The sequence below is a fragment of the Tetrao urogallus genome (genome assembly GCF_951394365.1).
Source record: "Tetrao urogallus genome assembly, chromosome: Z".
In the NCBI taxonomy this organism is placed as follows: domain Eukaryota; kingdom Metazoa; phylum Chordata; class Aves; order Galliformes; family Phasianidae; genus Tetrao; species Tetrao urogallus.
In genome coordinates this window covers 64562173-64850530 of record NC_136816.1, presented here as the reverse complement: position 1 = coordinate 64850530, position 288358 = coordinate 64562173, and the positions used below count along the sequence as shown (strand labels likewise).

Genomic DNA, 288358 nt, shown 5'->3' with positions numbered 1-288358 from the left:
GAGCTATTTCATTTCTGAAAGGTACCAACAATATTACTAGAGCAGCTCTGTTACGTATCAGAAGCTTCACAAAATGCCTGCAGGAGGGAGGCCTACCTTCTTTTGCTTGAACTGTAGTTTGGTAGCATCGGCCCTACAATGGGGAGCTTGCAGCATGCATCAAAGTTGTTGAACAGGTCAAAGTTTATTAATTTCCACACACATTTTTGAGTGATTCTTTGTAGAGTTAGGAGTTGTATTGAATGATCCTTATAGGTCCCTTCCAACTCAGGTTTTTATGGTTCTATATACTAACCATAATATTATTGTATATATATATGTATATGTGTATATATGTATATATATATATATAAAAATAATATATTATATATAATATACCTTATTATAATAATAATAATATACCTTATTATTAATAATATTATTATATATAATACTAACCTTAATATTGTATTAAAAAAGCAGCTGGCAGGAAAACCACCTATGCTTCTAAGCACCAGTAAGACAAGTGGCACAGCAAGCCTGGAGGGCCTGACTTCCATTAAATGTAACATTAAGTGTCATAACTGTAAGTAGATGAATAAAAGGGTGAGAAAGGCCAGATGGAGGAAGATGGTCTTAGTCTTCAATTACTATTGTTCTCCCTCCTCTATCTCCTCTTGATGGCTGGCAAGCCTTCTGTTGACTTACTCAGTTTCCAGTTTCATTTTCCTGAAAGCAGGTGGTAATCACTTTCCAGAGTGAGTCTGATCTTGTGCTAACTCAGTACTGTTTTCTCACTGTTACTGACCACACTTTTCCCCAGAGGTCTGAGAATTACAATCTTCTGTTTGGCAAATACTCACCATTCACTGGAGCACCAAATCTCCCAGTCATTACATCAAAGAAATTCCCAACATTAGTTTCAACACTACTGAAGATGATCCCACTGTTCTGGTTGCTGAAGTGAGTAGCCATGGAAGCCATGAATGCAACCTGGAAAAATGTACTTCTTAGTCAGTAATTCATTAAATGTACATGTGTCGAGGAATCAGCTACATTATTTTTTCCTGGATTTGCAGTCTGTTTATTTTCCTGACAGAGATGTTCTTCTAGGGCCTGTTCCAAGGCCATTAAACTCCACCAACAAAACTCCCATTGAAGGAAGCTAGAAGAGTACTAGCTTTCTTAGATTCAATTGGACTATTCATGACTGCAAAGCTAAGTGTATGGGCAAGTGTTTGCAGGGCAGAACCTTAGTTTTGGATTTTATTTACCTTCAATTCTCTCTAGAATGATGCAATAATCAACTGGTATGATGTTTTAGATAAATGTGAATTAACTGGTTTTTATTTGCTCCCAAATGTACTTAACCTGGATATTGCTTTAAATGGAATATGTTAAATAAACAATCTTGGTAGAATCCGTACACGATTGTTACTTGCTAACTACCTTCAAAGTTAAATTAGGCATTTTTATTAGAGATCTTCTAGAAGTTTGGTGGCTGGGATTCAATAATAAGCACTTTTCCTCTCTTGCCCCATATTTCCTCAGTCATGACAACAGAGGATGGTAAATATCAAAAGAAGAAATTGAGAACTGTGGTTTTGCAGGGAGGTATATAGGCTGTGAATTTTTTTTCTTAGGAAGCAGTGCAAAACCTCCCACATTGGACAATTCAAATTACCTCAGTAAGATACCAAGGTACAACCCATGTGTTGCATGGGGGGGCAGAGGGTTATCTCTTCTGTCAGTCTATAATCCCCCACCTGATTGTCAGTTGAAAGAATACAGGCAGAATTGCAGCATCTGCATGCTGGAAAGTCATATGGTGACTTAACGGACACTTTATTCCTCTCTCTTAATTTCTCTGAAGAAAAATTAGAAGAAGAGTGTTCAATTACAGTTGTTAAGTGCTCCCTACAATAACCAATTTTTAATGAGATTCCAGATAAACAGTTATTAAAAAACAAGAAGAAAAAAAAAAAAAACAAAACAAAGAACAACAACAACAACAACAAAAAACCACCCAAAACTTTTGATTTCAAATCCAAATGAGAAATGAGGCGAAATCAGATGCCAGTTCTGATCCAACAATGGAAATCATTAGCCATTTTCTCAGAAATATAAGGACCTCCAGGTGTGAGCTGAAAGCTTGGGCTGATTTTCTTTATCCTTATACAGGTACATTTTCTCTGACAGTAAACGGTTACGTTCTTGCTTCTCAGCCAGGTTCACATCAAAGTTCATTCTATGTTAAAGCAAAGCAGCTGTAATGGCTGTAAATGGTATTTATTACTCTTTGTTCAGATTCCATTTCACTCTCTCTCTAACCCCAAGGTACTTTTCTGGGCTGATCAGAACAGCTGAAAAAAATGTCCTTTCTCTGTGTCTCATTGTGAAATGCAAGTCTTTCAAAGTAACTCTGTACTTAAACCAGCATTGTATTCAGAAGTCTTTTTACTCTTCCTCTCCTCTCTCCAACGTTCTTAAGCATGATGTTAACAAGAAATTACATACTCTACTCTATAAAGAATTTTTAAGCACATCTATCAAAGAGTGAATAACTTTTACCTTAAAACAGTTATTGCAATCTGAGCCTTTGTTATTCAAGCCATTTCATTATTCAATTTATAACTAAATTACTACCACTGTCTTATATAAGAAAAAATACTGATAGCTCATCTTAATATTGCAAAATGATCTATGTTGAACATAACTGCAACAAATATGTTTTCAAAGATATTCAGCTATAATGTTAATTCCACTTGCTTTTTAAAGATTGCTAAGATAATTATGCTGTATTACAAATGTCTATTAGTTTTGGAAACTGTTTTCATTTTCACTATTTTCTTTTGTCAATTATCCCATCTTTCTGCAACCTAGGGCTGAGAATTCAAGTATAAATAACACCAAGAAATCTGAAGACATTTTCCCACATTGCACAGGTTGGTTATACTAGTGATTCTGCTGTTAATTTGCATAATCTTAATGAGGTTGTAAAACAGATATGAATGACTTTTATTTGGAAAAACACATTTCAGTTAAAACCTTTTCAAGTAGATTTTCAAGTAGATCAGAACTTCAGTTTTGCCCAAAGTCAGAGGATTTATAAGTGGAATTAATTTTTCTGTACATTTGCTTTATCCCAGTTTTGTACCTTCAGCGGTGAACAGAGTTTGGGGGTATGAATCAGCTCAAGACTAAGACACTTCCATTTGAGTATGTACATGTGAGCAAGGATGTAAACTGTCTTGTAATTGCTGGAGATTTTATCTATAGGCTCCTTAAATCTGAAGAACCATATGCCCCAAAACAGCAGTGATTGTTAGATGAAGTCGAGTTGTTCTCAATAATAATTCCCCAACGATAATGTAAGTCCCCAATAATTATAAAGGGAGTTTAGATGCTCCCTGCATAAGTAGGTTCCTCAATCTGGATCTAAGTCCAACCATAATCAATGGCTCACACAAATGCATTTAGAGCCGTATGAAGTGCTTTAGGACTCCCCCTTGTGAGACTGGCTGATCTGACACAACACCTACAGATGCCACCACAGTGGCAGCTGGAGACTCTAATCCCAAGGCCTTTCCACACACCCAAATCTTGCCTTTAGTACCTATGCCACTCCACAGACATACTCAAGTTTACTGCTACTGCTGATGAACTGATCACGTATCTTTACACTGTAGTGTACAGTGTGGACAACTCTTAGAATCCATTTTCAGCTGTAAGCAAGGATCTTAGATATCCAAGTCTCATTCACTTTTGATTGCCTTAAGAACAGGATTAGAATCATAGAATCATATCATCAAGGTGGGACAAGACATCCAAGATCACCTAGTCCAACCATCCTCCTACCACCAGTATTTCCCCAGTAAACCTTCTCTAAATGTTTCTTGAACACTTCCAGAGATGGTGACTGAAATACCTCCGCGGGCAGCACTCTTTTAGAGAAGAAATCCTTCTTGATATACAACCTGAACGTCCCCAGGTGCAACTTGAGGCCATTCACTCTAGTCCTGTCTCCCTAGTTACTTGGGGGCAGCAGCTGACCCCCCACCTCGTCACAACCTCCTTTCAGCTAGTTGTAAAGAGCTATGAGTTCTCTCCTGAGTCTTCTGCAGACCAGACAATCCCAATCACACCGTCATGACTCTGCTGTACTGCAGGTACAAGTATGTGAGCTCTCCACCACCTCCCACATTCCTGCTGGAATGAATGAACTCTAATCTAAAAGCTAGAAGACTAGGTAAAAATAATAATAATAATAATGAGTACAAATATGTCCCTCCCTCAGCAGAGCTTATCAGCTCAAACTTGAACTCAGTTTTTAATGCTTCTCTGGATTTTGGATGGCTCATACCTAACAGAGCCCACATGCATCTCAGCATACATAGGATATTGCACCATTGGAAAACACAGATGAATGCTGTGATGAATACCATTCTGCTGAATGGTATTTTTCGAAACAAGAGGGCTCTGTTCCGAGTTCAAAGGTTTTGACCCAATATGTGGATGATTTGGATATATATACTTCTGTGAGTCTCACAAGGCCTAACTGACTTAAGGAGCATGAGTCTAAGTAACTCCTTTGCTCTTTTCTCTAGGAAGCACAGAGCTATGTAATATAATGGAGCTTAATAGAAAAAATGTTCATCCTTGTTATTCACCTTTACTCACCCAGATACTGCATTACTGCTGTAATAGGGAGCCATATTTCTTGCTGTTACTTTCATGAATTCTTAGTCTAAAATGGGTAAACTTTGCTGATTTTCTTTCCCAGGAAGATCTGGTGGAGCATATTTGTCAATCATGACAAATGCTACGTCTGCCTTTCACTGTGTTCTTTTACAGGTGGATCTCCTTCTCAGGTGTCCTGTACTAATCTCCACTGCAGCAAACGTGAGGCAGATGTTTTGTACCTGTAGCTCTGGAGGGATCCCAGGGTAACCCTTCTCGCCTTTGGGTCCATGATGGCCGCGCTCTCCCCTTGGTCCCATATCTCCTTTGTCTCCTTTCTCACCCTTGGCTCCTTCCTGGCCAGTTGCTCCATTATTGCCATTGTTTCCATGATTTCCTTGAAAGAAATGGACCTTCCTGTTACAACTTCAATCATTTCATGCACGTTAACAGATACTGTATCTGGGTCCTTTTTTAGCAGTTTGCAACACATGCACTTTTCAGTACCATTGGATAAAGATGAGCATTTTCCAGAAGGATATACATTGGTGTTTAAGAGTTAATCACCATGTTATCTTGTTATTGCTTTATTAACTGCAGATGTCTCAGGTCAGTTGCCTTGCAGGGAAGATGTCCAAGGAGAAGACCTCATAGGACACGAGGCTGGGGTAAAGTGAAGGCCACTGTTGGCTGACACGTATCAAGTAGTCTGCATTTTCAGTCTTATTTTTCTTGTCTTGTAAAAATATTTCCTATTAGTTCAAGGTGACTAGGCTAGGATAAGATAGTTTTGAAAGACATTTTGCTGTCTTTAAAACTTTAAAGCTTAAGGTAACACTTGTTGTGTAACTTTAAACTAGCTACAAACTGGCCCATCTGTGCTGAAAATTGGAGGAGCTCTGTTCTTGGTGTGTTGGTTGGCCTTAACAGGTTGGTTGCTTGTTCCTAGGCTTGAAGACAGTGTTTCAGTGAAGCTTTTCTGAGAGGGCTTCTTATAATAGGGGTCATTACAACAAATGCATTTCTGCATCTGCTGTATTACTTCCTCTTGTTTACTGAAGAAATTACTGACCAAGCGTCTATGCATCTGACAAATTTTTAAAATTGGCCAAGATAACAGAGTAATTATTATGCCTGCCTAAAGCAAGAGCTTGATCTTTCAGTTAATTACTCAGAGGATTAATTAGTGTCATCAATGATCTACCTGAATTTAAATTATGTTCTTTGTCACTCTGCTTGTTTTCTAATTAGTCACTTTAGTTAGGAATTTTCAAGAATGGTGTTGTTGAAAGCAAATCTGAGTAAGTGATTCTTCAAAGTTGTATTAGGAAAACGACTTCAAATAAAATGTCTGAATGACAGAAGAATAGAAGCAATTTTTGTTTGGGAAATCAATAACTCCTCCAAATTACAAGATTGATCCTTTGTGTAACAAGAGAACCACTTCTCTAACAGCTCAGAACAGAAGTGTACAAACAATATTTGATTCAATCGAGAGAAAAACAGCTGTTGCCCTTCAGCTTAAGTGTGCAGTGATAGGAAATGCAGCAGTTGAAGGAAATAGAGAAATTCCAAACTGCAGAGGGATACGATGGGCCTTACAATTCTGGCATCCTTTGGTAGAAAGAGAGTGTGTCTGAGTTACACATTCATATGAGGAAAAGGCAACGGTGGACTAGGCTGCGTCTCAATATTTCAGCTGGCAGCCTTGAAAGTGTGGTGTAATAAAAAATCGTATGCTGCTCCTAAGAAGTTTGCTTTCAACTGATACAAAACGCGTAAGAGGTTTCACCATTTCATTAATGTTATCTATCTGCTTTAGGGATGGTAATTTTCAAATCCGTACCCCCAGTAGCTTCTGTAATGAACATAGACCAACATACAGCTATCTTTTTCCTTTTATGGGCCCTTCTTTTTTTCTAGGTGAAACTATTAATTCTTATTGTGTACCATGTTCTTCTGTGTGCATATTTTGCCTTAAAAAAAGTACTTTTATTATGGAAAAATAAAACAAGCAAGAAAGAAATGAAGAAGTTTCAGTGAAAGAATAGGGGTATGTGTGTCTCTGTAGAAATTTGGCTAGCAGTATGCCTGATGAAAACATCTCCTGAATACAGGACAAAATAGCATTACAGGATAGTCAGAGTGAAAACAATAATCAACTCCAGGAAATAAGTTGTTCCAGCTTTAATGGAAGCTTCATGCTACTTTAAGGAGAAAAAATAATTTGGCCTAGAAATGCAATGAAATTGCTTTCAACATGAATTTGTGAAAGCTGAATTTTATTATCAAATGTTTTTTCACTAGAAAAATCTTTAGAGTCTGTCCCCTCAGGAAATTATAGAAAAGCTTGCTTCCAAATCCATCCCCTGATACGGATTTGGATCATTCTGTAGTACTCCACAGACTAACCTGAAATTTATAGCCTAAAATTAGGTTGCTCAAAAATCCATTAAAGTGCATCGTTACCTGGCATCCCAGGGGGTCCAGGAGGTCCTGGGGGCCCTTGGTAGAGTCGAACTCCAAAGTCACCGCGGCAGCAGGAGCTACAGTCTGGATTCTGTGGTCCAGTCTGGGGGGGCTAAGGGCACAAAAATAAGCTTTAAATAACTCATTCATGGAGTAAATTGATCATGTGCATGTCAGACACAGGCTCTTCATTATGTAGACTCTGCATATATGCTGCTTTTTCAAAATGCTTATCTGGACTGAAATCTGCTATACTTGGGTTCTCTCCAAAAATGTTATTTTCAAAAGATTTAAGGGAGAAAAGAAAAAAAAAGTTATGTCAAGTAATGGGGGTTTTGAAAATAAGATAATACCAAGTGATGAAAGCTAGATTAATATTTCAGTTAGGCATCAATACTACTTTTTGCTGATCCCACATTTCAGCTGACCTTTATTGACAAACAGGACTTTAGGCAACAAGTGGTAAGAAAAAAGGGATTTCAGTTGGCCATCAGCTATGATCCTCTGCTAAGCATTAAGGAAATTGGGTCAGACTGCTAGAAAGACATTAAAAATACACAACTCTATTTGCCAGGTATTTAAGTTGGGGAACCTAAAGAGTTACCAAGCTATGAGACAAAAATTTGAAGTGACTGCAACACCTGGTATCAATGGCATTTGATTATTAGCAGTTGTGGATGCTTGTTTCTAACCAGTTTGTATGATAAAAGTAATACAGCAATATAAATAAACTAATAGGTTAAATATACACAGCTCAGTTTCTGTAATAGTAGTTTGATAACAGCTTTATTTCAGTACTCTTTAATTGCACCCTGCTGTATTTATTTCTATGGAGTCTCGTTCAATCCTGATTAGTTTTCACTATAGTGATTTAGTGGTCACAAAGCTTCTGATGGCTCAGCTGGGGCAGATGTCCTGGATTTTATTTCTCTACGTCTTCATTCTTCCTGTTTTGTTGCTTTTTCTTAACAATTCTTTGCTACTATCCAGAGTCACAAATGTGCAGTTCTTAAATTCTAGAGGGCAGTAATTCCAACTGCACCTTTTCTCTCAGCATTCTACTGTTTGTCTTCCTTTTCACTTCCTTTGCTTTCTTTCATTCCATTCCTCTCTGTCATCGTCTAATGACTTGCTTAATGCAGATCTATTGGTTTAGCAGCCAATTAGCCTCTGGTGAGATGAGAACTGCCAAATGATCGTACAGATATGCTGTATTTCTGCCCTCAATGTCACCAGCTGGATTTGAAATACTGAAGTTTTATGTCCATGTTTTGAAAGCATTTAAGAACCCCCCCTGAATTCATACTCAAAATTCATTAATTTCAAGAGGCTTTAAAAATTATGTCACTGATACTGAAAGTTACCTTTCATGCCACCAAAATATTGCTTGCCACAGACATGTGCCCTCCATAGTTGGAACCACTGCCAGTGGAGCTCTCATGGGAATAGAGGCTAATCTGACAGCTCAGCAGATAAATATACTCATTATTCACAGACTTATAGAAATGTTAATAATTGCAGTGGACAAAAGGGCTTTAGATTTATATACTGTTGGTCAACACTTTGCTTTTTCACTTTTATTCTGGGTAAAGTCTATGCAGTATGAGAAAAATGAGTTCTACCTGTTTGACTGTCTGTTCCTGGAGAGCCTGTATCTCTCCTAGCTCTTATGAAGAATAGAACAGATAATCACCAGGCACAATGATCAAACATTTCTGAATATGAGAGAAGTGACTGCTTTCAACTCATTTTCAGTCCTCGAAGGGTAGTTGAGAGGATGGGAACTGTGCAAACATTTTGCACCATCAGAATAAAGTGTTTGGCTGACAGCAAAATCTCCAGCTTTTTCTTTGATAGTGCTTGATATTCAAGTTAAATGAAAAAGCTAACCATATAGACATCTGCCAAGTGCAAATAATTGTGATCAGCCTAGAAATATCCAAATAGTTACAACTGTGTCTTATTGCTATGTGAAATCACAAGCTCCCCAAAATGAAATACATGTGTCAGAAAGCCTCACTTCAGGCATGTGAGTGTCTCTGCACGGGTAAGATTTGTTACGTTACACAATGCACTGAAATTCTGACCAAATGGTATTAGATTACCAGCAGTGTTATTGTGAAATAGACAGTAGTGCTGGTCATAGCCAAAGCCTGTTTTGACATCATCTCTCCAAAGACTCAACAGGTTATTACATGTGCAGAAAGGCAAGTTCTGCCAGTCTAGTTATGCTTGGGCAGTCCCACTGACTTATAAATAAACACTTATGCAAGCCATAAAGAAGTACTGATTTATTAACTTTACTAATTCTTTGACTAGGAGGAAAAAAATGTTCACAATCAACTGCCAAGAACAATGAATTTTGAGGATACTTTTTAAATCTCTGAAATCAGAGAACTAAATGAAAACTACAGTTCAAAGAAAAGCCTGTGCCTAATGTAAAAGTACACTCAAGTGGGACGTAGAGGTTAATTACATCTTACTTGCCAAAGGTGTCCTATGCAGCCATTTCCACATAAATTTTATAGCACAATGAATCTTTGGCATTGCTTTCAGAACATAAATATGATTTAGAGGCTTTTGAAATGTATCTGCTACATCACTAACCTAAAACAGATAGAAAGCTGGAAACAGTGATAGCAGGGATATTTGCTGATTTTCCTACAGTTTTGTATGTAGAAGGCAGTTGTAGGCAGCAGATGGTTTATAAAATTCCCTTAATTTAAACTTATGAACTGATCATAATTGGAGATTTAGTTCTTTTTACTTCCTGATTAATTTTACGGGTTTCTGTTATGCTGTCTAAGATAATGCAGGAGACAAGTAATGTACAGCCACTGCTCTTGGCTCCTGTTCCAAATACATAATAGCATGCCTGTGTGGGCACCAGAGTTCTCTGTGCTACTTCTCTAGCAATGAGGTAAGAAAAACACCAGCATTTGAGGCAAAACACCAGTATCTTGTATAGTACCTGGAGGTTTTCAAGGAGCAGTCTCAAAAAGGAGAAATGTCTCTCCATTCATTGAGTTCTCATGTTTCAGAAAAGCATATTTTTCATGAATTACTGGAAGTACAGAAACTGGCTTCTTAAGCAAATGCTACTGTTTCAGTGCCACATCACGGAACAGGATCTTTACTATACTTTAGCAAGAGTTCTCCAGCCACAGCTGAGATAATCAAGAAAGTAGGGACTTAGGAGTGAAACCTTTGACTTTACTGATTGGTTGTTTCCAGCAGCTGCCAAACAGTTCTTGGGGAAGGAAGAGGTTTCAGGTTAGAATATGTCCTTTTCGTCTTTTTTCCTCCTCTGCCTGGAAACCCCTGGAGTCTCAAGATTGAAAATACCTATTGCATCCACTCCACGATGGATTAGCCCTTTCACATATCTGCTAGAACTCCATTTCATTTCAGTAAGCCAAAAGTTGCATCATTTCTCCATCATTTCAGAAGATTGCTTCCTAGAGAGGAGGCTGGCAAGTAAATGACTGCCATCAGCTGTGCTCAGACTTGCTGGACTCAATTTTAATGTCACAGTTTCTTCTAGCAGAAAACAACTTCATACAGGTACTAAACTCTGGTACAAGAGACACATGCACCCAGAAGCAGTGGAATCTATTGTGATGGAAAATTTTACCTTTAAAAAATCATTATATTGCATTAAATCTTGTTTTATCTGATATTTTGTTAGCAACTGTCTTTAACTACCAGCAACATAGGGTCTATAGTATGCAAGTGCACAATTCTCTGTGCACTTAAGACAAACACACACACATGCCAACTGACTCATTGTACAACATATCCTACTGATTACATTGTTTGTATGTTGCGAATGTTATTCAACATACCAACGGTCAAATGTCTTTCTTACCAATTGCACTAGAAGAACATAAAATTCCTGTGCAGGAAATATGAAATGCAACTACAAAATTTAAAGACAAGGCATATAGTGGTGTAGTAAACTCATGCTCATACTCTGATGTGCTTCAGTCACTTAAGCCTAAAATGGGGTTAAAATCAAATTTCCTGTCTGTTTATCATGAAGCAGATTGAGGAGTAGGTTGTTATTCAACACTTGTCTGTCTGTCCATGGTTTTTGGAATTCAAAATATCATGGTTTGATCTAAAAGAATTTTAAATCACAAATGAGAAAAAGTGAGCTGTACAGGACCAAACGTTGGTATCAGTAATAAGAACAAAACACTCACATTCTTGTTATTTCTAAAAAGTACCAATTAACAGAATTATTTTTTAGTAGCATTTTGTTGTGCTAGAAAAAGCTTCTACCCTTCAGATTTTTCTTTTGAATGTAGATTGCAGTATTTATGTATAATCAAACTGTTCAGTTTGCTGTAAGCTGATGACTGTAATATCCAAATTGCCATATAAAAGGCATAAAACACCCCCGGTTTAAAAAGCAATTGCTGCAGTTGATTTTAAAAGTTTCATTCAAATCCAAATCTTTTTCCCATCAAAACTAAGTTGTTATATGTAATTACTAAAGCTACTCAGATCTCAGACACAAGTACCTGTGGGTTTTTTTCAAACATTCCTTCTGAATTGTAATTCTGACTACTCAGAATTTTGTTATGTTTGTCTCAATATATGACAAATATGATTTTCAAGTTTCATTCTCTGCTAGTTGAATCTTTGCAAATACCTCTAGAAATTCTTTAATTTTCCTCCAAAGCCAAATCAGTTGATTGATTCTGAAACTTTAATATATTAAGCAAGTAACAGCTTGAAATGGTTAAGAGGCTTTATGTGAAGTTTCAGCCAAAGAGGGCTTCTATCTGTGTTATTACCATCGTCCCCAAATACACTGTCGACTCTCCCAGCTCATTTAAAAGTTGTATTAAGCAACCCAGCAGAATACAGACCATTATACAGCTGTAATAAAATTCATTTCATAAATATATTATTAGTAATCTTAAAAAAAAAAAAATAATAAATCTCATTAGCTGTAAAGTTATCTTTAGAAGATTAATTCAGAGTACCTGGACTCTATCTGAGGTAGTCAGTTCTACATCATCTACCTCTGGTCTCAGAACATTTTGGTCTGTAGAAGAGCTATTAGCAACAGTCCACTCTATAAGTTGACTCCGCTGTTTCAAAATTTCCCTGCTTCTGGAACCTTTGTGGCCAGTCTGGTGGTGACTTTGCAATACTTTGGCCACTGGTTTATAAGATCTTCTGCTCACCTCCATGTATTCATCTTGAGACAGGCAAAATGGAAGAAAAAATAAAGCCAGCAGATGCCAACTGATGAAATCCTTCTCTGCCATGTTATTCAAAATAATTTCTCAGGAGTCCAGCAAAAGTCTTGCAGAAGGAGAGTTTCTCTGCTGCACCAGGAGTTATGTAGTCCTTTCAGCTATCCCACTCGTAAGCCTGGCACTGAGACCAGTACCAGGTTTTATACTGTTGTGCGTAATAAATAAAACTGAAAATGCCAAAGTGACAGGATACTTCATCCAAAATCAGTCATGCTCCTTTAAACAAACCAGGCATTATTCACCACTTCACCACCACAAGGAAAATTGATTTGTATGCTGGAAATGGCCACAGCATTTAACGGACTCCCATGGTTCCTATTTGGGGGCATTAAAAAATGTAGCACCTTTTCTTTGGCATGTTTCTGTTTAAGTGTGAAAAAATGTGATGGAAATGGAGAGCATGTGGCTAATGGTTTACGTTCCCTGATTAGACATGGAAAAGCTGTGAATTCACACTCTAAAATGTCTTTTGGACACAGTCACCTTCCTCTTCTGCCAGGAAATTTACACACACAACTGCGTCAGCCCAGTCTGAAAAATCCTTCCAAGAGCAATTAGGAAACAAAAGCACAAGAGGAGCTTTCGCATATGATTCTGACCCAATGGCTGTTTCTGACTATGCTTTTCATTCACTAAAAGAAAAATATTGAATTTCTGTCAATTGGCAAATGGTGGAAGCAGACTGGATAAGTAGCTCTGAAAAACTGGGTTGAATTCAGATTTGCAGAGACCCATTTCTCAGTATTAGTTCAACCCACTCAGCCAGGCAGTATTTTTTCCCTTGAGTTTCCAGTGTTTTGCTAAATCAACTGCCAAACCAAATTTTATATCTTCTCTGCCAAGTAAATATAAATTTACTGGGGGCTTATTTCAGACTAAATGTATCAAATTATATGTATATAATAATATCCTTTATAATGTTTTCAACCACCCACTAGAATCCAGTAGAACTGCAACAGCTGCAGAGTAAAGTTCTGCAAACGCACACATATGTAGGCCCGCACACGTGCACACACAACCCTCCTGAGAGCAGGTAGCATACTGGCCTAGAGAAGACTTCCCCAGAATGCAGCTACAATACCATCACTGAATGCATCAGTCCCACAGGGCAATGGACTGGCTCATAATGAAGTTGCTCAAGGTGAAGCACACTGCCTAGCATTTGGACCATTGCACAGCAAAGCATCCTGTTGAGTCCTGAATTTCTCCGTAGAAGGAGACTCCACAACCTCTCCGGGCAGCCTCTTCCAGTGCTCTGTCACCCTCACAGTAAATAACGTCTTCCTAATGTTCATGTGGAACTTCCTGTGTTCCAGTTTGTGCCCACTGCCCTTGTCCTGTTGCTGGGCACTACCAACAAGAGTCTGGAGCCATCCACCTGATATCTGTTAGCTAGATATATTTATGAACAGTGACAACACCCCCCCTCCGACTCTTCTCTAGGCTGAACAGCCCCAGGTCTCTCATCACTTTCCTGTGCAGATGCTCCAGGCTCCTCATTATTTTTGCAGACTCTGCTGGACTCTCTCCAGCAGTTCCCTGTCTTTCTTGAACTGGGGAGCCCAGATCTGTACAAGTACTCCAGATTTGGCCTCACCAGGGCAGAGTAGAGGGGGAGGATCACATCCCTGGACCTGCTGGTCACACTCTTTTAAATGTGCCCCAGAAGACCATTGGCCTTCCTGAGCACGAGGGCACACTGCTGGCTCATGGGCAACCTGTCACCACCAGGACCCTCAGGTCATTCTCTGCAGAGCTCTCTCCAGCTGGTTGACCCCTAACCTGCACTACACTACTGGCATTCCTCCCCAGGTATAGAACCTGCCCTTACTGAACCTCAGAAGTTTCCTCACCGAATTCTGGGGAGGTGTCAGCACTGACATGTGCTTGGCCTCTCTCAGCACTGACCTATGCCTGAGCACTCTCCTCTGTTATTTGCTGTTTAGCAATCCATAGAGAGGAGTGTGGGGCTGTGCTGATCCCCAAAAAGGCATTGCCAGCCCCCATGGACATGCAGAGACCTACTACAGACAGCACAGGACTGTCACTCAGGGCAGCCCGGAATGAAGGCCATCAAGTGAAGTTCTTCCTCATTTTCTCCTCCACTCAGCTCATGGTTATTTCAGTTCACAGGTTTGGAAGGTAGGAGTGTGTCTCCTGGCTTTATACTTTTGCATTTATCTCACTCATTTTGAAGTTCCAATCACAGGAATTTTAATTCAATCTCTATGAAGTTTTGGATTCTAAAGCTAGATATTCAGGATCACCAAAAACACTTTGCAGATTAGCCCTTGAGCCCTGCTTCAGTGTGTATTAATTATCTAGATAGGCTTGCAGAATATGGTCCTTAGCTTATGCTTTATGACTACTGAAAATCCCTATTTGAAAAAATTGCAAATATTTTAGTTATTTAACTAGGCAAAGTAGAATGGAAAGGAATTTACTGGAAAGTTAAACAAGTCTTCTCTAAACACCATTCCAGACTTTTGAAGATGGTGCCACCAGAAGGAGGTTTCTTTTTCAAGGAGATAAGACTTTCATGGTAGGAAAGCAGTTTGAAAACCTTGAACTCTTCAGAAATGAGAATGACTCAGAGACAAACATTAATTTATCTTGGCATTCAATAATTTGATTCAGCAAGTGCTGGGACAGCACTGATATTTTCAGCTGCCGTTAGGGCTTTCATGGCTTTCCAAACTCCGTTCCAGGAGCTTCCTGTGGCAAATGTTTCCAGTATGAGTAATGAATACGCACTACACCCATGTCCCAAAGCAAGGAGGAATAAAAGCAGAGATTTGGGCTTTAAAGAACCCATCTATCATTTCATGCAAAAGCTGAAACAAGCGTGTTTCTTGGCAGCTATTAGAAAACATTCCCTTCTTTGCTTTCTAATAGAGTCCACCTGGTTCCTGTCCATCACTGCTCTGGTGGTTTGATGCTACACATATTTTTTGGTCCAAATTAATGATGGAGTTTAGCCTCTGCTCTTCTTTTTTCAAGCTCAGAATCCCATCTGCAGAAGCTTTGTTGCCCATTGTTTTCCTCTGTGTCTTCAGCAAATAATATCTGACCCACAAAGTCACTGTCTGCAGGCAGAAGTTTTGGACTTGGAATTAAAAAGAAATGAAGATACTGATTCTTCCTGGTCTCCAAATAGTGAAAAACACTTGTTCAAATGTGTGAGGAGAATCTAAAATAATAGGACATCAAAATAGCATTTGTTTTTCATTGGAATAAAACACCGAGAATGCTTCACAATGAGAAGAACAGATGCTACTGATATGGAGATGAGAAAAAGACTACAAGGTTGGGTTCTGTGTTTAGCTGTGGGGCCAGCGTGCATTGTAAGAATTCCAAAAAAGAATAGAGAACCCAGCTTCACCATCCCAGGCTTTTCTACGTAAGCTGAAGCGTCACCATAATTGCCTTTCCCCTGCTGACTTGGTTCTCTGAGAGCAGCATCTGCCTCTGTCTAATCATCAGCAGTTGAAGTTGAAGGGAAGAACATATGATCTGTGTATGTCAGATAATTAGACATCAGCTGAACTGATAGGTAAAAGCTGCTGCCACCTTCTCCACAAGGAAAAACACTGCTCCGTGCAGAAGGTGGCCGTTACTACTCTTACCTGTATTGACACTGGGAAAGTAGGTTATTAGTGAGATTATTATGTAAAACTGTGGGACACCACTTCAAGAGGCAACAAAGTGAAACCATTCTTTTTTCAAAAGCCTGCTCTGACTGAGACAGGGTTGTATCTGCGATTAAACATTAACTGTTCCTTTATTTAGAAATCATTCATTTACAGTGCTAACTCCTTTATACTAGACACAGAGATAATCTGCACCTGCTATGTCACAAGTCATCTCCACTGAGCCATATTGCCAGAGCCATTCCACAGATGGCAGGATGAAGGCCACTCAGCTCCATGCTGCCGTAATACACAACTGTCACAGAACTCCTGGCTCCATCACAACTCTCCATTTCCTTCATTCCCAGCGTGCTCCTTGCCCTGCTCTGCTGGGCCGCCAGCTCTCTCCATCTGGCTGGCACTGCTCCTGCAGACACACAGGAGTGAATGCTTCTCTCTCCAGTACCAAAGCACAATGCCTGTGGCACTGTGCCATTCATTGGCTTACTTCTCTATCGGCCATGTTCAAGGTCTGGGCAGAGCTCTCAGAACTCAGCGTGGCTGCAGGGAGAATACAGACTTGCTTTCAGATGGGATTTGTGAGTGTCATCCCCTGGGAGCATGGATGGAAGTTGAAGAGCCAATGAGCTATGCAGTTGCTTTTCATATTATGTCTTTGAAGCCTTTACTCACCTCTTGTGCTGACCACTGCAAACCCACAGGAGCAAGTGAGGTATTTTTTTTTGAAGGCTTCTGTGATCTGCTCTGTACTTCTACAGGACTTTTGGTCAGCAGCTGGAATTTAGGCAAATCCCACAGACATGAGTTATTCAGGCAAAAGCAGATTCATGAGGTTTCCAAGCACTATGCATCCAGAAAGGCCTCACACTCACAGACTATGTGGAAAACCTTCTCCATGGTTAAACATTCTTTTCCTGCAAGCTGGTTCCACTTAACTGTGTGGATGGTGGCAGTGAACCGCCTGGTCTGGGCACATACAAGCTGTACACAGTTTGTATTGTTAGGCTGGTTCCCTATCACTAGCTGCTGGAGAAAGAAAGTGGGGCAGATCCAGCTGTGTTATGTGGTTTCTACCCTCATCTGAAGTGGGTGGGTTTGGGAGAGTTGTGGATCTCCCCTAGGTTTGACTTCCAGCAGGAATTCCTTTTGCCTTGTTTGACACTGGCATTTTCTTTTCAGTGCGATCTGAGAGCTTGTGGTGGTTTCCACGGCTGAGTCCTTACTCTCTGCTGATGTCTATCACCCTTTTGGGCAGTCTTGGGGGGCTTCCTGAGAGAGATGTGCTGCAGCAGCCCTGAACTGCCTCTCCTTGCACATCACTGGATTTCTTGAAGTCTTAAAAGGCTCCTTCCAACCTCCATGCATTTTTGTCCATATAGCCTAAGAGGTCAGGGAGCCACCAAAATCACAGATGGATGTCCTAAAAAGTGCAGATCATGGGAGACATAAAGCTGTGGCTTTCCTGGGACTCGATGCATTTTGGGCTCTTACAAAGGGAGGTCCACATGCCCTCAGAGCACCAAAAATGCCTGGTGGGAAAAAACATTCTCCACAGTGCTGGTGGTATGACCAGGTCTCCTGCTTCAGGGATTGTCACTACACTTGCAGTGCTCTTCTCAGTGCTAGCAAAAGCCCCTCTGAGTGTCTGCTGGGTGATTAGCAAGGGAAGGTTGGATTTAAATTACAGATGAGGTATCCTAAAGCACGGTTGACTTGGTACTACATGAACCCAAACGGCTTTGTGCGCTCTCCCTCAGCAATTTTTGGATGCAGCCTGGTGTTGCAGAGATGGGGCAGTGGCTGATGTGTTCACACAAATCATGGGGCAGAGCAGAATTTGTAGGTTCAGGCTGGCTTTGAGATGAGTGTGGTAAGTAAATTCACTGTGAACAGTGCAACAGGCAGAAGCATGGGCCTGAGCTGCTGGCTCTGAGCAGAGCCACAGTCTGGGTGATCCTCCACTACACAGCACAGCTCTTGTAATTGCAAAGCCTCGCTCCAAAATATGCACTGGTGAAACAGATCCCTTCACTCTATCAATGCCATTTCCAAGGATCCGTGACAAACTGGATCAGACTGTCAGCAGTCCCAGACAGGATCACCAGGTGGTTTATTCAAGTCTCTTTCAAACTTGAATAAATAGATTTCACAGTGGTGATATGGCCCCAGTGGTGGAATAAATAATACAGTGTGATAAGATTTTTCCAGTCTGCAGTTCATCAATTATACGTCTCTAATTGCACTGCCAGAGCACAGCGACTTCCAAGAAACTGGGGCAGGGAGAAAACAGACATGGTGCCAAAATATGGCCATGGTCAACATTTTTGTCAGGAATGGATATCCTGGTTTGGATTAAATGGGATCTAACCTGAATCATTGGCTCTATCTTAATTCACCTTTTTCTCAAGTTTCAAATCGCTTAAATTTATTATCTGAAATGTGCTCTTCTCTGCAATTCTCTTTTCTGGACAGGACCAAATGTGTAACGGCTAAAATACCACAGGAACAACTGCTCATTACTTTAACCACGCCACAGGAAATAAGGAATATCTTGTGAGAAATCCTTCTCTGATTGCATCCCCAGCTTGAGTTCTACATGTGCAGCTGATGTGAGCAGTTCATATAAGGTATGCTGTTTTTGGATGGGAAGCTGAGGCACGTCTCAGGCCCACTGTTACCCAAGACTCTTCTTCTGGACTGCACAATGATAGGCATAAAGATAAAATGCTCTCATCATGCCCCAGTATCCAGGAGAGGCCAAGAATAAACTGTGCAACATTCATCCATGGTCTCTAAAAGAAGTTGCTTTGGTGACATGATCTCATATCAATCTTTTTTAATGATGAAGATTTATAAGACATATCAAAGACATATCAAAAACACATCAAAGACATTATATCTTCAGGAAACTGTGATATCAGGTGAAAAATGGGGGCTTGTATAGATCATCAACCTCTTCCAGGAATTCTTCCTACCCTACTTGAACACCGGAACAGTCTTATTCATGATCTATTAACCCAGCAAGATCTGATCACAGGGATAGTTCCTGACTGTTCACATCAGATTATTCAAGTCTTTGCTTTATGCTTTTATTGAAATGCAGAGGTTCAAGAATGAGGCTGTGGTTCAAGCATTAGGAAAATGCCAGCAAGGCAGCACCAAAACTCTGGATTACATCCTTCTGGAAAGCCCAGCAGAATTCTTTAGGACATAGGTCCACGTGAAGGATTGTGAATGCACCATGTCCAGGCTCCAAAATGAGAAAACCTGAGTCAGCGTGCTTGGGTCACAAATCACTTTATACGATGTCATTTTGGAAAGAGAAGGGTGTCCATCAACAACTTATTTTCTGATTTTCTGAACTACCTGCATCTGCTACCAACACTACATGCTCTGAATGGACTGTCTTGCAAGGAGCTAAGAAACCAGCCCTAGAAAGAGGAAAGATGGTCAGGCTTGTCTAACCAACACAACCCAGATGCCAAACTACCATGCAAACTCAGTGAGAGCAGTGTGCTGCAGGACTAGCTCTTTTCTTCACTTCTTCCCCTTAAAAATGTTATTTGACAAATGCCCAATCCACAGACATCTGTTTACCCCAGAAAAGGCAACAAATGGCACTTTCATGAATCAAGAGGGACATCTGGGACAGCATGACATAGAACTTGTTAATTTTCATTCATTGCCTGCCTGCCTGTGTGAGCTAAAAATATTTTTAAAAACATATGCTGTAATAATAACTGGGAAAGAGCCACTTGGACTGAAGGGAAAAGTGAGTTCTCTTACGGAACTGGCAGCCCTTGGTGTGTAAAAGCCCTGCCAACTTGCACCATTTATAGTAGAAAAGAATGTGTTTCCTGCAAGGCAAAAGCTGCATGTGTCTTCCTAATTTGGTTTCTAAATATTCACTTTCAAAGGGAGGAAAAAAAGATAGCTTGAAAAGGAAATTATGTCATTGCAGTGGTTTTTGAAGGGCATTTGTAGAAGATTATGGCTTTATATACATGAGGAATTCCTTATTCATCTAATGGAAAGGATGGGGAGTAGCAGACAAATCTTCTATAATGTTCCACACGCTTGTAGACCTGTTACTGACCACGTCCAGGCCTTTGTCTCAGGTCTCTCAGTAATAACTCCCTCTGGCTGAGGTGATGGTTTTGTAAAACTTCCAGGAGTTTGTTCAGTTTTGGCAGCAACAGCTGTTAGCAAATGTTCCTCCGCTTATGACAGCTCCTGGCCTGATTTGTAGTCAGTGAAATGGAAATAAAAGCCCCAAAATATGGAAGGCAGTCTGTATCTGTTGAGAGCTAGACCTAAATATTTTTTAACTGGACACTTCCATTCTCTGGCAGTGCCATCAGCATCGCTGATTCTCTATCTGCCATTTCAGCAGTCATTTTAATTTATTACTGTATTAAAGAGAATAGTCTGCCGGTTTTGGGACTGTTTGCTGTATACTCCTTCCATGTCTGAGTCCTGAAAGCAACACGTCATCCTTTTTACGTGCCCTTTTCCTAAGGGAGGCATTTTACTTGTTATATTCCTTACAGTAATGCTCATTGCAAATACTACATCTTGTCCATATATTTGTAATTAAGGACCCAATTTACTCAATCTTGAAAAGAGGATGTGTGCACAGTGTTTATGGCTGTATGTCAAAGGAGTTAATATTGTAACCTGCCAAGCGTATCAGCACAGTTTCTTCAGAAGACAGTGGTGACAGGAATAGGCATTTTAAGAGCAAGGCTGCTTCTGAGACTGTGATAACTTCTGGGAGTTGTAAAACATTTCAGTGTCAGCCAGGTGACATGGCTCTTCAGCTCTGGATTAGGTCCTTCTCCTGACTGCAAGGCCTGGCCAGGCATAGTGAGGCGGTCTGCGGTGTGCTGCCCTGCAGGGAGCAGCATTCGTCATGTGAGCCGACTTCCATGAGCACAACTGAGTGCATTTAAAGATGAATAGTATGTTCTGCCACGGCATAAATCAAACACAGATGGCAGTGCAGCACTGTGAAAGTAGGCTGAAAAAATTCGGTCCAAAGCGTTGTTGGATTTTCCAAAATTCTTTCTGCTGGCATCACCATGGTAGTGTCCTTCCTCTTTCTCTGGTGACACTGATGGGATAATCCAAAACCAGTTTTGAATGACCTTTGTGGCAGCGCCTCAGGTGCCAACAATAATGTTTCCATCTGAGATAGATATAGGATTGTACAATTAATGATAATTCCTTCACAGAGCAGTTCTGACTCTCCCTGAGATCCCCTGAGTGAGGGAAATGGACAACAGGATCCTCTGCTTTGCTTCTCCCATGTACTGATTCTACAAGATTTTTGTCAAGAAACAAAATAACCAGAAAAATGAAAGTCTTAACAGTGACAGAGGACCTTGTATAATGCTATCCAATGTCTCAAATAAGGTGTAAACCACACATAAGCAGAAGCAGTACAGCAAAAGACTGTCTGAGCTGCCCAGTTGCATGTTTCAGCTGACACTGATGAAGATATAGACTCAAGTACCCATCACAGAGCTTTATTTTGGGAGGCCAAATATAAAGTAAAAAACTTCAGACATTTAAAAAGCGTGTAGGCACAGCTGATGTCTGCTATCATCTTGCTTCAAAAGCACTCTCCTTATCATGTGTAATTAATTTGTTATGGCCACCCACATCACTGCTATGTCTGCTTACATTGTTTGAAACATGCTATGGAAATACATATTGCTTTTTGTTTTTGCAGTGCTTTCTGGAAAGAAAGTATTTCCTTCTATAAGCTTTTGGAGGAAAAACTGACAGAGATAAAATTGTTTCCTGAATCAATTACCTCTAAGGTGTACAAATTACACTGGTTTCTTGTTCACTCATAATTTTTCTATTTAGGAGGAAAAAAAGTATTTAATTTTTTTAGAGAAGTCAGTCATCTTGTCATTTTCTTGCATTGGAAGCTGACAAGAGCTGCAAGGCTTTGGTAGTAAGTGTAATTTTTTCATATGGATTTATATTCATTTAGCCAATATAGGCCTTGGAGAGAAATAAATTGACTTTATTCCTGCAAAATGTCTTTAGAAATACCTCAGAAACCTCAGGACACAGAAGTTACTAAAGCACATGTTAAACTTGCTGATCTGATCTTAATGTTCTTCATTGGTTCATAAGAAAAGCAGATGCGGCTCTGAATTACAGCCAAGAGATCTTCTGCAGTGGGGCACTCTGGCTCAACAAAACACCCCATGTCTGTAACTACTGTTAACTTCATCAGTAATGCCGGATTCAGTTACTGACAAGACAGAAAACTGAGTACTGCTCTGAAAGGCTCAGCTATGGGACGGTTAGCCTGCCTCTGATCAGAGAACCACCCAAGGCAGGAGGCAGCCCGGACCTCCATCTTTAGGTTGAGCTGCAATGGTGTGTGGGAAGAGCAACTCCATCGGTAAGCGTCAGCACCCATGAGTAGCTTCAGGCACTGGTGTAGGTGGCTGCCTTAGAGCTCCTCCTCCATCTGGACTGTCACAAGTCCATGGGACTGGATGGGCTCCATCCTAGGGTGCTGAGGGAACTGGCAGGGGTGACTGCCAAGCTGCTCTCCTTCATCTACCAGCACTCCTGGTTATCTGGACAGGTCTGAGAGGATTGGAGGCTTGCTGATGTGACTCCCATCTACAAGAAGGGCCGTAAATTGTATCTGGGGAACTATAAGCCTGTCAGCCTGACTCAATACCAGGGAAAGTTATGGAGCAAATCATCTTGGGAGAGATCACACGGCATGTGCCTGGCATCCAGGGGATCAGGCCCAGCCAGCACGGGTTTTGAAAGGCAGGTCGTTCTTGTCCAACCTCATCTCCTTCTATGACTGGGTGACCAGTCTGGTAGATGAGGGAAGGGCTGTTGATGTGGTCTTCCTAGACTTCAGCAAAGCCTTTGACACTGTCCCTCACAGGCTTCTTCTGGGGAAACTGGCTGCCCGTGGTCTGAACAGATATACACTTCTTTGGGTAAGGAACTGGCTATAGGGCTGTGCCCAGCGATTAGTGGTTAATGGAGCTTAGTCCAGCTGGCAACCCGTTACGAGTGGTGTCCCCCAGGGGTCGGTACTGGGGCCCATCTTGTTTAATATCTTTATTGATGACCTAGATAAAGGGATTGTGTTTATCCTCAGTAAGTTTGCAGATGATACCAAGCTGGGAGGTGGTGTTGATCTGCCTGAGAATAGGGAGGCAGTTTGGAGGGATCTAGATAATCTGGATCACTGTGCTGAGGTGAATGGGATGAGGTTCAACCAGGCCAAGTGCCAGGTCCTGCAATTTGGCCACATTAACCCCATGCCGCATACAGGCTTGGAGCTGAGTGTCAGGGATATGCCTCACCCAGCCCAGAGCAGTGCCTACAGGCTCAGAGGTCTTTACCTTAACCTTTCACTCTAGTTCAGCTGCTTTCACCTCTTCTTGGAAACTTGGCTTCACTCATCTGCTGCTAAAACTGATCCAGGACAATAGCTACCAATGTTCCTTTAAGTTATTATTATTGCTATTATTATTTTTTAAAGAGAAAAACAGTGCTTCTTAGGGTGATCCTGTGAAGGAAATTGAATTCTTTCAAGTAATTTGAAAGATGTCAGTGGGATATCTTTACCTTGCTCTCCAGCTAATTTCTGCCATCGGTCCTCACCTTGTTTTCCACCTGCCTTCTGAAAAATGCCATATTTCAAAGATTACCAATGCCCCAGGCAATAGGTGAGGGTGCATTTTTCTGAAAACTAGGAAAAATCAGTTCCCGTCTGTAGAGCTGTGTGAGGAGGTTGTGCCAGTAAGGCAAGAATGAGCAGCAGAGATGGAAGCTAAAGGAGCTTACTCAGCTTGGTGGGTGAGAAGCACTCCTGCAGTTCAAAAATGCAGATTTACCATCCTACTGCAGGTTGTATGGCTGGAGCTGGGGGGAGCAGCCTATCGCAGTATCATCAGTATCAGCCATAGAGTGCCTGTTGTATGTCCGAGCGTCACTTTCAATATACACCTCTGTCTGACATGGCCTAGATTTGCTGTATATTCATTTCTGCATTCAAACTGAGGTTCACATTGTGCAGGAGCTTCTGTGTGACATGGAGTCCAGCTGTCATGGACACAACAAAGAGTAAATATTTGCTTTCAGATAGGGGAGCACCCTGAAAGAACTAGAATTTCTAGTGGCTTGGCCTTAATTTACTGCCAAAGCAAGCAGGACCCCACAGTGCTATTTTTTCAGTGATCAGTGTGACAGGAGTTGCCATGAGATCAGTGCTCCTGAGGACTGTGCAGGGCAGACCCCATGCAATACACTGACACAGGGAAAAGCAAAGGGAAGGACGGAAGGATGAACCAGAGGAAAGGAATATTTCACATCTGAAGTATTCAGAGGAAAGGAATATTTCACATCTGAAGTATTCATGTTTAGTGTAAACTCTGTCATTAGAGAGAAATAGGCCATGTTAGGAGGCAGCTCAGTTTGTCTCCACACCCAGGGAGTGTAGAGCGCCTGCAGCCTGCTGTCAGAGGAAGTGAATCCTGCCAGATAAGATGACCTTGTACCCTGGGAATGCCTGTCAGCCATCAGACTGTGGGCATTCAAAGAAACGTGTTCACTGAAGGAATGAATTGTGTACTAAATAACCCTTGTTCCAGTCTGAAGGGCAGAAAACTGGCTTCGGAGACATTGATTGAAGCATCTAATTTATATGGCATCCATAGGATTTCCTTACTCAATACCTAGTATGTGTAATAAGAGCAGTTCATATGGTATATCCATTCATCTATCCACATGCCTGTCTTCATCCATGGCTTTAATAACCTTGCTTGCTGATGAGACTCCCATCTTCAAGAAAGGCCGCAGGGAGGATCCGGGGAACTATAGGCCAGTCAGCCTTACCTCAGTACCAGGGAAGGTTATGGAGCAAATCATCTTGGATGAGATTGCACAGCATGTACGCAGTGTCCAGGGGATGAGGCCCAGCCAGCACGGGTTTGTGAAAGGCAGGTCGTGTTTGACCAACCTCATCTCTTTCTAAGACTGGGTGACTAGTCTGATAGATGAGGGAAGGGCTGTTGATGTGGTCTTCCTAGACTTCAGCAAAGCCTTTGACACTGTCCCTCACAGGCTTCTTCTGGGGAAACTGGCTGCCCGTGGTCTGAACAGATATACACTTCTTTGGGTAAGGAACTGATTAGAGGGCTGTGCCCAGCAGGTCGTGGTGAATGGAGTGAAGTCCAGCTGGCGGCCCGTTTCAAGTGGTGTCCCCCAGGGGTCGGTACTGGGGCCGACCTTGTTTAATATCTTTATTGATGACCTGGATGAGGGGATTGAGTGCACCCTCAGCAAGTTTGCAGATGATACCAAGCTGGGAGGTGGTGTTGATCTGCCTGAGGGTAGGGAGGCCCTTCAGAGGGATTTAGACAGGCTGAACCACTGGGCTGAGGTGAATGGGATGAGGTTTAACAAGGCCAAGCGTCGGGTCCTCCATTTTGGCCATAACAATCTCATGCAGCGTTACAGGCTTGGGGATGAGTGGCTGGATGAGTGTGAAGAAGAGAAGGACCTGGGGGTGTTGGTTGATGCTCGGCTGAACATGAGCCGAAAGTGTGCTCAGGTGGCCAAGGGGGCCAACGGCATCCTGGCCTGCATCAGAAATAGTGTGGCCAGCAGGAGCAGGGAGGTGATCATCCCCCTATACTCAGCACTGGTGAGGCTGCATCTCGAGTATTGTGTTCAGTTTTGGGCCCCTCACTACAGGAAAGATGTTGAGATCCTGGAGCGTGTCCAGAGAAGGGCAACAAAACTGGTGAGGGGTCTGGAGCACAAACCTTATGAGGAGCGGCTGAGGGAGCTGGGATTGTTTAGTCTGGAGAAGAGGAGGCTCAGGGGAGACCTCATTGCACTCTACAACCTCCTGAAAAGAGGTTGTGGTGAAGAGGGATTTGGCCTCTTCTCCCAGGCAACAAGCAGGACACGGGGCAATGGCTGCAAGTTATATCAGAGGAGGTTCAGGTTGGACATAAGGAAGAACTTCTTCTCTCAGAGAGTAGTCAGACACTGCAATGGCTGCCAGGGAGGTGGTGGAGTCACCGTCCCTGGCAGTGTTCAAGATGTGTCTGGATGACGTGCTGCGTGATATGGTTTAGTGCTAGTGGTGGCAATGGTGATGAGGAGATGGTTGGACTGGATGATCTTATAGGCCGTTTCCAACCTTGTGATTCTTGTGATTCTTGTGATTCTTGTGATTCTTACCTCATAAATCCATGCTGAAAGCTGGAGGCAAGGTGTCTTGCTCATGGTTCAAGCTGAGGCTCTCATGCGCTTTGTTAAGGAATTTTGTTTCTTCCTCTCTCACTAAAATGAAGAACAAAATGTTATCCAGAGCATTGTAGGTTTCACATTACTGCCTCCATTTCTCTATACTACAAGTCACTGCCTTTCCACTGGAAGCTGAATGGTCCTTGGATGTTTAAAGACCATCTCTGGCATGTGCATGGTCTATGCTCTGGCGTAAAAAAGGAGTGGAAAAACCACTGTGAGATTTACTTCTCTTTTTTTATTCTTATAAGCCACAAGCTTGTGGTTCAATGCAAGTTCACAGACATGAACGCTGAGTTTGTGTCAAAACACTGTGTCAAAAATTGATGAACTTATGGTTTTGTGATAAAAGGTATGTGAAGCTCAAGCACACTGAAGTACCGAGTTTCTTTCAGACATGCAGATCTAAGGGCCCTTTGGTCAGAGCATTGTATTTGGCTTTTGAGAAAAAAAGTAAGCCCCCCACTTAGGTCAAATTTGATTTCCCTCAGCTCTTTTGAGCATCAATTCTTTCAAAACAAATATGGCAAAAGTAATGACTGAAGTCTCTGAAGTACTGTGTAAATCTCTGCTGCTCAGAGGTAGCACCAAACATTTCAATTTTGATCCCAATTCATGAAAGTCCTCAAACCTGTGTATTCATCTCAACTCAGCAAAATGTTTATGCTGCTCTCCTAATCTGGTGTTGCATCAGCAACAATGTTCTGTGCAACAAAGCACAGTGGGAGTTTGGGAATTTAACAGTGGATCACATTCACAGGGCTGCTTGTGAAGACAATTCAGAAACTAGCCTCCAAGGAAAGGTTGTGTCCAAGCAGATAAGTTGGGCAGATGTAGAATCATAGAATCATAGAATTGCTCAGGTTGGAAAAGACCTTAAAGATCATCAAGTCCAGCCACAACCTAACCATGCTGCCCTAACTCTAACAACCCTCCGCTAAATCATGTCCTGAGCACCACATCCAAATGGTTTTTAAACACATCCAGGGATGGTGACTCAACCACCTCTCTGGGGAGCCTATTCCAGTGCTTAACAACCCTTTCTGTAAAGAAGTTTTTCCTGATATCCAAACTAAACTTATGCTGGTGCAACTTGAGGCCATGTACTGCATGTAAGCTTTGAATCAGGCAGTGCATAATTTCATATGCAGTTTTTCTATTGAAGATATGATTTGATTCACCTTGGCCTCCTCTGGGCTCTGAGACGTGTCTGGTAGGAACAAAGGAAATCTGAGCTAAGAAGTACTGCTATGCCCTGCAGGGAATGGCCCTGACATTTGGCTTGACAAATGACCTTTGGCTTGACAAGCACTAACACGATGAAAAGTGCACCCACATGACAGCCCCAGACTGATGTCCTACAAGAAACAGCTCTCTAATTTACATAGTGGCATGGGGAACTAGAGACAAATGATGTAAAGATAATAAAAACCACAGTAGTACTGAATAGAAATATCTAGTCTAGACAATCAAAAACATGAGGAAGCCTGGGTGAAGCTAGAAGTAAGGTAACTGAGCAACTTGAAATTCTCCTTTACATGAAAGATTTCCTTAGCATCAGGATTACTGGGGCCTTGCTTGCTAGTCCTGCTATACTTTGACTGCACAGAAAAAAAATTATGGAAATTTCATTCTCTGGGGAATCCAGTATACAAACTTGCTGAGCACTGTTTATCTGAATTATTCAAAAGAGCACAAGGTATTCCCACTCATGCCAATCTATTTCAAAATAATATCTGTAATTTTTCTGGATATGCACTCAAGTAATTAATTTATTCGGTTCTTGTTGTAATATGTACTGTGATATTTAGCTTCTCTTATATCTGGTACAACACAGCAAGTAGTATCAGCTTCAAGTAATCACCTGCAAATTTTGCACCATGAATATGTTGCTCTGGACTCCAGCACCCTTACTGATGCTCATGTGACAAAGCATCTGCATTTAAAATTGTAAGACGTGTTTTTAAAGAATGCAAGTCTACACATGCTCTTGTTTTTAATTTAAAATTGATGTGTATCTGAGTGCTTGACTGAAAACGTGTTGACAAAACTCATCTCAGAATACTGAGCTAAAATGAGATAAAGTTATAGCAGCAGTCTGTAATGCCAGCAGTAGCCTTGTTTCTCCAGCTTTCACTTGAACAGAAACAGCACCATCTGTTGCTCTCTGTGCTATCAATCACAGCAGCTTTTTCATTGCCCAGAGGATGAAAAACAGAAATCAATCATACATAACGGAAATTAAATGAGGTGGAAGATGTTTATTTTCAAGGTATGATCAGACTCGAATAATTTAACCTGATCCATCTGACACGTAAGGATGAATCACAGCTGCCTTTTTATTTTACGGAAACAATGGGCAATCTGTGATTTTTTTTTCAAGAACCCGGTGAATGCAGTAGTGATTTCACATTTCTCCAGCAGTTTTGTAGTGTAGGACTGACCCTCATAAAATCATAACCACCAGGAATGGAAAATACTTTCTCAGTCTAGTCTGATCCCTACATGTCAGCTTGAGTATATTTCTCAAGATGCATCTTATCCAAACAGCACCATCCATTATTTGGTTGGTTGACATAAGACATTTCCCCAGACTTCTTTCCCAGAAGGGTTAGATGACACTGTGCTAAAAATCCTGCTCCCAGCTGGAACCTGTTTTACAGCAGTGCTCTCATGTTGCTGCAGCTGAACCCTGGTTGCAATGGTGGAAAATTTCTCTTCACTTTCCACAGTGCAGTGTGAGTCAGTCTATGAAAGGGCGTCTGGGACAAGCAGCAGCCATGGGCAAACCGTGGCAGAAATCTGAACGGGATGCTCTCGCACTGTTGTGCTTATGCTATCTACCACTTTGCAAATTTGCTCCTGAAGGTGATGATGCTTGCCCACAGCCTTGCAGACAAACACTGCTGTTTGTCTCAGTTTTGCCTCCATCTCATGTGCCTCCTCTCAGTGCAGATGGTGTAGGAGCCAAGGTGAGCATGGAAATCTCTGTACACTCACAATAACCACATTTTGGAGAGAGGATCTTCAATTTCTATAGATCTGCTGTATAGAGGGTCTTACACTATAAAAACAATAGGCAGTTAAAGTCTTCAGTTTTACCCATTACATGCATGGCAAGGAAAAATCTTTTTTGCAAGCAGTGGAATAATGGTATGGTTATCCACACACTGCACCATATGCTTGCACTGGACCTGAAGCAATGCTCAACAGGTGGCTCAGGGTATAAGTGTGGCTCTGTGTTGTGCTCACCCATACTCAGTCCCAGCGTCAGGTGATACCAGAGTCCATGGGATCTCCAAATCCACAACGCAAACTGGAGGAGAGCACACCCCATTCACAGCCTTTCCTATTCCCTTCCACAGGCCAAGTGCCAGTAGTTTTCTTAATATGAATTTTGAAAATGAAGTGAGAAAAACAAATTACTCTGTTCTGAGTGATTGAAGAAGGGGGGCTGAAGGATTTGAAGGAAGCTTGCAGCTGCTGCTCTTTTTCACTGTAAAGCTGTGCTTGGAAAATTGAACATAAGGTTATGGTCAAGATATCCTAAGGGTGCCTGGTGGAAAATGTAACTTCTTCCCCTCCATTCCTCTTTACCCTACTCAGGTATTTGGTTTCTTAATATAAAATATCAAACTAAAACTGACATTTGTTTCACATCAAGTCTTGGTTTTCACTTCAAGTTTGAGCATGTGAAGAAAAAACTGATTTGTTTGTAGCTTTTTTGGAATACCTTCTTTTTTCATCTCGTGGGGAAAAGTGTGATGATATTAAAAATGGGGGAGAAATGGCAGTTTTAAAAGGCAGAAGCAGTAAATTAAAGACTGCAGTGAAACAAAAAGTTGCTTTCCTTGTTCTTCAGCTGTTTCTCAGAACTGCATTCAGCAATTTAATTTGTACTTTTCATGCTGATAATTTTGTAAAAAATCAAAGCTTTTTCTTAAGAGATTTAGACATCAATTACATTACAGACTTTGATGGAAAAATATTTGGCAAAAATGCATGAAGAGTTCTTCCCATGCAGACAGAATTTGTGAGGGCTGTCTGAAGTTGGCAGTAACCCTTTGAAACAGCATGTACCACTGGATGAGTACAGGATTCCCAGGCTAGCAGGAGTTGGAAGTGGATTTATTTTTTAGCCACTCCCTTTAAACTTAATGGTGAAAACCGTGGAATTTTTCAGCTCCTCCAAATGTGCTCTCATTTCCTTAGCAGAGTTCTAGGCTCATGATTTTATTTCTGCAGATAAGCCAGGTACAGCTGGGGCTTCCCCTTTATCAACACTGCCCACTGCAGCCCAGGGTATAACCACAGCAAAATAGAACCTTCCTAACTTGTCCCTTTAGATTAGGAAGCAACTGCTGCTAGAGGATGAAACAGTTGTTTATTTAATACACTCTAGCCAAAAGCGCATAGTATTGGTGTGTTAGTTCTACCTCTGTGAGGTCTGGAAAACCAAGGAAAGTAAGTGTCCATGTCAGTGCTTGGCTTTTGTTTATTCTGCTTTTTATTGCCAGCTACGATAAAGGGAATATTGCTGAGACAGCCCTCCCAAAAAATTACCAGTAATACTTTGATCTCCAGTAATGTAGCATCCGTTCTGCAGGATGTGAGGTGACAGCTAGTGATGATCTGCTCTGGGAGGAAACAACCCCAGAGACTGAGGTAAGACTGACACACAGAAAGGATGGCCAGACCAGAGGTGGTAAGGGACACAGGAAGGAAGCTCCATGCAGCAGACCAGCAGGGCATTGTAGAAAGTAGAATAATTTCCCATCAGAAGATTATCAAGACTGTATCTTCCATGATGAATAAAGCAGAGACCCCATCAGTGCTAGGGAGTGTGCTGGGAAGGACATCTGGGAGATATTATAAGCCTGTGAAATAGGTGACTGGGGAAAAAGAAAAAAAAAAAGAAAAAAAAAAAAGCAATGCTCCTATAACACAGACACTTCTCAGATTTGAGCCTTTTTCTTGAGCACTAATGATGTTCATATGAGCCTTCTATCCACTACTTCTCTTGCACTTTCCCCACCTCTTTGGGAAATGATGGTCAGATCCCAGAGAAGAAATCTGCTTTTCAGTATAACTCTCAAAGTGAAGAAGCTTATAGTGGGTGATAGGCAATGTCTGAATGTTCCCAAGTGTTTCCTCCACGACACTAGCCAACATCTCTTACTTTCCAACCACTCAGCTCTGTTCTCCTGTTCTCCTCCACTCAGGGTTTCTGTGATCAAGGTAAACTGTAGCCTGGCTGAGAGGAGTCCCAAAGAGATCAAGCATACCTGCAGGCCAACCTGAGCCAACCCAGTTCCTTTTTGGCAATAGGGGCTGTACTGTCCTGCTCAAATGTGACAACTACAGGCTCCGGTGTGATCCCAGAGGCACATATTTCCTAAGACACCTGGGTTGCTGATGGAGAGACCTCAGTTATGTTCGACTAACCGCGGTTCTTTTCAGTACTTAAATTCCAATGCATTCCTCTTCATATGCGTCCAGGACTAGCATATTCATCTTAATCTGAAACGCAGTATTAAGATAATCCTACAAAGCAGTAGAAATGCACACTTAAGAAACAAACAAACTAACTATTCTTGAGTTTCATGTACTGTGAAATCCAAGGCTGACTATTGAGTTTCTTGCACTTACGTGCAGTGTCCTGGGGTGATGAGTCTGACAGTTTGACACCAGTGTCAGATGCCTTCATGTGAACAAAAAAGAGGGAATGAAATGCAAGCTAATGGCATAATATCATGCCCAGAGTAGGTTAGGAGGGAAATGAGAGCAAAATCTGGTGGCAAGATGTCTGCAGTTTCACATGTTATATTTTTCATCCTTTGACTTTATATACTTTTTGTCCTACTTTTTGTCCTTTCATCCACCCTGCTGAGTGTGGGATTAACTGTCAACAAGAACCATTCTTCCCTGGGTGTCCCTGTGTGGTCGATGCACAGGAGCCTCCCCTGCAGCTTTCGCATGCATGCACATCAGAAAATCAGCATCAACAGATTTTGACAAAACAGTCCTGAGAAGCTTGATTTCCAAGTTAATTTGCACTAGTAAAATGAATTAGAATGATGTATGAAACAATCCCTCTCTCCGTAGTGGTCTGAGTGCTGCAAGGAAGCACTGTGGATACATCTTCCCTGCTAATTCAAACTGACCTTCAGAGACTTGCAAGGCCCTTTTCCACCAGCCATCACCACTTTAACTCTCAGCAGCTCTCCAGCTCCTGTTTCTTATGCAGTACATTGGGAATTGGGTGCATTTCATACACCAACATTGAAAACCTGATTTCTCTCCTCATGACATCTTGTGCACTCATCCATGCAGGACAGCAAGCCCATGGCCCAGCTCTCTGAAGAAAAGTGCTCATAATTTTAGTGCCACAGTCAAGAAACGCTAAATACAGCATAGACTTCAGTGCTAATCTCCAATTGCAATACAGCCAGGGCCTGAAATTCATATGACCGGAGCAGGCTGTGAGCAGCAGCAGTGGCAGGTCTATACTGTATATCCACATATACAAACTCTTTACACCTATACGTACAGCTCACATTTTTAGATGTCTTTTTTTTTTTTTTTTTTTTTTTCCTCTGGGCGCATTACAGAATCACAACGTTGGAAACGACCTGCAAGATCATCCAGTCCAACCACCCTCCCATTCCTATCAGTGCCACAAGCTACTAAACCATCTCTCGTAGCTCCTCATCCAGGCGCCTCTTGAACACTGCCAGGGACGGCGACTCCACCACTTCCCTGGGCAGGCCATTCCAGTGCCTGACCACCCTTTGAGAGAAAAAGTTTCTCCTAATATCCAACCTAAACCTCCTCTGGTATAACTTGCAGCCATTTCCTCGGGTCCTACTATTTGCCTGGGAGAAGAGGCCAGACCCTTTTGCACCACAACCTCCCTTCAGGAAGTTGTACAGTGCAATGAGGTCTCCCCTGAGCCTCCTCTTCTCCAGACTAAACAATCCCAGCTCTCTCAGCTGCTCCTCATAAGACTTGTGCTCCAGACCCCTCACCAGTTTCGTTGCCCTTCTCTGGACACGCTCCAGGGCATCAATGTCTTTCTTGTAGTGAAGGGCCCAAAACTGAACACAATACTCAAAGTGCGGCCTCACCAGTGCTGAGTACAGGGGGATGATCACCTCCCTGCTCCTGCTGGCCACACTATTTCTGATGCAGGCCAGGATGCCGTTGGCCCTCTTGGCCACCTGGGCACACTTTCGGCTCATGTTCAGCCGAGCATCAACCAACACCCCCAGGTCCCTTTCCTCTTCACAATCATCCAACCACTCATCCCCAAGCCTGTAACGCTGCCTGGGGTTGTTGTGGCCAAAGTGCAGAATCCGACACTTGGCCTTGTTAAACCTCATCCCATTCATCTCAGCCCAGCGATCCAGCTTATCTAGATCCCTCTGAAGGGCCTCCCTGCCCTCAGGCAGATCGACACAACCTCCCAACTTGGTGTCATCTGCAAACTTACTCAGGGTACACTCAATCCCTTCATCTAAGTCGTCAGTGAAGACATTAAACAGGATGGGCCCCAGCACCGACCCCTGGGGGACACCACTTGTAACAGGTCTCCAGCTGGACTTCACTGCATTGACAACCACCCGTTGAGCACGGCCCTCCAGCCAGTTCCTTATCCAACGGAGGGTAAAACTGTCCAAGCCATGGGCAGCCAGTTTCCACAGAAGGATACTGTGTGAGACCATGTCAAAGGCTTTGCTGAAGTCTAGGTAGACTTCATCAACTGCCTTTCCCTCATCTACCAGTTTGGTCACCCAGTCATAGAAGGAGATGAGGTTGGTCAAACACGACCTGCCTTTCACAAACCCGTGCTGGCTGGGCCTGATCCCGTGGACAAGCTGTGTGATCTCTCCCAGGAGGATTTGTTCCATGACCTTCCCTGGCACTGATGTCAGGCTGACAGGCCTGTAGTTCTCCAGATCCTCCTTACGGCCCTTCTTGTAGATGGGAGTCACATCAGCAAGCCTCCAATCCTCTGGAACCTCTCCAGTCAACCAGGAGCGCTGGTAGATAGCCGAGAGCAGCTTAGCGATCACCCCCGCCAACTCCCTCAGCACCCTAGGATGAAGCCCATCCGGTCCCATGGACTTGTGACTGTCCAGATGGAGGAGGAGCTCTCTAACTGTCTCCACCTCGATCTCCGGGGAGATACGCTGCATGTCAGCCCAGATATCCAGATCAGGGCACAAAGTGCCCTGAAGATAGCTGGTCTGACTATTAAAGGCAGATGTAAAGAAGGCGTTGAGGACCTCAGCCTTCTCCTTGTCATCTGTGGTCACATTCCCCGCCGCATCAATTAAAGGACAGAGATTATCCTTGGGTTTTCTCTTGTCATTGATATATTTGTAAAAGGATTTCTTATTCTGCTTTACTGCAGTGGCCAATCTAAGTTCAAGATGGGCTTTAAGTTCATTGCTGGGCTAGTTTTGAGTAAATAGCCCCTCACAGCTATGAAGGGAAGCTGGCATTCGTGAACTGAGCATAAGCAGGTATAGAGGTGTTTTCTCAGTAGGACTACACTAATAACTTCAGATTACGCCTAACAGGCTGACATTACCACAGATGCACATACCTGAACACAGCAGGACAGTGGGGCGCCAAAACTGCACAGCTGTAAATGTCTTCATTTACTGTTATTAACTGCAAGCCTGACTTCATCTCCCTCTCAAGCAGAAGTTACAGTGCATCTGCTGCTGATGCTGATGACCTTACAAACGGAGTTCTAAGAAAGACTCGTATCTCAGAAGCTACATTTTTCTTTCAGATGTCACAGAAGTTCATTTCTTCATGGGTTCTCTCCTACAAATTTCTCCACTTCCCCCCATGTCTCTCATGTTACACCGCATACCCTCCTCTACCCAACCTGCTGCTTTGATGGGAGCCAGAGTAAGCACACTCTCCACTCTGCAGTGGTGATTTATATTCTGCCTCCCACTGGGTAGCAATGTAATTTGAAATAGGGAGAAATCATTACAGCTGATAGATGTATTCCTCCTGTATATTTTCCTGTCTTTGTAATGGATGAATGAGACACTACTGCTGCTTCTGCCTCTATTGTTGAAGGTTTCTCCATCTTATCTCTGACATTCCCAGGGAAAACCCCAGAAAAGCCTTGAGTTTGTCTAACTTTGGCTGTAACTGAAGCTGACTGCAGTGCCCTTTCACTTTGCAACTCACTCCTGCAGCAAAAATACAGGGAGAGCAACTATTTCATGTGGGTGAGCCATGTGTTTCAAAGTTTTGTTTCTTGTGGCAGAGAGGAGCTCTGAGAGTGTGTTTTCATGGGAAGAGAGAGCTTATGGCAGGAAGGAGGTCACAGGACTGGTTTAGCCAGAACTGTGTAGCGCCCAGACTGGTGAAACCTACTCCCCAGCTACCAGTTAAGTGAAGCGATTAGTACTGAAGATAAAGTATAATCTACACAAGGATTAAATGTCTGGTATGGAATGAATCATGATGCAAGATAAAATCTTCATTGTCTAAGCTGAAGTGGTCACCCTCTATGCTCAACAGGAAATTGATTGGCAACAGCAGCACTTATTCATATGCCTTAAAGCATCTGGAAAAATAAATGTGCTTTGCTTTCACATGAAAATCTTCTCGAGATCCACAGATACAGACAGCAAGGGGCAAGTGCCTCTGCAGACACTGTGACATGCTGTTCTCAAAAAGTGTGTCAGTGCCAAGACATTTGGCCAGGAATTCCAGCGTCTGGTGGAATGATACAGGAAGCACAAGGAGATTCTGGGGGGATCCAAGAAGGGGCTGTTTTCAGGTCTCTATGGGAGTTCACGTGGCAGGGAAGTCAATAAGCATGCAAGCAACTTCCAAATGTGTGATGTTCACTTGATAAATTGGAGCAAATTCCTTGGAATTAGGCCAGGCTATGTATACAGAACATACATTTTGAATGGGAAATGCGGGCAAGGACCAGAGAAGTTATTGCTGCTTTGAAACCTGGTGCCTGTCAATAATTCAGAGACATCCATTAAGAGGGCTTTTCTGAATATTCCAGTTGTTTTTCGGAAAAGAAGCATACTATGAAAATGTTATAAAATTACATTCTGTTCATGCACAGTAATATTAAGTAATACTCCACAATGTATCTCCCTTGCTGTGGTGAGGACTCCATGAAATAATGAGTCTTCAGATCAAAGATATGTAGATAAGTCACACAACTGTTGCATTAATACAAAGTTATATTAGGTTAGAAACATTCTCCTATAACCCATTCATGCATCACAAGATATAGTCAAGACAAGGGTCATTTCAAAATGGCAAGAATGCAACACAAGCTTAACTTTGAATAAGGGCTGTAAAAGGGCCCTTGTTTCCTTGTAATTTTGGTAGTTCTATATGCAATGAGAGTGTATCATATGGACTCTAATTTGGAGAGAAGGAGCCAAGTATGAACATTTACGTATGAGTTGAAAATAATAGGAATAAGTCTGGAAGCATGAGGAATGTAATCTCCTTCACACGAATTAATTGCCAGCAGAAGACAGCAGAAGATAGCACTGTATACATCATACCTCCAGTGTATACTCAGTGCATGTACGTACAAGAGATGCTCCAAAAGTTATGCCTCCTGTTTCATTATGTTGGCTGACAGCATCAGAAGTGGATGTTGGTGGTATGGCTTTAGAGGCTGAATTTTCCCTACAATATCTCATTATATTTTGTTGCTGTGTGACAGATGACAGCAGAGGGGCAAAGCTGTGTCATTGAATTCTTCTACACAAAATAAATAAATTAATTCATAATAGTAATAATAAAAATTTTTTTAAATGGCACTAAATTATATTCATCATCACTTGCTGAACGCTTACAGAGACCAAACAGGGAATGTGAGCGCAGTGAGATGGGGTGGGATGTTACATAGAATCATAGAATCACCAAGGCTGGGAAAGATATCCAAGATCATGCAGTCCAACCATCTACCTACCAGTATTTCCCACTAAACCACATCTCTCAGTACATCTAAATGTTTCACGAACACCTCCAGGGACAGTGACTCAACCACCACCCTGACCACTCTTGAAGATTTCTTTTGGAAAATAGACGTTACATTTCCTGAATCTGTCACCTGTCTGTTTGCAACTAGGATTATTAGTGATATCTGGCCCTCATTTCTGCTACAGAAGAAAAAGCTAACTATGCCACTCATTCCAGCAGGTTACAGTTTATTAATACACAATACATCCTCGGTCCTATGGCCACAGCTGGAACAAGCAGCAGGAGGAAATCTTTTGGTTGTCTTCACTCTGGCCAAAAGCAAGGGCATTTAATGGCTGTCCCACTTGTCACAAACTGATGAGGTGTCGGGCAGTGCCCAGCTCCCATCACAGGGCAGCATGTGCTCATGGTCAGTGCTTCTTGCTGGCCTCTATCAGAATGTACTAGCTTGGCCACATTCTCACACAGCTGTTCCCTAAGGGTCTTAATTCAATAAATACATAATCATCAATCAGAAAATACCTGAACATCCTCTGTATTTGGACATGGAAATTTGGAATCCAGAAGTATCAGAGCAATCCTTTTGACAGATTTTAAATATTTCATTTTATTCCAAATGTCACAGTTCTGTCATGGGATATCACAAAAGATGTGGGACCTGTGACTCCAAAGGCATGGATTATTAAGTATGTTGTTTTTTCTTGAGAGCATTCCATCACTATTTGAAGCATGCTTTTCAAAAACCACCTGGACATGGTGCTGGGCACTCTGTTTCTTGGTGTCCCTGTGTGAACATGGATTGGAGCAGATGATCTGTGATATTCTGCCCTTCTGTGGTTCTGTGACCTAGGTCTGAGTGAAATAGGATGATTGCATACATCTGCATATCTTCTTTTTTTTTTTTCTTAAAAAAATAAAAAAGGGAAAATGGGAACTGCAGCATTTTCTGAGGGTTTCACTCTACCACCAAAAATCATTCAGAAAATCTGCACTGGAGGGGTCTAGTTCCATCTCTTTTCTTTCTTCCCAAAGTTTAATCATACTTTCTGATATCATGTCATAGAATCATAGAATGGCCTGGGATGAAAAGGACCTCAAAGATTATCTAGTTTCAAACCTCCTGCCGTGGGCAGGGCTGCCGATCATTAGACCTGGCTGTCAAGAGCCACATCCAGGATGGGGCACCCTCAGCCTCCTTGGGCAACCTGTTCCAGTGTGTTACCACCCTCTGTGTGAAAAACTTCCTCCTAATATTAAACTTAAACCTCCCCTGTCTCAGTTTAAAACCATTCCTCCTTGTCCTATCACTATCAGGCTGTGTAAGCAGTTGTTCCCCCACCTGTTTATACACTCAAGTACTGGAAGGCCACAATGAGGTCTCTCCAGAGCCTTCTCTTCTCCAAGCTAAACAATCCCAGTTCCCTCAACCTTTCCTCATAGGAGAGGTGCTCTACCCCCGATCATTTTAGTGGCCTTCCTCTGAACCCGCTCCAAGAGCTCTGCATCTTCGTAGTGCTGGGGGCCCCAGGCCTGGATGCAATACTCTGGATTGGGCCTCTCAAGAGCTGAGTGAAGGGAAAGGATTTAGGGCTGCTGGTTGACACCCAGCTGAATATGAGCCAACAGTGTGGCTAGGTGGCCAAGAAAGCCAGTGGTATCCTGGCTTTGTCAGAAGTGGTGTAGCCAGCAGGAGCAAGGAGGAGATCTTGCATGCGCAAGAACTTCTTTACAGTGAGGTGACGGAGCACTGGAACAGGCTGCCCAGGGAGGTGGTGGAGTCTCCTTCTCTGGAGATGTTCCAGACCTGCCTGGATGCCTACCTGTGCGACCTGCTGTAGGGAACCTGCTTTGGCAGGGGGGTTGGACTCGATGATCTCTGGAGCTCCCTTCCAACCCCTACAATTCTGTGATTCTGTGATTCTGTGAGATCATCCCTCTGCGCTCAGCACTGATAAGGCTTCACCTCAAGCGCTGTGCTCAGCTTCGGGCCTCTCGCTACGAGAAAGACATTGAGACTCTGGATTGTGTCAAAAGAAGGGCTGAAGCACGTGTCTTATCCTCAGAGTGGCTGAGGGAAGTAGAGTTGTTCTGTCCAGAGAAGAGGAGGCTCAGGAGAGACCTTTTCCCTATACAATTACCTAAAAGGAAGTTGTGGCATTGTAGGGGTCAGCCTCTTCTTCATGTAATAGTGGTAGTATAAGAAGGAATGGCCTCATGTTGCACCAAGGGAGGGTCAGGATGGATATTAGAAAAAATTTCTTCTCTGAAGAAATAGCCAAGCATAGGAGCAGGCTGCCCAAGGAGGTGGTTGAGTCACCATCCCTGGAGATATTCAAGAAACATGTAGATGGCTTTTTCTTTTTTAATTTTCCTGTCCTTGGCTAATAGACCACAATAGTGACAATTCCATACATTATTTTTTTTTTAAGATATAATGGAGATCGTTACCAGGATGTCTCAGGAGAGAGGAGATATGAGATAATGTGCAGAGCAACACAAGCTAATGGGCAAAGGGCTCTGAGAGGCTGCAGCACTCGGTGTAGCTCTTGCATTCATCAGGAAATGATGAAGGGCTCTGTTGAGTCAGGATGTCTGCCTGGAGCTGGAAAAAAGCAGGCTTGTAGTGCCTTGGTGTTTCTAATGGCCTCTGAGAAGCCTGGGAGGTGTTTCTTTGGATCCCTGGAGAGGCAATGAATCCTGATGATGAAAAGCTTGGTTTGACAAAACGAGAGGCAGCTGCCAGCCACACTGAGAGCTCACACAGCCAGGCAGGGCAGGCAGCCAGGTCCCAGTGAAGGGGACGTTTGTGGAAACTTTGTGAACCCAAAAGGGCAAAAGTGACTCTCATTTCAAAGGAGAGCACAGGGCTTCTCTGGGCAGGACAAACAGCCTTGCAGCTCTGGGAAGGGTGCTCCTCCTGCTGCTGGCAGGTCTGGAGCACCCTGTTGGTGTGCTCCTTGGGGCAGAGCCAGCTGTTTCCCAGACACCAGCACTGCTCTTTTGCCATTCTGGTGCTGCAGTAAGCGGATGTTTTCCCCAGGACTGTGGTGACAACATGAAAAACAGCATGCTTTTCGTTAACTTTTCCTACATATGCACATCAATAGCTGATATGACTGCAGGTTGTTTCTTTCCAATCGTAAGTCTCTGTTTAAGATCTCTTCCAACCCACCAGTCTAATATTCAATGACTTCCTAAACCCACTTTCTGTCTATAGATCTCAAGTCATTTTGAAGCTATGACAGCATGGTACTGTAGTTGTTGTGCATAAATTAGATAGAAAAAATAAGAGAGTCAATTTCCACATTGGTCTAAGCCAGTGCTATAATTCAGTCCTCAATCTTTCCTCATCTCCAGCTTCCAGTCACAGAATTGAAATTTCATCCTTTCTCTAGAGTAAAGTTTGAAGGAAGCACAAGAGCTTCTCAAGAACAGAATTTGCAGTGATTTTATACATACAACAGTGTTTCACCAGCAGTTATATAAATCTAAAAGTATAATGTACCAGAGAAATATAACTACTGAAAACAGTATGATAGCTGAACTTCGTGCTATTTGCTATAATCTTCTCATTTAATATGTCATATATATTTCAGAATGTAAACACTCCAACAGGCTTCTCCTTAAATTTTGAATTGGTAATGTAATCTACATGACAAAGAGTAGAAAATATGTTGCATATTCATCTGTATTAGCAAGTCTGTCCTGAGGACAATCAGGAAAAGTGTAAATATAGGACACAGAATTAATCTTTTCCAAAAGCCTTTATATCATCAAGTAGAAAAATTCCAGGGCAAAATTTCTAATACTGCTGTACTTATATTGGAATTATCCCTTAAAAATGTATTTCTAATACACTTAAAGCAAACGTACAAAGCTATAGACAAAAAAACCACCTATCTTCTGTCCTGGGAAATTCTGGCAGTGAAATAGTACAACAGACATAGTGGTTCAACAACTCAACCAAAGCCTCCAGGGCAAAATTAAATTTGTACCCAATGGACAGCAACACATGATCAGTGGAGTAGTTTTGATCCTATATGTAGTGTTAATGAGCTCAGCTCTGGAAACACTCAAACAAGTATGCTGGCAGTGTTTTTGAAGTTTTAGAACAAACTGGCAAAGAGAGTCATGAAATCATTCAAAGTGCCTTTAAAGACAACCTTCCTTCATTTCTTTTTTGAAGAGAAAACTGAGTCCTCTTGATTTTCTTTCATATATTGGCTAAACAAATGGAGAGAAAAGATCAATGGACAAACACATCGTAAGAACTTGTAACTAGACCATAAAACCAAGTGAATTCAAATCAGAATTAGAAAACTAAGAAAGTAGAGCATTGCCCAGTCCTTTATATGCTTGAAAGGCATTCTGCTGGAAGACATAAATTCACGTTTTTTTCATCATAGAGGAGAAAGAAGTTGTTGTGGAATGGGCTAAGATACATGGATCAAAATAAAAGCTACCCCCAGTCTATTCAGCACATGCCAACAGATAGGTAACTCTTGTAGTGAGGTGTCTACATTCCTTCTGTACTCAACAGAGAAAGCAAACCAAGAGAATGGATCACATCATTTATCACAGATGCCAATCTCAAGAGGAGATGAGTTGCCTTTTGGAGTTGTCTTCCTCTGTTGTTTGGAGTAAGAAAAGAAACAACTTCATCTGGATGCCTAAGCCTCTGAGAAAATTATGCATGGTGAGTCCCAGCACTCTTGAGCTGGAGTGACCCAGCAGACCACTGCAGTCCTTCCTCAGGCTTCTATCAGCTTGACATCACACATCATTTTAACCCAAGGTTTGGCCTCTCTGTTGGTCATGTGAGGAACAGTCACTCCTGGCTGTATTTATGCAGACATTGCTCAGTAAGAGCAGATTTCTTGCTTCAAATCCTGCATCCTTCTGCACTTCAGCCTTTCTTAGCTTCTTGCTTCTTCCCATGTCACTTACACTCCTAATTGATGAGACCAGCAGGTACTTCAGGTACTAAAAAAACATTATATAGTTGCTAAAACCTGGTGGGATGATTCCTATGACTGGAATGTGGCTATCAATTGCTATAAGTTCAGAAGGGAAAGGTGAGGAAGGAGGGTAGATAGTGTTGCTATCTAAATCAGAAAAGGAATCAAATGTGAAGAGCTGTCCCTGAAAACCAGCCATGAGTAAGTCAAAAGCCTCTGGGTGATGGTTAGAGACCAAGGAAGCACAGGGAGCCTTGTGATCAGTGTCTACTATAGGCCAACATATCAAGGAGAGCCTGTTAATGAGGCCTCTACCTCTGGAAAAGGCTACAGGAGGTATTACGATTGCAAGTGCTCATCCTGCTGAGGAACTTCAATCACCTAGACATCTACCGGAAAAGTAATATGGTGAGCTATAGGCAATTCAAGTGACTCCTGGAATGCATTGATGATAACTTCCTGAGTCAACTAACAGAAGGCCCCATCAGGGGGGATTCAATACTGGACCTGTTGCTCACCAACACAAATGGTTGGTGACATCAGGATTGGAGGCTGGCTGGGCTGCATCCAGAGGGATACGAGACAGCCAGAGAGAAATCAGGATGCTAAATTTTAGGAAAGCTAACTTCCAGCTCTTCAGAGAGTTATTCAACAAGACACTGGAGAAACTGTCCTCATGGGCAAGGGTGCAGAGCAGAGCTGGCAGGTCTATAAGGAGGCTTTCCTCAGGGTGCAAGAGCTCTCCATCCCCAGGTGTAGCAAGCTGGGTAAAGAAGGCGAGATCAGCGTGGCTGAACTGGGACCTGGTGGTCAAACTGAAGAGCAAGAATAAAATGTACAGGCTGTGGAAAGAGGGACAGGTATAGTGGAAAGTGTACAGGGGCTTCACAAACGGCAAAACCTCTTTGACCAACCTTAGAGGCATTTTATGAGGGTACCACTGCATCAATGGACAAGGGAAGAGCCACTGATGTCATCTATCTGGACTTCAGTATGCCAGCTGTATCCTGAACTTCTTCAAAAGAAGCATGGCCAGCAGGGCAAGGGAGCTGATTCTGTCCCTCTACTCTGCACTGGTGAGGCCTCACTGGAGTACTGCATTCAGATGTGGAGTTCTCAGTACAGGGCACAGACCTATTGGAGTGCATCCACAGGAGGGACACAAAAATGAACCAAGGAACAGGACACCTCTGCTACAAGGACAGGCTGAAAGAGAGCTGGGGCTGTTCAGCCTCGAGAAGAGAAGGCTCTGAGATAACCTGATAGCAGCCTTTCCATATCTAAAGGGGAGATCAGGCCCTGAACAACCTGATTGAGCTGTGCATCTCCCTGTTCCTTGCAGGGGAGCTGGTCTAGGTGACCTTTAAACGTCCCTTTCAATTCTAAGGATTCAGTGATTCTGTGATTCTTGCTGCACTTCCTTTACAGTGGTCCAAGCCCTCCACAGCTAACTCTTCTTTCTCACATCCTCTTACAGGTTTTCTATAGAGCTTAGTGTATGCATTGTTTCTTCTCTGCCTTACAGACAGGATGCACATATGTCAGTGCCATCTGGCATCACAAGGCTCCATGTTCCTGTGGGGTAGCCTTGCATGGTCCTTACAGGAGGAAGCCCAGGGTACCCAGAAGCCTGATGTTCTCCATAATGAAGTATTTCCAGCAATAATTTCGAACTGAAAGAAAAGTCTTGGAGCATAAGCATTTAAGAAGGGGGCTCCTGAGCAGTGCTACAAGACAGTGCTCTATCTCCCTCTAGTGATGTCTGGGATCAGGGAGGTGGGTGACGGTTCAGGTTCTGTCTGGCTCACCTCTCAGTTTGTCTTAGCCTGGCTGAGTCTGGAAGGGCTACTCATCTCTCTGGGACCTCAACTCTCTCCATGGTTTCCCTTAGCATCTTATCACCCCCTTTTCCTACCCTAGGGAAAGGGATGATCTCAACTATTGAGTCTATGCAAAGACACAAGTCTTTGAAAAAGACTTTGAAAAAGTCTTTGAAAAAGAAACAAAGCCCATGCCACAGATACATCATACACGAGATACGATAACACACCAGCCCTGACCCTAATTAGAGCTGCTTTTCCTTCCCCCAAAACATGGTGGGAAGCCCAAGTCCACATCTGATTAGTGGTTCTTATCTTTGTCTACAGGAGAGAACTCTGGCCAAGGCTACGTACTTGTAGGTCACATTTATTAATGTGGGAAGAGCTGCAGTTTCCTAGGTAGCGTCATCTAGCAGAGGCCATGTCAGAGCTCAAGCCATCTACATCTGCCAAGGTCATGTAGCTCTGGAGATGACTGTCTATGAACTTAGTTCACAAGGCAAGAAAGCAGGAGATGCAAAATAGTCTAACATCCGAAGGGAGTATGTCCAGTCTCTTTGGTATCATGCACTGGCTCTACTTGTTGCACTTCTCAGAAAATACCCTGTATTACCTTCCTTGAGCGGGAGACCTCCCAGATTTGCTCTCTCTGGATAGTAGCACTTGGCAGGGGATCAACACGGTGTCTTGGATCACACCTTGGTCACACATCCTGGTGCAAGATTGAATGTACATCCTCCTGAGCTTCTCTGTATGTTATCTGTCATGCCCTCTCCTGTACAGAAGCGGGGTACCAGCCACTGGGCAGTGCAGTGTGGAGTCAGTAACAATTCCAGCTGAAAATGTCTGTGGGACAGAGCATTTGTCACAAAGCTCTGGAGTTGGGCAGGCCGGGCCAATCTACCAGCCAGCTATAGCAGCAAACAAGCAGGGCACAGCCACTTCCAGCCGGCTGCTCCAGAAGGCACCGGTTTGTCTTGAGTTTGCATGAAAAGCAAAGCCCACTAGGTGGCAGACACAGGTCTATGTTGGCCAAAGTCGCAGCAAAGATCCTCAGGATTAGCTCTCTGAAAAAGTAAAACATACCCTAGTGACTGTACCCTGAGCACACTGGTATTTAGATTTCGTAATATCTCTTGAGCGTTTCCTAGGGGTTATTATCAATTAAATGTGAGATTTTATTGCCATATGCTGAATTAGAAGTGCTGTGCTTTTCAATTTGCCTCCATTGTGGAAGCTTTGCCAGAGTGCAGCTATATATCTGTTAGAGCCCTCTAAAGAGGCCACTGTGGCTGAAAGGAAGAAGTTTCTTTTTCTGCCACATCCCCTCCCACTCCAGACACCACTGTGCCAGACCTGCCTTTCCCAGATCCTGGGTCACCCTGGCAGTTCTGCTAGCTGAGATGGGGGTGGCTCCATGAAAGGCCCAGCAAGGGCTAGGACAAACACAAGAGATGTCTGGGAGAAGAAAAGTGAGGGGCAGGACTTATTGCATTCTTCTAGAGAGTAGGAGCTGCTAGATGTTACCTACAACTTCACCTTCAGAGACATTCTCTTCATGAATCTGCTTTTATTTGAGGTATACATTGTGCTTCCCCCCCCCCCCCCCCTCCCCCCACCTAGTTGCATTCACAGGTATAAAAAAGCCAATTTTGATTTGGGATGGACACCAAAGTGTAGGTCTCCTGGTCCAGCACACCCTGCTCAAGGTAGGTGAGATCAGGATGCTTAGGTGCTTTTCAGTCCGTGTGTTGAAGATCTGCAACTATGGAAATTCCCTACATCATTGGTTGCTGTTGCAACATTCCCCTATTCTGTTTCAGTGTTCCCCTACACACACACAGACATACACATACGTTTTCTTTTCATCTAAATTAAGATTCTTTTATGCTCCAGTTTGTGCCTCTACTCTTTCTTGTCCTACCCCTGCACACCTTCAAGAACAGCTCATTGGCTCAGTTTTAACCTATCTTCAGACAGCTGCAGGAAGCAGTATTCCTTCACCTTCTCCAAACAATCCACTCCCAGAGGAGTCTTACACCAGTGGAGTTCTGCTATCAGATATCATCATGACTGCATTTTGCTTAAAAAGATACCTTCCAGTTTCTAATTAGAACAGTTTGCAAGGCACTGGGCAGTTACATAAATAGACCTGGTTAACACAGAGATCCTGAAGCAAAGCTTTTTATGGCGCTTCAGGAGAATCAGTGCACGTTGTTGATAGGCTACACCCATTCAAGGAAACGCAGTTTGCAACGCTAGCAGCTGACACCCACACATAAAGCTTTAACAGATTCAGCTGGACTGAGGGCTCTGTGCCACATACAGGGTCTCACCACAAGTCGGGAGAGCTGACCAGACTACTTGCCCCCTTTCACCCCACCCTCTTTCAGAGATCCCCACCCTAGAGCGGGCCTGGTTAAAAGTCCCTTTAATCACTTCTCGGCTGCCATAGGTCCTAACCCAGCTGTTTATTTGTTTAAGGTAAAACAGCAGCAGTCCTGGTTTTCTTTCAAGCACAATGGCTGTAATGTATTGCCCATGAACTGCTTCACTCCTTGATTATCTGGAAGTTGATGGAAGCTTCATTTCCAGACTCTGGGAGCTCTGATAATCAGAGAGCTGAATCATACGGGCTGTATTGCAAGCGTGGATGATGTGAGCTACAAGGAGCAGGACAGGTTATCACTGTGCTCACAGACAATGAATCAACACAGAGACATCATTAAAGAACTAAAACTGAAGGAGGAGAGTGAAAGGAGTTCCAAGTCGCTTGAACTCACTGATTATGTTCAAAACAACTGCCTGGCAAGTGGGGAATTCTGGGATACTTTGAGTTATCCTTACCGACATAATATTCCTTCAAAAAACAGAGCACAAAATGATTGTTACTGTGCTAAAAAACAGTATTGTTGACAACTTTGTTTTTAGTGACTCAAATACCTCTCTATGCACAAGTACAGTGCAACAGCAGAAGCAGCAGCCTGTCTTTCAGAGCTTTTACTAATGATTAATGCATAACTCCCATTGAAATGTAAAAGTTTGACTGACCATGACTTGTAAACATGGCTGCAGTCAGCCTGCAAAATTCTCTAAAACAGGAAAGGGAGATGAAAATTTCCCTAACTCCCATGTTCGTCTATAATTCACACCATTACATCATGATTCCAAGCACCAACATTTGCATTCACTGTCACATGCTGGATGAATGCTGCATCGTTTCACTGCCCCTTTCCATCTTTCCTATGCCTTTGAACCAGGCACACTGGATCTGTGTGAGCTGTGGAAGCGCTATTACATCTGTAAGAAGAAAATTCTCTTCTACAGAAGGCATGAAGATTTTTTGGGTGATTCATTTGAAGATGAAATAAACTTTCTGGATTTATGTTACTAAAAAGTAGACAAACAAGCAAAAACAAAACAAAAACAACAAAAAACAGCACAAAACCCTCCTTGTCTCATGCAAATCTCATTTTGATTGGAAGTGTCTGTTTTTTGTATTGCATTACGTAACACACAAATATTTGAATATTCAAAAAAAAAATTGAAGCAAAAGTAGTTTAGCATACAAACTAGAAACATATGTTGAAGCAGGATTTTTTCTTCTGTAGTTTGAGTTGAAACCTCAGCAAATTTCATTTCAGAGAACATTTCAAACTGGGCATATTCTTGCCTTCTCCTCCACCACAACTTGCTTCACCCCTTCCACCGCAGACTTCTGGTTTCAGCACTGCTCTGCAACACTACTGGAGTTACAGGAGTCCTTTCACTCAGCATTTTTGTACACAGGGTCACATTTCCAGAGGGATTGTTTTGAGCAAAGCTGTGCAAATCTGCTTGCAATGACAACCTTGCACAGGTCTGCTCAGGACACAGGCCAGTTCTGCCTGGCATGCAGTGTAGCACAAATGGAGGCTTTTCTCAGCTCTTATAATTGCAGCCAGACTCTGTGCTGCTTAATTTAACAGCTAGGCTCCGAGGCCAAGATTTTTTTGTTAGCAGAATCACGTGGGAATTGTAAAATGCTCAGAATGTCTAAAAATCAGTCAGCTTATTCAGAGGGCTGAGCAGTGGGCTTCAGGGACACAGCTTTAGACAGACGGTTTCAGAAGTCTTGGCTCTACCAGCTGTTACAAGGTGATGAACACTCTTCCTTTATGTGGCTAAGAGAGCTGCAAGTATTCAGATAACTGCGCCCCATTACCAGCTTTAGAAATCTGGCCTCTAATCTAGTGCATGCTGTATTGTCCCCCTTTCACTTGGGTAATCATAATTTTATTGTGCATAAGACAGCTTTTACTGGGGAATGGAAAATAGATCAGGTTGAGCCTTTTAATTGTCTTTTCTTTACAAGTGGGGAAAATGTTTGCACTGCTACATTCCTGCCTAGCAGAAACTAGAAATGATGTCATGGGAATTTGTTAGCATGGAGAAATGGTGTTAAGGGAGACCATTAGGAAGCCTCAGGGGAAACAGGGAAATAAATGTTAGCATAGCATATAAAGAGTGCTCTCCTTTGGTCAACTCAGTAACAAACCTCAGAAAAAAATCGTGCTCTGTTCAGGACTTCCACCACCTTTCTTCAGGATTTGTTTGAACTGTGCTGGAACCCACCTTGGTTTCCCAGACATGCAACCACATGTGTGCAGGCATGAGTGCCTCATCCTCATATCGCCCACCAGCATGCTGATGTGGCACTCAGTCCTATGGACCTGACTGGATGAGATGGACATAAATGCAGCTGGGGACACCCAGTAGTGTCTGGTCATAGATGAACTAGTCTTTCTCTAGAGCATATCTGGTAAGATGCTGGAGAGGACAAGGCATGTGTCCCTCAAACACCTCCTGCAGAGAATGTGTGGCCCATTGTAGCTCAGAGCTTAGCTGCTCTGTCTTCTGAGCACCACATTTTAATTTGATCCTCATTTCTCTTGAGAGAGTAAATGCTGGTAAACTTAGAGCTACAAGCAAAACAATTTTCTTATTTACAGTTATTCTGCCTCAGAAAGAAGATGGCCATATCCCTGCTCAAGCAGAAGCAGTCCCCAATATATGCTATGCACTAGCACTGGTGTTGCCTGGAGCAATGTGAGATGTGAGGTCACGATTAAGCAGGGAGGGAAATACATGTATGCTCCTGCCCAAGGCAGCTGTGTCCTGGATTTGTGGTCCCCCTGCACAGAACTCACAGAAGTGAGTGGTGAATTTGCCTGAGGCTGCTTCTAGTCACCTCAGTGCCCTTCACCATGGTTTGAACAGATGTTCTCAGGTCACTTTGAGCTGCATTTACTATAGATATCTTTCCTTGCCTTGCCACGCACGTTTTCTCTTATATCATATCTAGCTCTCCACCTCAGCAATACTAACCTGCCACTTCACCACAAGCCAAAAGGCTGTTCAAGCACTAGGAAAAATTGTCCCCACTAAGTTTTCCTCAACTTTTTAGCAAGTTGTTTGATATTACTGACTACACCCTTACTGCTTCTATGTAAAAACAGCAAGATTTAACTCTTTATTCATGGCTGATGAACACTGGCAGAGAGTCTGCACACCTCTGCTCTCTTTCTGCTCACTTCAGTACTTACAGGGGCCTGTAAGAAAGCTGAAGGGAAGCATTTATTGAGGAGTGTAGACAAAGGATGAGGGAAAGTGGTTTTAACTAAAAGAAAGGAGATTTAGATTAGAAGATATTAGGAAGAAATTATTTATTATGGGGATAGTGAAGCACTGGTGCAGGCTGCCCAGAGCAACTGTGGTGCCCCATCCCTGGAGTCACACAAGACCAGGTTGGATGGGACCCTTGGTAGTCTGATCTGGTGGGTGGCAATTTGCTCATGGCAAGGGGTTGGAGCTGAGTTTGTTTTATGGTCCCCCGATTTCAAGCCACTTTATGATTCTATGAATCATATTATGCTAAGTGTAGTTCACCTCAGGGGCCAGTGAACAGCAAAGTACAATGGCATAAAGAAGTCTGATTGCAGTGTCTTCCAGCTGACTCAAATGCAATCTCCAAGTGAAATGGTTTCAATGGATGGATTAAGAAAAAATCAATTAACTACTTTTGATTTTCTCCCATAAAATGTATACACTGAAACCCTATGTTTTTTCAGTAGTATGGCATTTAAGTAAAACAACTAGAATACTAAAAAGGAAAACTCTAAGACAGCACAAGAATCCATGCCATACCCAGGTAGAAGCATTTCCAATACAGAGCAAAGCATTTGAGGACTCTGGGTTGTTCGGGATTCTTAGTACAAACTAATTGACAGTCTTGTACAGTCTTGCCAACAGCTAAGTGGTAAATATGTGGTATAAATACCAGCTTCTCAGAGGGAAGGACTCAGCATCGACTGCAGGACAAACTGCAGGCCTCTTTCTCTGCACACAGGGCTTCAGGCAGTGAACTCTGAACTCATTCAGGAGATATGATGTTTATCCTTCTGCAACGCCCTATAACAGCAGCAAAAGCCATTTCATTGTGAACAGGAGCACCTGAGTTTCAGTGTGATTACTGCTGCCCACATGAGCCTGCTACACAATGGTTTCAAAGCACTGCTGTGGAAAGGAAGGCTCCCTAGACAATATGCACAAGCTAGCTCTGTACAATGTATTTGCATTTTATTCACTCTCCTTTGCAGAGTGAACATGTAATCTGGGAGCTCTGGCAGACTGCAACCTGCCATGTGCCAACTGTGCCATTCTTGTGCAAAAATACAAGCATTACACTGAAGGGTAATAAATAAGATCCAAAAGGAATCATTCCCCTCTAGTGAGCACTTCACCTATAGAACCTGTGTCTGTTTCGGGAAATTGTCATCATAAAAGCCAGAAACCAAGTACTGTAGGGATGCCAACAAGAATGATTAGCTGTCTAGAAACTGTTACCTTTCCAGAGAAGTTGAAGTAATGGAACAGGTGGCCTTAGGAAGCTGAAGAAGTTTCTAAGAATAGATGAGAGAAATTTTGTCGGAAATGGTTAAATTATATCTGATCTTATCTTGCAACAGAGGAAGGGACTGGCTGGCCCTCCAACATCCCTTCTAGAGCTATTTTTGTGTTTCCATGACAACTCTTCTTCAGATACAATTTTTCATTGTATCACTGGGGTATTCTAAGGTGACTCACAGAAGCAGCTTATGGGAGTTGGTATTTAACACCCACTTGCAAATAGCTAATAACATTTTTTCCTCTGAACTGATCCTCCTATGAATTCTTTGAAGACACTCACTTTTATATGAATCTGTTTTGAAACTGTTTTCATCACGTTTCCATCCCTCTACTGAAATTCAGCCAAAGATAGGATGACAGCAGCAAGAGCACACCCACTCATGGTAGGATGGAAAGGGAAGAATAATTTTCCTATAGTTACTACCAAAGGAAGTTCTTTTAAACAAGATTTTCCAACTGCAATTTGTTGAGGTATTCCAGCATACACAGCACCGCTCTTAAAATAAATAAATAAATAAATGAGACCACCACAATGTTAGAACAAATGGCCAAAGAAGAAGCTGCAATGTGTGAGAGCACACATCAGCCAGAACTGATAAAGAAATAAGCAAATCTATTTGGCTAGAGAGTGAGCTCTTACGAGAGGTTTTCACAATAGCAAGAGCATAAAGGGTGAACACAGCTATAAAGTGTGAGCAAGCAGACAGTACAAGAGTGGAAGGTGAGATCAGATACAGGATACAGCAGGTAAGGGAGGAAATGCACTTTGCCTTTTAGAGACAAGCTGATTTGTTCCTCCAAGATGTGTATTCTACGCCCTTCTTATGTAACTGTAGGAAAATGTTGATTAAGCAGACACAGGGCTGCTACCCCGAATGATCTCTTAGCTGGCCTGGCAGACAGCTTGGCAATTGCCTTCAATTCAAAAGTCTGGATGGAAAACTATGAAACAGAAGCTGCTTGCCACATAGCATGTTGACATCCTGCAGAAAAGACTTTGGCTTGGGATCAGGTACTTCTGAGTAACAAAACCAGACATAGGACAAGCTAGCTTGGACATACTGCAGTTCTAATCTGCACACTGCTTGAACAGTTGTACTTGGTGACAAAAGTACAGGAGTATTAAGGTCATACAAACAACTAGACAGACACAAAGACAGCAATTATACGTGATGTTATGCACCCACTAAAGAAGCAACTCCTTGCCTCTCCCTCTCTCTAAAACTTTTTTTTCTCTAATTTTTCCTTTTCCCACACATCATCATGCTTTGGTTTCAAAGCAGCTTCTTATGGGGTCAGTCCATGCCATATATCCACACAGGGACCTACTAGGTCCCCAGCATGCACACTGTGATGTTGTGCAAATCTTTTCACATTGAGGTGCAGCAGCTGCAGTGAAAGTTGGTCCGTTTGAGCTAGGCAAGATGTATTCTGCTCCTCCAGTCGCTCTTAATGAATCAGCAGGCAGCTGTGGTGATGGGAGAAGGATTCAGGTCTGTCTTGAACTAATAGTTCAGCTGGGAATGTATTGCTATGCAGCTGCTGTATGAGAGGTCAAAGTGAGCACAAAAGGAAATACAGAGTGGAGGTAGCTCCAGGTCAAAGTCATAGGAAAGGTGTTATGATGCTTAATTGCACATGTAGTTACTCTATACATTATACCATACAGTATGTTCTTCCTGCTCCTGCAGGCAGCCAGAAATCCAGGACTAAGCTGCAAAGGAAATGGTCTTTATGGCTGTTAATTCCTCCTCCTGTCAGCAGAGGGGCTTGTGGGACGCTCAATCATGCTGTACCTCTGGGACAGCCATCACTGTGCTCATAGCCATCCTGTGTCACTGCTTTTTAAAAGCAACTCTGGCACCCAAGGAAAACACAGAGATTGAAAATGCAATAGGCCAAAAGGCAGTGATGGGTCCTCCACAGCAGCGTGCAGAAATGAGACAAAGATGATTTTTTTTTAATCATTTTTTTAATTTTCCAGGGATGACAGTACACAGGGAGCATAATGTGTTTTTGGGCTTCACTTCTTGGAGTTATTGGGAATGAGGGATGTTAGCTGTAATTCTAGCTACTTCACATTAGGTATCTCTGGTATAAGGAACTTGTTTTGATTCCTTGTGTGGCCAATAGACAGAATGGCAGCTGCAAAGGGAGTGATTCAGCCTACCCTAAAATAGATGGAATGAGTCAGTCATCTCCAGACAGGCTTATCGCCTGCTACTGATTATAGAGAGACCAGACAAATAGCTTAGGTGAGATGCCGTGGCTTTTAGATGGTTAAAATTAAATAGGTGGTATCACACTCTGTAGTAACAAAGATCTTTACATTTTCTGGCTCAATTATTCTGTTCAGAGATAGAAGTTCTTCCCTCTTCTACTTACAGTGAAATGATACCAAGTGTTCTTGCATATTTGGAAAAGCACAGTCCAAACAGAGGTTTCAGCTTTCAGAGCAATTAGCAGGAGTTCCAGAGGATGACAAATAGGGCCCCAGGCAGCTGACCCAAAGAAAATCCAGGCTAGGTTATCTGTAGCCCACAATCAATTGACAGAATGCTGAATATTCATTTTTAGAAAACTGCATTTTGTTGGAGCATTTTCCTTCAACCAACATGCTGATTGAGAATGTGGGAGAAAACAGTGGAAGCAAGAATGGGTTTTCTTGGTTCTGAGTCATCACAGTGTGAGCAGCAGAGTGGGCAATGGGCAAAGCTGAGTGCTGCAGTAGCAGAGCCTTGGAGGATATGAGCACATCTGTTGCCCTTGCGTGTGTCCCCAGCATCATTTGCCATTGTAGTTAAACAAACACAGCATGAGAGAAACTGCACCCCAGCCCCATTTTCCTTTTCTTCTTTCATAATGCCTTTTCACTTCAGCTGTGCAGAAAAGCTCATATTTCAAGCAGTCTCTGACCTCTCAAAAGAGGACTGCTGTAGCAGAATAGAAATGTAGTCATGCACCTTCTTAAAGACTCAGCATGTTTTACAGAATGATAACTAATGGACCATTGCATAGCTGAGGGCAAAGCTGTTAAAAACAAATCAATTTGGTTCTGCTGGTTAAGGTATGGAACAGGAAGGTTATGCTAGCAAAATGTTACAGCCATGAAAATAAGGGAATAGTGGGATGGAGGGGGTGAGCAGAACTTTTGTGCCGAGGCAGGGAGCAGAAAAATACTTTCACACTGCTGAGCACATTTCCTGCAGCACTGATATTTGCTTTGGATTGCATTTTCCAAGTAGTGCATGCCAAGGCTGCAGAGCTGTAGTAAGGCGAAGTCAAGGGACTGAGGCAGTTTCTGCATGGAGCCTTTGATGGAAGCTGAAATGTCCCAGCGTAAACAAAAGACTTAGTACTGTGAGGGTCACAGCGTTAGCACCAGTGAGATGACGACTAGCAAAAACCAAAGCAAAGAAATTTCAGCTCAGCCGCATTGAGATGGGAGATTTTCATCAAGTCAAAATCTTTAATAGCTGTGAGGGTACAGCTGTTACGATATGAAGTATTGACTCCCGTGAGGTACATCTCCATCACTTCTGAGGAAAGGAAGAGTTAAAAAAACATCCCATTCTCCCAGAGCTGTTTGAATTTGGGAGGTGTAGACCATGTTGTAGGTAGCTACACAAGGGAGCAATCCATTGACCAGCTGCACCAGCAAGGAGTTAAAATTGTTGCTTCCCCTTCCTCTAGACAAATAAATCTACTTGTGGTTGCCTTGAAGGAAAAGCAGGCTGTGGTATGTGGGCTTCTGGGACAGACGGAGGCCACCCTTGTGCTGAATGTGCTGGGATTTAATGTCCCCAGCATCCCACAGTAGGGTGAGATAGACTTGTCTGCATGTCCTTACTTTGTACTTACCTATCCATCTCTGGAGTCTGTAGCAAATAGAAAAATGATCACAGACAAACCTCAAGGAGCAGCACTACAGGAAAGCAAACAAACAAACAAACAAAACCAGCAGAATAATGAGAGCAGTGAATTAACAGCTCTTGGAGCTTGCCTTCCAGTGGTACTGGGTGTGTCTTCCTATTTGTGCCTGACTGTTTTTCTGGCACTAGAGGGACAAAGGCAGCGGCACAGACCTCAGGGCTCTGTGTGTACGGGACTGTGCCTCTCTGGAGGGGGCTCAGTCTGAAAACCTCCTCACATCAAGAGCCCAAGGGCAAAGGAAAAGAAACAACACACTGTGTTAACAGGCACAGAAAGTTGTTTAGGAAGCTCAACTCTGCCAAGTACAGAAAAAGGCATTTTACCTAAAGGAAACAATTCCAACCAGACAATGAGCTATCAGATCCCTTCCAGATGGAATGTGAAGCAACAGAATGCCCCAAGGAAGTGGGTTACAGAGCAGGAGGCATTGCCTTAGAGAGTGGAGAGGTTCATGTAGCTCCTGCGTATGAAAATAGGCACAGGGGAGGCACCATAGGGCTTGCTTTGTCCCGGGATGAAACAGGAGCAGTTAAATAAACTGTAGGCACAGGCAGGAGTCCTAGATGCAAAACTGAGCAAAAGAATAACAAACACGGCACAGTAATTGCAACCCTAAATGCAATGAAACCCAGCAGTATAAATCATAGAATAGGTTGGGCTGGAAGGGATCTTCAGTTCCAACGATCCTGCCATGGGCTGATTGCTACCCTCTAAATAAGGCACCAGTTCAGGCTGCCCGGGCGCCCCTATAACGCAGCCTTGCACACCTCCTGGGATGAGACACCCACAGCTTCTCTAGGCAGCCTGTACTAGTGCCTCACTGCCTTCTGAGTGAAAAGTTTCTCCCTGACATCGAACCTAAATCTCCCCTCTTCTAGTTTAAAATAATGCCCGTGTATGTCCTATCACTATCAGACCGTATAAAAAGTTGATGTCCCTCCTGATTATAAGTCCTGGAAGGCAGCAGTGAGGCCACAATGAGTCTTCTCTTCTACAGGCTGAGCAAGCCCAGCTGTCTCAGTCTTTTTTTACAGAAGAGCTCCAGCCCTCTGTAAAATGGTGAGGATCTAACACCAGCTCTATGCACCAGCTTTATGCCTTGTGCACTGTGCTATGGCACTTTGTGGCTGGTGACCATTTGGCACACTGCACTGTGGTACTTTGTGCTGGCGGCCATTTTGTGCGCTGCCCTGCTACAGCACTGCTGCTCCTGTGGCCTGCTCCCCTCAGCTCCCTGGAGCACACAGGGGCTCAAGGTAGTGTGTGCCCTGTTTTCAACAGGGATAGGGGAAAATAGCCATCTTGTACAATGAATTGTACTGTGGAGAGTCAGTCCCAGGGATGTGACCTGATTTACCTCAGGGAAATCAGAAGGCTTGTGATTGTCCAAGAGACAGATGTAGAGCCAGTCCTGAAAATCACTGCCCCCTTGCCCAAGATCAGTGGTAACTGCTTTTCTTTTGTTTTATGAAGGATGCTAGTGGTATTGCCCATGGCTGTTATATGATCTGCTTCCTCTTTAAAGTGCTCTTCCAAGAACAACATTCCTACCCTGTTATCTTCTCTTTTCTCCCCTCTCCTCTTCTTTCTAATCTCTTCTCCACAGACTAGTCATTTGTCACTATTTCCTCTGTCTGAATTCCCCACGAAGCCCTCCTCCACTGGCCTGCAGGTTCCCTGTATAGTTGCCCTTGAAGCTTTTAAAACCTTGCCACTCTGCCCTCTCCAAAACTGTGTTGTTGTTCTCCCAAAACATACACTGGGGAATTACAAGGGCAACACAATGGCTTGTAAACGTCGGAAGATCATAGCACAGGACACTGGAGAAGCAGGGCAGGAACTTGCTCTGCTCCTCTCTACCTGCAGCTCACCCAGGCTTTCCACGCTAGGCAGTGGTTGGCTTTTAAAACAACACAACCATCTTGCAACTCCTATTTGCTTTGGTTTTGCAGGATGCTGTGAATCAGACTGGGTTTTTCTGAGGCTGAAGGCAGAGGGGGAGCCTCATCTCCCTCAAATTCAGTTTGGTCTCAGACTAGGGCTGTAAGCCCAGGAAAAGGGGGCAGGGAGAGGAGGTAAACTAGATTAAATACAGTCTATTCCTGCTTTAGTTTTGGTCTCCCAGGATTAATTAACTTCATTGAAAGCAGCTCTAAGGTACACTGCATTTGCAAGCACGAGGAGGTGCCACTGCTCCTTGAGAGTCACATAGCTGAAACCAGTTGCTATTGTTCACAGCTAAGGTGCTGTGAGCATGGTCACAGCATGCTTTCACTCATGTCTCTCTGAACAACCACAGCCAGCAGCTAAGAAACATCTTCCAGCAGTATGGGAAGGAAAAGTGCCAAGGGCTCTTGCTGAAACCAGTTCTGTGCTTGCACTGCTTTAGAGGAGTCACCCTAACCACCACACATGAAGCTGAGAACAAAGTTAGACCCTCAGGACTTGATCTCCCTGGGAAGCCAGTGACTAAACTGTCAGGTATGGCTGTGGTGGGATTGCTGCTGTCCACGGCTTGGCCTCACCACAGGCTGAGAAGGGCTCTGAGGAGCAGTCAAGTAATTCCACAGTTAGCACACCTCTGTGCATTGCCTGATGGCTGCACAAATACTACTAATTCTTCTTATTCATCCTTCCCTGAGCACCTCACCTCTGAACTTCTCAGCATCACTGAGATACTGGATGTAGACTGGGCAGGGAGAAGACAGAAAAGCATGGAATTAAGTCTTCTGACAGAGAAGTTTGAAATTTCCTCTCTGGAAGGTCCAAGTTCTCATCGTGCTGAGGGGAGAAGTGGCCATCAGGAGCTGCACACTTTATTTTGCAGGCAGAGATGAGACCTTGAACTGACCTTAATGCGTGAAAAGTGAGAGCAGGAAGGTGGAAAGACAAAACTTGTTTCATAACATCTTTTTTATTCTTCATACCTTAGGACTTCAGTTCATTTAAATCAGGGGGTTTGAAGCTCACATTTCCTTTCTTAAAGGAGAGTTAGATTGAAACACTTACCCCTTCTTCCTTTTCTTCTGATTTAGTGTTGGAAATGAGAGTCTGCATGTTGGAAAGCCCCCTGCACTCCAGCAGTGACAGCAAAGTCTGGAACACTTCCCTGTTCCTGGAAATCCCCTGCCAGATGCAGCAGTCTGGCTGGGGGTGAAGCAGGGCTGATGCAGGAGCATTGCGGACAGCAGAGCAGAGCAGCATGTACTGCAAAGCAGTAGGACTGGGAGCTACAGGGAATTTTCCTTCTTACTCCTCTCCTGACCCTTCTGGGGCAGAATTACTAGAGTTCAGCTGGTACTGTATTTAAGGGACATTGTACTGTATTTAAGGGACCTGCATCTGCTTCCTCTGCCTTTTTGCGTTGTTTATATATGTACATTACAGTCTGGAAGAAATGTCTTGTACATTCCAGACAGTGATAATGAAATCCATTCAGAGTGGAGGGAATGGGGGTGGTGGGTAATACAACAAAGGTGGCTCAAGACAACGCACAGGCAACAGAACAGCAGTTCCACATCATTGCCATGCACCAACATATACAGACTCCCCTCACCTCCCCCTCACCTCCCCTCCCCCTCCCCTCCCCCTCCCCTCCTCTCCCCTGCTCTCCCCTCCCCTCCCTTCCCCTTCCCCTTCCCCTTCCCCTTCCCCTTCCCCTTCCCCTTCCCCTTCCCCTTCCCCTTCCCCTTCCCCTTCCCCTTCCCCTTCCCCTTCCCCTTCCCAAGCGAACTCAGGAAGACACAACTCATCAGTATGGGACTTACTCAGAATATTCAGGATCCCTTTCTTATTAGGGTTTTTCACATCAAATTGATTTGATAAATGTTTTGACCTTTGCATACCATTGATAAACTCTGAAGGCTATTCACCCTGCCTTTACCCTTACTGTAAATATCTTGCAGATGCTCTGCTCATTTTTCTTCTATTATAGCCAGCTGGCAACTCTGTTGGCACGCCAAAGAATTCCAGTCATTGTAGTAAAGCAACCTTTTAATTTTTAGCCCTGGATGTTTTTCTCAGCATTAGGCCAATCAGCTGATAATTGTAAGATTTCTATTTAATTTGGCCATTAAAACAGTGAACAGAAAGTGTTACCTATAATATAAACCTTCAGAATAATCATCTTCAGAAAACTCTGTCCACACAAATGAGAAAACTAAGCAGATGCAGCTGTGAAAGACTATGGAAAAGTCCACGTGAATTTCACAGTGTTAGAGCATTTGAACAAAAAAATTAAACCAATCTACAGCATTTAATAATAGGGATGGATTTTTCACTTATATTCCTTAGATAGAGCTCAAAGTTCTCCTGGATGGATCTCAGTACTGAATTTTCATTTGCTGGACATATGTCCTAGACAGTTCCAGATTTGTTTCAATATTATTTTCATCCTTATTAAATGTTAAATGCTTTCCAGAGGGGGGAGAAAAAAAAATTGCAGCAACTAGCAGGAGCTAGTAGGTAGTACCACTGCAGCGCATGCAAACTCTGTGAAGTCCATGAGACTGACATCCAAAGAATGCACACAAAATCACGGGAAAAATGTTCTGGACACAGTTGATGCAGAGCCCCTGTGGTGCTGTGCGCTGTGAGAGGAAGAGAGCCTGCAGGAGAGGAATTCAGCTCTGTCCACGCCAGTGGTGGGACAAGCACGCAAAGTACAGGGGAGGGTTGCTTGAGGCTGATACATATCCTGTTGTTAACAGAGCTTGTTAACTGGAACTCTGGGCCACACAAACCTCATCATACGCAGCTTCCAGGCAGCACAGAGCACAGGCAAGGCAAAGCTCTGTGCAGAGTGCCCAGAGCAAAGTATTTGTCTAAAGGAAACCAAGTGAAGCTTGTGGTTTTCCAGCACATCCAGCACTCATTTGTCTCCCAGCCCTCCCCACACTGCCCGTGTGTTATTCTCATGCAGCAGCCCAAGGAGCTTAGAAGCAAATTGCAACGAGCAATGCCTTTCTCTCCTTTTCCACATAGGATCTTAAATTTTAAGAGTTGACTGATCTGCTCCAACATGTAACACATGTGACACCAGAAACACTTGTTTTAGCATGAAGAATAAGGAGGCATGAGGTTGACACAATCAGGAGTGTGGGTGGGAACTGGTTAGGCAAGTGTAGCTGTCAGGAAAAGCATCTACGAGGTTTGGCTCAGAAAATGAAGAGGCTGGTCCATGTGTGAAAAGCCTGAGTGAAAGACAGAAGGAATAGCAATGTGAAGACCAGCCTATAATATGGTGGAGAGAGCAAAGACAAGATCATGGAGGGAGACGGGAATCCAGACAGGAAATGTGGAAAATCAGAGTTGTCTGAAGAGTGCCAGTAGAGGAAGCAGCAGGAAAACGAAGGCAGAAAAACTTACTGAGGAGTGTGATTAGTGAGGGAGTGTCAGTGGAGTGAGAGGAGTGGAAATAAGATTGACGGCACGTCAGACAGGTCTGGAAGAGATGCATGTGAGATTAAATTATGGATTCTGCTCTTGAGGCAGAAGAGATGATTGATTTGTGCATCACTGTTGCTTTTATCCAGCCTATGAAATGAAAGGTTGTTGCTGTCACAGCATGGTTCAAGCATTTTCAAGTGCCAGGGCCTAGGAGACATACTATGCCTGTACATCTAACAGCTATGCCTAACTGATACGAATGGAAGCACTTAAAAAAAAAATAAAAAATAAAATAAAATAGAAAAAGCCTAAGACTAGATTCAAATCTTTAGGGATGCTCAGATAAAAGCTACTTGCACCTGCCCTTCTCTGCTCCACATAAGTAATAGTTCTGTCTTCCCTTTCCAAATCTCCTTTCTCTTTGACTTGAGAGCTGGATAAAGAGGCGGTCACAGCCAGCCAGACACCAAGAGATACAGGAACTCTCACTGGCCAGCTGGCTACTGGCCCCTGGCAAGCAGGTTACACAAATGGATTCATAAGCCACGTATGCACACTCAGCCCCAATCTGAAACATGGATGAGTTACTCACTTTCCCTGGCTCAGCACCACCTCTGAATAACAGCCCAATCTGTCAGGTCCTGACAACTGAAATATTATCTCTAAACTTTCCTGAGATTAATCCAAGCTGTGCTGCACTGTCAGCTCAGAGCCACTCTGCCTGTCCCTGTTGGCATCAGCCCTAGCCCCTAGTAGTCCCTTGTGATGAGTTCCATCCCACCTCAACCAACTTCAGTTGATCAGAATTTTCCCCTACCCTTCACAGAGTGATGCCAAATCCAACCCAGAACTGAGCACTTGAATTTCCCACTCTGCTGCTACTTCCCTTTGTTCATTGTCCTTCCAGACCTTGGTTCAGATACGCTTTCCCCCACCCACAGCTCCTACCTTAGTTTTTTTTCTGAGGCCTGATCTGCTTCATGTTTTGCTTGTATGAGATCTCCAGTAGAAAACTACAACAACCAAACATCAACTGTTTCACAAGAATTACATAGCAAAGCTGACAAAGCTGAGAAGTATTTCCGATGTATATTTTGCTGTCTGGAGAATAAAAATTTGGACAAATATGTAAAACAGTGCCCTTCCCAATCACAAAGGACAGGCAGGAAGGGAATATCACAGTCCTGATGAAGCCATGGAGCTTTTTGTGGGCATAAGAGGGGCCAGTCAAACTGGAGAGCTGTAGCGGGGTCAGGAGGGAAACCTGAGCCTCACAGGCTCACCTGGTGATGAGGCAGAGGGCTGCAGGAATTAGATGTAAGGACCAGAGAATGAAAAAAGATTTTTGCTTTTGTTTACTCATTGTAAATTCGTTTCCAGTCTTGTAATGCAAAGCCAGATTTTGTTTCTTCCTGAGTAAACTCTTAACTCTGTCTTTAACTTTAAATTCTTCTGAAGGTGGAGGTAGTCCAAGTGGGACTCAGATTTGGTGGCATTTCTTCCTGGGACTCAGATTTGGTGTTGTTTTTTTTTACTTTGAGTTAACTAACACAAATAAAGTGCTATGCATCGTCCCTCTCTGAGGTGTTTACATTGTGACATTCTGTTCAGCTTCACAAAATACAAGGACCCTCCCTTGTCTCCCTCAAGTCTGACTGAAATGGGAAGTAGATGTCATGGCAAACAAGTTGAAGAGAACAGTGACTGTCTATACTCATATGTATTTTTATAAGCCCCATGCATTGGGAACTGACTCTTAGCAGTCCACAGGGACACAGTCAGGCAGTTTACAAAGTTAGGACACTGACATGCAACTGCAATACCTGCAAATGTAATTTAGTAATTACATGACTGAGTTTGCAACTGTAGATACTGAAAACCTGACTTGGAAATGGGATGTTTGGTTTGATGTAGACTTATATATATAAAAAAGCCAACAACTTCCTGATTGCATACATATGTAAATCAGGCTCTCAGGCCATGTATTTGAGTCTCTAACATATTTTACTAAAAGCAACTTTAAATATTTGACACTTTGCTTCTCTATGTTGAGCGCAACAGAGCTCTTTCAGAGCTAAAAGAACATTTTAGGGAAGCAAAGGTGACACCAAGCACTTTAGGGATGGAGGGTTTTCATCCATCTTCTCTTTCCTTGTGTCCTATTCCATCAGCTGCATGGGAACCAACAATGACCTCCCATAAAGACACTGAGGTATTTGTGAGTTGGTGCTGCAGCTACCTTTCGGATCGTAGAATTGTAGAACCATAGAATGTCTTGGGTTGGAAGGGACCCCAAGGATCATCAAGTTTCAACTCCCCTGCCAGAGGCAGGGTCACCAATCTCCAGACCTGGTACTAGACCAGGTTGCCCAGGACCCATCCAACCTTGAACACCTCCAGGGACGGAGTATCCACAGCCTCTCTGGGCAGCCTGTTCCAGCACCTCACCATGCTCTCTGTGAAGAATTCCCCCCTGACATACAATCTAAACCTTCCCTCCTTGACCTTAAAACCATTCCCCCTCCTTCTATCACTGTTTACCCATGTAAAAAATTGATTCCCCTCCTGTTTATAATCCCCTTTTAAATACTGGAAGGCTGCAATGAGGTCTCCTCTTCTCCAGGCTAAACAAGCCCAGTTCCCTCAGCCTGTCTTCATTAGGGGAGGTGCTCCAGCTCTTTGATCATCTTTGTGGCCCTCCTCTGGACTATCTCCAACAGTTCTACATCTTTCCTGTACTGGGGACTCCAGACTTGGACACAGTACTCCGTATGGGGCCTCACGAGGGAAAAGTAGAGAGGGACAATCACCTCCCAGTCCCTGCTGGCCATCCCTCTTCTGATGCAGCCCAGGATGCCATTGGCCTTCAGAGCAGTAAGAGCACACTGCTGGCTCATGTTCAGTTTTTCCTCCACCAGGACCCCCAGGTCCTTCTCTGCAGGGTTACTCTCAAGGAGTTCTTCTCCCAGCCTGGGGTTACTCCAACACCATTGCAAAATCATATGTTCACATGGGTCCACTTTTGGAGTTTGTTGAGGTCTCTGTGGATGGCACTGCTTACTTCTAATGTGTCAGACACAACACTCAGCTTGGTGTCATTGGCAAACTTGCTGAGGGTGCACTCAAGCCTGTCATCTGTGTCATTGATAAAGATGTTGGAGAGGACTGGTCCCAAGACAGACCCCTGGGAAGACTGCTTATCGCCAGCCTCAGCCTGGACATAGTGCCATTCGACACAACTGTCTGTCTATGGCTTTCCAAACAATTCCTTATCCACCATATGGTCCACCCTCAAATCTGTATCTCTCCAATTTAGAGACAAGGATGTGGCGGGGGACCATGTCAAAGGCCTAGCATAAGTCAGGTAGGTGACATCAGTTGTCTTCCCTTCAATGTTGTCACTCCATCATAGAAGGCCACCAGACTGATCAGGCAAGACCTTCCCTTGGTAAAGCCATGCTGGCTGCCTTGGATCACTTGCTCAACCCTCATGTGCCTTAACATGTGTCATGTGTCTTCTAGGAGGATCTGTTCCATGATCTTCCCAGGCACAGATGTAAGACTCACTGGCCTATGGTTCCCTAGTCCTCCTTCCTCCCTTTCTTGTAAATGGGAGTGATGTTTCCTTTTTTGAAGTCCTCGATGACTTCTCCCAACAGCCACAATTTTTCAGATATGATGGAGTGTGGCTCAGCAACCGCATCAGCCAGCTCATTTAGCACCCTGGGAATGAGTATGCCAGTTTATCCCCAGTGAGGCAAACTGTAATATAAGTCCTGTGAAAATTGTTCTTCTCCCATTTAGACAACATTCTTTAGTAGGAAATCTGTAACTCTTTTCTATCCCTATAACTTGTGAATAGAAAAAGGAAGAATAAACATATTTCGGTGAACCTGGATATGGGCCTCACTGGAAAAATCTAAAATGCTTCTGTGGCCTCAAGAACAATTTTCGCTTTATGTCTTTGGATTTCTTAACACACCACCAAAAGTACTCAACATTGGAAAAGTAAGATCTCTTAATGGAAATATTACAGATTTGTAATTTGCTTAGGCATCAGTTTCTGTAAAAAGATTTCTTACTATTCTAAGGAAATGAAAAACATGTGTTTTGTGTTCATACAAAAAGCACAGTTGTTGACAGAGAAAGTCCAGTAAACAGCAAGGGTGTTATAGCAAATGTCTTAATGTTATTTTGGGGGTGTTTGGGAGTAAGTACACACTGCTCTGCTGAAGGCTATTACAGATCTCCATGGACGAGAAATTTGGCTTGAAGTGTAATGGTTAACATATTCAATATTAAATAAGTAATAAAACTGGTTTATCTGTAAGATGGACTTCACTTTTGTTTCCATTCACATAAAGGTAATTTCCTTGTCATCAGTGCTGTACCCCAGAAGGTACAAATCAGAACAAAACCTTTCACTGGCCACATTTAACTGCTATAGTATCATTAAACCAGAGAGCCTTGCAGAGGGACATTAACTTCACATTGCCCAGCTTGCTTAATGGTGGGGGGGCTAAATTAACTTTTTTTTCCCAAAATAGTAAATGGCTTGTTTTTACCTGGCCGCCATTAGGTCTGCAAATCAAAGACTCAGCTACTTGTGGTGCTGGAATATGGGGCAATCTCTGTGCTTATAGGATTTCTTTAGCAGATATTAAAACATAAAATTTTAGCTGACATCTGAGTGACTGATGCACACTGTATTGCTGGTAAGGTTGTAAAGCAAAAACACAGAATTGTGTGCATTGAGTTAGGTTTTCAAATACATTAAAATGTGCTAGATAAGTTTGTGTGTATAGAATCAGCTTTTTTTTCTTTTTTTGCTTTTTTTTTTCCTGTTATTAAATCCCTTAATTCTCTGTGAAACAATTCCAAGTACATCCTGCCCACCATTAAACAGTTCTGTGGAGGAAGAGACTTAAACAGTGATAAGTGATTTAAGGTGTAAATTTCTCAAGAAAACCAGGTTATTCAAAAGCACCCACATTAAAAAAATCACAATCCTTAATTTTATCTGGGTTCCAACATCTCACAATGCAGTCATCCAAAGTCATCATTTTGTAATTACAAACTTGGTTTCAATTTTTTACAAATTAAAACTGTGTTTTTTAGATCTGAAACTGAATCACTTTGCAAAGTTTCAGTGTGCCTAGATCAACAGTATGGGTTTGGTCTGGGATACAGAAGTGGCTCTGCTGAAAGGCTTGGAAAACAACTGTAACATGCCCAAGGTCAGAGTGTTGGTGAGGATCCAGGTTTCTGATTCTGGCTCCTATCTAGTTTAAACCCTCCATTTGATGAATTTTCTCAAAATTATGAAGGCTGGACACTAAATATGATAGTGGTAAAGCCTGAAAAGCAAAATAAATATTTTAACCATGAAGAGTTTATGTTCATCATATTTAGGTATTTAGACTTCATTTTTAAGTCTCTGAGGAGAATGTCGTGTCACAAAAAGGAGCCAAGCAGAGAACTGCACTGTATCTAATAAAAGCTTTCTGACATCTGAAAATCACCTCAAGTGGGAATTACTTAACTAATATTCTGAGCTAACAGCGAGCAAGATCGTGTCAGACAGTTAATGGTTTTAACACCACCTCATTTGCTTGCCTGCCCAGCCCCAAGCTTTCTACAGTGCCTGCCCACGCTGCTCTGACCATAAGTTCCCCAATTCTCAGGCGCACAGTGCCTGGCCGAAGCCACATGGGACGAGCTGACTGACAGCATGAACTTTGCATGGTGGTTTCTGTGATGTCTGGACCCTCTGGAATGTGAAAGTTTCCTGTTTCACCAGTGTACCATGACTTGCGTTTTGGGCAGAGAAACATGTAAACATAATTAGGGGGCTGGCAGCTAAAATTCCTTTTTAAAACACAGTCAAGCTCCGTGGCTTTCCTTTCTATTTTATTTGGGACAGATTAATCTGATGCTGCTCAAGACAAGCTTGCCTGTTGCCTTAAGAATTTGGGAGTTTTCCAGCAGACTGTCTAAGAGCTGTGCATGCCTATCTGTCCAGAGAAAAGGTAAAGAAAAAACAGAATGATTTTCACAAGAAGAGCAAAGGATTGTGAGCTATCTTAAGAGATTGTGTGTCCTTTAACTTCCTTCTGTTTTCCCTCCTAAGCACACAGCTTTTAATTTCCCACCAGCAGCAGGGTCCAGGCTTTTGTAAATAAAAAAATGCGTCTATCTCCCCACCAAGGTGTGGGATGAGAACTATAAGCCTGGTCTGGGAACTTTTTCTGTCTCTGTCAATACTGCAGTTGCCTATGGCAGGCTGAACTGTAAGGCTACCAAATTATTGACCTCTTTTAGGGTATGCATGAGAAGATGAAGAGATTTAGGGGCCCTAGGGAAAGGAAAAGGGAACTGGTAAGGTCTGTGGCTAAAGGCCACAGCTGTAGTTAAACAAACACTATTACCTAATTGTAATAGAAACTAGCTAGACAAGGAATTCCTTTTTCTCCACAGTCAGGTAGGAAACGCAAAATTCTGGTGTTGCTGACTTGTATGCAATCTGAGAACACTGGAACTTGTAAGGATGCTAAAAGTAGTTCTCTAAGGCCAGTGTCTGGAACTAAATAAGAATTTACTGCTCTGTCTGTAATGGGGGAGGAGTATCACAGACAGATTGATTTCAGTGCTTGAGGAATTTCTGTTTATGGAGCCTGTGATTGCATTGAATGGACAGAGAGGTTTTTCCAAATTGCCTTTCCAGAACACCAAGGAAGGACTTTTGAAAATTAATGTGCATGATGAGGGTATACTAATTTATCTTCACCGCAGCACTGCTGGCCAGGATCTGGAATCTGTTGATATGCATCAACACCCATGGAACACGGAGGAATGACCTTCACTCATTTCTTCTTTTGTAGCATAATCTCCTTATAGTTGTATGTATAGGAATGCCATGTCAACTCTGTTTTACTTAGTTTTAAAATCCACGTTCTCCTTTCCGTTTGTAAATTCTATACTTGTACTATGCCTGCATCACTAGGTCTTAATGTAGATCAACTCCATCTTGCTCATTAATTTGTGACTGTACTGTTACTGGCTAAGTTTGCCAAGCAGCTTTCATTTTACATCACAACCTTTCATTCTACGTCAGTTTTTGCACTGCTTCAGTCTGTACTAACCTAGGTTGTAGAAGATCATACTCATCCTTACACAGGGAGCTTGCCCAAGAGCTTCTCCAGGGCAGTGCATGCAGTGACAGCAGGTGTACTGTAAAGTCATAGATAAGCTGTAGGGAAAAAAAAGATCTGTAAAATTGGTTAAGGAGTGTTGATCTTATTCTTTTGCTGTAGTCGTATTTTTTTTTTAAAGTACCTCCAAAAAGAAGGAGTGAGAAAAATCAGAGGAAGAAAAAGAAGAAATTGGACAATGGGGAATACAAATATAGAAAGAAAATACAAGGAGCAACAGAGAAAAGCTATCAAGTAGCATCAAAGAAGAAAAAATTTGAAAAGCAGAAAAACAGCAACAAGAAAGAAGAAATGTTGAATCTGTGTTCAGTGCACACTTGTGGACTGAGTTACCACGTATATTTTAGTATTACTTTTTCCTTCACACCCTGAAAACAAGCTCCCACACCCTTTTCATTATATGCTCTCAATGTTAGCTGAATAGTTATACACACAAACAAGCAGCAATAAATTTCTGTTTATGCATGCACATAAAAAAAAATTTCTTGTTCATTTTCTGCTTTTGCTGACCTTCCTAAATGTTAGTAAGGTCAGAAAGTATAAGCAGAGAATTTTTCAATATTCTCCTCTCCCTTCTTCTGTCCTTCTGAGCTACAAATTTTCATATAAAGCTCAGGGTGATTTTGCTGTGTTTATAAGTCAGACATACACAAAGCTTAAAAATAAAAAAAGCTTAAAAATAAAAAAGCAGCATGTTTGAGGATAGAATTCCACATCATTTCTACTTTTCCTTAGCCATAAGGTCAGCATAAAGAGTTCCCATTACACACTCCAGCCTGGAACTTGGGCTTACAGCTCACAGATTTGTCAGCATAATGCAATTGCTTACGAGGCCATGTTGTACAGATTTTTTAAAGGTATTTATGAAAATGGTATGGTAAAAGTATCCCTGGTTTTCAGAAGGGAGAACTTTTTTTTTCACTCCAGTGTAGAATTCGTATTGAAGAATGACCTTTGTATTTTAATGACTCAGATCTGTGATATCATTTTCTCATCATTAGCTTCAAATACACTCTCCTCACTTCATCTTCTCCTCTCAGGCCACCACCAGTCTGTAAAATCTTGTACCAGCCACAGAAGACATTTTTGTTTGAGGCTATGCTGTTTCACTCACTCAATAGGTGAATTTTCTGATGCTTCCCTTAGCTGATATTCTATCCATTCTGAATATCTATCTATCCAGTGCTAAAACTTAAGGAAATCATGATCTAGATGTACACTTCTGAGAAACTTTTTTTTTTCTGACAGAAAAAGAAACTACATTTGAGTGAATATTCTAGTGCAATAGAAGTTTTCCAGGGTTATCTGTTTTTACTCACACATTTTCATTATTGTTTTAAAATGCATTTACAGAGCATTTGTAGTGGAATTTCTAAGTTATCACGTATTCCTGTCTCCCAGATCATAACTCTTCTAAGACAACAGAGGCTGGGGTGGAGGAATAGAGGCCAAATGGGAAGGACAAGGACTTGAACCCCACAGAGCTGAGTTAATCACAGTACATGAATAGCAATGATTTCATCAGTGACCTCGGTATGAACATGAAGTTTCCATTCAAAATCTGCTTTGGAGACATGTGAGTTTATAAATACAAAACTAGCTATCTTGTTCATATCAGCAGTCCTGTGCATGGCTTTTCCTTCTATTTAAGTCTTATTTACGATTTTCCATGTTAATCTTGTTGAAGGGTAAAGAATGTTACTGTATCTTTATCCATCTATCACTGCTATACCTTTTATAGTTTTGGGGAATCATAAAGAGATAAAGATCTACAAAAATAAAGTATGATGAGTGGATTTGTATGGATACTAGTTACTATTGTGAGAATTCCATCACACCATAGGTGTAGTCTGTGCCACAGAATTTCCCTCAGCTAATCTCTCCCCCATCTAAGCACAGCCCCCCTAGAAAGGCACCCAGCTCTTCCTGACAGCTCCCGCAGAGCTGGAGCCGAATTCCAGGGTCCAGTAACCATTGTGCTCTAACACTCCACCACATCGGCCTCAGATTAACGTAATTTACAGCCACTCAGAACTCCTCTTTCACTGGCAGAGCTATGTAAAGAAGGCTTAATAGAAATGTATCAGTTCCAAAAGCATAAATGTCTAAAAACACACCTGTATGTAAGGTCAGCTACAGCTACCTGATGAGTTGGACAGAAGATTGTGGCAAAATTTTCTGTCTGGCCCTGGAAATTCTGCTGCCCACTCTGGTCTGGTAGGCAGTGGGAATCCTGGTAGCCTTGGGATATTTTTCACATTCTTTTGACCTTCAGGGAATGCTCATAGGTGTGCTTCTGCTTTCCTAGATAATTAATGGTGGAAGTGAGGAGATCTGGGCTCTGGGAAGGCAGTGCAGTTTTCTGCAGTGATGGATTGGATAAACAGATGAATTGGTAGATAGAAGCTCTCTTTTTTTCTGTTTGTCTACTCCTGCAATGTAATGATTTTCATTGTACTCATGTTTTTCTTTTTTGCTTTTGTTTTAATAAATCTAGGTATATTCATTAAAATGTGGCCTTTAAAAAGACTCATCTGTGATCAACAGCCTTAGAAAAACTGAACCACACTATAATGATAGTGTTCCCTGATGTGGTGCTTGAGAAGAAATGATGGGTGGGTAGATAAAGAGTGAAGATGAGAAGCAGAGTGTTAAAATCAGAGTGGCAGACACTGAGACAAACAGAGAAAAGAAAACACAGGTTGTGGAAAAGAGCAAAGGGGTGGCAGGGGGCTGTAAAGGAAAAAAAATCCAGACAGGGAGCCAATGGAACAAAGAGAAAAGGGAGTGAGAAGGAGAGAAGGAACAGGAAAATCTTATTCCATCAATTATTGTCATTATTAATGGAAATGTCTTTAAAAAATGGGTAAGTGAATGATCCTCTCAAAAATGTACATGTGTTCCATGGGAAGATGAATACAGGCCATTTCTCTGCATTTGTGGCTGTGAAGCCTAAATTGTCCTCTGATCAGTGAAGGGAACTGTCAGCATAAATGATATTTAATGGCTGCTCTTGACATTAGAAATGATTGCCTATACGCTTGATTTATAACCTCAAAGGGATAGCCTAAGAAAGAGTCTTATACACTGAATTTCCAATTTAATAGACATTGCTCCAACATTCAGTATGAATGTTCTTCATATATTCTTTCTTCTATGAATTTCATCTCATCTCAGAGCAGTAGAATCTTAGGTCAGGTTTGTGCTGATAAAAATTTAAATTAACTTAAATTGATCTTATTGATTAGCTAATCTATAAAGTCTCAACCTGCCACTACCTGAAAGTTTGATGAGAAGTATTTCCTCTCTTTTGTACACCTTTAGATCACTTGGGCAGCAAAGAGAGGAACATTTTATATTAATACATGTTCATGAAGTAAAAAGATTGAGGAATATGACTATTTGTTGCAATATTTTCAATTAGTTGTATACACATGTAGTTACAGGTTATAAATATTTTTCTGATATTTAGCCACTTCAGTCCTTTTTCATATCTGCAAACCATTTTGTTTTAATAGAAACATTTGCGTGAGAATAAGCTATCTGAGTAAGTAAATGTTTCCAGGTTTGGCCCCTAACTGTGTTTGGTATGGTTATCAACACTGGCCATCTGTGTTTTTTCATTTTAATTCCATAAATGAATGCCTTTCCTTTGAGAATTTCAAGGACCAGGAAATAGCTATAAACCTCTTTTGCAGCTCCAGACCAAATACTCCAACAATTATTAGTTGATGGGATACATAGTAAAAATATTTTTTTCTTTTACTCTGTAATTTATAAATATAATTTTTTTTTTTGCTAAGATGTATAATATCTCTGGTGCAAAGATGTGGCTTACTTAACTGTGGGCTTAATCAGTTTTGATCCGGATTCTTGTGATGCAACCTAAACAAACAGCAAGTAAGTAATCAGATAAGTAGCTCTGCATTAATGGGATGTCCTGATTCAAGAATATTAGGGTTTTTAGTAACTTTTGCTTTGTTTTACAGACTCTAAATTCCTGGCCTGTATTTTGCAACTGGTAATTAAGGGGAATTAAAAACCCACAACGAATGAAAAGCAGCAGTCCAATCTGCCATCTATACTGGTATGGCTGGAATGCTGGTAAGAATATACTGATCATCTTATGATTCAGCACTTACTCAGCTTTTGTTAACTCTCCCATAATTAGTTTCAATATTGAGATAAGACCTAAGGATCCAATCACCAGACTGGTTTTAAAATTACTGTGAGCTGTAACTGTATAAATGAAAGTAGATCTGGTTCCAGGACCAGACACCTACTTAACATTAGCTTAAGGAAAGCATATGGATAGATTCTTACTTAAAAAGTGAGTCTAGCAGTGAAAATGTAATTGGATCACTTTAAAGAAACTTTATGTGTAAACAACATAAATAACGCCTAAATATAAATTAAAATTCAAGTATTATATTAGATCCAATTGGCAAAAAATTAAGATTTTTCTCAGAGTTCTTAATTAATGAACATTTTTGTTAAATATAAAACAGTTTGTTTTAGTGAACAGAATTTCCAAGTAATGAATGAAGCTCAGAAAGCCAAATTCTGTGTTAATGCTTTTCTCTTGAGACTCAGCAAAAATTGACAATATCCTGAAGGAAATAGATTGTTCTCTAACTGTCCATAAGACAAATGGGGAAAAAATGAATTATATAATTTTGTTTTCTGGTGAATCATGAAATCATCCCTAGTAGACCAATGCTTCGTTGGATATCAGTTGTACAGAGCAATACATGTTTGTAGATTAGATTATCCTAAATATTGATGGTAATCTAACTCCGTTATGAATTGAACTAAGACTTGGATTCAATTTAATTTGATGTAGTTTTTGCACCCTGATACATTTATTATGCATCCCACCTTCTTGTAGGCAGAGAGAAGATTTGGACAGGCATTCGTCTGAATAATGAGGTAGAAGAGCTAACCCAGTCCTGATCCCTAAATCAAGTTAAAGGAAACAAATTTAAAGTAAGTCAGGAAAGTTTGTCTGTGTCTATGTCAACATTTTGGTTTGATGTTATTTGGTGTTAATCTTTCATTGTGTTGGTTTGATTTGCAGAGCAGCTTTGGTATATATGAATTGAACGCAGAAAGGTTTCCATTAAACATGCTTTGCCTCTTTAGAGGATTATGTGGGTCTAAACGAACAACCTGAATTTTAAATGTTTTTGAAACCCTTGTGATGGGAACACTTTGCCCAGAAGACAAAAGTGAATGTGTCTGAAGGAAAAACTCACAGCTGTATGCACCAGGAACCTTGGCTGCAGCTGTTCTGATCCTCTCTTGCACCAAATAGCTTGGAGAAGCAGGCACGCTTCATTCTCAACCTGGTGTGGAAGATGTCTCTTGCTGAGACCTTCTATTCATTTGTGTAATGTGCATTTCTTACTGAGGAGAAAAGGTATAGTTTGGCAGACTCTAAAATACTAGGGAAAAAGTCAGTTTCTGGGACCGTCAGAATAACCTTGGGACCAAACGACTTTAATGAAGACAGAGGTTGAGGGAGGTTCAAAAGCAGAACAATTGCTCTGTCTGAAATAAAAACAAAAGTAAAAATGAAAATGAAATTCAAAGGCAAAGCTGCCATTCCCAAGCAAATTTCTGATTCTGTTGATTACATTAATAGAGTTTTTCAAAGCAAATGGACTGCAAATGCAATTCTGCAGACAAATCTCACAAAGCACAAAACACATTAAAGGGGTAAGTTAGTATCAGAGACTTTTGTCTTCACCTGATTGCAATTGCCTACCGTCTCTCTGCAATCTTTGAAGAACAGATTTTCCAGATACAATTACTGTGAATGTCATTTCACCTTGCAGGTTTCCTCATATACAAACTGGACTTAGCTTGCAGGGGAGCAGTGCAAAACATATGCAGGATTCAGGAATAAATACTGACCGGGAATTTAAGAGTGACTGCATGAATCTATAAGTGATGGGCTTTGAGATTAGCAAAACTTGCTGGAAACTTTATGAGACAAAAAAAAAAAAAAAAAAAAAAAAAAAAAAAAGGCATATGAAACTTATTCCAGTATCCAGAATAGCAGAGGCTAAGATTTTCCAGCAGGAATTAACTTCTAGAAACAAAACAGATATAGGTCTAGCTGACCTAGCTGACAGAAAATAAAAATATGTTCAAGGATGATGAGGCACTGACACAGGCTGCGCAGAACAATTAGAGGTATTCAAGGCCAGCCTGGATGGACTCTGAGCAACCTGATCTGATGGGAGACAACAAGCCCACAGCAGAGGGTTGGAATTGGATGATCTTTCGGGTCACTTCCAACCTAAACCATTTTATGATTCCATGAGTCAGATGCAAAGATTTTAGCATACTTACTTGAAATGTTTGCAATGAATATATCACTTACAAATCAAGTACTATTACAGGGCTACCTTAAGGGTAGCTCAATTGCAAAAATTATGCTGTTGCAGACTACGGAAGACAAAAAGTGGCTTATTTGAGAAAGAGGGAAAAGGCACCTAGTTTTCCTCAATACATTGACAGAAAGTGAAAGTTTACGAGACAGTATATCACTTCTCATATACACAGATGTTCTTAAGACTTTTGAATTTTCTAAAAAAAACCAGGCAACTCTTGTTTTCAGGAATGATTGCAGAACCAAATGCTGACAAAATACAGTAAAACTTATTTTAAGGTACCTGGTATTTACCTAGCTCCAACAAGAAATGACTGCCTAATGGTGGTAGAAAAAATGTTTGCTGTATCCATCTGTCTCCATGCCCGACTGCAGGCACACTTTTTTATTCAATTACTTAAAATGGAATTGACAACATCCTTACTACTAATACTTATGTATTATTTATTTACAAAATATATTTTTGTGTTTTAAAATTTCAGAATAAAATAAAATGGCAGGCACGTACCAAAGTAAACTATTCCATCTTAACTATTTTTCTGTGATTTATTATTACATTTTATTGCAAAAAGTTCCTTTCCTACTAGTAATAGCCTGAAGCTATAATTTCTTGGCTTTTATTTTAAACGCATTTAAATTTAATTAATAAAGTATAGCCATATCTTTCAGTAGTTATATTTTTCCTTCCAAGGCAGCAGAAGGAAATAACTAGCACTGACTAGAAACAAATGTTGATTCTTTATATTTAATGATGTTTATTCAATCTGAAAGCTAAAGGAAGTGGAAGCAGCACCAGACTGTCAGCTGGGCTCTCACAGTCGTGGCCTGCAAGAAGAGACTCCTATGCCTAGGGCAAAAGCTAACAGGATCCAGAGTACAGCTTTTCAAAGGAGGTGCTGCTAGACTATTTCACAACTTTCCTAAATAATCTGGAACCCTTTCTAGAAAGGTGTTCTGTTCACTTTTCTTGTACTGAAGTTCAAATTCAGGGAAAGTGAAAGAGCTGGTAAAAGTAAATCTAAATCTGAGCTTTTTGTTCACTGATTGACTACACTAAGACACTCCAAGGTGCTGCTAAACTTCTAGGAACTCTGTGTTCTACCCATTCTAACAACACACTATGTCAAGGTGTTTGCTTATTAGCATGTACGTGCATGGTTTGTCACCTCTCAGCACAAACTTTGTCTGGCTTAAATCTCATTGCATCTAATGTGGCATCAAATCAGTATAGCTACAACACGGTGTCACATGCACTAAGAGTACATTGCTGGGTACTCCATGCATTCCACTTCCAGATTAACAGCTAATGCACTCTGGAAAGTCTCCAAGCCTGCAGTGGGTTGTTGTTCCTCTTCCACAGTCTTGGCCATTCATTTTGTTGAGTCCTTTTGAATCGTCAGCTCCCAAATTCTTACCAGTTATAAAGAAAATGTCTGCTTCTTGAGCATCTTCACTCCCAGTTGCCAACTATCCAAACAGAGAATGAGTCATTCACATAACAATCCCTGGGATACAAAACTCTCCTTTCTATACAGCAGAGTCTTTTTGGTGGGACAGCCAGTTCTATCTGTCTGCCCAGACGCTCCCACTTGCGAGGGAAAGAGAAGCAGAGGAAGCAGTTTTAATGTTTCCTAGGAAATAAAGATTTATGGCATGGTTGGCATAATGGGAAAGCAAAATAAGGGTCTGTGGTGAGAGCACATTGGGATTTTTATTGCATGTATTCCCCTGGTTGGGAAAGAAGAGTAAGATTTGGCCTGGACTTGGTAATCAGTATACAATGGGTCATGAAAGATGGATGAGCGTTAGGGAAGAAGGCAGGAATCATCCGGCTGGTGACCACCATGACCTTTTGACATAATCCCTGTGCAGGATGATGCGATTCTGTGAGTTATTCCAGGGCAGCAAATATATTTTTCCTTGAAGGCAAAAGGAGCCTGCTTACGAGACTGAGGCTACTTTGATGGTAGGCCATGAAATGTCTGAACCTGAACACAGATGTGCCAGCGCAAGTGCATAATATAAAATTGTGAGAGTCTAGAATTTTCAGCCATTGCATTGCACAGATGAGCAATGTTCCACATGGCAAAATTCTGCTGGACTAAAGATACAACTTTAAAAATATATGATCTTTTTCTATGCGTGCAATGAGTTTGTAACAGTTCAGACTTGCGGAGAGTATCATTGACTTTTTTTAACCCTGTTATGTCAAACCTAGATCTCATCAGTTCATTAAATTCTCCCCTTGCGTCCACATTTACAATCTTCTATACACAACTACATTCCTCTGTGATGTTTTGACTTGTCACATTGTCTGAGAACTGATACAATATAGCAAAGATTGATCAAAGATTTTCTCTCACTGCTTTGTTTCCTATATATTTGGTGATACTTGGCTGTTTCATTTGCAGAAGCCCTTGTGCAAAGCCTCTCTGTTGAAGAAGTACTGCATAAGATTTATATATCTGTCCTTCTACAAAATGCAGAAATCTCCAAGCTTGCATATTAAATCAGAGTCTTAGCCTTGGATCCCATCCCACCTAACAACTCTTTCCTATTTTCTCCCTATGGTCATATACACCACAGATATCTTTGGGAAGTAAAAAGGAAGGTATGATGCTCTTTTACACCAAGTCCAGCAGAGGTAGGTTTTTTGAATGCACCACTTATGAATCAGATCCAAACAAAGTTGGTTTGATTTCAGAGATACAAGGAAAAGCTGCTTCTTTTTCTATTTTTCTTTCTGAGTAGTTAGGTTGTTACTATACATTGTGCAAGAAAGACCTAATGCCTCAGAAGAAATGAAGAATCATAGCACTCAGTTATGGTATGATAGTCTCTGTATCAGTGGAAGGTTTTTTATAAACAAAATAAATGATGAGGTGACTTTTGTTTCCTGTGAGACAAAAGTTTAACCATGACAACGAAGACAGAATGCTTATGTGATTTTGCACCTCCACAATAAAATCAGCAGTACAAATTGTGTCGCAGGAATATAGCATGGGGTAGAGCTGAAGTTTCAGCTTGCAGATGCCCAGCACACTAAGAAATCCTGTAGGGAGCAAAGACATAAAAATCAGCAGTCTGAAATGCCGTTTGCAAGGTGCTTGGTTTCTCTGTAATGCAAATAGTCATATAAAATATGCAGGAATGTGGTTTTCTTCGGTTTGAATGGGAAGAGGAAATTGATTTACGAATCTTGAATGGAAGAGAAGCTTTACAGCAAGAGAATAGACAAAGCAACTCTCGGCATGGTGTGGAGTATATATGCAGTATAACTGCCCCTGCCTGTGGGAACTGCTTTGACTTTTGTACTATTACAACATAACCAAAGTGCTCTCCAGTGTAATTGAATACTAGAGCTTTACTCTTTAGTGATCTTCAGATTAGTATAATCTTTGTGGTTATTCTTGGGCAACTGGCCTTTCAGGACTTTCAGTGATGTCCCTTCAAAGAGCCCTTTATATTTGCTGAGAATTTGAAGCCAGCTCTCTGCAAGGTGTGTTCTGCCTGGCTTCCAGTAATTTGGTTAGTTCCGCACAGATGTTGTAGGATTGTCAGCCCTTGAGTTTGCAGAGAAGTCTCTGGATTATACAGATCATGGGAAGGAAGACATTTTCTCATATGTGACCTTGGTTCCCAAGTGTTCCTGGATTATCTGCAGTGTTGAGCAATGAGAAGAAAGTATGTGGAAGAGAGAAAGGGAAAAATCTGAGCAAGCCAAATCTCAAAGAATTTCCATAGTTCCTTACACCACTGTCTGTGCAGGTGAGGCACTGTCTTAATTAAAAAAACAAAGCAGGGAACGTTACGCCAGTAAAGTTAATACACATTATACAAAACTGAAATAGGCCCATTTAATTCTGGGATTCTTAGCACAGCTTTGTTCTTTACTTCCAAAGGCCTCTCTCCCTGTTTGGATAGCTGCCTTTCTGCTTGCTGAGTTTTTCTTTAAGAAGATATAAAGCATTTTTTCTTTTTTAAATTATTTACATAGATGCACTGCCATTTTAGGTACAATTTGTGTAAGAAGTGCTTGGTCCTCTTTTCTAGTTTCTATGGACTCGTGCTTTGAAAATAATTTAAGAATGAAATATGTTTTGGGGATAATTCTGCAGATGAGTCTCTGTGGGAAAACTGCATTAGATCGTCAAGCTCACCGCCTTGCAGCTCTGAGCTTCCACAAGTTGCATAAGACAGTAAACTCACATTATGCTGGATGCTAGTAAAAAGGGCAGGAAATTATTTTTCTCCTAGTGAAACATACAAAAGCACATTCATATCAAAGACACTAACACACAAGCACAAATTTCCATAATGTGAGAAAGTAAAAAGGAAAAAGAGGATTTTTAGTCTTTGCAGTTAAGAATTGTGTTAATTTCTTTTTTATATATATATGTATATGTTTATTCCTTTTGTATATATATTCCTTTTGTATGTTTATGGATAAAACTAAACTGAAAAAAAAAATACGTCCAGAGGCAGATAAGAGAGAAGAGTAAACTACATTTCTGGAGATCTGTTCCCTGCTCTAATTGAAGATGAGCTCAAGCTTTTATCCCTCCTGTTCCATCCAGGGAAGACTTCTACTTAAGGCTTGATCTCCAAGGTCCAGCTGATCTCTGCTGCAACCCTCCTAAAGAATTTAGCAGTGACAAGAGCAGCCTACTTTAGCTCCTGTGGTAGATAAAAAATATACAAATTTATGGGATACAGCTAACAGAGGCCCACCTTTGTGCTGCCTCTTGGTGCCAGTCATACAGAAAGAAGTTGACAAAACAGTTGAATTTCTCTACAATTTTCCTATAAATATCACCTGGGACTGTAAATGAGTCCCTCAAATGTGACAGACTGGGACACCATGCAGATAGGTTTTAATCAGATAACATACATGCAAAAACCATGAGAAAGTGGTAGAGGAAATATACATCTAGCAATTGAAAGTTAAAACAATCGAGATGATTCATTGCAATGACATACAGATCTTTCTCTTTCAGCCTTTAAAAGTTCACATAAAAGGAAAAAAAGCCACTAGATAGCCTTTCCTCTCAAAATATTGTCTCAGTTAAGAGCCCTGTTTGAACAGCTCCAGTCGTGACTTTCTTCACTCTTCAGTATTTTCCTGTGCTGCCTTGTACTACCTGTGCATCAGAAGGACACTGCTGCTGCTATGTGAGTTACATAGAGCAGTAAAGGAGAAAAATTCCTCTCTGGGTTCTCCGAAGTGTGCCGTATTGTGAACTGAGACACAAGAGATGCATTTACTATGTGGGCTAGCAAGTTATTAAAAAAAAGAAAGTGCTCTGGTGGGAGCAGATAAAAGAAAGACACACTTTTAAAGCCTGTTTCATTTGATATGACAGAGATTCCTGCATCTGTCAGAGGGACATCTGTCACAAAGGGTGAAAAAAATATTCTAATGTAAGCAAAGAACAGCCCAGGAACAAAAGCACACTTCAAAATCTAAAAATAATCTTTCTTTAAGTTGTTCTTCAGCAAAAAAATAAGATAGGATTATCAAAACAAGCTATATTCAGACTGCAAGCAATTATATCAGAGTAAGTCTGATGTGGAAAGACGATACAAGGCACTTAGAGCTTACAGAACAAGTTTAAGCTGCTTTCAAGATAGAAGGGAAGTGATAAACCAGTTCAGGAGCATGATTTCTTTTACAAATAATTTCTAGGAAGAGATGTGACTGGAACTTTGAGCACTGCAGAAGGCAATAGCCAGAAGCAGCAAAAAAAAATATAACAATGCCAAGTAAGATAATTAGCAGATACTATCAAGACAGTAGACTGATAAGGTGTGATTGAAGACATATTCAAGCCACTTATAGGCCTCTCGTTTTTGGAGAAGTAGATAGGAAAGCATGGGAGAGTTCGTTACACCCTCACTGTGGTTGGCAGTGGCTCCAGGTCACTACAGGCTGCAAGCACCCCAGTTTTTCTAGGAGGGGTTGTACAGAAGGTGATACTCTCTTCTTTCACCCTCTTCTCATGTTCCTGGGATAAAGGATTGGAGAGATATAGGACATAGCCAGTGTGCTATGTGATAAGCTATAGGACATAGTCAGTGTGCTGTGTGATAAGCTAAGCTTCTTCCATTTGGGAAAAGCAGCTTGTGTTGAATGTGCTCCATCTTGTGAGTTGCTGAATGGATTATGCTGACAACTTTTGACTGCTCACAGGTAGCATTTACTAACTACAGGTCTCACAGTGTTGTTACAACAGACAGACAGACAATAGAGGCACAGATGGGAAAAGACAGCTATTCCAAAGTGCTACAGCACATGATATAGTTGACTCCTAGTCTTGTGCTCTGCCTGAAGAGGCATGAACCACAAAAATATGTAGGAGTATTTAAGCAATACCCTTAGAGAGAAACCCAAAAGGGAGCCCAGGGAAAAAGCACAGTCTACCATGGAACGAGACTAGCTTAGAGGGCATCAGCTTGGTTTAACAAATTTAACCCAACTGCTGCTACAAAGCCCAAAGTCTTCTTCCTGGACAGCAGCTTATAATACAGTGGAAAATGCTTCTCTGGGAATAAGCAAATACCATATTTCCCAGTTCTCTAGAACTTTGTTTGTTTGTTTGTTTGTTTTGTTTTTAATAGTACTGTAGCCCGAAATACATTTAGCATTATGTTGTATGTGACTATCCCATGCAAGCCTACCAAACCCACGTTCATAATATCCTGGCATTGAAGATAGAAATTGATATTCATAATGGTTGAAACACTCAAAGTGTAAGAGATTGTACTTGCATATTAAATCGTGCTTATTTTGCCAGCATGGGAAGAAGTGGGCAAGGTATTTTCTAACCGTATTATACGCACACATATTACGCCAGAATTAAAAATAATTGCATAATAATTGCAACACATTTTGTAGCTGCAGAACTAATATTGCTGGGCAAGTTTAGTTTTCCTATTTTTATTCTTTCCATGCAAATTAAATTTTTAGCGTTAACTTTGTTACATTATCAGAGGTGTGTGCGTTTTTAAAAGAAAAAGGAGAGGAAATGGTGCTGGCACAATTACGGCTGTTCTCAAAGGTGAAACACATGCAAAATAAATTGGCCGATGTAAGGACTGCGCATAAACAGAGGAAAGTATGCTCCCAGCTACAATCGAATGTATTTATTCAATAACAATACCTTCCACTATTACAATAATGACTTAAAGTTTTCAAGTGCTCATTTCCTCTCTGTACTGTTTGCCACTTTAGAAGGTGTGGATGGTTGGGAACAGAAAGGAGTGATCACCAAGATTAAAGGCGGACTGCAAGGTGTGGAATGTGGTTGTTGTGAAGGGACCAGCAGATGGGTTTTTGCGGTGAGAAGGCTGGCACCTCTGGTGGCGGAGGAGGTTCACCGACTGACTAGGACAATTTGTAGACGAGGCATCCTGGTTTACTTACACAGGGTACGGAACTGTGGTGTTAGTGGTGAGATGTAGAGGTGGGGCTGGTTGGCCACTGGTGGCAGATCATCTTGGAGGAAGAAAGCCTTTTGGAGCACATCCAGTGAACCAGTGCCTTGCTCAGCCGTAAAGCCCACTTGGGATTTTATAACTGCTGGACTCCTGTGTCACCAAACTCCACAGAGGTAACGAATCCAGACATTAAATGAAAACGAACCCACTTGTCTTCCCTCTAGTGCATCCTAGGGCTTTGAGAAAGAGGAATCCGAGACGCTGAGAAGCGCGGGACGGAAACCCCCTCGCCCCTCTCCTCAGCGTAACGGTCGTGGGGACGCGAGAGACGGGCGGGTAGGCGCGGTGTCACGTGACCCGCCCCCGCGAGCGCGGGGCTGCAGACCCCGGTTGAGGAGGGGGCAAACAGTCCCCCCGCCGGGGGACCGGTGCCCCGCGGTCACGTGACCGTGGAATGATGTCACGCCCCCCGCCCTATCCGCGTGGAGCCGCTGAGTGTCCCGGGGCGCGCGGCGGCGCTGCTCCGCCCTTCACAGCGGCGGCGGCGGCGACCGGAGGGGGACGCGGCTGCTGCCTGGGGTGAGCGAGGCTCGGCGCGGCGCGAGGGGGAGGCGGCGCGCGCTGTGAATAGGGGCTTTGTGCGCGGCGCCCACCTGCCCCCGCCCGGCGTTGGTAGTGGTGGCGGCCGCTGCGGCGGTGGGCGTACGCGGGGAGCAGCTCCTCCGCGTGGAGCAACAGGAGGAAAGTTCTTCCTTCTTGCCGCGGCCGGAGAGCCCGGAGAGGGGAGCAGGGAGCAGCCCGTGAGTCTTGGTTGTTCCCTTGTGTTTATTTTATGTGGTTTTATTTCCACGGGGGGCTCGGGAAGGCTGACAGCCGCCGGCGGGGGCGGGCAGCGCGGGTCCCTCATCGATCCCGCCGGCTCCGTGACAGCGCGGCCCGGCCGCGCCTCCTTCCCCGCTCTTCCGAGGGGGGCGAGGACCTTCCGGCGGCCCCGGGACCGAACCGGCGGCGTCGGGCGGTGCTGCTTTCCTGGCGGTCTGGGCGGCAGCTCGTCGGCTGTCGGACAGGGGTCCCGTCGACGTGAATGACCGCGCAGCCCCCCCAACCCCGCGACCGCAGCGAAGCTTGGAGGAGAACCGAGGGTTTTTTTGTCGCTGCTCCGAAATACAATCGAGAAAATCCCTAATCGCATCAAGATCAGCCAGAAACCTTCGCTCCCAACTTCTCACGGAGCTCTCGGAAGGGCTGGCTTTCTCTTGCACGGCGCTCGGCAGCGAAGAGCCTTCCGCCGTCCACTTGTCACGATCTGGAGTTTCCTTACGGCTGTGAGAAGTCTGCTTCAATTTCTGCTCTGCTGGCACTGCGGGGTCGGAACGAATTCTTGTCAGTGTTTCTGTAGTGAGTGCGCCTATCGCAGAGCTGACACAGAACGCTTGTGGTCTGCTTAGAGCTGCTGCTGTACGCGCCGAAAGGCGGCCTTTTCTTTTTGCTTTTTGTATCCCAGTAGGTTTCAGATTCGTGTTTCAATTTTATTATTATTATTATTATTATTTTAAAGCCCAGATGTGCGAATTTGTCATCTTATATAGGCCTCCTGGATTAACTAGGAGTAGATGAATTTGGTAAATATTTGTCAGTGACCTGCTTGGCTCTTGTCTCGGGACACTCATGGAAAGCTGTCAATGAGATTTTATTTACTAATAGAAGAATTGCGTAAGAGCTGTGTGAACCAGAGTGAAAGAGCTGGATATTAGCTCAGGGTTCCCTTGAGTTCAGGCCAAGCTCAGTGTCAGTAAGTCACTGTGCAGGAGCAGGCATCCGTCTGTCCAGTCTCTAAAAATATGGGCACTGTGCTCTTCTCTTTCCTCTTCCAAGAGTGCATCTGCTAGCAAAACAATAAAACCTCCTTCCCTCTCCTTCTCCGAACCAAGAAACTGCACATTGATGGGAGAAGAGACCGTGGAGGGAGGCTGCTGCTCTCGCAAATGATGCAGGCGTTTCATGGTAGAGTTCACTCACTTGTCCCCATCTCTTACTTATTTTTTTTCTTTTATATGCTCCCCAGTATGTTGCTTTTCTTTTTTCTCTCACTGGTAAGAAGTTCATGCCTCTTTCAAGTGAGAAGTAGTGGCAGGAGGCCACAAAAACTAACTTCTTATGTGAGATGCTAGCAGTTTCTAAATTCTACTGCAACAGTACCCTGATCACATTCCTTTTGAGAGTTGACTGTGGGCTGGTTATTTTTGCGTAGGGCTAATACTTGAAACAGCTGTAGAGGAAAGCCAAGCAAAACTAGAATAAATCAATGTTAGGCTCTGTGCCTTGCTTAGTGGTAAGGATGGTAAACTACTGAAAATTCCAGGCAGCTTTTATTAACTGGATGTTGAACGGGAACATAGTGATCCATAACATCTTCTAAGTGTACAGATCTGAATAACTGGCTCTCCTGCTGTCTGTATACTTCCTGCATGTCTGAGAAGCCTAGTCCCTTTGCATGCTCCTTGGAGTTGCTGTCTAGGTGCCTGTGAGTGCATAAATACTGGTGGTAACTCTGCATGTGGGGTAACTTGGAGATTGTTTTGGAGTTGTCAGACCTTGCTGAGCGTCGTCTAATACTACAGTTTTAACCTGTAGAGGAGATAGGGCAAATAGCTGTGATTCAGGGAATATATTGAAGGTTATCTCTGTCAGACTGCCAGAAATAAATGAAAGTCTGTTGGTAAACTGTGGAAGTAGTGGAATATCTCCACTTACACTTAAGATTAAAAGTTAATCATGGTACCTGCGGAGGACTGTCAGAGCTGAAGTACGTAGCAGTGAAATACGTAGCAGTGAAGTACGTAGCAGTCTTGTGTTCGAATCCATAACGCTGTGGCCAGTAACACCCTGAGATGATGGTAGTGGTCACAGAATCCATGAGTCATAGAGGTGAGAAGGGACCTCTGGGTCCACGTGGCCTGACCTGTGCTTAAAAAGGGACACTCAGAACAGGGTGCGTAGGGCCATACCCAGGAAGCTTCTGAAGATCTCCAAAGGGGGGGCTCCACAACCTCTCCAGACAATCTGTGCCAGTGCTCTGTCACTTGCACAGTACGGGAATGCTTCCTGATCAGAAAGAACCTTATGTGTTCCAGTTTGTGTCCATTGTCTCTTGTCTTGGAATTGGGCACTACTGAAAAGAGTCTGGTTCTGTCTTCTTTGCATCCTCCCTTCAGATGTTAATAGATGTTGATAAGAACTTCCCTGAATCTCCTCCAGGCTGAACAGTCCCAGCTTGCTCAGCCTCGCAGGAGGGGTACTTCAGCCTCCTCATTGTCTTGGTGGCCCCAAGTAGTTTCGTGTGATTGCTTCATTAGGGCAGTGTCGGCAGCCTAATGATTAGTGCATTTGTCTGGAACGTCTTAGATGTCCACTCAAGGCCTTCTTCTATAGAGCAGATGAGTGTTGCAATAACATAAACGTATTTTTGAAAGCTGTCTTAGTCTCTTTTTTATTTTGTATCTTCAAAACATAAGATATGTGACTTTTTTTGTTGTTTTTTGTTTTTTTTTTTCACCTGAATCTATAGAGTATTGGTAAAGATAAGAGCCAAGTTTGTCCAGTCATTACAAAGAGAAAACTTCTTTGCAAGTCTTTCTATGACTGTAGGATGTTGATGTTCCAGTTTCTTTCCCCATAACTGCTGAGGCTCAGGAAGCTACTGGGAGCTATTGCTGGTGGGCATGCAGAAACAGTGCCTTGCATCTGAACTACCAGAGGCACTGGGATGCCTTGAGGTGTCTGTGGGAAATTTGGCACTCAAATGCTTTCTTAGAACCTGGTATACAAGGTCTTGTCTGAATTCCCACCAGGATATCTGTAAGAGCCCTCTAGATGTTCATAGGTCTCTGAAGCATGGGAAAAGTATCCTACATGTTGCTCCTTCTCCATGGTCTGTCCAGTACCTAGTGCTAGTACTGAACATGATTTTCAACAGTCTAAATAAAATCAGATAAAATTGATTCCATTATCACTAAGATGTGGATACTGATCTTGCTGAAGTTCTGCTCGTTTATATGACTGATGTCTTCCAGGGTAGAAGAAATCTCAGTTTCTAATACCTTTTATGAAGTGTGGATATGCTTAATTTTTGGTTTCTAAACAAACCCAATTCCCTTTCATTTTCAGATAATGTTTAAAAATGTAATGCACTTTGATCAGCTAAAATGTTTTCCCTCCCAAGAACTTGGAAGGTGAATAGAGTAGTTGTGTTATTAGCACCATCTCTGAAAGTATTTCTAGACTAGAGAGGTTTTCAGTGGAGTATTCTTTCAAGGCTTTTCAGCAGTGTAAGGGCTTAGTTAATGGGAGCGGGGTTGGCAGGTGTTTTTGGTAATCTGAATCAGCGTTCTTCTTAGCTCCTGCCCTAGTACAAGGCTGTTCTGTGTTAGGCTATTTCAGAGTGCTTGTCTATAAATTGATGCAGTTGTTTCTTTTCACACTGAAGATTGCATCTCAACAAGTTCTCATGTTTGTTGATTCTGAAGTGCAGTTCGTTGAATAATACAGAATATTAGGAAGCATAAACAATCTCTGGTTGTTATCTTCTTGCATTTCTCATTTAAATAACTGATGTTTGCAAAGTGGAACTCTGCATCTTTTTTCTCTATTTCAGTTTGTATGCTTCAATTCCTGTCTAGTCCTGTTGGACTGAATATTGAACATGGGAAAAGCTTTCAGATCTGCAGTGCATCTTATGTATGATGAACCAAAGGAATATGGTCTCAAAATGGGGTGACACATGGTGTGGGGGAACTTTTTAGTTTGGGAATGTGGAAATTCAAAGCAGAGAAAGATAGTGGTATGTCCTAGTTTATGCAGTAAGTCTTGCCTTGCTGTGAGCTCACTGTTGACAGATACTTTAAGACAAAGGAACTGGAGTAAGAACGATGTAAAGCTGTAGCACAATGATTTGAATGACAGATGTGCTCAGACTTCATTTGAGGTACAGTTCTGCCTGAGTTCTGTCCAGTGTGTCAAATGAACAAGTCAGAGCTGTGTCACATTTTGAGTTTTCTCTAATCTTCTCTATAATTAACAATGTATAAGGCCTTGTTCGTGCAAACTTTCCCCTAGGAGAAAACACAGTTGAACAAATTGCACATATCCCGGATGGACAGTTGAGTATTGGTTTGTATTAGTTGTGTAATGTCCACAGAGACTGGTATGACTTGCTGCAGCCTTTAAAAAATGAAGTAAAATATTTCAGATTTTGAACGTAGAGGATGTGTAAGAGTAGAAAGCTGAGGCAAAGCATTCTGGAGAAAAGAGAGATAACTACATTTGTTAGTGATGCAATATCTGTAGAGTTCTTAACTTCTGGGCTCAAATGCTTAAATTTGTACAGTTCAGCACATCCTTGCCAGTGATTTGTGAGCAGATTGAGCTATTGTAGTAAGTTACCCAAGGCTCCCGCTATCTCTGATGTCTGATTCTGTTCTGCATGGGATTAACGGTCTATAAATCACTCCCATTTTTGTGTTGTATTTGAGCTTCTCAGTGCATTTTTTTAGTGTGTTTTCATTGATAAGTAATAGCAGATTAACCAAGCCAAGAATTATTTGTCTTTATAGGTGACATTAAATTCCATTTGTTTTTTCCTATGGAAGGAAGAATGGGATAGATTACTCAAAATGGAAAAACTGAGTTGTGTTGATGAAGACTGCGGAAATTTTCCTGTAGCTTTTGATCTGATTGTGTATGCTTCTCTGCTTTGGAATGAGAGGTAAAGGAATGTGCTCAGCTGGATGGTAATTAGATGGTAGTCATAGATGGAGTGCTAAGTGGATTTTAAAAATTTATTTAGTTTTAGGACACTATGGATTTACTTGTGTTCACATGCAAACAACTGGAGAGTCTAGGTAGCTGCTGATGCCTTCAGGTGTTCCAATGGCTTTGGAGAAGCTTGTGTTTTGGCATGTTCTTGGTACAGATTTGTATGTCAAGGGAGCTCAGGCATGCGATGTATTTGACAAGTGGGTACTGAAGATGGGCAGCAGCAGAAATGCTAGAGTTGAGGATGCTTCTGGCAGCCCTGCAGAGCTGACTGCTTCAAAGGTTTGTTCTCCTGGGTCACAGCAGGGATTGTGCAGAAAGATAATGATTATTCAGAGAACAAACGATGTTGTTTTGCTGTAGTTGAAGTGACTTCTGGGACATCTTATTTTTTTTTTTGAGAGTTGTTACATTCACACAAAGGAGATGTAAATGCATAGCATCATTGGTACTTTTCTAGATGTTTTTTTTTTTTTTTTTTGTATGTATCATTTTACCTGCGTGCTGCCAGATCTTGCTTGGAGTCTCTAGTCTGTAGCCACATAAACTGGAAAAAAAAATCTGGAATTTTTGGGAGTGAATCAGGAAATCGGCTGACATTATAAACAATGCTTTGCTGCAAAAGAACATTTTGAGATGGAAGCTTACCAGTGTGTTCTGAAAGAGATGCATGTCCTTTAACACTTAAAAATAATTAAATTCAGCATGCACTAATCATTAAAGGGTAGCAGTCATTGCCATGAACAGTGTGCACTGCATATCCCTAAGGCTGTTTTACTGTTACATCGCTGAATATTTGGCCTTTCAGTGTGTTGACTAGCGTCCATATTGTGTAGAAGACCTTGCTCAGATTTTGCAGCAAAGTGATGAAAGGAAAAAAACCAACAAACAATGTCAATACAATTGTTTATTGTGGTTTGCCAAAATCTTACTGTAAATCAGTGGGGAAGATTATCTTAATCTGATTCCTACATTTGAACTTGAAGATGGTGCTGTATATTAAAACAATGAAATTATTGAGGCTGAATACTACTGCATTAATATCTCTTATTTTTTCACTTTGCCATCAACCTAAGGATGTTTTCTGTGACTTGTGCTCCTGAGAACTGTTTCTCGTTATTAAGCCAAAGGAAGATGAGATAGAAGATATTTAATTTTAGAGATAATGGTTGACAGCATGTGATCAGCGTTAGCTGTAGAGAATCTCTGGAGTTAAGCAGTTCTGTACTGTTAACTTGCTGCAGCTACAAAATGACAGCATTTATTACCACAGTTATTTGGAAAAGGGAGAAATGCCACAATAGGTAAAACTTGCTTCTTGTTAATAGCTGTGATTCACTGCAGAAATAGTTTTGAAGTGTCTTGATTCTCCCTAGTGAATTTCTAGTTGTCGTTTCCTGTCTTGTAAAACAGGAGTTTATTAACGGTGCTTCCTTTATTCCCCCTCTGGCAAATGAGCAGTTGTCATAAAGCTCTGCTGAATCAGGATGCTGACCTCTTTTTGCATCAATTCCAATAATTACACCCTTTGAGAGGTGACTTCCTCCTTCAAGCAGTGCCAAGAAAAGACAGCCGTCACTGCTTTGTGGGTTTTTATCTTTACAGCTGAAGGGTTGATACAAAAGCTGTAATCATAATGTTTGTGTTTAACTATCTTTTACAGAAAATAAATACAGATGTAACATGCTCTGAACTCAGAAATATGGTTTTTTTGTGTGTGCTTTTCCATGCTTTTATAATTATTCTGTGGATTTCATTTTCAAATTCAGTGTATAGAGTGCACTCACAGAAGAAGTGAAGTAACTTGTGAGGAAAAAATAAGTTGGCTTCTGATGGTATCACAACTCACCTAATTTCTTCCTATTTCAAGATGGGGGGGAAAACAGCATTCCAGGAGTGCTTGCAAACCTTGTTAATTGGACTGCTATAGGTATCTCTCAGAAAGAATTCAGCTTTGCGTCTATAAGGAGTTACCATCTCTCTTATCACCCTGAAGTTGAGTACTTCACTTCCATGGAAGCTATAACAAATATTTTGTTCATAGGAGAAAGAAGTGGTGAGGGGGTGAGAAGGGGAAAGACAGCTTATAGCAGACAGTCATCTGATAATATGCATGTGATAAGAGATCTGTTATTGATTCCCAGTGCAAAGTGTTTGGTTCTATTTTATTAAATGGTGTAATTAATCTTAATTTAATTTTTTTTTTTTTAAGTCAGTTAAGTTTAACTTTTAAAAAGACCTTGTAAGTGTGAGTTTTGTTGGATATTGCCTGATGTTTCTCGGCTTTTGAAGTCTCTCTCAATCTTCTTTCCCCTAAGGATTTTTCTGGTGGGCTGTATATTTAAAGAAGGCCAGCTAACTAATGTCATTTGTCTTGTCTGTACTGTGCCGTTTCCAGTCTTTGTGATGCCCATAATCCTTGGTGGTACTAGAGAATGAGTTAAGAAATTATGGGCTCTTGCTGGGGTTCAGGCGCATTTCCAGTACAAGTCATGACAGCTGTTTTATGGTTTCACACTTTCTTCAAAATTTGAATAGGTGTAGCAGATTTGTTCAGCCCAGGAAAAAGCTAAGGAATAGTCAATCCAGGGTATGAAAAGCTCTGACAAATTTTTTGCTGCTCTTTTCCATCATAAAGAATTAGACAAAATGCTGCTATCTAATTTTCCTTATTCTCATACCTTGAGATGAAAAGCAAGAGCTCACAGTAATACCCTTTCATATACATGGAAGCAGTTAGGAATCTAATGGTACTTTAGAATGATTATTTAATTAGACTCAGAGTCATATAATTAGAGTTAATAACGTTTTAACAGCCTACAGAATTACTCCATCAAAATTACCTGTTGAGGTCTGTGTTCTGTGGGAAACCTATTTGTGTATATGTAGTACGTGGGATTTTTTGTTTGGTAGTTTCTTGTTGTTGTTTTTTTTTTTTTTTTTTTTTTAAGAAATGTGCTTGTGTGTGTCTTAAATGGCTGTCAATTAAATACGAGGTTGAGCTAAATTACATGTTTACTTAGTGTTAATTCTTCTTCCTGAATGGTTCTCAGTGCTGTGCTTTGTGGAAGTGTTTTCATGTACTTTACCAAGAGTGAACAATGAAGTTTCATTTTAAAACCTCTCATAGTTAAGGGAGCATGTAGAATGTAGCAGCATGTTTTCATAACAGTAAGGGACTTTCTCTTATGAAATAACTGGAATTCACTTTCCTTATCAAACTGTAATTAAAGGTTTCTGAAGAAGGATGCAAAACACCAGTGACCCACCGTGACCTATTAGAATTTGTGCTGTAGTCCTCTTTTTTAGTTATTTATCAGTTAGACTCATAATACTTTTCTCTTTTTTTTCTTTTTTTTCTCGAAGGTGGAGGGAGGAAGTTCGTACAGGTGAACACCCTTTACTTTAAACTCTTCCTTCAGCAAAATTTCTGTACAGCTGCTAACCTTTGTAGATGAGATAGACAGATTGGCTCTTCCAGTGAGCATACTGTGAAACTAGGAAGCCGGGACATTTTTTGTATAGATGTCCTTTTCTTGTCCTTAAGTATGTTTCTCTTCCATAAAGTTTTTCTACTGTGGTCTAGGAATAAACACGTTGCCCTGCTACTTTATTGTGTCTCTCACTCTTCACATTTACCTTGGATTGTTACATATTACAGTTTCCCAGGAGCTGGGGAAGTTCAGGATAGACATTAGGTTCTTCTCCAAGAGAGTGGTCAGGTGCTGGATTGGGCTGCCTGGGGCAGTGGTTGAATCACTGTACCTGGCAGTGTTCGTAGAACATTTAGATGTGGTACTAAGTGTCACTGTTTAGTGGGACGCACTGTGGTGGGTGGACAGTTGGACTAAATGATCTTGGAGGTCTTTTCCAACCTTGGTTATTCTGTGATTCCTTAGGAAAATTTGCTCTAGTATAGATTCCTTGCTTCCCTATAAAATCTTGCAGCTTATCTGTAATAATGTTGGTGTTATGTGTTTGCATAATTGCTGCTTTTTTTCATTTGAAAGGGATAGAGGAAAAAATTGGCTTGTTTGTGAAAGTGCATCCTCAAATTGAAAACAGTTGTGATTTCTCAAATGCAAAATTGCACAGAATTTCAGAATTGTAGGAGTGGGGAGGGACCTCAGGATATCATCTAGTCCAGCCCCTGCTAAAGCAGGCCTTGTAGAGTACACTGCACAGAAGAGCATCTAGGTAGGTTTTGAATATCTTCAGAAAAGGAGGCTCTGCAGCCTCTCTGGATGTCTGTTCTCTGGATTGCTCATGGTGAAGAAGTTTTTCTTGCATGCACATAGGGTTTATTACAGGAGGAGCATAAAAGTATTCTTCCGGTGATTAATCCTCTTCTTGCTTAGATGGTTCCATCTGTTATATTGTGTTGAGCTGTACTAGGATGTGTGATGCATGGTTTACATGTTAGTTTTGAATTAGTGGTTAAATGTGTACACGTAGTACTTCTAGCTATTACAGTATAGTTGTAGGATAGTGAAACTTCAGTTGAATGACTCAACATCCATCTTTCTGCTTTTACCATTTTACAAATGGCTGCCTAGATGTTAATATTAAAATAGACTGTGAGCAGAGAGGTGCTACGTGTACGAACATGTCAGATCTGCTTGTAGCAAGAGGTAGCTAGTATTATGTGACACACATTTGAGTTTTTGCTGAAGGCTCCTCCTGTTTTTCTGTGGTCAGATTTAGGCTTGCTTTTAAGTTTGGAAATACTAAACATGTCTCTTAGCGGGTTGTTAATCTTTGTTAGAGCTTGAGGGCTAAGCCCTTGAAGGGTAATATATGTGTGTAAATTCAATTCAGATTTGTCTGCCTGTGAGCTGAATGATATCAAATTGGAATCTTCTTTTTTTTTTTTTTTTTTTTTTTTTCCCCTTAGATATTGAAGAAGAAAAAAACAAAACAAACTTCTCAAAGGTTTCGAAGACTGAATGTAACCAGGATGAAGAGCTTAAAAGCAAAGTTCAGGAAGAGTGACGTAAGTATTTCTACTGAGTTTGATTGCTGGTTTCCATGCTGGAAACAAGTTCTTCACTCCCACCTTGATAAGGTTGCAAGTTAATGAATTACAGAGAGGAGCAACTTTTTCCAAGCACAAAGGCATGAGCTGAGTATTGTACATATTAGGCTGTTTTGAAATACAGCTCTATGTTGTGTAAAGTATTTCACTACCTTATTTCCTTCTTAGAATAACCAAATCAAGCATATACGCATGGGGCCTGCAAAATTTCTCTTAGATTATGCTCATGTGCAGATTGGAACTTTTCCCAGGTGCAGGATTAAGCCTAGTTATAAGGACTTTACTGCCCAATTGTATTTCAGTCTAAGTATAAAACCATTCTTATCAGTTTGATGTTTGAGCATGTAACAAAAGGTCTCCTTATCCTGTGGCAGGTTGTTTTTTGTTTTTTTTTTGTCAGCAAGAGTACAAGAATCAGCTGTGCAATTAGGGCAAGATGGGGTTTATCAATCCCAATGTGACAGGAAGAGTGGATGCAAGACTTGATCAGTGAGGACAGCAGACATAAATGTGAAACAGTAGTGGGCACATCACATGTTGTATATTGTTAAATGACAGTATCAGTAGTGACCCAAGCTTGAAGTTGAACCGTGTGATCCTTTGGGTCAGTGAGACTGCTATTGTCCAGTTCTGTCCTTGTCTTCCTACTGCTCCTCTTTCCAACACCTTGCTGTATACTCAGGTTGATGCTCATGTAACAGTGCAGTGTGCAGTCAATGAAATAAATGATTTTCAAGATCTTACATAGAATTTGTAACAAATATTCGTGAAGAATGTGATGTTTTATCTTTCAGAGCAGCAGATAAGTTGTGGAAGGAATGGATGTATTGGTTGTTTTTTTTTTTTTTTTTTTTTTCTTCCATATTACCACAGAATTCTAGAGCAGCTGTGTACGGCAATGATTCATAAGGTTTAAAAGTGGAGCTTTAGAGAGATTGGTATTTAGGAAAATCACCACACACTGCAGTCAGGAGCAGTCCAAGCTGTTCTTTGGTGCAAAGGTGGTCTCGTAGTGCTCTGTTCCAGTGATCTCTCTGTTCTAGTGATCTCAGCTTGTAATGCCCTTCAGTAGCTATGAAGAAGAAACAGGTGCTGTTACAGTGTGATATGTAGATATGATTACCACTTACCAAGTCACTGAGCTGCAAGTTAGTATTTGTTGCTGGCAGCTGTTGTACTGGCATCCTAATTGTAGCACTGTTGGATAATCTACTCCTTCAGATAAGCAAGAGTTCTTCCTAAAAGGACCAACTTTGTAGCCAAGCTTAATATGTCTACTCATCTTTGGGAGCAGGGCAAAACACTTAACTTTCAGGCACCTTTTACCTCTTCTGGTGACCAAGCCAACTCAGATGATGGTGCAGCATCTTGTGCTGCTTTGCAGCAAATGAACATGTCATGAGTCTTTGGTGTCTCATCTAACTGAATATGCCTACAGTCGATTATTTGGTGGTCAGAAGTTGTTGCCATTGTGATGAGTAGCAGCAATCAGTGTTTCAGTTCACCTAACAGTAGTTATAACTTCCTTTAAGCATCTGCTTGAGTAATGAGAGCAGTCCCTTTGCTAATGTAGGGACATACTTGGTATTATGGAAATTAGGTGTGCCTGTGTGTTAGGATGACTTCATTCACACTTTTATGCTGGTTGGCTGCACTGCTGCTCTAAAGCAAAGGCTAAGTGACATGCATATTATGCAACTAGGTCTTGCTGTAGCTGGTCTACCCACTGTTATTCAACTGGTTCTCTTACTCCTTACTCACCTGGCCTTGTCTCCTTAATCCCCACCTTTTCCCCCAACACCGGGGGAGGTCTCAAAGTAATTGCTGTTTTGGTACTACTTCTCTCTACCATCGTGAGACAAAGTTGCAAAGTTGACCACAAAAGATTTTTCAGATACCTAATGGTTAGATAGGTAGCTCTAAGAGCACAGCAGTATAAACTCAAGAGGGTCTGATTTTCTCTGTGTTGAAGCCAAACCTTAAGGGCATAATTCAAAGCAGTCAATTGGGGCTGTTGTGTGTTTTGTGCATGATAACCAAGGAAAATTATCCTTCTTTTTATTTCCATGTGCTTCTCATAGTTATAATTAAGGAAGAGGAGGAGGTAGTTTTAATAGGAATTATTCTTATTTGTATCTCAATTTTTAAAATGTGGTAAATGCTTTCAGGATAAGAGGAAAGTCAGCAGGGATAGAGGGGCTCTTTCTCATTCTGGAAGAAGTCTTTAATGTCTTATTAGTTAGAACTGGAAATGTCTTGGCAGAGGGAATGGTACCTTTCCTTTAAGCCTCGCTTGTTTGCATTAAATAAATAGGAAGAAGGGGAGGAGTAGGAATAAGTCTTCAAGGTATGTGTGGGAGACAGGGGTTAGTCAAACAATTCTCCAGCTGATAACATAAAACTGTATTCTAAAATGAAGATTGAGTAGGCGAATTCAGTGATGCATTAAAATTCTCTAGGCTGTTTTGAAGTGAGTGAATTGAAAATGGGCATACCTGCTGGTATTCATGCATGTATTAGCTGTCTCCCTGCTGCAGAGCTTTGTTGTGTGCTGTGTCTACACCATTCTTGAAGCTTTAGAAGAGCCAGCCCTGCTCCCTCTTCTGTTGTCTCTGCCCATCTGGTTTTAAGGATACCTGACTCTCAATGAGAGACTCAGTAAGTCAGTTCAGGATCATAAAGTGACGGAAAATTACTTTGTGGAGTTGGTTTTAGCTGATCTAGCTGTTTAACTCCCTGTTGTGTCTCACTGTAGGCCAGCCTTGAGAGGAATGGTGAAATTGGGGAGGAGCAGCAGTACTTCTCTTTCTGCAGCTGTTTTCATGGCTTAGCTGTGTTGTCAGATCACACCTTCAGGTTTCTGGCATAAAAAGCTCTGGGCTGGGCATGCTAGCAGTGGAGTTACAGAAACATGCAAATATATAGTGCTGGAAATTCTGAAATTTATCAAAATTGGTAGAGTTGACATCTGAAGGAGGGGAGCAAGGCTAATCTTTTGGCTTTGCGATTCATGTTTTTGCTACTCAGCTTCCCTGTACATTACCTGATTCACTATCTCTGTGTGTGTAGGCAGCTCTGTTAACCAGGGAGTCTTTTCTTTCCTTGACACATTTAGCTGCAGTAAAATCCTTCCTAGGGATGACTGTTGCCATGTGAATATGTGTATTTGAAGTGGAGCAGTGAGATAAATCTCTGTGCTCTGTCATAAATGAATTTTTCGAAGTATGATATATCATTACAGAAGAATGTATGTAGTCTAAAAATCTGAACAGGATGCCTAATTGGAGTAAATACTGAGACTAGAAAGTAAGTAGTGAATACTTGAAATATCTTGAATTAGATAGACAAAATGATAGAAACTGCACTTGCATCTTGATGAAGAATAAGGCTATTTTTCTGTCCAAGGACCTATATTTTTTCCTCTGTTTCTTCACTTGTTTGCTCCTGATTGTCAAACTAAAATCTACTGTTGGTAGCATCTAAAAAAAGCAGACTAAATTGTTGCAAGACACCTATTATATGTAACACTTAAAAAAAGTGGTGTGATATGAGCAGGAGCTATCACTTGAGAACTTACATTTATTTACAGACTATCAGTAGAATTTTGTCTGGAGGAGTAGGCTGTCTGTGGGAATATCACACATTGGAGTATACTTGTCTCTAAGGATTAAGACTGAAGTTCTTCAGTGTTTCTGCTCAGAGAAGTAGAATGTGAAATAATCCAATTAAATCTAGTGCTACCCATCTGATTGGTCCTCATAATTGTATTTAACATTTGTGATTTTAACATCTTAAGTAATAATAGTTTGTGGCCTGACTTCAAAAACAACTAGAATCTGCAAAAGGAAGATGAGGGTCAAGTAGATTTTCAAATGTACAAACATATCAAACCTGTCTAAACATGTTTTGTCTGTTTCTTAAATATGACAAGATGCTCATCTACATTTTTAGACACTTAAATACATTTAAGTATCTACTTTGCACTAAGATATTGTAGGAACCTAAGTGATTTCCTTAAGTGATTTATTCTTAACTGTGTTCATAAGCCCTCAAGAAAAAAAAAAAAAAGTGTGAAATTTGATTAGGGCTGGATTGATTTCACTCCTAACCTATATACATAGGAAATCAACTGAAAAGTTTTAGGACCGTATTCTGGGAATACTGAAGACCATCAGGAAACAATTTCTTTCAATTTGACAGCTGACTAATTTTCTACTTATTGCTAGGATGTTGACTGAGCAAGAGGAAAATTAGAATTGGTATGTATTTCTGAATGCTTTTAATAGTGAAGAATTAAATCATCAGAATTTCTTGAAATTTTAAAAATTGACAGTGAGATTGAGCAGAAAAATCAGCTATTGTCAGAAGCAGAGGCAAGACAGGCTGGGATTTCCCAGTGCTACTTGCCAGCTCAAACTTCTGGCATTTCCCTAAATGCCTATTTGTTGTGCTATCTAGTGTTGGGAGGAAAAGTTTTCTTATGGAAATTTCTTCTTTTTGACCTCTAGTGTAGTGATTTTTCCATAAATCTCAAAATAATGAGGCAGTTAGGTGCATTGCTGTGTAAAATCTCCCAATCTTAACCTAGAGGTTATGCTAATTAAGGCTTGGTACTTTTTTAATGCTTAATGTTTTAACTAGTAGATTCCTATTCAACAATTTTTTGAGGTATAAAATGCTTTCTGGGGGTCTGGAACTGAAAGATTACAGTAATACATTCCACTGAAATCATTGTGTTCCCATGTGCTCTGGAGTGAGTGTGTGGGAGAATAAAATTTGGGTGGGGAAACTTTAAATGAGATTCTGCTCTATTATTTTTAAACAGTTCTTACATTCTTTTACCCTCTCAGCACTACAAGTATCCTAAAAAGGAAGATGGGATTGTTGAGAACTGCAGTATCCACCCTGTAAACATGTGCTACCTCCAGTTGAGGTAATTGTGACTTTAAAAAAAAAAAAAAAAAAAAAAAAAGGCATGCAGAATTCTCTCTGACTAGAAAATGGAATAGTAGTCCTTTCTGATCATTCTTCCCAGCTGTTTAGAAAATAAACTTCTGAAACTTGCTTTTGCAAGTGTAGAGCCTTGTATCTGAGCAAGAACAACCCCAGGTAAGAGTATAGCTTGGGATCTGACCTGTTGGAGAGCAGCATGGGGGAAAGGGACTTGGGGGTCCTGGTGGACAGGAGGATGACCACAAGCCAGCACTGTGCTCTCCTTGCCAAGAAGGCCAATGGCATCCTGGGGTGTATTAGAAGGGGAGTAGTTGGTACATCAACAGAGGTTCTCCTCCCCCTCTACTCTGCCTTGGTGAGACTGCATCCGGAATACTGTATTGAGTTCTGGGCCTCTCAGTTCAAGTTCAAGAAGAAAAAGGATTGTTTGAGAGAGTCCAGTGCAGACCTACAAAGATGATTAAGGGAGTTGAGCATCTTCCTTATGAGGAGGGGCTGAGGGAGCTGGATCTCTTTAGCTTGGAGAGGAGGACACTAAGGGGCCATCGCATTAATGTTTATAAATATGTAAAGATTGAGTGTCAGGAGGATGGAACCAGACTCTTCTCAGTGACATCCAGTGGTAGGGCAAGGGACAGTAGATGCAAGCTGGAGGTTCCACATCAATATGAGAAAAAACTTCCTCCATAGTAAGGTAACAGAGCACCAGAACAGGTTGCCCAGGGAGGTTGTGGGGTCTCCTTCTCTGGAGACACTCAAAACCTGTGTGACCTGATCTAGTTGTTCTGGCTCTGGCAGGGGGATTGAACGGCATGATCTTTCGAGGTCCCTTCCAATCCCTGACATTTTGTATTCTGTGATTTGTCTAGGTGTCCTGGGAGTCCACTATACAGTATGTATGTTGAGCCTTAATTTGGGGGTTGTATAGGAAATTCTCAACCACCTCCTCTTGGAAAGATAAGTTTTATCCTTCTGTCTCTCTTGTAGTGACTCCTCCTTTTGTGTTCCTCTGTGTGGAGTTAACAGCTCAACCCTCCACCACATTTTCAGCTTGGGAACTGTTTGTCTTCATGTCTTCTGTTCTGGACAGCATACAGTTCTGCTCTAGAGAGCCTGCTCTCCCAAAGAAAGCTTAAGTGTTTGTGCAGAAAAGAATTCAAATGCACTTGAGTCCTTCTGTATACAGAGTAAAACATGCCCTCTGTTGCAGTGGGCTCAATATGAACATCTTACCATCATGTAGTGTCTTTTGACTGGGACAGAAAGAAAAGGGAATAGGTCAAGTGAGAGCTGTATTGTGTGTTAGAAATTATGGTAGAGCATGATTTGGAGTTGGCTAGCTTTGAATAAACAGTTATTCCGGATTACAGTCTGGAGTGTAGTAGAAAATGTTTTAGTTGGGTTCCCAGATGAGCTTTTTCAGTCCATAGCAAAATGTCTCATCAGTTACAAATTCGTAATTGCTTTGGTTCTGTTCCTTTGTCTGTTAAGTATTCATTGTTCACTCAGGTTGGGCTGATCATGTACAGTTGCAATCCTGATCACCTAGCCTCATGATGTTTTTGTATGGCAAATACCACTGATAAAACCACTTTAGCTCTGGGGCTAAAGGAGTATCAGATCAAATCTGCAGGACTGGCGTCACCCATCTGCTTTTCATTTCTCTGTCCTGTTGGTAGTGCTTTTCATTTCTCTGTCCTGTTGGTAGTGCATCATGCTCATCTGCGCTCTGCTTTCCACAACTGTGTTATGTATCATAATCTCTTCTGAAGTAAATGACATACATTTTCTTCACTGCTTTCCTTTTGACTTCCACCTCCACCCATGCTTGTGCCCCAGTGTTGTGGAAAAAAAAATCTCCCATTATTTTTGGCCCTGGAGTCATATTCTTAGCAGCACTTAGTGACATGGTGCTAGTGATTCTCCTGTAAAAATAGCAAGGGCAAAGTGTCTCCTTTCCCAGGCTACGTCTGGATCTATTGAGTCTACCTGGATCTCTCAATTTCATTTCAGGTTTCTCCCTCCTTCTCTCTCTCCTGTTTAGAGCTGGAGCAAGGGATAGAGGCTTTGAGAAAAGAAATGTTGATTGGTCTCCAATACTGATCTGCCCTGCTCATCTGGGCAGTGCATGGCCAGCTAAATGCTTTGCAGCTGTGTTCTGCTCATTTCAGGATGACTGGAATAGCCATTAAAAAGAGCATGTATAAAACCTTTGTGGAAATGAAGTGAAAAATTCCCATTTAAAAAAAAAAAAAAAAAAAAAAAGGTTTCAATGGAGTAGCAATATGCAACATTGTGTTAGAATGTGAAACTAGCCAGTTTAATTGACATTTCATTACGAACTCAAGTACCCAAACTGAGCACCATGAAGTGAGGGTGGTTAGGAAGAAGAAAGGCAAATCGTCTTTTTAAAATGTTTTTAATTTATTGCAGCAAGGAATTTTTGCTGTGTAGAGACATGTCTTTTGTGTCACTTTAAAAAGAGCACAAAAGTTCAAAGGCTTCAGCTTGGAGGAGTTGCAAAAAAGCAATTGTTTTTTTATTATTATTTCATTTGTTTATTTTACACAACATTGAAGTATTAAGTAAAATAAAAATAGGAATTAGCTGTCTCTATGTTCTTACTGAGGTAAACTACATATATACTCCTCTTTTTTGTCATTACTTGTACCTAGTCTGATTTAACAATAAAAAATCTGCCCAGCTTTCAGTTAAAACACGTGTAAAACGATTTAATGAGTGGTCTAGTCTTCATGTCTAAGTGTTGTCTCGTGTCTTACTATGAATAAAAACATCTGTTGTGAGTAGGCACTGCAGGATTAACTAAAAGCTAAACCTCCCATACATCCTACTCTACTGAAGACTTGAGCCTTTTCATCCCATGCTGATATTTTAAGAGCATACAACAAATATTATAATTTTCATCAAACCAAAGTAGGTGTACTGTTAACTTTTGTTATCACAGCTTTCAAGCCCTGTTCTTCAAAATGTTGTTCTCTTTGCTTGTTGTCAAATACTAAGCTGAGTCCACCATTAGCTGCATGTTAAGCCCATTTCTGTTTCCTTTCTTGACAAGGTTTTGCATCTCAAGTTTCAAGCCATGCCTATCATAAACATGCATGAAGCTTAAGTGTAGAGGAGAGTGAGGGCATTAATGGCCATTCTTCCCAGGAAATAACATGTGATCAAGGACAGTTGGGCCTTTTTTGTTTCAAGGTTTAGATACTTTGAAGAGCTGTGAGGAGGAGTTTTCTGTGGTCTGAAAGCAAATTTATTATGTGTGGTGAGGTTGATGGCTGATGTTTGTGCTTCACTTTGTTAGCTGAGGTGATTTAAAAACTTCAGAGCTATGCAGAGAGAGACACAAAGCTGGGGTGAAAGTAAAGCTTGTGGAAAGTTGTATTTTTGGTAGTGAGAAAGTGCTCTGATATGACAGCACTTGTCTTATTGTTATGACAGTATATGTATACTATAACTCAGTGGTGAAAGTGTGTTATGAACAGCTACTTAAGTTTTGTAACCAGATGACCTTTCTTAATGAGCTTTTAAAGTACTACAGACTCTTGAATATTTCACTTAATTATGAATTGATGCAGAGCTAATAATTTACGGTCATTCATAGTTGGGTGTAATTTGCTTATGTAAATATTCAAAACCTGTCCTGGCAAGATTTCAAGCAACTGGCTCAATTGGCCCTCTTTGAGCAGGGACGGCTGTCTTCCAAACTTGGCCATTTTCACAGAATCACAGAATCACCAAGGTTGGGAAAGACCTAAAAGATCATCCAGTCCAACCGCCCACCTATCACCAATAGTTCTCACTAGACCATGTCCCTCAACACAAAATCCAAACGTTCCTTGAGCACATCCAAAGTCAGTGACTGCACCACCTCCCTGAGCAGCCCATTCCACTGCCTGACCACTCATTCAAACAGGTAGTATTTCCAGCCTAAATCTCCCCTGGAGCAGCTTGAAGCCATTCCCTCCAGTCCTATCACCAGTTACACGAGAGAAGAGCCCGACCCCCAGCTCACTACAGCCTCCTTCAGGTAGTTATGGAGAGCAGTAAGGTCTCCCCTGAGCCTCCTCTTCTCCAGACTGAACAATCCCAGCTCCTTCAGCCTCTCCTCATAAGCCCTGTGTTCCAGACCCCTCACCAGCTTTGTTGCCCTCCTTTGAACCCACTCCAGGGCCTCAATGTCTTTCTTGCAGCAAAGGGCCCAAAACTGGACACAGTACTGGAGATGCTGAGTAAAGGGGGACAATCACTTCCCTGTTCCTGCTGGCAACACCGTTCCTGATGCAAGCCAGGATGCCATTGGCCTTCTTGGCCACCTGGGCACACTGCTGGCTCCTGTTCAGCCCAGCATCAATCAATAGCCCCAGGTCCATTTCCTCTATACAGTTTTCCAGCCGCTCTGCCCCAGGCCTGCAGTGTTGCCTGGGGTTGTTGTGGCCAAAGTGCAGGACCTGGCATTTGGCCTTGCTGAACCTCATCCCGTTGGCTTCAGCCCAGCAATCCAGCCTGTCCAGATCCCTCTGTAGGACCTCGCTACCCCCAGGCCGATTGACACTTCCTGCAACTTGGTGTCATCTGCACACTTACTGAGGGCGCACTCAGTGCCCTCATCCAGGTCATCAGTAAAGGTGTTGAAGAGGACTGACCCCTAGGGAATGCCATTGGTGATCAGTCGCTGGCTGGATTTAACTCCATTCACCACTCTCTGGGCCTGGCCCTCCAGCCAGTATTTTGTGATTCTTTGTGAAGATTAGTGTCTAAAAACAACGTATTGGAAGCTTGCAAAGCTCATAAAAGATACAAAGAGTAATCTTGAAAGAGGTGCTTTATTCTAAATTGTTCTCAGATGCCTTAAAAAGAAACTTGAGGATTAGCCCAAGGATGTCCAACCTATGGGCTGCAGGCTGCATGCGGCCCAGATCTGCTTGCAGTGCAGCCCATCTGCTGCCCTGCACCACCACAGTGGCAGCTCTTCCCTGGGTGTGTCCCTATTGCTCAGCAATAACCAACTGTCAGTTTGTGATCAGTGCTGACTGGGCTGGAACCAGGGCATGAGGAGGGTGCAACTCAGCACTGATTCTGCCTCTCGTGGCAGTTGCACACACTCAGTTGCATCATGTCTATTAATTATATTAATAGATATTAAACATGACGTGTCCTTGAGGTGCTTGTTGAGAAGAACACAGTGATTGCAGATGCTAGTATTTCACCTTGCTTTATGGCATCTCAGCAGAAAACAAAATCTGGGAAAAGAAAGATCTTGGGTTAAGGAAGAGAATTCAAGGAAAAATAGACAGGTGAGTACTTATTTGGTAAGATAAATAATGTGGCACCATGCTTCATTTGTAAGGAAACTGAGTCAGTTTTCAAAGATTACAATGTGAAAAGACATTATATACAGAAACATGCTGCTAAATTTGATATGGATTGAGGACTGCTTCGCAAACATAAAATAGTGGAGCTGAAAAATTTGTCTACCATCTCAACAGAATCCTGGGAAAAAAAAAGTTAAAACTCAAACACTCTATCACAAAAGCTAGTTATGCGATAGCAAATCTCATTGTAAAAAAATTGGAACTATTTACTGATGGTGTGTTTATTAAGTAATGTTTGGAAAGAGTGGCATATATAATTTGTCCTGATTAAATACAAAATGAAAGCAGATTTTTCTGAAACCAGTTTGTCTCTTCAAAATGTCATCAGGTGAACTAGAAAAATAGAAAAATCTATCAAAAGAAATTTGAAGAGTAAAGCTGCCAATTTCAAATGTTAATCTTTGGTGACGGATGAAGGTACTGATGCTAGAGATATGGCTCAACTTGCCATTTTCATTAGGCGTACTCATGATAAATATAATATCACTGAAGAAATGACTGTTTTGGTGCTACTGAAAAACAGAAGTAAATCTCCTGAAGCAGCATGTATGAAGCAGTAAAAATTACATTAAAGCAATTTTCTTTAACATTTGTCAAGATTTCTGGTGTAGCTACTGATGGTGTCCTAGCAATTGTTGGTAAGAGAGAGGGGCCTAAAAATTAATAGAGGTCAAAGTAATTGCCACTGGCAACTCACTTTTGGTGAAATATCACTGCATCATATGTCAAGAAGGTTTCTATGTGAAAGCCTTAAAAATGAGTAATGTCACGCAAATTGTCATTAAAGCTGTGAATTTCATAAAGTCCAAGGAACTGAATAATAGAATCACCGAGGTTAGAAAAGACCTACGAGATCATCCAGTCCAACTGTCTACTAGTTCCAGTGTTAAAAGTGTGGATGCTGGTCGTGAGGACATAATTTACTTTGCTACAGGAAGGTGGCTAAGTTAAGGTGAAGTGCAAAAAAGATTTTAGGATTTGTGAAATGAAATCAAGTATTTTATGTAAACAAAAGGAAAATTTGTGTCAAAACATGAAGATGGAAAATGGCTCACAGATTTAGCACTTTTAGATGGATTTGACTTTTTGATGGATATTCATTTGAATGTGTTAAAAATGTGCCTTCAAAGTGAAAATCAAGTTGTCTGTGCTATGTTTCAAACCATAATAACAGAGTCACAGAATCACACAGAATTGTAGGGGTTGGAAGGGAGCTCCAGAGATCATCGAGTCCAACCCCCCTGCCAAAGCAGGTTCCCTACAGCAGGTCGCACAGGTAGGCATCCAGGCAGGTCTGGAACATCTCCAGAGAAGGAGACTCCACCACCTCCCTGGGCAGCCTGTTCCAGTGCTCCGTCACCTCACTGTAAAGAAGTTCTTGCACACATTTGTGCGGAACTTCCTATGCTGCAGTTTCCGGCCGTTTCCCCTTGTCCTGTCTCCACTCACCACTGAAAAGAGTCCAGCCTCGCCATTCTGCCCCCCGCACCTCAGATATTTATAGACCTGGATCAGGTCCCCTCTCAGTCTTCTTTTCTCCAGGCTGAACAGACCCAGTTCACTCAGCCTTTCCTCATAGGAGAGATGCTCCAGGCCCTTCACTATCTTTGTGGCCCTCCGCTGGACTCTTTCCAAGAGATCCCTGTCTTTTTTGTACTGGGGAGCCCAGAACTGGACGCAGTACTCCAGATGAGGCCTCACCAGGGCAGAGTAGAGGGGGAGGATCACCTCCCTCGACCTGCTGGCCACGCTCTTTTTAATGCATCCCAGGATATCACTGGCCCTCTTGGCCACAAGAGCACACTGCTGGCTCATGGCCAACCTGTCGTCCACCAGGACACCCAGGTCCCTTTCCACAGGGCTCCTCTCCAGCAGCTCATCCCCCAACATTCAAAATGAAACTTAAATTATGGAAAGCTGAAGTTATGGCAAATAATTTCATGCGTTTAAATATATTGGCTAAACAAACTTGTATGAACAGTGAAAAATACGCAGCCTTGCTTTCCATTCTGGTAAAGGAATTTGAGAATAGGTTTAAGAAATCTGAAAAAAATCATCAATTTCTTGGTATATTTGTGTCTTGCTTTTCAATTCACATGAACTCGTTACATGCACATTTTTAAATGGAATGTATAGTGTTGCAATCAGAGTTTCAGCTCAAAGGAAAAGTGGATTGTGTCTACTTACCAGACTTTTATAAGACCTATCTCAGCAGAAGAAAAGTATTCCTCACTTCATGATCACACCTTATTCATGTCATTGCTTTTGGACAGTGTGTACATTTGTGAGTGACTGTTTTCAAGAACGAATCAGAGGAAGAGTAATAATTCATCAAAAATTCCAGATGATTACCATGAGAGGTCATTGACAACTGCAACTAATTCCACTGAACCAGACACTGATCTGTTAGTTTCACAAAAACAAGGTCAAATACCCCACTAGTTTCATGTTTTTGTTGCTGTATAAGTTTTAATAAAACATATATTAAAAATATTATTTTTAACTTATTTACATTAATTGAATTATATATTCTACATACGGCCAAGACAGTTTCTCTTCTCTCAAGCCAAAAGGTTGGACACCTGGCTAGCCTCAGACAACACTATGGTGTCTTTGTCCCCTTGTTAGCAGTATAGCTGCTTGGACTCGTGGACTTATTCCAACATAGCAATTTAAGGAGCTATTGTTTTTGGTTTTATTTTTATTTTTATTTTTATTTCTTGATCTAGGCTGTATAGAAGTGGCTGTGGACTTAAGCCTTTTAAAGTACTCTTGAAGATGTCTGTGATTGAATACCTTTAACTACAGCTGAAGGATGTCTTTCATCTCTTTCACTCATAGCTTTTATTCACATGCTCTTCTCTTACTATATTTTACTTGTTAAATGTTTGCCTTCAAACGTTTTGGGGTGTCAATCTCTTTCTGGCTGTTCTTGTTCAGCATCTAACACTAGTGCTATTTGATGATATTTGGATTTGGGAAGGTGACCTAACTTGTAAAACGATCTGAAACTCAAGCTAAACTCACTGCTATACAGCCATCTGGAGAGTCTCAGTCCCCAGACATGCTGCTGGTGCTAGATGAGTTACAAGAAGCTAGTGCAGTGTCAGATTCATATCTTCAATTGTTTTACCTTTATTGCTTCTTGTCAGTGTGCATTTAAATGTCAGGGGAAAATTTGAAACTGAATGCAAACAATTTAATGAGAGGAGATTCAGCTGAGGACAATGATTTGTGAGGACATTTATAAAAACTGTTTAATTTGGAGTTTTGGTTTTAAATGCATTTGAAATATGGGTTGATCAAGTTATTTCTGTGTACTTATCAGGTGAGGAAGCTGAATTTTTTTTTAGTAATTCTTCTGGTTAAGGGCATTTGAACGGTGTCATGTGCTTATGCCCTCTATTCTGGCTTGAGAAGGCTGAAAATTTCAGCTATCTAGAATGTGTTTGGTGCATTTTCTGGCACAGTAACAGCATACTCAGAGGGGATTTTTGTGAATTTCTTTTTGCCCACCCATTTATGTTCCTGTCCCACTTGGTATACCGAGTGGTACAAAGCCTGTTGCTCTTTGCTTTTGCTGGGTTTCTCACAGTGGTCACCTGAGTCAATGTGTGTCAATGACGGTTTCAAGCAGCGGTTATGCACCCTTGCAGTTATGATGGATTGATGTGGCAAACAGTACTATGTATGCCAAGTGCTAAATAGCAACACAGCTTTCCTAGACTAGATGTTGTGCAGCTGTCTTTTTGCAGCAGTGAATACTACTACTTAATGCATATGTTGTTTGCTGGTAAACTTGAAGTTGCTCAGAGTGTTTTGGTTTTGTTATTCTTAACGTAGGTTCCTTGTTTGCAAGCCAGGTCTCGCTTCAACTGGATTGCTGTGCTGGTTATTTTGCATGCTGTGCTTTCAAGAAGGTTTGTGAGGGACTCCAGCTCAGATTGTCACAGCAAAAAGTTCTTGATCGTTTGCTGTAGTTGTGCATGTCAGCTGTCTCCATTATCTCAGAAGATGGTAAGATGCTTGAAATCTGATGAAGGGTGGAATTTGTTGTGTTTGTGAGTAGAGTTGCTAGATCATTTGAGGTAGAAAGTCATTTATATAATGCTGGCTAAACTGTACCAAGGTGAATGAGATGTGGCAAATGTAAGCATTGTGTGGGGAAAATGGCTACAGTGGAGTTTTTTGCATGCCTGTTGAAGGGTGACTATCAGTTTGTGTTGTACTGAATAAGACCTTGAATCAGTGTATAGTACATTTCTTCTGATCATTTTAAAGTATGGATGGTTGCTCTATTATTACAGATAAGGTGATAACCACCAAACTCCCTCTCCCTATTTTTTTTTTTTTTTTTAATTTGGGGGAACATGCAGCTTATCTCCAGGCTCTTGTCCTTCAGTGTCTCACTGTGTGGTTTTGGGCACACAAGCAATTGTGGTTGTTTCAGTCTACAAAATGTGTAATATCTACTTTGGATAGCTGTATTGTCTTTTTGAAGAGAAAGCATCAAGTCCAGTTTATGATTCTTCTAATGAAATAAAATGAAAGAACATTAGGTAAGTAGTCTTCGGGGAGCAGAGGGAAGCTTAGTGAGCTAATATGTAGCTGGAATGTACTTGGTGTTCACTGATGTTTTCTCTTCTGGTGGCATAAGAATGTAATCATTCTGCCATCGTGTATTTTTTCCAATCCATGCAAGGCAGTTTCTGTGTCTGGAGTATAGATTTATAATATCCTTTGGCCTTTTGGTGGGGCTTTTTTTTTTCATTTATTGTTTTTCTTTCTTTCTTTTTTTTTTTTTTTTTTTTTTCCAAAATATTTCCTGACATCTTTAATCAGATCAAGTCACTTTATGATTTAACCTTGAAATCTAAGTTTCCACTTTCCTGCAGTGGTTACTCAGGTTGTCCCTATCTATAAGATAAGGAAAAAAATTCACGCTACCCAGAAATGATGCATAAAATATTTACCTAATGACAGATTTTTAGTTGCTCTTCTGCAGTGTTGATCTTAAATTCATTCACCTCTCCCATCTCCTGGGTAGCTCTCGTAGATTTAATGGTTGTTTTCAGTGCATCATTTTCATTTTCTTAGGTTTGTATTTCTATTTTTAACAGTAATTGCTGTTGTTTTCCTGTTTTGCCAGGTTTTCATCTTTGATCTGTAAGTTACACGTGTTGCTTTGTAGTTTCAGTTTTATAAATGTGGAATTGTCAGTTCTCTGTACATGCAGCAAACACAGCTATAAAATTTCATTATTTGACATAAGCAGCGAAAACAAACCAAATTTACTTGTGCATGTATTGAAGGCAGCTGTAAAATACAGTGCAGCCTCCTCGAGAGGAGGTGAATGGGGGCTGTAAGTGTTACTGTCAGGACTTACTTAAGCTCCTAGGCAAACAGCGTGTGGACCCAAGCTAGTGTAGTAAAGGAAGGAAAGATTAGAACAACTCAACCCCTCATTTTTCATGTGGGTTTATGTGTAGGTACCTGTTATTCCACTTTTACATATTTAAGCTGAGGGAGGAGGTGTGTAAGAATACTTTTTGGGGCAATTGTGTTTGATAACAAAGTAATTGCACAGTGCTCAAATACTGTGGAAACATGGGGTCTGCACAAACTCTTGAGAGACAACTAGTTTCTGCCTTGTCCAGCTTTATTTCTCTCTTAGCTCTACATAGCTTTGGACTTCATAGCCTGTTTTGACTTTGATATATCTGCTGGTTGTTACTGTAAATTTCTTTATCTTGAGTTTCCTGCTGTTAAAATATGTTTGTAATCTGAAGTGCTGCTATTGACACTGCCGGAGATTTGGTCTTCCTTGCATGGCACATAGAATTTGCTCTAGACACGTGTGATAGAACTGCTTGAGTATTTTACATTCATGCTTCCATCAGTAGAATTCGAAAGGGTGATTTTAAGTACAAATCCAAATGCAAGGTCTCACATCTGGGTTAAGGCAAGCACCATTACCAATACAAGCTGGGGGATGAAAGAATTGAGCAAGCCCTGCTGACAAAGACTTGGGGGGGAGGTGATCCTGCCCCTCTACTCTGTGCTGGTGAGGCCTCACCTGGAGTACTGTGTTTAGATGTGGAGTCCTCAGTACAGGAGAAACATAGACCTGTTGGAGTGCATCCAGAGGAGGGCCACAAACACGATCCATAGAATGGAACACCTCTCCTACAAGAACAGGCTGACAGCTGGCACTCTTAAGCCTGGAGAAGGCTGAGAGTGACCTAATAGCAGCCTTTAAAGGGTAGCAGTATTTAAAGGGGAGCTACAGAAAAGAAGGGGGTAGACTTCTTAGCAGGGTCTGTTGAGATTGAACAAGGGGAAATGGCTTTAAGCTCAAGGAGGATAAATTTAGGTTGGGTATAAGGAAAAACTTCTTTACTGTGAGGGGGGTGAGGCACTGGAACAAGTTACCTAGTGTTTTGGTTGATACCCCATCTCTGGAGACTTTCAAAGCGAGGTGGGATAAGGCCCTGGGCAGCCTGATCTGGCTGTGGGTGTCCCTTTTTATTGCAGGAGAGTTGGACTAGATGGCCTTCAGAGGTCCCTTCCAACTCTAAGGATTCTATGATCCCATGATTCTAAGTATGGAAGCTATCACTGACCATGATTAAAAAATCTCTAATGAACTTTTCTAAAAAGTAGAGAACTATGTTCCTGGTCACAAAATGCTTAGGATCTTGTAGAATAAAGTTTTTTGCATCTTAATCAGTTGTTTTCAGTTACTGCTCCCAGTTCCAATCAATTCAGGATCACAGTCTAATCTGAAACACCCCTTCTGTGTTTTCAGCATGTGTGGGATTTTAGATGAATTATTAGTTTTCACACAAACAGCTGAAATGCATCCTCTTTTCAAGTATGTTTGACTAATCCATAGTGATTAAGCAAAACAAGTAGGAAAGAATGTGATCTTGCTATATTCCACAATTGTAATGACTCCCTTTGAAATAAATCAGTTGTCAGAAGACTCATGTCTGCATATGCACATGGCATAGCTGCAGACAGGAAATGCCCTAGTCTGTTGACCTCGTCTCCAAGGGAAAATCAAAGCTCTCATTAAATTTAACAAAAAAGAAAGAAGAAACCAAAACCAACTTGTCTTAGTTGGAGACAAAAGGAATAGTATGTATAATTTCTTTTTTTGTATATGAATGTGTATTCTGATATTTAATTTTTTTTTTCTTTTTTTCTCTTAATGCAGCTGAAAAGAGTGAGGTCTGATGTATTTTCTTAAGGCTCCATTACAGTCCACAAGGATGAAGAGGAAATGGTTAGAGGAATGCCAAGAGGTCCCTATTCCCTAACCAATTTCCTCGTCGTATTTTAACCATCTTTATTTCACATTGCATGCTTCAGCTCCTGTGAGCATTTCTGTGTTTAGAAGATGGGAAGATTTCAATGTGTTCTTAAGTTACATCACTCACATTCTTTTGCCTGCAGTTTAAAGAAGAAAACTGACTAGATTTTAGTATGCCTATATACAGACCAGGTGTGGAGAAATTGAAATGTTGATTTCATAACCTTTGATCTTTTAGAATCTTTGGGCATGATATCTTATTAATATCAAGAAATGGTGCTAGTTTAGGGCAGCAAAAATATTCATCTCTCTGCCTAGTTATTAGCACTGGTCTGGAATTTACAGCTTGAATTTATGCAGTACAAGCCCCATTTACTCTCTTTATTCCATGAATTCTATTTTTTATGCTTCTTGCTAGGTTCCTCTAAAAGTAAGCTGAGTTTTAAAATTTCTTTGAAAGAATTTTAAACAGAAGAAAGAAAACAAAATATTGCAAAATTCATGCTTTTATGATCTATTAAAAAACATGATCAACAACAAAAAAAACCACTGGGTTTCTCTGTTAAGTATTTCTCTACTACATTTTTATTTCCTTTCTGCTTTATCACCCTCCTAGAATCATAGAATGGTTTGGGTAGGAAGAGATTTTTAAGATCATTGAGTTCCAACCTCCTGCTATAGGCAGGGACAACTCCCATGAGACCAGGTTGCTCACAGCGCCATTCAGCCTGGCCTTGAATGCCTCCAGGGAGGGAGCATCCACAGCCTGGCTGGGCAACCTGTTCCAGTGTCTCGCCTCCTTCACCATAAAGAATTTCTTCCTAATATCTAGTCTAAATCTAAATATCTAGTCTGAAATTAGGCTAAATCTTGAATATCCAGATCAGATATACAAAAGAAAATCTCCTTGTAGAAAAAGGGAAGTAAATATTCCAAACTGCTGCAGGGAGAGTAGTCCGTTATTCGGATGTGCAGTGGCTTCTATGAAGTGTGGTCTTATACTTTCTGATCCTCATAGGTATGGTCTCTTCCATTCTCATGAAGTTTACTTACTACCATAAGTTTTCTCTTTCTGAGGCTTTGAACAGGTGTAACAGATGCTGTTTTAATACCTGGTTTCTAGTTCATAAATGTCTTCATATTCAGTGGCTGCTACAATTGTGGTAAGTGATGATTGTACAAGAGCTGCTCTAAAAGTAATGCTTCCCATTTTAGTATTTTGGCTCAAGACGTCAAAGGCAGATGTTGGTGGTATGACAGTAGAGGTTGAGCCTTCCAGCAAATATCCCATTACATTTTGTTGCTGTGTGACAGATGGCAGCAGAGGGGCAGTCTGCATGGAAGCACAGATGAAGCAAATGTGGAAAAAGTGGCACCCACTGACATTCATCAATGCTTGCTATGGTCTCTATGAAAACGAAACAATGGTGGTGAACACAGTGAGGTGGTGGGTGGTGTGTTTCAGCAGTGGTGACAGCATTGTGAAAGACAAGCCACATTCTGGATGGCCATGTACAGCTGCAACACCACAAAATGAAGAGCATCTTAACCAGCTCATCTGTGGAAATTTATTGAGTTATGATGAGGGAACTGTGTATATAGTTGAATATTGGTTTCAATGTGTTGGAAATGATGGTGGCAATGTTGGAATACTGCAGAGTTTTGCACCAGATGGATCCTACGAATACTTACACTGAAACTGAAAGAAAGCATATGCAAGTTTGTCAGGACCTGTTGAGCCAATGTGAAACTGAAGGTGGGAGTTTCCTGGACTGCATCTTTGCTGGTGACGCGATGTGATGTCACCACTGTACTGGAGTCAAAACAGCAGTCCATGGAGTGGCAACCTGAACTCCCCGTCAGAGATGTTCAAGATGTTTCCATCAGGTAAAGCGATGTGCACTGTCTTTTGGGATAGCAATGGCGTGATCCTGCTGTGCTTCCTGGAACACAGACAGACCATCAATTCTGATTGTTACATGGTGACACTGATTAAGCTGAAGGTTCAAGCTTTCAGAGTCAGGCCAGAGAAGAATTTTCTCTTGCAGCACAATAAAGCCAGGCCCCATACTGGTTTGAAGACTGCCAATCGTTGTTAAACTGTTGTATTGTACCCACCAAATAATCAGTCTTCTGACTTCCATCTGTTTGAACCGATGAAAGATGGGTTGTGCAGGCAACATTTTCCTGGCAGTGATGTTGTTATAGCAGCTGTGAAATAGTTGATTACCTCCACTGTGCACATTTTTACAAATGCAGCAAGCAGGCTCTTGTTCATCACTGGTGAAAATGCATAGATAATGGTGATGACTGTGTTGGAAAACAATGTTCTGTAGCTGGGAATTTGCTCTATGATATACTGTTATTATGCTTTTAGTATCTGCTGCAGCTTGTATGGAAATAAATAGGAGGCATTACTTTTGGAATGACCTACATCTCTATTGTCTGGCTTATAAGCCAAATATTTCAAATACTCACTAGCTTTTCCAGAGTGCTGCCACACAAAGTTCAAGGCTAAACCAGAAATGTACTGAATTCCTTTACAGAGTGTTTTCATGAGTTTTTTCAAACACACATGCGTAAGTTTCGAAACGAACCCAGTGCTTATCTTGAAGTATCCTTAAATAGTCATATAAGAGATTGTTGTGTGCTCCTGCAAACTTGAATATGGGCCCAAGATGTATGAAGTATGGCAATACTAGATAAGCTAGCTTTTGTAGTAGTGATGTAAATTCAGGAGTTTAAACTTAGTAATGTTTTGCACCTGTCTTATTCAGAAGACAAAGTTGTAGCTTCTTTTTTGTAGCTCTTAAAAATCTTTTTTGGCTTTCCAGAGTTCAGCAGCTTTTCTGACTGCCTGGCTGAGATGATCTGCCTTAACAGTGTTAACAGAAGTGAGAAATATTTGTACAACAGTAATTATTAAAGAGAACTGGGAGCTCTGGTTGTGAAATCCAACACCTATAACAATAATTAGTGTTTGACTGGAAGGCATGTAATACGCTAAGAATCTACAATTAGGACTGAGTACCTGCTACACGACATCAAAACCTTGGTTGTTGAATGCTCTTAACTCATTAGGTATGTAGGCAGGACCCTGTAATGAAATTGAAGGATCTTCTTCAATCTTTCTGATACTCATTTAATTTTATGCTCACTGTTTTCCATGCTACGAATCCTTATCAAAGCTGTGATTTGTTGAAGCTTTGAGTTGTATGGGAGACTCCAAGAGCATTTGGTGTTACATCTCCCCACATTTCTGTTCAGTTTTCTGTTTGTTTCCGCGCTGTTTTGGTGGAGGGGAAGACACTGAAAGAAGCAAGCTACCTTTCAATCTGCTTCAGGACTGCTCTAGCAAAGTCTGCTTGAATCATCTCATCTGAATCTCCAGCAGTACTTGTGTCCTACAGGGAGAGGAGGTCAGTTCACTCTTCTTTCCTCTTCCTACCACCCGACAAAAAAAAACAAAAACAAAAAACTGACACATTTGAGATCATTTTTCACAACTAAGCCCTGTAGAACAATTTGTGATTGAAAGAAAAGCAAACAAAAACAAACAAACAAAAAAAAATACATGCATTGACACAAAGGCTGAGTTTTATTTAAAATAGAAAAGTAGTATCTTGCACTGGCAGGAATGTCATCCACATTCTGTTTCTTGTTTTCTCTGTAGCTGATTGTGGGTGGAGTTCTGAAATATTTCAGGCTAACTCCAGAAGCCACTGACTTGGGAGAGAGCTACCATCAGCTTGGGCCTCCATTGTCCTCCTGTAGCTTTGAGGATATTTATGGCATTTCTTCATGTGGCTTTTTCGTGCTGCTCTTGAGGCATTGTGCTTACCAATGGATCTTAATTGTTACTGTAATTAAAAGCATCATTACTAAGCCATGCCGCCTTTCCTCTTTCCATATTCCTTTGCTTATTATGTATCTGCAATACAGGAAGCTGGTATAGACCCTGGATTTCACTATGCTTGGTGGTGTTATTTTTATTCTTCTTTTTTGTCCTTACAGTTAAAGTTTTACTTTTGCAAAGTTTTGTTCTAAAATAAAAGCTACGTTTCTCTCTTGTAAAATACCAAATACTTTTCATCATACCTAAAGGAGGTGCTGTGCGTTTTGTTGAGCAGCGGGTGAACATAGTTTGCATTATGCAGACTTGCCAAGAACATTAATAAATTCCAATCACTGAAGTTGATGAAAGACACACATTATCTGTTTCTGGCAAGAATCACTGTGCATCTATTTAGTCCCAACTTTAAACCATGTCATTTCATGAACAAAGTTAATTACAATGTTCTTAGTCTTTGTTACAAGAAAGCTTAGTGGTGGGGAGAATCAGCAGTTGATGTTAATTTGTGTTCTCTGACTTAACGCTTAGCTGTCTCGGTCTTTTTGTATGTAAGCTTGCCAGACCTGCAATGTACTGCAGTTGTTGGGGAGAACATAATTCAGCTGATGAAAATGACAGGGAGAGGATATTACTTCTAGTAGCTGAAAGCAGTATGGTTAACTGTCTAGTGTTCATGCAGTTCTCTGTCTTCAGTGACTCAATATAGTGTTTTTTAAGGAAGATAATTAAATTATTTTGTGTGAAGTTGCTGCTTTTGGTATATAAAACCTGTTCCTTCAGAGATTTCCCATAGATTCCTCCTTAATCCAACAATTTAAACCAGGTGTTTCCAGCATGGCCTGCAGGCCAGATGTGGCCCAGGACAGCCAGTAATGCTGCTCCACAAGACTAAACTTCTACCATTATTATTTGATTTTTAGGAATGTTTTTCATGAGTTGATTGCACATAGCTTGAGCATGGACTTGCATAGGTGACAGCAGAACTGTGGGGGGTGGTGCAGTGCAGTGTTTACTTCACCTCTCATGCCTGCCACACACTCATTCAAATCAAAACTTGTATGTGTTGCACATACATGTGCTTGTGCCATTTGGTGAGTATAACACTGATTACTGATAATAAAATTTCAACCTTTCTATCTGTGTGGGCCTGTGAAAGTATATTTTTTGTTATTAAGCAGGCATGTAAGTTTTCGTATTGAATTATTAAACTTGAGCAAATCTCAAATTGCCAGAAAATAACCAATCAATAAGACTTTTGAATACAGACTTATACAGTATTGTCTGCTAATTACAAAAAAGAATTTGCAATCAGATGCTCACCTCAAATTAAAAAATGATCACATCTCTTTACAAGACTTGTGAAACCTATCTTACCAGAGAAAAATATTTCTCAGTTCACAGTCATGCCTTATTCATGTAATCGCTTTTTGGCTGTATGTGTGTTTACGACCAACTGTTTTCAAGGATCTAGCACAGGAAGACCAAAATTTTATCAAAAATCTCTGATGAACACCTTGATAACTCACAAATTGCACAAACACGGCCATTGGATGAGACATCGATGCATTAATTTCATAAAACCAAGATCAAATAATAAATGCACTAAACTAGTGGGATGTATTTTTTTTAACATTTTAATTAAAAAATAAAAAATAGAAGTTTTTTGTATAAATCAACTATATATATTTTGTGTGTGACTTAGGCAAGCCACCTTTGGATACCCACAATTTAAACCTTCTTTCTCAGTACAGTCTATTTGATTTATATTGTAAGTATGACTACATATTCTGTAAAAGCTGTAGAAGAGTAAGACAGCCCTTTAAAGGAACACCATATGAACATTTTGCAGTATTTCTTGAGATTGAGCAAAGTCAATCTTAGCTTTCTTATATTTCGCAAGACCCTTCAGAAGCAGCAGAACTGGTGAAGCCTGGCCTACCTGTCCAGTTGTTTTGTATTCCTTTTCTACTTCACCGCAGTACTTACAGTTTCTCTACTCTGCTCTTCAGTGTCTATCCTTTCTGCTCTTTCTCAAGCATACATGCTGAGGCATATCTCTGCAGTGTCCTTCTGTGTGCCTGCTGGATGTCAAGCAGTGCCAAATTGCTAAAACAGTGCGTTTAGCTGTTCGTGTTTGTAGGATCAAACAGCATAACTCATACTGCAGCCTTTGGTGGAAGCACTGTATAATTCCTATTCATATAATCACTATTTTTCATGAACTTCATGTGAGCATATTTATCTTGGATGTTGCTTCCTAGCTGTAAATAGATTTAGAATAGTATACTGGTGTAGAATGGTTTAGAATCAATATCTTCTTGTGAATGAGATGGAAACTGCATCAAACTGAAAACTTGCAGAATAGTTGTGAAACAACAGGACCTTCAAACCTTTATTCTAAGTTTACTCAAGCTAGCCATGGCAAGGACTGTAGGCGTCTGAGACTCTTGATCATGAATACCATCCATGCTAGCAGAAAGCTACCAGCTGGGTCCAGTTCTTAAAGCTGTCGATTTATATTTAGGGATGGCAATGTGGATTCTGTCTATGCCAAATAAACTTACAAAGAAATATGATTCCACTCTGTAAAACAGATGGAATGCTGAAAATAGTGTTGTGTTGAACTTGTTTAATAAAACTACTTAACATAGCTGTTTTGGAGACTGTCTACTTGCGTAAGGATCTGCCTCTATTTGAGAATAAGCATGAGTAGTTTGTTCTCAGTATTGTTTTGTGCAGTAGCATTTTCAACCATGACTAGGGCCCTGACAGGTTAGGATAATGTGAACTCTAACATGTCTAATGGTGTGGCTCCTTGTAAAATAAATACATCTCAATCTTCTGCTGCTTTGCAGTATATTTTTCTTTCTGACATCTTGCATGGTGTGTTTATAGGTGTATCTTCTATCCAAAGGGATGATGATGTTCTATTACTGTCATTGTTTTGAGAACTTAGATGGCTCATTGCTCATCTTATTTTTTCGTACTCTTACAGCATTAGTGCAGACAAGAAATAAGAGAATAGGGCATGTTGACATTATCATGATCTTGCTTCATTGTGTTACATGGATTTTTCTGTTTTGTCCTCTGAGGATGGAGACTACTGACTCTTATGTCTGAAGATCAAGTCTCTCACATACACCAGTGAGCGGCATTCAGGAATGCTGGCTGGCTAATGTCTGTTTTGTCTAAGTTCCTACCTCCTCTAATCCATCCAGCAAAGGTTTTAGCAGAAAAAAAAGAATTGGAGGAGATTTATTTCAGGAAACTTTGGCTAAAAACAGAAAGTGATTAGATAGCTCACATGTGAAACCTGTATGTTCTTTAGAGGAGGTATGGATAGCATTCTTTCTGATCTGCTCAAGAGCTTCTCCTGCGAGCCTGTTACCTGAACAGGATGCTGTAGTAAGAGCCAAGGAATGATGCTCTTTTTGTGTCAGAATGATTCCTGCGCCTTAGAAAATATAGATGAGGCTTAGACAACTTTTGCAACACAAATTCTACTGGAAATAGCTTGGGAAATGCTCTGTCTGTGAGAATGAGCTCTTCTTGGTCTTGTTTCTCCTCTGTTAGCTCCCTGTCTGTCTGTTGAAAAGGCTAGCAAGTAAGGTATTCTACTACATGGTATTGAAAATGGTGTTGTTCAGATGTGGTAACCTGTATAATCTTTCTCTCTCAAGTGCACATATGGATCTAAGGGCTGGAAAAGATTGTTTAGGCAGAATAAAACAGCTATGAGGTGAGGTGTGAAGAGATTTTGGCACTGTTCTGCAAGGAGTTGTTGGGACTCGCAATTAAGTGCATCAAACCACAGTATGCATAGCTTTGAGGAATAGAACACAGTTGTGATACCATCTCATTTGAGCTGTACTGTTTCTGCTTGTGTTTCAATAGTGCAGTTGTTTTGTGAGCTATGTTCTGGAATGGTATAGAGCATGTGATTGCCCATTGAGTCATCTGTGGCAGTGCAAACATTGCAGCAGGAGAGTATGTTCTAAAGCAAATGTTGAAAACTTGTTTTCAGTTGTAAAAGCAGGACTTTGCAATCGGTTGGTTGCCTTTTCATTAGTGCACTTAAATGCCTGATACACCATAAAAATAAGACTGTACAGACTTCTGTAATGTAAAGCTGTGTTCGCAAGGAAAAGCTGTTTTCCATTTTCATCTGAAATATGAACTCTGCTTTACATTCCTGACCCGTAACAGAGCTATTCTGAAAACATGCTTTTTGTCCACTGAAGCAGCATGTGTTGAATTAAAATGGCCCATTCTGTAGTGCAGACCTTTCAGTTTTCAACCGGCATGAACTTCTGCAAGGGGGTGAAAGTTCAGGAGGAAAAGGGGACCTAGCTCAAAAACTATGAACAGAAATATGTTCCTTTCCAACTGTCTGTTCTTCAGAGCATTCTCACCGAAATTAAAGCCAGAAAGAATTTCAGAACATTTTTTTTCTTGAGGAGAACTTGATGTCTATCTGATTTTTTAGAATATAGGTCATGAATTAAGAGCCATCTTATGTTTGCGTGAAAAATGCACTTTTGAAGGATGAAGGAGACTATGTAATTCTGTATAAAAGATAAAGATAAGTAACTATCTTTTTTAGCCTTGGCGTGACAGCCTTGACCAAAGGGAACATGCTGCTATCAGTGCTTTCTATTGAAAATGCTGAAATTCTTCATCCCTTGCAAAGAATATTTTCTGCAAGTTATGTGGATGTTAAACTGGTTAAATCGGGCTTCTGCTGTATCTGTTGCTCACTACTTGACTGGCACTGTTTCAAGCAGAAGCTGACCCATTTGCATAATGGGATGTCAAACTTGCTGATGCCTTCTGGTTGCAGCTTTCTGTAGCTCAAGGACTGTGTGGACTAAGTGGTAGCTGTTGTAGTAGTAAATGCAAAACATTTTCTGTACTTCTAAAATCTTAAGGGTGGGGAATTTGATGGGGAAGCATTGTGTCAGTACCTGAGGTCTTGAGCTTTGGGTGATGATTGACTATGACCAATGGTAGAAAACTCTACTGGGCTTCCTCAAAAAAGACTTTCAGGGTTGGTTTTTTTTTTGCACAAATGTCCTGATTATTATATGTACGTTACAGTAACAATTCCATGTGTCACCAAGGCAGTGGAGATGCCACATAACGCACTGCACATCCTCAGGCAGTCATGTCAAGCAGTAGAGTGTTACATTGTGTGAAATACTATTAATAGAAGACACATCTCTGACAAAAGGATCTAGAAGTTCTGTTTGACATCTCTGTGTGCAAACTAAAACAGGGTGGAGCCATCTGCTTTCCTAAGGTATGACTTATGCTGAATTGACTTCTGCCAGCAAGATAATGGTGATAAAGATTATTTTGCTGTAAAAAATTTAAAAAATAAAAAATTGCAAGTGTATCTTGTTTTACGAGTAGGCTGTATGTATGTACTGAACGTAAATTTGAATCACTGCAGTTTGACAAAAGCTGAAATAAGAGAAAGTTGTAAAATCAGTGCTCTTCATAAAAGCAAATAATGCCTTCCTTGTCCTGATCCTCTATAGCTTTTGTTGACCCTCTTTCTCTCGCTTAGGGACCACCCCTGTGATGTGCAGGGATACGTGTACCTTAATTGTAGATCTATTTTATGTGCCATCTCCCTGTGGCGATTTCAAAACACAGGCATGAAAGTGTGTGCTTCTTTATTTCAGCTGAGTGCTTATAGCATTCCATTCTGCACCCTTCTATACGAAATCTTGTTTTATTAGAGGGGGTTGAACTAGATGATCTCAAAAGGTCTCTACCACCCCCTGTGGTTTTGTGATTGTGTAATTCTCCTATCTGTTTTCCTAGTTGGTGTTCAGTGAATGTTTTTTGGGGAAAAAAACTTTACTTCTTTACTTTTACCTTTTTGAAAACTACTTGTGATTGACCCAGCTGTACAGAATAGGGATAAATGCAGACAATATGATTAAAATTTGATTGTGGGAAATAGGTCTCACTCCATTTTCCCATGTAAGCAGTTAAGGAAACTGGTAGTCCTTAGCTATGTGAATCAAATGTATCATGTCCTTTGAATTTATTTTTTTTTTCCCTTCTTTTCAGCTGCTGGTGCAAGAAATGCCCTCTTATCTTGCCTTCAGAAACAAAATAAGTGTTCTTGATTATATCAAGAATCAATGATTATGTCATTGTAGATGTGTTGATCTCCATTTTCATATCTCTTTTCAGTCTTGTGACTGTGTTTGTAGGGCCTTTCAGTGCATTTCCCAAATAATTTTAGGCATGGTTTAGAAGAGATAGAAGAGATAATGTCAAGAAGAGTCTGCTGTACTGTTCTTCTAAAAATAAACATGAGTGTTCATTCCAACTTTTGTCCCTAACCATCAACTTTCTCTCCCTGTCACAGAGATTGTAAAGATTAAATAAACAAAATAATCAGTACATTTTCTACAGCTAGTGGGAAGGAAGCCTACACTGAATGTTTTCAGAATCCACTTGTTATCTGTGCAATCTGTAACAAACAAAATAAAACAAAAAAGCTTTTGTTTTTAGCAGGTTCCTACTGCACCAGTTTTACTACTCCCATATATACTAGGATCTGGATGCTATGCTGGGATGCTTTGGTCTTTTTCCTTTGTATTATTATTCTTTGCTCAAGCACATGGAAGTTGTCTGACTGTATCCAGCAGAGTGATGCATTTTGGTTAAATATATCCTGGGAGTTCTGCCAGAACTGTCTCTGAGTGGTCTCCAAGGTAACCAGACTTTTCCTGGCAGAGTGGCTTTGGAGGTGGCTGCATTGGTACAGTAGGAAGAAATGCTTAGTTTTTGATTTAGATAGAAGTAACTAGTTCTGTCTCACCTATGTGGGGCAGGCACTGTCATACCTCTGAAAATGTTCAGAGTCTAGTCCCACAGTCATGGGGCTGGAAGATTCCAAGAGTTGAACTGTAATCAGCTTATAGTTTGAGAAAAAATCTTTTTAAGCTTGCCTGTTGATGATTTTTTTCCCTCAGTCAACTGAAAAAATAGTATTGACTTGTTCTGGTGGGAGGTATGTATGGAGCCAGTGAAATATATAATGGAACCTAGAGCCTTGCATGCGCTCTCTTTTATGTTTTTCATTTTTTTCATGTGTTTGTGAGACTGTATTTCTTGAATAGTCATTTTTGATTATTTAAAATAATTGAAGTGTTGCCCTATGGCGTCTTATTTTTCTAGGCCTACAGATATGCATGAATTATTTTATTGCCCTTTTGCTGTGTCTTTGCAGTGTCATGCAAACATAAACAATGCAGGATGTCATTTTTGACATCACATTGAAATTCTATTGTTTTTATTTGCAAAATATTACTTCTCTTAAAATAGCATTAGCATGACTGGTTTTAGAGTTTGCAGTAATTCAGAATGTGTATATTGTGTCAGGATGTATGGAGCGTGTTGATAAAGCTCACTTGAACTGGCTGTCATCCACTTTCCACTTCAGTTTTCCTGTCTGACATAAAACGTTTGGAAAACTTTTTGCATGGGCATAGAAATAATTGAATGACGCACTTTAAAATAAAACAAAGCTCAGGAAGTGGCTAGCTACCGATGAGGCTCAGTATTTAACTAAAACTTGTAATTCGTTTTCAAATAATATAATGGTCTCAACATTTCTTCTTTCGCCAGAATGTTTGTTACCTTCATTTAAAACAAGTCTGTAATGGAACGATGGAATTCTCCTTTCCCTCTATCACTTATGTCTGAAACTGATGGATCGTTTTAAATTCCAGTTAGTGCATGAAACTTTCCTATCTCTTTTTAACACAGAATAGAGGCTGCAGGTAACCGTCTAGCAGTCATACAGCCTGGCCCCCTCCTATTTGGTGTCTTGTGCCATCTACAGCATTTGTACTGACAGCATGTGGTAGAGGTGGTGGCCAATGTGAGCGTAACATCCCTGTTTTACAAAAGGCAATATAATATAACTAGTTCAGTGGCTGTGAAAGCATTCAGCAAGCAGCCTGAGGCAACATGTTGTGTCAGGGTCTGAGTATAAAGCCTTGGACAACTGCAGCAGAGGTTTAATTTATGGTGATGTGGCAGTGTGTGCACCAAAACTTTCTTCACCCCTAACACTTTATGGCACATAGTTGCTCAGCTTCATAGGGTTGTATGAAGATGCTGAAGAGTTCTTTGTGGCTTTTTTTTATTTTTTTTCTCTCAAGTAGATAGAATGCTTTGTGGTGTGATTATGGCAAACTCGGTCTTTTTCAAACTTAATGATCTGATGATTCTAAAACCTGCCTGTTCACACTTCACTGTGATTTCTGGTTTCTGTGTTAATTCTACTTCTGTATTTTGGTAATAGCAGTATGCTTTGCTTTAATCCTTCTTGGAAAAGTAACAGGGGATCGATTTCACTTGCTTAGCTTAATCTCTTCCCATTCAAACAGCATACTAAACCAAAATGTTTAAAATTTGATTCCTTAGAGATTGTTGTAGGGCAGTTACAGAATACTGTGTGGAGTCTTTCAAATTTAAGACCTTGATTTTCAAGTTCAGTAAAAGGACAAAACTGAACCAATATGTGGTAACTAATATCAGGTAATTTACTGCACTGCAATAAAAGGGCAAAATAGGTACACTGTAATTGATACTTCAGCTGTTTAAAGAAAATCATTTTGCTAATATCGAGGCCAAGTTTTTGAGTTTCCATTTCAGGTCCATATTTAGATGCAACAACAAGATAGCCAACTTTCAAAATGGCCATGTGTTCAACAAATAATTCAGTATTTCTATAGCTGGACTTCAGTGGCATGAAATATGCTTAACACAACATACAGTAGTCCACTGAAGTTGTATTGTTCCATAGTATAGATGCAACCTCAGCCAGTGGCCATTTTATACGTCCTATGTTTTTAATTCACTCCCCGAATTACAAGTGTGGCTGCAGCCTCTCCTTGGTTTCCTTCAACCCTTGACTCAAGTTACCATTACAAGCTCTTGCCGGAAGGTGATAAGAATGGGTGGCTGGGTATGTGAATATCATGCAGTCAAAAGCATTCCAAGCTTCTTTGTGTGTAATTCTCTGTGGGTAAGGCATCATGGCCAAATTTGGTGACTTTACATCACTTTTTTTTTCTACAGTTTTCTTATAAGTGTTGAGTTGATATTACAGAGCTGGCCTGCTGAATTCAAGGTTATGGTTTCCTTCTTTTAATTAACTCTGGATTCTTGAACAGGCTAAGAGACTGCTAAAGCATGCAGGTTGCTTGAGTACAGAAATTTCTTACCTAAATATGTTGGTGAAGTGAAGCACAGAAAAGGGTAGGTTTTTTATTATAATTTTTTTCTACCTTTCTACCCATTACTAAACAAGAGTATTAGTGTTATCATGAGTAATTAGCTGCTTCTCTAAGACAGCGTTTCTATCATTAGTTAGTTCTGGTGCCCATCAGGCTCTAGAGAGGCCAATGTCTGCTGTTGCAGGGCAGAAGAGCAAGTAGGAGATGTGATTTTCCTAACATAAATCTGTTCAGCCCTGTTGCTTTCAGCAACACAATGCAACGACGCTACAGGCTTGGGGCAGTGTGGCTGGAGGACTGCGTAGAGGAAATGGACCTGGGGGTATTGATTGATGCTCGGCTGAACATGAGCCCACAGTGTGCCCAGGTGGCCAAGAAGGCCAAGGGCATCCTGGCTTGCATCAGAAACAGTGTTGCAAGCAGGAGCAGAGAGGTGATTGTTCCCCTCTATTCAGCACTAGTGAGGCCGCACCTCGAGTACTGTGTCCAGTTTTGGGCCCCTCACTGCAAGAAAGATATTGAGGCCCTGGAACGTGTTCAGAGGAGGGCAACAAAGCTGGTGAGGGGTCTGGAACACAGGGCTTATGAGGAGAGGCTGAAGGAGCTGGGAATGTTCAGCCTGGAGAAGAGGAGGCTCAGGGGAGACCTCACTGCTCTCTATAACTTCCTGAAGGGAGGTTGTAGTGAGCTGGGTGTCAGCCTCTTCTCTCGTGTCATTAGTGATAGGACCAGAGGGAACGGTTTCAAGCTACGGCAGGGGAGATTCAGGCTGGACATTAGGAAGTATTACTTTTCAGAAAGGGTGGTCAGGCACTGGAATGGACTGCCCAGGGAGGTGGTGGAGTCACCGAGCCTGGGGGTGTTCAAGGAAAGGCTGGATGTTGTGTTGAGGGACATGGTTTAGTGGGAGCTATTGGGAATAGGTGAACGGTTGGACTGGGTGATCTTTTAGGTCTTTTCCAACCTTGGTGATTCTATGATTCTGCGATTTTAATGGTTACCAGCTCAGACTGAAGGTTCTTCAGGCCTAATACCTCTAATGAATCTTTCTGCCTAATTGCACAGTGGGTTTCTCCTTGAACTCACTCATTTAGAAGTTTTACAGCTGCAACATCCTTTGAAAGGAGTTCCACAAGTCTACCACTGACTTTACTTTCACTTTACTTTTTTTTTTTTGTTTTTGACCTGGCCCTACTTCTATTTGCTGGTACCTCACTATGCCAAACACTTAGCAGTTTTGCCCCAAGGGTCTTCTCCATGTTATTGGTAATTCTGTTTGCTTCATTTCCCCCTTGCCTGTCTTTGACACTAAGGCATCCTAGCCAGTTCATTCTTCATATAGGTTCTGTTTTGGATTGTCTTTGTACTTTTGAACCCCTTCCAACTCTACCATCATTTTAGAAATGTATACCACTGATACTGCATGCAAAATGCAGTATTACATGCAGTATGTGTACAGTGATCGTTCCTAATGCTTATTGATTTGATAAAGATGGGGCTGAGTCAGGAAACTGATGCTTTTCCTGGCTCACTTGGTAAGTGAGCCAGGAAAACTCACTCACAAGCTCACAAGTGCACTCACTTGGCTTACTGATTTCTGCTTTTTCTCTGAACTTTTATGCTGCAGTGGTAAAGTATACATTCTCTCAGGGAGGATAGCTAGCATAGTGACTGGGAGTATGCCTCTTTTGGGGAGCAAGATACTACTATATGGGTTGAGGGGAAGTGTCCTCAGTAATCTTCTCTTGCCAATTTTGTTGGTATGAGAAGGAAAAGTACTGCTGCTTGTCATTTTCCTCAACGCTGATGGAATTGCTTTATTTTCTTCTGATAGCTTGATTTAATCATGTGTAGATTTAAACTACCTATAATAAAAAGAGGAGTTTTAATAGAATTGTTAGACATTGTAGACTCACTTAAGATATCTGTGCAGACCTTTTAACATGGAGCCCTAAATACAGTAAGAACCAGAGTTATAAAAGTCTATCAAATGGTCACTGCTAATTCAAATGATTATAAAGTGTATGAATATCTTTGATGTCAATAAATTCTGTTCTGTATATATTGATAATAATTTGAGAAGTATTTTACTTGTCAGAGCTGATGGGTCTGTTATATTTCTTAGCAATTCTTTTCATTCAGCCTTTACATCGCCACTCGGTTTATGTCTGTTCTTAAATTTTGTGTATATGCTTTCCCTTTCCCTAGCATTTTTTTAAAGGTAAACTTCTTTTGATTTGAAAATAGTCCTTCAAACTCTTTTCTCTGAAATTTTGATGTTCATTGAGAATGAAGCAGTAATCAACCAAAGATTGCTTTTGAAACTTATAAGGGGAATCTTTTAAAATATGCATTCTTGTGGAAGTGTGTAACAAGTAAGTAGTATGTTATAGATATTTAGCTGAGCCACATTTGTAACAGTAATTAATGATTGATGCATTAATTCAGACTTGAGGAGCAATGCCTATTTCGTTTCAAGAATCTTCAAGAGAAGACTTGAAAGTATTTATGTTGGAGACTAATAAAAAAACCTTTTAGAAATAGCTAGCCAGATGGATCCAGAGAATGCTTATGCATGTCACATATGTCTAACGCCTTTCCTTCCCCTGGGACGAAACTAGATTACATCATATTTTATGGTTACGGGACAGAATTTTAGTGGAACTTAGCCATATGGTTGAGTCATCTGTTCTCTTCAGTTTTGGAAGGATTATACTAGCATCTTCAAAAGGCAGTTAAATTTATTGGCCTCTTTTAACCCATAAAATTTGGAAACCTTCTGCTGTTTCTGGCAATGAGGACACCCAATTTTCAGCTTATTTATACAATTTGCGATTATTAATTGAATATGTTAAAGATGCTGTTAGGGGGTACAAAAAAGATGCTCATATTGTAGGTTAATCTGGCTTTTAATGTCTTGTGAGATGGAAGGAATCTCAAATGTGTATAATGCAGATTCTTAAAAAATATACTTTCTTTGCATTTTTGTCATGACCCACGAAGCTCTTAGGATGTATCTCTTCTTCCTCACAGTCTTAAAACCTATTAAAAATCTTTGATATCTCTCTCTTCACCTTGTCACATAAGTTATTGAAAAACATGAATTTAACTCTCAGGTGATCATTTGCTCCTGGGAGCAGTCAAAATTCAGCAGTTGTTTATTCATGGTTATTGTATTAGCTGCTCTCTGCAGAATCCAGCATAGCGTTGGTACGCAGTCTCAATTTTTGAAAAGTATGTAAACAGGATGTAACAGGGAGTGTGAATATTTGGAAGTATTTGTCAGACCACTCATAAGCATCAGAGCAGAACAATGGCTGTAAGGGACTGTTTAATGAGATATACATTATTACTGTACTTTCTTTTTTTCCTCATTTCAGTACCTCTGTGGGCTGTGACAAAGAGGTTCCAGCCATAACAGGGATGTTTTTTATAATGGGAAAGGGCCTAATAGCACAGCAGCCCCACTTACTTTACATGGGACTGTGTGCTCTGTCTCCACAGAAATGCTGCGACTGTGCTGCCTTTCAGGATTTTGTACTTTCAGCATTTTTCCATTGTAGTTTTTTAGTTCTTTGTGACTTGGTACTGGAAAGATAACAGTTTCCAGGTAGTTTAGCTGAACTTTCTTAATCCAGAAACTGTGCATGGAGCTTTTGAAGAGATCACAATTTAAGACAGGCAGCCGTGGGAGAATTCCGTAATGTAGCAGCAGCGGTGTTCCTCACTGCATCAAGACTGCACAGTCAAACCATTGCTAGCCCTAATCTCTGCTAACATTAAATAGTTTGTGGCACACAAGTATAATTTGGTTTAGGAATAATTAATAAGAGCTGAAGAATGCTTTTTAACAAAAAATAACACACAGAATTATGAGTTCTATTGTTTGTGTGAATAATCCTAAAGTGTCTGGTGAGATGGAGGTTGTCCAAATGAGCAAGAGCATGATAGTGTTAGTGCTCAAGTAAATTGCACTTAGATAAGAATACTTAGATGAGAACTGTGGGTTCCTTACGTGTAGGCTAGTCCATTAATACTGAGCTGGGGTAGTTGTGACAGGCAGCATATGGCTTGATCACTGAACTGACAAGAGTTAAACTTCCCAATACCCTGGGGCAAATAACTGAGTTTCCACAGGCTGCCTGAAGGATAGTTTGATAGCTGCAGCCCTGATGGGATGAAGGATGACGTCATCTGTGCATGGCAGACAGAAAATCTGCATAAAGGGCATGTGATACGTTATTCACTTCTATAGAGAATGGGCTCTTTCGGCAGATGAGCTGTTTCTTCTTTATGGAAGAAATGGACCCAGAAGGTGTTGGTTTACTGTCAGCTAAACATGATCTAGAAGCGTGCTCAGGTTGCCAAGAAAGCCAATGGCATCCTGGCTTCTATCAGACATAGTGTTGCCAGCAGGAGGAGGGAGGTGACCATCCCTCTCTGAGGAGCACCTTGAGTATTGTGTTCAGTTTTGGGCCCCTCACTACAAGAAAGACATCAAGGCCCTGGCGTGTGTCCAGAGAAGGGAAGTGGAGCTGGAGAGGGTTCTCGAGCACAAGTCTCACGAGAAGAGTCTGAGGGAACTGGAATAGTTTAGTCTGGATAAAAAGGAGGTTCACGGGAGACTTATAGCTCTCTACAGCTACCTGAAAGGAGGTTTTGGTAGGGTGGAGGTTGGCCTCTTCTCCCATGTAAGTAGCAACAGGACTAGAACAAATGGCTTCAAGTTGTGCCAGGGTAGGTTCGGGTTGGTTCAGTATTAGGAGAAATTTCTTCTCCAAAAGAGTTTTCAGGCACTACAGCGGACTGCCCAGGGAGGTGTTGAAGAGACACTTAGATGTCGTGCGAAGGCTCATTGTTTATTGGGGAAACATTGGTGGTAGGTGGATGATCTTGGAGGTCTTTTCTAACCTTGGTAACTCTGTGATTCGTTCAGACTTGAGGGAAGAAGGTAGTGCAAGTGCCTGCTTATTCTTTCGTCCTTTTACGTAAGGTTCCTGCCATACATGGGAAGTTAATGTGCATACAGAGAATCGGATGTGGAAAACCATGTTTGATTGTCTATGCGTGTGTTACTGAGAATAAAAAAACGTGGGAAGATGTGGTGCTGTGAAATCTTTCATGCTCTTCTTCTCTGTCTGCTGAAGTTAAATTTCATGCAAAACAAAGCTTTCCTTTGAAATGTTTGAGTCTTACTGGTAATGAGTTTTAGGTATATGCCTAAATGACTCTTCAATTGTCTTGCTCACCGATGCAAGTTAACACAGATAAGCTTGGCCTGCTACTTTAATATCGAATTTTTGAGACCCAACAAATTTTAGATCTATAGGTCAGTCCATGACACAAATACATGTCACTAGTTTGTTGAAAATCAGACAGATAGTGAAACATTTTTGCTTTCTTTTTCAGTCGTGATGTACTTTTAGAGACTGAGTTGAGCCCTTAAAAAACTCCAAATAAAATAATTTTTTGGCATAGGGATTAGTCTCTATGTATGCACTGTGTTTAGTTTGGCAATGTCATGTGTTTCAAACTATGAGGCTATAACCCAGTACGGTGGATAAGTCATTACAAGAGGGATCAATTCAAATGTAAATAAACTGTTTATCTACCCTGAACAGTTTTGAGATTTTTAGCACAGGTTTTGTTAGGAATTATGATTTTTTTTTGCTTTGTAGGAGCTTAGTAAGTATCAAAAAGAGTGTGAGTGTGCTTTGAAAAGCAGCCATCCAAGACGTTTTCTGATGCTTACAGATAATATTAAGATGGTGGAATTTTGTCAGGTAATCTACTCAAGTTTGGTTTGGTTAGCAGAAAGACAGAACAAAGCAAAATGGACACAACCTTCATTATGAGCTGTTGCTATAAGGTAGACATTTGTAAGATTAAAAACAAGGTGCTCTAGTGACTTGTACCTTACAGCAGTAGTAATATTAATCAATGTGTGTGATTCCTGACTTGGAGCAATTCTGCTTGATGCTGGAGGCATTTATTTTTCTTGTCTTCAGACTTTATAATTAGCCTTTGTCTCTCTGTTCCTATTCTATTTACAGAATAATGGGGAGGAAAAAAGGGCGATAGCCCTGAAATTAATGAAAGCCAACTTTATGCAGAAGTAGAATATGAGCAAAAATTGGGAAGGTTTGGAAGTAGGCAGGAGAAAACATGGAGTCATTTGTCAGCAAAGTGCCAGTCCTAGGAAGTGAGGTAATGTTGCAGTTGATTGTGTTTCAGCACAGGTGGATGTCCTTTTGCTTGTCTGAAAGCAAGAGTATCCATCAAGAACCTGTGGTCTCTGACTGAATTCACTAGCCAGCAAAAACTGGAAAATGTTTCTGAAGATCTGAGTAGATAGAGTGAGCTTGGATGCTTATCCCAGAAAATAACCGGTGCTGATTTTTGAGAATGGTCTGCTGAGGAAGTAGTATATGTACAGCATCGTATGTTTGAAGCTCACTGTCTGGAGTTGAGATGGTGATAAGAACATGGAGTTTAGAACTATGTCTTGGTCATTAGGCACACACTGATCCTCAGAGTCCATTGTATCTAACACAGTATCGCAGAATGGAAGATAGTCAGATAATAGCTAAATAAACAAGCTTTGCTTGCAGATAGTTGGCAGTGTCCCTGTACCCTTCAGCCTGTTTATTACTGAAAAATACTTAACAGATAAAAAATGAGATTAGATTGTCTAACCAATTTCAAATCTCACAGTTTTTTTATTCCAACTGAACACAAAGCAGTTGTATAGCAGAAGTCCTGAGGACTTGAAGGGTTAAATGTCCTTTATATGAGCTGCAGTTTGATCTTGAAACTAGGTAAAAATCTGTTAATTCAGTAGTTCTTCAGTCTTAAAACTTCATTAGAAAGCAGTTTTCTTCAGGCCTGTCATGCTGTAGATCAGTTCTATTTATAATAATAGTAATAAATTATTATAAGTATATAATGTATAGTGTATGTTGTGTAAGTGTATAATTAGTGTAAGAAAAACCTGAGGATTCTCTGTGGTCCTAGGCTAACAACTAAGGAGGTAGAGTTTTTTGTGTAGGTTTTCAGGTTTTTTTTAGTTATCTGAATGCATTGTAGCTCAAATCCTTAAAACTATGATTGAAGGCAGAACAACGGGAGATGATCACTTCAGAGAGGAGTTTTTACTGTTCTCTGCTGGTGAAGGACTCTGATGTCACAGCATGTAGCCACCTTTTGCTGGGAGACTTTCAGGGCAGTCCTACTGGCTGATAAAAATGTCCTGCTGAGTGACTTGCTGTTCAGCTGTATTATTCTGGGGGTCAGCATGAAAAAAGTTTTCTTCAGTAATAATCACTTCTTTATTCACAGAAGCTACTCAGTGAATGGGTAATTATCAAAGTTTACTGACAGTCTACCATTAGTCCTTTGTTAACAAAGGTGGTTCATTCACTTGACTGTTTCCTGTATCCCTATAATGGTTTTTCTCTCCTGTTCAAATGGAATTTGTGTTTTGACACAAATATGGTCCATAGCATCAAATAGACCTATTCACTTTGCATACTATTATTTTAACTAGACAGTGTAGTAGAAGGAGCAAGAGAATAAGTGAGTAACACTTCTTGTTTGTAGCAAGTTTCACGGAATCATAGAATCACCAAGGTAGGAAAGAAGTTCACAAACTACTTGCTACACTGTTTCCACTTGTAAATAAATGCTTGTGTAAGCTCTGTGAACTGCAAATGTTTCTTTTGCTATATAGATATAATTGAATGTTACTAGCAATCAGTCATCTCAGGTTGGGAACATGATTAGCCAAAAGAAGCTGGAAAAGACTTTCTGATATTGCAACTATTAATATGCAGATAATATCACGATGAGTTACCTTCAAGGCCTTTGTTACACTTTGCCTGTTTGATAACTTAATTAGAGATCAAGACATTATTTATGGTAAAGTTAATGAACACAGCGTCTTTTGGCACAGCACGCAGGGCACTGCTTTGGTGGGGCGTGGTGCAGCAAAGATTAGCTAGCTTGCAGTAGCTTTGGTGACTAATGAAGCACCTGGGCAGATTTTGAAAAGTATCTAGGAAATTGCTGGTTCCCCAGCAACTGACAGGGTTCTTGGAGGTTGTAGCTTCTGGAGTCTACTAAGCTCTGAATGTCCTGGGAGCTGTTGCCATAGTTTTGGACAAGCTGTTGTTGATAAGTTCAGAAAATCTTGCCATTCTGCAAGGGAGATTTTCACTCACACCGTGCATGTTTGTTTCTGGCGAATTCAGTCTTGGGAATGGAGGACAGGGGCGAGTTTAGATAACTTAACCACTTACCACTGAGTCCTGGGTTGAATGTTTTCAGATAAGGCATTCTTTAGACAAAAGCCGTCGTCTGTTGTTTTAACTTTGAGAGATGTTTTGTACAGTGAATGCATTCCCTACAATGGCATTGTTCTTAGGACCTCTTGGGAAATCCAGCACATGCTGACTTTTGTGGATGACCTTGTGATGCAGTGTTCACGGTCTTTGCCATGCAATTGTTACGCTGATTTTTAAGTATTCCTTTCCTTTTCAGACAGCAAGTTGCTGAGTTTGAAGTTACCAGGAATTTCAATTTGCTACTCAGCTTCCCTGCAGTTCTGATTTCAGTGGAGATAACATAACTCTGTCTCCAATAGGTTTGTAACAATGCAAGGTCACTTAAATCATCTCCTGTAGGCTGCATGCCAAAGATAAAGAAACACAGTTGTTGTCCAATTAATGTTTGCTCAGGTCGTTGCACATGGGAAACACTGTGTACAAGTGCTAAGTAGAACTGTCACCTCTTGTTATATGTTGTTGCTTGCGTGGCTTTTACTGCTAATCTTAGATAACTGAGAATTAATATTGTGATGTGATCATGATGGAAAATAAGAAAGTATCTTTCTTAAACATTTTTTAAATTCTTAAACTTCTCATCTGGAAGCGAAAATGTTCATTTTGTGTGAGAAACAAAAACAATGCTCAGAATAGTTAGTGCAATATTTAACTACAAAAAGTAAGTTCTAATATGAAGATTTATCTCTGGACTCAAAACAATTTGCCATGTAAGCATATTGAATGTGATCACAGTGGCAAAAGATTTTTAACGCAATTCCAGCACCGTACAGTAACTGTTTGATTATATGACTGCAAGATACTTACAATTCCTGGGTTTGCAGAGGACGTAACTTCTCTGTCTGTGGCTGATGGAGCTGCAGCCAGGACAGTTACTCCTATCCTGAAAATTGTCGATGAAGGTACTGTGTACACTTTGCTTTTGGCTCTGGTACCATGTCCTTTTTAATGAGTAATCATAAAGCAGTCAGTCAGTCTCCCCCGCCTTCTTCCTCACTCCCCAAACCTCAGTCTGACAGTGCTGTATGAAGGAGTGGCTTTCCCTCCTGAACTTGTCTAGCTCTGTCCTGCAGACTTCTTTCTCAGGTTCCTAAATGTTTAAACATGGAAAATTTTGGCTTCTGTCAGTGTTACAGTTAGGGCTGTAGGAGGGGGGTGGATTATCTACTCCCTTATATAAATGCACTCTTGTTAGTAGGAACAGATTGCCTATTGTTGGCAAGACAGAAAATTTCCTTTCATCCAAAAGCATGCACTTTTTGAGCATTGATCACTATTGATTTCTCTTCATATCCAATGAATCTAATCATGACCTAAATTTAACAGCACACTGATGTTTAAAAAAATAAAGTGGAAATGTGCAATGTAAGGTACTAATTCTGCTATATGAAGCTGAAATATGTCTCATTTGCATGTTTTTACAAACCATTGTTATTGCAGAATGTTAACTGGAAACTTTGTCTTGTTCTTGTTGAGGAAGGGATAAAGAAAGCTCACATGTATGATCTTTTCCATGGGGATTCTACATGGAAGTATTTGCCTTTAAGACTGAGCTGCTCGTTGTGTTTTTTTTAATCTGCATATATCATGGTGTACCATACTGTCCTGGTTGCTCAATTGACTAATTTGCCAATTTGCAACACTTTAAAAAACACAAACAAAACATCCTTTGGCTTTATTTCTAACAAATTACATCTATTTAACTGCTTGAGTCTGACAGTTTTGTTGCTCTAACACTATGCTCAAGAGATATTCAGAAGATGCTACTGCTGTTCTGTGTTAACATTTAGCTTGTGCCTATGTGCATTTGCTCACTTCAACATATTTATCAATGACCTGCATGGTGGAATCAAGTGCACCCTCATCAAACTTGCAGATAACACCAATTTGAATGTTACAGTTGACATAATAAAGAAACAGATGCCATGCAGAGGGACTGGGACAGGCTCAAAAGTGGGTTTATGAGCACTGAATGAGGTTCAACAAGGCCGAGTGCAAGGGGTTGCACCTGGGTCAGGGCAATCCCAGATATGTGCACAGACTGGGAGAAGAGCTCCTTGAGATCAGCCCTGCAGAGAAGGATTTGGGGGTTCTTTGAAACTGGACAGGAGCCAGCAGTGTGTGTTTGCAGCCTGGAAGGCCAGTAGTATCTTGGGTTGCATTAACAGCAGGGTGTCAGCAGGGATAGGGAGGTGATTGTCCCCCTCTGCTCTGCCCTTGTGAGGCCCCAACTGCAGTAATGAAGTACCCCAGGCCCCCAGCACAAGAAGGATATGGAGCTGCTGGACCAGATCCTGAGGAGGTGATAAAGATGCTCAGAGGGCAGGAGCACCTCTTCTATAAAGGAAGGTTCAGGGAGCTAAGCTTATTTAGCTTGGAGAAGACTCCAGGAAGACCTCATTGCAGCCTTCCAGTACTTATTAGGAGCTTATGAACAGGAGACAGATAGTGATAGGACAAGAGGGAAGGGTTTTAAACTAAAAGGGGGGGGATCTAGGTTAGATACTGGGAGGAAATTCTTTACTCAGAGAGTGGTGAAGCACTGGCAGAGGTTCCCCAGGGAGGTTTTGGATGCTCCACCCCTGAAGGCCTTCAAGGCCAGCTTGAGTGGGACCCTGGGCAGCTTACACTGGTGGAAGGCAACTCTACCCATGACAGGGATTTGGAACTAGATAGTCTGTAATGTCCCTTCCAAACTAAGCCATTCTGTTATTCTATGAATGCATGACTAAGCATCTCTGTTGTAACAGGAAACATTAATTTATACTACATTGAAGAAGTAAGTGACGTAACTGAAGCTTCTGAAGGGCTATTTGGTGGATGATGCTATGCTGCCTGGCTGGAATGTAGTTTTGTAGTGGGTGTAGATAAAGCAAGGAATCAACAATGAACCTTGTGATAGAGGAGGCAGCATGTGTGGCACGGGCAGCTGAAGAAAATTGCCTTTGAGAAATGTTTGGGCTTCCTAGATAAGTGGTGTAGGATGGCTTGTGGGACTGCAGTGGCAAAAGCTTATTGCAGAAGGCTTAAGAACTTAAGGACTCCAGTTACATCACCTACAGACTACCTCTGTCCTTTGATACTCTTGGCTATGGAGAGCATCTCTCATGTCCATGCTGTCCAAGACAAACAAATGATGCTGCTGCATGATAAGTGATAGCTCGAGGTGCCTCTTTCAGATGTTTACTGAGCAGTAGCAACAGCAGCTAGGAGTTTCCATGTTTTGCACTTCCCTGCACAAAGCTGAATGGTGCAGTTGACATGAGCAGGGATGCTATCCAGAAGTTCCTGAGCATGCTTGAGATTTGGGCCTGTGCCAACTTCATGAAGTTCATCAAGGCCATGTCCAAGGTCCTGTGCCTGGCTTGGGGCAGTTGAAAGCACAAATACAGGTTGGGAAGAGAGCAGCTCTGAGAAGAAGGATTTGGGGTTGTTCGTTGATGAAACACTCAATGTAAGCTGGCAGTGTGTGCTTGCAGCCCAGAAGGCCAACCATATCCTGGATTGCATCATGAGAAGTGTAACCAGCAGGTTGAGGAAGGTGATTCTGCCCCTCCGCTCTCATGAGACCCCAACAGGAGTCCTGTGCCCAGTTCTGAGGGCTGCAACACGAGAAGGGCATGGAGCTGTTGGAGCAGGTCCAGAAGAGGGCCACAAAGATGATCAGAGGGCTGGAGCACCTCCACTATGAGGACAGGCTGAAAGAGCTGGGGCATTTCAGCCTAGAGAAGAGTCTGGGCAGATGTTGTAATGGCCTTCCAGTACCTAAAGGGGTCTACAGGAGAGCTGGGGCAGGACTTTTTATCAGGGCATGTAGCGACAGGAGGGGAGGAAATGGCTTTAAACTGGAAGAGGGTAGATTTAGACTAGATATTAGAAAGAAATTCTTTATTGTGAAGGCGATGAGACACTGGAGTGGGTTGCCCAGTGAGGTTGTGGATGGCCACTCCCTGGAGACATTCAAGGCCAGTTGGACAGGGCTGTGAGCAACCTGGTGTGGAGGGAGGTGTCCCTGTCTATGGCAGGGGGTTGGAACTAGGTTAAATGTCCTTTCCAACCTAAAGCATTCTATGGTAAATTACCACTTAAGTCTTTTGTGGACATTTCATGATAACCATATTTTGTGGGATCAGAAACAGGCTAATATTGTATGAGACCCCAAAAATGTTGAAAATGCAACAGTCATTGCCTCTGATCAGGGATCTCTACTTTCTGATCTACTCTGTGCACCAGTGGTTTTGCAGTTTTTGATTACATGAGTTGCTATGAAACCCTCACTGACTTAAATTTCTCCAAGTTGCTTCCAGCTATGGGTGCAGTGTTTTTCTGAGAGTATATTGTTACTTCCAGATATTTTTTGTCTCGAAGAGGATGGATAATAGAGCTAAAATTTCCTACAGGAGTCGGTATTTTTCAGAGTCTGTTGCATGCCATTTATTTATTTATTAGTTGTCCCTTTAACTTCTGGAATGCATTGTGCAAGGCTGCTGTGGAATGTAGTAGAGAAATGATGATCAGCTAGTGCAGGCAGTGGAGAATGGTGATCCTGAAAAAGTTATATTAGAAAAATACTTTATCAACAGTTGATACCTGCATAGTTTCTTTTTTCTTTTTTTTTTTTTCCTCCTATTTGGACAATTATCTCCCCATTCTATTTTGCAAATGAAAAAAAAAGGTCTCTGAATAGATTTGTGTAACTTGCATTGTACTTAAATGTGTATAATTCTCAGATAGCTTGAAAAGAACTGGGTCTTTCATCTTTTAAGAGTCTTACAGAGAATACAGCTATTTTAAATTTTTAAATGAGCCTGTTACACACCGACAAAGGGAAACTGTTCTTTTGTCTTTCAGTAGCAAAACAAAAGAGCTGATATGATAGGATTAAAGATGTTATAGCATTACTGAGGATATCTGAGAACATATAATTGAAAAAAGTACAGTTGGGTTAAGTATTTGACAATCTGTAAGACTGGTTATTTCTTCAGCAAATCTCAGACATAGTGTTTAGAAGAAGAGGTACTAATTAGGTATAGAATTAGCACCTTGAATACAAAGGTCCAAAATTACATATTTTCCTGTTTTAGTCTCTAGTCTCCCTGGCTTTCCTCTAAATAGGGAAAAGAATTATCAGCACTGCAAAAAAATATAAGGAAATGGACATTGGTGGCTGTTCTTTGGTGCTGAGATGGAGCTGGCAGACCTGAGTTTTTCAGGGTCTTCATGAGAAACTGCTTTGCCTAACATCTTGTGTGTCTGACTGTTTAATTCACAGATACAAGGGATTCTTACCTAAGAAATATCAGTTTTATCAGAATTATCAGTTACCTGCTGTCTCCTCCTTTCTGAAGACTAAGGGGAAAAAAAGGTGTGGGATTTAGGTGGTACTAATGCTTTGCAGTCATCAGGGAATTCACTAAACATCTTGTATTTAAATATCTTATCTGACTGCATAATAAAAAACCCACAGAATCAGGAGTAAGTACCAAAACAGAAGGCACAACATGTTGTCAAACTGTTAATTTTAAAACACTTTATTTACCAAGAAGATATTTTTTCCTTTACATCTGTTTTTGATAGTAGGCTCTCTTTAAAAGGATAAAAATTCCTAACTGAAGAATATGCAGTGTTTCATTTTAGGTGGAGCCTGCTGCTTGAAAGGGTATTCATTGCCATGGAGTCTAAGTATTGCTAGGGGAAACATCATGTTTTGCAGACAAAACTATTGCTCTGCAATCTACAGATATCTATTCCAGTGGTGTAAGAACAAAGCATATAACCTGCTTGATGCAGTTACCCACCAGTCATAACAGCATCATAAGCCTGCAGTTGTTCTTAGTCTTTTGCATGCCACTTGCTTTGACAGGGCAACCATTCATATTCCTGGTTCCAGGTGTTGCTCTGTCATCTCCTGTCTACTTTCTTGCCTGAACTGTACTCTCACATTAGGGTTGTGTTGCTGTTTTTTTTAGTTTGTTTTCTGTTAAAAAAAAAATAATCTATATCTATATGTTCATTTGTTTCGCTTTTAAATAGATAGCACCACTTTTCTTCCCTTCTACTTTTGAGAGAGTGCAGAGCCTGCAGAGCTGATTTGTACCAGTGTGCAGCTCATACATTTTTTCTCACAAGTCCAGACGGCAGAGTATTGAACATTTTGTTCAGCTAGCAGCAAAAAAAAAAAAAAAAAAAAAAAAAAAAAATCTCTACAAAGTGTTAGAACAAAGTGCTCTTTAAGCTGAATATTTCTCAAGGAGCATATTAATATGATTTCAGTCTTTGCCAAAGTTGTTTGTGCAGAAGTCCAGTACTGACGAGCAGATAGTTATGCTGGAGGTGAGCTAACTGATGTCAGAGAAGACTGTAATCTGTTGAAGGTACTTCACTGAGTGTAGCAGGATGCAGTGCTAAGCCAACAGCAGCTTTTAATTGCATATGCATCAGATGTTCTTCCTGAAGGCTGTGCCTTGTTGTTAGCCCAGTGTAGAAAGAGTAGCTGAAACTTTTCCTGAGCTTTATTATTTTGCTGTGCTTAAATGGGATATAAAAGGTTACTTTGTATTCTTAGTAACTTCCTGGATTCTGGTTACAGATCTGGTAGAAGAAAAACAATGTGTCCTGAGAGCCTGGAATCATAGGGGGCATCATCAATCACATTAGGAAGTAGTGTCTTTTCACTGATACAGGCAATCAGAATCTCCAAAGGGATATTAGTGAACTCTTTTTGGAAAGGTTTAAATGTAAGGTGCTTGTCTTTTGCTTTCAGTAGTACTATGGATGTACTGTCTGTTGTAGCATGGGGGTTAAAAGCTCAGTAGAATTAGTTACAGCCAACAAAGGTAAGTCTCTTGACCTGTTATGCTTCATGAAGTGAGACAATAGGAAAGACCTGAAATATGTAAAGTTTTGTCTGGCCTATGTTTGTAGGGTGGGATGTGAATCAGCTGAGATAGCTCATTGGTTATCCGTCTGATGTGTGTGATGAAGATCTCAGGGGGTAAGTACAGCTCCAAAATAGAAAGCAAGACTAGACAAACTATGGAGAACTCCTTCACATAGAGTAGGAGCAACATCTGCACTACTCTTCTACAGTGTTTCCGTGTCAGAGGTCATCTTTGGTGATGACTTAGGTCCTGGCTTGAGCATTTGACTACTTAGGGGCTTATGCTACACAGGTTGCAACTTTATTTAATGCAGCTTTATCTGCACGTTCTTTAAGCTTTTTACTGAGTTTCACTGGTACTGAATATGTGCAAGATCATTCCAGGAAGCCTGTGCAGAGTGCTATTACTAATAATGTTTCTTTCTCCTTTTACTGCAGACTAATGAGTGGAATAAGAATGATGATCGGCTACTGCAGGCAGTGGAGAATGGTGATCCTGAAAAAGTGGCTTCGTTGCTGGGTAAAAAGGGAGCCAGTGCCACCAAACAAGATAGTGAGGGGAAAACTGCGTAAGTCTAACTTAAATTTGTGATTTAAACATGATAGTGGGGAAAAGTAGCCTTGGATGTGCATGCCACTTCTAAGAATGAAAAACCAGAAACCATCCTGAAAACAAAGGTGCCATTTCTTAATGAGAAACCTATTGATCTAAATTGAAGCTCATCTGCTGGACAGATTGATCCTATTTTGGTACAGAGTATTTTGAGACTTGGGAATTTCATGACGCTATACAGATTGCACACTCCAAAAGGCATTAATCTTTGGGTCTATTTTTTTCCTGTGAGCATTATCTTAATGACATAGAAGCGAAGATAATTTTTCTGTCTAATGGTTTAGTTTGAATTGAAGTTTTTGTGATGGGCTTTTAAAATCTTGCAGATACTAATGACTTGTGCAACTGTTCCTTGTATTGATTGAAATTTGGCAATGAAAGTTTTGTGTGAACAGTCTCAGTATATTTTTCATTGTACTCAGTGTACTATTTTCTTCTATTCTTCCTCTTGTTCTCTGATGAACAGTCTTAACTGTGGGAGATAGAAAATTCCACTAAGAAAGTTACAACATGGCATTGTTATCTTTAAGCTTTCTTAAGGGACTGGGAGATTATTAAATAAGTGTAAAATAGGCTTCCCATGAGAAAACCAAAGCCTTCAAAAATTCTGCATAGATGGAGAAAAAGGAAAGCAATTTCTAGTCTTAGGATAGACAGAATGAGGCAGTTTATAACAAATAATAAGTTCTAATGGATTACCTTTGCAATATTTGCATTATTTATTGAGTCATATTCTGTTTCTTGCTTGATCTGTTTTGAGTTTTCTACATCTGTGTTATTTCTGTTCTGCATCTGAGGAAACTAAACGATGGCAGCAACTCATAATGATCTGCAGCTTCTTACCGCAAAAGTCTACATTCTCTTAATTACTTTAAGTGGCCTTTCTCCACACACAGTATGATTTTAATTTTAAAAGTTGCATGTGTGCATTTTTCTTTTGAAAAAGACATAATCAGAGCATGACTTCTTTCAAGTCTTCTGAAATAAAGACATATTTACCATTTTGTCTTTTTTCTAGTCAGGGAAACCTTGGCGCTGAAGTCCTAAGCTGTACTGTGTCCAATGTAACACCGACATTTTGCGAGTTTCATATATAATTTGATACTGATTTTTATTCTAGGAAGCCAAGCAAGACTGAAATTATCAATAAATATACACAAGCCTTTTGACTCTTAATACTGAGACTGTAACTGTAGGGATTTGGTGCAATGGCTTTCATGTTTACAGAAACACACTTCCAAATTTACTTTTCTTTGTAGCTGCAAATCAAGAAGTCAACTATTTATTTCTATTAATTATGCAGCTATTAATTATGCAGATACATATACTGTTAATTTTAATATTTTGATATATAATTAGATTTAATTTTAGTTTAGAAATATGAATTAAGGCTGTAAAAATTTTACTAATTTAGTATCAGCTGAGCTGATTATCAGTTACTTTTAAAGTATTTCTATGTAATGGTTTAAAGAAAAAACAACTTGAGAGAATGCAGAAAATACCATTGTTGTGATACAGAAATACAGCTTGTCAGCTCTCATTCTGTTTCCAGTGCTTTGAGAAAGTCAGCAGACCTGCTGGAATTATTTCTTCTTCAGTTTTGAAAGATAGCGACAGACAGGTATAGAAGCCATGACACTGATATGGAGAGACACAGCTACCAAAGAATACTGTGATCCAGAACTGTTCTCTAGTATGGCTTATTACTAACAGGCAGTTTCTTGTTTCAGTTTTCCCAATTTCAGAGTCTTTAATTTTTAGTGTGTCTGTATACATGTGTGCTCTAAAACCAAAATATGGTTGCCTAAGCAACATATCTAAATACAGAATGAAGCATAGCCACAATTTCCATCCAAATAGGCTTGTGACTCCTGTGTTTGCAGTATGATGCTATGCCTTATATCTGCGCAGTGAATCCTGGTGCCTAGCACAGCTGTTTTGTTCTGCCTTTGGATCTCTGGTTAGAGACAAACACAGCTACAGCCTAGCACTGAGTCTGGCAGTGTCCCACAGATGCATGGTACTAATTTGTCAGCTACCTCTTCTGGAGCATGGGAGACTCATGCTGGGAAAGAGCAATTGGGAGAAATCTATCTGGGACAACTCAATACAATCATGCTCAAATGTCACTAATTAGTTTAGAAAGTGGTCTGCTATGCTATTTGGGAAGGAAGCTTTGCTAATCAGTGGTCTATTGATTGATCGATCCCCTGTGAGTATATATTCATGCATTTGTTTATTTAATTAGGCTGAAGGTGACTAACTGGAAGACTGTGATGGATCCAATTATGTAACAACTTGCATAATGCGATTACAGCTTTGGAATGTGCTTGAAAGCACAAAAGGAAAATCAATTAGTTTAGCTTTTTGTTATCTGTTCACTTAAGGCGCAAAGTGTTTTTAGTGTTTTCTTTCTTGTTCTCTTTCTTAACAACTCTTCAAACAAAATTCTTGATATTGCTCAGATCTTTATTTGAAGCATAGTTTTAATGTTTATTTTAAACAAAAGATGGAGAAGACTAATTTTTTCAGGCTTAAGAGTACATTTCTAAGGTGGTAAGTTTTTTTTGTAATCCTGTGGTTTCTCAATATGCTTGAACTAAGAGGAACAGAGACAACCCACAGTTTTCTGCATCTGTTCTGTTGAATACTGTGTGTGTCATTCTACTGAGTCCTGTTCCAGCATTCTTCAGCTCTGGCTCATGTTTGGACAAAACCATCTACATTTTGCCTCTGTCTTCTTTTGCTTCAGTTCTACAAATTCTTTTCTCTATGGATTACCCATATGCAGTACAACACAGAATTTTTAAGTAATGTGGTCAAGGGGAGTAGGTATATTGTTTGGAGGTTGTATTAACAGATTTTCATCTGGAATTTTAACTCCCCAGTAGTTTCTCTTAAAAAAAAAAAAAAAAAAAAAAAAAAAAGTCAAACTAGTGAAAGAAGGGAAAGAAGGTTTTTAAGTCTTGCCTGACATCCCTACCACCACCACCATTCAGCCTCTGACTCAGACCTTCTTATAAACAATAAATTAATTTTAAGGCTATGGAGCAAATACACCTTTGGTGTAAGTTGTCAGAGCTCCATTATTGCTCCCACTTGTTCTGCACAGACTATTGCCAAGTACAATTGTACAAATACAATTTGTAATTACCTGTCTGGAAATCTGACTCTGCCATTGTAGTCCTATTCTTCAAGATGGTGATTTTTTTTCTTGTCCAACTTCCTTAAACAGCAAAACAGTGCTTTCCAACTTGGAAGTTGATCATTTAACTCCCACTTGAACTAACAATAAGGGCTTTTCAAGGAGGGCCTTTTCAGGAGGGGATAGGACTTATTCATGTGCTAGTCTTTCTACAAGAACAAGTCTTCAAATGGCCTGTTATTTAAATAATTTGCTGCTATTATTAGAATAAAAATAAATGAATAAATAAAATCAAAGTTTGGAAATAATTCGTAATATGTAAATGGCAGCACTTCCATGTCCTGAAGTTATTTTGTCTGTGTGCCAGTGCATCATTGCCATGTTTGCATGTTATTTCAAGGTACTGAACTGGAATCAAATGCTTATGACTATTAAGTGAAACAAAAGATCTCTAATTTAATTTACTGCAATTGTATCAGCTGTTGCTTAATGAAATGAGTAAGACAATGATATAAAAAAGCTTTAATTCTCTACAAATGCACTTTAACAAAACTGTTGTCAATAGCAGTCAGCAGAAATGATGTTCTTTTGAACAAGAATGTTCATGCCTCAGAGACTGAGTGAAAGTAAATTTTGGAGCATATTCCAACCCCAAATCCTTTAACTTGTTCAAAGTATTCGTTTTTCCTTTTTCACTTTTGTATCTTCTTGTATTAGGAGATAAGTGGAGTTGCATGATGTGCATCACCATTTGACGAGTAAATTAGGTATTAAATGTTTTTTTGTGAGGAACGTCTTCCTTTTATGTATTCATGTTTCCTATTGTATTTATCTTAGTAGGAGCTTTTGAAAAAATACATGTTTACTGCAGTTATTATACTGTCCTGATTGAGAGAGAAAGCCATAGAAATTATTTAGACAGCTCACCTCCAAAACCAGGGAAGTACCTTACCAAATGAGCGCAGTGTCTGTGGAATGGAAGAGCTGCAGTATCCTTCCTTTGTAGATTCGAATCTGTATTAATCTAGTAGAAGACCTTCAAAATTAAGGAAGTTTCCACATTTTATTGTGTACATACTGGAGCTCCTCAGTAAAACATTGTACACTAGGGGATGTTTCCTTTGCGCAGTCAGAATCATAGAATCACAGAGTCACCAAAGTTGGAAAAGACCTACAAGGTCATCCAGTCCAACCATCCACCCATCAGCAGTAGTTCTCACTAGACCATGTCCCTCAACACAAAATCCAAACGTTCCTTGAGCACATCCAGAGTCAGTGACTGCACCACCTCCCTGGGCAGCCCATTCCACTGCCTGACCACTCTTTCAGAGAAGTAGTATTTCCTAACCTCCAGCCTAAAACTATGTTATCTCCAGAAATTGACCTAACATTTAATTAGAAAAGCATCCTAGCTTATTGTCTTCTGAAAATTGTACCAAGGTGGGACCTGCAAGAAGTGCTAATATCTGAGCATCATTACCTCCCTAGGAATGGAGTTGATTGGTGTTCCAAAAACTTGGTAAATTCTCTGTCAGAAAGAAATTTTTGACTAACATTTATCATAGTGTCTAATTTATGGTAGTCCAGATGGTAACAACAATGTCTACGTTTTCAGACAAAATAAAGACAACCACATGATAGAGTGATCTCTATCCATGTTCTACTGCTCAAGAACAGTAAAACTGGAATCTGGTTCTTGTTTCAAAATTTCTAGTAAAGTTTGCTGTCATGTGAGATTGGTTGTAAATGCTTTTATTTTTCCAAAACTTCCTTGAAATTCTTTTCAGGTTAATGTCTTGATTGCTCATTTTAGTTTCCCCTGCTCCCCACAGCATTGTTATGAATTTGATTCAATTAAAGTGTTAATATTAAATTTCCTGAAAAATTACTTTCCACTTTAGTCTAAAGTTTATAAATGCTAATGAAACATCTGGGCATGGTTGGACAAAATCATCCTCTGCCAGGATAGTAAATTGGGCTAATTATCTTCCCGTTACACTCAGTATGAGCCAGTTGTTACTATACAGTGAGGACAGTTACTTGTATCTCCACAGTGAAGGACCAATAATTAATTTTTATTTTAGAGTTTGGCAATACATGCAAAAATCCATGTTTCATACAAGTATTTTTGTACTGACAAGCATAACTTTTGTAGGTTTTTAAATGATGTCCTTTGAGTCCAGTTCGTACCAGTGGTCCTGCCAGGAACAATCCTGGTTCTTGACTCTAGGATAGTTTATGATGGTCTGAGTATACAACCTCTCACTGAGACTTGAAAATGCATCATGATCATATTTTTGCATCAGAGCTCTTGGAACGGGTCCAGAGAAGGGCCACTAATATGATCAGAGGAACTGGGCTTGTTTAGCTTGGAAAAGAGAAGGCTCCAGGGAGACCTCATTGTGGCCTTCCAGTACTTGAAGGGAGTGTGTAAACAGGAGGGGAAACGGCTATTTACAAGGTGAATGGTGATAGGACTAGGGGGAATGGTTTTAAACTGAAATAGAGAATGTTTAGGTTAGATATTAGGAGGAAGTTTTTCACACAGAGCGTGGTGAGGCACTGGAACAGGTTGCCCAAGGAGGCTGTGGATGCTCCATTCCTGGAGGCATTCAAGGCCAGGCTGGATGTGGCTCTGGGCAGCCTGGTCTGGTGGCTGGCAACCCTGCACACAGCAGGGTAGAAAATAAATGATCTTCGAGGTCCTTTTCATCCCAGGCCATTCTATGATTCTGTGATTCTATAACCTTAGTTATATTTTTGGCAGGACTTTGAATCAAGAATGTTCAAGTTCTGCTATATGCATTTTTAAAGCGCTATTTGTTAAGACATTTTAGTATTATTGTACCTTCATCTTTAAAAATAAGAAGTGACAATCTTGTAAAGAGACAGAAATGAATGCTGTTTAGTTAGATTTCAGTTATGAGGATCCTAACCTTTGCTCCTGAGAAACTGAAAGTTTCTCTTTAATAATTTCATGGGAAAAACAAACAGATTCCTCTTATCTGAAAAGCAAACTCCCTATTTCGAATAAACTGCTTTGAACATTGAGAAATATCCCATGGGTCTTGTGCATCTTATATGCACAAGATTTCCTGCAGATGACAGCTAGAGTTCAAGGAGCAAACAATCAAATTCTTCTAAGAGCTAGTTTGCATCTTCTGTATAGTACTTGCTTTTATTTGCTGATTGATAGGATGTCTATTCTTAATAAGTGGTTGCATTTCATTATGTGTATGAGTAGATCTGTGATCTTGGAGAAATCAAGTTTCCTTCTGAAGGGCCTCCATGCATGTGTTTGGATACTCTGTGAGGCACCCATCCCTCTCTGGTAGGATTGGACAAACCTGTAATGCTGCTGCACCAGGCGGCTGATGGAATTCCCTGTAAAACAGGTCCTTCTACAGGGTTGCCAAATACCCAGTTTTTTACCAGACCTGGCCTGTTTTCAAGAAGCCTGTGAGATGCTTTCGTCAGAGCATAGCCTAGATGGTTGGAAGTCTTTTTGTGCCTGGCTTGGAACAGCTGCTGCTTGGCTCATGTGGAGGCAGAACACTGCTTCTGTGTTGTGAACACTGTAGCTGCTCTTTTCACTTGTCTTATCCAAGCTGGCAAGAGAGCACGGGAAGCATGTTTCTTGTGGGCTGGGCCAGAACCAGGCTGTGCAGGGCTGTAGGGGACAGGGCAAAGGCTGAAGTTGTTTTTCAGATTTATATCTATGTAATGGGCTGCAGTTAGTTGTTTAACGTGTTTTTCAAAGACTTATGCAACCAAATGAGCTGCATATGTAAATTTTAATTACACTAACTGGCTTCTACTAGCCTAAAGTGCCCCAGCCTAGGAAGGGAAGGAGAGCAGATAACTGAAACAAAGTAATATGTAAAAGCCAGATTTTTTTCTTCAAAACACTTACTTGTTTTACCTACTGTGCAGGTTGCATGTTGTGTTAAGAAAGCACTAACTGGAAAATGAAGGAATGTGCAGAACTTGGCTGCTCCTACTCCATATGTGTGGAGTCTTTGTTAAAAGCTTTACTGGTATTTATTCTGAAATGCTAAATTAGAATACATTGTCATAATCTTTTAAAAAATGTAATCTTAACCATCAGTCTCTGAAGAATGTTATTGGTGGATTAATGCACTTGTTTTTTAATTCCCCTATGAAGTAAGAGAAGGTAACTTTATATAGTTTCAAAAAAATCAAATAGTTCTCCTACTTCAAGCCTAAAATGATTCATTCTACCTGAAGTTTAAAAATCACAGAAACTTCAAAGATAGTGCATACCCTGAGCTACCGTAAGTCAGGGTCCCTGATGATGAATAAGGATATCTGTACTCTTTGGTGCTTGGAGTACTGTGTATAGTTCATAAGCCCTGCTGGATTTTCATGCAACAAAAATATTTTCTTTAGATTAACTTCTACCCAGTTATTTTCAGCCTTTTCCAGCCCTTTCCTGGCTTCTTGTTATGCTAACATGCTTTGGGATTTCCTAGCTCTAATTTCATGACTTTTCATGTAGTGGAGCTGTTATTTGTGTTTGCTGGCCCACAGGCAGCAATACCAAGCAGGCTGTGTTGGAGGATGTCTAGGTACTAGACATTGCTTTTTTTGTTGGGCTTAATTTTAAGTTTGAACTCCATTCTGGCCTTGCAAGCGAGGACAGCAAATGGGTAATTGCTTTTATCTAATGCGAGGGAAGAAGTTGTAGTGATCTGGACACATTTATGGCATGCTTAAAGACTTCGCCATATGTTAATAAAGACATTTTGCCAGAAACCATATATATTGAGAAGTTAACTATGCATCACTTTGGCCTTGGAGATGTAGGATCTGTTCTAAAGAAATAATTAGAAGGAAGCTTCCCTATAAACTAGCCAGTGTTAGACTGATCTACAAGAAGGTCACAAGGGAATATGTAGGAAACTGCGGACATGTTTGTCTAACCTCAGTGCCTGGAAAAATTATCCTGTGTACCACTGAAAACAATTAAATAAGCTATTATCAGGCGTAGTCAAGGATGAGTTTCTGAGGGGAAAGTCATGTCTTAATTTGATCTAAGGTCACCATTTGCTGGATTAAGGAAAGGTGGTAGAAATAATCATTCTGAATTTCAATAAGTCCTTTGGTAACATTCCTCACAGCATCCATCTGGACAAATTATCCAACTAGGAGATAAATAGGCTCACATCATGCTGGGTGTTGACAGGGAATGGGGTTACATACGGCTGGTAGCTGCTCTCTTGTGATATTCTCCAGGGCTCAATTCTCAGGCCAGTCCCATTCAATGTTTAATCAATGGTCTGGATGCAGGAGTGTAATACATCCTCATCATGTTTACTAATGACATTAAACTGAGAGGTGCTGCTGACTGCCTGGAGGGATGAGAGGCAGAGAGATCAGTCAACAATGGTATGTTCAACAGAAAAAAAATGCCTGGTGCTGCACCTCGGGTGGAGCATTGCAGGACACAGGCACAGCTGGGAGACAAGTGGCTGGAGAGAAGCTCAGCAGGAAGAGACCTGGGGGAGTTGCTGGAGACAGCAGCTCAGCACAAGCCAGCAGTTTGCCCAGACAGCCATGAGGGCAAATTGCCTTGCAGGGGACACTGAACACAACAGAGCTTGTGGTCAGAATAGGCGATTCTTTGCTATGTTTTGTTTTGGAGTGGCTCACCAGAGTGTTGTGTGCAGTTGTGGGCTCCACAATACAAAAAGGATGTTAAGGTCCTTGAAAGGGTTCTGAGAGTCCTTTATTGCTACTTGTGAGCAACAAAGCTGGTGACAGGGCTGAAAGGTATGTCCTATGAGAAGGCAATGTAGACACTTGTGCTGTCCAGCAGAAGAGGAGGCTGAGAGATGACCTCACTTCTCTCAGCAGCACAGAGGGAGGTGCCAGCATCTGCTTCCTGGGAGCTGAATATTGGAATGCACAGGAGCATCACAGAAGTGTGCTGGGAGAGGTTCAAACAGGACATTAGGAAAGATGTTTCTTCTGTGAAGGAAGCCAAACACTCATAACAGGCTTCCTAGAGAAGTAATTGATGCCCACTACTTGTCAGTGCTCAAGAGGCATTTGCCCTCAATAATATGCTTTAGCTTTTAGTTAGCCCTGAAGTAGTCAGTGGTTGGACTTGGTAATCTCTGTAGATATCTTCCAAATGAACTATTCTGTTCTGCTCTAACCATGGCTTTTTTGGCACAAGCAACACTGCTCTCGTTTCTGAACTTTTTAAGCTTTTCAGGAGCTTCACCGTTTCTTTTGTGTTGTCAATATTTGTACCCTGAAATACCAGAAATAAAAGCAGCATTTCAAAACTTGAGGCTTTCTGTCAGTACCTAAGGGTACTGAAGCTGGCCATTGGCAGAATCTCTGCAATTAGCTGATGTTGGTTTTTGAGGGCCTTTAAAGAAGGATACTCTAAAGGAAACCCAAATTTAAATTGTAGAGTACTTTTATCTACAGTTAAGGACACATGGGAGAGGAATCTGTGCTTCAGATTTGAGGAGGGAGTTTGTGGTAATGCGGTAATAGAGTTTGCCAAAGAAAACTGTGCACAAAAATAGAACTGCTGGAACATGACCTGAGAATGTAAAATATAAAGGTTCTGGAGATCTCTAAAATCAATCTGAATAGCAGGTGGGTGGATATTTTTGTTGAGTTTGAAGGCAAAGATCAGGGGTCTGTGGCTTGCCAACTCCTTTACTGCATGATGAAATTATTGCTTCTTTCCTAATTAGAAAATAGCCATTCAGCAGCCTTGCCTTTTTTAATGTCCTATACTTTGAGGTGTGTATGATTGAAACAAGACTCTTTATACTTTGAGTCAAAGCTGGAAACTTCATATGAAAACTCTGCCTCTTTTTTTTTTTTTTTTTTTTTTTTTTTTTAAGCTTTTGCAGAGTATGTGCTAACACAGAAGATCCATGTATGTTTGTTGCCCAGGGGTTTTGTGTGTACTACGGGTAGCTGATCATGTCATGTTTAGAGGATAGGAGAACACATTCTGTTTGCATTGCATTATGTTTTAGTGACTGGTACGAAGAGGGAAACACTTTCATAGCTCATGCTAAATCCATACCTGCTTATGTCACCTTTCTTAAAATTCTAACCTGCCTGCATTCAAAAAGATAGCAGCAGCTAATTACTGAAACATCTTTTAAATCTCATACTGCTTTCTTTTCTGAGTTTTTAATGAGAACAGCTCTAGCCTGAAAACAAAATATATTTACTATAGTTGTTTCTCCTGTTGTAATTTTTGCATTCTTGTGGGTATGTGCAAGTCTGACAGAACGATACAGACTGCCTGTACTTAATTAAAAGCCACATTTATTGCATTTGCTCTTGCTTGAAGGTGTAATGGATGCACTATGAAGCTGTGGGTTTTATTTATTTAAAACAAAATAGTGAACTACTAAAAATTGATGGTAGATGTCTGATTTGCCTTTATCTCTGGCAATCTCTGATTTTCTGTACATCAGAATGGATTTGTTGTAGCATCCATTGGTACTTTGTGTCTGTAGTACAGAAATATCTATAGTAACTGAAGCACATCTTCATGAGGATTTATCTGGTGGTATTCTGCAGTTTATCTTTCTCAATTTTGATTTGGTTTTCATCCTGAAGCTGGTTCTACTGTGCCCTTTCCATTTTGGATTGCCAGTGTAAGGAAGTCCTGTTCACACATCTTTATTCTCACTTAGGAGTGACTCAAGAAGTTAGTTCCCTGACACATTTCAAAGCTGGAGGACAGTGCAGCTAAAGGGACTAAGAGCAGCTGTGGAACAGGGATAACTTCAGTTGGTACTTCTGGTGCAGTCTGCCTCTTCCGCTTTCATGCTTAGGTAGCAAGCATGGAAATGAACACTATTTGTTAAGAGGCAAAGCTGCTTTTGTTCCCAAGTCAAAGAGTGGTAACACGTTTGGTACTGACAATCTTTCCAGTACTGCCCTTTAGCTGCATTTGCTTTGTAGTAGAATTCCTGAGTGTTTCCAAGACTTGAGCCTCTCTAACCATTGTCACTTGGTAGTCAGAGAATTGTAAAGATTTGGAAACTTTCACAGGCAAATGCTCAGTAAATACTCAGTAAATTTTAGTTTTTAGGCTTAAGGTGAAATTCTACATCACCTTAAACTTCACTGAGATGATGCTTTCATGCTCCTGTCACTTAATTTGTACCAACAGTGTGCATGTATATGTGACCGTGGAAAGCAGCTTTGTTTTTCAGCTGATTTTGTTCTATCTCAGTGATGTGGTTACCTACCTAGCTGTGTAGATGCAATGAAGATGTAGAACCAGGCAGCTGGATCAGTAGATGCTGGCCATGGAAGCATAACCCTTGCTGGAATGAAGAGTTACTGCTTTGCTGAGTGCCCCGTCTTGGCCGATAGAGGAAAGCACAAAAACAGTGTCTGTTTGGGGACCATTCTGGACCATTCCCATTCTTTAAGTCTGAGAGTAACTATTTTTCTTTTGAATTAGGTTCATGATGTGTTGAATTTTTTTTTTTTTTTTTTGTTAGGTTTAAAAAGATTAATTTCATCACTGATTTTTTTTTTTTTTTTTTTTTTTTTTTGGTTGATAAAATCCCAAACCATTCATGGAAAAATTAACTTTGTTCACTAATTACTGATTATTGTATTACATGCCAAAAGAGACCATATTTGGTATTATTCCACAGTAATTGCAGACACATCATTTGTGCACGGAATATGCTGCTCCCATTTTATTACAGCTCTTTCTCACTCCGGTGAGGTCTCTGCCTCCTTCCAGTACTTCTGCCACTTGGCCTATGGCGGAAAATAATCAAAATACAGATAACATTTAATACATTTATTGGTACTGTTTTTGTTGAAAGAAGAAATCAAGGCTTTGGGGAATAATTCTGGCTGTGAAAATCACAGGCATTTTAAGCAAGCTGCTGCCTCCAAGGTGTGTAGATGTTCAAATCAATACACAAAATGAGCCAGATTACCAATGGGTCTCTTCCTGACTGAGGTATGTGGCAAATCACTTGCCTATCTCATCTGGTAGCAGCAAGGGTTGAATGTTTTCCCTTTCTGTATTTTTTTTAGTTGGCATTCAAGCACTCTGAGCAGCTCTGTGTCTTTATTTTATCAGTCTTCTTTGTTTGTATAAAAGTATTGGTCTGTTGGGAAACTGTAAATCATCAGACTGTTGGCAGACAAGCCAGATTTCTTGAAAGTCAATAAAGATTTAACATACGATATAGAAAATGAAGAAGAATGAACTGCTTTGGGAAGGGATGTTTTTACTCAAAATAAACCTTGACAATGAGTAAGTTTGAGTTCATAGTGTATTTCAAACATTCTTGCACTTAAAATATTTTCAGACCACTCAGATAAAATAGTGGAGAACAATAGCATTGTATGCTTGCATGCATGTTTTACTTTCTTCTTTGTTCTTTGTCATAATATTGTATTAGCTATTTTCTGTTCACTTGGCATTCATAATTCTACCATGTTCTTTATTTTCTTTGGATTTTGATAAATACTGTATTAGACTGCTTTCAGGCTCTGGAGAGATTCTGTGTTCTGCTCCAGAAAAACTCTGGAGCATGATGCTGCCATACAGAACTGCAATACCCAATAGGATATATTTTATCTGCTGTTTTAATTTTGCTTTTCTTTAGAGAAGTGAAAATTTCCTTATGCTAGAAGGTTACAGTCTTAATTTGAGGCTTTATTTTTTTCTTGTTTTATCGTGTTCTACTATATTTTTGTGGCATTTTCCCTAGTTATATGGACCAGCTGTCAAAATAACATTCAGTTAGAGGACTGTGCTCAGTTTTGTAGAATGTAGCTATATACGCTGTTAAGCAGAGAATCTGGATACAGTAGACTCATGTCTTGTTACTAACAACACCTCAACAAGCTCAATTAGCTTATTTTTTACAAATCTAGCCTCTAAATTTTGATAATTCTGTTAGCTGTTGTGAAGTTACGTATAAATAAATAGTTTATACAAGCTAATTAGTAAATATTACAGCCCTATCTGTTTAAGTTACTGTATGGTCATGAAATAATTTCTGTAAATGTTCATTTTTGACATTATATCTGAACTCTTGCACTCTTGTCAGACACCGACTGAAGAAGGCTTCATTCCTTTGCTGGCTTGACTTCATGACTGAAACATGCAAAAAAAAATCCTTAGCACTGAATGTGGGACTGCTTTATTTAGGACTGTTGTTTCAGTGACATCTATGTGTAAGAAAGTTACTGTTTTCAATTATTTTAGGGATGTCAGTGTCATGCAGTTGCCCACTCAGTCACCAAACATTCATAAAAAACACTTCTCTATCAATGCATTTGCATATGTTGTTTGAATACAAGGAAAAATTACACCTGACTTGGAGGTAGTAGTCTTGCAGCGGGTTGACTCCAAATCTTACGAAATGCTGCTTTGTGTTCCCTCTTACCATCAAGCCTATTTACTCCAACTGGGCTTTGTGTTCCTCCTGAAGAACGTAATTTTTCATTTTATCTTGTTCAGAACTAAGTAGCTATGGGACTTGTACATTCCCACTGGGGAAAAAAAAGCACTGTCAACCAGCTGATCTTAGTCAGATGCTCTGAGCTGAGTCTAAATTCTGACTCATCATTTGTGGAGAAAATTACTGGGAAGGATAGCTGCTACTCTGCTGCATTGAATGTTCTGGAGGTAATGGTAGAAGTCCATCCTGCCCTATAGGAACGGTAGAGATGTTTTATAGCAATAGAAGAGATCTATTGCAAATCAGTTCAGGTTGGGGCACCAGCAAGTAGCTGTAGGTAGTACCAACAGGGTTCTTGTGAAGGGAAACTGAACTATGTTAGAATGGGGAGTTAGGCTGAGTGAGAATGTGTGTAATTGATGAATATACGGATGCTATAATCAAGAAATATACAAGAAAGTTAGGCTAAACAGGTTATCACACTAAAGAAGAATGGATGGAAAGCTTACCCTTATCCTGGGTTCATCTGAAAAGGCTCCAAGAAGAGCAATCTCCAAGAAAGATCCTCACCCACTGTAGTCAGCTTTTAAATGGAGTCTAGGAGAGATGGAGCCAAGCTCCACCACTTCCAGTAGCACAGATGAATTGCCTTCACCTGTGCTCCCAGGGCTGACTGATTGCTCACCTCAGGTAGTCAATCAGAGGCTCAGGCTGTGATTCAGCAGTTCCCATACAGAATGTAACCCTCAGTGTGGCCCTTGCTCCAGATGAAGACTTACATGTTTGTTTTTGTTTGCCTGTCATTGCACAACAAGGAAGTGGGAGGAAATTTGTTTGCTTACATACAAGGGGAAGTTTATTCATGAAGGATGCAAGTGAAATGCACCACTGTTCATTGCTTCTAGATGATGAGAACTTTACAGTTTGAAAACCTGCAGCTTTTGCCTCAAATGAAACCTTATATAGGTTGTAAAGAGTTACCCTGTTCTGAAATAAATGTCTCTAGGCTTCTTTGTTTCAAGAGCCTCCCTTGTTGCACACCCGTCCCCAGTATCCATTACGAATGTATTTTGATGTTGCTGATGGTTTTTTTTTGGGGGGGGGGTTGCTTAATTTGTTTATTGTTGTTTTGTTTGCTTGTTTGTTTGTCTTTAAACAGATGGGAAAAGAAGAAAAAAGTAGGGGGGTATTAACTTTAAAATAAAGTAGAATTACTCCTCATAGGGAGGTTCTTGTTCAGTGCTCTGTTATATACTTTGACTTACGTATGATCATAATAGGGTCATCCCAGTCTGGAATAATTCTCTTGTATTTCATGAGCAGGGCGGATTTCCAGTAAGCCAGTTCAGCTCACCAAAGAGGCAGCTAACTAAACAAGCTTCCCACCCCAATCTCTTTTAGATCTTTAAGAAAAAAATATTGACTTTCAGACTTGGTAGCAGTAAGGAAGGGATATGCAGAAAGCATGTAGGAGGGAGTTGTAGCACCCCCAGCGCTGTTAGGTAACTGTGAGTGAATGTGAGGTAAACCTCGTCGTACTCTCCTGGGACTCTCCAGATAACTTCCGTGCTTTTGTTAGATACTTCACACATTCTCTCAGCTTTCTCAATACCTGTTCTGCTGACAGATGATGTTTCTTAGAATCATAGAATCATAGAATCACCAAGGTTGGAAAAGACCTAAGAGATCATCCAGTCCAACCGTTCACCTATTCCCAATAGCTCCCACTAAACCATGTCCCTCAACGCAACATCCAGCCTTTCCTTGAACACCCCCAGGCTCGGTGACTCCACCACCTCCCTGGGCAGTCCATTCCAGTGCCTGACCACCCTTTCTGAAAAGTAATACTTCCTAATGTCCAGCCTGAATCTCCCCTGCCGTAGCTTGAAACCGTTCCCTCTGGTCCTATCACTAATGACACGAGAGAAGAGGCCGACCCCCAGCTCACTACAACCTCCCTTCAGGAAGTTATAGAGAGCAATGAGGTCTCTCCTGAGCCTCCTCTTCTCCAGGCTGAACATTCCCAGCTCCTTCAGCCTCTCCTCATAAGCCCTGTGTTCCAGACCCCTCACCAGCTTTGTTGCCCTCCTCTGAACACGTTCCAGGGCCTCAATATCTTTCTTGCAGTGAGGGGCCCAAAACTGGACACAGTACTCGAGGTGCGGCCTCACTAGTGCTGAATAGAGGGGAACAATCACCTCTCTGCTCCTGCTTGCAACACTGTTTCTGATGTAAGCCAGGATGCCATTGGCCTTCTTGGCCACCTGGGCACACTGTGGGCTCATGTTCAGCCGAGCATCAATCAATACCCCCAGGTCCATTTCCTCTACGCAGTCCTCCAGCCACACCGCCCCAAGCCTGTAGTGTCGCCTGGGGTTGTTGTAGCCCAAGTGCAGGACCTGGCATTTGGTCTTGTTGAAACTCATCCCATTGGCTTCAGCCCAGCTCTCCAGCCTGTCCAGATCCCTCTGTAGGGCCTCGCCACCCCCAGGCAGATCCACGCTTCCAGCCAATTTGGTGTCATCTGCGAACTTACTGAGGGTGCACTCGATGCCCTCATCGAGGTCATCAATAAAGATATTGAAGAGGACAGGCCCCAGCACCGACCCCTGGGGAACACCACTCACGACCGGTTGCCAGCTGGATTCTTCATCTTAGTAATTTGGGACAAGCAATACTTTTGATTTGATTTTTTCTTAACCTGTAAAATTTTGAATAGCAGTAAACTAAGTGTCTGCGTGTGTAATTTCTTTTTAAGAACTCCCTTAGGAATTATTTGCGTTTGTGGGATTGATGTGATCGTAGGTGCACAGCCTGAAAGGGGTTAAGGTTTTCTTTTTTTTTTAATACTTTCTCTACAGTCTGATTTTATCTAAATCAAACTTCTTTTGCTCTTGCATACTCTTGTTGCACTTGGCACTACTCTCCACGGTCTCTCTGTAAAATCTTAATGTCCTAGATATAGCCAAGTTATTATTATTCAAGTATTTATTATTCTATGAATGCTGTCAAATGTAAATGAGTGAAGTGCATGCATCATGGTGTTCCTGAAATTTAATTGATTTCAATTGTATTGCATGTCTACACAAATGTTTTTGAGTCTGTTTTAGTATTATTCAGTGGATATTATGTGCTGGCCAAATTAGAGGTGTTGGAATTTGTCAGATTCCTTTTGTTCCCTCTTCCAGCTATTTTCCTAAAGCCTGAGAAAACCCTTCTTCTAAAGAAGAATGTTTACACAACTTTGCATTGATCACCAAGAACATAAAATTTTGAGTTTTTTTGAATGACCGGAGAACAGCTAGCAGCAGTACTTTTTGTGCTTTTCAAAGAATTTAGTTATGCCTCTGCTCAGATTGTTTATGGCAGTTGTAAGAGTGTGGATGAGCATGCAGAATATTTTTACATTTGCAGAGAACAGTTTGAAGCCTTAAGCATTGCCTGCCTAGTATTTGTAGGCAGCAGACGGCAGGATGGAAGGACTCCATGGAGAAAGAGAGGTAGTTGCTGTATTTGGTACAGGACCTCATTCCCACAGCTCTCCTGTTCTAATTAATTTTCAGCTCTTTGCCAGATCTTGTCAGTAGGTCTTTTTCTTCTGCTGATTTTTCATGGAATTTGCAAAGAAAAGCCTGTAGCATAGAGAAACGGTGTTGCAGTTCACATACTGTGTGCCAGAAATCCGCATTTCATTCTTGCCTGTTATTCCTAGTTGTTCTCCTTAGCAGGTTAAACTTTCAATATTAGTTTTAACATTTAAAGGAAACAGTTGTCCAAAATATAAACTCCTAAACACTATGGACATGTCTACATGATTAGTTAGATTCCTTTTGGATTCCAGAGAAAAAATCTTTTAACGTGGAGATGTGCGGTGTTAAAAATGAACTTCTTTATAAGATGTAAGAAAACACCCCAAGATTACAGGCTTTTTCAATTTGGGCCATGCTTAGGATGGTACTAGCTTTTTGTACATTATTTAATAGTAATTGTTAGAAGTGTTTTATCTCTATTTTTTTTTTCTTTCATTTTTTTTACTTTGTTCCTAATGTATATTAAGATGATAATAGCAGGACTGTAGGGAAGCAGTAAGTTTGCCTGTGCTTGACTCACTTATGTTGGCACAACATGTATCAGAAGGATATAAGCTTCTCCATTTTCATAAGTTTTTTCTTTGAATTTGCTTCTCAACTTAATTAAACCAGAAGCATGTGTATAAGATTGCTCCTGTGAATCTGGAGGTGCTAACAATGTCAAAGATGTATACTCAGTATAAAAAGGTTTGAATTAAGCATAACGTCTTTAGTTTGTTCTGTAATTTCATCTTTGGTAATTTATGCTCTTAAGTGCATCCAGTTATGGTATGGTTTGTAACCTCTGCAAACTTCTACTGTTCAAACCAGCAGATACTTCAAACGAAAAGCAAAACCAAAAGTTGCAAAATACATCCGTAGTATAGTATAACAAATATCCAATGGCTTTGTTATCTCAAGGTTGCATTCACATGCACTGTCTCAGGGTTGTTGTTTCGCCTCTGCAGTGAAGAAAAATTTACTCTGAAGTGGGCATTTCAGAAGCAGAACTTGATTCTGTTTAATTTAGGAACAGAATCAACTCTTAGTGGAGTTAGATATTGTCTGCTGAAACAGGAAAATTAAGATTGCCCTGAGTGCAAAGCAAGTAGAGCAAAGCCAGTTTTTGTGAATGCTTTCTTTAGTGATTTCCCAAGCCCATGTATTCTATGGGGATATATTGCGTCACTAAGGATATTGGTTTAGAAATTCAGTAGATAGATGCACGTGAGGTATATGGCATGGGTTAACGAAACAGCAGCCTATATAAATACATGAATTCAAAAGCTTTTTGATGTGCCTTCTTACTTTCAGAGCTATTATCTTCTTGGGAGGTAGTGGAGGGTTGCCAGAAGACCTAAGGACAGGAATGGGAGAACTTGCTAGTACTTGGTTTGTGAATGAAAGATAAAGAAGGTCTTAGAAACAGAAACGTGTCATATAAATGCTCTCTTCCAGTTTTCACCTGGCAGCCACAAAAGGACATGCAGAATGCCTCAGGATTATGGTGACACATGGTGCAGATGTGACAGCCCAAGATGGTGCAGGTATGCCTCTGTAAACCTACTCATACAATGCAGTATACTTCATCTGCCTGTAAGTCTTGATGTGCAAATTTGGCAGTGCTGCTCCTTCCAATTCACACCACATTCTAACCTTTCCAGTTTGGACATACATGCTTTACTGCATATAGAATAGAGATTTTTAGCCCATATACTATAAGTATCAGCATTTGTGTCTGACTCCAGTAATTGCAAAATAGTTAATTTTATTAATTATTGCTGTTGATATTATTATAATTCCCCTTCTCTCTTCCTTGCCTGTCTCCTCCCCCCTCCCAGCTTTTTGGTCATTTCATTTAAGGCTTTGCATAGATTAAATCAAGATCTTGTGCTTTGCTTTTATGTGTATCCAAGCTATTAACCCCATTTAACTGTACTGAAGTTGCAGTTTCCTCAGGATTATGACATAGTGAAAATTGCTGATACAAGCCAAACTGAGCTGAGAACTATTAAGTGTGCTGCTTCAGCCCTCGAAAGTCCTGTGCCTTAATTAATACTCTAGTAGGAGAATGATGAGAGCTGAATTTGAAATTGGCAAACTCTTCTTAATAGGTTTCAGTTGATCTACCTGTTGTCTGTGCCCAGCATTTCCTCTGTCTAGCAGAATCACCTAACTGAGGTGTCAGTAGTCTGTCTTTCTTGTAATGATCTGTAAATGTTGGGTTCACTGGGTTTTAGCCATTGCTTCCAGCCTGGTTGAATTTTTCATAAATAGAAATTGTATGCCTCTGTGAGAAAGCATCTGTGATACTGGGAGAAGCGTTCAGATTAAATGTAATGATAAGGGAATATACACACCTGACTTGATCTATTATTCAGAATTCATACTTCATCTTGCCTCAAGATTTATTAGTCACTTGGATAATAGTAAGTTGTCTGCTCACTCTTGAGAGTGTCAACCCTGCATTCCTTAGGTAATGCCTTTCCTGCTGAAGTCTCATTATTCACTGTGAGGTTCTGTCGTAAGTGGATCTACTGTCTGCGTTGATTACTAAATCATAACTCCTTCTTTCTTCCTTGTATAGATAATTTAGTCTTCTGCTGTCTTTGGCCTTTAAGATTTTTCGGGTGTTGTGTTGTGTAAGAAAGAACTAGAGGACAGACTGCAAAATCTTTAATCATAAATCGATAGTTAGTAAATCATTGTATTGCATTGCTAAATATGAGCTCATAGATGCTAAGTAAATTAATAGAAAGAGAAGCCTATTAAATGCAGAAATGAATAGTCATATGTCCCGAGTCATTATATGTGTGCATTCTGTGGATGATTCAAATTTGTCGTAGTGGTAACTGGTGAATGTGGATGTTTTTGCTCTCCAAAATGGATTCCTTTTTAATCCAAGGGGGGTAAAAAGTAAAGCAGATACATTGGCAGACATCTCTGCAAGGGAGGGAGGGTCTGTCACACAGTTTCTGTCATTCCTATATCTAAAAGTAGACATTAAGATTATCCTGTTTCCTGCCTGAACAATGGTCTGTTGTAACTATATTCTGCTTGATATAGGATTTTATTTTATTTGTTCATATTTTTCATGTGTCAGTCAATTAAAAATCTTGCCTTTGTTATGGAAGAGCTTATTCCAGTGTCTTTGAGTGACTGAATACTAATTTTGCTTTGCATTTGTTGATGTAGGGCATAGTGCTTTACATCTCGCAGTGAAGAACAGCCACCTTGACTGCATTAAGAGGTTACTTCAGGTAAAGTAAAAAATAAACTAATTTTGATTATTTAGTTTCATTTTTCTTTGATGGTTCTTCACTGCATATTGATGCATTTCCTGCTAATCATAGAATCATATAAAGCCTTACGATGGAAGAGACTTCAAAGATAATCTGGTTCTAACTGACTGTCAGGGGCAGGGTTGCCATTAGATCCATTAGATCAAGCACTAGATCAGGTTGTCCAGGACACCATCTGACCCAACCCAGCCCTGAATACCAGGGACCAGGGCATCGAGAACCTCACGGTCACTTTATCTTATCATTACCTTAAGATAACTGCAAACATAAAGTTCGTGTCCCCAGTTTATGAGGCCTACATTGTTTGCCTACCATCAGGATGCAAATTCATAGTCTGCATCACACTCCTGTTCTGTTGTCCTTTTTTCCTGCAATCGATAGATGTTCTTGAATTTAAGACCTTTTAGGCACTGTGTGGGTAGATGATATAAAACAGTGTGATATCTACCCTGAGTGGTCCACAGTTTCAGTTTTCCATGTGCAGTGGCTCCAACATAGAAAGACTGGATCTGAAGCAGGTTGCAGCTTGACATTTCCCAGCTTTAGTCTGTGTGGAAGTGGGTGATGTATAAGAGATACAGAGAAAAAGAATTCTTCGTTTGTAGTGGAACTTTGATACTGATCTAACCGAATGTATTCTGTCTGTGCAATATAAAATAATCCATTTGTTGAGTCAAAGGGAAAGGAACCAAAGTAGTTTGGATACTAAAATATGGAAATACTCAAATCCTTAGTGAAATGACTGAAGGACAGTGAGAGGTTAGAAAGGGAGTAGAAAAAAGTGGGGGAGAAAAAGCCAAGAAAAATGGAAGAGAAGAGGAAGAGAAGATTCTTCTGACATTAATGCTGAAGTTGTGTGTTAGCAAATAAGAAGGGATGTCCATCTCAACTCCATTTCAGAAAGACAGGTAAATTCTGGTCATAGGGGTGATCAGAGTAATGGATCAGATTTTTAGAAATGTAGGTTTATCAATAAGACTGGCAAAGAATTTGTATGAAATAATGAGCCTACGAAATAACATTGCCTGAGTGCAGCAGTACAGAAAGAAATTTAATCCTATATCTCAACTTCGTAATTGTTTTCCTCTGGCTAATTCTGGGCTCTCCAATTCAGTTGTCACCGATCTCTCTCAATGTCTCTTACTGAATTGGGTCCAATTTCACTGATTCTTACTGTATTTACTGACATCACTGTTTCTTTCCATCTTTTCTTGAACACTTGGAAGAGATTAAGAGATCATTAAGTGAGGAGACTACCTGCTTTGGGATTTCATTAGAAAAATCTACTAATTCTAGAGTAAACCCATTTAGAGCATAAACAGTGACATCAAGCTGTCATTAATTGTATCGCATGCAGCAGCATACAGTCAGTGCAGCAGATGAATGTGTTTAGTACCAAATATTCACTGCCCGTTTACCTGACAGCTACACCCAGGGAGTGATTTAGCTGATGTTTTGTTAGTTTTATTACAAAATGCATTTCTAAACAAGTTTATAAGTGAAAATCCTTTGTTAATATTCTCCAGTGCTCTTGGAGGATGCTCTCATGCTCTTTGGAATGCTTTGTTGCTTCTGTAAACTGGCTTTGTCATAAAAGCTCTTTCTACATGTAAGAAATGTCTAATCTTAATGTAAATAATTATTTTACACAGAATGAATCTCGGGTTTTTTAATATAAAATTTGGTAATTTACATGAAACTGTTTACCTAGGTAATCAAGGAAGTATTGGAGGTGATCCTATACCTGAAAGTCAGAATATATAATATTTGATTTCAGAAATCTATTATTTCAGTGTGATATCTTTATTTGTCATAAACTAGAATTTTCTGTACCAAAGTAAGTCTGGATAAAGATTTGTAATTTGATATTTTTATGTTTAGTACCTCAAAGCCTAGCTTGGCCAGTAGGAATAGGTGGCTTAAAATACTACAATATGTAACTGGATTGTAGATGCTTTAGATCTTACAAATGGAAACAAAGTGTTATTTGCTTTAACAGGAATAATTTTGGATTAATTGCCTTAGGCTAAGATTGCTTTAGCTTTTAGTGGAATGTAAAATAGGAAGCTTTTCTGAGGCATGGAAGTCAGATTCTTGTTCATTTTTGCATATGAATTGTTCCAAAACAATTTTTTTTAGGTACATCTTCACCATGCATGTTTACTGGGACTTCAGTATAAGCTGTTAACAAGAAAGGGCAGTTGAGATTGGTAGAGAGTAAAGCTGTGTCTTTTATCAGTATTCTTGTTCATTTCTATTGCATGGATGGAGCTTTCTGTAGGAGCTCATAGAACTATTCTCAGACATGTTCAGCTGTCCATTCTGCTCATCACTTGTATTTTATTTTTTTGACATTTCTCTAATTTTTTTTTCTCCTTTCTGAACTGTGCAGTATAAGTGTTCAGTACACAGCACTGACAACTGTGGGAAAACAGCTTTACATTATGCAGGTAACTTCTTTGTTGAAAGTATGCACTGTCTATTTTATTATGCTTGATTTTCTCAGCTCTTGGTATAGCTTTTTACTGATGGGAAAAATAGCAGACAGAATGGTGGACTATATTAAAGCGGGCTTTATTTCTGCTCTGTCATTCCCTTTTCTTTTCTCTCTCTATTTTTAAGATTTTGCTTGCTTTCTTTTACTAACCTTTTGATTTTATTTCCAACTTAATATCAACACTTTTTGAAACACTTGCATTTTTAATCTGGCAGTGAAAATTTATTTACTTTGTAAAGTTAATATATTATTGATTAATTGAAGATTTGAGTAGCTGAGTGTTGCATATCCATTCTCATAGATAACAAATTCTGGATATTTTTAGATAAATACTCTGAATATTGAATTTCAGTTAATTACAGCCAGCAAATACACTCTTGCAGGTGCAGAGCCATTGAAAGACTTGAAAAGTAAGACTAGGCTGATTCTGATTTCAGTGTTTAAAGATTATGTATTCTCGTGTTTGTTTGGACTATAATGTCTGTTTTGTTGCTGCATACAGCTTGCTCTTCATCCTATTTGTCTTTTTTTCCTTCTTTCTTAAAAATAGAGAAACCCCACTGTAATGCTACAGTATTGCAAGTATAAGCATGGAACATGAATTTCAAAAAATAAAGATTTTAATGTTTTTTCTTTTTTTAGCAACATGTGGTTGTCTTCAGGCAGTCCAACTTCTTTGTGAACACAAATGTCCAATTAACATCAAAGATTTGGTAGGTACCTCTTTGTGCTTTTCCCAAAGCTTTACTACCCTCCACTTCAATCAAGCTTCAGTAGTCGAAAGTATTACTGCTCTTCTATTTCATTTTGAATTTCTCTGACAAATTTCTTTTCATGGCTTTCCATAGCATAGCACTTCGCTTTAACTCGCTAGTGGCAAGGTTTGCTGCTAGTTAAATTGCAAGATTTTTAGAAATAGCTAGAATTTATTTTGGGTATATTCAAGACATGATTAAAAGTTGACTCCGTTTACTCCAGTAGGCTTTGAGAAAGACCATTACGAGGGCCTTTCAGGTACTGTGTAATGCTTAGGAAAAAAAATAATGGAGTATGGTAAACCTATGGGAAGAAATATACTTGGTGTAGTGTAAAGGCTAAGGGACAGTACACTGACTAGCACAGAACACCTAAAAACAATCAGATCTGTCTGTGGGAATGATGTAGTTGCCCCTTAGAAAACTGTTAAAGGGATCTGACAGAAATTAGAAAAAAAAAAAAAAGAAAAAAAAAGGAGGGAGGAGGGAAGCATTAAAATATGTAATCTTTTTTTTTTTATTATTTTTTTTTTTATATTGTTTTGTTTGTTGAGGGGTTTGGGATCTTTCCTCATCTGGTCTTTTTGGTATATTAAGACAAACAAACAGCAATCACAAAGATTAGACTTTAAATTTCAGCAGATGTATTTTAAAGACCAAAAAGATTTTCTAATCATTAGAAGAGAAGGCTGTGGGAGAATCTTTTATGTCCTCATCTACATAATGAGTGATCATAAAGAAGAGAGAATCAAATTGACCTCAGAAATGGTGACAAGCAGCAGTTACAATCTGGACATGTGACACACTAATGAAGCTAGTTGGGAAATTCCAGTTACGTGTTAAGGAAGAAAATAATTCTTACCTCACAGTTGGTGAAACGCTGTTGATGAGACTGAGAGACATGCTTTCTCTGCCCTTGGGCATGCTTAAAACCTCTTTGGACGAGTGTCTGAGCAGTGTACCATAATGTGAAGTTTGCCTTGCTTTTGACTGAAGACAAAGATTAAGAAGCACCAGACGCTTTCTAAAGGTGTCTTCCAACTGCAGTTATTCTGTGATTCTGTGAAATGTTGTGGTTTTGCCCAGTACTCAAAGTTATCCTTTTGTTGTGGAGATATCCATAGGCATTGTACAGTTGCAAAATCACTTAGTTGTAGCATTAAGCGAACAGAAAAGGGAGTACAGACAGCATTCCTATTCTCGATGCTTTGCTGAGTGAATCCATCCCCCATGGTCAAGGAAGGGATTAAATAAAGCCAGCTACATTTATAATACTCAAGAAAAATATACAGTGCTGTGTAGAAGAAAAGCTCATATCCGACCTTTAAACCTCAGAGTTGTATTTGTAAGGTGTCAAATTATTGTTCATGGTTTCTTTAAATGCATTCCTAGGATGGGAACGTACCTCTGCTGCTTGCAGTACAAAATGGCCATACAGAAGTCTGTAAATACCTTCTGGATCATGGAGCAGACATCAACACAAGGGATAAAAATGGAAGGTACAGCAGGTTAACATCACCATGCTAATTCTTTCCTAAGGCTGACTGTCAAATGAAGCTCCCTACCCAAAATAGTCATTACATGAAACAATGTCCCCAGTACCGGAGAAAGTGAGTACTAGACATTGTTGAGAAGGCTTATTCTGCCCAATGAGAAAAGCAAAAGAGAAACTAAGTAACTGTAAAATGAAGTAAACTGTTTTTCCTTGTGCTACCAGAGCAGCAAATCCCATTTTAAAATCATTCCTACAACAATCTGAATGATAGCATTTACCCACACATCACTTTGCATATGGCCCATATTTCCAATGCTGCTCTCTTTGTTCTTGGCCTGAGTTAGTTTTGCCAACTTAAATCCTAAACTATTACTTGGAAGAGACATCCATGAGGAGCTCTCATTTCTAACACAGCCACAATGGCAAGAAAAAATACAGTAAAAATATATAATGGAGATGCTGTCTTCTCAAAAGATGCCATTTAGAAACTTATTGCATTAATAGACATATAGTATGTCATAAGTATCTGTTATTTCATAGTATTGTTTTTAAATCAAAACATTCTTATTGTGGAAAAATGCACTTGTTTTGATGATACTGATAGAGTTTCATAAATGTTTGGTGCAACTGAAAAGGTAGAGCAGGATGCTGAGAACACTTGGCACTTACAACTAGTAGCTGTTCTTACTATTACGTGATACAGTGCCCATACTGTTCTTCACAAACATGTGAGAGGATAAGACTGGGCCTAGCTTAGTTTATGTGAGCTCAAAGTTTTATTAGTTCACTGTTGGTTTTAAGTTGGTTAAAGAAAACCCCTTTGTCGTCTTGATTGGTTTGAATGACCTCACTGGTACTTTGAACTTGAGGTGTTATCCCTGTGGGACCTCCAGTCCACCTTTACCTCACTAGCTTGACTCAACAGACAGCTTTAACAGTTTGTAGCTAGATTGGATGAAGACATTTCTGTTATAGATAAGATAGTATGTGCCAAGTACTGTGTGTACAAACAAGAAATAACATGTAACGTGGAATATACCACTTTAATTCCTCCTTCCCTATCAGCAAGGAGAATGGCTACTCTGGCAGCTGCTCTTCACAAAAATGGTTATATTTTTAATGAAAAATCAGATTTCTTAACAGAATGGTAAAGGGAGAGTGTTTGAAAATTGCATGATCAATTCCCTCTCTTGTCCAGACTAAAATGGTTATTTTGGTAATCTGAAACTATCCCTGTAGAACTGTGGTCCAAGTTACTACTCAACACCATTTTTTTGCTCAGTACTGCAACAGTCATCACTTTTTCAGGGCTCGCTGTTATAAAGAGTGTATTTAACTGGACAGTGAAGTGACTGTCTTAATATCTAGCGAACATCACTGTAGTAACTTTCAGTTTCATATGTATTTGCCAGTGAATTTGGTCAGCCTATTAGATATGTATTCACATGAAAAAGGGAGAATTATGCTGTGATAGAAGAGCAATATTAGCGCGTGTTTGAAAGTCAGGAATTTTCTGCCTGTAAGTATTCTGTACGGATCTTATGATCCCTATAAGCCATTGAGGAAAAAGCGATAAAGCCTTTTAGGTAAACACTCCTGTATGTTATGCCCACTGTAGGATCTGACACTGTCTAGCTGCCCTGTGTCAGAGAGGGCATTGGTTGTGCTCTAAGGAGATTCTTTCTGTTATTTTTCTTTAAAAATAGAGCAAGGTTTGAGGTGTAACCCATCTCACAGTCTCAGTGAAGAGTTTGGAGAAATTTATTTGGTTTTTGGAGTGACACCTCTCTATTTTGCCTAAAAGCAACATGTGAAAAGAAGAGAAATGAAATATAGGCTTTTGTGTTGTAATTGGGGTGAGACAGTGAAATTTGGTAATATATTCAGCAGCCAACTCTTAGCCTCAGGAAGCCATTTTCAAAAATGTTTGTAAACATGTGCAAAGCATAACAAGTTTTTGCAGAAGGTCTAGCTGGGGTATATGAGGAAGGAGAAGGAAAGGTAGGAAAGTTTGTGCAGAGAGGTGGTGGTTGCATATATATTTCAAGGCACATGGTAATAGAATCTTGGTCTTCATTGCGCAATGCCTGTTACATTTTTCTCCTGAAAAAATGAGCTACTGATTCAAAAGTTTCTCTTGACATTTTAACCCTTATTTCTTTGTCCAGAACTGCTTTGATGATGGCTTGTGAAGCTGGTAGCCTTAACATGGTGGAAGCATTCCTTAAGAAAGGTGCAGATGTCAGTTTAGTAGATGTCTTTGGACAGAGTGCTCTGCATTATTCCAAGATCTCTGAGAATACGGGAATCCAGAACCTGCTGTCATCAAAAATATCTCAGGACGTGGGTACGTAAAAGATTCTGATCTTTATCACTTTGAATTGGCTACTTGTATGTGTAGCAACAAACAAATATACTTCATGGAGTAACTTCATAGAATCACAGAGTCATAGAATGGGCTGGGTTGAAAAGGACCTCAAAGATCACCTAGTTTCAACCCCCTTGCTATATCACCAATCACCAGACCACATCCAGCATGGCCTTGAATGCTTCCAGGGATGGGGCATTCACAACATCCTTGGGCAACCTGCTCCAGTGCTTCACCACCCTCTGTGTGAAAAACTTCCTCCTAATAAAACTTCCTAACCTAAACCTCCCCTATTTCAGTTTAAAACCATTCCCACTGGTCCTATTACAATCCACACTTGTAAACAGCTGTTCCCCTCATGTTTATACGAACCCTTCAAGTACTGGAAGCCCACAGAGAAGGCCTGGAGCCTTCTCTTCTCCAAGCTAAACAAGCCCAGTTCCCTCAATCTTTCCTCATAGGAGAGCTGCTCCAGCCCTCTGATCATCTTAGTGGCCCTCCTCTGGATCCGTTCCAAGAGCTCCACATCCTTCCTGTACTGGGGGCCCCAGACCTGGACGCAGTCCTCCAGATGGGGCCTCACAAGAGCTGAATAGAGGGGGACAATCATTTTCCTCTCCCTGCTGGCCACTCCTCTGTTAACACAGCCCAGAACACAGTTGGCCTTCGGGCTGCAAGTGCACACTGCTAGCCCATGTCCAGCTTCTCAACTACCAGGACACCCATGTCCTTCACCACAGGGCTGCTCTCAGGGGGTTCTTTGCCCAGCCTAGCTGCAGCACCCTGCACTTGGCCTTATTGAACTTCATGAGGTTCTCATGGGCCTTCTCCAGAGATTCCTCTGGATGGCTTTCCTACTTTCCAGTCTGTTGAGCGCACTGCTCAGCTTGGTGTCATCTGCAACTTGCTGAGGATGCACTCGATGCCACTGTCTGCCATTGATGATGTTGAAGAGCACCGGTCCCAAGACCGACGCCTGAGGGACACCGCTTGTGACCGGCCTCCTGACAAAGAACCATTGATCGCAAGCCTTTGGCTGTGACCAGCCAACCAGTTCTTAACCCATGAAACAATCCGTCTTTCAAATCCACACATCTCCAATTTAGAGAGAAAGGTATGGGTGAGGTACCATGTCGAAGGCTTTGCAGAAGTCCAGATAGATGGCATCCATCACCTTTCCCCTGCCCACCAATGCCGTCACTCCATCACTTGAAAAATTTCAAAAGCTGTCTTCACTGATAGGTTTAGCTGAAGCTTTCCAAACCAGGAAAATGTGACACTTGCTCCATGTGGTTAATATCTAGCATGAGAAAAAATATTCAGCGGGGCAAAAAGAGGTGTTCTGAAGAAAAAAAAGGCAAGCTGATGAAGAAGCATGATGAGGTATTGCTTAGAATTTGAACTCGGTCCTCTTTATTATTTGAAAAATTAAGTTCAGCTCCTCAGTAAAAGAGTTCAGAAGGAACTAATGTGGAGAGGGTGTTATGGTCAAGCTGTAACACATTTTTTAAGTAGGAAGCTCAGCTAAAGAACAGTGAGAGACTATAGTAGAAGCAGAATTATCACAGTCCTTTGAATTTTCTATCAGTATATCAGGATAAAACATGAATAGAATTTTGAAATACTGCTTAAATTTCAAAACAAATTCAAAAAACAAACAATGGTGTTGGAAGTAAAGCTGGGAGATAGTTTAGAAATGTAACTTTGATAACTGTTCTTACTTTTGCTTTTTTCTGCTTCATAGATGCAAAATCACCAACAAAAGCAAAGCAGGTGTGTATCCTTTTGGACTTAAAAATATTTGGACTGTACAGGCTTGTAACGTAGGAAAAAATATTAATTGACTTGATTAGTAGCAGTAGTAAATACCTCCATGAGATGTACTGCCAAGGACTACTCTGTAACATGAAAAGTTTTTGTTGCTTATTTAAGAAATGTATTTCAGAAATTCATTTTTAGATTTAGTTTTCCTCTGTAACAGTAGCTGTCCTTCTCAGTGACAGAAGGGAGGGAAAATGCATGTATGTGTGCACATACGTACCTGGAAAATGTTCCACCATTCTCATGTATAAGGCAGGGTCTTGGCTCTTCAACTCTGTCTCTTCAAACGGTAGAGAAAATGATCTTGGGAAAAGTCTCATTTCCAAAGCAGATAACTGAAGGTTGTCCTTAGTTGCATCATACTAGGGGAGATGTATCTTAGAGATCTCCGCAGATTTAGACAGTTAAATAAATTTCTTACATGCATTATCATGATATCTTGTGCAAGTGTCTTGTAGAACTGTTAGTGGCTGAAAATTGGATGAACATGTGATTGGTTCATTCTTTCTCTAAATGGGGAAGTTCAGTGTTTCCCTGTGAGCTCAGGGAGAAGCTGAAGGAGGGAGAAGATGGCAACTGTTAAGAATGGCATGACTGGACTAAGAATGAATTTACAGGAGTATCTGAGATCCCTAGTGCTAAACCTGTTGTCAGCTTTGGCTTTTTCACTAAATCTTATTTGTTTTCACTGAAGCATGGATTACAACAGAACAGATTCTTATTGTCAGGCATGTTTAATATTTTTGTGTTAATAAGGATATAGTCTTTACACAGAGGATAAAGGAACTGCATGAGCTGCTGAAGTTGATATTAATGTGGGATTTTATTTTATTTTATTTTATTTTATTTTTTTGTAAAACAACTTGCTCGGACTGTACTAACCAAACTAACAAACTTACCTTTTCTGGCTGGTGGAACTTTCAGCATGATCAAGGCTCTAAATTAAGTTCAGAAAGAAGTGGAACTCCAAAAAAACGCAAAGCCCCACCTCCTCCTATCAGTCCTATGCAGGTAAAGAAAAGACCAATCCTGAGACACTTTTAGGGGATGAAGAGTGTTTTAACCATTTTGTGAGTAATGTGGGCTGAATTTGCTCTGTCACTCTCATATATGCCTTCTTATTCTGAGTACTTCTCCTGACATTAAGATGAAAACATGTGTTGGTTAGGTTGAATAAGTGCTTGAAATATAGAATGGGCTGGGATACAACAGTACAAATTTTACTGTACAGGTGTTTCTTCCATCTGACGTTGAAAGTGGTTTTGTAGACTTGCAGAAGTGAATAATTTAATATTTTTTACATCTATGTACATATATATCCACATTTTTATATGCATATTTACAAGGCATAGTAAAATACTGAAACAGATTTGTATGGTATCAAAATGCAACTTCACATTTGAGTTTATAGTTAGTCTCTATTTGTTACAACAGCTACTCTGGAAAAGTGATACTAGCTCAAAAGAGCACTGAATAATTAAATCTGCTCTTTGAAACTTACCCAGACTTTGACGGTTTCCTTGAGTGCAAGGAAAAGTATTCATGCACATGTATATATCTATATATAGCACATGTTGGAGGATTATTCCTATGAATGCATGCATATATTTATTTATACAAAATTTTTTACAGCTTAGTGATTTGTCCTCTCCACGCTCATCAACTTCAACTCCTATGACTGGAAAAGGACAGGCTTTCTTTGCTGACCAAGTATGCAAGACACCAAAGTTTTTTGTTCTTACTAAGTGTGGGGAAAGCAGTACCTTAATATTTTATTTTGTTGACTGCAGAATTTCGGTGAATTAATTAGCTAAGTTTTTGGAAGAGAAAGAATGCAAATCTGCAAGGGATGTTTTGAAAGTAATGCCTCCTATTTATTTCTGTTGCAACAACAACAGTAACAAAAAGCACAGTATACAAATTCTCATCTACAAAACACTGTTTTTTAACACAGTCATCACCATTATCTTTGCATTTTTGCCAGCTGTGACAAGCACCTGCATGCCCCACTTGTAAAAGTCTGTGGATGTAATCCACTGTCACTGACCCCAGTGCTGCAAAATACCACCACAGCCTCACTGTGCTCACATGCACTGTTTGGGCTCCATAAACTAAATGTTTATGTGTCAGTGAATGTCAATGTGTGCTACTTTTTTCCTCATGGAGGAATTCAATGGCACACCTTTTCTTCATCCACACTTTCACGTCAGACCCCATTCTGTCAGATTGCCCCTCTCTGACCCTCTGCTGCACAGCAACATCATGTAATGGTTCAGCCTCTATTGCCATACCACCGACATCCATCTCTGACATCATAAGCCAACATAATAAAATAGAAGGCATTATTTTCAGTGCGATCCTCATATTTCTGTGTAATTTTACAAAACAAATGTGAATTACTTCACTATTTTCTGAATATGTAAATAAAATTATTCATAAACAAGTAAAGTATGTAGGAATATGGTTATGAAAGTATTAATGGTGTGAGAGCTCATCAGCTAATACCAGTGAGGTACATGAGATTATGTAATGCAAAAAGCAGAGGCCCATTACAAAAAGTCATCAGTCAAACACTAGAATGTATGCTGTCTGGTATTTTTCTTATGGTTTTGAAGATTTCTTTTTAAGTACGCTACAGTATATTGCAGTCATTTATCACAGGGTCTGCAGCTTTTCAAACTAATTACGAGACAGTTGATCCAATTTCATTAATATTTAATGAGTACTGGCCACCTGCCACAATTAAACAGGACCCCAGAAACAAAAGAAATCCCTCATGACAGGTTTCTTCCAGCAAAATTTATGCTATCTATATTTATGTTCTGTGAACTGTCCAACTTTTATCTGCTGTCTGTGAAAGTATTTTCTTCTGATGTCTCAGCAGGAAGACTTCAGCTCCTTGCTTCAAGATAATAAAGACAGACTAAGTGACAGCACCGCAGGTATATGATAAAGCTTAATTCTTATTTTCATATTTAATTAAGCATTTTGAAGTTGTGTTCAAAATTTAAATCTGGTCAGAAATCCTCTGTGCCTTTCCACTTAGAATGTGAACTCCAATAAGTGTTGGAGTAACATTCTGTAATTTCGCTGCCAGTTCCCCACCAATACTTCCTGCTTGTACTGGTTCTCCTAACCCATTTTTGAGAAAATGTCTACTTTTCACTGCATTCAGTGGTCATGGAAACAAACTGTTTAATTTGAAATGCAGAATAACTATCTATCTCTAGGATCAGTTCAGCTTTTAAAAGTTTTGGATCTTTTTTATTTCCCTCCACAGGTGCTGATAGTTTGTTGGATGTGAGTTCTGAAACTGAACAGCAAGATCTACTTATGCTGATGCAAGCAAAAATTGCTTCTTTGACATTACACAATAAGGAACTACAGGACAAATTACAGGTAGGGTATTTTGTGCTGTTCTAATGCTTTGCTAATCTTTTAGCAGAACAAAGAGCTCCTTACCAATTTAAAGAGATGTGCCAAGATCTTTGTGGTAAGGTCATGGAAGTGCTCTGCTCTGGAAGGATTAAAATTAGTATTTTGATCTTCTCATTTTTACCTTTGTTTACTACAGTAATTGCATTCTAAAATATACTGATAAGAATTATGTTAGCAGAATTTTATTTTGTGTAGCTGTGATTATTAGTTTATGGAGATCAATACAGACTTTCAGAAGAGGCTGGTAGTTACTCCCTTTGCCATCCCTCACTATAGATGGTTAAATGGGACCACCTGGATTTTGAGATCTCCTGAAGATTCCTTCTGTTCTGTTTTAATTACCCATCTCTGTAGGATGTGGAAAAAATTCCTTGCTTATTCTGTTATAAAAAAGGGAAAACAAAAAGAGCACCATGTATTTGTTCTAATCATGCATTTGTTTGGATTTATTTTTGCGCAGGAAAGAGCACCTAAAGAAGTGGATTCTACCATAGATTCTTATCCTGCAACCCAAAGAGAGTTTGATCAAACAGCAGATAGACAAAGCGAGTTCTCAGCTCAGGAGCTGACGTGTACTTTAAATGCCACCCAGTCTCAAGAAAAATTGACAAGCCCCAGTGAAATAAAAACAAAGTACCTCCAGGAAGATTTAAAGGATGCACAGATGAAATTAGAAAATTCTGAAACCAAAAGAAAGCACTTAGAAGTTCAGGTCCAATCAAGAGTCCCAGAAGCAGATTATTTAAGTAATGCAGACATCTCAGAAAATGGATCTGATCCTAACCTGAAAATTCAAGAAACTCAAAACAAGCATGAGGAATCGGTGAAAGAGGTTTTAAATGTACAAAAGCAAGTGAAACTGGGTCTTGTTTCCTCTGAAAGTGAAGAAACTTGTTCTGAGATGAGTAAATTGAAGGCTACGTGTGAAGAAGTTGAGATGCTTAGGAAAGAATTGAAGAGAGCCCTGGAGGAAAGTGAAAGGCAAAAAGAGAAAGTGAGAGAACTACAGAAAAAGTTTGAAGAAAGAGAGCAGAATGTTACAAGCAAATTGTCTGTGGAAGAATGTGAGGAATTAAAGAATTCATACTGTTCAGTTATTGATAATATTAATCAGGAGAAAGCACTGTTGATTGAGAGGTACAAAGAAGGGCAAGAGGAAATTAAAAGGCTACAGGAGAAGCTGACAAATCAGACACACTTAGAATCTAGTGCTGAATCCGGAGAAATGAAAGATGCAATGCACAGAATGATAGATGAGCTCAACAGACAACTGAGTGAATTGTCCCAGTTGTACAAAGAAGCACAAGCAGAGCTTGAAGATTATAGGAAGAGAAAAACTGTAGATGATATAGCTGTGGACTACATACCCAGAGATGAACATGAGAAGCTGATGCAGGTAACAAATTCTTTGAAATACAAAGCAGAGAATGAGTTATTAGAAATGAAATCCCAGTACACAAAAGTATTAGATGAAGCAGAAGAACTAAAGCAGCTGTTAGACACTCAGAAACAAAACTCATTGCCAATTGCTGAACACCAGCAGGTGATGAATGCACTTAGAAGTACTGTAAAGGAAATGGAAGAAGAAATAAATGAGCTCAAAGAATTACTTACCAACAAGGAAAGTGAAGTAAGAAATCTACAGAAGGAATTATTAGAAGAAAAAGCTGCAATTAATGAAGCAATGGTACCCAGGGCTGCATATGAAAAGCTCCAATCTTCATTAGAAGGTGAAGTTAGTCTTTTGTCATCAAAACTGAAGGATGTAATCAAAGAGAAGGAAAATGTGTCCTTAGATGTTATGCAGCTGAGAAATGAAGTTTTGCATTTGAAAGAAGAGAAAGAAGGTATACATAATCTGCTTGAAGCAAAGGAACGGGAGGTCAGTGGTCTTCATCAAAAGTATCATCAAGCTCAAGAAGATCTTCTTGAAATGAAAAGATACTCTGAAAACTCATCAAAGCTAGAAGAGGATAAAGATAAAAAGGTTAGTGATTGACTGCAGCGGTCGAAGTAGTACATGAATCCATACCACAAAATATCAGATGCATCATGAGTTACCGTAAGCCATGTATTGTGTCAGGGGTCATAGAGCGAAGAAAGAATTTCTACTTTGACAGTACTGTCCCTCAGATCTTAGCCAAAGGAGTTTTTCTTTGATATACTTGATTTTACATTTATCTTCCATCCCTGTAGAGATGCACGTATTTCATTTCATGTCTTTTAAGTTCTGTTCAGATTAGGTTCACAGTACTCATGTAACTGAAGTCAAAGAAGTGTAATGTACAGCAGGAAAAGACTCCTGAGGAGATAAGGAAACAGAAGATAACAAAAAACAGCAGAAATTAACTATTTTAAGTTTACTGTATCCTGACTTGAATCAGTTCTATCAACATGATGACTGTTTTCCTTGTGCAACTGCTGCATCTGTAAACATTTATTTATGAAAAGTTATACGTTTTGCAAGTTGTGATAGCCTGTTTGTATGTTGCTGTCTTGTGTTTAGAAGCCACATCTGCTAAGGTTGTAAATGCAGCCTTTGTAAATATTGTTCAGATTTCAGGGCAATTAATACATTTTGAATGACTGCTGAGAGTGAGCTAGAGAAGCGTTATAATTCTTTGCTTACATAGTGTGTCTGCTTGTCTACTGAGTTTTCACCTTTCCCCAGCTCTTTCAGTTTAAGTCCCAAATACCCCAAAGAATAAGATTCATGAGAATACAGTATGCATTCTAGCGTGTAATGAAAACCTATTTTTCACCTTTCTAGATCAATGAAATGTCTAAGGAAGTCAGCAAATTAAAAGAAGCTTTGAACAGCCTTTCTCAGCTTTCCTATTCAACCAGTGCCCCCAAAAGACAAAGTCAGCAGCTGGAGGCATTACAACAACAAGTGAAACAGTTGCAAAACCAACTGACTGTAAGTGTGATAATTCACAAACCCACCGTCACTCTCAGTTCTCTGTAGATGTGCACACCATTCTTAAATGTGCCTTATTTGAAATGTAGCACAATGACTACAAGAAAGAGTTTTCATCCAGAGATTTTACAATGCTCTGACACATGTAAAATTCTGCAGGTCACTTATGAATTGTTCTTCAAAATTAATCTAACTAAAGAAAACTATTTTATGTATGTATTTCCTCAGATCAGTAATGGAGGAAAGTGCCTGTACTCATAATACAATGTAGTGACCAGATCTGCTGTTGATATTCTGATTTGTGAAAAATATGGCCAATGTGCAGTGGATTAGGGTTTTACTTTTTCTCAGGATTATTCATTATAAGCTGAAATCTTACTGTTTTTGTTTTCAAACTAAAATAAGTTTGACTTTTTTGAAAGAAAATAGCCCCTGAAGGTGTGAAGCTTCAAATCAAGCAAGATCATGTATTTATAAGGGAGAACAGCTTATTTTCTGAAATTCTGAAATGCACAGAGAGTTTTGAGATTGTGCCTGTTCGTGCATGCAAGGTCCAGTCTTCTATGTCAGGTTGAGACTATTTTCAAGAGCTTGCCTGTCCAAAGCAGCATTATCATTCACTTCAGAGGAGATGAGAAGAAGCTATTTCTGGCTTTTCAGGAAGAGAGTCAGGCAGATGGAGGAATTAACGTGCACATAGTCCAGAAAGAAAAGAAAAAAATCTCTTGCAGTGGGGAGAAATAATTAGGTAGGTAGCTAATAGGTATCCTCTCGCTATAAACCTCTCACACTGTGGGTATCTCTTGTTCCAGTCAGGTCCAGTCTGTAAGGAGCCTTCATTTCCTATTGCTCAAGGGCCAGGAAAGTACTGTGAAGTGCAGGTGCACATTGTGTTAGGAGAGTGGGTAGGATTTAAAACAGGACAGAAGTGTTCGTCCCTTCTCTTACACTGGCTTTCCCAACAGCATCTGTCCAAACATTTATTTGGAAAGACTGCTTCTGGTATGTGGCAGTCTTATCATGATTGGATTTCCCTGTTTAAATGTATAGTAGTTAACAGAAAATTTAATGGATTAAGACATTTGGAAGTGTCTCTTTCCCCAGGAAGGCATTTGCTGACAAAAGGGTTACTGATATTAGGAAGAGACTCCATTGCAGCCGAGGGTTGGTTTGTCAGAATATTGTTATCTTTCCTTTGCTTTGTTTTCTGATAAATTTATAAACAAAGTATGCTCTCATTTCACATCTTTACATCAGTGGTTGTTACCACTGATACCATCTTACCAACTTTTTGGTTGGTACGATATGAGGTGGGTATGATTACAGCATTTCTGTGGGCTGTTTCCCAGCAAGTGATGTTTGGGGCAGCTAGCAGCACAGAAGAGTTTTTGATATGGTTTTCCATGCATGCATTAGATGATGACTCATTATTTTTTGCAGATCTCCATACACTTCTGAATTTTTCTGGCATTTCTGAATTCAGCAGTTCTAAATGCTCTGTGATTTTCTGCTTAACTATTTTCTAGGAAACGAAGAAACAACATCAGGAAACAGTGTCAGTTTACAGGATGCATCTTCTCTATGCTGTGCAGGTAAGGCTAAGGGTTACTGGTTATACAGTGCTGGTATTTTAATGGCTAATGTTTCTGCTGCAGAACTATTAGAAACATTGCAGGCTATATTAAAGACATACTGCCCCAAACATCTGACTGTTTAAGCACAAATGTATTACTGCTGCTTTTGGGAAATTGACGTAATTACTCCACCTTAGAAGTAGTTTGCAAGTTGTTTTAAGAAGTCAAGAAATATTTAAATTCAGTCATCTTTTCTTCTTTCTTCCCTTGTCCAGGGTCAAATGGATGAAGATGTCCAGAAGGTGCTTAAACAAATTTTATCAATGTGTAAAAGCCAATCACAGAAAAAGTAAACAAAAAAGCAAATCTTCCCGTTTCTATTAATACTTTATGGGTGTTTATCTAGATTTGCCTTAACGTAAGATTTAAAATTGGCAATTTGCTGCTTTTTTGTTGTTGTGTTGTTTGTGAGGTGGATTTGTTTGTCTGTCTCTACTACTTTCCATGTGCATCTGCATTAGCAGCAGCTAAACACATGCCTGCTTTTCATATCCAAAATGCAAGTATGTTCTTCAGACTTAGGCCACTCCATGTCATGTTTACTCTGAAAGTACTTTCTAGCTTCCTCCAAGAGGGAGGTTAATCTGGAGGCGAGCACTCACGTCATCTGGAAAATGGTGAAATTCTCCATAAGGACTCCTGCACTGTGTATAAGCTGCATCTTGTTAATGGGGATATTTTAATTGCTTGATGGTGCAGCACTTAGATTCCAGACATTTTGCCACATGCAGTCTCTGGCAAAGCAGAAGTGAGCCTTGCAGCAGCGAGTAGAAGTAGATCTTCATGGTGAGCCGGAACATCCAACAGCTGTTAGTAACCTAATTTTATTTACGATTAGCACACCATAATGTGGCTGTCCCAACCCATCCAATGCACTGAGTACACAAAAATCCTACCATGCTTCATAATTTCCTTGAAAAAATAATTTCTTTGAACTAAAACTATTTCAAAAGGTAAAATAAGTAGTTTATTGAAGTTGTCTGTACAAACAACTAATTATAATAGGTTTAGCTATCTATGCAAGTGTTGGCCATGAAGCTCAGGAACAAAACCAGAACATATACTTTAGACAAGGGATTCTAGTGAACACAGGATGTTTACAGTGAATGTTAATGCCTCATACTTCCTAACCTCACTTTTGTAAAGATCTTCTCTTCAGTCTATTTTTATTGGCCCTCTAATTAATTTTTTTTATAACTAAACCATTTTTTCTACATAATATTTGCATTAAGCTTATTAACAAATATTTTTAGGTAATCGTGTATTAGAATTTCTTTTTATACCCCCAAGTACTCAGTAATAGCAAAGCACAGAGAAGTGTTCTCAGTTCGAACACGATCTGTACAGAATAATAGACTTGTCTGTCAGTGTGGTCCAGAGCAGTGAGGTGTAAAATGCCGTTCAGCCTGATATGTCAACAAGTGTAGAAATGATAGGTACAGAACTCCAAAAGACATCAAAAATCCCTGTATTTTGTTTCTAGAGGCCACGGGTATCAAGAATGCTTTTGTCAGCACTTTCAGATTTAGAAGTCAAATAAAAATGCCCAGTGTAGTTTAGTACAAAGTTATGGAAAACATTTTCTAAGCACACACTGCACTTGAGGCACTGCACATTTGACTGATCTTGCAGCTTCACTGTGGTATTTGTTTTCTCCCTGCTAGTGGATGCATCTCTACTAGAGAAATCTCCAGAGCTGTATGACCTGTGAAGTTAATATAGAGACGTAACAGGACAAGAGCCAGCAGCTCTTGTCCAGCTGGCTGGACTCATAGTGCACTTAAATCAGATAATTCTTAACCCTGGCAAACCTAAATTGGATTTTTAAAACAAATTAACAAACAAAACATGCCTTTGCATCAGTTAGACATTGGTGTTACGTTTCTTGGGTGGTTTAACTAGTGCCTGCTTATTTTGGACAGTATTTTCTAGTTAGGTGGTTTTGAAAATGCTCCAAAGAAATGTGAAAAGAATTTTGCTGCAGCACTTCAGAATGAACAACAAAATTTTAAGCATGCTACTGCTGCAAAGTATAAAACTTGGTGAACCATTTTGTAGGTTGCCTGATGGATTTAGTCTTCTACCTTGTTTTGGTTTGTATATTTATTACAATTATCTTTGTGGAATACTGAAAATTATACGCTACAGCATAGCAAGTTTCTCTATATGTAATTTACAAGAACTTTCCTTATGCAGCAAATAAACTATTTCCAGTTTTTTCATCCGGGCTCTTTTTATGACTTTAGCTCCTTTTTTTACTGAGGGAAATCTTGCTACAGTCACAGCTTTATTGTAGTACAAACGTGTCCTGTGTTCTGTGTTTAAATAATTGTCAGCTGAATTTGCAACTTTGCAATTAACTCTGAGCTGTTGGGTGGAACAGAATCCACTCCAAACCCTGTGCAACCAGTTTGGCAGATTGTGCCATGTGTTGGATGGATAGGCTCAGAGCTATCTCTCACATGTGTATCGTGCTTAACTAATACAGTTCTCCCATTCACCACTGGATGCATTCACAGAATCATGGGTTTAAAAAGACCTTAGACCAGTATCAGAGGTGAGTGAGGCCCCCATCTCTCCTGTTCTTTATCACTTGGCACTTCACTCAGTACACAGAACTACAGTGGAAGTCTATTTGTGGGCATGTTTGTATGGGTGTGCACATGCGTATCTGTGAATGTGAAATTCTCTTTATTTATCAGGGTTGACTGTGTGAGTTTTACTCTTTTTATCATCTCTCAAGTTTTATTGGAAAAACTAGTTTTTTCAGTAACTAGCTTGCTAATTGTGTCTTTGTCTCAGGGCAAGCCACATAAATGGCAGGAATTGCACCATGTTTTGCAGTATCTCGAGGGTCAAGTAGCTCTTTTGACTATGTACAAAATTTCTCTAAGCTTCTCAGTAGTGTATTTCCTTTGAACAAGAGTGCTGCAAGTGAGACTGGTGTGCAGAGTAAGTACAGTGAGATCACCTGGCAGGCCAGATTTGAGTCATTTCACATTGTATATTAATGATTTAGTTGCTGATTGCTGATGGATTAGTAAGATCACACCGCCCGCTGTAGCGTGGGGCCTGGAGCAGGAGCAGCCTCTGGTGCTTTCAGCTGCTTGCCACTGCTGGCAGCCCAGCAGCTGCACTGCAGGTCATCATGCGGCGTGTAGAGGAAACGGGTGGGAAAGGTCCTGGAGGAGCTGTGTGTGAGGCACAAAGCAGCGCATAGACAGACATGATGTAACCCAGCACAAATTCTGCAGACACAGGCATAAAACTGAGTACTATTTTCCGAACAAATATGAACTGGTGCAAGGTTTGAAGCCAGATCAGTGGCTTAAATCCTCCGCGTGTTCTGGTTTTGATCTGCCACATGGAGCAGTAAAAGTGCTCTGTATTTAATGTCAAGCAACAGATCCAGAGTTTCAACTTTCAATGGTCTTGTTCTCTAAATGTGGGTCAGCAGTTATACTTGTGAGCTCAAGCCAGCCCATAGCAAAACCTCATAGAAGTGAATGTCCCGAATTTCTTACATCTGCCTATTTGAATCCATCTGGAAATAAGTAAGAGATACTAAACACAGACTGTAACCATATTTTTTTGTTTTCCTTTCAGGACAATAACAACTCTCTTTTTATGAAAATGATTGTACATGCCGTGGTGAACTACAGCTAGAAGAAATTCAAAGCTGTGATTTAATGTTTCCCGTATTTGAGGAGGTTCAAGATGTGATTTTTGTAGCTGTAGAAAGCTCCTGCTGGCAGACTGTCTCTGGCAAGTGGAGCACTTTGTCAGATATCTGTAAAGGGCTGAGCTGTAATATAACATGGGGCAAAAGGTTTTTTAAGAGAAACAGCAGCCTCTGTCTCACCAGTAATTGGATTGTGGGACAGCATCTCACTGACATGAGATTTGCCCCTTTGAACAAGTGGTTCAAGTTTGTGCATTTAGTCCTGAAAATGCCAAGTCTGTGGTCCCAGCGTTGGCTTCAGGAGGGTACAGTATGTCTGTGATACAGCGTGTGGTTCCTGAAGCATCGTAAGGCAACACATCATGGTTTACATGCCTTTGGCTGCTCTGGCAGGCCCCTGTTTGATGAGTTTAACACAGGTATTTACACAATCATCGATTTTTCAGTCCGTGATTTAAAAACCTTCTCAAATGCTGCTCTGTCCAGGTTCCTGGTGCCGGCCCTCCCCAGCATTTTCCACCAGCCTGAAATGTTCAGACGGTTGGTAATGGGGCCTCCTACCAGCAGCTGGAGATTGGAAACAGGCACAGCTCACTGACCTCATCCCTTCCAGGAGCTCTGCTGCTGGGAGCAGGGCTGCGGGATGGCGACTGCCTCTGGCCGCCCTCGGAGGCGAGCAGCACCCACCCAGCTGTGCCGGCTGCGGGCTGCTGCTGCCACGTGGCTGCTCTGCCCGTCGAGCTGAACCAAAGCGCCCCCCAGTGGTGGCTGTGCTGGCAGCCCGAGTGCTCATCTAGCACCATCGTGCCCTAACGCAAGTGCCGTGCATGCGCCAAAGCTCTGTCCAAAAGTGCTTGTCTGCTTTTGTATCCTTGAAAAAAAGGCTGGGAAACAAGAAGAGCGCTGGATTACGCTGCATTTTCCTAACAAAACCATAGGGTAGAGACAAAGATAAAACCTCTGCTGAGCCCCTTTCAGCTGGAGGAAGGAAGGCACAAAACACAGAGGTCTGGGCTGCACTCAGCCCTAGAAATAGCTCCTCTGGTTTTTAGCCGCACGGCTCCTAAAGCAGCAGTGCTGTGCTCAGCAGCTTGGCTTGGGCACTGCTGGCCAGATGTTGCAGAGCTGGGCATGACACAGCTGTGCAGATGTTGCAGAGCTGGTTGTCAGCTGGGAGGCTGCAGTGTGAGGGAAGCAGTGGGGCTTGCAGCAGATTCTGGACGCCCTACAGTACCAGACAGAGGCTGCATGGCACCTGAGTGGTTTTAAACCTGCTGGAGGATATGGAAGTGAGACTCTCTTCTCCAGATGCTTTGGCTAATGGGACTTGCATTGTGTTCCTCTCCAAATCAGTTTGTCCAATGTGATTTCCCAGCTTGGGCTTGTCCTGAAAGGGTCAGTGTGCAGCTCTGTGCACCCAGCACCCTTCTGTGCCTCCTTTCCCCAGTCCCTCTCTTTGTTGGTTCAATACACCTCAGCTGCAGCGTCCTGGCATTAACCTGTGCCTGGCTGCCCTTAAGAGTACGGCCATGGCACAGCCACCATGGCACACGAGCCCAGGCTGTGTCAGGGCTCTTTCCGCTGGTGTCCTGCCTGGGTTTTGAAGCAGCAGATTCTGCAGCTTGGCACACTGCCTCATCTCTGCAGCACCAGGGCATAGCCTGCAGCAGGGAGAAGGGGCCTCCAAAACCAAGGTCCAGTCCATTCCACTGGCAGCAATGGGCAGCACCGCTTGCCTGGAATCACTGGGGCACTCCTGAATTGTGGCTGCTTGCAGGGAATGTGTCACCCAGCGCCACGAAGAGGTAAAAGCATCCTCAGCTCCTACAGGACAGTCCTAGATCAGTCCTTTCCTCTGTATAGGCAGCCCAGCATTCTGCAAAGTGAGCTTCCAGCAGTGCAAACCCCAACCTCACAGCACCTGATGCTTTTCCTCAGGAGGCTTCAACATGGGAAGGAGTAGCCTGATCTGGGCCATGAGCACAGCTCCATGGGAAACATCTGTGAACCTAAACATTCACTCCTCTGGTCTTGGGACTGCACAGATTGTGTGCAAATGGCTAGAAGAAAACCATCTGCTTGAGTGTCTGCTGCTCTTCAAGCAAGCAGAATCATTGGAGCTTGCTGCTTCTGTTGTCGTATAAAAGCACTATAATCTATTGGTACTTACAGGGTAAAATCCACAATGTACAAATACATAACCTAATTCTGTAAATGCAGGGTTTACTTTGATGACTTCTGCTTTCTGCTACTGCTCATTTTTGGACTAGCCCACTGTCCTATCTGAGCTAGGAGTAGGAGGCTTCTAAGTTCTTCAGCAGGAGCTTTAACCATCCCTTCTGCCAGGCTCCAGGCAGGATGCTGGAAAGCCCAGTGCCCAGCTCGTGTGCTTCTGGCAGAGCTGCTGCCCCACAGGAGCTGACCTGGGCCATGGCTGCTGATGGGCACTGGTATGGGTGGCCACCTCCCTTGCACACAGCAATCTGTTTCTTGCAGCTCTTTGTCATGGATTTGGGGGAACAGCTTGAAGAATGGCTGAAAAATCTCCAAGGTGGTTTTGTTCGTGGAGTCCTGCACCAAAGCATTGTTGGATGAGGTAGTGAATGCAGAACTAAGATGGAGATGTGAGTCTCCTGGAAGAGGAAGTTGTGCACATGCAGCATATAACAAGAAGACAGCTTTAACGTGTGTGGTAGCTGTGGCTTTTGGAGATCAATACTACTTTCTGCTTTTTTTCTGTGTCAAGGCTGAGAAACTGGCAGGGGAATTTAGGAAACAAGACTTGTTATTTTTAATCCCACAGCTGTAAAAAAAAGTACATAATATTACCAACTCTATCTCTCTTTACAGATTTCAATCAGCATTATAAACATAAAACACTTAATATCTTCATAAATATAATACAGACACTAGAATCAGAATATGCAGCTACAATTCTGCTTCAGTGATTTCCTCATTGGGGCAACAATAGTATTCTACAAAACAGATCTGCCCATCTTCATTCCTGATCATATACTGCAGTGAAAGAAATCCTCGGTTATCTGTTCGAATTGAGACTTTACAAGATAAAGCCAGTGCCTTTGTAGATGGTTTAAGCAAAGAAATCTTGTACCTGTAGGGGAGAAAAATGGCATTCAAAAAAAGCACATAAGGAGTAGCTGAAACACTATCCCCAGCTAAACTCAATAGAATGACTACAAGATAACTGGCATCACACTGTGTTAATCTTTTCATGGTAACTTCATCAGTTAGATATTGCTATCACTTAGCTTTTGATCAGACACAGAATTTTACTAAAGTAATACAAAGTCAGCTTTTTTCATTTTCTATCGCAAATGAATGAGCTGCTACAGAGTGCACTGAGCATGGACTTACTGACCTGTTTGTCTGAGTTTGGTTACAGTGGAATGCTTCCATTAAATCTGAATCCTTGGGATAGTCCAGATGTGCATTTCCTGCATTTCCAAAAGTGGATAACCTGCAAGACAAAAGGCACCATCCCATAACAACTGGTAGCAGCTACAAAAAATCATAGAACTGACTGGGATCTAGTTTCAGCCCATCTGCTATTGGACACCTCCCACTATACCAGGATGCTCACAGCTCCATCCAGCCTGGTCTTGAATGCTTCCAGGGAGGGGGCATCCATAACCTCTGTTACAGGTTGCTGAACAGGGCAACCTGTTCCAGTTTGTCAACACCCTCACAGTAAAGAATTTCTTCTTAATATCTAATCTAAATCTATCCTCTTCCCTCTTAAAGGTACTTCCCCTCATCTCATTGCTACACACTGTATAAACAGTCCCTCCACAACTTTTGTGTAGGCCCCCTTCAGGTACTGCAAGGCCACTACAAAGAACCCCAAGAGACTTCTCCAGGCTCAAGATTCCCAGCTTTCTCAGCCTTTCCCTGTAGGGGAGGTGCATGTCCCTGTGTTGAGGGCCCCAGAACTGGATGCAGTTCTCCAGGTGGGGTCTCATGAGAGCAGTGTAGAGGGACAGAATCACCTCCCTCAACCTGCTGGTCATGCTTCCCATGATGCAACCCAAGATACAGTTGGCCTTCTGGGCTGCAAGCATACACTGCCGTCTCATGCTGAGTCTTTCATCAACCAACATCCCCAGATTCTAATTCTCTTAAGGACTTCTCCTAAAAATCTGTCAGAAGCAGTCAGCTTGCGTATTACTACAGCTATTTTACAAAACACTATCATTTGTTTCGCTTTATTTAACTAAAAATGCTAAACTGCAACCATTTGAATACTTTAGCAGGTTGGCAATGTATTCCTCATTATGTTAATGAGATTATATACTGTGATTTGCTATGTTCAGTACACTTCTCCTTGAAATGACCTAATACTCTGTAAGAGCTCCCTCCTCTTCATCCTGTATACTTCCAGTCCTTACCCAGGGAAATGCAAAAAGGAAAAGCAGGAACATTTGAGTTGAAAACATAGTTTCCAGTACCTGAAATATGGTTTATCTGGAGACATGGTAATCTGCAGAACTTCACTGGTCATATCAAGTTCAGAAAATGCTTCTCGCAGCCCCTCTGACTGCAGGATAATTTTATTGATGACGTTGGTACTGCAGAAATTGAAGTCTAACAAGTCCTCAGGCTCTTGAGTGTTAATTCTGCACACTGTCACTACTCCTCCTTCTTCTAAGAACAACATCAAGGGATTGCCATAACCACGGTAACACATCCGAAGAGCTGTTGATGTTCCTGAAAAGGGGAACAAAATACTTGTTCAGAGAATATCCACTAGGGCATCTGGTCACTTCAGGAAATTCAGGTTTTCCTGTCATGCAGCACACCCAAACAAAAGTTAACACAGCTTGGCCTGCACTATGGTTGTATCCTCCTTTCGTTAAACATCTGAATGTTTAGGTTACTAAGATCACAGTGCAGTTCAACACAGTTGGTTTAGGTCTTTAGGTCAGAGTCACAATAGGAACAGCAGAGGAATCTGGAGTTCAACTACTGGAGTTCAGCTCCAGTAGTAAAGCAGCATGAGAAAGGCCACATCCTTTCACTCTACTCCACATGAGTATACAGTGCATCTCAAAGGACCCACGCAGCTGAGCTAACTTGTAACTATCTTTGCTTGTGAAAACTTCTTTTTGAACATTCCTTAAGTAAGGAGAAGAATAAACTTCCAGAAAATAAAATTTCCCTAATTTTTTTAAAGCACTGTAATTCTTTATAAAGCAATGTACATAGCTGTGAAGGCAATTTCCCATATTAGAGGGGAGATTTAGGTTAGACGTAAGGAAGAAATTCTTTACTCAGAGGGCAGTGAGGCGCTGGCACTGTGGTGTCCCATCCCTGGAGGCCCGCAAGGCTGGGTTGGATGGGGCTCTGGGCAGCCTGAGCTGGTGGGGGCAACCAGCCCATGGCAGGCCGTTAAAACTGGGTGATTTTATAAGTCCCTGCCATCCTACACCATTTTGTGATTCTGTAATCTAACAAACATTTGGATTTCGTAATTTGCACATTTAATCAACAAGTTCAGAAGTGCTCTGTTCACCCAAGAAGTATGCACTGGGGCTAAGATGGTTTACTTACAGTACCTGAAGTGCTATCCAATTCAGTCAGATTTCTTGCAAGACCTTGGGAAAGTAATAGGCCTCAGTACCTTACCTGCACACTGGAGATAAATATTCACAAAGCATAACGCAGGGGTATCGGTCAGAGGGGAGTGACAGTGACACACAACAGCTACTGCTTTGGGAGCAAGAGCACAGTGAACTGATGCTCCTACCTGGAACTGCTGCAGGCCTCTTTAAGCCCACTAAATCTGCACCAGAACATTTCCTAACTCACAAACACCCCTGGTAATGTTTTTCAGGCTTCAGGATATTCCAGGGTTGCACAAGCCATAGAAATAATAGAAAGCAGAGCACTTTACTACTGAGTTGAGACACCATTTTTAATTTTAAGAAATTCCAAGTTGTATTCCAAGCTCTCTCTCAGTGTGACTACTTCTACGGTTCACAGCAATGGGACACTTGATCAACAAGTTCTGGAGTGCAATGGAACCTGCTTATGGGTGAGAGCTTCCACCCTCAGAAGAGCTTGAGGTGAAGAAGTCAGAAGTTTTGCTAAGACTGGATAGCTCCCAATGGATAAGCACAGGTTTCACTGTGTGATTACAGGTTATACATACACATGGTCAAGGTATGCACTGTACCTGGCAAAGAACTGGCACCAAAAATGGTCAAGCAGTCAAGAAGAACAGCCAAATTGATTCGGAACACCACTGATTCTTCCTGAACATGAAATTCCTGAAAAATTTCTGCCTTTGGGAGAAAAGAGATGTAGACAGTGAAGCTTTTGCAATTACTTTACAGTTCACTCATGTCTTACATTTTCAGAGACCACCACAACATGCAGTATTTTCTACACGTAACACAGTAACCACTGAAAAAAAAAATCAGTCTTTATCCTCAAAAAACAGTATAATAAATCAAGTCACATTTTAAATAAAGTAGTAATGTATAACCAAGAACACACTGGCACTTTTTTATTAGAGATTAAAACAAACTACGAGCAGTAAAGCCTATAGCTGCCTACATTCACCTCCCTGCTTTCTGTGCGCCTTAGCATAGCTTCTAAGAGGATCTGCTCCATGATCCTTCCTGGCACAGAGCTGAGACTCACAGGATGGACTCTCTTCCAAAAGCTGCTCAAATGACTGTTTGTTTGTTTTTTGCCCCAATACTCTCTTCTGGTAACTAACACAAAGCAGCTGATTCCCAGCAACATATTGAGCAGCAGGCATGGTGAATTCACCAAAAATGTCAACACTCTCAGAGGAATGCACTCGTGAAACTAAGAATGGCATAGCCACAAGGAGCCATTGGCTTAACAAGTTTAAAGGATGCAAGAAGGCACGTATGAATAAACCAGTCAGTGAGTTTGGTATTTCAGTCCTGTGACAACTCGAGCCTCTGTCAAGAAGAGCAACAAGGCTGCTGAAGAGTCTAGAAAACAAGACTCATGAGGAGTGGCTTATGAGGAGTGGGGTTGTTAGTCTGCAGAAAAGCAGACTGAGGGGAGATCTCTTCAATCTCTTTTAACTAACTACCTGAACACAATCACAGTGACGGAGGAACACAATCACAGTGATGGAGGTGTTTGTCACTTCTCTTAGGTACAAGTGATAAGGCACAAGGAAATGATATCAAGTTGCACAAGGAGAGGCTTAGATTGGATATGAGGAAGAATCTCTTCCACAAGAGGGTGGTCAAGCATTGGAACAGGCTGTTCATCGCAGTGGTGGAGGTGCTTAAGAAACATATGGCAATGGCATTAGAAGACCTGGGTTAATGGTGAAACTCAGGAGGTCAGGTTGATGGCTGGTCTAAGCACAGAATCATGAAAGTTGGAAAAGACTGCTGAGACCATCCAGTCCAACCATACCCCACCATACTCCTTAAACCACATCCTTCAGTGCTACATCTTCTCATTTCTTGAATGCCTCGAGGGATGATGACTTCACTTCTCTGGACAGTCTGTTCTGATACCTCACCATTCTTTCTAAGCTTTTCCTTATGTCCAACGTGAACCTCCCCTGGCACAACTTGAGGCCATTACCTCTCACTCTATCAAGGTTCTTTCCAACATCAATGACTTTATGATCTGTCCTCAGCAGGGTTTGGCACTAGGTGATCTGTAAGATTCCACCTCCAAACATTACACAATTCTGTTAATGGCCACATTCTGATCACTGCGTCTTCCTCACATCAGCTTCTGCAACTATTCCATGACTGTACTAAAACTTCCCCTTCCCCACAAGTAATCTTCTGCACACCAATTCTACCACATAATTTGAGTTTTCATCAAGTCCATAACGCCACTGCCAGCCCCTTCTCACCGTTAACCACAGCCTCACTGGAAACAGCTCAGCCTGTAGCCCGTACCTGGATAAAAGCATTGGCCTGAATGCATTTAGCATCCTCCACGGTCACCCGAAGGCCGTTGGCCGTGGCGAAGCAAGTGGCATGATCCTGGAAGTGGACGGCCCTGAGGAGGCTGGACAAATTGCGGACGTTGTCCAGGCTGGCCGTCAGGACATATTGCTCACCACTGGCAGGCGACTGTGTGGTAAAAGGCATGGCGGGCCCCGGCGGAGCCCGGCTGGGTCTGACGAGGCCTAGCGAAGCCCGACGGGGCCTACAGAGGGCCGGAAGCCACGGCAATGAGCGGCGCGGGCACTTCCGGTGGCGCGGGGAGCGGACGGAAGTGCGAGCGGCGCACGGCGCGGTGCTTCTAAGATGGCGGCGGCCAAGAGGAAACGTGAGCTGGTGGCTGATGGCCGGCCGAAGAAGCGAGTGAAAGGAGCTCCGACCAGATCCGAGCCGGCCGCTAAGGCTGGACCGGAGGAAGCGGCCCCGGGGGAGTACAGCATCCCGGCGCCCGTCTCTCAGGTAGCGGCGGGGTGTGCTGGGCCTAGCTGGGCGGCAGTGGGACGCGGGGTGCCGATGGGAGCTCAGCCGCTGCGCGGGGTTATGAGGGCGTGTTCCAGCCCTCTTGTAACGTAACTGCGAGTGAAAGCGATGTCTGATGGTGCGGCTCCCGCGAAGCTGTGCAAAAAAAAGCACTGCTGTGGGCCGTTCGATTAAGCTGCGTTACCACAATCTGAAAAACATTTTAGGAACGCCTACAGGGGTGTTACATCCAGGCGGTATTGCGCGTGCTTCGCGTCGGAGTTATTCTGAGGGGGCCTCGGAAATGGCGTGTAGGTGCTGCCGCTTGATTTTCCGTTGAAGCACACGGCACCGCATCGCACGCTCATCCGAAGAGGCCGAGTTCCTCTGCCCGCTACGGGGTTCGGGTCCTCCTGCGGAGGAGGAGGGCTTTTTTTTTTGACATCCGTCGTGTGTGGATTTCTTAGTGTTTTTATATGCCTTTTGTAGTAGTGAAAGGCTTTCACGTGGGAACCTCACGAAGCGTCGTGGTGAGCAGTTATGCAAAAAGTTGAATCTCTGCAGAGCTAGAGGTTCTGTGCAGGTGATGAGATTGCTGTGAATGCTCTTGCTGTGCTTTTTTGTTACCGCAGTTCAAATGTGTTTTGTTGCTGTGTTGTAAGATATTTTAAGAAAATTAAATTTCTTGCTTATGTTTTTGTCTCTTTTTTTTTAGGGTAAATGGAAGAACAAGGAGCGGGTGCTTATTTTCTCTTCCCGTGGGATTAATTTCAGAACAAGGCACTTAATGCAAGACTTAAGAACTCTGATGCCTCATTCTAAAGCAGGTAGGCCTGACTTATTCTCAGTGCATTTGCAGTCTCAAACCAAGTACTTCTAAGAATCTGTTATTTTACAAATGTGATAGGTAACTGATGAGACTGTAGCCTCTTTTCCTAAGCAAAGAACAAACACTTTTTCAGCTGACAAATACAGCATACACTGCATCCTTGTATTCTCTGGGAGATTGCTCCTATGGCTTTTGTCTTGTAAGCGTGCTTTTGTCACTGTATTATTAATTACCTAATTTCATTATAGCATCCTGCTGTGTAAAGTTATCAGGGATTTTTAGTAGAAATCTGACTTAGTGAATAAAGGGACGTGTAAAATATAGTCTGGATATCTGTTATAGTACAGAAAAGCATCCTAGGACACATTCTAGAATTCTAAAAATACATGATAACAGACTAGGCTTATTTACAATTGGATTGAACAAATGATTGAAGGCAGGAGTTGGACTCCATGATCCTTGTGCATCTTTGCAACTCAGGATATTCTATGACAGCATGCCATGGCTAAAAAGCCCTTGATCAGTGACCTTCCATTCACAGCAGTAAAAACTTGGGCAAACACCATTTTAAAATGTTGTGTTTTAACTTGGTGTTCAGGCCTTCTCCACATTGTTTTTGTTTTCCAGATACTAAAATGGACCGCAAAGACAAGTTGTTTGTAATTAACGAGGTAATTCTGCTTTTAATTTTTATTTTTTGTGTGCAAGAGGTATCCAAGTTCCAAAGACTTCTTACTAGTTATAGAGTTGTGTAATTTCATAAATGAAAATTGATACTGAAAAAGTGCTAATGCCAAAGGAAAGTTGTTTTTTGATTAAGAAACATTAGGAAGTAATATGGAAAGTTTCTGAAAATGTCTTCATGACTGTATAAATAGCTCTTTGATATATTTTGTGTAGGTATGTGAAATGAAAAACTGTAATAAGTGCATCTTTTTTGAAGCTAAAAAGAAACAAGATCTTTATATGTGGTAAGTAAATACTGCATTTTGTTCGTTAATTGCATTTATATATATCACTGGCAATGCTTCTACCTAAAGTTTGTTACTGCAATAGTGAGGCTGCTTGGAATAGTGCTTAGTTAAGTCCTAAAGAATACTGCGCTTCTATTGTAGGTAGTGTGAGTTTACAACATGCTGTTGTTTCCACAGGCTACAGAAACATTTTACAAAATTGTTCTGAAAGCAAGTAAGCCTGAGTATCCTAAAGGAACACAGTACTGCTGTAAAAGCGACTGAAATTGCTTCCATTCAGAAATAATTTGTTGGAGTGTACTGTAGATATCCAACACAAGTTTATGGCTGCTCTTAAGATTTTTATTTTCTTCTGTCTCTGTTCTGCAGGCTTTCAAATACTCCACAGGGACCATCAGCTAAATTCTTAGTGCAGAACAGTAAGTTGTTTGATATTACTGTGTTTAGACTCTTACTGTCTTATCTGTACAGCTTTATCTAAGTAATAAAATGATCTTTCTTAAAAAAAAAACCAAACCGCTAGTTCATACACTGGCAGAATTGAAGATGACAGGAAACTGCTTAAGAGGCTCACGGCCCCTTCTGTCTTTTGATCCAGTAAGTATAGATCTTACATTTAATGTGTTACATGTCCATTTTCTTTACATTACTCATGCATTTAACTTTGTATCTAAATTTTTTTTTTTCTGTTGTAGACTTTTGACAAGGAGCCACACTATGCCTTGCTGAAGGAATTGTTTATTCAGGTCAGTGTGTAGCTTGGAAATTCTTTCGTAAGTTATTTTAATTTCTCTTTTTGTACCCCACCATACAAATTGTACACTGAGAGTCTGCAGAAAATACTCGAAGAATTAGGGTTGTTCTTAAAGTCACTGGGACTCTTGTTCTTAAGTATGCAACCTGGAATCAGAGTCTTAATAACTTAAATTAATGCTTGTACCCTTATGACTACAGATATTGAGAAGTGCTGCCTTTTATTTCAGATATTCAGTACGCCACAGTATCATCCCAAAAGCCAACCCTTTGTAGATCATGTTTTCACGTTCACCATCACAGACAAGAGGATATGGTTTCGAAATTACCAGGTTAGTTCAGCTCTTCCAGTGGTGCTCAGCAGAGTAACTATATCAAATCCAGTAATTACAATAAAATAAGAAAAGTAATTGTTTTCAGAAGGTGCCTTTTCCTGTATCTTTGGAGATAATTTGTTTCAGTTCTGTCGAGCTCTGGCTGCTCTCTGTTAGCTGTGATTCTGTAATGGGTCTCTTAATAAGAGAAATTGGTAGTGAAAGCATAAGCTTCACTTTTAACTTCACTCAGTGCCTTATCCCAAAGTATGCCTGCTTTCTAACTGAGGAATTTAAAAATGTGTAGTATTCCTAAATGCTTGCTTGAATCTAACAGAACTCTTCTGTATAAAGATTTGTGTTTGAAAAAGTGCAGCTTACAAATTTCTGTGGCATTGTATCTTGGATTTAAGTTGTTTTATGTTATATTGTAATATAAAGTGCCTATGAGGTCATACACATTGATTCAATCCATTTGAAATAGAGTATTCTTTTACTGCAGATAATAGAAGAGGATGCATCTCTAGTAGAAATTGGGCCTCGTTTTGTTCTGAATCTCATAAAAATCTTCCAGGGTAGCTTTGGAGGACCAACTTTGTATGAGAATCCCTATTATCAGTCCCCAAATATGGTAAGCAGCCTTGTCTTCTCTTCGGCAGTTACTTTGAAGACTGCAAGCTGTATGTGCAAGAGAATCGCATATGCCTTCTCCTGAATCTCTTTGTAATGCCTTAACTGCTTGAGAACAAAATAATTGCGCGAAAATGGAATGAATGCAAAATTCCTGTCAGTGGAAAAGTAACAGTACGTTGTAGATTTTGACAATTAAGCAGAGAAATGTAGCCTGTTATTATAACCTCTGATTTCTTGCATCTTGCTTATTTTAAACATTCTATTTTAAATCCTTATTTTTGTAGCATCGACGGTTGATAAGACTGTCAATGGCTGCTAAGTTTAGAGAGAAACATCAAGTGAAAGAAGTACAAAAGATTAAGAAAAAGGAGAGTAAAATGCTTATGGAAGAGGATCCCACTGAAGTGGTCTTCGAAACTCCAGCTGAAGAAAAGCCAGTGGAAATACAGCTTGTGAAACCAGAGTCAAAGGCAATTGTAAAAGATAAAAGGAAACCGCGCAAAATTCAGAGGAAGAAACAAAAAAAGCTTTTCAGAACTGAAGCATAAGCCTAAAAGTTACAGGTGGAGATGCCAAAGTCATCTTTTAGTCTTCTGTAGCTATGTTAAATATATATATTTCTTAGCTGTATTGACAGAATGTTGTGAATACTTGTTTTCTGCAGGTAAAATTAACTGGATTTCAATTCTGAGTAAACAAAGATAAATTTCCTTATTAAATTTGTACTTTGTCTTTTTTTTTTGAGAGGATTTTGGGTTTTAAAAAACTTGAAAATGAGAGATGGAAAATAAGGAATTCCAAATACTCCTGCTTTTGCCTTACACTCAGATACCTGTAGGAAATAACTTGCTGTAATACGCACAAGAAATACAGGTTTGTCACAAGTGTTCTTATCATTACATGGAATTCAAGTCACCTATGCTAGATTTTGAAGCAGCAGGTAATCCTTTGAGAAGTTTTAACTTCACATGAATTTTCTTGTTGGGAATGATGGGTAATTTTTCTCTCACAGTCCCTAGAAAATGCGAAGAGAAATGGTTTCTTAATTGTTCTTTTCTTTTTAATTAATAGTAGAAAACTTGCCGCTTTGCCTATGATAGCTTCTGTATCTAATCAGCTACATAGGACCTGAAATACTTCCACTGGGGTGAAGAGGTAACGTAGCATTCTGTTCTTTTATAACTAATTGGAGGTTCCCTAAAAGTACAAGGTAAACGCTACCTCTGAGTACAAAAACCATGTGCCTGAAACAGAACTGCCTCTAACTCTTCTATATGGGAGTGGTGATTTTAGGCACCAATTGTGCTTAACAGAATTCTGCAGTTTTATACAGTTGCTCATGCAGACAACTTCTATTTTCGTACAGAGGCTGTCCTCTTGGTTCAGTTATATATGTTTCTCAGAGTAGAGTGATGCCATGTAGGTTTTTTCCATTTTCACGTTTAAAATTTACTTTCAGTAGAGCTCAGTGTCGTTAGAACTAAAAGTCTTGATTCTGCTGCGTCTTAAAATTCAATGCTTCTGTAGCCTGCTGCAAACTCATGAGCAGCTGGAAGTTCAAAGGTTGGTTTCCTGTTGGTTGACATTTCCTCAAAGCTTCAGTGTGGTTGCCTCAATTTGGGCTTTATTTTCATAAAGCTTTTAGGACACTGTCAGTGAGCCTGCCCTTTTGCTGGATCTAAAATGAGTCAGTATGTTTGTAAGTTATTATTTGGGGAAATGAGGATGTAACTTGTCTTTCAACCAAGGTAGAAGGTTGAAACAGCCATATAAATTCCAACCATAAATCCTGATTCATTTTAGTAGATAGTCGTGGGTCTCTGTGATTATCTTCACCGTTTTCTGCTTTTCTATTCTGTGACTTGTTTTTTGTTTGAAAACTTCTGTACCCTTCACAATCTTCCCCAGCTTCTGTGTGTTGGAACTGTTTTGCCTGTGCTCTATTATTATTTGGTACCTCTGTGTGGGCTTTTTGTTTTTTTTTTTTTTTTTTTTTCTTCCCAGCCTCTGTTCCAAGAGGAAGATGGTCTGTTAAGCATTAGGGTTCGTTCTCCACAGCAGGTCAAGGGAGATTCAGCATTACCTTTAAAACTTAGGAATCGAAGTCTAGTTACACAGGCACCAGCTCAGTTGACACAGTGTAGCTAATCTAAAGAAAAAAGAGTCTTGGGCCAAACCCAAAGTCTTTGAAGAGCACCAATGTGTCATAACCCGTCTCTTTCCCTGGAAAAACAGTCCACGCTGACAGCTTGACAGGAATAATGTCGGATGTGAAAAAGAGCAGGAGCTAACTGTGCACCAGGAGTGCGTCTGCGAGGAGTCCAGAAGTGTGGCTGGGTCACACAATGCGAGGTTCACGGGATCACACTATATCCCGAGCTGGAAAGATCTGAGCCTAACCTGAGCTCAGCACCGCCACTCATAATCCTGTGAGGAGCTGCGGCCGCCCTCAGCTCCTCTGCTCTGGGCCCAGCGCACCCAGCGCCCTCAGCCACCCCTAACGCTCGTTGCCCTGCAGAGCCTCACCGCACTTACAAGGCTTCCTTGGATTCTCTCCACCCGGCCTGTATCACAACACCGCGGCGCCATTCCAGCGCCACCCGCAGCCCCGCTCGCAGCCCCGCCCGGCCCCAGCCGCCCAGCTCCGCCCCCGCCGCCGCGGCTCCTCCCGGCCCGCGCTCCGTACGGCCTCGCGGCCGGCTCCCTGTGTTCCCGCCCGCTGCTCCGCTCTCGCTGCCGGCCGGCTCTCCTCCCCGCCGCCATGAGGTGCCACTACGAGGTGCTGGGCGTGCGGCGCGACGCGGCCGAGGAGGAGCTGAAGCGGGCCTACCGGCGGCTAGCGCTGCGCTGGCACCCGGGTACGGCGCTCCGCAGGCCCGGCCTGCTGCGGACCTGAAGGGGAGGCCGGGCCGGGCCGGGCCGGGCCGGGCCGGGGAGAGGGCGGCCGGGCCGCGTGGGGAATGGAGAAGCTCGCGAGGGGATCGGGGCTAGTGTGAAGGCCCGCCCGGTCTGGGAGTAGTGGGCCGGGGCTGCGGTCCCGTGCCGTGTGGCGGCGGCGCCTTTCCTGTTTGTGTGAAGGGTGCCGCTGTCGTGCTTTGAGTTGTTGACGATTAATTAATTTAATTTTCGCAGATAAAAACCTTGAGAACGCTGAGGAAGCTGCTGAACAGTTCAAGTTAATCCAGGCAGCGTACGATGTGCTCAGTGACCCTCAGGAGAGAGCCTGGTGAGTAAATCCAGCCAGTGGGCTTGAAGATACTTTTGTGTGCCTGTATTGTTTCTTGTATTTTGTTTGTTTTCTGTTGTCGTTTGGCTTTTTTCCCTTCCCTTGCTCTCACAGCGAGGACTTGGAGTTCTCTACTCCTTGGCTTGGAGGTCTGGGCTGTAGGTTGGCCCTAGCAGTGCTTTGCCCTGCGTTAAGGATGGTTCCTTTCATGGAATCGTTTGAGTTGGAAGACACCCCTGAAGGTGACCTACTCTGGCTCCCCTGCATCAAACAAGATTACAGCTAAATCTGTGTGCCCAGAGCCTGGTCCAGCTGACCTTGATGGTCTCCAGGGATGGGGTATCTCACTGCTTTCTGCAGGGTGGTGTGGGATGAGCGCTGAGGAGTTGCTGGGGCTGGCATTGCTTTCTGCCTCACAGGTGAGAGTTGTTGGTATCCACCTGCTCATCTGTGCCTCCTTTGCCTGTGTTCCAGTAATGGTCCTAGTTTGAAATATGCACAAACATCTCTTTGTAAGAGACTGTGAGTTTAAATGTGTCATGGTTCTATGTTTTTGTTTTTGTTTTGTTTTTTTATGGTTTCAGTATTCCACATCAAAACATCATGTAGTGTACGGGGCATTAAAGTGTCACTGCCCCAATCCCAGGTACCTATCCCTGTACATTACAGCAGTCACGGGATCTGACCCTTCTGGGTGGGGGGGGGCACTCTCTTGCTGCCTGGCAGTGGGTGCTGGAGGGTGCTTTCCTAGCCGTTCCAAGCTTTTCAGGTTTGAATCGGTCCCGGGAACTCTCTCTCTCATCTTGTCTGATTTATTAATCTCAATTTCAATTAAATTGTATTATACTGTGTTATTTTGTATTCCAATATTATAGTAAAATAAGTTTTCCTCCATAGATTGTTGGCGCTGCACTTTTCCTCCCTTCCTTCCTTCCCATTTTTTGTGGGACTGGGGTGGGGGGGGAGGGCAGAGGCCTGTCGCCCCTGTTGCGGACATAGATTGATCCGGTCAACTCCGTGACAAAATGTTCTGCATAACTTGTTTTTCAAGTGGGCTGAAGCATCCAGCTTATGAAGCCAGGAGCACCTCCACTAAATTTGTCCTTCTATAAAGGAAAGTAGTTTTTCACTTCTAATATGATAGTTGGTGCTTGTTTTTTCCTTTTTTTTTTTTTTTTTTTTTTGTTCCATTTTCATTAGTATTGGGTATTTTGGATAACGTCCTACCTGCTTATGAAAGCTCATAAGCAGCTCATAAGCTCATAAATTAAGCAGCTTGCTTAAATGTGTTTTGGGAAGTTGCTGTTACAGATATGATAGTAAGTAAAATGGAGGTCTGGAGGTAGTGTTTATTGACTCAGCCCTTTTTCTATCTGAAGACTTGAGTATGAAATGCAGATTCCAGAAAGTGAGGTGCATTGAGGCTTAGCCCAGCAGCAGCACCATGCAGCCCTTCACTCACTCCCCCTAGTGGGATAGGGGAGAGAATTGGGAAAACAAAGATAAAAACTGTGGGTTGAGGTAAAGACAGCTTAATAACTTAGAAAAGGAAGGAATAAAAAGATGATAGAAGAATATACAGAACCAGTGATGCTCTACCAACTGCCAACCTCTAGCTGACTAATGCCCAGTCAGTCCCCTAGTACGGCAGCCTCTGGACCAAACCCACATCCTGTTTGGTTGTTCAGCATGAACGTGATGTGGTATGGAATGTTCCTTTGGCTGTTTGGGTCAGCTGTCCTCGTTCTGTCCTTCCTAAGTTCTTTGTGCATCCCTAGCCCCTCACTGGCAGGGCGGTTTGAGGATCTGAAATATCCTTGGTTCTGTACAGCACTGCTCAGCAACAGCTAAAGCATTGTAGTGTTACTGACATTGTTTTTCTCCCAAAGCCAAAGCACAGCATTGTACCAGATACTATGAAGAAAATCAGCTCTATCCCTGCTGAAACCCTGAACAGCTACACTTTGAATAGGAAAGTTCAGTTGAAAGAGACCTTGGCAGATCACCAGGTCCAAGTGCCTGATCACCAGGCTAACTAAAAGTTAAAGCATGTTACTGAGGGCATTACCCATGTACCTCCTGAACTCTGATGGGCATGGGGCATCAACTGTCTCACCAGCAAGTCTGTTTGAGAGCTTGACCATCCTCACAGGAGAGAAACTTTTTCTAATGGCCTGCCTGACACTTCCTCAGCTGCAGCCTTATTTGTGATGGCGGTGTGATATTCCCAGTTTATTTCTGGAAAATTGAAGTTTCCCAGAAGGGTGAGGTTTACTGATGCAGACATTTCTAATTGCCCATAGAATGACACATCCATGCCATCATCCTGGATGTCATGATGCAATAGTAGGCACTCACAACTATATCTGCTTTGCTGCCTGTCCCCTTAATCCTCGCCCAGAGGCTCTTTATCATTCCATCTCTAATAGCTATGACTGCACATGGAATAGTTTCTCCCTTACATACAGCCCAGCACCTCTATCTTGCTAACCCTGCCTGTTGCTCCTAAACTGCTGATGACTCTCCTTCCCAGCACAGCAAATGTGGAGTGAAGCAGTACACGTGCTTTTACACGTTACTTGTGTTTTATTGTTATTGGAGAGTATTCATTTTCTTTACATTATTGGTTTTTGCCAGGTATGATAACCACAGGGAAGCCCTACTGAGGGGAGTGAATGGGGACTATCAAGATGATAGTTTGGATCTGCTGCGCTATTTCACTGTTAGTTGTTACTCTGGATATGGAGATGATGAAAAGGTAGGGAACTAATTCATCTTTTTAAGAAATCAATTTAAATTTTTTGAAAAATGTTGTGGTTTAGCCCAGCAGGTGGCTGGGCAGCACACAGTTGTTTGCTCACATCCCTCTTCCCAGTGGGATGGGGGAGAGAATAATAAAAAAGCAAAGTAGAACTTGTGACTTGGGATAAAACTACCTACTAATTAAAAAAAGGAAAATAGTTGTGACTGGGTGGATAGGCAGATGTATATAATATCTATAAGGTGACGCACAAGCAGTAGCTTACCAGCCCCCAGCCAATTCCCAGCTAGCCCCCCAAGCAGTGGAATTAGTGAGATGAACTCCCACCCCCTTCAAAACACCTTCCACTTGTGCCATATCATATGGAATATCACTTTGGCCAGTTTAAGTCAGCTGTCCTAATTCTGTTCCTTCCCAGCTGCGTGGGCCCTTTCCTGCTACAGGCCTTGGTTTTGTACAACACTGCTTAGCAGGAACTGTAAACATTGCGTTATTAGCATTGCTCTCCTAGAACCAAACAGCATCATACCAGACACTCTGAAGAATACAATTCCATCCCAGCTGAAACTATGACAAATGCCAGCATTTGCTTAGCATTGGGAAGCAGTGCATGGTATTGTTGAGCACAGGTGATAGTAACAGTTTTTCGCACAAATACAAATCCTGTGCTTGATGCCTGGACAAGCTTTAATTACTTTTTTTTGTCTGATAATTACGTACTTGTAATTCCTTACTGAACTGTGCAACTCCAAAATATGTCTGTATTATTTTTGTCCATTAAGTAGCGAAACATTCCAGTGCTTTGCAATAGTGAATATTTGGAAATGTCTTTCACAAGCTGGAGTGCTTTAAGCTGAGGAAAAATGATAGTGGTGCTTGAGGGAAGTGAGCTTCCAAAAATTTAATTTTGTGTTGTATTTTAAGATACTCATGATTTAAAAAGCTCCAGGCGATTAGGAGGACTTCTGCCAGAGAAAATCCCCATCCGTCTCTGTATTATTATGGTAGGAGTAAGTCAGCATCATCTTAACTTAAAAAGTAAAGATTTAGTTGGGGTATGTCATAGTCAATTTTGTATTTGGAACTTCCTCAAGGCATCGTAATGTGTAACCAGACTCTAGTCAACATTGTCTGCATGCTGTAAGTGTGTTTATTTTTTTAGTTAGATTTGGGTATGGATTGTTTGAGGTGTGAGAAAGACTAGCGAGTGCTTACAAGACCTTTCCCTCATTTTGAATTGCTTTGCAGAGCTGCAGTTTTTTTCTGAATGTTCTGTAAAGAAACACTACTTACTGTAACTGAGCATTTGTACATTTATTATTGAACAAATAATGATTTACTTCTTTTAAAATTTCAGGGATTCTTTACAGTCTACCGACATGTTTTTGAGCAAATTGCTAAAGAGGAGATGGAATATATGACTCACGAAGATATTGAAGAATTCCCTACATTTGGGTATTCCCACAGTGATTATGACACGGTAAGAGCAAGTATAATGTTGAACTAAAAGTAGCATGGCTGTCATTACTTTGTCTCACACTGAAAGCACAGAAAAAGTTCTTGGGTGACTTCTGAGGCAAATACAAAACCACATTTCTACTGTCTTTTCTACTGTAGTAACAGTACTGTACAGGTGGAGCCTGCATGGTGATTCATAACATTTAGACGAATCAGAATCATTGTTTCCTGTTGGACTATATTAGCAGTCAGATTTTTATTGGTAAGCTGTCAAGCAAAATTTTGAAGGGCTAATCATCAGTTATGCCAGTGAAACTTAAGTGCAGTGTGCCTGATGGAAGGCCTGAAAAAAAAACAGAGCAACAAGCATTCTCAACAAGATGTAAACAGAATAGTTCACCAGTGTTTTAATGCAACATAGGTCACAGCAAAGGATATTAGAAATTATTTTTTTAATTAACACATATAGTATTGTGCTTCATTTATGGAAACAAAGACTCACTTACTACATAAATGCCTGTTGAAAAGGAGAGACATTGTAGTTGACCTGCCATGTGAGCTCCTGCTATGGCACTCCTGTCATCTACAGTTATTCTGTAGTAAGATTTAATTTTCAGAATAATGCATGTCTGCTTTTGGGATACAGGAAAAGACAAATGGTTAGAGGACACATAAATTCTGCCCATCTAGTTTACCAATTATTTTTTATAATAGCTGTTTTCCTGGTTATTAACTGCACAGTAGCAAGACTTATAAGTATTCTGCCTAGCTTCCTGCTTCTCCCTTCATTTTTAGTAGTAGTATACTGTGTAACTGATTATTTATGAAATTTGAATTGATATATACCTCACAAATGAGAAATTTTGATGGTATGAACCTTGGTTGGAGTTAGAAACAATTAGTTAGTTTGACACTAAAGATGCCCAAATGGGTATTTTAATTTCAGGTAAAATTACACAATGGCTTAACAAATCAGTATCTTTCCCAGAAAGCATATATTTAATGTGTCTACAATTGCTAAGATCCATCTGTTCACAGCTTGAGCTTGGAACATCTTTTGGGAGCTTCCCATGTCAAGACTGTAGAATAGATATGGCTATAAACCAGAAACTACTTTTGACAATTAGTAGCTGCAAAATCAGCTGTAATTCTGGCACCATTATCATTAGACATCTGTCTTGTTCATGCAGTTGTGGAAGCAGAATACTCTTTTTTTTTTTTTTTTATTTATGGGATTAAGTGATTCTTTGAATTATATCATGGAAAATAGCTTCATTTAACCAGGAAAGCCATTATCTCTCTTACCTTATATTCAAAGATATGGTTGGAAGATAGCAGTGTTGTAGTACACCCACTTCCCTGTTTAGTAAAGGTGCTGTGGGAGAAGGAAAAAGAGATTTAGAAAGGAACTACAGAAGCTATATCAAGACTTCAGGGTCTGTGACATGAATGTTCTCTGATCCAGCCTTCTGAGTTAACTTGCAGGAGGTTTGGGAAGTAACTCAATCAGTGCCAGGCAGACAGGGAATATGTTCTTAACTCCATGACTTAACAAGGCTTCACAAGACTAGTTGTAGAGCAATTCTATGTAGAAACACAGTCAGCTGTGAGTATGTGCAGTAAGCAACGACCTGAGTGTCCAACGTGAGGTGCTTTACAGTGTCCAGGAGACTGGCAGGACAGGAGCTTATATTCAGGTGGCCACATCTCATAGCTCATAAAGCTGATGACGGGATCGATAGTTCACTCCTGTCATCAGCTGATGGCTCTGCATCCTGTTTACTCACTTTCTCTCATTTTGAAGCATAAATCTGAATAGTGTATCACTGCTTACATTGTTGGGCATATAAAGCTGGGTTCTAGTGACAGCAGAGAAGAACTGCATAGCTACTTATCTGCTAGAGGCCACAGCCTTGAGCCTTCACACATAGATGGGTCATTAGAAATTAGTGTTGAGGAGTTAATAGTTGTACCTCTGTAAAGAGAAGAAGAAATATTAATAGGAGACCTGTTAAGCTGTTATGTTGAAGTCCAGAACTTTTTCTGTGAAGTATCCAGAAATACAAAAACAGCAGTGCATGCAGGGATGTAAAGGAGTGTGTGCAGGATGTAGTAAAAAGAAAGTTTAATGAGATGAGTAATTAAAAAAAAAAAAAAAAAGTTTCCCAAATATGCAAAAATGCAGAAGGTTAGGAGTTATTTGGAGAGGAACAAAATAATAGAAAAGAAAATGATATGAACCAGAGTGGCTGGCACACCAGAAGTCGGTGCTGCCATTCAGCAGAACCTGGACGGAATACAGAGATGTATGGAGGGGATCCTGGTGAGGTTCAGCAAGAGTAAGTACAGAGTCTTGCACCTGGGGAGGAATAACTGTGTATGCTAGTACAGGTTAGGGACTGGAAAAGAGTTTGGTGGAGAAAGACCTGGGTGTCCTGGTGGACAGCAGGTTGGCCATGAGCCAGCAGTGTGCCCTTGTGGCCCAGAAGGCTAATGGCCTCCTCAGGTGCATTGGAAAGAGCATGGACAGCAGATCAAGGGACATGATACAACCACTCTGCTCTGCTCTGGTGTCACGGAGTTGATTAGGTCAATCTATGCCTGTGACAGGGGGGCAGTAGGCCCCTGCCCTTCCCTCCCCACAGCAGCCCCACAACATGGGAAGGAAAGAAGGGAGGAAAAGAACAGCATCAACAATCTATGGAGGAAAACTTATTTTACTATGATACCAGAATGCAAGATAATATAATACAATTTAGTTGAAATTGAGACTAATAAATCAGACAAGATGGGAGAGAGAGTTCCCGGGACCCAGTCAAACCTGAAAAGCTTGGAACGGCTAGGAAAGCACCCTCCAGCACCCACTGCAAGGCAGCAAGAGAGCCCCCCCCCCCAGAAGGGCCAGATCCCGTGACTGCTGTAATGTACAGGGACAGGTACCTGGAACTGGGGCAGTGACACTTTAATACCCCGTACACTACATGATGTTTTGATTGGAATACTGAAACCCGAAAAAACAAAACACATAAAACCATGACATCTGGTGAGGCCACATTTGGGGAACTGTGTCCACTTGGGGGCTCCCCTGTTCTAGAAAGACAGGGAAACTCTGGAGAGAGACCAGCAGAGAACCAGAAAGATGATTAAGGGCCTTATCTCCCTTCTGAGTAAAGGCTGAGAGACCTGGGGCTTTCAGCCTGGAGAAGAGAAAGCTGGGAAGGGATCTTATAAACACTTAGAAATATCTGAAGGTTGGATGTCAAGTGGATGAAGCCAGGCTCTTTTTGGAAGTGGCTAGCAACAGGACTGAAGGCAGCAGACAAGAACTGCAACACAGGAAGTTCCATCTGAAAATGAGAAAAAAATTATGGAGTTTGAGAGTGACAGAGCACTGGAGCAGGCTGCACAGAGAGGTTCTCTGTAGATATTAAAGACCCACGTGGATGCTTTCCTATGCAACTCTAGGGAACCTGCTTTAACGCCGGTTGGTCTAGATGATCTGCAGTTGTCCCTTTCAACCCCTATGATTCTGTGAAAAGAAAGTCATTATGTCGCTTCACTTTATCTGGTGTTTACTCATGAGTAGTAAATAGAATAAGGAAAGATGATTTACTGCTTCTTCTAATGTGAAAGCTAGAGGGTATCATTTTTACCTGCAGTTATGTAGTACAACAAAGCAGGAGTAAGTGCATCTTCACACAAATGCTCATTAAACTGAAAGTCACAGCTTCGTGATATTGTATATGATACATTAAAAAAAAGAAAAGCATTAATGAAGGAGAAATTGACTGGAGTTATTAAATGTTCTCACTTTCTCTGGAAGCAGATAGAATACGATGGGAAGAAACACTGTCATGTGTTTGCTTTTTTTTTTTTTTGGTTGGTTTTTGTGTACTGGTTGTTGGCTGCTGTTAGAAATGTATGGAGATCTTCATTGTAATTTGATGGGGTGGCTGTTCACAGTATGTGCTTATTTACACAATGTCTCATTCCAATTGTGCTTTGAAAGGAAAAGTACAGCAAGGTTAAGTATCTGGCTCTGTTGTTAGCACAATCCAATCCTATATGGGGATATGTTTTTAGAAATAGGCATGTGGAAGGCTGTTGATTTGAGAAGGGGTGAAATTTTAAAGATGGTGTTAGAGACTTCTGTAAACCTCGTGGAGATTTACTTATACTCTGGGTAAAAATCTTTGCCTGTAAGGAAGACACAGAAGTCCTAAGTTATTTGGTAAGTTTTTTTTTCCATGTTCCCCCTAATAAAGTGACTCCTTGAATTTTTAATTTTTTTATTTTAACAGATAGTCCACCCTTTCTATGCCTATTGGCAGAGTTTCTGTACTCAGAAAAACTTTGCTTGGAAAGAAGAATATGACACACGACAAGCATCGAACCGCTGGGAGAAACGAGCCATGGAAAAAGAGAACAAGAAAACCAGAGATAAGGCAAAAAGAGAGAGGAATGAATTAGTCCGTCAGCTAGTAGCCTTTATTCGTAAAAGGGACAGAAGAGTACAAGCTCACAGAAAACTTGTAGAAGAACAGAATGCAGAAAAGCTTAGGAAAGCAGAGGAAATTCGGAGGCAGCAAAAACTCAAACAAGCCAAGTATGTAAATATGGAAGGAAGTGTTTATCTTAAACCTGGAGAAACTATCAATGTCTACCATGATATGATTACACTGGCAGCTGTACATGCTCTTTTAACAATTCTTGACCATTTTCTACATTAGTTTTGGTTTCAAGTCAAACCTTTTTATTTGTTCTTAAATGAAAAGAAAGATCCCAGAAAATCAGGGAATAACCTGTGCACTGCATTACTGGCTGTAATAGCACAGAAGCCAGCATGTGAGGGAAGATCTAAGGAAAAAAGAATGTATGTTGGGGAGTGAAGCAGAACAGGACTATGACAACCTGGACTTTTACCAGCTTCATTTGCCTTGGAACTTTATCTACTAAAAAGAATGTATGAAAAACAAATGTAGTCTTGCTTTTCCTTTTAATTTGGTAGAGGGGGTCCTTTTAGTGGACTGAATGCACTTTTTAGTGCTTTTGCTTTTCATGAAATGTAAAGTAGATGAATGGGAGCCTGCCAGTCTGAGCAGAAGTTCTTCAAATTAGAAGTAATTTTTATCTGAAATAAGAGGAAATACTCAATTAACAAATACAATTAAGCTTAAATACTTAATTGTCTTGAAATTGCACTCCTGTAACATTAAAATCATAATTAAAATTGTAAATAAATAATTAAAATAAATTTAATAACTATTATTTAATAATTAAATAAAAATTAAAATAATTAAATTCATCAAAATCATAATAATTTGCATACATGTGAAATACATGTATTAGACATAATGCTTGGGGTTGGTTGGTTTATTTGTTTCCTGGGAGAAAAATGAAGCTTGAGGTATGTGTTCACTGACAAACTGGTTAATAATTCTGTACTCAGGACCCAGCTGTAGAAAATTCACCTGTACTGTGGTGCACTGACTGGTAGCTTGGATCACACTTGTTATTAGGAAAACTGGGTACACCTCTGTAACACAAAGCCAAGCAGTAATTTGCTAGTTATTTTTGCATTGCTGCACTGTTCATTGGTTTGGATCTTACAGCAGGTAAAAGCAGTTAAAGTACCTTTAAGGTTGAGCTGACTTTCTCTGTTGTGAACTTGACATTTACCATGTGCTCGTACATTTCCTGCATGAAATTCAAGCAGGATCCGCTTACGTTAATATCTCCTTACTAGCAGTGTCAGTGTGACCACTGGCACCGTAAATTACCTGCTCAGATTTCCATGCCCTACAAACAGTTCTTTGCTCCATCATAATAAATTCAGAAATTTCCACCTGAAGTACCAGAGAAGACCAAGCTATCTTTTAAATAATACTGTTTCTGTAATTCCAATCTAATAAATGCCACATAGAAATTACTGTATTTTTCTACTTAAAGGCTTGCTGAACAGTATAAAGAGCAGAGTTGGATAACTATGTCAGATCTGGAGAAAGAATTGAAAGAGATGGAGGCGCAGTATGAGAAGGAATTTGGAGATGGATCAGATGCTGAAGTTGAATTGGAAGGACAGGAGACAAAAGAAGGCGTTGAAGGTATGCGGCGTGGGGGTGTGAGCTGTATGAATTGTTCAGTGTGAGTACTGGCTCACTGCACTTGGAACCCCAGGTGCATGTGGTGAACGTCCCCTGTCTCCAACGCTGGTGTGCCAGGCTAGAAGCTGGGTGTCTGATGTTTTCCATCAAACATAGAATCATAGAATCATAGAATCATAGAAACATGAGAAGATGTAAAGCCGTTAGTTAGTTAAGCCGTTAATTATCTTGATCTCTCTGCATGTGAAAAATAGTGAAGAAGCTGAATGTCAATGTTGTGACTGTTTCCTGGGGCTTTTAATAGCAACTAACCTGAAGATTGCTCTTCTGACTTTGTCTCTTCGATCCCATTGATTTCTTCAGACAAACTGAATGATGTGGCTGAAGAAGCTGAATATGCTGATGATCTCTACTGCCCTGCTTGTGACAAAGTGTTAAAAACTGAGAAAGCGTAAGTGTGTCTGTATATAGCTGGAAACTTTTCAGCAGTGGTAGGGGAAGGCGTTGCTTTTTTAAAGCAACTTTTTAAAAAGCACTGTAAGAACTTTTTAGCTTCGCATAATAATGTCTTCTTTCCAGCTGAGACATTATCAGAGCAAAGCTTTCCATTCTTACTAGTGATAAATAATAGCCCTTTTGTTAATTTATATGTGAGTGTAACAGTATTTACTCAAATATACCTGCAGTAACTATTCAATAATCTTCATAGCATGAAGAATCATGAAAAATCAAAGAAGCATCGGGAGATGGTGGCACTGTTACGACAGCAACTGGAAGAAGAGGAAGAGAAATTTCCTGCGTCTTCAGATGATGTGAATGGAATGCATACCAAAGAGGAGGAAGAAACAGGAGAGGTGCCCAAACAGAAGTACTTAAAATTATTTATTATTTTAAATTTTATTATGAGTTATGATTTATTAAATCTCTGAGTTCAGAGGGAGCTTCTGACTGGATTAGTTGTTGTATTGGAACTCACAGTTTTGTGCCAATTTAAAATATTTCTTTGTATTGGAGTTCCAATAAAATGCATACATTAATTTGTCCAGATTCATATGTAGGGTATTTTTCAAACAGGGAAGCTTGGTGCAGTTCCAGCGTATACCAGTTTAGTTATGCTACTCTTTGTCAGTTGGATGCTTGCATAGATAGAAAATGAGTGTGCTTGAAAATGAATGGAACTTAATAAGTTATGTTGTACAACTTCCATTCTTTGAATGGACCAAGCGTAATATCAGCTGCCTTTTTAGTATCTTTAAGTTCAGTCTGAGCAGAATAAATATTTTGTTAATGCAGTAAGTAGATGATGAGAAGTGTTGCTTTCATTTCAGATGAGAATTGTTTTCTAGTTGTGGCTGCTATCTCTCTCATGTTACAGTGTTAAGAAAAATATAATTTGATACCTTTCTAGAAATTGTATTAATGTTTTCTTTTTTAAAAAAGTCTATTTTACATTCTTACCTTTCCAGACTCTCCAAGAAGCAGAAGAAGAAACAGAAAACAATGATGGTAGGCAATCAGACATAATGAATTTCAAAGAACTTTATTTACAACATGATTTTGTTTTATATATTATCGTAATACATCTCACAGACCTGACTTGAGAAGCATCTGTACAAACAGAATAAATGTGGTGCAGGTTCCAAAAAGCTTATGGGTTGAAATGTAAAGAAAGGAGATTGAATGGACAGAGAGAGAATGCAAGGAATTGATCAGCAAGACCAGCGGTGGCTCTGATGTATTAGTGACTTAACTGTTTGGTGATGGTCTTCTGCTTTGATTGATAGACCTGGAAGAATGTACTGTTTGTAAAGCAACTTTATTAGCATCCTACTGAAACTAACAAACACCATTCACTCCACCTCTCACTTGCATTCCAGGCACCAGTAATGCCAATCTGGCATGTTCCAGGATCCCATCTGTGCATGACAGAACAGATCTGTGCTGACAGGAGCAGGCTGGGATTCAAGAATTGCATGTCTGTGTCAGCCTTGAGTGTCAGGAACACCACACAGGGCAGACTGCTCCCTCTGTCTTTCTCATGCATGATCCTTTCCTACTTGTACTTCTTTCCTATTCAGTATCACTCAATCATAGTCATGAAACCACTGAGCTACATACACTACATCCCGCATCTTGCATGTTTTCCAGGATGGCCTCAGGGTTTTTCCCCAGCCTAACCCTTCTAGTGTTATGTGTTCCCCTTCTCTGCCCTCTCCTCATCATCATCTCTTATCAAGAAACTTCTCCAAGGCTTTCAATCAGCTGAATTTTTCTTGCTTCTCTTTGTTGGTTTTGCATTGTCCAAGTTGTATTGGCTTGCCCTTCTTGTTTCCATGCAGGCCATCAACATCTTATCCAACTCTGGCTTCTTCATTTCCTTTTCAGTTTCCCTGAAATTCTTTTTCATCTACTTTATAAATGTTCTGTGTAGGCACCTTGTCTCCCATCCTTCAGTTACGTGAAATTAGGTTTTTTGCAGCCTGGAATGTGGGCTGCACATCCGCATAACTGACCTGGAATTTTCTTATGCAGCGATCCTAGAAGCGTAACTTCTATCTGCTATCAGTCTTCACCGAGAGTTGAGAATTATTGTGATCTTTGGTTTTTTGCCTGGAGATAAAACTACCTGAGAAAACGTGCTCAGCTATCTATGTCTGCAAGAGTTACTGTAGGAGATGTAGTTATATTAACACAGTGTTACGTTTATTCTACTTTTGGAAATTGAGCTTTGCCTCAGATATGCATAGATATTGACCTCTTACTAAACAGTTGTTGACTCTGATTCTGATACATGGAAAAGGTAGCCAGAAGATAGGGAGGGAAGATACAGTGTGTTTTGCTTCAGTAGGTTCAGTTATTTTGGCTTAAGTGTGCTAATACAGATGTCTGGCACAGAAACCAGTCAAAATGTTAGTCAAAGTTAAAAACAAAGCCATTATGATGTGATGTGACATAGAGCCTTGTGTTCAAGCTCTTTGTGTAATTAAAAACACAGCTGGTCTCATCTTTCAGAAGAGAGGAGTAAAGATTTTGCTTGTTGGAATCCCACTGAAAATACAGTGTAAAATTCAGAGGCTTCATGGTTTTGTGTGTTCTCCCCACACACTCATGTTTTAAGGTAAATGATGATAAGCATAGTCACTAATGAGCATCAAGTAACTTTTATTTCTTCTATTTGGACAGACTTACGAGGACTCTCTTGATAAAAGTGCTGATGAGGAAACAATTGAGAAAAAGGAATTGCCCTGTGTGGAGAAAGACAGTGGCCCAGCTGAGCAGTCTGTAAATGATAACCAAAGATGTGCTGTGACAGAAGAAGCAAGTGCTACAGAAGATAATAGCCAAGTGAATGAAGCACAGAGTGAAGTGAAAAGGTGTGCTGACCATGTCATTTTATGTCATGTTTGATACTGTAACAAGCAGATCTTTCTCACCTGTGAATTTAGGGCTACTCCACTAAATCAGAGTTACATAAATACAGTACTGAACAAAGAGTGTTAGGATTTACTTTGGAAATGGTATTAGACTGCATATCAGCACTGCATCATTCACAAGTAGCTGATTCGTCCTTTAGCAGAATCTTGAGATTTTACGTAAGCCGCATGGCTTTCTATTTTGCTGGAACCACTTAGGTTGTGTGAAGAAAGAACAGTGACTTGAATGCAGTCAGACTCTTTAATTTGAATATTCTTGTGCACTAATCTTGGTTTCTCTTTGTCTGTCAGCAGCAGTAAGCCTAAGGGTAAAAAAGCCAAGGATGCAAAAAAGTCTGCTAAGGGATCTTCAGAACACCAAACAATGGTATGTCAAACTACTTACACTGTTTAAAAAAACAGGGTCATGTCATTACAAACAAAAAAAAGTTTGTTTTACCTCCAGTTGCCAAATTCTGTTCTAGTTTACTACTTACTTTTTAATAATAATAGGTTCTCTTTCTGTGATCTTATTAGTATTTAGGACACTGGAACATCAGCTCTTGTCTATGCAGAGAAGTGCAGGGCTAAATTTCAGGTCTAGGAGAGTGGCTAGAACTCAGTTATCAAAGCAGTTCAAACCAAAAAAAGTAAACATCTGAAGATGGCTGCTCTCAGCAGGCAGGTGGGAGACAGTACTGCCTGCATCTTTCCAAATATTGGTTCTTCCCAGAAGAACAACTCTTGTAATAGCTACACCTAAGGCATAAATTCGGCATACCTCAAACTCAAAATATTATATTTATAGTCTTGTTTACTGAGGTGAGATCAAAGTAATCTTTTTCATTAATTACTGTTGGTAAGCTTCTGCTGTATTCTTGGCTTTACTTGGCTCTCCTTAAAGTTTCACAAAGTTATGCTTTTAATATTCTGTTTTAATTGCCAATCAGCAATAGGATATTAATTAGAGAAACAAACAATTTAGTCACATTTCATTGTTCTACGAGTAGCTAGGTAGAGCCAATTGGTGTATTCTATTTATTACACAATGTATTTATTACACATCTCATACAAATGTGAACAGTTTGTTTTCTTTCATCTTTCAGAATGAAGTTCCCATTCACTGTGTAACCTGCAACTGTACATTTCCATCCCGAAATAAACTGTTTGAACATCTAAAAGCAACAGGACATGCAAAAGCAACACAGGCACTGTCTGTAAATGGAGCTGTTCACACCAGAAGCAAAAAAGAGAAACGTAAAAACAGGTAGAACTTTATTACTCTGACAGTCTTTAGAATCATACAAGAAAATTCTCTAAAACATTGAAAAGTGTGCATTGCCTATTCTGAGGTAAAGTGGGAAGGCAATCCCAGGTTTTGGTGGAAGAAACAAAAAGGAAAAAAGAAAAAAAGGAAGATTTGGAAGATGTAACAAGAAGAATGTTATCTCGTGAAGCAATTTTTGCTTTTGCTTGCTTTTACCATTTTTTCTTTACTGACTGAACTTGACCTACCCTTCTGACAGCTGTCTTGGTGAAGGGGCAGTAGTGATGCAGAGTTGCCTAGCATTCCTGTTGAAACTTGTGTGGATGGAGTAACTATGCAGAGGGAATACATTATTTTACCACATCACAGTTGTTTTCTTTACAGAGACAGAAAATTATTTGAGGCTAAGATTGGACTCTGCTATTTTGATCTTCCATCAAAAATGAAATATGAGCAGCACAAGTGGAAGAGTAACCATCCTCAGTGTCCCCTTCAAATTAAGCAGCAGACAAAAGGGGAAAGATGTCAGAGTTGGTTAATTACAGTTTGGACAGTCCCTGTTAGTTTTGTACGTGACCATGTGTGCTAAGGTGTTTGTACTGGGGAGGGAAATCCTGTGGAGGAGCCTTGCTGGAATAAGTGTGGGAAGGAATGGATGATGGCTGAAGTGTCAGTGTTAATGTGTATGAGTTGACTTGCACGCAGGGGTTCTGTCCCATGGTACATGCACACTCGATGCTGCCAATTGAGGAGAGAGTGGCAGGTGGTATGGATTGCTCTCCACATGTGTTTTGATTTCCTAATGAAAAACAAAATGGGAACTGGTATTATGTCTCTGTTTAAGTGTGTAATTAATTCATTCTGAATAACACTTAACAAAAAGAAAAGATGAACACCTGAGTTTGGAGTGCAAGTGAACAAAAGAGTTTTGCAAAACAAGCAGTCAGTGAAGTCAGAGAATCCAGTGTTCATGGAGGACTTGGGGATATGGTATTTTTAGTATACTCCTAGCTTTTTCTGTATTTCTCTCATTGTATTTTCTAAATGTAATGCTCTTGCCTTACCTGGGTTGCTCTGGCATTTCAGCTTATCAAAAAAAAGGGTGGAAACAGAACTGTTACTAGATCAAGAAGTTATTCAAACATTAAAACTTTCATCAAAGTAAAATGACAAATGTATAGTTCTTGCTAACAGACAACAATGCTACTTTTATTGGAGAGTGGAGAAGGTAACAAAAATTTTGTTTCAAAAGTGATTATGTTAGAAAAGTTGTACTTTGTTTCACCTATCTTTGCTAAACAACTACAAATCAAAAAGCAGCAGGAAGAAAAGCAAAGAGGTTTATTTATTTTATTTTATTTATTTTTTTTTTTTTGGAGAGGATGATGACTGGATTTGACATTAAAAATAATTTCCATAATTAGAAACTTTCAATTTGTGTGCACAGATTTTTTAATGTTGTAATTACATTGTATCATTGTGATAAAGTTTTAGCTCTGTTTGAGACACGCAGTTACATTCTGCTCAGAATGCTTCCTAGCCCAAGAGTGACTTTGTGTGAAATCTCATGTTATGGGGTAAGACTTAAGCTGCAAAAAAAACTTTTCAGTTGATTATTTTTGTTATTTAAATAAAATAAAACAATGATGAAGTATTGGTTTTTATGTATGCTCATGCTTATTGGGTGTAAAAGGCAAAGTTCTGGTAGCTGCACAGGTGACGCCGTGGAAGAGGTGGTCAGGGACTCCCCTGTATTGGTCACAGCTGGCTTTGCAGCAGTCCTACCACGTGCCAACGTTCAATCAAACAAGAGTTTGTATTGCCTCTGCTGAAAAATGTAGGTAAGAAATGGCAGCAAAGGAGACACAGGAACAAAGCTGGAACAAAGGAACAAATAACCTGTAACCTCACCCAAGGGGACTATAGCCTGCTAGAGAACTTCTGCTGGAGCGCAGAAAACCAGTGAGAGAAAAGCAGCAGTAGAAGAGTAAGGAACAAGGAGCAGCTGAAATAAACTATTGTGTTTTGACCATTCCCAACCTCTAGCATTGCCTGTTGCCTTGTTGAGGGCAACTGAAATACCTGTATTTTGATAAAATGGGGTAGAGAGCATTCTTTTAAGTCTGGTTCTGTAACAGTAGTCTTATGATGCTGACAAGTATTTTATCTTTAGACTATGCTTCCTTTAGAGTCTGGACAGCAAGGCTCAGGTCTGACGTGCAGCTCGTAAAGAAACAAGACTACTTTCCAGCTGCTTTTCCCATGTGTTTCTCTAGTGCAGTATGAATTACTTCAACAGCAAAGTCAACATCCTTTTTAGTAATGCACATAGGGGGTTTAATTCTAAATGTCTGAAGAGAAAGAAAAAGAAAAGACAACCTTAAGATTGTATGCAAAGAACACCTGTTCTAGCAGCCCATCTAGGTTAGCACCATCCCCTGCTAAACAATATAACCAAAACAATGAAAAATAATACAGAGCTGCAGTGCTGGGAGTGAGGCCACTGGAAAACACACCCTGAAATGAGGCACTGACTGCTGCTTCTAATGCCCCCTCTGCTCCAGGGACAGATCAACTGTTTTCAAAAGAGAGCTGACTGGAGTAGATTGTGTCTGTTACTCTAGGTGGAGCCTGAACATCCACCCTTAGATGGATTTGTACTAAGAGCCAGATGAAACAAAATGGGCATTTTTTTCCTTTCCAGCAACTGTGCCATAGTGAAACAGTACTTACTGAGAATGGTAAGTCCCCTGCATTGTGTTAACCTGCTGTTAGGTATTTTTCTTTTATATGAAAGGCTTTCCAGTAAGTTTTGAAGAGAATCACTAAAAACGAACTTTCACTTAGATCAGCGTAGCTTGTTGATCAGGATTGCATGTTGATCAGGAAGGGATATATGCACAGTGCAATTTAGTAAGAAATTAGGTTCTAATAGTCCAAATATTTGGTAGTACAATGTTTACAAAGTCATTTAACTTGAGTAAGAATCTTAAACTTTCTTTTTAAGTTTTTCTGTCCATGTATTCTGTGTGCAGACTATATGCAGAAAGCACATAATGGGCTTTCTTCCCCCACTTCAGCTGAGGCTGACTTCAGATAATGCTCCCAGGCAAAGAGCACTCCCATGAGCAGAATCAGATTTTACTACACTGAACTGCAGCATACAACCTGTCTTCTGGTTTGTGACTGGAAGCCTATGAGATGACAGAGGCAGTGCCCAGCTTCTTCTAGCCGTGTACCCATCTCATAGAAAAGCTGCTCTGAGGGTTTAACTGACCTACCATCCCAAAGTCTGTTACTAATCTGCATGCTCTAAGAAACTTGTGGCACGGAGCCATGAGTGCAGCATAACGTATGTTCAAGTGGCTGATGCCCATTTGGTTGCAATTCTCACTTCTGTGCTGTATTGCTGAATTTGCTGCTACGAGCTCTCTTTACATTTATTTTTTATATCAACATCCAGATAGAATATTATCAGCTCTCTAGAATGAAAGAACTAGCAAGAATAAACTTGTTTCTCTGTCACCAGATCAGGTTATAACTCCAACAGTAACAAATGCTTAGCAGACCTGAATATTGCTTATTTCCTCTAATTAACATATATTATACTATCCTGCTTTTCTAAGTTAAATTGTCCTTCCAAAGGAATACTGCAAGCTTGAAGGAAGTTCATCCCACTTTAAAAGGAAACAAACAGCTCCTGCCTGTTCTGCAAACCAAGAAAAATTAAGCAGGGAGAGCTTTTAAATATATATGTTTTCTAGTTCATTTACTAAACTAAAATTAATTTAACCAGAAGTTCGATACCTGATTGTAGAGTCCTCCTCTACCGATCAGAACACCCATGTCTTTACAGTCCTCCCAGATTTGATTGATTTCTTCACATGGAAGAGGGTGGCGACTGTCCTATGGAATGTGAATAGTAAGCTTCACTAGGATATTCTAAATTAATTCCAGGAAAAAAATGTATTATTCCAGTTCTTCCAATAAATCCCATCGCTATCTCTGACCAAAAACATCAGCTGCATAAAGTAACTGCCATGCTACAGGCTAGGGGAGGAGTAGCTGGAAAGCTGCCCAAAAGAAAAGGACCTGGAGACACTGGCTGACAGCTGGCTGAACACGAGCAAACAGAGGCCAAGAAACCCAATGACATGCTAATACAAGCAAGGATGTGATCGTCCCCCTGGACTTGGCACTTGGTGGCTGTACTCTGAATACTGTGGTTAGTTTGGGGACCCTTACTATGAGAAAGACTTTGAGGAGCTGGAGTGTGTCTAGAGAAGAGCAGCAAAGCTGGTGAGGGGTCTGGAGCACAGGTTTTGTGGGGAGTGGCTGAGGGAATTGGGGTTATTTAGCTAACAGTGGTCAGGCAAGACTTCATTGCTGCCCCCAGTGACGTCAAAGGAGGTTGTAGCAAGGTGGGGGCTGGCCTCTCCTGAAAGGTAACTCATGATGGGACAAGAGGGAATGGCCTTAAGTTGCATGAGGGGAGGTTCAGGTTAGATACCAGGAAAAAAAATCATTATTCAAGGGAAGCATTGGAACAGGCTGCAGCACTGTCTCTGGAGGTATTTAAAAGCCACGGATGTGGTGCTTAGGGATGTGGTTTAGTGGTAGACTTGGCAGTACTGGGATACCAGCTGGGCTTGACCTTAGGTCTTTTCAAACCTAACTAATTCTATGATAATTGATCTGCTTTCTATGATGAATTTATGTAAGTGAAGTGCACAAGTCACTGTTTACTTAAAACTTGTGAAATACTTGAAATGCCAGAATGTTTTAGCTCAGTTTTAGCCAGAACAGTGTTTTCTCACTCCATCATTAGTATTTAAGATAAAATCTTCATATTATCACATTTCATCTCAGCTGAAATAAAACTTGCAATGGCACCGTAAGTCAGAAGGTATAAAGTAAATCACCAACCTTATCTGTCACCATTTCTATCCCAATCATGAGTCCCTTGCCACGGACATCTCCAACAATCTCAAACTTCTCCCGTAGTTTAGCAAGCTCTAGTAACATGTATGTTCCCACATCCTTGCTGTTTTTTTGAAGATTATCTTCTTCAATAGCCTGGTAAAAAAGACATACAATGACAAAGCTACAAGAGAAGCTTCCTTCACCTCTGGTTAATCTCCATTTGGATTGGTGACCTTATGTTTATTTCACTTTCTCTCACAGATTTGTACACTGTGTTCCTTCATTGCTACGGTACTGAAATTTCTCCTCTCTTCCACTTAACCAGGTGGCATCAGGTTAAAACTGAACCTCTGTTCTTTTGCAAGTTTTATTTATTTCTCAACAATCATAATATTTTACTAATTCATGCTCACAAATAATCATAGCTGAAAAATACTTGGCCTCCATAATCTTGCCATAGATACTTTAACTCCTTCTCCAGCAATATGGAAAGAATAAAACTTGACATAATATACCTCTGTGTACGAGGCAGCATTTTAGTAAAGTCTGGGTGATTTAATTCTTTTAAATGCACTCCTTACTCTAAAAAGACCACTTTTAATCAAAGTTCTGACATGCTGCCAGCTATCAGCACTGACATGTGCAAATCATTTTATAAACTTAAAATCTGCTTTAAGAAAATTCATGAGTGAAAACAATTTTAGAAGTTCACATGAGTGTTTTTCCCTCTTGTTTTCTTGCTTTTGTTTACTTTTTTTCTCCTGTCTCCTTTTCCTTCAATTGCATTTTATTTTTCCTAATTCTGACCATCTTCTTGCTCCAGATACAGGCTCTGACTTATTTCAAAGATGACATTACAGATGACTCGTATTCCTGCAAAAGGAATGGAATTTTGTGGTGGAGATAATGAAATTTTTTCCCCCTTCACACAGGGCGCTCTAGCTATGTACAAATAATGCTTGTGAATGTTGATAAATTCAATACAGCTGTAAAATTGCCAACATACAATTTTACAGTAAGAACAAATGCAATCATTTCTTACTATCTTTTGCTACAAAAAAAGCACAACACTCTCCTTACATCAAGAACTGCAGATCCCACTACGCAGGCCAAAGGATTTCCTCCAAAGGTATTGAAGTGAAGGTTTTGAGCCAAAGAATTTGCAATCTCTTAAAGAAAAAAATATAATAATTAGTCTTACAGTTTCCTTACATTTGGTAACAGTTACCTACTTTAACTTAAAAATTTGCTGTGCTCTTATCCTGACTCTAAGTGAGTGAAATGATAGATTGTAATATATTGCAAACATTATAGAGACTAGATTGTAAAGACAGACTTAAAAAGGAAAACACAAAGCTAATATCACACTTAACAGTTAGTTGTTGCCTTAGGGCATCACCTACAAACATTCCTCACCAGATTTATTCATATGAATCAAGTAGTCAGTTAACATGCTGCCTTACTTATTGTGCAATAATCATTAAAATGGTGCACTCAGAGAGGAGCTCCAGGATCTGTTACCATCTCTACCCATGACTCACAAGGTTATCTCTGCTTTAGTTATACTACTAACCTCATTCAAATAAATCTTGACACTGGTATAGCACAGCACTTGATAAAATCATACAAAATTGAGAACCCAACTCTTTCACCTCAGAAAACAGCTTGAGACCAAGATTTATTAATAATCTGAACATGCACCTCTCCAGTAAGTAATTATTGTGCCGTATATTATGTATGTGCCCTATTTTGATCTTTAGCAGAACAGAATGAATATACCTTTTGTTGTAACAACAGCTGCCATTGGAAAGCCATTACCAATTCCTTTTGCTAAAGTAACTATGTCAGGGACTACGTCATGCGTTTGAAATCCCCAGAAATGGCTGCCTGTCCGTCCAAATCCTGTCTGTACCTTTCAAAGGAAAAACCCAGAGAAATCCCCATTATCTTCTCACATTTTACAGTACAGTTCATTTTTCTTTTCTTTCTATTATTGCTGATCTGCAAGCACGCCTAGAATCAACTGCTGTAGTAAGACCCTTACTTGGGTAGCTTTACACAAAATACTACTTATTATAATTTGTTTTTTCTTTCACAAATGGAATAGCTAACATCTCACCAATCTTAGGACGGTTGAGATGTACAAACACACTGCAGCATCCACTTAAAAAAGGAGAGGAAACACAATTGTTAGCATGTTTCAAAGTAGCAATCCTATTTCTGTTGATCTATTCTATCTTAGGCAAGTAGCACAGTCCCAAGAGTTCACCAGTACGGCAACAGGCAAATTTCATTTAGATAAATGGTTGAAGAGGAACAGCAAAATAAACCCTTTCTAGAGTTCACATACTCCAACAACACTTGTAAGAAAGACTGCTATTGTGACAACAGCCAGGTCACAGCTGGCATTTATTAACTGCATGTTTTTGTAAATTTACTCTATGCTACTCTAAAACTCAAAGATTCAAGCCTGCTACAAGCCTTACCTGTGTCTAAAATTATTAGAATACCACAGTGCAGAATAAAGGCATTAAAAACCAGGAGCCTTGAAAAAAGGCACTGTGATATCCTTCATCTATGAAATATTTGTCAATTCCCTTATTTAGAGAGTTCCAGTTTGCCTTCAGGTGGATTTTCAGAAGACTTACAGAGATAGACAAAACTTCAGAGTTTTTAGGTCAAAACACTCACTTCATCTGAAATACAAACACCTCCTCTTTCCCGTACTAGCCGATAAGCTTCCTTTAAGAAACCTTTTGGGTACTGAACAGCTCCATTAATACCCTGCCAAGAAAAAAAACAAAACGTCTTCAGGAACAGAAAACGAAACAGGAATTTTGCTGGGTGATTATCCTACAGTGAGAAAAAAATCAGCAGCCCTCAGGTAATAGCAAGACTGTTGTCTCAAATTTCTGGCTTCAGCATTGAAACTGCTCAGGTCACGTATTCCCATCCCATTGGGTAGTATCCTGATCAGTGAGTTGTGCTTGTATAAATGTTTGTGAGGCCACAGCGTAAAATCAATCACTGTAAAACAGAATGGGTTAAAGATAAACTGCCAAAACAAGTACCTTGAAAACCTGTGCACTGAGAAAGACGTAAACAGATTGGTGGGAAACCTAACTGACATCCCTTCTTCGGTAAAGTTGTTTAGAATACTGTTTCCTCAATTTCTGTTCACGTTCCCAGTTTTCTTTTTAACCAGAAATCTTACTCCATACCTAGAAGGCAACGGCTCCTTAGATCAGGGCTTAGTAAGTAAAAGCAGAGTTAAACTTTATGCGCTACAGCAACTGAGAAATGGCAAACTACCTACTTGAATTGGTTCAGCAATAAATCCAGCTATTGTCTTTGGCACAGCAGTGTTCAGAGTATCTTTGAACTGTTCAACGTACTGTTCGTTTGCATGACATACACCTGTTTAGAGGGAAAATATTTTAAAGACCATTTAAATGGTAGAAGCAGCATCAATACATGAAACTGCACATCTAATCTACAAGTACTACTTGACTATATGGTAAATATCACCTCCCAAATACATAAAAAATTCTAAATCTTACAGGAAAGAACCCCTTATTTTCTCATAAACTATACTCCAAAGACTGCGAGTTTAGATACTGGCAAAGCTGCCAGACTTTTTACATATAACACATCTAAGTAATCTGCACATTGGAGACAGTGTTTCTGAATCACTCACATCAGCAGAAGAAATAAGTAAACATTTTCTCAGGGGTTAATAAATGCCAGCATAAGGCATAGGGAATCATTAGGTTAGTGCAGATACCAGGATTCTGGAGAATACAGTTGCATATCAGTCTATGCTGTAACGAAGAATAGAGCAATTAGTATAGCTAATCCTCCTGATCACTACAGAGGGCAAAACTAAGAAGAAAATATTTTATATGCAAGTGAATTAAAACAACAAAAAACACCTACTGACATGGTGGAAAAAATACAGAATTTACTACTAAAAGGAGAGCAGTAGAGGAGCTTCCACACTGTATGACATGCATGAAACACAACCAACATTTCTGTTCTTTCTGATGTACGAAGGTTTGAGTTCCACAGGATCCCGAATATCAGAGCTGATCATGAAAAATGCTAGAAATAGGATTTTGGGAGGAAATTTGAGCGCATGACCAACATTTTTCCTGTGGGAAGCAGGTACATGAGGTTTTTGCAATATTTACTTTAAAAACCCTTGCAAATCCTAACCAGAGGCCTGATGGGGAATGGCCATCTTTCTGGTGGAGGTAGATACAACCTAATCAATAATCTGAGCATACACCTTACTCCTATAGCCCCCAGGTATTCTCTAATCTAAAATACTCATACTTTTTACCATTTACCAACCTTCAGAACAGCTGCATCTTCGAACAGTTTGCACTGGTGAATCTCTACAATTGCTGCCTCCCCATGGACCACGAAAAACATCTGGTAACATTGTCTGTGAAGATAAAAGGAATATCTGATGACAGCTTTATAAGAGATATGTTAATCATACCTGAGGATGACTCTAATGAAATAGCAAATGTATAAACAAACAACAACAACAAAAACCACTGCTAAAATGAATATCTAGTTCCAGAGACTTGTCCAAAGAACACTCATAAAATAATATCAAAATTCCTCCACATGGGTATTCCTGCAGTAGTGATTCAATCCATTGCTTCCTTTCGTTTGCTCTTTGAGTTAGTCAGCCCTTATGGTTACCTAAGACTAACGGCAGCGTTGTCAGAGTTGCCAGTAGTACTTTAATAACCTAATAATCTAATAAGAACTTTAATAATCTAAACTATGACAAAATCTGCAAAGTACTGGCAGGCTGATATTACAGCAGATTGAAAATTGGGAATTCCTGCCTTCTAATCCTGCTGATGAGTTGCCTGAAGACATGGAATGTTTCATCTAGTGAACCAGACTGTGAGTCTGCTCTAAAGATGCCTTCCTAGAGCTCGTGCTGTGGCTCTACTGCCAGTTCAGACTGGAATATCCAATGCTATCTTCTGGTAATCAGAGAGCCATTCTCATCTTCTCAAGGGCACAGATATAACTTATTGCCATTTTTCTTCAATGGTCAGTAACAGATATCTCTCTTCTCTTGCTGACATAAAGGATGGGTTCATTTTCACTCCTGGGCAGTATCATCTTCAGATCATCAGAAATTAGCTTTGCACAGAAGCAAACATGAAAAAAAGAGTCTTGACTATTACTACTTTGCACATAGCTGAACTTCCATGAGAGTACCAAGCAAAAAACAAAGCTCTGTAAATCATGATAACTTGTGTTATGATTGTCCCAAATCTAAATTAGCATAAGTAAATCCACGTGGAGCATCCGGCTTCCGGCTCTTGTTGCAGGAACACATGTGTAATGTGATCAGTAACTGTTAAGCACTTTGAAGACAGAAACTTACTAATCATTGAAATGTTCAAATACATTTCTATTTACTTAGATTATTATTATTATATTAAGAAAAAAATAATCTCACTGTTGAACAGCCAATGCCATTGGCAACACCATGTTTATAAGAACCGATAGACGTCAATCCCAGTGCGTAAGGGCTGCCTCCATGGTATGCTCCTCTGTGCAAACAGACAAAGTACAAGAACATTTCTCACTTCCAAAGAGAGACTGTAGTTCTGAGAAGGCATGTTTTTGAGCTACAAATTACTGGGAAAAGTGTTTACTGATACACTCTGAACAAGAAGATTCAGACTGCCTTTTTTTGCTCAGTTTCTGAAAGTTCCTCAACTGCCCATCTATATCGATTTCCTGCAGTTTCACACATTGTAATTGTGAGGTGTGTTCACAAAGACAAGAGTACGAGGACTTGAACTGGTAGCAATTCAGAAAGCTTTTATGTAAGTGTTTCACAGAGTTCTTCTGCAGCACCAGAACCCTGCAGAGTAAACATCTGCGTTCTTGCAATCACAGGAACTGCTGCTCTCTCAAACAGATACTGCCGATCATTAAACTATATAGAAGTTTATTGCTAGTTTTATACACAAATCAGAAGTTCATTATGCAGAATAGATAAGCCAGGTAGACACTCAATGTTCTGTTGAACAGAATGGAAGAAAAATATAACTCTTCATAAAATGGCCTTTTATTCTATTAACTGTGGCTGTCTGGAAGCACAGTAAAAGAATTGCTTACATTGGTGCTTACGTAGCCCTCACCTCTGCACTACCACTGTTGTTAAAGTCAGAAGAACTGTTTGTGTAGCTGTGCAGTGAACTGTGGTTCAGGGATCTGGCAGAAATATAAGGCAACAAAACAAACAAAACCAGAAGATCTTTCATCTGGGATAGTTTTCAGCCAGATCAGTTCCCTGCTGTGGTTCACCGCACTGCTATTTCAGAGGTACCTTTGAACTCCCATAGATGAGAGCAGAATCGGAACAAATGAGGAAAGCAGCAATTGCTGAGGACTGCTCTGACCTTGAATGGAGGTCCACCATGGCACAGCCTGAGCTAAATAAGAAAAGCAGAAATTGCCCCTTGTGTTTCCTATGCAAATGAGTCCTAATGTCCTGCACTAAATACTCAACTGATCTATTTCTTTGTCCAATGAGTGTCCTCAGCAGATCTGGTGTTAGATATTTCCATTATTTTTTTTGTTTTAGGCATACAGAAACCAACTACACACACAGGTAGTTTGATTAAGACAATCGCATTACCTGAAACAGATGACATCGAAGTTCTGAGTGTATAATCTTGCCATGAACATGGCCAAATCATTGGCTTCTGACCCACTGTTGGTTAGGTAAACCACCTACAGAAGAATGCTTAGGGTCAGTATAGTGCACAACCACAATCTGCTTAGATGTCACTTCGTAACACTATGAGGAATAAACTTTCACTGCTACAAAGAGATGCCACTGCAGTAAACTTCGTGTTGCCCACAGACTACAGATGGGAATGATGATCAAGATGGTCTATCTACTATGAGACAATACAGAAATCTTTAATGCCAGGAAACTTCAGGTTTTCCATCTCACATCTAAGATGTAGCAATGGTTTTGAGAAAAATGAAAGTGTTTGGGTAAAACTGAGCTGACCAACTGAAAAACTTTCACACAGGTAAAAACAGCTGTGTACTACCCTTGTACAACAGTTACAAGTCAAAGACAGAGACACAACAGCAGAGAAGAAGAGGTATAAATAATTTGCTTATTAGTTGCAAATGAAAATTAAGGGGATCTTTTTCCCTTGTTTTCCCTTTTATTGATTTCCCCCACTTTTCAGCTGTCTTCCTTGTTTCACAGAATCACAGAGTTGCTGGCATCGGGAAGACCATTAACTGAATGGGTAGATTGGAGCTCAGATCTGTGAAGTACTCAGTCTCCCGTCAAGCAAGGAGTCTCTGCTTCTTCTCGAAATCAGTCCTTAATGAGCCCCAATCAAGGCCAGTCTCTTCATTACACCTCTTTTCAGGAAGCACAGCTTTTAAATTTTATTTTCAGAGGAGTTACGATACTCCACTGAGTACTGAGCGACTCCACTGCTTATTCTATGCAGATGCTTTACATTCATTTATTTTTAACGCTCTTCTTCCATTTTCTAAGACTGCAATAGCTTCACACATCTCTAGTAACCAAATTTCATTTTATGACTGGTTTCTTTTACCTGAAAAAAATCACAGTACTTTTCCTACTGATTCTGTGAATGTGATACATGACATTCATGTGGTTTGTTTACTTAAATAGCAGTAAAACTCACTACTCAAGATGCAGTCAAATACATTGCTCTTATAATTTTTGCAAGATCCAGTTAAAGATAATTACATGTAACAACAGTTAACAGCATTTCAGTTCCTTCAGTCATTTTTAAAGTGGCATCATCCTTTCAGAGTGTTCACTGGAGAGAACGACTCAAGCAGAACAGCAGGAGCTTGGTTTATTACACTTGTCTGCATCTGAGTGAGTCTACAGATAAAGTCTAGAAGCTCATCATGTTCTCCTTACCTGAAAGCCTGTGAAGAGGATTTCCCTCTGCAGATATTGTGGCTCTCATTTATGTATATAATAAATATTTCCATTTAATAAACAGACACCCCCGATTTCCACCCCTGCTCTGTCAGAAGTGAAGTACCTTAAGTGGATCTGGAAGAAGTGAAGTTAGCTTCTCAGCATATTCATGGATTGATGGATGCATGTAAATATTAGTGGTATGCCAAAGGCAAGCAAGCTGTTTTTGGGCAGCCATAGTTACCTTCCTGCAGGTAGCACAAGAAGAGACAGAGGGTTTTAATTCAACACACATGTATGCAAGCACATACACCCCTACTTCCATTACTATGCTGAAAATCCAGACATGGCTGCATTTGCCATCTGGATGAGCAAATAAATGAATGAATTATTCAAAATATTGTGGAAATTGACCCAACTATGTAATACACAAAAATCCAGTGAATTATACCCTGACTTTCGGCTCACAGTGCCTGAGATGAACAAAGCCATCAGAAGTATTTCTCTTGCATTTTGTACTGCATTTCTGGAAATCAATCAGTAACATACTTACGGATGGCAGTGACCAACACTGACAGTAACAATTCCAGCAAAGAGATCAAGATATCTTCGTCCTTCATAATCAAACAGCCACTGCATATGTCCTTGATGCAGCAACAAAGGTTTCTTGTAATACATTCGCAGTGAAGGAGCAATATTCTGCTCACGAATCTTCAGCATGTGTTCATATGGATATGACTGAGGAGAATAAAAAAGTCAATATCTGTTCATGCATTCTAAAGATGCAGTGGTTGTTCATAGAACAAAATTTTAAAATACAACCAACTTTCTGAACCAAGACTGCTGTTCTATGCTTACTTATCCACTAAGTCTTTCAAACCAACAATTTAGCCATAAATCGTGGAGATGTTGCACAAATGCATCTCTGGGTTACGACTATAGTTCTAATAAACAAGAAAATTCTCTAGGTCCTACTTGATGGACAGACTATTCATGGCAGGTGAGGTTATCACTCAGAGCTCATACTACAGTCTTACGTAAATTCAAGTGCAGTGTGACTTACTCGGTATTTTTCAGGTACAAAGTTGCAAGGAGGCATTTTTGCCCGCATGGACACAGAACTTTTCCATTTCTGCTGCCTAAAGACAACTGCAAAACAGTAGCAGAATTATCAAGCAGGAATCAAAGTGCACATCTGAAAGAGTTTCTCAATAAGCTTGCTCACAGAACACACAGGCTACCATTAAAGTAATTTTTTTTCTTTTTCTTTTTCTTTTTTTTTTTTTTTTGAGATATTTCCTTCGGATGGAAGAAAATCACTTAAATACACCGTTTTTGTAAAGGCAAAATGTGTCTTATTTCTGATGGAGAAGGAAAAAACAGCTTCTGACAGCTCTCGTCAAGGAGCAGCATGAGCAGAGCCCTTTTCTCCGGGGCTGCAGAGCAGCTCTGAGCAAGGTGGCACAGCACCGCACACAGCTGTAGTTTCAAGGCGCTCTCTCTGCACCCCAACACAGAGCGGGACACCTTCGTTTTTCAGTGCCCCTGACACACGTTAAAACCTGGAGGAACGAGAAATAAAGCTCCCTGAAATAAACCAGGTACCAGCCGCTCAGAAAATATGAATGAATATGAAAACCCGTAAGTCTCGACAAGCTCTGCTTCCACAGGAACCCACATCCCGCCCCAGCCCCCGCCGGGGCTCGCAGAGCTTCGGAGCTGCGTTTCTGCGGACGAGCTCCACCTCAGCCCCCGGCAGGCCGCTATCGCCGCCCGTCCTCTCTCGCAGCCGCTCCCTCACCGCCGCCGAGCCGTCCGCCGCGCCCCAGCCCGCCCGCCATGCCCGCCGCCACAGCCGCCTCACGGGCCGCCGCCCTCGCCCCTCCCCTCGCTGTCCTGCCGCTGCGGCCGTCTGGATGGGCTGCTGCTCAGCGGCGCGCCGCTCTGCTCGGGGCTGAAGGCCGCCGGGGCATCGCTGACTTCAGGCTGGCCCGATGTGCAAGGCCGGACCTGAGCTACTACTGAGTTGCGTTTCTTTTTTTTTTTTGAATGAATGATGGTCGAGCACAAGGTGAAATAATCTCGTACGTAAAGAAGCACAAACACCTCGGAGGAGTGGCTAATGCTGAATGTGCGGTCATGAGGAATATGGTTGCAAGTTCTCATCACTCTGAAATGCCGATAAATTTTCTGTGTGTTGGCCATCACTTAACAGAGAAAGCACTCCCAGGCTGAGCATGGGTGTGCGGGGCCTTGGCAGAAATGGCAAATCAGGGAAACAGTGTAATGGACTCACTAAGGTTGGAAAGGCCAGTGAGACCATTTAGTCCAACTGTCAGCCCATGCCTGTGTCTGCTCCAGGGTCAGCAAAAAACTGCAAGGACGATGACACCACCAGCTCCTTGGGAGCCCGTTACAATAGCTCACTGCTCTTTCTGAGAAGTTCTTCCTACCATCCAACCTGATACTCCCCTGGCACAATTTAAGGCTATCTCTTCTTTTCCTATCGCTGTTACCTGGGAGAAGAGGCCAACCCCCTGCTTCACCACAACCTACTTTCAGGGAGCTGAAGACGGCAATAAGGTCTCCCATAAGCTTCCTCCAAACATCCCAGTTCCCTCAGCTGCTCCCCATAAGACCTGTTCTCCAGACCCTTCAAAGCTTCACTGCCCTTCTCTGGACACACTCTTTTACCTTTCTTGTAGTGGGGGGCCAAAAACTGAGCACAGTGCTCAAGGCATGGCCTCACCAGTACTGGTACAGAGGGATGATCACCTCCTGCTGTCTGCACTATTTCTGACTCAAGCCAGGATGCCATTGGCTTTCTTAGCCACCTGGGCACACAGCAGGCTCGTGTTTAGCCAGCTGTCAGGTAACACCCCCAGATCCTTTTCCTCCATATAGCAGAAAAGTAGAGTCACATTGCTTTTGGCTGACAAAGTTGTAATTATTTGTTACATACATTTATTATTATAGCATCTCTCCTGTGAAGAAAGGTTGAGGAACCAGGCTTGTTTAGCTTGGGAAACAGAATGCTCCAGGGAGACCTCATTGCGGCCTTTCAGTACTTGAAAGGAATGTGTAAGCAGGAGGGAGAATGGCTGTTTATGAGGGTGGATAGTGATAGGGCAAGGGGGAATGGCTTTAAACAGAATCAGGGAATGTTTAGGTTAGATATTAGGAGGAAGTTTTTCACACAGAGGGTGGTGACACACTGGAACAGGTTGCCCAAGGAGGCTGTGGATGCCCCATCCCTGGAGGCATTCAAGGCCAGGCTGGATGTGGCTCTGGGCAGCCTGTCTGGTGATTGGTGACCCTACACATAGCAGAGGGGTAGAAACAAGATGATCTTTGAGGTCCTTTTCAACCCAGCCCATTCTATGATTCTATAATCACTTTTTTATTCTCCGAACCATGAAAAATTCCCATTATATACCAACCGTAATGACCACTTCAGGACATTTTGGATGAATGTAAATGCTGCTTTCATTCAGGGTTTACACCTTGGTTTAATTTCATCCCATGAAACTCAGTTAATATACTTTAGTTTAAATTCCCAACATATTTCTACAAGACAAAGGTAATACTAGCTTTAGCCTGCTTTATTTTTGGAAAGCAGACCAATTTGCCTTCTTTCATTTCTTCCCCATTCCCCCATTGTAGTAATACTAAATAGTAGCAGAAGAAATAGATTTGTGATGGTATTCCCTAGTAACCACTATACACAGTAATTACACACAATTGCCAGTGAAAATTATGCCTATATACTAATGCACAGAGCATGGGGAACAAGCAAAAAGAGTTGCAGGCATGTGCATGCCTACAGGGCTGTGATGTTATTGGCATCAACTGAGATGTGGTGGGATGGCTCTCATGACTAGAATGTAGGAATGGATGGGTATAAACTATTTGGAAAAGACTGGCAAGGGAAAAGGGATTGGGTATTGCCTTCTACATCAGTGACCAGCTGGAGCCCATGGACCTGCACCTGTGGATAGATAAAGAGCTGACTGAGAGGTTATGGGTTAGGATTAAAGGGAAGGCAGGGGAAGGAAACACCGTAGTAGGAATCTGCTAAAAGCTGCCAGACCAGAAAAACCGAATGGATGAGGCATTCTATAAACAGATAGGAGCAGCTTCACATTCAGTTCCCCAATCAGCATGGGCACCCCAGTATTTGCTGGAGAAACAACACAGCAGGGCACCAGCAATGAGAGAATATTCCTGGAATACGTTGTTGATAACTTCCTCTTCCATGTTGTACAGGAACCTACAGGAAAAAGTGCTATGCTGGACTTTGTCCTCATCAACAAGGAAAAACCAAAGAATATTGTGAAACTCAAGGGAAGCCTTGGATCCAGTGACCATGAAATTGTGGAGTTAATGATCCTTAGGGCATCAAAGGTGCACTGCAAGCTTGCTGCTCTGGGCTTCAGGAGAGCAAACTCTGACCTCTTCAGGGAACTGCTTTGCAGGTTGACATGGGATAAGGCCCTGGAAGGACGAAGGGCCCAATACAGATGATCAGTATTTAAGGACCTTGTCCTCCAACCCCAGGAGTGTATCTCAAGAATAAGGAAGGCAGGCAGCTCTCCCAGTGAACTTGTGAATGCCCCGTCTCCGGAAACATTGAAGGCTGGACTGGATGGGGCTCTGAGCTACCTGGTGTAGAAAGTGGTGTCCCTGCCTATAGCAGGGGGTTGGAACTAGATGATCTTAAAGGTCCCTTCCAACCCAAACATTCTGTGATTCATATAGATGATATTTTGCAATATTTTGGAAAAAAACCCTAGCAACTCTGGAGGTAGAAGTCTGCCTACCCTGAAATGCAGCCCCAGCTCTGCAGGAAAATGTTCTGATGTTGCTGTGATGGGTCAGAGATTTCCACTTTCTGCTAACGAGTGAAGTGTTTACATACATTTGTACTTCCAAATTCTCAAACTTGTTCAGTCAAACTTCAATCAAACTTTACTTGTGAAAACTCACAATGCCTGAATTTCAGTGGAAGAAAAATAAGAGAGCTGTAAGGAAACATGACCCTAAAAGTAGTGACCTTGTGAAGGAGCTTTCTGCGTTTACTCTGTAATTTCCACGAAACCTCAAAGTCCAATTGTAGGCAATAGCAATTCACATTTCCCTCCAGTTCTGCCTTCTCTCCCACAGGTTTGGATTAGATGAGTATACTACTTGTTTTGTTCTCTGAAGAATATATTCTAGGAGTGAAAATAAACATGAGTAAAGCAACCAGCTTCTCCAGGAAGTCAGAAGCCCCTCCTCTTCACAAAGGAGATTCTTTAATTCCCAGCTTTGGATGCATGGATGTACATGGCTCTTTCAGTAACGCAGTGTGAAGTCTCCTGCATGCTCAGTGGGCTAAACATATCTATTACTGAGCCTTCAGTTTGTGGAATATGTAGGAACTTGTCCTACAAGCTGTGCTGAATTCTGACTCTTCCTTGTTATATATAATGAAATTAATATATTTTTAGGAGGAAGACTAGAAGATTTTGTGCATTCTATTCAAGAGCTTTTATTAACTTGAAATGCGAACACCATTGCAAAGAGATTTTACAATGACAAAATGTAGAAAAGTCCACCAGAAAGCTACAGACTTCAGTAACAATATTGATCTTACAAGTGAAATTGCTAACAGATTTTATTAAACCCAGCATTTTCGATATTATGAACTTACAAAATACATAATTTTAAAGCATTTTCCTTCAACTACACTTAGAACAACAGGGAATTCCTGAGCAACTGTTTTTATACCAGTACGTTCCAACCAATATACATACTGAATATGAAATCTACTTTCTATAATTTTTTTAATTTTAGAAATTTACAAAACATTTGGGTCTAGTTCATGAACTAATTGTGCTTGATGTCATTGTGCTGCTAAAGTAATGACACTACAGTAACTTGAATGTTCCAGATTGCATGCAAATTTTGAAAATGTAATTGAAAAAAAATGCCTGGCTTTTATTGAAAGGCTAAGAATGAAATTTTTTTACACAAATATAAAAAAAAAACAAAACAAAAAACTTTAAATATTGGACTGGCTATTTCTTAGTTGAGAAGCATGTTGTTTATTGTGCATGATGTTCAGAACATGAAATACGATTTATATCTAAGTTTCTTTGAGACACCTGCTGCTACTATCAAAGACAAGGAAGGTCCAGAGACTTTCCCCTGCACTTAACAGCATGTCAGAAATTCGAACAAATACAATTAACTAGTGGTTTTTGGTATTTTTTTTTTCCTGGGCAGTACCAGGAAAAATCAGAGCAGGGAGTTTGATGTCACTGTCCTACACATTGACTCAGAAACATTATATGAAGCACAATATAAAGATTTCAGAAATTCAGACAGCGCTGAATATCTCTGAGAAATATAATGCATTTACAAAACCGATGGCTGTGTCATTCCAGATGAAGAGTGGCATTTTTGGTCAGAATTAAAAATTGCTTTACAAGATGAAAAATGAACAACAGTGTATCAGCCCAGGGGATCCTTTCTGAGTATATCTGAGTAGTAGTTTTTCCTCTTCCTTTGGAATGATGGATCCGGAAATGAGAATTCAGAGTAGTCTACAGCATTATGAACATTAAAACATATCGATATAAAAAATTGTATTTTGTAGAAAAATCTGTGTATTCCTTAGCATATATAATTTTCTGTCCTACTCAAGGCATACTTTCTACTAGTGACGTCTACAGGGATTCCCAGCATCATCTAAAAATTTACTCAGTGCTATGTCTTTATCATTACGATCCTTGCAGGAAATGAAGTGAAATCTATCCATTTTTACTTTTGTCTAAATGAGGTGAAAGTAGTGAGCAGCTCACTAAAACAGAAGCAGCATTCTCCAAAGATAAAATTATCAGATAAAGACCTAGACCAAAAGCAGCACCACAGAGTCGAACTGCATAATAGCTCTGAATTCTGAAAATAAAAAGTGCGAAAAATCTTTCTTATTTCTAACTTCTCTGTGCACTAATGTTGAGAGTACACCCAGTTTTTAGCCCATCAGTGTGGCAAGAGGTCATACAAATAATTCAGACATTTCTTTGGATTACTTTCAACATACATCGTCTCTCTTAAAAACTTCTATTAAATGGCAAAAATGCATTTTAAATGTCTGGGTAAATCTCAAAATTTATCATCAAGACATGGACTTTGTGATTAAGGAAAGCGTTAATGACTGTCGTAGTCATATATGTTTCTGTTGTCACAGGCACAAACTAAAACAATGCCCAGAAATGTCTACCGACAGTTTACTAGTATCCACAAAATTCTTTATCTCTTGGAGCTTATCAGTCGTTTAATCAATATAAGAATGCTTAAGAGTGGTAAGTGTATCTGTGAGACATCGTAAATGGATAAATAAGAATCATCTGTTAAAAAATTTTAAATAAAACTTGAAGTTTTATTTAAAGACTGTGTGGTACACTTTATTTTTGTGAATTTTTTCCTTAGTAATGTAGGAAATGTAACAGCAGAGGGGCCCAGCCCTTCAAACATGGTTTGTCAGGGACCAATACCAGATTACTGAGAGAAAACCCCATAATTAATATAAACAGAGTAACCAACTTTCATGTATTAGTCTTTTTCACCTTTTATGTAATAGATGATCTGTAGTGGCCAATTTCAGCATCTTACCAACTGGTTAGCACATAATGAGGCATTACTATTTTTTGTGGACTATCTCAAGTAGCTGTGCATATTGCCATTTTTGATGTAGAAGTATTTTTTTCCCATTAAAAGCACGTTTATCACTTTACTGTTTGACTTTTTTAATCTACTCTTACATTTTATTCTTTCGTTTTCATTTTTTGTTCTCCCTCTTCTCAGTCACTTGTTAGTCACCATCCTACAGCGTATTGACTGGACTTTCCTGTTCTGACACATGCAGCAACCACGTCCCTCCTCCCATCATAAACTACTCTTTCTTTCGTCATACACAATGTGTTTCTGTATTCCATTTATCCTGATCTCTTGCTTGACACATGCAGGAAGGATGATGAAATTTCTTTATTTGTTTCAAAAGGATTTTCAAGGCCAAGCCACAAGATTTTTCTTGCTCAGTGTAATTCAGTCAGTCCTTCCACATCACTATCACTGGAGCTGAAGGAAGTGAGTGACTTGGTTTTCAGTACGTGTTCTGTGACAGTTGAAAGTGGGGCTAGTCTCCATTTTCACTTACTCAGGAACTGTTTGAAGATTTCCTTCACAGAAACTCACCTGAAAACTTCCTAAATAGTAAGTACTAACAAATGCTTAGTTCCATTGGCAGCATCTGGAATCAGAGCATCTCTGAGAACTCAGCTTGCACAGTTCTAGTGAGTTAAGCACCCAGGCAGTGGCAAAAAACAGAAAGGGGAAAATTGTGACTGCCAAGCTGGTCAGCCTGGCTTTCCCTACAAGATGAAAACTTCATTGTTTTTCTTTTTTTCCTCCCCAAATAACAACTCTTCTTATTTCGCTGTGCATCTCTAACATCCCATCCTAGTATTACTAGTGGGACAAAAATGAGGATTTCATGACAAGCTGTTCATTAAAAACAATTTAGACATTACAAACACAACTTTTTAAAGTTTGACACACAAAGGAAAATGCTCATCTGCCTTTTTAAATGGAGTGGAAAAAAAGCACACAAAACATCTGAGGTAGTGATTCTTTAAGAAAATGGTGCCTGATCTTATGAAACTTTCATTTCATTTGTCTTTATGGCTTTGTAGAAAATGTCTACTATTCATAAACTAGCTTAGATGACTTTGGTATCCTTGCCCAACACTTTCAAATCCTTTAAAGTTGATGAGAAATTACCAAACGCATTTTCAGGCTTAATGATGTGAACTCCACATATACAATGCTTGAGAGACAACAAATAAAATGCTTCTTATTCACTTTTAACATTTGCTATTACTACACTTTAAATACTTTACTGACATTTGAAGCAACTGTAGATTTTCCAGCCATCTAAACATATACACATAAACAAATACACCACAGGATTCACTACTTTAACATAAACTGATAACAAATACACCACAGGATTCACTACTTTAACATAAACTGATTAGCACTATATTTTTTGTGTTTCAGTTTGTTCTATAAATACGTATATCCCCTTATTAGTATTATATAAGGTCAATTGACTATGCTGTAATTAAATAATCCTTTGTAGTTACAGAGTATCATCAAGAGCATTCCTCAAACCTTCATTTTCTGTTAAAGTAAGTTTTGGCAGCACATGTCCACTTCAGTAAGTTAGATTTCTTCAAGCCAGGAACACCATATTGAAATATTAGAATGGTACATCAAAGTTGTCCTTGCTAAAAGAAAAAGTCTGATTTGAAAAGCCAGAATGAGTTATATTTCTCAATACTGAAGAAAACTGTTAATAAAATTGTTAATTAAAATATTCAAATTCATGAATTTATAAAATTAATTTTCTGAAGAGCTTTTTAAGCCTTTTATGCTACTGAAATTTAAAAGTGACACTTTTAACACACACACACACACACACACACACACACACACACACACACACACACACAAACCCCAAATATTCAAACTTCACTCAAAGTGAGAAATTTGGTGCAAGACCAAGGGGGCTAATCCCAGTTTCTGGGGTAAACTCTGTTATGTGTTTAACCACTGTATATCGAAGGAGGTGTCAGGAACCTGTTATTACATCAGGGTATATCATAACTTTACAAGATTCCACTGTGTACAATTGCTACAAAATCTCATCTATTTCATAATAAAAAGCTATTCCTTGAAGAGCTGTAATAAAAAATGATGTTGCAAACAAGACAGAATGAAATATTTCAGCATCCAAAGACCCTCAAACTTAGCTGAAGATTATTCTGATTTTACAGAATTTATTCTCTTTTGATGTGCAAAAGTTCTGTATAGATGTTCAAGGACACTTTTAGAAGGTGTTACTCCCAACTGGGAAGTAACAGGTTATTTTTGACAATGAAAGTGCATCCAAAGGAAAAGCAATCCAACTGCACATTTTTTCATCTTAAAGGATGATGAATGTTCATGAAAAATGTGTTCAAGTCATGTTAAGTTAGCATTCTTTAAATCTTTAGTTAGATTCTTCAAAAAGCTTGGCTACTTCTGAGCAACCAAAAATGTGTCACTTCCACTCTGGTAGAATTCCTGACTTAACAGAAAGCCATGATGATTTGGCATCATGGGACTCTCACTGGTAAAGGTGGGAAAGAATTTATGCCCCATAGAGTAATTTAAACTACAGCTATCTTGCAGTTTCAGAACTAATTTATGGATAGGCATAGAAAAACTCTGACTCAGTTTTCTTCCTGGTGGAGAATCCATGAACTATTGGAGGGGCTTTCTTTTTAGTACCTTCCAATCTTGGATTTTTTGGGGTTTTTTTTGTTTGTTTGGTTTTTTTTTTGTTTGTTTGTTTGGGTTTTTTTTCATGGAAAAATACTCTTGGTTTTTTGTTTGCTTGATTGTTTTTTTCTTCTGGCAACTTAGAAGAAAAGCTGATCTTTTGGGTTTTATGAACTTAAGGTCTTAATGATGTTCCTGGGACTCAACAGCTGCATTAGAATTGGACATACCTCATAATATTAACACAGCCTATATTTCAACTTAAGCAGTGTCAATTTTAAAAATATTCCTGAAAAAAAGATTTAACTTTTGATTTTTAGACTAGAGAGCCATACACTCCAATTAGAGCAATCTAGGATAGACAAATGTAGTAACAGTCAATGGAGTTTATAGTATCTCTTCCAAAGCAGAAACAAGTATTTTTCAGGAAAATCATACTCTAGACTCTATGCCTATAACAAAAACTAGGTACACATGCAGACACTTTCAGTTAGGCAAGGCGAATAATACACTTAAAATCTGCTAAAAGTTTTATCTGCCTGCCTATGATCAAATGTAGCCAGGAGAATAGCAACAGCCTGTTGCTGACACCTTGTCACACGCTCTGTAACAACCTGTATATGACCCAAAAAATGCACTATGTAAGGAACATCATTAGGCTGTAGTCTGATAAGATTCTATAGCCTCTATGCATCACCAGATGGATAAATAAAAAGGCCTGTAGCAGCACATCCTTATACATGCTGCTAGGAGTAGAAAATAACTGCTCGGCTCAGGCATGGCTATCTTGTAAGGTAAGAGAACTTGTCTGATATGGATCAGCTCTTTGAGACTCAGTCAGAAAAATAGAGCATTACAATCAGAAGGATGAAGCACTGTCAGAAGGAGATAGTACACTATCAGCTTAAACACTTGGAGACATATTACTGTCCTGCAAAACATTCCAGTTTTGACTGATAGCTTGATAATTTCTTTTCAGTACTTCTTAGTACTTCTAGAAAATCTGTAAGATATACCTCAAATGCTACAATAACATTGTCCTGTTACCTATAACCAAACAAAATTTTATGCTTGGCTGCTCTCTTAAACAGCCACTTCATGTCTTCAAGTGTTGAACTGAGTGGCTGAATTAAGAATTTAAGATCTCTTGCTACGCCTCCAGCAGAACATCCAATTGCCCAGATCAGCCTCCAGAAGTGGGCAATACATTGTAAGCAGAGTTCACAGACTCTACATTTGATGCCTAAAGTAGAAGTTGCAGTATCCCCAAAATGTGTTTATATATACACAGATAATTAGTTAAAATCTTAAGTCCCGCCAGTGAAAGGACTAGACAGCTTAACAGATCTGTATTTGAGCAGTTCCATGGCATGGAAATATAGCATGAAAATCTGTTTTGACAAAGTAGATGCAGCCTTCTGTAACCTTCAAAATCAGAGGATCTGTTTAGTGTGGCTCTGCACAAGGTTACATGATACTGCAGGAAGGCTGCCTCAGTGCAAAAAATCATAAAAAGCTAGAGAAATATGAAGCTATACAGGAAGGACAAGAAAGAAGAGAGCTCATCTATGGTAAATATACTTTCCACAACATGTACCGTACAATTTTGTCTACCTTATGTTCCTAATTCCTCCCGAAGCTAGTGCTGTTTGCTAAATACTTGACCCAGCTTTAATCAGCCACTTGTTCTTACTTTCCTGGAGTATATTAAATTTTTGTTTCAAGAAGGGCCGTAATGAGTTCATTCCACTTTGAGTCATGGACTCTTCTCTCACTCCCACCACTATTTCAGCAGAGCACTGATTATGAGGTTATGCCTCATATTCTGACTGCGGAGAATGAATTCCAGAATTCATTTTGGTGAGTTCATTATGACAAGTCTGTCTTCAAACCTGCCTTCCAAGCTCAGATAAAAATGTACACAATTGCTAAGGATGCAGATGATCATGATTGACAAGAGTACAGACTAAGTGGGAAAGAAGCTTTACTCTCAAAACCTAGATTCTATTTTAATTTTATAATAACAGCTGGTAAAAAACATCTGAAATAAATAATTTACAATTCAAATACTAATACATCAGCAATATATTAGAAATATAGTTTAAAAATTACTTCATATTCTTAATTAGTATAAAGTTTAATTTTATGCTTTGTATAGAAATGGCAGCTTTACTTGTTACCTCTGTTTCAGCTACTAATTAGCAAAATAACATTGGGAAATTAAAAAATATTTTATTTTGCTTTTTTTTTTCTTGGTAATAGAAAAATATCCTTTAAAAATACATTGTTAAATGTATGGGATTGTACTAAAGTAGAATTGTGTCATATGTACAGTAAGGCAGTGTATCAAATAGTGCCCTGTTTTTGTGTTTTTTCAAGTTCGATTTGATTGGAATAGGATGCAAAGTTTTCTGTCATTTTGTGAAGAGTTTGTTATTTTAATGCTATTAGTTAAATATATTCTTTCATATATGATTGTTTCATACATAAGAGCTTCATTTTTCTTAAGAATTGAGAAAGAATATAAAGAAAACATAATCTAGTGTCACAATACATTCAGAAAAAAAATACATTGTATATCAGTGTTACTGCGTAATGATATATCTGATTTAGAAACTGCTCAGACAATTATGGTGCACCAGGCCAAAACAATCTCAGTCTTTGTTGAATCTGCAAATTCCCTTAGGTTTAATCAAATTACAGAAGAATTGCAGAACTGAATAATTAATTCATAATGTATTTTTCATGGCACAGAGTACCATTTCCACATTTCCTTCTGTAAGAATCATGTGTCAGTGATCCAAGATTTACTTCTATGATTGTTATGTCAACCCACAGTTTATTCTATTCTTTATATAATACATGTAGAAGGCTACTTTTAAAAGGAACTCTGTGCTATGTGGTCTCTTTTTTTTTTTTTTTTTTTTTTTTTTTAACTGTACATAACTATTAACAAAATCAAATGTAGATCACAGACTTCTCAGCTAGGAAAAGGTACAAGCTACAGTTGTGATGTAGTAGCATAATCTTAAGCCATAGCATTACTATACTGATTGTATTTGATTCATTCTGTAGCATTACCTGATTAAGAGTGATCACACTTTTAGTTATTTAAAGGGGGGCATAAATGAGGATGGGTCCATGTAGTCTGATTCACTAGTTTCTCTTTTGCAGTCACGTGGAGCTGTCAGACTGTAGCTCGTGTTTCTTTCCACTTGACCTTGCTGAAGGTTCTGAGGCGTTTCTTCTGCAGGTTCTTGGGCCGTAGGTGCATGCCGAACTCGTGAATCTGGCATAAATACTAGAATACTATGGTTCATGACTGTTGAGACCTTTGTGTATTCTTTGCTGGCTCCTGAAATAGTGTATTTTTTAATCTTTCCACTGTTTTCTTTATGTTTCAGTAATACTGATGGTTCCTCATTCTGTCTGACTTTGTGAACTTCTACGTAATCCATGAATGCAGCACCCAAAAATGGTGACTTTTCATTGGATCTGTTTTGTTTGACCCGCACTGTGGTTTGCTCAGTTTTGGAAAGCAAATTTTCCATCTCTTCTTGCTTTTCCATGCCTCCAGGGATGGTTTCAGAGATAGTATATAGTGACTGATGCTTTTCTTCATTTTCCACCAAAACTGTTGCAACATTCATATTTGTGGTAGTCAGTGTTATCTTGTTAGCTTCTAGAATGCTGTGATATGCAAAAACAGGAGGCTGATTGTTAGGTAACTGAACTGCAGGCCATCTGGATGATTTTGCACTCTCATTGTTAATAAGGAGTGCTTTTCGTTCTGAGCCTACACAGTGACTTTCCCAGCTTCTTTTCCCTGCTTTCTTTTCTTGAACATCTCTTACATCTTGTGTTTGAAGTGCTGATGGAAGGGCGCAGGTCTCCCTGCACTTTTCAGAAAGCAGAGAAGGGCTATCACAGCTCCCTCGTCCTGAGTCTCTATCTGTTTCCTTGGGTGTAATTTTTGCATTTTTACTGGGACGACCATTGTCATGACTTGGCATAAGCTGATGATCCTCGCTGTCCTCTACTTCTAGATACTCAATCAGTAGTTCCTCGCAGTCTGATGTTGGAGGGAAACCATGGCAACCAAGTGCACTCAACAGTTCTTCAGATTTCCCTGTCTAAGGGCATACCAGATAAGACAATGTTATTTCTTCACTACTAACAGTAGGGATTATTTGACTAGTGCAATTATAAACAGTTTACATATTTAGTATGCAAACACTTTTTATAACTCTAGACCTAAAAGGAATTTACACAACTGCAGAAAATACTGAAAGAACAAAAGAACTTCCCTTGAGTTCTCTCTGGAGGGAGACAATCCCAGACTTTATGTTCCTAAAATGGAAGGACTGAGGAACTTCTGCAAATAAGGGCTTCAAAGGTTTGGAAAGGAGGAAATGGAGGAGAATGACAGATAAGCTATGCCCTTGTCTCCTCAACATGGCAAGAGACTGTGGAGAATGACTTCCATAAGATCTACTTAGGTCATGTAGGAATTAAGATCTTGTGGTGCCTCAGGAAGAAACTGCAGTTACACACCCTGTCATCAAATGTTGTACTACTTCTAGTGCCAAGCAAAACCATATCTCCTACATAACCTGCCTTATGATCAGCCTGAAAGTTTTGCTTATTTTTAACATTGATTAAGTTAAATCTGTTTTATATGTAATTATGGTAATTATTTTTACTGTTACAGAATCTGGAAAAGTAAGTAACGGCAAATTCTTTTGCTGTTATCAATGGAACTCACCTCTAACAGATGTGTATCTATACCTTTTATCTTTGGTCCTGGAACTGGTGGTAGGATAAAAGTTATCATCCTAGAAAAACAAAAAAAAGCAAAACACAAACTGTACAAATGCAGAAGATAAAAGTATAGGCCCCCTCCTACCCACTCCTTCTCTTTCATGTATGTACCAATGACACAGCAATAGGAAGCCTGAAGTCTATCAGAAGAGAATTCAGGGCCCTGGGGAGACAACTAAAAGAAAACTATGACTAAAGAAAAAAGTTTAGGAGAGTTGCCATCCTGGACTTGAAAAAAGCAAATCTTAAGGTTCTCAGGGAGCTAGTCAGCAGTGTAGCCCAGGAGTCTATAGATAAAGATAGATATAGATAGATATAGATAGATAGACACAGAACTGGTCACTTTTCAACAACCAACTTCTAAAAGCCACGGAGAAGGCAATCTCATTGTGTTGCTAGTCAAGCAACTGGGGCAGAAGACCAGCCTGGCTGAACAGGGTAGAAAAAGAAAGTATATGATCTCTGGAAGCAAGATAATGTCTGGAGAGAAACTAAGAAAAGCCACAGCTTGCATTCACATGAGCCAGTGGGGTGCCAGACAAAAAAGACCTTAAGCAGCAAGAGGAAGCCAAAGGAAAACATTGGACTAGTATCTGTAGTGGTTAGTCACCAAGCAAGTAAGGAGGAGGAAGAAGTGGAAATATTTAATGCATTTTTTGCCTCAGTCCAAGCAACAGAGCTTGGTCTGCTCAGACCTCAGAGATAGAGGACCATGATTAGGGGAGCAGTGACTTTCCATCACTGAAATTGTAAAGGAATAGTTCTATTAGCTCAACACTGGAGGGACTGATGGGGTGAAGGAAAAGTCCTATCTTAGTAATTTGACCTCCTTCTCTGATAAAGTCACTTGCTTGGCGGATTAAATATAGGCAGGAAATGTAGTATTTCCAGATTTCAGTAAGGCTTTTCATATTGTCCCTCATAGCATCCTTCTGGACAGATGGTCCAACTGTGAGACAAACAGGCTCATACCCCAGTGGGTGATGAACTGACTCAATTGTAGAGTTCCAAGGGTTGCAGGGAATAAGTCTGCACCTGGCTGGTGGCTGGTTACTAGCAACGTTCCCCAGGGCTCGAATCTAAGGCCAGTCCTGTTCATTTACGTCAGTGGAATGCATCCTCAGCAAATTTCGCAATAGAACATGCACCGTAACTTTCCTCAGCAAATTTCGCAATAGAACATGCACCTTTATCACTGTCACTTCATCAGTAACTTCATCACTGAGTAAATCAGTTGGGCACAGTCCAGGAAGACCAGTGGGTCTCTATGTACATACCTGATTGTCATCTGATTCCTACTAATCATACTAAAGCAGTTTCTTTCTCTTTGCATTACTCAGACATTATTTTTGGTGGACTTGTATGAAAGATATAAACATTGTGACACCTTTCCCTTCTGGAGTTAGATGGAATTACAGTACGGTTTAATAAATTTGGGGAATTGACAGACATGTAGGCAGAAAGACTGAATTCATAATATAACCTAATTTCTACTAGGCAATTAGGCCAAACCTACAATGTGCATCTTCAATACAAGCAGGAATACTTCAAGTGTTATCTGCTAAGTACTTAGTGATTAACTGGGATGGTCAGATTTAATACCAGTAGTCTTTACCAAAAAGACCAAGAAGACTGAGACCTAAAGAACAGAAATACTTCTCTACCAGTTGCAAATACAAAGTAATAAATCTGTAATTTATGCTATGTATCTCTCTTACTAAGAAGGCTAAAATCGATATGAAAGTAAATCAAACGTTAATAGCTTATTTTTGGAAAAGTTTTATGAGTTTACAGCTACACAAAATTATGAAATTTCTGACTTACCTGTATCCTTTTAAAATCATTGTCCAGCTCATGATTAAACATATGAGAGATGACAAGACACCCAAGATGATCCACACAATCATATCTTTTACTCTGTAGTCTAGGAAACAAAGGGAATTATTTAAGGATGCATTAGGAAATACAGTCAGAATGCACAAAAAGTATCAAATTTTTTTATTTGAAAAAAGTGGTTAAATCTTCCAAAGTTGGTATTGAATCTAGAGGCCTCTAGTAGCACAGACATATCTCAATAATCACTGCAACATCTGGTAATTAATATACTTCTTATTAATAGCATTGTGCAGGAAATAAACTCCTGTGAAAAAATTAGAAAAATGCATTAAGATGGAAATATTTTTCACAGGGTTCAAGTCTACTTAGACTAACATTAGTAATTTCATTATCAAATACAGACATAATTAGATTTCGGGTAGAATGGTCTACAGTTAAATATTTTTAAAGATTTCTACTTAATGTGACACTTTTTACACTGAGATGTTTATTCTGAATTTTTTCCAAATAAAGCATTAGGAAGAGCTGTTACTGACTGCAGGAAGTCACTTTGTTTTCTACCTAGCACTTTTAATTAGGTTATTATCACTCTTTTTATTAAAAACTACCATCATGAAAACAAATATGAATAAGGCAATAAACAGAAAGGATGTGCTTTAAGTTTGTAAGAAAATTGATTTATCTGTTTAACTTCCAAGATTAATGAAGGGTACAGCTAACTGTCCCCTGTGGTGCAGGGAAGCTGAGAATTCAGTTACCTTAGCAATGATATTCCTACTGTCCTAGGAATCAGTGGGCTGTGAGTCTGTATGGGTGCTACAGACAACCTACAGAAGTATTACATGAACTTCCATGAAATAACAGTTATTGAAAGGGAACATGGCCCACTCACCAGTGGGAATTTGAATGTACTTCTCTGAGCTCCATTCACTCCATGATCCTTGGTGGTCTGGTTTGCAGTGAATCTGTACAATGTACTTTCCTGGATTTAAACTAAACAATTTATGTTGTGTTTGCTGTCCAACAAAAACAGTCTGAAAATGAATTAAAAATCATAAAATCCATATAAAAATTAGATATTTTTCAAAGAAAATCATAGCTAGTTTAGTCCTGATAATCAAGTTGGGAACATATCAGGGCTGTTCTGAAAGTAATGCTTCCTATTTTATGATGTTGGACCATGACGTCAGAGGTGGATGTTGGTGGAATGTTAGTAGGGGTGGAATCTTACCACCAATATCCCATCACATTTTGTTTCTGTGCAACAGATGGCAGCACAGGAGCAGTCTGACAGAATGGAGTCTGACATCAAGTGCATGTGAAGCAACGGTGTGTCACTGAATTCCTCCATGTGGAAAAAATATCACTTACTGACATTCACTGATGCTTGCTGAATGTTTATAGAGATCAAACAGTGGTTGTGAGCAGACTGAGGCAGTGAGTGGTGTGAGTGGTGTGTGAGTGGTGACAGTGGGTCATCTCCACTGGTACAGACTTTTTACAAGCATGCAGGCTCTTGTTCATTGCTGGTGAAAATTTACAGATAATGGTGGTGACTATGCTGGAAAAACTTTTTTCCTCTGAGAATTTGTTCCATCAAATAGTGTTATTGTGATCTCTCTATCTGTTTTAATTTCCATGGAAATAAATAGAAGCATTACTTTCAGTGTGACCCGCATAAAACTGGGTATCTTCCTAATAATTATTACACAGGGCATTGAAGTAATGTTACATTTATTTTATTTCTGTAGTTCAACTTTCTAACATAATGCAGCAGTGATGATATCTGTCTCTGCTGTAGTGTGCAAATTAAACTGCTATAAAGACACATCATGCGCATATGAGAAGTAGAAATGAAATGTGGCAATGCTGGGACGCACCACAGCAAGAACTGAAGGAGGCAAGAAAGAACAACTGGGGAAGAAGCTGCATAAGAAATAAGGAATGTGGAGCAGGGTAGTAAAGAGTGGATTCTATAGTGGCCAAGGATTTGGGAAGTACAGTGGCAGAGGGAAGGCAGGAGTCAGTACAGAGATGGCTGGGTAGTTTAGATTTGCAGCAGACAAAAAGGCAATACAGCCAAATACCAATAGCTGGAGCCTACCATTTGTCCCTACTTGTATGAGTTGCAGATCCTGAGTATAGAGAATAATTATTATGTGACCATAACAACTATTACAACCATTACCTAATGGTTATTTGCACAAATGTACATGATTTTACATAATGTCATTGAGCTTTCTGTCATGTAAGAAGTATTTGTGGTTGAGAACAAATTACCAGAAAAAATAAACCTGTCAGAATGAGACCTAACAATTTAAACTACTGTGCCAATGTGATTCATATATAATGGCCACAACTGAAAATAAGTACTTCATCACTTGCTATCACACAGCAGCATCTGAGATACTAGTCTTTGCAATAGGAATACGAGGAACAAACAAGCACTACTTTTGAAAAAGGATGAATTATTCCATGTGCCTGCTTCACTATAGTCAGGCATGGGATATAACTAACTCTAACTGATCAAGAAAAACTGTAAGTAAAAACTTGCAAGATTCTTACCTCCCATTCCTCTCCTCCTTCAGGCTTCAGTCGCAATTCATAGTCGAGGGTAAGCCATCCAGATCTGACATCAGCCAGTGGGGGTGGAGACCATGTCAATACCACATATGGTTTTCTACTTAATGGCTCTTTTAATTCTAGAGTAACATTTGCAGGAGGATCTGGCTGTACTGTTAAAATAAGAGAACTGATAGTAAAAGTATGAATGGTTTTTCTTTGCATCTTAGGAAAATATATGAAGTGGTATGCGGGGCAAATTGCCACCTCCATAGTGTCTAGTAACTTGGAACTGCTTGAATACGGGAAGCAAAAATTTCCTGATAAACAAGGATTTATAAATTTGTTGACACTGAAGAACACTAAATAAATGGAGTTCATATTGAAATTTGCCTGAATCATTTATCACCTAAACCATATTTTTTCATCATTTATGGTTGCTGTTCTCCACACTGTATTTCAAAGTTAAGAGAAAGTTAACATCTTTAATGGTGCGTTATAAATGTTGTTTTGTATCATAATCTTATCAAAATTGGTGTATACCATTAGAGATGCTGAAAACACAGATTTAAATTACAAAGCTGGTCCCCTTCAATCTTTAACACTGAGAAAATACAGCAGCATTATCCTGATGTGCACAGGGATGGATACTTAAACAGAAATACTGAAGTCCTGTATACGCTTCAAAAATAAAATGGAATGTAGGTTTCTGCCAGCCAGGCCTGCAGCTACCCCAGTTCGCAGGTAGAGCTCCTGCATATAATGCATACGTTTTACCACTTTCTGATGCAAAGTTTACCAAGAAGTCAGGGCATAGAGGTAAAATATAACACTTTGGTTTTTTTTTTTTCTTTTTTCTTTTTTCTTTTTTTTTTCCCACAAGCCCTTTTTCAGTTATCAGGTTCTCAGCAGCCTCAACCTTGATAGAAAAATCATTATTTGCAGTAATGTTCTTTCCCTTAGAAAATAACCTAAATATTTGTCCACAGTCATTCTGTAGAAAAAGTCTGAGAGATTATCAGTACATTGCTATAAAAACACTGATTTAGCTTCTCCTGGAAAAATTAAATCTCTGAAAACAACTTTCATGTAGTAAAATTTAGGTATTATTAGCTAAAAGGTCAATTTGAATGCAGTTTTTAGAAAAGGATTTTAGCAAGATGGTGTTTCTTTTGCCTTGACTGGAGGAAATATGTGGATCCAATAAATGATTATCTGAATGTAGTTTTAAAGCTTTCAGCACTTTTGGCCTTCAAATGCTAGGAGGATGAATTCTGATTTACTACTACAACAGACAAGATGGTATCTGTTCTTATGTATTTTTACATGTATTTTACTGCAGTCTATGAGAAGAGCTGGAATAAAAAATACTGTATTGAAACTGATGACCCTGAATTATTTGGTTCTACAGAAAACACTGTCTCTTACCTATGTAGGTCACATCCACATAATGAGGATCAGAGCTGTTACTTCCCATTTCATTAGTTGCCTTGACAGTAATATTGTATATGGTCCAGAAAGAAGTGTGTTTTTTATCAAAGTAGCAAGAATTGGGGCCTGCAGTTCTGTAATCTGGACATTCATAAACTTGTTCTTCTCTGAAATGAAAGAATCACAGTGATTACACAGACTAAAACACATGACTTTGTTTACAAGTAGTTGCATTTGTAGTAACACTATACAGGGCTGGATTTGATTCTATATGCCTGATAATGTGAAGGAAATCATAATACTGCTTTCACACTAAAAGGCAACTAAAGAACCCAGCTCCTCTACCCCAAAACTAAGACTACAAAGCCTGGAAAGTGCAGGCTTCTTGAGCATGCAGTAGTAGAGTGCAACTGTTGCTTTTCTGAATGCCCTTGTCTACTACGTGGCCCTCAAAAGTTTCTGAGAGCCATTAAGCTATTGCCAAAGTCTTCTAACCCACCTGTTAAAAACAGAAAATTTCCAATGTTCATTTCACATTGAAATTAATTCTGCCCACATCAAAAGCTTTCAGAATTTGTGTCATTTACCACCTGTTCCTCAAAAACATATAATTTGTACTTGTCCTCAAAATCCATTCCCAAGCTTCCCAAAGAAGGTAGTAATCGGAAAGAAAGTTCATGGAGAACACATAGCACTTTTTTCCAGGATGCTTGGAGAATTGATAGTATAAAAGAAATGCCTCTGATACTGCTTCACAAGATTTTTCTGAATAAAATGTTCAACTGTGAGATAAGCAACAATTACTCAAATAGCTCAATGGCAGAGCTTGAAGGATTGTAGGGGATGGGGCTACCCTGCTGCCAGTTCGCTACTAGTAGTGTTTCCCAAGGCTTTATTCCAGGTTCATTTCTGTTCGTTATTTTTATCAATGTTCTAGAATGCAGGAGTGGAATGCATCCTCATCATGTTCACCAGTGACACTTAACTGGGAGCTGCTGACTACCTGGAGGGATGAGAAGCCTTGCAGAGTGATCTAGTTAGACTGGAGCATTATTCAGCAGTCAGCAGAGGCATGAAGTTTAACACAGACAAATGCCTGGTGTTGCATCAGGGAGAGAGCAATGCTGGACACAGGCACATTGGATTGGAGATGAGTGGCTGGAGAGCAACTCAGCAGGAAGGGATCTACAGGTGCTGGAGACAGCAGCTCAGCATGAGCCAGCAGTGCGCCCAGGCAGCCAAGAGGGCAAACTGCCTTGTGCGCACAGCACAGCCAGTGATCAGAAGAGGTGATTCTCTGCTATATATGGTGTTGATGTAGCCTCAACAAGATTTGTGTGCTGCTGTGTGCTCCACAATATAAAAGGGATGTTACGGTTCTCAACAGGGGCGATTCAGACTGTACATTAGGAAAAATTCTTTACTGTGAGAATGGTCAAACCCTGGAACAGGTTTCCTGGAGAAGTGCTTGATGCCCCATGCCTGTCAGTGTTGAAGAGACATTTGGATAGTGCCCTCAGTAACACACTTAAACCTTTAGTTAGCCCTGAAGCAGCCAACTCTGGTCATTTTTGAACACTTTTTTCCTGGAGCTATGAGGTCAGGGTGTTACACAGCTGTGCCTTTGTTTTGCAAACACTGATATGCAGTTCCTGCACCACTGCAACTTTCAAGGCAGTTTATCTATGCCATTACAATTCACAGCATTCTGAAAAAGCCAACACTATAAAGAGATCCTCTTTCAACCTTAAATATGTTGTTGCTAGTACTATTCCAGAATATGCCACTTGCACAAAAGCCAAAGAAAACCATATCTCTTAAATGCAAAAACCAGTTAAGCTTGATTTTCTCACAAAATAGTGAATAATTATATACAGCATCTTACCCCTCTTTGCTGTAAAGTAAAGTGTAGTTAGTAGGATGCCCTCCATCGAAACCAGGTTTCCACCAACAGGTAAACGTTTCCTTTTCTGGGGAGCGGCATTTGGTTATTGTAGGCTTTTCAGGAGGTGACTGTCCTGCAATGGATACATGAATGAAATAATTAGTGCATTTAATGCATTAAGTCAACTCCAAAGCTTATAAAACATAATCAAAAGGAGCACTAGAAAATAATATATATATATACACATTTTTTTCCTTACAAGGCAGGAAAATATTTTGCTTCATTATTAGCACAAGAAAGAAATGGTGTTCAGTGGCTAGGGCAGCAGCCTGCAACTTCAACCTAGATTCAAAACCCTTCCCCACTGAAGATACAATGAGGAACGACATTTATTTCTCTGGCTGTGGCTCTCCTCTGCACCCCAAATCTGGTAAAGGATTCTCAATACCATCACAACAGGTTTTATAAAATTATTTACTCAATCTATCATCTAGATAAGCATTTTTTCTTCAAAAAATGTGTTTTAAAATGCTAATTATTCCAGAAAAAACTACTGAGTCACTTGTTTTGGCTCAGGACAAAAAAAAAGAGTTTGTTTGCCTGCGTTTATGTAGCTGCCAGTAATTCTCTTTTGAAGTGCCTATGCTGAGATGACTCAAAAGACACAAAGAAGTAATTCTTGTTTTTCTTCCTACAATGACGTTATGCTCAGTACTCCTTCTAATTGCCTGATTCCTGCCAAGCAATTTACAATTATGTGGATTTCTGATGATGTTACTATAGTCTCAAGAAAATCATTTGGGCAAAAAATAGGGCTGAGAAGATGCTTAAATTTTGAATAGTTTGATGCTAATAAAAACTCTAATGTTCTTGAAACATTTGCAATTATGTATCCATGGCAAATATGGTCTTATTATATCAAAATATATATTCTCTATTATTTAGAGTAAGGCCATTGATTTTCTAAATCTATAATTGCCTAGGGTAGATCTGAAAGTGGGACATTTTAAAAATATCTTCTATTAAGGGCACTTCAGCAAACTCCATGTCAAATAATGAATAATACAGTTAGCGGTAGAAGAAGATTTGAGGCAACTTGGCTCATTCTGTTGGAACATTTAACGTTCCAACAGAATACAGATAATTACAGATAATTACAGATAATTGATGGTAGCTGCTATGTCATGGTCTGTTAGGCAGGGCAATAATTTCAGTCCAGTTGTTAGCGAACAAATGAATGACTCTTACAGAAGTACTACTACCTGGTATCTTCAGTTACAGGTGAAGTCACCACAACTTTTAAGTGGCAGGACATGACCAAAAATTTATGTAAGCACACCTGTATCAGAAGTGACTTCCTACTAAACTCCACACTGTTTGTCATAGAGAGTTTTGCAAGATGCTGAGTGGATCAGCAAGACCAAATATGTAGTGACACAAAAATATGCTAAGATGCACTAAGTTGTTCCTCCAGCACTATGAAGGCATCTGTGTGAGGAAGCAGGTTTTCAGGGCTAGCATTTAGGTACCTTTTGCGACACTGAACTACTTGTATTTTAAAGACAGCTAACAGAACAGCAATTATCCACCTACCACCAGAGATCAGAATGCGTCTTTCAGAGCTCCATTCACTCCATTCTCCAGGGTCTAACATACAACGGACCTGAACAACATACCTCATGCCAGCACTTAACCTATTTATTTTGCACTGTGTCTGTACTCCAACAGGTACTGTCTGGAAAAAACAACAAGGAATTAGGGCATTTTAACAAATAAATCATCAAGAAGTATGCTTATGTCACTGACTTCTGAAAGGCAAAATTTTCAGTCACATATTTGCTAGGAAGATAATTACAAAGAAGTGAAGCTAGCAACCAAATGAACAGGAAAGCTCTTCAGTGACACTAAGATCATGATTCTTGAGAACTGCAGACCTCCTAGCAAGTTAGTACTCCCTCAGATCCACAATGCAAGGAACGCCATCGGCTGTCCAACTCCCAGACAGTTAACACTTCTTAAAGGCTAGTTTTAAAAGCTCACTATTAAAACGTCTTATTTAGGCCTTTTCAGTTGCTCTTTAGAATTCCCTCTAGGCCAGTAGCTTCTTCCAACTAAAAGCTATTAAGGTAGCACTGAGGTCATCTGAATGTAACTTTTTATCCTGGTATCCCAGCTGTGGGAATACTGTGGCCTACTCCTAACAAAATGGCAACAGCTGAGAACAGCAATATAAATGGTGTGAGTAGAACACCCCAAACTTTCAGGGAGAGGAAGACTGTCCCAGCAAATCATGTTGAGGGGGATGGTGACTCAAAGCCCAATTAAGAATAACTAGGGAGTTACTGAGAGACTTTTGAAAGAGTCACCTTAAAAAGCGGAATTTAAGAAGCACAGCCATTTGTAGCGCTGAGGGAAGACAGGAAACCACAGTAGCTGCAGTTTCAGTTTGATGCTATCAGAAGCTGCTCTGTTAGCATTGTGACTTCTACTTAAACTAGACAGAGTGGTGTCCCTCCCTGATGTTGTGCATTCCAAGCAGTGCAGGCTGCCACAGGCAGGGACCCAAACCCAGATGCACGTGAATGATCTCATGGGATACTCTCTTATTGGAGTACAGTTTAGTGTACTCTAGGATAGAGAGTGGGTTTGTGTTAAGTCACGGCATCCATGTCCCCTGAAGAAGTGGGTATGAATATGGGACTTTGCACTTGCGGAGACTTGGATGTGCTTGTATCTCCCTGTCTGTCAGAGGGGAATCTCCGCATAAAGCATATTTCTGTGATTAGTTGTAAATATGCATTTAGAAATTTGTAGGTGTCTTTTGAGTGCCTAGTATTGTGATTTAGCTTCTGTATTGCTGATACTGACTTTTGATTGCATAGCTAACTGATTTCTCATTAATAATATTTTAATGAATCACCAAACTGACGATTTTGCTTAAACTTTGCAAACTGACAAGAGTCTTACTGTGATACTCAGCAGTAGATATATTGATGAAAATCAAAATTACATATTCAACCAGTAGGCTAACTAGATTTATTTACTTTTCATTTTATTATTAACATCCTTAAGATAGTTACGCAAATAACATTACCTTCACTCTCTACAAACGATGACAGAATTTTCCTTTATATAACAATATTTCATTATAGTAATTCTACTATCCTTATGGAAACTAAGATTTTTATAATACCAGTTAAATTCTGACAGTAGAACTCACTGAAAAGCATTTATGTATATATTTTTGTCTTACCTCCCACTCTTCCTTTTCCTCAGGTTTTAGTCGTAGCTCATAGTGATATAAATGATTAGAGCTGGCATCAGCTAATAGAGGTGGAGACCATTTTGCCCAAAGGTACATTATATTAGCAGATCTTTGTGTTTCTAATGTGAGATTCACAGGAGAACCTGGCTGAACTGTACAAATGAAAAGTTTGCCATTAATGATTCATGTATTCAATGTTTCAATTATTAATTTTTCTCTGAAAAGATTCCTCCTTTGTTGGTTTGGGTTTTTTTTCTTTTTCATAGCAATGTCAGACAGGGTTGCTGAACAAAGGGCATGGAGTGATGTAATAGGGATCACAAAATTAATAAATAGGAGATTAATCAGGTTCACCTCCAGCACATACAGGTTAGCAGAGAGCAAGTTAAGAAGACAGCATACTAGGGGTGCCTCTGCTAGATGCCTATACACTAATGCACACAGTATAGGAAATAAACATGTATACGACACCTGCATATGGCTATATTCTCATTGGGATCACAGAGAAGTAATGGGATTGTTACAGAGAAGTAATGGGATAGCTACCATGACTGGCTCTGCCTAGGGATGGATGAGGAGATGACTGAGAGTTTATGGAAATACATGGCTAAGTGAGTTGACCTTATAGTGAAGGTAACCTTATAGTGAAAGTCTGCTACAGGCCCTCTGACCACAGAGACTGTGCAGATGAGGCTCTCTACACAGAAGCGGCCTCATGTTCACAAGCTCTTGTCATGTGGGACTTTAACCAATACGTATCTCTTGGAGGGACAACACAGCAGGACACGAGCAACCTAGAGGTTCCTGGAATGTGATGATAACTTCTTCCTCCAAGTGACGGAGTAACCGACAAGAAGAAGTGCTATGCTGGACCACATTCTTACCAACAAGGAAAAGTTTATTGGGAGTATGAAACTCACAGACAGCTTTGGCTGCAGTAGCCATGAAATCGTGGAGTTCAAAACCTTTATGGCAAAAAGAAGGATGAAAAGCAAACCTTACAACCATGGGCTTCAGAAAAGCAGACTTTGAGCTTTTCAAAAATCTGCTTGGTAGAGCTCTTTGGAATAAGGCTTTGAAAGGAAGAGTGGCCAAAGAAAGCTGACTATTATTCAAAGATTGCTTCCTCCAAGCTCAAAAGCAATGCAAAAGAGGAAGTTGGGCAAATTTCCAGGAGGCCTGCATGGATGAAGAAGGATCTCCTGACCAAACTCGAACAGAAAAAGTAAAACTACAGACGGTGTAAGCAAGGATGGGTAACCTGGGAAGAACACAGAGATACAGACAGAGCATCCAGGAATGGAATTAAGAAAGCTAAAGCCCAAGTGAAATTGAATCTGGCCAGAAGTGTCAAAGACAACAAGGGCTTCTACAATTACACGAGTGACAAAAGGAACGTTACAGAAAATGTGGTCCCCCTGCTAAATGAAATGGGAGACCTGGTTGAACAGGACAGTGAAAATGCTGAGGTACTGAATGCTTTCTTTGTCTCAGTCTTCACCAGAAAGTCTGGCCTTTGGGAATCTAAGTTCCCAGGTAGATGTTGCTGAAGCAAGGAGGCTGTGCCCTCAGTGGAAGAGGATCAGGTCAGGGAACAACTGAGCAAACTGGATATTTGTAAGGTCATAAGCTCTGATGTGATGTATCTGAGTGCTGAGGGAGGTGGCAGATGTAATTATAAGGCATCTCAATAATTTTTGGCAAAATTATTGGCAACCGAAATAAGTGCTTGAAGCCTGCAGGAAATAAAGTATCACTCTTCTATAAAAGGGCAAGGAAGAGGACCCAGAGAACTAAAGGCTGGTCAGCTTCATTTTGATCCCTGGGAAGGTAATGGAATAGCTAATTCTGCAAAACATTTCCAGGTACTTGAAGGAGAAGAAAATCAGAGGCGGCGAGGGTGGATTCAACAAGGAAAACTTATACTTCACTAGTCTGCTGAGCTTCTGTAATTAAATGACCAACCTGACAGATGAGGGGAAAACAGTAGATACTGTCCTCCTTGACTTCAGTAAGATCTTTTACACTGATTCCCAGGAGATCATCTTAGATAAGCTATTAAGGTATGGGCTGGAGGAGCAGACAGTGAGGTGGATTGAAAACTGGCTAAACAGCCAGGCCAGGCAGTAGAGATCATTGGTGCAAAGCGAATATGGAGACTAATAACAAGCAGAGTACTCCAGGGCCAATACTGGGTCCAGTTCTGTTTAATATCTTTGTTAATGATCTGGATGATGGTGTAGAGCTCACCCTCATTAGATTTGCAAATGACACAAAACGTGGGGTAGAGACTCACCAAATATCCAGAGGTACTTCAACAAGCTGGAGACACAAGCTGGCAAATATCTCGTTAGTCAATGAGCAGGAGTACAAAGTCCTACAGACCAGGAGGATCCAGTATTCCAGTACATAGTAGGGCCACCAAACTGGAAAGTAATTTTGTAGAAAACAACCTAGAAGTTCTAGTGGACACGAAGTTGAGGAAGAGTCAGCAACATCTCCTTGCTGCTAAGAAGGCTAGAAGTATTCTTGGCTACATTAGATAAAGAATTGCCAGCAGGTCAAGAGACATGATACTTCTCCTCTGCTCAGCACTGGAAAAGCTGCACCTGAAGTACTACATCCAGTTTTAGGCCCACCAAGTACAAGAGAGACATTGACATGCTGGAAAGAATTCAGAGAAAGGGCCACCAAAACAATGAAAGCCTTCTCCTGTGAGAACAGGCTCAAAGCTGGAACTGTTCAGACTACAGGCTGAGTGAGAAATTTCATCAATGTGCTTGAGTACATCAAGGAAGTCTACAGACAGGATGAAGCCAGGCTGCCTTCAGGAGTGCCCAGTGCCAGAACAAGAGGCAAAAGGCACAGACTGGATGTCTGAACACCAGGAAGCAGTTCTGTACTGTACAGGTGATAGCACACTGCCCAGAGAGGTATTGGAATCTCCTCCTTGAAGATCTTGAAACGCTTTCTGGACATGGTTTTGGCAACTTGCTCTGGGTGCCCCTGCTTGAGCACAGGTTGGACCAGATATACCCAGAATTCCCTTCTTACTTGTTCTGGTTTTAGCTGAGAAAAAATTGATCTTAACTCATAGCGTCTGGTATGATACTGTGTTTTGGCTTTAGGAGAAAAACAATGTCATTAATATTGCAGTAGTTCAGCAGTTGCTGAGCAATGCTGCACAGAGTCAAGGACATTTTAACTTCTTGTACTGTCCTGTCAGTGAAGTGGATTAGGGTGGCGCACAGGGAGCTAGTAGGAAAGAACCAGAACACTTGCTCTGTGTCAATATCAAAAGGGATATTCCACAAGATATCATGTGAAAAAAAAATATAAAACTGAGGGATCTGGTCAGCAAGTCAGCTGCTGCTACAGAACTGTTTGGGCATTGGTCAGCAGGTAGTGAGCAACTGTGTTGTGCACAATTTATTTCTAAATATACACAATTATCATTAATATTGTTTTCCTTTCCTCTTCCTTTCCCATCTTAGCAAATCGTTTTTGATGTCAACCCACAAGTTCTACTTCATGTTATTTTTCCAGTTCTCTTTCCTACTGTTATAATTTCAGCTGGAATAGAATTGTTTTCTTCATAGGAGCTGAGACAGGATCAGGACAGCTGACTTACACTGGCAAAGGGATATTTTATACTACGTGAAATGGTATGAAACTTCAAGTGGAAGGGGTTTTGGAGGGGGTGGGAGTTCTTCTGGTTCTCTTGCACAACTTGGGTCCAGTTGGGCAGTGGGAAGTGTCAAGCAATTCCTTGTGCCTCACTTGTTCTACACATTCATATATATATACACACATACAGTTGTAACTATTTTCCTTTTCTATTAGTAAATAGTTTCTATCTCAATCCACAAGCTTTGTTGTTGTTGTTTTTTTTTCCTTTTGCTTCTCTCCTCCATCCCCCTGGAAAGGTGGGGAGTGAGCAAATGCCTGTGTGGTGCTCAGTGATCTGCCACGTTGACCACAACACCTATCGACAGGGAGAGGGAAATGAGCAAATGGTTGTGCAGTGCTTAGCTGCCTGCTGGGTTAAACCACAGCACCACCTCAACCATTCTGTTGTCTCTCTGTTTTCTGTTTTGTAATTCATTATATTAATTTCAGATCATTCAGTCCCTCTGTGAAGTTACAGTACAACAGACTTTTTTTGCCTTTTCTCTCTAACAGTGTTAACTGGCTACTAATCTAAGACAGGATCAGCAAATCTTAGACTTAACTCTGAATTTGTTATGCTAAGGAAACAGAAATAATTATTTCATTTAGCCACTCTTGTAAAATGAAAGTGTGGCCAAAAAGACTGTGTACACTGTAGAATGTTGTATGCAGAAAACAGAATGGACTTAAGAATATGAAATACTGCACAAAACAAACAAAAAATGTGAGGTTCTTAGGCATATTTTTACCCATCCAAGACTGCAATGCCAACAACCAGAAAGATGTTTACATTGGGAAAACCTAATCTGGAACACTTCTGACAATTTGACCTAATTTGAAAGTTTGATAATCCGTAGTGCTAGGAGCCTACAAAACTGTTTAGACTCAGCTGACTCTAACTGAAATACTGGAAGTAACTAGAAACTGGAGCAAATTTTCAGCCACAATTAAGGTAGTGCTAGAATATGCTTTTACATGATTTGTAAGTAAAATGCGGTTTGCACATACATTAGAGGTACCTACTTCACTTGAGATCATCGGCAGATAAACACTCCTCCATTAGCAAGTTTCGTACTATGAGGAAAGAAATCTTTCACCACTACTTGTTCTTGGATTAAAAAACAGATATGTCTCAAACTAGGTTGCTTTTTTTTATTTTTGTGTTTTCTGCATTTCATTCTTTCTTTTTTACCTATGGAAGTCACATCCACATACTGAGGATCCGAGCTGTTACTTCCAATCTCATTCGTTGCTGTTACAGTGATATTATATGTTGTCCATGAATTAGTGTGGTTTCTATTGAAGTAGCAGGAATTGGGACCTGATGTTCTGTAGTCTGGACATTCATAGATTTTTTCTTCACTGAAATAAAATGATTTAAAAAGTTCAAAGTTTAGGAAATGAATCAAAGTAGATAATTTTCTAGTAATGGCCTAAGTTCAGCACAGACCTTTAAAATGTTAAACTTTAAGCCTATATATAACCCCATCTCTGGGAAACATTTCAGTGAATGTCAAATGCTATTACCATAAATGCTCCATTGACTCATAAAGCTATTTTTATGCAGTTGTTCAAGACGAAAGTTTTTATCTGCTTATTTATACACAAGAATGTGTTGCCAAAAGAATGGAAAAAGAAATTTCCAGAGACAATACACAGTAATTTAAAAAACATTTAGAAGCAAGTTAAAAGGCAGATATTAACCATTTTACCTAATGAAGGAAAATTGCTAAATGTCTTCTTTACATATTTTTACTGGAAAATAACCTGATAGGTTCTATGGCAGAAGGGTGTTTTATTACTTATTTTGCTTTCAGTAATGTGTTCATTTATCTGCTTTTGAATGTGAACATGGCCATGCCTCTTACATACTGTCTTCTGCCTTAGGAGTCTTCAGCTTTTTTTTAGAGGTGTGTTTTGTACTCCTTAAAGCTGAACTGGGACTTTTTCTAGGTGTGAAGAACTGCAGAAGCACAAAGCATCACCTCAGATGGCTAAAGGACACATTTTATTCACTTCATTGTAATGATCTATACACCAGTTGTAACAAGATCTTTCAGTGTCTATGCAGCTTTGTACCAGTTCACAAAGCAAAGATGTAAGAGGACTGCACCAGAGACAACAAGTTAAGAAAGGTAACTCTGGCCTAGATCTGAAGTGCTTAGCAACACCTATGTTTCATCAGATTTAATAAAAATGATAAGCATCTATATCCATCTCCAGGCAGCACTCTTCTGGGCTGTGACTGGTATGATGTAAAATGCTCATAAGAAGTTCTATTCTGATCAAGATCAAAACACCTGGACTTTCATAAAATGAAAGAAGATATGCTCATTGCAGATAAGGAAAATGTCATCTCTCTCAGCTCATTTTTGATTGTGGTAACTTCATTAAAAGGTGTACCCTTATCAATTAATACAAGTGATCTGGAGTTGGTTTAATTTAAGCAGGGATGTCTGAGGCTTTACCGTATCTATTTTGAACCTCACTGGATTTATTCAATGAAATTCAATCTCAGCTTCCCTGCTTACTTGTACATATTACGAGACCTCTTTTTAAAGGAAGGAAGGGCTTTTATATTAAGAAGCAAGGTTAAGCAAAGTCACTAAGCATATGCATTCTATTCTTAAACACTATGAGGGTGCCACAGATTTACCAAACCAGTTTTGAGATGCAGTACCCACATCTGATTTTACCCCATTTTGTGAGCCACCAGCTTGACTATGAATTCAAATAGGGAAGTCTCTAAAATAGACTTTCTCCAGATGTGTGTTAGCTCCTTGGTGCCCTTAGGGCACCACCAGCCCTTATTGTAATTGCCCAGCCTCCCCCACTCTACCTTTGGCCAAGACTCCATTTCAGCCCACAGCAGCAGGGCCCATCTCCAGCTCCCTGCAGCCTGACCATGGGCCCCACTGAGCTGGCTTTGACCATGGGTGACATCCTTGCCCAACACAACTTTGGGCTGTCCCCATCCCCAGGATTGTGCCCCATGCCTGGGGCTGAGGTTGCCCCACTTCCTACCCTGCTTCCCTTCAGTAGGCAGGAAGGGCCCTGGCTGATGATTTTGCTTTGCCTGCCCCAGAGAAGTTCCCACAGACCCCAGCCCTCATGGTACCCTTATGCTCCCCGCCTCAGAGAAGCACGCTGTTCAAATTAAAGCTGTGTGCCACCTGATAAGAAGGACAAATTACATCTTTCCCCAAATTTCAGCTCATCTGAGTTTCATTAGGGGCAGGATGAAGGTTTGGTTCTGCTAACAGTGATGTTTTTTTTCTACCAAGGGAAACCTATTAATAGTCCTTGTTGGCTATCTGAAGTTTCATGTATTCATAAAAAATAGTTTTCATAAATGAATGTTATCATCCCTCATTCTGACATAATCATCACTTGATAACTTACTTATTCACCGCTTTTTACCTGTCCTTGCTGTAGAACAGGGTGTAATTGGTAGGAAGTCCTCCATCTGAACCAGGCTTCCACCAACAAGAAAAGGTTTCCTTTTCTAGAGAACGACATCTTATTATCTTAGGTTTTCCAGGGAATGATTGACCTAGGGAAGTGCAGAAATCCAACTAGTTATATTAGGGCTGGACAGTGTTGTTTTTTTTTTTTTCTTTCTTTCTTTCTTTCTTTCTTTTTTTTTTTTTTTTGTTGTTGTTATAGTTGTTACTGAATGGCAAATTCAACATGAAATGCTTGAGGAGAATAAAATCATTTGAAACTAAGGAATGAATTTCGCAAATACATCTTCCTGGAAAAAAGGTCAAGACATTCAGAAAACTACATATATTTTATCTCAAATTTCTAAAACAGCTGCTAGTATATATTTACTTCTCTTTTTCAAATGAAAATTTCATTTTTACCTAAATTTCAGAAGTGTTCAGTAACCTTCAGAATAAATTAAAAAGCATGGAATCAAATGCATGATTTACTGTTTATATTTCCTAACACATCAAAAATCTTTATCTTCAGGTCATCTTAGAATTAAACTTTTCCATCAGCTTTGTAGCTTTGTGATTGATTCAAAATTTCATTGTTTACACATCTCTAAATGTATCAGAGGAAATTACAGATAAGACAGATTATAAAAAGAAGGAATCAATGAGGTGGATGTAATATTTTTTGTCCTGCAACCTGAACTTGTTCGCTAATTTTATGAACGACCCATAATAATACTAATACATTTTAGAATACTTCCTGTTAAAATTACTTGTCATTAACTTCCAACAAGAAAATAGACCATAAATTTACATACTTTTTCACAGGAAGAGCATGTGGCTTTTCAACCTAAGTTTACTCTTACTTCATCAAAGTTCCATACCATATCTTTAACAGTGTTACTACTCATGTGATGCTAATTCCCAAAAAGGTGATAAGGATGCAGTGGGGGTGGGGAGAGAGCAAATACCTTCCATTATCACCACCATATTATCATTAAATTAATACTCCAAAAAGAAAAGAGGATTCAAGCCATTTTCAAGACCTCCACACAAAACTTTGAAAGAAAGCAGTTCAAATATGCACAGGTTCCAGTGATGGTCAGGATAGATCAAGTAAAGCCTCCGACTTTTCTGAAAGAAGTGTTTCAAGGAAAACAAGTGTTCTTGGAAATTTTGTACTTACTTGTCAGACTCACTGTAGTCAGAGGAAGTAACAATATAATCTGAACAGACGATATCAAATTCTGTTTCATGATTTCCACGTCTCCCATCACATCAAGGACTCACTGAAAAACATGCAATCATGCAAAAGTAAATAAAAGTGTTAACATGTAATATATATCCATTTTGATCAAAGTCCTTTTTGAATTGCAGCTAATTGATTCTTGTTATTACTCAAACAGGTGTGGCACAAGTACATTTTCACTTCAGGGGAAGAAAACCTGAGTTGGAGAGTAGTAAACAGATCTTTCTGCAAGCCTTTGAGCAGATAACAGTGCTGGGATTAGGTTTCTAGTGCATTAACTTATCTTCCACGTTTATTTGGCATCTTGGAACACAGAAGCTTTAGAGCTTTCTTAAAGCTCTAATGTCTGATGTTAATTTACCTGAGAGGTCAGTCTCGTAATAACAAAAAATAGAATCATAGAATCACCAAGGTTGAAAAGACCTAAAAGATCATCCAATCCAACCGTTCACCTATTCCCAATAGCTCCCACTAAACCATGTCCCTCAACACAACATCCAGCCTTTCCTTGAACACCCCCAGGCTCGGTGACTCCACCACCTCCCTGGGCAGTCCATTCAATGTCGAATTCAGACCATTCAGCCTGAAGAACGATTCTGTGTGTTCAACTCCTTGTTTTTACCGCATTTAATTCTGCAGGAAAATGGAAAAGGCAAAAAGAGAGAAGAAAACCACGGAAAAAGTAGATATCTTGACAATTAACTTATCAGGTGAAAATACCAGACAAAGAGCGATTATCGCGCCTCTTTCTTCAGCCTGTAAAGGCAGTGCAGAACTCAGGCGCCGTGCAGCGAGGCCGGAGGCTGCGGAGCCCGGTGCCTGCGGAGGCTGACACCGCTAGGTGTCCTCAGCACTCAGGGTATAGCTCAGGGCGACCGGGAGCCCGAGCTGCTCCTCAGTCTGCTTAGGCTGAAGAAAGGGCAGAATGAATCGAAGCAAACCTCTTCCTTTCCCCACCGATACACTTTTCTGCTTGGAGATGGTGAGTGGAGTTGGTAGGCAGCCTTACTCTCGGAAATTAATTATCTGAAGGGGTAACTCCTTACATCAACTTTCCACTCCTAACACGTTCATCTGAGAGATATTTTGTGCTCAAAACCGTTCAGTGTAGCACAGCGTGAGAACAAGATGTCTCTTTGCAAAGGAAAAATTCTTTGTGGTTTATCAGATGACTCTATTTTCATTAAGCAATTCATTTTCTGTATCGAGAAACTATAACCTGTCAAAACATGAATCTTTTTCAAGTACAAAGGGAAACGAAGTATCAGTTAATTTCATTGATACGAAAACATATTCACTGAAGACAAAGCACTTCTGAATATCTAGGCACGCTTATGCACGCATCTGAGCAATGCTCTGCACAGTTGCATCTGTGTTTGTTTTAAACCCACTCACAGCGATCTGAGTATACACAGCCAGTGCAGGGCAGAACTCTTTAGTATAAACTCTGGTTTTGTGTAAACACATGCAAATTTTATGACCATAAGAAACCTACAAGGCACAACTGCTAGTATTCAGTTTCAGAAATGAGCTGTAAACATGGTGTTACGTAAAGCAGCGTATAGACCATTTTGAGCACTGAGGCACATTTTTCCCAAGTAAATGTGAAATAATGAACTGTATACAGTAACAATTTCACGTACATACAATAACAGAGTTGTTTTATTATTATAAAACACAGGTGAACACTTGCAAAACAAGAACTTTCAGTTTGAGATTCACACTGTAGTTGCCAATGGGGTACTGACAACATATATTTTTCTCTTTTATTACAGAATAAGAGACACGTCTTCTCTGTGCAAAGAAACAGAGAAGCATTATCAATTGAATGAGAGCACTCTAGAAGTAAAATAGGATCATTTTGGAAACCAAAGACCCAAAGAATAAAATTAATAGCGATAGGATTTAATTAGTGCATTTATAAGCAAGTATTTTTTCTTGGGATCATTCATTATTTAAAAATTAAATGATCACAAATCACCTCTGTGATGTGGGTATGAAAAAGAACAGTAGAGATATGAGAAGGGGGGATATGCACTTATTATTGCCACACATGTAGTATCTGGGTCATAAAAAAAATCCACATAAAATTCTGGTCATCTGCATGCTGAAAACAGCCTTGTTCCCTCTTCCTACAGAAGGTGGATAATCTACAGAAGTAAACAGGTTAATATGTTTAGAACAGATTTAGAAAACAGCTGCTAACACAAACAGGGAACACAAAGGCTGCCTCATGAGAGGCATGAAGGAGAGTTAAGGAATTGGCTTTTTATTCCATGGAAGGATTTGACTGTCCTCTATAAACATACCAGCAGATTATCATCAAAAGAGAGGGAAAAAAGAATGTATAAATTTTACCAAATGTTGAAACAAGAATGAATGGCTGTAATTAATTCAAAAGAAAAGAATTAATTCAAAAAAACAAACAACAACAAAAAAAAACCATCCTCAAAAAAATGAGCTGCTGGAATAGGCTTACAAAACAAAAATTCCCGTCTAGCTTTCCCAGAGAGTCTGATCTATTATGAAATATATATGACATGGATGTTCATTATAGCTGGAAAGTGGTCTTTATGATCCAGTGTCTGTTTTTCTGGTTGGTGTTTCAATGCCATTTAAATATCTTGAATTATTAACAGTTAGAAAACTGTCCATGAGCATAAGATGGCTGGATAGCCTATTTTACATATGGAATGTAATGCTTCCAAATGCATTCAAAATATTTTCTGTTAAAGAATAATCACAACATCCAGTAATCTGCTCTTAAATATGTGTTTAAAAGCATCTAAGAAAAGCATCATTCTGATATTTGCATTGCTTTGTGAAGGAATGTCAGCAGCAGCAGAGAAGTGGCCAGGAGGCTCCAGGCATATTAACCATATTCCATTTGTTCTGGAGCCTGCGTTTCCATGGTTGCTTGGTATTTGGTATTTTTGATTCAGATATCATTTGTAGGGCTTCTGAAGAGAACTCTTGTTTTTTAAAAATACTTGCTTTAATAGAAAAATAACGTCCACTTTGTCATAACTGTATCAAAAGTGTACCTTCCCTATATCTCCCTTGAAAATCATTTCCAAGAAGAATAAATATGGTTAATGAACATGCTGTGGGGAATGCCTCACTTTTAGAACTGAATACATTCTTTTATAAGGGATTCAGTACACACTGATTTCTCAGAATGTCATGCGAAACCAAGGGTACAGTAACTGATAATTAAAGAATCATATGCCTCCTTCTTGAAGCTTCTGATTTAATTTGAACAAAATTATTACATTCTGGCATTGTAGTTGAATTTCTCCCTTTTAGCATGGAGTTACACTGTTCTCAACAGCTGTGCATCACACCCCAGAAAACTGTGCATCTGGATGCAGACAGAATTTGGTACCAGGGTTTTAGAATGCACAGAAGTGGGCAGTGCTACATTTTACTATACAATAATTATTGTGTAATTAATAAAAATATGAAATTGTAGAGTTGAAAACTGCTTACAGTGCTGCTAGATGAAGCTGAAAGTTAAACAGAAATATGCTATGAAGCAGAGAAGAATGTCCTACTTTATTTACAGCTTTTACATTCCTTGCATCTCTTTCTCACCTATGCTGATACATACATTTCTTGAGATTGGCAGAGAACTCTTTGTCCAGTTTAGCACAGATTGAAAGATTTCCTATCTGTGATATTTTCGGGCTTGCAGGAATAGGCAACAACTGTACAGCATCCACTCCCAGTGACATTCTGTCCATTACAAGCTTTGTTACCAGAGGAGTCTAAAGCCTAAAGTGTTTCAGCAATCTGTAGCAAACAAGACTCACATTCCTACTATTTTCAACACTAAATAAGATTTGTCTCTGAGGCCTGGGGGAAGGCAATTTAAAGAATCTCAGAACACCACAGTAAATTACCATGAAAGGCTGAACTACACCTGTATGAAACCAAACATAAATAAATAAGAGAATAAATCTTTGCTGTACCATCTAGAATCCTACTGGGCATACATTCATCTACACAGTAGGTGTTGTATGACTGCGCCGTCCCATGCTGATCCTCACGTCAACATGGATGACATACGTCCCTAACCATGACTTAGGCACAGCTATCAGTAGATGTGTTTCTGAATGACAAGTGGTGGTTTGGGATTATACTGCAAATTAAAAGTGTAGATGTGCAGTGTGTTCTGAGCTCTGCTTTCCCCTTCTACATGACACCTAGCTGGAAGCCTCCAACATACAGGTCCCTCGGCAACCTTCATGGAGGCATGTGAGCTGTGTAGAAGGCAGGTAGTTCAGACATGCCTCTGAACTGCATTTCTGCTGAATAATTCCAGGTAGATACTTTTAGCATGTAGGTTTGTACATGCTAGCTTTGCAAGGATACTTTCTGTCGGCAATGCCAAGTTAGACATCAAACTGATTTCTTATAATTAAGCACTTCATATTTCTGTGCTGTTTTATCAGGAGACACCTCTAAGTTCTTTAAGATTTTATCTGAAAAGCCTACATTTGAGTTTGTAGTATATTTATTCCTATGTTCCTCTCAAACAAATCTCATACTAATGGCCCTTTGTAATCCTTTTTCTTATCAGCAGTCAATATGTGATGATGAATGGAGCAACTTCTCTCACAGATAGAGATGAACTCAGTCTACAAGACTTGCATTAAAAAAAGTAAAAATCACAAAAGCCCATATTCTTGAAAATGTTTCAGATACTGAACTATCTCTCGAAGCATTTAAGCACCAAACCTAACTTATGCCTACTGATTTTACAGAATTGAGCTTGGAGTTCCTTTTAAAACTCTCAACATCTAAACTGACAAAGTAGGTCAAGAAAACTGCAAGAAACTATCATCACCTCATCACCTGTCCTTAGCAGACTGGAAATGAGGATGGAAGAGAAAAAGGACTTTGCTAAAACTCTTACTAGAAATGCATCGAAAGCTTTTTTTTTTTCTTTTTTTTTCTTTTTTTTTTTGCTTCTGAATATCACCAAAACCACTATGGTAAACCTTGATTTAACTAATAATGACAATTTTCCTCCACCTCCTGAAGGGCTCCTGAAGATGTCGTTTTCCTCTACGGTGGTCTGCATGTTTAGCCATAATCTCATGACTTTTATTCATATAGTATTCCTTTACAGACAAGGGAAACATAAGTTGTAAAGAGGAAAATTCTAAAGACTGAAAATTCGAATTTAAATTAGAACTTGATAATTGCTCTTGAATTACAGAATCACAGAATTGTAGGGGTTGGAAGGGACCTCTAGAGATCATTGAGACCAACCCCCCAAAGTTCACCTCAAATAACTACTAAGCCCTACTTCCCAATAATAATCCTACTATGATAGTTTAAAATTTATAAATAGCACAGTCATAAAATATAAAGTCTAGTTTCCTACCGAAAGGATTCATGTGTGCAAATAAAAATTTTGTTCTTCTCATTCATGAACATCAGATCACTTGATTATCTGCAAGAAAACAGAATAATTCAATGATAAGTGTGTTACTGGGAGTATTCATGATTTAATTCTTAAAACACAAGGAGCAAAAAAAATCACCATATTTGAGCTGATTCAGACACAGACACTCTAAGTCAATTAAACATTGAGAGTTCACATTTAAACATCAAGAGCAATAGTGGCTATGGTAAAATAGAATGTTACTGTACTGTCTTTCCATTATCTGTTTCAATTACAGCACAAAACTTTTTAGACTGTGCTATGACTAAAGGCTAATACAAAAGCTGGGACAGGATGAAAAATGATGGGGTGGGGGGAGGAACCCTGGAAACCTAATCAGTGAAAATAGGGCACAGGGCAGCGGCTACGCCTAAGTCTACTGAAGAAAACAATTGGCCCATTGTCCCTTGTGCAGAACCCACCAGAAGGAGTCCATCAAGCAAATTCCCTTCCCTATACACCTTGCAAAGGGAAGGAGGGATAGCAGTCATAAAGATATGCAGTGGGGACAGAATTTGGGGAATGTAGGAGGCTCATTATGATACATTTACCAGAAAGAGGAATAGCAGGGAAAGAAAGGGATGTAAGTGGATTGGGCTAAACGTGCAAGGGAAAACAAGAAAACAAGGAGCAAAAAGGAACAAAGGGGCCAATCAAGTGTATACTGGTGAGTAAGCTTGTCTGACTGAGATGTCAACTTGATCACCTTAGACTACTCTCATGAAGTCCTATTCCTGTTCTCTGGCTGTGTTCTGTTCCGCATACATTTGGATGCTAAATTCCACCTAGTTTAGGCAGTTAGCACAGTAAGAGCTCTGAGACAGCAGACCTCTGGGCTCATACACAGCTCCCCAGCAACTGGGAGATCAGTGGGTCTGCAGCCAGCTGCTGGATATGCTGACAGCCTGAGCTACCAGAATGATTCATGTTTTATACAAATACACACACAAATATCTAGCATTAGCAAACTTACATCTGTGCTGACACTGTGGCTGTGTGTGTTTATGGTGTGTGCGCACCCATTGAGAGCAGATGCTCCGCTTTGCTACTTGCACAGCCTGACAACACCTACTGAGCTGATTCACCTATTTGTAACAGAACAAAATCCAAGGTTTTACTAAAAAAGCCTCTACATTCAGTCGACTGCTTATTGTCACCCATGTGACTGCACTCCGCTGTGAAGAAATAATTTAGATTGGCTTTGGTGGGCAATTTATCTGCCACAGCAAGAAAACTTCTTTAAATACAAAATTAATAACTTTGGAATTACTAGCTTTGAAATTGCTGACTCCTTCATTTTCTTATGAATTTATCTCTTCTCAAGAACTTTGAAATGAAGTAAAATACTTTTGCCATGAACATCCATAATGGTCTGGATCTATGGGGGACCAAGTGGGAAGCCACATTACTCAGTTACTAGGGTATTCTTTTGTTTGGCTTCATTTCAGTAAAGATAATAAAAACAATAAAAATACCATGAAATTATCGGGCACATAGATCTCATGCTGTTACAGAGGAACAGCTTTAATTGAGAGCAATAAACGATTTCTTTTACACGAGCATATACAAAATGGTATAGATAACATACAATTGAATATGTCAAAATTATGTTTGCAAAGAAGTTACTCAGCAATGGTATAGATAAAAAGTAGTTCAAAGACAGAGTTCAAAGAAATCCTTTCTGTTCTAAGAAGAGTAGGAAAGTGGCTATCTGTTTCAGTGTGAGGAACAGAGTTTGATTCAAGCCTTAGTACATGAATTTCCCAAAATACAATCTGCCTCGTAGATCTTGACCACTTCATCGGCAATTCTTAAAAATGATGCACGTTTAAAAGGAAGTCTAGTTTTAAGAGAAAATATATGGTTATAATTGTTAAATTAAAAAAAAAAAAAAGTGAAAATAGTTTTCTTCCTTATGCTTAGAAATAAATCTTCCTTTTTTTTTCCTATACCTTAGTACTACAAAAACACAGAGCTCTGCCCTACCACCAGGTTTATTCTGCTCTTGTGACTGCTTTCATCAGTAGGAGATATCGTGGATTAGCGATAGATTCTTATGTAATAAGACTGACTGTAAAAGGTCATTTTTACTACAGCTACAGCAGTGCCATAAGCACTGGATTGTTCATGTCCCAGAGTTCAGAAAGGTTAATGACAGAATTGATCATATCTCCTGCATAAATCAGAACAAAGACTCTCACCCAAGGTATTTCTGTATCAAATATTCGTTATTCAGATCTTATTTGTTCAGAGAACAAAGACACCATGTTAGGTACTGTACAAAGAATAATTTCTGCTCTTAGGAAATAAAAATGTAAATAATGAAGAAACAATATGGAGTGGAAGGAGGGGCAAGTCGAAATTTGATTTAAAAAATTTTTTTCTTTGAAAGCAAGGATTGCTTTCACTACAAAATCTTTTCAAAATATTCTATAAAATGGAACAGCCTATTAACGGCCAGTTTTGGTAAATTTTCACCTCAGTCACAAACTCCTTTTCAGTGAAAAGCAGCACAAGCTGGATCTCCAGAATGCAAAAGTAAATAAAGTAAAACTAACTGAACTAAGTAAGTATCAACAGAAAGGCATTTTGTTTTGAAATTTTCCAGTAGAAGATTTTCTGAAATCTAAGCCAGTATGCAAATAATTTCTGTTTCTCAACAACTCATTTGGGGGCAATGGAAATGTGATGAAAAATTTCTGACAGTCCTCAATTATACACAGAATTCCTACAAGCATTGCACTAGCAAGTGTTCTCTTACTATCTTCACAGTTCTGGTGGAAGATACTGGCGAAGAGAAGTTGATGGCAGATGGGCTGGAATGACCAGAAATAAAGGAAGCAAAGTAACAGAGTTTTAAAAGTAGTAAAGAGAACATAGTAATGGAGAACAATGTGAATGATTTGTGGAGTGGATTAGAGGGAAACACACAAAGAAGAAAGACAGCGCCGAAGATGGCACTGAGCAGTGAAGTATAAAACATGCGTTCTAATATTCCCTTTGGTTTTCAATGTTTCTACAACTGGATGCTATCCCTAAACAGCTTTGTCTAGGTGAACACAAGTGATGGGGTTGTGTGTAAGAGAAAAATCTCAGAATCCTCATGCCTGCATCAGTCTGGTAATGCTGAAGAAAGCTGTGACCTTATCTCTAGAACAGTTTCTTTATTTTCTGCCACTGAAATGGCCCGTTGTGGCTGAGCCTGTGTCTAAAGTCTCTTTTCAAAGCTTTACGACTGTGGTAAGAGTGCAACAGAAAGAACTTGGTTACAGAGGAAAAAATGTTCTTCAATCACAAATGCTCTCAATAATTAACAACAGCAGCAGAGAAAACTATTAGACAAATAACTGTCTTCTGTTGCAATGTTCTCTCTCTTTCAAGAGATTCTGTAAGACGTCAAGACAGTGCCTGCTTTTTTGTTTTTTTTCCCAGTACACGCTGTACACTGAAACTTGTGCTGCTTAAGAGACTCTAGAGTTACTCAATAAACAATGCAACTACGAAAAATTGCTCCTCCAATCAAAATATTCAATTTTCTATGATTTGTGAATTTGTGATTTAGAGCATTTCTTGAACATGTTCAGCAAACTTTGAACCTGATAGAAGAGCATGCTAATGGCTATCGATGCCATGCACAGTTGAAATGGCACACAGGTTTGCTAAGAGAATTAAGCCATATTATTCTGGTAATCTGCAATGGAGGGGAAAAAATACAATTATTGGAGAGTAAAAGCAGACAGACATGAGCTGAATGAAGCAATATTTACTCTGCAATTTTCATTTTCCTGAGCTTTAAATAATTTCTACTTTAGCACTTCTGACCTAAGGCATTCTATGTCCTTTAGTACAGAAACATGTAGGTATGCAGGGATATCCCTCCCAGCTCTAAACTTGGTAACACTTTGCAGATATATTTTGTAGATACTAAATCCTAAGTAACCTAGAGTTTAACACATTTTACAAAAAAAGTTTTCTGCAGATCTTTAAATGAGTGATGATAAGCTCTACTGTTTGTAGAAACGACACAGCTTCCTGATGGAGAGTGTGTGCAGAAAGCCAAATGTACAAATCACTCTAGATTTTCCAGAGACTCAACCAGTAACAATATCAATGCTTCTGTATTACAGCGCTCCAGAATGCCACATTTTGTAGCAAAAGTATCTTTAATTACAGCTTCATGAGGAAAACAGACTAAAATCATAACATCTACAAATGCATTTCTGAAGGAACTGCATTCCCTCTTTAATTAGCAGCAAGAATTTCCCTTATTTTCTAATTTCCCCATGGTGAATATATAAACTGAGCGAAATATAGCACTGACCTGATCTACCCCCTATCTTCATTCCAGGCTGTAATTCCTAGCAGATTCTCAGTCATGGTGAACTGTGTTTTGGATTTTTCTTTTGTTTTGTATGTATAAGGAAGTGACCCTGAGGCTGTAAACTGTGAGGCTTTTATGCACTTGTTTACAGAATTAAAACTTACACTGCAATCTCCAAAGGTTAAAGGTAAATTTATTAATGTATTCATTCATTAACCCATTCATTCATTAACTCACTTGTTCTCCTTACAAACTGTGAGGACAGCATTGTGTCACCTATTGATGAATGTATTTCTAACAGGTGACATGTGCATCCCTGAGGGGTAAATTAAATGTGTTAAGAAAGGAATTGAAGAAATCCATTTTGCAGAGACAGAGATGCTCATTGTGCAGCAAAGGTGAGCAGATGGCTTCACAGGCACACATTAGCACGGAATATTAGGTTTCAGACTATGGGTAGTGTTTAGCTTTAACAAACTAAGAGCATAAGAGCGCCTCTCCCTTACCTCTGCTGTGAGAACAAATATGTCCAATTACACTGAACATGAATGTTTCAGTTCGTCTGATTCCTTTCTGGAGGTAGCACATTCCTTGGTTAAACAATGAGAAAAAGTTACTAAGCAGAACTTGCAGAAGAAAAGCTTTCACTGTATAAAAAATACATACTATACTGAAGTAAAACATATTCCAGCACTTTGCTTCTGCATGTTCCTGTTGTTTGGTTATAAAACAAATCTCCAACTGAAAAGGAGAAGTTCTGGTTATAGCATGTATCAATGCATTACACTACATCTGTGTTTTTTGGTTTTTTTTTCAGTAAGTGTTCTTGATTCACTGTGTACAACCTGTGTTCACTGACTGTGACATTTTTCCTTTGCTCTCAGTCTCAGAATGGACTCATAACTTATTATGTATAATAATATACAGGATCATGATTTCACCTTGGAGACAACACTGGAATTCTCCCCATTTAAAGTAGCGTACTTCTCTAACACGATAAAAGCATGGGGTACTGGAGGGGTCACTCCAGAGCTGCCTGCAAGCAAAGTGATTTTTCACATCAATGAGAACTATCTGAAATTCAAAAGTTTTGCTAGCTGTATGTAGACAAAGATGACTTTTTATACCGAAGTGTCCACAATGTCACAGAATCACAGAATCACAGAATTGTAGGGGTTGGAAGGGACCTCCAGAGATCATCGAGTCCAATCCCCCTGCCAAAGCAGGTTCCCTACAGCAGGTCGCACAGGTAGGCATCCAGGCAGGTCTGGAACATCTCCAGAGAAGGAGACTCCACCACCTCCCTGGGCAGCCTGTTCCAGTGCCCCGTCACCTCACTGTAAAGAAGTTCTTGCGCACATTTGTGCACAAAACATTTGTGCAGGAACTTCCTGCAGTTTCCGGCTGTTTCCCCTTGTCCTGTCTCCACTCACCACTGAAAAGAGTCCGGCCTCACCATTCTGCCCCCCACACCTCAGATATTTATAGACCTGGATCAGGTCCCCTCTCAGTCTTCTTTTCTCAAGGCTGAACAGACCCAGTTCACTCAGCCTTTCTTCACAGGGGAGATGCTCCAGGCCCCTCACCATCTTTGTGGCCCTCCGCTGGACTCTTTCCAAGAGATCCCTGTCTTTTTTGTACTGCGGAGCCCAGAACTGGACGCAGTACTCCAGATGAGGCCTCACCAGGGCAGAGTAGAGGGGGAGGATCACCTCCCTCGACCTGCTGGACGTGCTCTTTTTAATGCACCCCAGGATGCCGTTGGCCTTTTTGGCCACACGGGCACATTGCTGGCTCGTGGCCAACCTGTCGTCCACCAGGACAACACATTGTCAGATCCACATGCTTAATTTGGACAAAAGCAATCTCACAAAAATGTCAGGAAAAGAAAAAAGTACAAAGGTTATAAATCTTACACATCAACGATGTTTCTTTTACAAGTATTTGATATTTGCATGGAATCAAAGTAAAGGCATAAGCATCAGGAGCCATCATGCTTTCCCTTGATATGGTGGACTTCACGGTAAACTGCATTAAGCTCTTACATTTTACTAACAGCTGAAATGATTTTAAGCATGGTAATTTAGACCACGAAATCAACCATTAGTCCCTGTAATTAATGTGAGTCCATTTTGTTTTATATCCCATTACAATCAGTTTTAACTACCCAATTATAATTGCCCAATCATATTTCAGTTGTTAATAATGTTCATTTTGTGTTTAACCCACAACATTGCTTCCATAATCCCTGAAATAAAAACCTTATGCTGACATTTAAGCACAAAGAAATGCCAGGATGAAAAAAAAAAAGCTGTAACTGTTGGTTTTACTTTAGGTAATAACACAGCACAGGCTCTTAAATCCTTGCTTACATAAAGTCTGACCTTTTCACTTGATATAAAAGTCATTTTTATTGAAACTTGGATCCTCACCTTCCATCATTATTGTTACCTGCCTCTTTCCATGTTGCATTTTTAGTGATGCCTTTTACGGTCATGTGCCTGCATCTTCCTGGCTGTGTGTCCTACTCAGCAGAATATTTTATACAATGTAAATGGAAAAATTGTTAAAGAATAACATAGCCACGTTTTAAACTGCTCTTTTCATTTGATCCTGAAACTAAGTTGAATATACTGTTTGCCACTTACACTACACTTCCAAATCCAGTACAAACTGTTTAAAGGAACAGTCAGATCTCTGTCTCTTTTTCCTCCATTTGAAAATGGTGGGGCCTTCAGAGTGCCTTTGAAAAGGATGGCTATGTCTCTAACAAGCCTGCCAATACTTAGAGTCTCAGTGCTGAAACCAACACGGACCAAAGCAGCTCAAGTACACAGAAATGCTAAGAACCAGCCAGCAGATCGAGAGTCTCCTGGCCCCTTCCCTTCCTCCTGACTTGAGTTTTGTCCCAGGTGCTGCTCAGAGAGCACAAGACAGTCAGCTTGTGAACTGTTTACCTGGATGAAGAACAATTTTAGAGCACTGACTCAAGGTGGTCTTCCAAAACAGTGCAAATAGCACTAGGACCTTAAAAGAGTAAATTAGTTACAGACAGTATGGATGGGTAATTCAGATATTCAGAAACCCTTAGATGTAAACAAACATTTTAGAAATATGACAAGTGAGTCACAGGAGCCCACTGGATTACAAGGAGCTTTTCAGTATACTGCTTCTCTGTCTTCCTCTTCTTTCCTTGTTTAATTTTTTTTTTTGTTTGGAGTTATTCAAACTGATTTTTACTACACTTTCAAAGTCCCATCTACTTGTAAACATTTACTATCCTACCTCTCATTTACATGGCTGTCTTTTCTGAAGCATGCTGAGAGGTACAGAAAACTACTAGTAACACAGATTTGTTCTTCATAGTTAAATGCTGTGGAATGAAACACACTAAGAACATATTTGCTTCAGCAGTCACCTCTGCTCTGTTCTTGAACTCTTTCAGACTTCTACTGCCAATGAAATAGCAGATGCAAGTCTCACTTTCTTTTCTGGGCTATATTGTAAGCTACTTAGGACAGGTATTAAGAATCACAGACTGAGAGCCACTGGCATACAGATCTGAACACACATCCATTAACCCTTCCTCTGGGTGTATTACTGTCCTAAAGAAAATGTAAGTGCAGTCAGAATGTTGCACTGTCAAGAGATAAACAACATCCTGATACTGGTTAAGGTTAAGGAAGCACAGTAATAATTGCTCACTTTCAAAAGCCTGTGTTTTATCTTTGATATGAAAACTAAACCAACAGGGAAGGTTTTTAATAGAGATTTCTAGTACAGACCTCTTCTAGTGAAGCATTAGCACAATGGATCTGCATGTTGCTGATGGGCACTGCATTTCAAAGACTACTCCACTACTTCAGTTTCCAACTCTATTTTAACTGTCCAATTCTATAAAAGCTCAAGCAAAATTCATTCTTTGAAAAGTGGAATTGGTACTTGAAAATACTTCAACATGCACAGAAGCACCTGAAAGGAAAAAGCCACCATCTCTTTTTCAGTTTTCAAAACCTCTGATTTAAGCAAAACTGCTTACTTGATCCCTGAGTATGCCTAGAATAGTTTCACAAATATATGTATGCAGTAGGATACACAAATAGACAACCTCCAAATAAACATGTATACATGCTGCTACGCAGAGTATGAACATTTATTCTTAGATGAATGTTTATTAACCTAAGCTTGCTTCTTTTCTTTTTAGTTCTCAATCTCACATCACCTTCAAATAACTTACAACATTCAAAAAAAACCCAAAAACTATGATTCATTTTACAGAATCAAAATTTGAGCAGATTGTTTGTGAGACTTAATGAACATCTACATTTTCTTTGAGCACAGTATTAAAGGTCTATTATGTATCAATTATTTATTCATGAACAATTGAAAATAGTCAGATGGAAGAAAAAGCAATCTTAAGATCCTTTATGTGCCAAAGACATGACTCTCCTATTGAGGAAAATGATACTAAGGTCAACTATTTTTCATAAATCACTCTTGATTCTGTTTCTCTGTGCGATGGATTTTCACATGTGATACTGAATTTCTTCCCATGCTCCATATGTAACATTTTCACTTTGTTAAAAGTAACTCATTCTAATGAGAATTTCACAGCCTAGCCAGATTTGTATTTTGGAGTTACTACTGAACATTCTAGGAATTATATGTTCATAACCCACACAGCTCAGCAACCAAATACATGGCCTTAGTCCTTGACTACACAGTCCATATTAACATCTTTACTCTTTTAGAATCCTGCTGATAGTGATCTGAACTTATTCACTTAGATCTACCAACCTTATCTGGAAAAAATGTATTGGAAAAAATATACACTGTTTTATTTAGATTGTTTTGTAATTCTAAGTATCACAGCATCTAAAGATTTTTTTCACATAATACCTACAAAATATTAACTGCTACAAGTAAAACATACAATATTAGGTGAGTCCTAAATATAGCAGGAACATGGACATGAATTACTGAAAAACTCTGCAAATTAATTGCTTTCCTGACACAATCTTTGTTCAAGTTCTTCAGGAAGCAAGCATTTCCCTCCAGGAACAAGAATACATGGTAGCAGCTTCTCAAGGTCAGTTTTCTAATGGAATTTAATTCACCAATAGAAACTCTGATAGAAAACCAGTTTTATTTCACTTAGTGTATGCATTTTTTTGCCACACAGTGAATTTAGTAATTATGCATAAACGATCCATTACAAGAAGCTAAATCTAGTAAGAAATGTATTGTGGTTTTGGTATCTGACAGGAGAAATGCTCTAGCTTACAGACTGAATGCTCTATTGTATATGTAAACAATCAGAAAGAGGCACTGTTAGTGCTGCTAACACCATTATCTTAAAAAATTACTCAATAAAACAGGTGGGAGCTGATACAATTGAAGTAGTTTCTACAAGTTTACAAATGAAATTGGTAAGAATCTCAATGCCTCAAAGGCCATAAAACTAAGCTCTGAGATGTGAGCTTGCTGCTGCTGAGAGCTAAAACTATATTTATTTTCTATAGGGAAAATGCTGATTCTGGAGTAAAAATCCATGAACTGGAGAAGGAAATAAATTTCATGGATGGAAAAGGATGGAGGACAACAAGCCTTCTTGGTAGCATCCAAGAGATGTAAAAGACAGAAGTAGGGGAAAGCAAACACTATGTTCTGCTGGTGAAAGAGAGAACTCCATTCCAGAGTGCTGTTTCAGTCTCAGCAACAGCTTAGTCTTTGCTTTTGGGCATCTCTTCATCACCTGCAAAACAGGTATACACTAAATCTTACTTAGATGTGTATCTTTTTTGACCGGAGTTATAATTTCCCTGTTAAGGTTTCCAAGAAACATAGAGCATTTAAGACTGAAGGTAACATTCATAAGCAAAAATATTGCTAGTGGCAGTATAGTTGTAATTAAAGACAAAACAAAAAGAAACAAAACAAAAGAATGACAGAATGGATGAGGTTGGGTGGGACCTCTGGAGATTATCTGGTCCAACACCACTGCTCAAAGCAGGGTCAACAAGCGCAGGTTGCCCAGCATCATGTTTAGTTAAGTGGATAGAGCACATCAGACACTTCTTCCTTAAGACCCTTCAGAACAACATTCCACAAACAAAGCAATAATATATTACTAATTCCATCTATTGAGAGAGATTAGGAGGCCAGTTCTGAAAAAAATCTTGTGCTGGAGCTCCACTATGCTCATTTTCCACTGGTGAGTATGTACAAGAACTGGCACTGAGGGTCAGGAAATTCTGGTTCTAATTCTGAATCTCTTTTTACTTTCTTTTATATGATATTTTTCCATTAGTCAAATTCTGATTCCTTTTTTAGTGGAGCTATGTTCATAACAAGACCAGCAGCCAGTGACTGAATTCCTTTACAAACCGCTTTATTTTTGACTTTACAGCCAAACCATTAAACAAGCCATATAAATTCTCAACCTGGGAACAAACTGTCATTCTTTAGAAAGTTAATTTGTTTGTGTTTGGCTAACTTCATGGAAAATAAAGGCTCTATCAGTTCTTGATATTTTTTTTCTATGTCTCCATTATCATGCAGGTTGGTAACCCCTAGCAAGAATTACATGTTTGGTGTTTCTTTTTGAATAATTGCACTGAAACTACATCCCAAAACCCTTTAATGGTTGTCACTTGACAAAAAGCTCAGAATGAAGGCACACTTCACATTACTGAGAAACATAAATCTTCATCCTTTTTAGCATCTACAAAATGTGAAGATCTGTGTTTTTCTTGCAGCTTTAATTTTATGACAGTGTTTGACATTAAAATCCAGTAAACCCTCCAACTTACATGATGAAAGTAGTATTAGCTTATGAAGTCTGGGTGGAGTACCTGACTAAGGACACTGTGAATTAGGGAGATGGGCTCTGTGCCAGCTATGATGATGGCACAACAGAATAAGAGAATAATTATCCTGGATTTTGTAATGATTTTTGTTCCATCCTTCTCAAGCCAGGAGATGAGGTTTGACTCATAGACAGTTGGTATGAAACAAAGTTATTTTCAAGTTTTGTTTTGCATCTTTGCTGAACAGTGCCAAGGTCTGATGAGTGGCCTACAGACTTCTCCTTTATTCCCTCACATGTACCAAAAGTTTCTTGACCACTGCTGCATCCATGAATAAAACGTCTGTAATTCTAAGAGAAGAAAAGCTTTTTCAGAAAAGGTTTTGCAATACTGACTCAACAGGAGTTAAGTCATAAAATGTGGCAATACCTTATTATTAAAGCAGGGAAAAAAAAAACAACACATGTTCTTCCATGAGCAGTGAAATTAATAATTTTCTAAGAATTTAGTTTACCTTGCCACTGTAATACCAGCATCCTTCTTCCTGACATCCTCCATGACAGTTCAGTGGCCAACAGATAGAAAGGCTGCAGCTAAACTCATGCTCATGGAGCAGATTCAATTGTGAGTAGTTTGTTGGGCCCGCATGTACATGCTGACTATACAGTTTGATTTTGCCTAATGGAATGTAGCCTTGCTGAAATTCTGCACAACTGTGCTCCAGTGTAATTGGAATATCTCTCTTCCATTCAACAATTTTCACAAAAATTGTATTTTTTCATTATCTTTGGGATCTCTATCCTGTTTAAATGTGACTTAAACTGAGCAACAGGATAATGCATTATTGGAGGTAATAGGGATTATAGGCTGTGAGATCAAATAGCATCACTTCCTTTGTAAAGCAAATTGAAAGCAGAATTGCCGATGATTATTTTGTAATTTCAGAGTGATTTTGATTTTAATTTTCTGGGAAGTCTGTATCTGGCATGCTGAGTGTTTCCGTCCACTCTGAGCGTAAAGTTCTATTTTATAGGTAGCCATCTGAGCAAACAGGGTGCAGGCTTTATAAAACAGGGGGAATCTATGTTACCGCCTCCCTTGAATAAAAATATATCCGGCCATTCATATATAAACCAGGAGGCATATACTGAACTATCATCTTGCTGAAATTCAATCCCAGCCCTCCTATTTTTTTATGGTATAGAATAATACAAACTGGAACTGTTCACTATCCATCATTTCCACTCTGGTAAGAACAATAGGGTCCTTTCAATATCTAAAGGGGAGCTACAATAAAGAAGGTTACAGTCTCTTCAACAGTCTGTGGTGGCAGTACAAGGGAAAATGGTTTCAAACTAAAAGAGGAGAGATTTAGATTGAATATAAGGAAAAAGCCTTATATACAAAGGGTAGTGAGGCACTGAAACAGGCTGCCCAGAGATGTGGTGGATGCCCTGTCCCTGAAGACTTTTAAGGTCAAAATGGATCAGGGTCTAAAAAACCCAAGCTAGATGCTGATGTCCCAGTTCATTTCAGGGGAGTTGGACTAGATGACCTTTAAAGATCCATTCTAACTCTAAGGCTTCTATGGTTGTAAAAAAACACAAGCAGAAGAGACTACGAATACAGAACAGAGTTCAGAATACTTGGTTAGGAAATAATGAGGTTTTCTTCCATCTTGCCCAAGTTTTCTGTTTATTATTCAGTGGCTACTTGACATAAAATAAATGAAGAGATCTAATCAGAAGAGAGCATTTTAAAACAGCAACACAAGCAGTGTGTTTCCATCTTCCCCAGCAGTTCAGAAAGATATTGAGAAGAAAAGGTTTTGGCTGAGTAACCAAGAACTGTCTAAGGCCATGTCTAGGTTTTCTTAGTGATAAATTCACAAATAAATGTATAAAAAGATAAGCCAATATCCTTGTTTGTATGAAAGTCAAAGGCAAAAGTTTGGAGATGTAGATTCATAGGTAATCATGGCAAAGAAAACAGATGTAGTTGTCTTTTCAGATGCAGAATAAGATATGGAGGGAAAATAAAGAAGATCAAGAGTAGAAGAAGAAAAAAGTAGCTGATGCAGTCAGGACAAGAAAAATCTTTCATCCTGTCATGTGCATGTGTGTGTGCATGTAGAAGGCAGAGAAGGCTGAGGAAGAAGAGAAGAAAGTAGTAAGGGAAAAGAATGAAAGCTACATGCGTTTTGCAATTATTTTTATAGAGAAATCAGTTACTTGGCAATTTAATTGATATTTCACAAGCTCCATATTAAATTTTAAAAGCTTGCACAGGAGAGCTTGCAGAGTCATCATCCTCAGAGAATGAAATTAGCCAACTATCCATGTTTCTCAAATTAGACATGCAGAAGCATATCTTTCTTTAACTTTCCATTCAAAAGAAATGTTCAAAAATCAGCCTGGAAGAACAAACAGTCGTGTTTGCCTGAATGTAAGTTAGAAAGCCAAGTTAGTTGACCTTAACTCTAGACACACAACAGCTGTTTAAGTTAGGAAAGTGGAAAACCAAATACAGCTGGTTTATTTACAATTTCATGAAGTTATGTGAACATTTGGAGTTATGTACTGTGCAGTAAACACATCTGCAAGGTTTATGTTTATGAAACGCTTGTTTATGAAGCACCTATTCTCCCCTGTGCATTGATTACAGCAAGTGAAATGACAGTAGCAGTTAAATGTTATTGCAAGACAAGATCAGACAGATACAATAAGTTCTTCTTATCTGGGATGCTGCAAATGAAGAATTGCAAAAGAGGAGGTAACAGTGTCACATGCACATAGAAATCATTAATTCAGGAAATGATGTGCACAGAAAAAAATAATGTGCCTGTATAATAACAGACCCTTCCCCTCCTACACCCACAACCACCACCAACAACAAAAACAGAAGAAAAAAAAAAAAACAACAATCCCTTAAAAACAGAGAAGTAGAAAGACCAAGCAGGCACATGTAAATTTTGTGAGTCTCCTACAACAGTTGAGGAGAGCAGCAAAGAACGAAAGAATAATTTAAGTTGGAAGGGAACTCAAAGGATCTTTAATCCAAGCCCTGCTCAAATGATGAGATGAGGTTAGGTAGGACAAATACCATACCACTTCCTTGGGGCAACATGTTGCAGTGCTTGAATGACCGCACAGCAAACAAATTCCCTTTATATTCAGTTCAAACCTCTCTTACTGCAATATAAGCTTGTCATATTAGTCCTCTTACCATGCACTACAGCAAGAGTTTGGGTTCATCTTCTTAAGCTCCTTAAAGAAACTGGAAGGCCGTCATCAGGAAGATGCAGACCCGTATTTCTCTTTCTGTTTATTGCTCTATCATCTTTATGTTACTCTCCCGTTTTACTACAAAAATTTTCCTCTCTTAGAGTACATGTGTGAATTTTAGATTGAGCTCCTGACACAGTAATTACACATTCATTTAGGCTGCTATGATGCCTGTGACCCTTTCTCATTCTCAGAAGCACGTGAAAATTGCTTAAGCTAAAAACTTACTTCTTCACTCACATTGGCTAAGTACCAGCAGTCGAGGAAAAGGGAAAAAGGCACTTAACCTACAAAAAACAGTAAGCAGCAACTTAATATGAGCATGTACATTTCTAAGAAGGAAGCAAAACACTCATAGATCATATAAAGGAACTCAAGACAGCTACTGCTGTTTCTTCATAGCCCTCTCAGCATGAAACAAAAATGTTGATTTTTTTTTTCTGAAATGAGTGATATAAACAAGGTCAACTTCTGCTAACTCCCAGAGAACTGTCAACTGCAACAGTGAGAAGACATAAACAAATTACCAAAATATTGAAAATAGATATGTGTGAAATGATTGGCAAGTAGTATTTCGACACAAACGTGTTGGTTGGAAGGGACCTTCACAGATTACTAACTCCAACTGCCTGATCACTTCAGGGCTAAACAGAAGTTAAAGCATGTGACCAAGGGCATTACACAAGTGCCTCTTGAACACTGACAGCCATGGGTCACCAACCACCCCCCTAGGAAGCCTGTTTTAGGGTTTGGAATCCATCATAGTAAAAACATTCTTCCCAATGTCCTGTTTGAACCTTCCCTGGCACAATTCTGTGCCACTCCCATACTGCCATCAGCCACACCATCACCCAGCCACATCCCTCTGCTTCCTCTCCTCAGAGAGCTGCAGAGAGAGCCAGCTCTCCTCTCAGCTTCCTCCAAACTGGACAGACCAGGTGTCCTCACAGGCACATTTTCCAGCTCATTTACAGCTTTGCTGTCCTCCCTCAAAGACCTTAACATCCTTTTTGAAGCAGAGAACTGCACACAACATTCAAGGTGAGCCCGCACCTACTCTATGTATAACAGAAATCACCTCTTCTAGCTCTGCTGTGTTCAGTGTACATCACAAGGCAGTCTGCCCTCTTGGCTGCCTGGGCACACTATTGGCTCATCTCTCCCCAGCACCTGTAGATCCCTTCCTACTGAGCTGCTCTCCAGCCACTCATCTTCCAGCTGTGCCTGCAATGTCCAGCACTCTCCATCCCACGTGCAGAACCAGGCATTTTCCCATGCTGAATTTTGTGCCATTGCTGACTGCTTAAAGCTCCAGCTATATCTCTCTGCAAGGCCTTTGTTACACTGTGCATTCAATCAACAATCTCTACATACATTGTATGGATACAATTAGAAACCTATTTTGCTTCAAATACAATGCTGGCCTCAGTGGGGGGCTGGGTAAACATTATCAGGAGCTCAGCAAAGAATGGAAACTACCTTGTTGGCTCTCTTCCTCTCAAGAGATATGGCTGATAACGAAAGTCTTGAAATTAGTGATTTCAGTACAGGCTCAGAAAAGGACTTTATATCTTGATTGAAATTATATTATCAGTCTCCCCCAGGGTGTTTGGCATGAATGCTTCAAAAACAGCTTGAGAACATGTGGACACAAAATGATTACCAACTCAATGCTAGACCAAAACCTACTTAAATTTTGCCTGTGAAAGAAATCATTCAAGAACATTTCCCTTTTATGTAAAAAGTACTTCTTGAAAGTTGCAAGATTAGGTTTTTAATTTGAGACAGCTACTTTTTGTTTCAGACGAAAGACATCACTACAGGTGGAAGTCAATTTTTAATTCATTTTTATAACAGCTGTGTGTTTTCAGGACTGGTCCATTCCTTTTAAAATCACTGCCTTTTTCTGCAGAGATACAGATATTCTGCATATGCTCACTTATCCCTACAACTTCAGAATGAAAGACGATTTACTGCATTAGCATCTCCCTGAACTGGACAGCTTTGAAAGAACAAAGCCGATCACATCATGATTATGAAAGGAGTGATCCTTCTGGATTTTGCTGAACACAAACCACCAGCTCTGACCACTACATTGAGATGCTGACAAAGCTGAAGTACCAAACTTCCAGAGTCAGGCCTGATAAAAAACAACCCTTCTCTTGCAGCAAGATAATGCCAGGCCCCAAATCAGTTTGAATACCATGGAGTACAATGCCAATCTTGGCTGGATTGTCCTATGACAGCCACTGTATAGTCTGCATTTGGTGCCTTCTGACTTTCACATGTTCAGGCCAATGTATGACAGATGACATAAGCAACATTTTTCCAGCAACTACATCATCACAGCTGTTGTGCAACAGTGGACCACCTCTGCTGCTGCATATTTTTATGAGCATGACAAATAGGCTCTTGCTCACTGCTGGTAAAAACGCACAGCTAATGGTGGTGACTATGTAGAAAAATAGGTATTGTAGCTGAGAATTTGCCATATGAAACAGTATTATTATGCTATTCATATCCACTGTAGTTTCTATGGAAATACATAGGAGGCATTACTTTCAGACCTACTTACTTCCTCAAGGAGTGATTTTCATATGTATAGAAAAGGTAGCTCCCTGCCTTTACTCAGCCACAGAAAGATTTTGAGATCCTCATACACTTTTCTCACTTTTTTTTGCTTGTAGCACATGCTTATTTGGTGCACACTAATTTTTGCTGACGTTGATGGATTTTCTACTTGCAAAACAAAAGCAGTGCCATTTTGCATGCCACATGCCTGCAGAATATAAGTAGCTTGTGAATATTTGAGAGAAAAAAGAAAGTTGCACTCTGACTTAGAATTCTAATTTCTAGATCACAGAAAATGCAACATCTTTGTTTTAAAAAAAAACATGCTTGGTATGTGGAAACAATCTGGAAATTGGTTCAGAATGATTCTGATGTGATAAAGCAGGAGGGTACCAGTAGCACCATAATTTATTAAAATGATTATTAGATAAAATAATAACCTCCCTCTATTTGAATGTAAACAATAGAAATGAAATCCCAAATTTTATTCTTTGTCCATTGTTTTAATAGGTAAACCAGCAAGGGCTCAGAGTCCATTCTATTGAAACCAAAAATTGTTCTGAAGTAAAAAAATCTCATTTGAAAAAAAATCCTATAAAACTGACTTTGTATTTTCTGATTTCTAAGAGACTCTCTTTAATGCTACAGAAAGATAATCATTGTCATCTTGCACACTCACCTAGCATTACCTATTTAATTTATGTTCTACACCAAATTGGTACCTTGGTGCAGTTGAGTCCTCCCTCCACCTAACTGCTGAACTGTGACCCAGTACACTATCACAGAATCATAGAATGGTTTGGGTTGGAAGGGACTTTTAAGATCATCTAGTTCCAACCCCCTGCTATAGGCAGGGACACCTCCCTCTAGACTAGGTTGCTCAAAGCACCATTCAGTCTGACCTAAGCAAGGGGCATCCAGAGCCTCATGGGGCAACTGTTCCAGTGTCTCACCATCCTCAGAGTAAAGAACTACTTCCTAATATCTAGTTCAAATCTACCCTCTTCCAGTTTAAAGCCATTTCCCATCATCCTGTCACTACCTGCCTTTAAAAAAAGTCCCTTCTCAGCTTTCATAAAGGCCCCCTTTGAGTACTAGAAGGCCACTATAAGGTCCCTTTGGAGTCTTCTCTTCTCCAGGCTGAAGAGCCCCATGTTTCTAAGTTTGTCCTCACAGGGAATGGTCTAGCCCACTGATCATTTTCATGGCCCTTTTCTGGACCTGCTCCAACAGCTCCATGTCCTTCTTGTGCTGGGAGCCCTAGAACTGAATGCAATACTTCAGGTGGGGTCTCCCAAGAGCACAGTAGAGAGGCAGTCCTCGACATGCTGGTCACACTTTTCTTGATCCAACCCAGGACACAGTTGGCCTTGTGGGCTGCAAGTGCACACTGCTGGCTCATACTGAATCTTTCATCAACCAACACTTCCAAATCCTTCTTAGGGCTGCTCTCAAGCCATTCTCTGCCCAAATTGCATCTGTGCTTGGGATTGCCCCAGCCCTGGTGCAGGACCTTGCACTTGGCCTTGTTGAACTTCATGAGGTTTGCATGGACCCACCACTCAAGCCTCTCTAGGCCCCTCAGGATGGCATCCCTTTCCTCTAACATGTCAACTGCACCACTCAGGTTGGTACTGACTGCAAACTTGCTGAGGGTGCACTCAGTCCCACTGTCCACGTTGCCTACGAAAATGTTAAATAGCAGAGTCCCAAAACCAAACTCTGAGGAATGCCACTTGTCACCAGTCTTCACTTGGATGTTGAGCTGTTGACTGCAACTCTCTGAGTGCACCCATTCAGCCAATTCCTCATCCAACGATTGCTCCATTCATCAAATCCATTTTTCCCCGAGTTGGTGACTAGGGCAAGGACAAATGCGTTGCACAAGTCCAGGTAGATCATGGTTGGACTCGATGATCTTTACGGTCTTTTCCAACCTGAGTGATTCTATGATTCTATGTCAGTTTCTCTTCCTTTATCCACTTATGCTGTAACTCCACCATCAAAGGCCACCAAGTTTGTCAGGCATGACTTGTCCTTGGTAAAGCCATGTTGGTTACCACCTATCACCTTGTCTTTATTTTCGTGTTCATTATTAACGCGTTCAGGAGTATCAGCTCCATGATCTTGCCAGGCACATAAGAACTTAGTGTTCTTCATGTCTGTCTAGCCTGAACTGACAGTTTTGCTTGCCCTGTAACACAGTGCCTGCTTATGGGATGCTGGTGGATGCTGACAAATGCAGCCTCCAGCTTTATGATCCAGGGAACGCTCCTATGTTCAAGGCAACCCTACAGATTGAATAAAAAATCTTTTTGGACTGACCAACATGCAAAACCACAGCTTCAGCTTCAGCTTCAGTTTCACATAGGGAGTCTGAACACATCTGCTGCACTCAAATGGCACAAATAGAACAGAATTTAAAATATATAGATCATACCTTTTAATATAATTCACAACTTTCTGTCCCAGGACTGTTTCAGCATAGCTATAGAGATCTGCCCCACAGCTTAACATGTTCAAACAGTAAATACAGTCCTTTTACTTCCTGTACATCCTTATGATTCCTCTCTTGATGTATCTACATTCTGCATTTTTGAATCTGCACATCTGGTCTTAGTTCTGCTGCCTTGATTTTTCTCCATTTTCTTTAAGGACTCTAGAAGAAAACGTAGCATCACCCAGCATTTTTCAGACACTTTCCCTCATTCAGGTAAATATGCAAGTATTTCTCTACTAACAGCAATGTTATATAGCTGTTAGTGTAAAGCAGGCAATTTCGACTTCACTGAAATAATTGCAACACACACACACACAAAACCCAAAAACAAACAAAAAGCACAAACAAAAACAACCAGTAAGAATTGATAAATCCCCACCACAAACGTCATAATAACTTCAGAATTTTTCTCACGTTATCAAATTACCATTATTTCCATGTACCAGGAAGGCCTAGCAAGAGAAAAAAGGAGCAAAGGAGGATCTCTTGCCATCAAAGTTTGTATGGCAAATATTATACTGCTTCCTGTATTATAAAAAAAAGTTGAATTAAATTTTAACTTTTATTTTCAAAAATATTTGCTTTACTACATTACTTCCATTCTGTTTATAAGTTGATATACAGTCAGATGATTTTAAGGATTAAAATGAAGTTAACTCAAGCTATTTTTTGGACAGCATGATGTTGTTAAACAAGCTACAGATAAAAATAACTTGTATAACATTGCATTTTTATAAGCTGTTTTTCACATTTCAGGTTAAGACGCATTCCTGTGGACCGTGTCTTAAAAATTAATAAGAATCAAGCTAGTAAGCACAATTAGAATGGAGTTTGGAAGAAATCTCAGAAGGAACTGCTGTAAAATAGAACTCCCTCTGGAAATGTTGAATTAAGAGACTGGTTATGCCATAAAAAATCTCTGTGAAAAAAGTAATCCTAAATATCACAAAACTAGTAGTAGGTGTTCAAGTCTTCCCTGCATGTCCTGGCCAGATCAAGCACTAACCTGTCCTCAAATGCCCTTATACTAAGGAAGGGAAGAGAAAATAAAAATGTTTACATTGACCTTAACACATTTGATAGAAATAGGCACAGAACAATGACCTTCACAAAAAGGTATAGAATGGAGCCACAGGTTAGGGAGGGGTTGTATAAGTAACTAGATTGAGACTGTACAGTCCCTCAAGGGTGAGGACAAAGCAGCTTAAATTTTCTCTAAGAAAATACAGAGACTGCGTGGACTACTCCAAGAGGGGAGGGTGAAGTTGGAAAAGAAGATTATTTTAAGCAGATTCTATGCACAAGCTGCTTTTTAGCAGCTGGACTTGTCTAAAAAATATACATATACATATACACATATATAATCACATATATATATATCTACATATATACAGAACGTTGTAAATATTTAGGATAGAAAATTCCAGATTTAATTTTTGCTTCTAAGGAAGAGGCACTACTGAATTTGAACCTTCACCAGTTTTATGCTTTTGCAAACTGATAAAAGCAAAAATCACTTACAATGTAAACTGACTACTGACCACAAATATTGTTTTGTTAATGATTTACACATCCAGGAAAAATGTCCTCAGGTTTAGTACACTGCCACTGTAAAGCACATTTACAAGACATACTGCAGCCATGAGGTCACAAAGAAAGTATTTTCTTTTACTGCTCTGTTTCTACAAAAGCACTGCAACACTCTTGCCAGCCACAAGCCAGCCATTCTGCTTTCTGCTTTCCTCTCTAAAGCAAGTCTGTCTGCCCTGTAACAGGATCGTGCAAAAAAAAAAACAAAAAAAAACAAGGTCAGAATGAGAAGAAACTACCTTGTCGTCTTTGCTATTCTAAAACCTCATTAGCAAAGAAACACCACATGGACAAACACAAAGTTGAAAGAAGAACAGCCGATCAGATTACGGAAGCTATGAGGAAGACTGGAAAGAAACTAAGTTAGGAAGGATTTTTAGAAGTAAATGCATTTTTAGAAGATAATGGCATATTTGGGACTGAATGTAAAACAAGATTCCATGAAAAAGTGAATACAAACATCAAAGAGCTCAGTGCTGTAAGTGCAAACCCTCAGCCTCTCTGACAAAGGAAAACAGCACTGCTACCCAATGCAGAGGACTGGAAAACTTCATATCAAAAAAGTGGAATATATATACATACATATTTTTTCAAAAATATCTCTCGTACTTTTTTTTTTTTTTTTTTTTTTTTTTGCTACAGTCTGTGATTCAGTCACAAATACATCGACCCATTCTGCATTAACCTTTTCTCCTCAAATAATTTCTACTATCTTAATCTGAAGAGTACTGTTTTAATGCAGCAACTCTTTCAGCTCAATCTAGACATGTGCAATAAGGCTAAATACAACAGCACACACATACTTACAAATGAACCAGCTCATCATGACATATTAGTTTTTATTATTATTAGAGTTTTATTATTATTTATTTATTAGTATTTATTATTAGAGTTTTACTATCATGAAATACCAACTTTTAACCATCTTGTTTTCTATATGCAAGCTGGCATAGAGGAAAAAAAAATAGACAATACAGGCAAGCTGCCAAGATAAGAAGAGTTACTTAAAGAAAGCATTATTAGAGACAGAGTAACCAAGTCATTGAATACCTTATCTTCTTAAAAACCTTGGAAAAATGTCTATTGGTATTCTTTCAACCTTGGTGTTATTTAAACAAGATTATAAATATGAGATGAACCGGGAAAAACTGATACAAAATATGTAACTGAGACTCAATTAAAATAACAACCACTTCTTTCATAGCAATGAGACAAAGAGCTTTTGTGAGCTGAGAAAGCAGATTTCACACACTCTTCAAGAAGAGACATTAATTAGGTTTAGAGATATTAATTAAAAAACTTCTCCAAATTTTTTTTTGGAGATCAGTTCCTGAGGTTTTATTTTCTCCTGCCATGTTATCCATCTTGTAAGGACAGCTGCAATAGCAGAGTAACTGAGGCAGCAGGTGGGTAATACTGATACAGATCAAGCTCCTGTTGCAGCTCTTGATGTTACTGCAGCCCAGGAAGAGGAGATTTCCAGCAAGGGGCTAGAAAAGCAACTGGGGCTGCAAAGCAAGAGCCCAAGGAGTCTGGTACATGAGAGAGAAGATCTGTGCTCTAATGTTCAAAGTGTCTCCTTATACTTCTGCATATAGGACTCAAGTTACAACACTCAAACTTCAGGGAAAGGACAACAAGTTGAATGCTCTTGAACAAAGGATGTATTTTATAGCTGGGAAATGAAGGACCACACTGCTGGTGAGAATTAGGCATGTTTTCATGACCCTGGATACATCTTGTCTTTCTAGCTACACTACTTGCACATAGGCAGAAGCCTAAGCTTAAACACCTTGGGTACTTTCAAAATCAAAATATAAGCACCTGACAGATTTTGCAAATGCTGGATTTATATGCTTTGATTTTGTCTAAGTGCAATGCTGAGCACTTGCAAACTACAGGGGATAGTTCAGAAGATTATTTCTATCTAGAAGTAACATACCCTAACAGACACAGTGCTCTCCAGCTTAACTTCTGTCTGCTTGTGGTAGCTTCCACAAGCTTGCAACAGTCTCCTACTTGCAGGGTCTTACTTTCAAATTAAGCAGCATGTTAATTATAGTATCAGTGGAAATTGTTTATTATCTTGTCAAAAGGCAATTAATTAGTCCAAATATTTCAAATTTAAAATTATAAAGGTGTTGTATTCTATTCTGCTTAATTGTACCAAAACCTAATAATAATTAGGGTAAGTATGCATCCTGACTAAAACAGTGACCATTAAGGTTGGTGTTGTGATATAAGATCAGGATAAGCTGATCTTAAAATCTGAACGAGGAAGAGATTAATCATGATATTACCTGACTGAGATGTGCACAGTTTAAAAATATCTAAAAAGTTTAACAAACATCATTTTGTCCAGGAAAACAACTGTTATTAATTGCATATTGAAACAGTGAATAATATTGATTTCCTCATTCTGTATGAAGAAGACATTTTCCTTCTCGCCCTCTCTCTTTCTAATTGAGCTAGCTATTGCATCTACTTCTGAGAAACAGAGAGTTGGCTTTGAAGTTGGCTCTTTCAACATTACAGTGACTGCACAAAGTGAAGCTGAGACATACTGCACCAATGAGACTGAAACAAGTCTAAGACTCTTATAAGACCATTAAAAATCTTGCAAAACTGCCTGGAATAACTACTGCTAACAAAATCAGCTTTACTGTGTTCTAAAACAAAAGACTTCATCAGTGTCTTCACTTTTCCCTTTTAAGCACAAACCATTGATTTAAATTATTTCTAATTTTTAGATCAGTATTTTTGGTGTCTGTGAATACTAACTCATTATTTTTCAACTAATAGAAGTTGAATACAGAACTGATAACAGCATTTGGTAATCACAGGCAAATAAGCCAATTAAACCTTGTAATTAACTATTGTAAAGAAAGTAATTGTAATTAAATATTGTAAAGAAAGTATATCTGCAATAGAGAAGTTACTCTAATTTTAATCTGGCACTTAAAAATAATACAAGGAAAAAAAATCAAGTAAGATACTCACTTTTTCTTATTTACATCAATAGATTTTCTCTAATGGGTCACATAGAATTTCACCTAGGTCATTATCTTATCTATAACAATGACCAGTAATAAAAATACGGAAAATAATTCTCTAAGTTAAATACTGAGTTATTGAACCTGCTGCACCAATCCCTTGTACACTTAAATTTCTTCTCCTTTTGTTCCATCTTGTCCATACAGAAGAATTTGAGAGAATTTAGAGACAGCTGGAATTGAATACATTATTTAAATTGGAGTTAGTGCCTTTCTGTTTTGTTGGGTGTGACATCAAAAGCCCACAAAACTGTAATTAATGGATTCTCTATGCAATGGAATCTATGGAAAACTTGCATGACAAAGAAAAGAAATTATTTGACAGAAGACCAGAAGTATCTCCCTGATTTCTCCACCACTTGTGCCAACATTAATTGGAATAATTCTCACATAGTAAGTAAGGACATGTTCTCAAACAACATGAAAACTGTGATGCAGCAGAAGAGAACAATTAGTCAGAAATTAATGATCAAGGTGTCTGAGGGTTGGACTCATATCTCCGTATTTACTGTCATCTTGAAAGTCAGTCTTGAAGTGTTTGCTAATCAGAGTGTAGTTCAAACAACTTTTTAGGCAAGCCAATTTATTTTTCATTTTATGGTTAAATCATAAATATTTTTCTCATTCAGATGAACCATAATTCGGAAGAGTTAAGTGCAGAAGGATTACTTAAGTAAAAATTTACTAGGTGAACAAAAACATCAAATTTTTTCCTTCAAGAATGACAACACATTTAATATTTGCAATCGTTGCCTTGCATTTTCTTGACAAGCAAAATGAAAAACCCATGTCAGTTCAGAGTAAAAACATTTGTTATTCCTGATATTGATTTAATGTGAAAATTCCTATTTCATTTTTTCCCTCCACAGTTCACAATATTTTAAATCATTGCACCCTGAACACTTGTCATACTGTGGTAAGGATCAGATTCAATCTCAAATTCATTTTTATTTTTCTCTAAAGGTGTTCCTTTTCCATTCTGGAGCCCTGTTGCTCTGCAAACATGCTAAGAAGGGGATGCATGCAGTACGGGCTTTGCAAGACCTCAAGACAGATACCTGCCAGGTTTACTTTAGACTTGTGTTGGCTTGTCTAAACTTTTTTTGTCTTGTTTAGCTTTAGTAAGTTTTTTTAAATTGATTTTTATTAGTAGCAAATTATTATTGATGATGAAATATTTAATAATAATTTAATAGT

At 40.1% G+C, this 288358-nt stretch overlaps 7 protein-coding genes across 9 annotated transcripts in view; 3 read left to right on the top strand and 4 right to left on the bottom strand.

The window, feature by feature from the left end:
- C1QTNF3 (C1q and TNF related 3) overlaps positions 1-12413 on the bottom strand; it is a gene marked incomplete at its 3' end in the record, with an annotated part of 14855 nt that extends 2442 nt beyond the window's left edge. The window contains exons 1-4 of the mRNA XM_079548453.1: positions 12123-12413; positions 7129-7240; positions 4902-5056; positions 843-972 (exon numbers count right to left, since the gene is read on the bottom strand). Coding sequence (XP_079404579.1) covers positions 843-972; positions 4902-5056; positions 7129-7240; positions 12123-12410 — 685 coding nt within the window. The 5' untranslated portion in view covers positions 12411-12413. The remainder of the gene's footprint in view (positions 1-842; positions 973-4901; positions 5057-7128; positions 7241-12122) is intronic.
- Positions 12414-92223: 79810 nt separating this feature from the next.
- Positions 92224-176604, top strand: RAI14 (retinoic acid induced 14; the record flags this gene model as incomplete). Of its 3 annotated transcripts, none has more annotated exons than XM_079548921.1 (17): positions 92224-92259; positions 138742-138872; positions 157540-157628; positions 159277-159341; positions 161776-161833; positions 162523-162593; positions 164028-164134; positions 166299-166477; positions 168243-168271; positions 169244-169330; positions 169952-170038; positions 171204-171261; positions 171600-171718; positions 172218-173744; positions 174528-174677; positions 176204-176269; positions 176527-176604. In XM_079548921.1, the coding sequence occupies 17 exons, from the start codon at positions 92224-92226 to the stop codon at positions 176602-176604; spliced, it is 2937 nt and encodes a 978-aa protein (XP_079405047.1). The 3 variants fall into 3 exon arrangements, with proteins under 3 accessions (XP_079405047.1, XP_079405046.1, XP_079405048.1); XM_079548920.1 differs by having other exon boundaries at positions 171201-171261; XM_079548922.1 differs by having other exon boundaries at positions 169952-170046; positions 171215-171261.
- A 6317-nt stretch (positions 176605-182921) lies between these two features.
- On the bottom strand, positions 182922-188113 carry RAD1 (RAD1 checkpoint DNA exonuclease; the record flags this gene model as incomplete). Its single annotated transcript, XM_079548883.1, has 5 exons — positions 182922-183105; positions 183373-183471; positions 184460-184718; positions 186187-186295; positions 187919-188113. The coding sequence occupies 5 exons, from the start codon at positions 188111-188113 to the stop codon at positions 182922-182924; spliced, it is 846 nt and encodes a 281-aa protein (XP_079405009.1).
- Positions 188114-188272: 159 nt separating this feature from the next.
- BRIX1 (biogenesis of ribosomes BRX1) lies at positions 188273-192476 on the top strand (the record flags this gene model as incomplete). The annotated part of the gene is made up of 10 exons (XM_079548409.1): positions 188273-188425; positions 189141-189252; positions 189882-189925; positions 190155-190225; positions 190598-190647; positions 190752-190825; positions 190924-190974; positions 191212-191313; positions 191798-191926; positions 192213-192476. 10 exons carry the CDS (start codon positions 188273-188275, stop codon positions 192474-192476), a joined length of 1050 nt encoding a protein of 349 aa, XP_079404535.1.
- A 2213-nt stretch (positions 192477-194689) lies between these two features.
- DNAJC21 (DnaJ heat shock protein family (Hsp40) member C21) lies at positions 194690-210161 on the top strand (the record flags this gene model as incomplete). The annotated part of the gene is made up of 12 exons (XM_079548149.1): positions 194690-194786; positions 195061-195154; positions 197792-197912; positions 199273-199395; positions 203675-203979; positions 205323-205477; positions 205841-205928; positions 206187-206345; positions 206944-206983; positions 208661-208851; positions 209203-209278; positions 209997-210161. The coding sequence occupies 12 exons, from the start codon at positions 194690-194692 to the stop codon at positions 210159-210161; spliced, it is 1614 nt and encodes a 537-aa protein (XP_079404275.1).
- A 2236-nt stretch (positions 210162-212397) lies between these two features.
- On the bottom strand, positions 212398-224893 carry AGXT2 (alanine--glyoxylate aminotransferase 2; the record flags this gene model as incomplete). Its single annotated transcript, XM_079548537.1, has 14 exons — positions 212398-212508; positions 213965-214063; positions 215084-215233; positions 216161-216249; positions 216860-216992; positions 217772-217864; positions 218397-218497; positions 219434-219527; positions 220572-220665; positions 221763-221857; positions 223177-223300; positions 223606-223790; positions 224116-224201; positions 224854-224893. 14 exons carry the CDS (start codon positions 224891-224893, stop codon positions 212398-212400), a joined length of 1494 nt encoding a protein of 497 aa, XP_079404663.1.
- Positions 224894-236530: 11637 nt separating this feature from the next.
- Positions 236531-257588, bottom strand: PRLR (prolactin receptor; the record flags this gene model as incomplete). The annotated part of the gene is made up of 12 exons (XM_079548827.1): positions 236531-237556; positions 238189-238258; positions 240069-240168; positions 240973-241114; positions 242646-242815; positions 244071-244240; positions 245959-246091; positions 247552-247693; positions 249212-249375; positions 254085-254254; positions 256313-256445; positions 257519-257588. 12 exons carry the CDS (start codon positions 257586-257588, stop codon positions 236531-236533), a joined length of 2490 nt encoding a protein of 829 aa, XP_079404953.1.
- Between the last annotated feature and the right edge of the window lie 30770 nt (positions 257589-288358).